The 231289-nt window shown below is 42.8% G+C and overlaps 3 protein-coding genes across 3 annotated transcripts; 1 reads left to right on the forward strand and 2 right to left on the reverse strand.

Moving 5' to 3' along the window:
• Positions 1–24951: 24951 nt before the first annotated feature.
• On the forward strand, positions 24952–33043 carry LOC139460655 (uncharacterized). The gene is made up of 3 exons (XM_071242127.1): positions 24952–25294; positions 27877–28008; positions 32651–33043. Exons 1-3 carry the CDS (start codon positions 24952–24954, stop codon positions 32908–32910), a joined length of 735 nt encoding a protein of 244 aa, XP_071098228.1. The 3' UTR covers positions 32911–33043.
• A 22469-nt stretch (positions 33044–55512) lies between these two features.
• Positions 55513–66335, reverse strand: LOC139460657 (cholinesterase-like). The gene is made up of 4 exons (XM_071242128.1): positions 66253–66335; positions 60319–61801; positions 58846–59012; positions 55513–55839 (listed from the first exon to the last, which is right to left on the reverse strand). The coding sequence occupies exons 2-4, from the start codon at positions 61791–61793 to the stop codon at positions 55700–55702; spliced, it is 1782 nt and encodes a 593-aa protein (XP_071098229.1). The 5' UTR covers positions 61794–61801; positions 66253–66335; the 3' UTR covers positions 55513–55699.
• A 6203-nt stretch (positions 66336–72538) lies between these two features.
• Positions 72539–172541, reverse strand: LOC139460658 (neuronal acetylcholine receptor subunit alpha-10-like). The gene is made up of 7 exons (XM_071242129.1): positions 172243–172541; positions 126833–126993; positions 114165–114209; positions 79383–79492; positions 76608–76788; positions 75152–75506; positions 72539–73167 (listed from the first exon to the last, which is right to left on the reverse strand). Exons 1-7 carry the CDS (start codon positions 172319–172321, stop codon positions 72584–72586), a joined length of 1515 nt encoding a protein of 504 aa, XP_071098230.1. The 5' UTR covers positions 172322–172541; the 3' UTR covers positions 72539–72583.
• Between the last annotated feature and the right edge of the window lie 58748 nt (positions 172542–231289).

Genomic DNA, 231289 nt, shown 5'->3' on the forward strand with positions numbered 1-231289 from the left:
GTGACGCGCGATGTAGAGCGAAAGCCTTGCAAAGCTTGCTTTGTTTTCTTTAGGGATGCCCACTTCATGTTAGCTTACCAAGTTGCCGTGCTTATATACTTTCAATGCCTGTCATATGTTCGAGCGAAGTATTACGGTGTAAACAAACTGCTTGCGTATATACAGCACCATATTTTGTTCGGTGATTCCGCAATTCAGATCGATAACCCACTCAAAACACTGAACTCAACCCATGCCGCTTCACTCAGTATATTTGCTCAAACCAAAGAGTTCGCGTTTTATTTAGTCATGGTAGAATGGAGATAGACATACTGAGTTTTCAATGTAGGGCTAGGTTACCTGTAGATTTAATCCCGCTAAATTGAATTTGGAACCGAACGGGCAGCGTGAGGTTTCAAATATTAAATATAGCGCGGTTAAATCTACAGGTAACCTAGCTCTACATTGAAAACACAGTATGTTTATCTCCTAATTCTAATCCGGATCTTCACGGGTCACACAGTTAAGTACGAGTACACGTCTACAAAATAAGAGGTAAATGTACGGCTTGACACAACATGGGGTAAGCGCTGTCCATCTCAAACTTGAAGTCATGTAAATAATGTAATTTCACCGTAGCACGTGAAGCATAATTTAAGCAGGTTCTTACCCCCTTTAGCTAATATTTTGAACTGTATCTAACTAATACCATGGACCATAATCGTTTAAGTATACTGAACAACAAAAGTTCCTGTGACATTAAATAAGATTTAATGCAAAATTATGTTTTTTACCAAATCTGAAACAATTTCGGTTTGCAACAGATAAAAGACTCCTGTAAGTGATCAAATGGTTTAATTTGCCATACTGATTTTTAGAAAATGCGTGATTTCATAAAAAAAACCATGAACATGCCAAAATGTCAATTTACAAATCAATAGCGTGTGTGTCCACCTCTTGTTGCGATGCAAGCAACACATCTTCGTCTCGTGGAATGGACCAAGCGTCGCACAAAGTCCTGTGGGATATCTGTCCATGGCCCACTTGCACAAAGCAATCTTAGCGCTAAGACTATTGTAAGCCTATGCTAAAGTATGGGAGTTACGATCATCTTAGCGCTAAGATCGCTTTGTGCAAGTGGGCCCATATCTGCTGGAGCATGTTTCGAAGTTCCTGGAGTGTCTATGGAACACGTTGTTGACGTCGAAGGCGCCGATCCATCTGATCCCACATGTGCTCGATTGGTGAGAGATCAGGGGAGCGAACCGGCCAGGGGATGCCATTCACGTTGTTTTGTTGAAGAGAGTCCTGAAAAAGTCGAGCAATATGAGGCCGGGCGTTGTCATGTTGAAAGGTAATGCCTGGGCCATGACGACGCAAAAACGGTAGAACAACAGGGCCGATGATCTCGTCGCGGTAGCGCTGTCCATTGAGATTTCCCTCTACCACTATCAAACGGGTCCTCTGTCTTGCTGTAATCCCGCACAATACCATAACGCTGCCGCCCCCGAACCGATCTTCTTCCATGGCACAATGATTGACGTTACGTCAACCTCGACGTCGGTACACTCGAATCCGTCCACCGCTGTGGCTGAGGTGAAAACGAGACTCGTCAATGAATAGAACTTGTCCCCACTGCATGGCCGTCCAGCGTAGACGCTGTCTACACCACTGTAGACGTGCTTGACGGTGGTTTCCTGTCAAAATGGGACGTCTGGCGGGTCTTCTGGCGACAATCCCTGCACATCTGAGGCAACGACGTACGGTTTGTGAAGATATTCGTCGAAGGCCAGGGGTGCTTCTTGCAGTCACTGTTTCTGGCTGGAATCGATTTCGTAGGTGTGTTGTTCGGAGTCCAGTTGTCTTGTCGATTATTGGTTACGCCGAGGATGGTCTCTGACTGCATTCGTCTGTTGCCAACGTTGCCATAAACACCAAATGGTGTTTCTGTGGACGTTAAATTGTGTTGCAACATCACGTTGACTCGATCATGCTTCAAGCATACCAATGGCTCGCAGACGCTCATTTTCGGACAGGCGTGGCATTTCGTAATATTCGGAGATACAATGTCATTATAGCAAAACCAAAGCTTTAAGGGATGATGTTTTTTTGTTTGTAGGTCTTCAGCAACCCATGCTTGCCGTAAAAGGTGACTATGCTTGTCGTAAGAGGCGACTAACGGGTAGTCAGGCTCGCTGACTTGGTTGATGCATGTCATCGTATCCCAAATGCGTGGATCGATGCTCAGGATGTCAATCACTGGATTGTCTGGTCCAGACTCGATTATTTACAGACCGCCGTCATATTGCTGGAATATTATATTAAACAAACAAACTCGATTATTTACAGACCGCCGTCATATTGCTGGAATATTATATTAAACAAACAAACAAACGAACAAACAAACAAACACATTTAGATCCATGCATGAAAACACATACTATCTGCGTGACAGTATGACAGGAGGGATGACTTTATCTTTGTATTAAAACACTGTGACGTCATTCCATTGTTTGAACGCTCCATTATTTTTCAGGAATGGAGAGTTGCTTGTCAACTGTACATTATCTTGAAGCAACATTTGAATTAATTTCCACTTGGAACAGACGGAACTATTTTTTTACATTTATTTACAAGTGAATATTTTCATTTTTTTCCGAAAACATGTGTCGCCAGCGGGGTTCGAACCCGCATCATTAGATTTAAAAACGTGTAATTATCAACCTCAGCTACTGCGGCACATGAAGGCATAATGTGAAATTAACTATTAAATATTTTCCCAATTTTTCATAAGGCTTAAAAGCTCAAAATAATATGTATATATTTTGTGTTAGAGCACGTTAGCCACAACAATGTTCATATTTATAGATAGTTAGATAAACCTTTGACGAGAAAAAACAAATAAGGTAACATCAATATCGCTTGTTCGGGGCTCTATATTTCCAATTAAACCCATCAGCATGTGTTAACAATGTGCAAGCGATTGATAAATTCTAGTTTAGGACCCAATACAATTATGAAGAGCCGTGTACCATGCATTTTAAATGTGAACTCGCCACGGAGCTTGGTGCACGTGCAACAGCGGCAGAGAACGCATTCCTCGTGCATCACGCAAGGTCGACTCACGCAGTATAAATACGGACAACAAAGAGTTCTGGTTTATTTTTCAAATATTTTCAACTACAGAATATTTTGTCAAAGTGTAAAAGTAGGGATGAGTTTTAAGTAGGGGAATATCCTCGTAACTCTCCATTCCTTAAAAATAATGGGCCTCTGCTCCATTATTTTTAAGGAATGGAGAGTTACTCGGACATTCCCCTCTACATAGTCACCTCTCCCTTTAAGCCGAGTAATGCCCTTGCAGTCCCAGCCTTCGTGACCAGGTTACACAACTGTTGAGCATGATCTTTCTATGAAGACTTCAAAGAGCGACTTATGACTCCTAAAGTTTTTTGTTTAAAAAAAAATTGTTATTCCATTTTCCATGATATTTTACATTTCAATGTCATACATAGAGTGTGCATGGATTTATTGTGAAGTCATTGGCATGTGTGTGTCATGGACAGATCAGATATCATAGTTATACAGAGTTTCTAAATAATACATGTAGAGAAGACCAGAACGCATGGAAACTTGCATAATTACAATTTGAATATGCTATACATTTTGTAATTTCATAATATCGAAGAATTTCTTTTTGAATTAGTTAAAAGATTGGTTTGACTTTTTTTCTATTAAATGTGTACATCATAGATTTTGTTAGCATAATTACTGCATTGAGTGAATTGTTAGTCTTCTCTTTAAATCCAAACAGTATGTGTTCATTACTAAAATTAACTCTGCCTTCTGTATAGTTTCCAAGCCAATCTGAAAGTCTCATCCATATATCAGCAGCATAGTGACAATTACAAAAATACATTGTAATTGTTTAAAACCGCTGGTTAAACTGTGTGAACCCCGGAGCGTGCGAGTTCATTTAAAACCGCTGGTTAAACTGTGAACCTCCGAGCTTGCGAGGACGTTCACATGAAAGTTTAACCAGAGCTTTTAAATCGTTCACACTTCAATGAACCCATCCAAACTGACGTTCAATTCTTATAATTTCATACTTTGTAGTTTACTGGTCTCGTCGAATAATATCGTAACAATGTTTGCTTCAATTTGAAGTCCTCTGGTTTCGCCGAAGAACATTGCAACAATGTTATTTTGTCGGTATTTGCCGGCTCTCGGTCACATTTCCCCACGCAGGCGCCCTACTCATACTCAGTTACGCAAAGAAAAATAGTTCTCTGAGTATTTACAACATAATCTAGAAATATGTCAACATAATTTCATTCTCTGAACAAATTTACAAACAATATTTGGGATAAATCAAATCTAAAAAAAATAGGTTACAGCAAGGTGAACAAAAATATAAACATGGCCTCGATGCACCGAGGCGAGGTCAACCTTCAAGCGCGGATTTATATATGACGTCACAAAAGTTTGTAAAGAGGTGCATTTCGAGTCGAACGGGAGCATGAGTATGAAATTTATACTTACTGCTGTTGAAAATGACGTTTATGGAGCAGTTATGGAAAACACGCATGAACCATCTCATGGCACTAGCATATTGGGAATATCACCGATTTATGAACGTACATGTGTTGCTTGTGTTTGGATAATCGCAAACCGATTCGGACAATGCGGAATGTACTAGAGGGCATTGAACGTTGGTTGGTTGGTTGGTTTGTTGTTTAACGCCGCACTCAGCAATATTCCAGCTATATGACGGCGGTCTGTAAATAATCGAGTCTGGATCAGACAATCAAGTGATTAATATCATGAGCAACGATCCACGCAATTGGGATCGATGACATGGATCAACCAAGTCAGCGAGCCTGACCGCCCGATCCCGTTAGTCGCCTTTTCGATCCCGTTAGTCGATCCCGTTAGTCGCATGGGTTGCTGAAGACCTATTCTAACCCGGAATCTTCACGGGTCTGAAACGTGCGTGTTTTGTGTTAATTTTAAACGTCAGGATGTGCTGTATTTTGAGTTTGGGATTTGTCGTGTGTGCTGTAATACTTTCTTAGCTGGTGTCTCTTGTCACCTGAGATGGGCCTGCTGGCTCCATTTATGTGCCCTGTCATTCCTCATGTGCCGCCGCTTCTCGGCCTAAAATGTACGGAGAAGGTCGGCCAACTCAGAAACCGGAAAATGGTAATTCCGTCTACGGATATTGTCTACGATGACCACTCGGTAAAACAGGTAGGAACGTTTTTTTGTGTTTTTTTTTAAATTTCAGTTTCTTTCCTTACCGTTATATGTTTTATAGTTTCTCAAAATCTTGGATTTTTTCCCGATACGATAGTGAATCGGGTTTTAAACTACCGGGCAAAAGAAAGTTTTCACCTACAAATAGTTGTTTAAAAAGCAAAAAAAGCTGGTACAGGTTTGAACCCCCGCAAAAATCATTCGCCCAAATGCAACATGACCACACAACCACAATGCAGATCTTCGAACACAGCTTTCCAAATCATGCATTGTGGAAAACGTGCAAAACGTGATTCTGAGACATTAGTCCAAATGCACCTGCGTGATTGTTGCATAAATACCGACGTTGGGCAGAGCAAGCGAAAAACGACCAAGAATATGCCCAGACTTACACAAGCGCAACGAGACAGAGCGATCAGTATGGCAAATATAGAGGCTACTCAACGTCAGATAGCCAGAACCTTCAACTGCTCCCAGACCACCATCAGCAAGTTGATAATCCGCTACCAACAGACAGAAGAGACCCAACACCGGCCAAGATCGGGAAGACCGAGAGTGACAACACCGGCCGAAGACCGATACATCCGGCAGATTCACCTCCGAAACAGATAGGTAACGGCAACGTCAACGGCGGCAACGGCACTAGGGCATGCCATCAGCAGACGAACAGTCATTCGATGACTTCGTACGGCTGGTATACGAGCCTACCGACCCTTCCGTGGAATGGCCTTGACCCGTCTACACCGTCAACGCAGACTGCAATGGGCACGAACTGTACGTCGATGGCAGCGACGTGACTGGGCGAGAGTGCCCTTTACAGACGAAAGTCTGTTCTGTCTGTTCAGGAACGATGGCAGAGTTCGAGTTTTTCGACGCCAAACTGCATTAGCGAAGTTCACCCGTTTGGAGGTGGAGGCGTCATGGTATGGGGTGGCATTTGTGGCCAGATTACAACACGGCTGGTTAACATCCGAGGAAACCTGAATGTTCAGCGATACAGGGATGAAGTGTTGAGACCTGTTGTGGTGCCCTTTATTCAACATCAGCCAAGAGGATTAATTTTGCAACAAGACAACGCAAGGCCTCACACCGCCTGAATTGTTTAAGACTACCCGAACAACGTTAACGTCAACGTATTGCCCTGGCCACCTTGTTCTCAAGACATGACCCCGTTGAACATCTCTGGGATCATCTTGATCGTCAGCTGATACAACATGTACCGCCTCCAGCGAACCGACAGGAACTTGAACAGACTCTATTGAACCTATGGAACAGGATTCCTATTGACGTTATCCGCCGACTGACGACGTCAATGAGGAGGCGTGTGTTGGCGTGCATGGATGCCCAGGGTGGTCACACTCGCTATTGACGACGTGTTACCTGACTACTGTGTCATTAATGGACTCTTCATGCACTTTTTCAATGAATTCTGTTTATTTTGAAGTAAGACGAAATTACAAGAGAAAGGCAAAAAGGCTAAATTGATTATATTTATATTATAATTCTAATTCCGTCTACGGATATTTTCTCGTCTCCGATGATCAATCGGTAAAACAGGCAAGTATTTTCTTTTTTAAATTATGTATTATGGTTTCTCCAAATCTTAGTTTTTTTCCCCGATGCGATAGTGAATCGTTGTTTAGTTTGGAATTGATCAGGAGCAGTCGCGTATTCAGTGTCAGCTGCCAAATCTGAGCAGGTTTCTACATAGTTTTCATTGTTGCTAGATTCCTGTCACTTCCGAAAACAAGGCATCAAAGTCAATATCGCTCAATAAATCAATTTCGTTCACCTCAGTAATTTTACAGAATTAATTTTCTATCCTTGCATCATTAGTATTGAACGAAAGCCATTCCAATCCATTTTGTTTCATGTAGCAGCTAGACGACATCAAACACCCGAACCAAAGCATTTATTTATTTATAAGTCAGATTAAATGTTACAAACCAGGCAAAAATACTAAATTAATTATATCGCTGATAAATGCAGGGATTAAGAAGAACATCGAAATACGAGTTGATCGTAAACACCGATCGAGAATTCGGGGAAACCCCGGAAAGTAGTTCCGGCAAAGGTTCACACGATCAATTTCACAAAAGAAAATTCACATCTTGTGAACTTTTTTTGTTCGTTCACAGGTGTGTGAGCTCCAAATATCAGATCACGTGACTACCCATTCAGCCAATCAGCATGAAAGAAACAGTGTAAACTTCAAAGTATGAAATTATTACATAATTGAACAAACTGGCGATTCAACATATCCAATTTTAAATAATAACAGACAGTACTCAAAATATTATGCATAACTGAAACAATCTTAATTCAGAACTTTAAGTACATCTTTTTGCCATAAGGTTAAAGTTTTTCCACTCTGTATGGACTCGGGCGGTCGGGTAGCCTAGTGGTTAAAGCGTTCGCTCGTCACGCTGAAGACCCGGGTTCGATTCCCGACATGGGTTCAATGTGTGAAGCCCATTTCTGGTGTCCCCCGCCGTGATATTGCTGGAACATTGCTCAAAGCGGCGTAAAACCATACTCACTGTATGGACTCATAAAGTTGTTTGATCAAGGTTAAGACATGTGGAGGATATTTCGAAATTTGAGGCATCAGTGACATAAATGATGTCCGATGCAATTCCCTTTTTTCGTGTGTATTTTAGACTTGCCTTTGCATGTGTTTGTGACGGATGCCACAAGTGGGGCAGGACACCATTTCTGGTATCATCACTATTTCATATTGATTCGTTTACACATACTTATGATATAGTCAGACACATCAAATGGATTCTGCTTTTAGGTGGCCCAGTGGTCTAAGGCGCCGCGATTCGTTGTGCAGAGTTGCGTCCCTTGGGCACGCCAGAAACCTATGATTGTGGGTTCGAATCCCGGTTCGCCCCGATTATGTTCCTAAGTTTGTCAGCACCATACCCATGCTCGTGGGTTTCATCGAAGTGGTAAACGTCTGAGACCTGCATCACTTCGGGCTTTCCTCCCACATTAAGCTGACACGCCGCGATATAACTGGAATACTGTTAAAAACGTCGTTAAACCCAACTCACTCACTCACACAGACAGTACAGTAAACTACGGTTATAACGACCTCTAAGGGACTACTATTTTTAGTTCGTTATAACCGTAGTTCGTTATAAGCATATATACAGCATAACTACAGCAAATAGTCGGGACTAAAAAGTTAGTTCGTTATATCCGTCAGTTCGTTATAAGCGTGTTCGTTATAACCGTAGTTTACTGTATTATTCCAACAATCGTGACAGTACATTTGTTTGTACAGCCAACAACTATGAACTTGTTTGGTTATTGTTTTGTTAAAATCACAGAGTATGTTCATCACACAAAGCTTACAGATCGATACAAATCCTAATATAACCTACATGTACTTAGACTACAATTGACAATCGACTAGTATTGGACCCGGCGTTATCGCACCAGATGACATCAAAAGTAGAGATATGAAATATCGAAATATCGAACTTATTATTGAGTGTCGTACACAACAAAACTATAACGATTCTGGCGAGTAAGTCCTATGGTGCAAGATATTAGTTCGATATTGTGAAAAATGTCTTTATTAAAAGGGTTCAAACTTTCCTTAATCATGTTTCATGTGCTCGGGTGAAATCACACTTTTTACTGTCCAGTGAGAAAATTGTAATTGCTACCTACCAACTTCCGGTTTGGCATCGGCAGGGCTTACCCTCTGTGTTTATAATTCAGTTCTTGTTATTGTATTCAAGGCAATTGGCCCACATACAAAAGTACAAAACTTTAAATTGGCAATTGGCAATAGAGGTACATGTAACTAAAACGTTGAAATGGCGTTCTTAAACAATTGGTTTTCTTGACAATAGTGAGTGAGTGAGTTGGGTTTAACGCCGCTTTAAACAGTATTCCAGTTATATCACGGCGTGTCAGCTTAATTTGGGAGGAAGCCCAAAGTGATGCACGTCTCAGACGTTTACCACTTCGGTGAAACCCACGGGCACGGGTATGGTGCTGACAAACCTAAAAACATAATCGGGGCGAACCGGGATTCGAACCCACAATCATAGGTTTCTGGCGTGCCCAAGGGAGGCGACTCTGTACAGCGAATCGCGGCGCCTTAGACGACTGGGCCACCCGTGCCCCCTTCTTGACAATAAGGCCAGTTTACAGATCTTCATTAGGTTATGATGATAACTACAAAGGAGGATCGTCTTTCACACATCAAAATACAACATGAATTAAGTGTACTATTAGCACTTTATCTTTTTTGATATAATAATCATTTCTAATTTCATTATATAAGGGACATTTTAATATGACATGAAAATCATCTTCAATAAAATTTAATTCTTCTGTGGGAAACATTTTGCCAACGACCTATATCTATTTGTTACCCCGCCCCACCAGTTCTCATTTGAGACCCGTGAAGATCGGGTTGAGAATAGGTCTTCACCAACCCATGTTTGCCGTAAGAGGCGACTATGCTTGTCGTAAGAGGCGACTAACGGAAACGGGTGGTCAGTCTCGCTGACTTGGTTGGTGCATGTCATCGATCCCAATTGCGTGGATTGATGCTCATGATATCAATCACTGGATTGTCTGGTCCAGACTCGATTATCTACAGACCGCCGTCATAATATAGTTGGAATACTGCTAAGTGCGGCGTTAAACAACAAACAAACAACAAAAGTTCTCAATTGAGCTAAATACATTCTGTTGTACAAGGAATAGTTATTAAGCGAGTAATTTTCGTTTTTAAATACATTTTAAAACATGAATAGTTTTCATATCTCGACCTTACATATATCGGTGCTTGCCATTCCTGACAGATAGTATCTTTTATTTGCAATTTTAATTAATTTAAAGGGTATTTAATATCTCCAACATCTTGATATATTAAAGCATAGCCAAAATCCAACAAAAAAGTGACTGTTTAACCATTGTCGCCCAGAAGCTGTTTTGAGAATCTAAGAGATGCGAAATATCATAGGCTTTTTAGTTGAAGACGGTAATTTGGCATAAGAATAATTGTTACTGATAACCAATGGGTATCTTCCAAATTCACCAACAGCCATAATGTTTGGCCTACGTTGTGATATGCATGAAAATCTTTACATGCTCAAAATTATGTTACTAGTACAAGAAAATCTTTGACAACCCCACAGTTCAGATCCGTATAGAAGAATAAGTTTTATCTTCATGTCAAATATCTTGATATCTTGAAAAATCTGCCGTGTGTTAAAAGTCCGATGCTATTCATTGTTCGTTCATAGAGTGAGGTTTGCCTTTTACACATATTACATAAGTGCTTACAAACGATATTTGCATACTTACAGACTCTCCATTGTTTGGTTACATCACGACGTGCCACTGTTTAAAACATAATCCACTTTCATTTGCTCTGAATTTCAACGTGTCTTTGTCGTGTAATCAATGTTTATTTATAGATCCATTCTCTGTAGATGTTAAAGTCAATACACAACCAGGGTCCGAAGACTTAGATATGCTCAGATGCCGTTTTAATATATAATGAGTAGGCCCCAGAGAACTAACCTAGCACCACACGAACGGACAGTATTTCTCAAATGTATGCATGCTGGGAAATGAATGTCTATGCTGAGGTCCACTTAACCAACGTGGGAAATGAACGTACCTGGCGCCAAAAAAATGCATTTATTAAGTAGGTCATGAAATAAAAGAGCATTCAAGTGACTATGACTATGACTATGCATCAAAGAGGTGTGTAAATATGGTCAGCGTTTTCTTGTACTTTCTAATGTGTGAAATTACCGTAAATGCTGTTCTTAGATGACACAGATTTCATTACCCGCGGAATCGTTTATGACAAGGTTTAGATTTATTCTGTTTCATACGCTCCTAAATGTTTGGTTATAGGTAAATGGAGAATGTTGACAGATATTAGCATTTATTTCAATTGTTCAGTAAGATAAACTGCATTATAGTGCAGCATTGGCTGGTTTTGTGTGCAGCAACCACGCCACTGAGGTGATTAGTAACTTGTTTTTCAATTGAATACTAAACCAAGCCTATTTCTTTTCATTCTATGACTTTTCTCGAGTTTCTTCAGACTAACGGCTTTTCGTTTACTGACAACTTGTACAAACCTGAAACCCACACATGTTATTAGTTATGGTGTCTTTAGTTCCTGGACAGGGCAATAAGACTTCAGCAACCCTTGCTTGCCGTAAAAGGTGACTATGCTTGTCGTAAGAGGCGACTAACGGGATCGGGTGGTCAGGCTCGCTGACTTGGTTGATGCAAGTCATCGTATCCCAACTGCGTACATTGATGCTCAGAATGTCAATCACTGGATTGTCTGGTCCAGACTCGATTCTTTACAGACCGCCGTCATATAGATGGAATATTGCTGAGTTGGCGTTAAACATCAAACCAAACAACCAACCAACCTGAAATAAACACAAGCAAAACAACAAGAAACTTCAGAGTCCACCGCGATTCGTCTTCCTGCGAATACCTCACACTAAAAAGTCGCAGTCGTGCGAATACACCGTTGGGAGTTCAAATTCAAATTGTTTCCACTATATTTATTACAGAGAATAATGCATATTATGTACTGAATCCAATGAACACATTTTTTAAAGATGTACATTAAACTATAAATATCATTCATAAAGCATATTAAAACGTGTATGGTGAAGGAAACAATTCTAAAGGCAATATGTGTGACAAAAAACGTTTAAAACCTACTCCTAATCGGGAAACTTCCGAGAGTTAATGAGCAGAGTTCTCATCACGTGACGTCATTGTGGAGAGCTGACTTACATACTAGCGTTGCCATGGCAAGACGAGATACTGCATCGATGAAAACATCTTCCATATCAATATGAGCCCGTGGTTAGTCAAAAGAGTCGTGACAGCAGTGAGGGAAAAAAAGAGAATGTACCGTGTGAAGAAGATCAATCTCATGTGAACACGGAGAGACTAGAGAACACAGTCACATTTTTAAATAAAAAGGATATTTTTCAATGAAAAAAAATCATGAGACAGCTATTGCCAGTGTAGATGCCAGTGTAGATCGACGCTTAACATTGTCAAAACATTGTTCACTGTGTAAATTGTCTTTATGCCAATCAATAAGCATAGGGCTAAAGCTAAATGTGATTTCTATACAAATGGGTGTTATGTGTTAAATGGTTTCCCACTGATGGTTTGTTCAGTTAAAAAACTGTAAAAAGTGTTTTAATGATATGTACTTCATTGATCAGTTGAGGGATACATGTATTAGTGTCAATCATTTAGCCTACTACACGCAGTCTTGTCATAAAACATCCATAGACTACCATTGGTTGGAGAAACAAACGAAAAATGAAATAAACACAGACAACTTATCCAACAAATACATGAACTAAAACTGACAATATCACACTAAAAATACCCGTCACCCTATTTTTTTTCTTTAAAAATGTACACCAAATCCACACTTGTCTAACCTCAAACAGTTTTTTTTGTCATACGATAACTTGTCCCAAATTTAGACACAGACAGTTACTGTAATAATCGTCCCTGTATCAAGACTCAATAGCACAAGTCGCCTAAGAGTAGTTGGACCATAACCTGTAATGTAAATGGATCTGTAAGTAGCAAGTTGGAGAATCCAGATTTCCGTGAATATACTCACGCGAAATGACACCATTTTGCTTACTGTGACTTGGACAAATGAATACAGCAAGACCAGTCCTGAAGGGTATGAGTCATTCGAGTACACAGAGAGCCACCTGAAACGGGATTGTGGGGATTATGTGTATTGCTTATTTAGTAACATCATGCACATGATGATATTATGTTTTTTTGTTGTTTTGATGAGAGGGTGCTTATAACTAGTTTAACAAAGACCTATAATTAATTTTGGTCTATGTCATTCCTTCCAATTAAACACGGAAAGGAAATTGTGATGGTATTGATACACCTGATCCAAGCGGATGATCTTACTGCTACATATAAGCAGGATTGTGATGTATTTGTTGTGGGTGACCTCAATTCGATGACTGGAATTAAGGCAGACTATGTACAGTGTGAATCCTGTGTTAAAATACCTATTAAATACTCTCTAAAAAGGTTCAATCTAAATACAGTAAACTACGGTTATAACGAACACGCTTATAACCAACTGACGGATATAACGAACTTACTTTTTGGTCCCGACTATTTGCTGTTGTTATATTGTATATATGCTTATAACGAACTACGGTTATAACGAACTAAAATTAGTAGTCCCTTTGAGTTCGTTATAACCGTACTTTACTGTATATACCACTCAGAAGTAGGTTAAGAACCCCCGGTTCATTTATATGTCAATCGTTAATCTGTCATGGCTGGTGGGTATGGCAACACACATTCTGCAAAAGTGTGGGTGTTCTTTAACTTCATTTGAGTAGTATATGATGTTACAATGCAAATGTCATAGTACTGTTGACTGTAAATATTCGTTTTGATATAATTGATTTATGATCAACATGCATTGTGTCTCTTGTTTTATACAAATCTACATGTTTGTGTTCTTGCATATATTAGTTTGATAAACACCGATGTGAGTGCGTGAGTATGGTTTTAGCAATATCATTTTAAAATCAAAGATCATGTAAGTGGTAAATATGACATGTACATGCACGCATGCTTTGTTATCAGATCTGGAGCCCTGGATTACTACCAACTTTGTCAATAATTGTTGACCCATTGCAAAAGATTTCCATTGATAAGGTACTCCCTAAGTTTAACCAGCCATCATGCCATACTTACTTAATCATAAGGTTTACGTACATCATAGAATACAGCTGTAACGTTTTTACCGCCATCCAGTTAATTAAAAACGCGTTAAAACACATTTATCAAAACAGCTTGTAAGTGCGACAGGTCTATATTTTGCGCAGTCACAACCAACTACCCCTTCTAGATGTCCTTGTCTCCAGAACCCCAACAAACAGAATCCATGCCGGTGTCTACCGGAAGTCAACCCACACCGACCAGTACATTCACTTCAACTCCAACCATCCCCTTAGAACTATGATTGGCATCATCTCTACCCTCACTAGTCGGACCATCAACCTTTATTTGGCTGAATCGAGACCTGAGATCGAACACCTCCGCCAAATCTTCGCCCACCTTAACAATTATCCACCCTATCTTGTCGACAAAGTCACTTCCTCTACATCTGCGCCCTTCCGCAACCCCGTCCCATTCATAGAAAAAGCCTCCAGCCTCCTCAACCGCCTCCTCAATCAGCAAGCCAATACTGACACCTATTTCACCAGTTCCACCTTCCTCAATATCCTACTAACAGCCAACATCCGAAACACAACCACATCCTAATAGCCTAAAGGTGTTCAAAAGTTCATAAAATTGACTGCAACTATGGACAATCCTACGCCCCTTCAACACCAGAATCAAAGAGCACAAAACTTCAACCATCAAATCAGATGGTAAATAAGCCATATCTAACCATATCAGCATCTGCCCCAATCACAACATCAATTAGGAAAATGTTCAAATCCTCTCCAACAACCTCCATGTCTTCACGAAAGGAAAACTAACAGAAACAGTCCCCATTCGCCGCCACAAGCCATAAATCAACAGAGATCAGGGCTTGTTCATCCCATTCCCTTTTTATGAACTTATGAATCAATGCTCACCACACCTCTGTAAACTCATCATGTTTACTTGGCTTCCTGTCTCATTGGCTTTCCATCGTGTGTTCTCTGTCCATCATGCTGTTACAGTATTACCCTTCTGTTGTCATTACCTTACCTCTCATGCTATCCTATCACTATCATTCAATCCAAAGCTAATGGCATATTCAACCTACAAATCAGTTTTAAAGACCGAAGTACAGTAAACTACGGATATAACGAACTCAAATGGACCACTTATTTTAGTTCGTTATAACCGTAGTTCGTTATAGGCATATATACAACATAACTACCGCAAATAGTCGGGACAAAAAAGTACGTTCGCTATATCCGTCAGTTCGTTATAAGCGTGTTCGTTATAACCGTAGTTTACTGTATATCTTCACAAGTCGACACAACACTATTGATACAATCGCTGTCAAGATTTACATGTGGCTGTCATCAACTGATGATCAAAATGGGCAGACACAATGGTGTCGATCCAGAATCTCGCTTATGTAGATATTGTCTTTGACTAAATATTAGTTTTGGGGAAAATGAATATTATTTTACCCTGCTTTGAGTTGCTTAAGAAATCGATACATTGATCCTAAATACATGTACTTTGTAAATCCGTCACTGGAATCCTTTGTTCGCCTGATGTCTCCTCATTATTAACGTCCTATTGTACAGTTATCAAAATTCATATTTAATCCAATAAAATTGTGTGAGTCACTGTATCAGCAATTGTATTCCTGTAATGTTATGTTTAATGGGCATGTGGCCTCAAACTTGAAATAAAGGTGGCTTTGGGGTTATCCCACTCATGTATGCAATTGTTGTTACTGTTAATCCTCTACTGTTAACCCTCCACCTTCTATAAATATTCTGTACCATGTTCATCATTCAGTCTTGCTTGACAACGTTTTAAAGGGGCACTGATCTAACGCAATTCCCCGGGACTGGTTGTTGCCTTTGTTATTGTTTTTTCCCAGTGAGTACCCGGATGTATAGCAGAAATCTAGACTAGATCGCGACCTCTGCTGCGCCTTTCGTAAGCGCATTGGTCACTTTTATGGATACCGGTAGTAATAAGGGCGTATGGTCACATTGATCAACAAAATGAAATACAGTTTTCGAGATAATAAGGAAATGTAGGTATCTTTGTGGGTAGCATCGGTAATGGTGACGAAGTTTTGATAAGTCACTTGCTTGGTAATTTTGCGATTTTCGTTTACACTATTTTTACTTGCAACACGAAGTAAATATTTCACCTAAGCATTGCTTTTTTTGGGTGTGCATATTTTTTTACTGTCAAAATGTGTAACATATTGATTAAACTTCTAAATATTTTACAAAGTGACTGAAACACATTTCGATGAAAAGTACATTTCTATGCTGTTTGGCTTCTAATCCTACATAATAATCTGTTGTGGTGTTTGTAGGCCCTTTTGATCGTCTTAATCAATCTGGACAGATTTCTTAGTCAAAATGGCTAAAATATTTACACATTTTATAAATTGCCTGAGAGAATCACATTTTACAAATTGACGGTAATTTATACACGCTTACAAAGGAAAAGACCGGTGAAAACAACGTCTATCGCGCATTGAAGGATTTCCCAACCAAGGCGTAGAAAAACAAGAACGAATCGGTTCAAATGAAGGAAAACAAAATGCAAATACCATAATTACAACCCACCAAATTTATGTGTATAAATTTTAGGCAGCTTCCTTGTTCGAGGAATGTATACGTGAATATCCACGCAAAGGAACAATATCCCACTCGTCTGCAGTTGTACAAAGAAACTTATTCGATGTCACGTGTCTCTGTAACAATCAAATATTTTAAAAGATATATATCGTTTCGGGATATTATAACCCGTGTTCGTTTCTCAACTGATCACTTGGATTGTTTCAGGTGTTTCACATAGGTGTCAAGTCTCAAGGGTCGAGTGAGAAAGCCCACGTGACAACTATTTTCATAACGTCCACGGTTCCATTGAGTGATAGATAACAATGATCAATCAATCAACGTATTTATTATCAGTTAACCCTTTGAACAAAGTATGTTGTTTTTACATCGGCACTTCGCGCCATGATATGAGTGTATTCCCTTTGTTTTAGTAAACCTAGACATGTAAACACTCACTTTTGACATATCCACTGTGCAAGATAACAGTGATTAATCAATCAACGTATTTTCTGTTAATCCTTTGATGACCAGGAACGATCCCTTGATTTACAAAAAAAAGTAAATGAACTGATCATTCATCTCTTGCTTGGCTGCCACGTGCATATTACATAACACACATTTCATCTCACTTCAAACCTGGATTTAGATTGAATAATTACCCCAGACACAATAAATGCCAAATGGGAACCTTTGTCAGGTAATCTAAGTGGTGTTACCACTAATTGTACCTGTAATAAATTCATTAACTGAGCATCAAGGGAATGACGACAAATACACAAGTGTAGGGTTAGACGAGAAAACGTGGATGACAACAAGGGAGTAGTAATGGTATTATCGACGCAATCCAAAACCCGAAAATGCTTTCACTGCATGGATACTTTTTTAGTATTAACTATAACCATCTGGGGTATTTCCAAATTACGACATCCGATGAGCTCGGCCGTTCTTTTTGTCTCTTTGTTTAGGCTGAAGAAATTAATTAATATGCGCCCTTTGTCGAAATCTTTATAGATCACAGTTAACCAATCAGTGTTTATGCAAAAATGCGTAAAACAAATATTGCCTCCAGCCTCCAAGTTCATTTAGCTGTCCTTGCAGACGGTAGCCCAGTCTCTGGTCATGCTCAGTTGCGTTGCGTATCATCCGGGTACTCACGGGAAAAAAACCAATAACAAATGCAGCAACCAGTCCGGGGAATTGCGTTAGATCAGTGCCCCTTTAAGGGTCAATATCGAAACGTCGCCTTGATTTGGTTTTTGGTTTTGTTTGTTGTTTAACGCCGAACTCAGCAATATTCCAACTATATGACGGCGGTCTGTAAATAATCGAGTCTGGACCAGACAATCCAGTGATTGATATCATGAGCATCGATCCACGCAATTGGGATCGATGACATTTATCAACCAAGTCAACGAGCCTGACCACCCGATCCCGTTAGTCGCCTTTTACGACAAGCATAGTCGCCTTTTACGGCAAACATGGGTTGGTGAAGACCTATTCTACCCCGGATCTTCACGGGTCTCGTGTCTATTTTGTCATCCGTCAACTTCTAAGTAATGCCTATCAAACAATTCGATCATTTATACAATCAGCGCTAATTACTCCTCATTTTCTTTAGTAAACAGGTATTTTTAGTACTATTTTGTCAACATCATTGGTATCGTTAATACTTCTATTCAAGTTTATGCCTGATATGTCGTTATAGTCCTTCATTATCGGCAGGTTCATAATAATATATGTGTTCTAATTTTGAGCTGAGATTAAGTTAAACTTTTTTTTACCTTTACGAACATAGGACAATGGCCATTACAAAGGGATCCAGCTTGCCAGAACCTGAAACCAGAACCTGAAACCAGATCCTGAAACTAGAACCGGAAACTAGAACCGGACACCAGAACCTGACACCAGATCCTGAAACCAGAACCTGAAACCAGAACCTGAAACCAGATCCTGAAACTAGAACCTGAAACTAGAACCGGACACCAGAACCTGACACCAGATCCTGAAACCAGAACCTGAAACCAGAACCTGAAACCAGATCCTGAAACTAGAACCGGACACCAGAACCTGACACCAGATCCTGAAACCAGAACTCTCTCGTACTCTACCTTAAGCCTGTATTTCACCACATCTCCCAGCATCGAAGATCAATATCAGGCAACAAACACCAGAGCGAAGAAAACGTAATACGTTATGGATAACAACTTCTGGTTTATTGCATATAGCGACGTTTCGATGTAGATCCTTACTTGCTTGACAAGTGTGTAAGAATCTACAATGAAATGCAATAAACCATGATTTGTTATCCATAACGTTGTACGTTGTCTTACTTACCCACCCACTGCTAGAATGCCAAACAAACAGTTAACAATAGAGCTGTCTGTATTCCAGGAGGAGGAAGACGGAACAATGACAAGCACTCCCCATTCATGAATAAATGCATGTGCAATGGATCTTGCATAGTACACATGGTTGGGATTGCATGGTTTGGGATTTGTATGGTTAAACCAGTCCGTTGGGGACAATATAGCTTCCATTGGGGGTATTTAAAACGTGCCTTGTAGATGAATTTCGTCAAAACTGGATGTCAACACTCAACAGTAGTACCCGATATGTGATGTATAAAGAATATAAAACACTGTTTGAACCTGAAAGATATTTGAGTATTTACAATTGCAAACATGTCCGCAGTATTTGTATTAAATTGAGATGTTAATGTTTTACCTTTACGAACGAAAGAGGGTAGATGGCAATCTATTGAATCACGTTTACGTATGTGTCCTGTTTTCAATTATGTCTGTTGAAGATGAATATCATTTCGGATTGATCTGTAAACATTATATTGAGCTGCGTAAAGTATATTTGCCAGAAATGTATTTGAAATTTCCAACTTTATATAAATTTGTGTACAACCCAGGATGAGTTATTAATATCATGTATATTATGCATACAAAAAAGACATAAAGTCGTAAGATCCATGTAATGTGCTTCACGTTGTATTATTGGCATTGCATTTCTTGTATATGGGGGAAAGGCCTACACACAAATCTACTAATTTTGACTTTTGACTTGATTACTCACCACCAAAAGAAACGCTAAACATAGAAACATATAGAGAAGTATGTACGTTAAGAAGCGATGTTTCCAGTGTGTACAACTTAATGACAAAACTAACAATCAGCCAAGTGTTAGCAAGTGTTGACACAGAGTGAATATTCAGCTACAGTAAACTACGGTTATAACGAACACGCTTATAACGAACTGACGGATATAGCGAACGTACTTTTTTGTCCCGACTATTTGCTGTAGTTATGTTGCATATATGCTTATAACGAACTACGGTTATAACTAACTAAAATTAGTGGTCCATTTGAGTTCGTTATATCCGTAATTTACTGTAGTTTACAACTCATGTCCATGTGTTTGTCGTTGTAAAAAAATAGCTCTGATTTATTCGTGGTATATTACTGGCAAATCGATGGGTAATATAAACAATCATCAACGGAGATTTTGCACGGTAATAAAAGAACCAAACAGGATAAACATTTTTTTGGATTATTAGAGAATAATCCAGAATGATTTATCATGAATCCGAAATGATACGGAACCAAATAGAATCACACACAAATATTACAAACTGTATTATGAAACAGCAATGTATTTTTAGAGGCCTTTTCAAGGATATGTGTAATATTTCACTTTGCGTTGGTACAGTGGCAGTTTATATTATCAACTTCCATAGCATGTGTGCATTGTTCATGATCGTTATTAAACCAAGTTAGCATCAGCCAAAGTCAGGGAGGCTGTCTGTGTTGTCTGTCTGTCTGCCTTGTGACGATCATGATTGAAACACAGGACCAGTCAAACAAAGATCACAGCCATTGCAAAAGTGCACTTTGAAACTAATTAAAGATTGAGTGAGTGAACTCCGGACCGCTATTTTCAAGTGGTATCCAGGTCCATTTCGTATGCTGTTTTCAAATGTTATTCTCCTATTAGTAAATAAATAAACCGACAAAACCCTTTCCATATCCAATAGAAATCTCTGCATAAAGCAGAGTCGATTTACAATTCCGACCATATCATGAACATGTGTTTATGAATCACTATCAAATAGTAACGACACCAGGTATTCGCGAAAAGGTGAGATTATCCACCCGTCACAAACACATGTAAAGGCAAGTCAATTGTTCACCTGAAAAAACATGGGACCATATGGTACAAGTCACAATAAGGAATTGCATCGGATGAGTGTAACAGCAGAACTACAGCAAACATGTATGAGTGTTTATATATTTTAGATCAATCTCCAAACTTGTACGCATATGGATTACATAACTGAATTCTGAACGTGATATGCCTACTCACTTTTCCTTTCTTCTGGACATATATTTATACATTATAATGTACATAACCCTGTTGTACTTGAGCCAGTTTGTAGAGGCCACTGCCCAATTGTTGTAATCATACAAGAAAGGATCCCTAAATGTCATTCCTTATAACGTAAAGTGTATCATTATTCCTTAGCAGACCTAGATGGTTTAAACACCGACTTGTTGAATATTGATGGTGATTTATTATTCTCACCGGGATATGTGAAAACAATTAATAATAAACTTCCGTCTCGGAAGATAAATATTTTTGACTGCCATACTCCTAATAATTGTTACTATAGAATCAAAGAATCCAGTGGATCAATAATGTAATACGCTCATTAATAGGAAATCGCTCACATAAAAAACAACAACATTATTCCAACTGATTGGGCAAACATAAGGTTAATCTAAATTCGTGGATATTTTACTGGAACTGGGTCGACGTTTCTCCTGGTTGACTGGTGAGGTGAGGTGAGGTGAAATTGGGTTTAACGTCGCGTCCAAGATTATTGCACTTATATAGCGACGTGCATGCGCGTGTATATGTGTGTGTGGCTGCTTGTACTAGTCCGGACTGATGCCGATTTATAGTGCTAGCTCACTGAGATACCATGCCGCAGTTTAACATGAATACCCCACTCAGACACAGTATACTGACTCGGAGCCGACCAGTCCTTGTTTTAGCCCCTTAATGCCGAGCGCCAGACAGGGTAACAACAAAAGTACAATCTTTTAACGTCTTTTTGTATGACGCGGCCCGGGATCGAACCCTGGACCTTCCGCTCTCCGGGCGGACGCTCTACCACAAGACCACGGAGGCGGTCCCTGGTTGACTGGAGTCCCCAAGTACACTCACAAGCTACTTACGTACTCACCAACTGCTAGAATGCCAAACAAACAGTTAACAATAGAGCTGTCCGTATTCCAGTAAGAGGGACACGGAACACTGACAAGCACTCCCCATTCATGAATAATGCATGTACAATTGATCTTGCATGGTACACACAGGTTTATCTTCTGTAATGTTGTACAGAGGACAGGTAGACACAAATCAAGCAAAGTGAGTGAGTATTGTTTTACGCCGCTTTTAGCAATTTTCCATCAATACCCCGGCGGGGGACACCAGAAATGGGCTAAACATTGTACCCATTTTGGAAATCGAACCCGGGTCTTCCGGGTGACGAGCGAACGCTTTAACCTCTAGGCTACCCGACCGCCCCTCAATACCCAACGTGAATGATAACGTGCGTAAACGCTTAATGGCTGAAAATCTGAAAATCCTGGTTTTCCTCTTAAATTGTCTAAAGAACTGGCACCCGGTGAAGGGGATGGATTGAGATAGGGTCCAATGGGAACATGTCAGCTAGCATGATACTGTCTTGCTTAACCAGGCCCTCAGCCTTATAATGTTAATGAGGTCACGTAAGCCTTGATGGCAAAGGCATCAGCATGTATGAGAAAGCAGCGTGAACACAATATTTCACACAGTGGAAACATCTAAGATGATCTTGTTTTAGTACTAAAAACTATTGAAATCATTCCATTGATATCCGAAATGAGACATAACTTAAGGCATGAAAATGTTTGAAAAATTACAAAATTATATATTTTTCCCCTCCTTAGAAAACATCCATATTTGAAACCTTTGTAAACTTAGAAAGGGGTCGGGAATTACAGCACCTGTTACAATTAAAAGAAATGCGCAGGAAATACTCTTGATCAAGTGTTTACTGGTGTAGCTGAATTCATGGATTGAAATGTCTGCAAATCCGGTCCCAGCATTCATGACAGTGGTGCTTGTGAAAAAACATGGGACCATATGGTACAAGTCACAATAAGGAATTGCATCGGATGAGTGTAACAGCAGAACTACAGCAAACATGCATGAGTGTTTATATATTTTAGACCAATCTCCAAACTTGTACCCATATGGATTACATAACTGAATTCTGAACGTGATATGCCTACTCACTTTTCCTTTCTTCTGGACATATATTTATACATTATAATGTACATAACCCTGTTGTACTTGAGCCAGTTTGTAGAGGCCACTGCCCAATTGTTGTAATCATACAAGAAAGGATCCCTAAATGTCATTCCTTATAACGTAAAGTGTATCATTATTCCTTAGCAGACCTAGATGGTTTAAACACCGACTTGTTGAATATTGATGGTGATTTATTATTCTCACCGGGATATGTGAAAACAATTAATAATAAACTTCCGTCTCGGAAGATAAATATTTTTGACTGCCATACTCCTAATAATTGTTACTATAGAATCAAAGAATCCAGTGGATCAATAATGTAATACGCTCATTAATAGGAAATCGCTCACATAAAAAACAACAACATTATTCCAACTGATTGGGCAAACATAAGGTTAATCTAAATTCGTGGATATTTTACTGGAACTGGGTCGACGTTTCTCCTGGTTGACTGGTGAGGTGAGGTGAGGTGAAATTGGGTTTAACGTCGCGTCCAAGATTATTGCACTTATATAGCGACGTGCATGCGCGTGTATATGTGTGTGTGGCTGCTTGTACTAGTCCGGACTGATGCCGATTTATAGTGCTAGCTCACTGAGATACCATGCCGCAGTTTAACATGAATACCCCACTCAGACACAGTATACTGACTCGGAGCCGACCAGTCCTTGTTTTAGCCCCTTAATGCCGAGCGCCAGACAGGGTAACAACAAAAGTACAATCTTTTAACGTCTTTTTGTATGACGCGGCCCGGGATCGAACCCTGGACCTTCCGCTCTCCGGGCGGACGCTCTACCACAAGACCACGGAGGCGGTCCCTGGTTGACTGGAGTCCCCAAGTACACTCACAAGCTACTTACGTACTCACCAACTGCTAGAATGCCAAACAAACAGTTAACAATAGAGCTGTCCGTATTCCAGTAAGAGGGACACGGAACACTGACAAGCACTCCCCATTCATGAATAATGCATGTACAATTGATCTTGCATGGTACACACAGGTTTATCTTCTGTAATGTTGTACAGAGGACAGGTAGACACAAATCAAGCAAAGTGAGTGAGTGAGTATTGTTTTACGCCGCTTTTAGCAATTTTCCATCAATACCCCGGCGGGGGACACCAGAAATGGGCTAAACATTGTACCCATTTTGGAAATCGAACCCGCGTCTTCCGGGTGACGAGCGAACGCTTTAACCTCTAGGCTACCCGACCGCCCCTCAATACCCAATGTGAATGATAACGTGCGTAAACGCCCAATGGCTGAAAATCTGAAAATCCTGGTTTCCCTCTTAAATTGTCTAAAGAACTGGCTCCCGGGTGTAAGGGATGGATTAAGATAGGGTCTAATGGGAACATGTCATCTAGCATGATACTGTCTTGCTTAACCAGGCCCTCAGCCTTATAAGGTTAATGAGGTCACATAAGCCTTGATGGCAAAGGCATCAGCATGTATGAGAAAGCAGCGTGAACACAATATTTCACACAGTGGAAACATCTAAGAAGATCTTGTTTTAGTACTAAAATGTATTGAAATCATTCCATTGATAACCGGAATGGGACATAACTTAAGGCATGAAAACGTTTGAAAATTTACAAAATTGTATATATTTCCCCTCCTAAGGAAACATTCATATTTGAAACCTTTTTCATATCTGAAAACTTAGAAAGGGGTCGGAAATTACAGTACCTGTTACAATTAAAAGAAATGCGCAGGAAATACTCTTGATCAAGTGTTTACTGGTGTACCTGAATTCATGGATTGAAATGTCTGCAAATCCGGTCCCAGCATTCATGACAGTGGTGCTTGTGCATACAGCAATAAAAGATCATCATATTTTTCAAAGGTGTATTTTGCATATCAGATAAACGCCCAAATGTAGATCATTTCGGCAAATCCGGTCATTGCATGTATTTCGACTGTATTTGCAATTTTGCAAAATCCTTCTTTTCGTCCCGTGTTGCGTTTCAAGCAAGACGATCCTTGTCACATGTCACACAGTTTTAGAGACTGATGGATTCTTGTAGGAACAGGATGTCTGTGTTGGGGAATATTAATATTGCGATTTTATTGCTGCAAGTCGAAGTATTTCTTTGTCAGTTATGTACAGATGAGCGCATCCTGCCGCTGCCCGATTTCGATAATGTTGAAGTAAGAGAGTACGTCTTGTGGGAGGTATCCGCAGAGAAACTAGAGTGTTTAAGAAAATGTTACTTTGATGTTCGTTGTCACAGCTTCCAGACTTTGGGTTCTTCTGGTAGGTGCACGGGCCATGCTACGGCATTCTCCAGCCCCGACAAAATCTACTCACCCACCACTGTTTCGGCGGGAACCAGCATGTATCTACTACCACGAGGTAAGGATTTACATACTTCATTATAATAGGGTCACGAGGTAGTGAGATGCAGGGTGTGAGGTACGGGGTGTAAGGTACGAGATGTGAAGTGTGGGGTGTGGGGTGTGGGGTGTGAGGTACGGGGTGTGATCCGGGAAGTGGGGTGTGGGGTGTGGGGTGTGAGGTACGGGGTGTGATCCGGGGTGTGAGGTACGGGGTGTGAGTTACGGGTTGTGAGGGTCCGGGGTGTGAGGTATGGGTTGTGACCCAGTATGTAAGGTGCGGGGTGTGAGGTACGGGGTGTGAGGTGTGGGGTGTTAGTTACGGGGTGTGAGGTACGGGGTGTGAGGTGCTGGGAGTGAGGTACGGGGTGTGAGGTGCAGGTTGTGAGGTGCGGGTTGTGAGGTACGGGATGTGAGATGTTGGGTGTTAGTTACGGGGTGTGAGGTACGGGGTGTGAGGTACGGGGCGTGAGGTACGGGGTGTGAGGTGCGGGTTGTGAGGTACGGGATGTGTGGTACGGGGTGTGAGGTACGGGTTGTGAGGTACGGGTTGTAAGGTACGGGTTGTGAGGTACGGGTTGTGAGGTATGGGTTGTGAGGTGCGGGTTGTGAGGTACGGGTTGTGAGGTACGGGTTGTGAGGTGCGGGGTGTGAGGTACGGGGTGTGAGGTACGGGTTGTGAGGTACGGGTTGTGAGGTACGGGGTGTGAGGTACGGGTTGTGAGGTACGGGTTGTGAGTTACGGCGTGTGAGGTACGGGTTGTGAGGTACGGGGTGTGAGTTACGGGGTGTGAGGTACGGGGTGTGAGGTACGGCGTGTGAGGTAAGGGTTGTGAGTTCCGGCTTGTGAGGTACGGGGTGTGAGGTACGGGTTGTGAGGTGCGGGGTGTGAGGTGCGGTGTGTGAGGTACGGGGTGTGAGGTACGGGGTGTGAGGTGCGGGGTGTGAGGTACGGGTCGTGAGGTACGGGGTGTGAGGTGCGGGGTGTGAGGTACGGGGTGTGAGGTAAGGGGTGTGAGGTGCGGGGTGTGAGGTGCGGTGTGTGAGGTACGGGTCGTGAGGTACGGGGTGTGAGGTACGGTGTGTGAGTTACGGTGTGTGAGGTATGGGGTGTGAGGTGCGGTGTGTGAGGTGCGGGGTGTCAGGTGCGGTGTGTGAGGTGCGGTGTGTGAGGTATGGGGTGTGAGGTGCGGTGTGTGAAGTGCGGGGTGTCAGGTGCGGTGTGTGAGGTGTGGTGTGTGAGATGCGGTGTGTGAGGTATGGGGTGTGAGGTGCGGTGTGTGAGGTGCGGTGTGTGAGGTGCGGTGTGTGAGGTACGATGTGTGAGGTGCGGGGTGTGAGGTGCGGGGTGTGAGTTACGGTGTGTGAGGTACGATGTGTGAGGTGCGGGGTGTGAGGTGCGGGGTGTGAGTTACGGTGTGTGAGGTATGGGGTGTGAGGTGCGGTGTGTGAGGTGCGGTGTGTGAGGTACGATGTGTGAGGTACGATGTGTGAGGTGCGGGGTGTGAGGTGCGGGGTGTGAGTTACGGTGTGTGAGGTATGGGGTGTGAGGTGCGGGGTGTGAGGTGCGGTGTGTGAGGTGCGGTGTGTGAGGTGCGGTGTGTGAGGTACGATGTGTGAGGTGCGGGGTGTGAGGTGCGGGGTGTGAGTTACGGTGTGTGAGGTATGGGGTGTGAGGTGCGGTGTGTGAGGTGCGGTGTGTGAGGTACGATGTGTGAGGTACGATGTGTGAGGTGCGGGGTGTGAGGTGCGGGGTGTGAGGTGCGGGGTGTGAGGTGCGGGGTGTGAGGTGCGGTGTGTGAGTTACGGCAAGGGAGGTATGGGGTTTGAGGTACGGGGTGTGAGGTGCGGTGTGTGAGATGCTGTGTGTGAGGTACCGGTGTGAGGTATGAGGTGTGAGGTACGGGGTGTCAGGTGCGGTGTGTGAAGTACGGGACATGAGTTGCATTTTTCGAAGGTAAACGCAAATAATTTGCACATAAGGGAAGTGGTGTGTATGCTAGCTTTAGTAGGTGGCAATTAAAACAACATTAACAACGGCACGATCAAGTCAACACACATGCGATATGTCTAAACGACCAGCGTGTGTGGGATTCCAACATTCCGTTTAGATATTAGCCTTTGGGCAGATGTTGATGTTTTGAGGACAAATCCGTCCTTCCATTTTGAACCAAAGTGGAATTCTTTGAGACCTGCAGCACTTTGGACCTTCAACAAAAAGCTGTGTTACTGACAATCTATTCTAAGCAGGAGCGGTGGGAAGCTAGTCGTCACGCCGAAGACTCGGGTTTTCTGCCCTCATCGGTAAAACATGAGAAGTATATTTCTGGTGTCCTGCGTTGATGAAATATTTCTAAAACATACTCACTCACTCATTTCTCAGAGCAACGTTAGTGAGTAAGTATGGTTTTATGCCACTTTTAGCAATATTCAAGCAATATCACGGCGGGAGACATAAGAAATGGGCTTCACACTTTGTACCAATAACGGGAATCGAACCCGGGTCTTTGGCGTGACGAGCGAACGCTTCAACCACTAGGCTACCCAACCGACCCTAAAGCAACGTTAACCCAAATCACAATGTTGGTGGTTGTGTTTCAGGTTTTCACTACGTTGGAAGTGCATGTACTAGTGATGGCGACTGTACGCTTGAAAACACCTCGTGCAATGATGGAACTTGCAACTGTGACATTGGAATCATGTTTTCAATTGGGAGGAGAGCATGTGTGACAGGTAATGTTAAAGGTGCACGTCAGGAAGGAGAGCGTGTGTGACAGGTAATGTTAAAGGTGCACGTCAACAAGAAGGAGAACATGTGTGAGAGGTAATGTTAAAAGTGCACGTCAACAGACAGGAGTGAGTGAGTGAGTGAGTGAATATAGTTTTACGCCGCTTTTAGCAATATTCCAGCAATATCACGGCGGGGGACACCAGAAATGGGCTTCACACATTGTACCCATTTCGGGAATCGAAACCGGGTCTTCGGCGTGACGAGCGAACGCTTTAACCACTAGGCTACCCGACCGCCCCCAACAGAAAGGAGAGCATGTGTGACAGGTAATGTTAAAGGTGCACGTCAGGAAGGAGAGCGTGTGTGACAGGTAATGTTAAAGGTGCACGTCAGGAAGGAGAGCGTGTGTGACAGGTAATGTGAAAGGTACACGTCTGGAAGGAGAGCGTGTGTGACAGGTAATGTTAAAGGTGGACGTCAGGAAGGAGAGCGTGTGTGACAGGTAATGTTAAAGGTGTACGTCAGGAAGGAGAGCGTGTGTGACAGGTAATGTTAAAGGTGCACGTCAAAAAGGAGAGCGTGTGTGAAGATAATATTAAAGGTGTACGTCAGGAAGGAGAGCGTGTGTGACAGGTAATGTTTAAGGTGCACGTCAGGTAGGAGAGCGTGTGTGACAGGTAATGTTAAAGGTACAAGTTAGGAAGGAGAGCGTGTGTGACAGGTAATGTTAAAGGTGCACGTCAACAGAAAGGAGAGCATGTGTGACAGGTAATGTTAAAGGTGCAGGTCAACAGAAAGGAGAGCATGTGTGACATGTAATGTTAAAGGTGTACGTCAACAGAAAGGAGAGCATGTGTGACATGTAATGTTAAAGGTGCACGTCAGGAAGGAGAGCGTGTGTGTCAGGTAATGTTAAAGGTACACGTCAGGAAGGAGAGCGTGTGTGACATGTAATGTTAAAGGTACACGTCAGGAAGGAGAGCGTGTGTGACATGTAATGTTAAAGGTGCACGTCAGGAAGGAGAGCGTGTGTGACATGTAATGTTAAAGATACGCGTCAGGAAGAAGAGCGTGTGTGACAGGTAATGTTAAAGATACGCGTCAGGAAGAAGAGCGTGTGTGACAGGTAATGTTAAAGATGCACGTCAGGAAGGAAAGCATGTGTGACAGATCATGTTAAAGGTACACGTCAGGAAGGAGAGCGTGTGTGACAGGTAATGTGAAAGGTACACGTCAGGAAGGAGAGCGTGTGTGACAGGTAATGTTAAAGGTGCACGTCAAGAAGGAAAGCGTGTGTGACAGGTAATGTTAAAGGTGTACGTCAGGAAGGAGAGCGTGTGTGACAGGTAATGTTAAAGGTGCATGTCAGGAAGGAAAGCGTGTGTGACAGGTAATGTGAAAGGTACACGTCAGGAAGGAGAGCGTGTGTGACAGGTAATGTTAAAGGTGCATGTCAGGAAGGAAAGCGTGTGTGACAGGTAATGTTAAAGATACACGTCAGGAAGGAAAGCGTGTGTGACAGGTAATGTTTAAGGTGCACGTCAGGAAGGAGAGCGTGTGTGACAGGTAATGTTAAAGGTGCACGTCAGGAAGGAGAGCGTGTGTGACAGGTAATGTTAAAGGTGCACGTCAACAGGGTGGAGAGCGTGTGTGACAGGTAATGTTAAAGGTGCACGTCAGGAAGGAGAGCGTGTGTGACAGGCAATGTTTAAGGTGCACGTCAACAGGGTGGAGAGCGTGTGTGGCAGGTAATGTTAAAGGTGCACGTCAACAGGGCGGAGAGCGTGTGTGACAGGTAATGTTAAAGGTGCACGTCAGGAAGGAGAGCGTGTGTGACAGGTAATGTTTAAGGTGCACGTCAGGAAGGAGAACGTGTGTAAAGGTAACAAATGTAAACTGAATGTGTTACCCCTACTGTATACTGTAAGTGTTACCCCTACTGTATACTGTAAGTGTTACCCCTACTGTATACTCTAAATTTTACCCCTACTGTATACTGTAAGTGTTACCCCTACTGTATGCTGGATGTGTTACCCCTACTGTATACAGAAAGTTTTACCCCTATTGTATACTGAAAGTGATACCCCTACTGTATACTGCAAGTGTTACCCCTACTCTATGCTGGAAGTGTTACCCCTACTGTATGCCGGATGTTTTACCCCTACTGTATACTGTAAGTGTTACCCCTACTGTATACTGTAAGTGTTACCACTACCGTATACTGTAAGTGTTACCCCTACTGTATACTGAAAGTGTTACCCCTACTGTATACTGTAAGTGTTACCTCTACTGTATACTGTAAGTGTTACCCCTACTGTATACTGTAAGTGTTACCCCTACTGTATACTGAAAGTGTTACTCCTACTGTATACTGAAAGTGTTACCCCTACTGTATACTGAAAGTGTTACCCCTACTGTATACTGTAAGTGTTACCTCTACTGTATACTGTAAGTGTTACCCCTACTGTATACTGTAAGTGTTACCCCTACTGTATACTGTAAGTGTTACTCCTACTGTATACTGAAAGTGTTACCCCTACTGTATACTGAAAGTGTTACCCCTACTGTATACTATAAGTGTTACCCCTACTGTATACTGTAAGTTTTACCCCTACTGTATACTCTAAGATTTACCCATACTGTATGCTGGAAGTTATACCCCTACTGTATACTGGAAGTGTTAACCCTACTGTATACTGTAAGTGTTACCTCTACTGTATACTGTAAGTGTTACCCCTACTGTATACTGTAAGTGTTACCCCTACTGTATACTGTAAGTGTTACCTCTACTGTATACTGTAAGTGTTACCCCTACTGTATACTGGAAGTGTTACCCCTACTGTATACTGTAAGTGTTACCCCTGCTGTATACTGTAAGTGTTACCCCTACTGTATACTGTAAGTGTTACCCCTACTGTATACTGTAAGTGTTACTCCTACTGTATACAATAAGTGTTACTCCTACTGTATACTGTAAGTGTTACCCCTACTGTATACTGTAAGTGTTACCCCTACTGTATACTGTAAGTGTTACCCCTACTGTATACTGTAAGTGTTACCTCTACTGTATACAATAAGTGTTACTCCTACTGTATACTGTAAGTGTTACCCCTACTGTATACTGTAAGTGTTACCCCTACTGTACACTGTAAGTGTTACCCCTACTGTATACTGTAAGTGTTACCCCTACTGTATACAGTAAGTTTTACCCCTATTGTATACTGAAAGTGATACCCCTACTGTATACTGAAAGTGATACCCCTACTGTATACTGTAAGTGTTACCCCTACTGTATACTGAAAGTGTTACCCCTACTGTATACTGAAAGTGATACCCCTACTGTATACTGAAAGTGATACCCCTACTGTATACTGTAAGTGTTACCCCTACTGTATACAGTAAGTTTTACCCCTATTGTATACTGAAAGTGATACCCCTACTGTATACTGCAAGTGTTACCCCTACTCTATGCTGGAAGTGTTACCCCTACTGTATGCCGGATGTTTTACCCCTACTGTATACTGTAAGTGTTACCACTACTGTATACTGAAAGTGTTACCCCTACTGTATACTGTAAGTGTTACCTCTACTGTATACTGTAAGTGTTACCCCTACTGTATACTGTAAGTGTTACCCCTACTGTATACAGTAAGTTTTACCCCTATTGTATACTGAAAGTGATACCCCTACTGTATACTGCAAGTGTTACCCCTACTCTATGCTGGAAGTGTTACCCCTACTGTATGCCGGATGTTTTACCCCTACTGTATACTGTAAGTGTTACCCCTACTGTATACTGAAAGTGTTACCCCTACTGTATACTGTAAGTGTTACCTCTACTGTATACTGTAAGTGTTACCCCTACTGTATACTGTAAGTGTTACCCCTACTGTATACTGTAAGTGTTACTCCTACTGTATACTGTAAGTGTTACCCCTACTGTATACTGAATGTGTTAACCCTACTGTATACTGTAAGTGTTACCCCTACTGTATATTGTAAGTGTCACCCCTACTGTATACTGAAAGTGTTACCCTTACTGTATACTGTAAGTGTTACCCCTACTGTATACTGTAAGTGTTACCCCTACTGTATACTGTAAGTGTTACCCCTACTGTATACTATAAGTGTTACTCCTACTGTATACTGAAAGTGTTACTCCTACCTTATACTGAAAGTGTTACCCCTATTGTATACTGAAAGTGTTACCCCTACTGTATGCTGTAAGTGTTACCCCTGCTGTATATTGAAAGTGTTACCCCTGCTGTATGCTGTAAGTGTTACCCCTGCTGTATATTGAAAGTGTTACCCCTGCTGTATACTGTAAGTGTTACTCCTACGGTATACTGAAAGTGTTATCCTACTGTAAACTGTAAGTGTTAGATCTACTATATCCCGGAAGTGTTACCCCTACTGTATACTCTAAGCGTTACCCTTACTGTATGCAGGAAGTGTTACCCCTACTGTATAGTGAAAGTGTTATCCTACTGTAAACTGTAAGTGTTACATCTACTATATTCCGGAAGTGTTACCCCTACTTTATATAGTAAGCGTCCACCTTCTTACACCGTAAGTGCCTCTCCTTCTATAAACGTGAAGTGCATTGTTTGTTAACAGTGTATTAAGAGTATGTCTCTTCGACAGGTTGCACCGAGTGGGGAAACGAAGCTGTACGGTATTTGGAACATTCCATCTCTGGCTACAATGATGTTTCCCTAACTGGGGTTACGGAGGCTGAATGCCGTCAACGCTGTCTCGCCGCGAACACAAGCACCTTCACCTGTACCACAGCGGACCACCTAGAAAGTGACTGCTTCTTGTCCAGCGTTACCTTTCTGTCCGTTCCAGAAAGCAACCGTAAGGTTGGCACACCCTATACCCATTACCAGCGCACTTGCTTGTAAATTCACCTTAAGATGTTGTTTATTTATGTATCCAACGTGTCTGTGTAAACTGTGACAAGTTGTGTGTGTGTCAACCTTTGACTTTTAGAAAGCCTAATGGTGCAACTTTGGTGGCATATATAATTATTTTTAAATCGACATTCCTCGTTATTTCAATTATATGTTTAATTTCTCGAAAGTTCGAGTTTTTCTCGTTATCTCGATTATATTTTCGTGAGTTCAATTTCAATTTCATGTTTATTTCCCTCCAAATTTCGATTTTTTTCTGATTACTTTGAGTGTGCTCTCCTTAAATCGATTATTGTCTCGTTATTTCAAGTTTATTTCAAAAACTCGAAATTTCGAATTTGGTTCTCGTTATTATAATTATTTTCTCTGAATTACGATTATTTTCTCGCAATTTCAATCCTTTTCTCGAAATTTCAAGTTTGAAAATAAACTTGAAAAAACCCAGGAAATGATCGAAATTACGAGAAAATAATCGGAGTAACGAGAAAGAAATCGAAGTTTTGAAAAAGATAACTGAATAAAAGATTAAAAAAAAACCCCATTCCTGCTACCAAAGTGGCACCACTAGGCTTTCGAAGGAATTTAGTAACCTACCTCATGTGTGAAAGCTTGCAAGCTGTGGGTGTCAACCTTTGACTTATGTGTATACAGTCTATCAATGTAGAGTTGCATCTTTTGGGCGTGCCAGATAACTATGACCTTGGATTCGAACAAAAGACTCGTAATGATTATATTTCAAGATTCATCAGTATCATAACAGTGCTCGGTGTTTTTTACCAACATTGTAAACGTCTGAGATCTGCATCAATTCGAGCTTACTGACACACCAAGCAGACAGGCCGTGACAACCAACTCACCACCCCAGTGCATCAGAAGCCGGTGTCGGCTGGACACCTGTATAATGTGCTTGACAATGTATGTATGTTATTAATGTATTGATGTGGGATACTTAAATAAATAGAGGTTATCACGCGAGTGTGTTTGGGGATGGTCAATATCCTGCATTAGGAATAAACATGATTGTATTTAGAGAACCTTGGCGAGCTAAATACATAGTGTTTATTCCTAATACGGGATGTTTACCATCCCCAAACACACAAGCGTGATAACTTCTTTATCATATATTGTCATTCTTTAATTCTGTGCTTCAAAATCGCTTTCCCTCTCTCACAAACATTACCGAAACATTGCGAGTTTTCCTGGAATGTGCGCATTAATATTTATTACGTCATAGGGTAAGTGATGTGTCAGTCGGACAGTGACAGTAGCCAAAATAGTTCCAATTGAATCTCTTTCTTATACAGTGGCGAAGCAACATAAACGCAAAACAACAATTGTTTTTCATTGCCTTTCGCGGCAATCCATCGGCCTGTCTGTTAGAGTAGCTGCCCTTTGACAGTTGGCCTGTCCTGTCATAACGTTAAGAAGTGTAGTCAGATGTACACACAGCGACCAAACGAAACAAGGTAACAATTCAAACATATTTCGGCCAAATCCAACTATTTTAATTTGTGGAGAAAGGTTCAAGCCACAGAGGTCTACAAGCACAGATATGGCTACTGACCGCACTTGGCTAGGCCTAGTGCCCTCGCAAAATTGTGTCGAAATTTATGTCTCCAAAGTTGCCGAAACTTATAACATGCCTTAGCTACGTCACAGTAAGACACTTATTTTCAGTATATTAGACTGTTCTTTTGATAATGAAAGCAATTATCCCTGTAGTTTATCCAGATTCCCGATGGTTAATTCTGACTCGATTGCCGAATGACAAGGGGGACTCCATGATTGTTTATAAACAATGAAAGTAGTCTCTACTTGACCTATCATATTTGCATCTCTATCCGCATATGACCCCTACGGATATCGTTTTTATCCGTTGGCTTTATCCTGCCGAGAAACCTACCCATCACATGATAAACATTTATCTCTCCCCATTCTTATGCATTTTTAACTATGTATTTTAGTTATTGTATGTTGATGTGTGAAAGTTAAATAAACGTTTTATCTCTCCCCATTCCAACGTTTTACTTAAATAAGGCATTTTGTTTGTGTTGATGTGTGATACTTAAATAAACATTTATCTCTCCCCATTGTTATGCCTTTTTAAACTATGTATTTTAGTTATTGTATGTTGATGTGTGATACTTAAATAAACGTTTTATCTTTCCCCATTCTAACGTTTTATTTAAATAATGTATTTTGTTTGTGTTCATGTGTGATACTTGAATAAACATTTATCTCTCCCCATTCTTATGCTTTTTTAAACTATGTATTTTAGTTATTGTATGTTGATGTGTGAAACTTAAATAAACGTTTTATCTGTCCCCATTCCAACGTTTTATTTGAATAACGTATTTTGTTTGTGTTGATGTGTGATATTTAAATAAACATTTATTTCTACCCATTCTGATGCCCTTTTAAACTATGTATTTTAGTTATTATATGTTAATGTATGATAGTTAAATAAACGTTTTATCTCTCACCTTTCTAACGTTTTATTTAGATAATGTATTTTGTTTGTGTTGATGTGTGATACTTAAATAAACATTTATCTCTCCCCATTCTAATGTTTTTTTAACTATGTATTTTAATTATTATATGTTGATGTGTGAAAGTTGAATAAACGTTTTATCTCTCACCTTTCTAACGTTTTATTTAAATAATGTATTTTGTTTGTGTTGATGTGTGATACTTAAATAAACATTTATCTCTCCCCATTCTAATGTTTATTTTAACTGTGTATTTTAATTATTATATGTTGATGTGTGAAAGTTAAATACACGTTTTATCTCTCACCTTTCTAACGTTTTATTTAAATAACGTATTTTGTTTGTGTTGATGTGTGATACTTAAATAAACATTTATCTATCCCCATTCTAATGGTTTTTTTAACTGTGTATTTTAATTATTATATGTTGATGTGTGAAAGTAAAATAAACGTTTTATCTCTCACCTTTCTAAAGTTTTATTTAAATAACGTATTTTGTTTGTGTTGATGTGTGATACTTAAATAAACATTTATCTCTCGCCATCCTTATGCTTTTTTAAACTATGTATTTTAGTTATTGTATGTTGATATGTGATAGATAAAAAACCGTTTTATCTCTCCCCATTCCAACGTTTTACTTAAATAATGCATTTTGTTTGTGTTGATGTGTGATACTTAAATAAACATTTATCTATCCCCATTCTTATGTTTTTTAACTATGTATTTTAGTTATTATATGTTGATGTGTGAAAGTTAAATAAACGTTTTATCTCTCACCTTTCTAACGTTTTATTTAAATAATGTATTTTGTTTGTGTTGATGTGTGATAGTCAAATAAACATTTATCTCTTCCAATTCTTATGGTTTTTTTAACTATGTATTTTGATTATTATATGTTGATGTGTGATAGTCAAATAAACATTTCGCAGTCCCTGTTCTAATGCGTTTCTTTATAATGTATTTTATTTATGTCTTGATGTGTGACACTTCAATAAACATTTTAACTCTCATTCTAAGTAACTACACTCTTCAAAAACAAAAGAAACGCACGGGTAGATTTTTTGTAAATTTGTTGTACCTAATAAAGTCGATATATTTAATTTAATATCGCAGATACAAATATGAAATTTTGGAGCTCGATAATCACATATTGTCGTGGTACAAAGGCATTGAAAACTGTTCCTTGTCATGTCACATAAGGACACAAGGTTGGGCTGAACTCAGTATCTCGTGTGACCGCCCCAGCAATCACGGCTCAGCATCTCCTCGGCACTGACTGGATAAATGTGCGAATTCTGTCCTGCGGAATTCTGCGCCATTCTGTTTGTCACGCGTTGGCCAGTTGTGTGAGTGTGTGCGGCGTGTTTTGACGTTGACGTACACGTCGATCGAGTTCATCCCAGAGGTGTTCGATTGGGTTGAGATCTGGAGATCTCGACGGCCAGGACAAGACGTTGATGTTGGCATTATGAAGGTAGTCTACCGTGAAACGAGCTATGTGCGGTGGAGCGTTGTCCTGTTGAAACAGCTCCCTCTGGCGGTCAATGATTGGAAGAAGGAAAGGATGAAGAATTTGATTCATCTAGCGATATTCTGTCAATTTTCCCTGAACCACAACAAAGTCAGATGTCACAATGACACTACCGCCACCGAAATCGTCGAATTCACGTACACAATGTAGGGCAAAACGCTCATTTCGACGACGATACACACGTTGTCTTCTATCTCGCCGGGGAAGAAGAAATCGTGATTCATCGCTAAACCACACTCGTCTCCAGTTTCTCAAATTCCAAGTCTGTAAGGTGTGGCTCCAACGCAAGCGTCGCTGTCGATGGATCTGTTGCAACACAGGGACAATAACTGGTCTTCTGGGTCGGATTCCAGCCTCGCGAAGATGGTTCCTGACAATCTGGTCCGATATCCTCCTCAAACCAGGCTTGCGTCCTGCAGTCTCCGTAGCTGTGGCATTGCGATGACGTATGTGGGACAGTCGAATATAGCGATCCTATGCAGGACCTCCCGATCCCGTTATTCGCCTCCCACCACAAGCATAGTCGCCTTTTACGGCACGCATGGGTTGTCGAAGACCTTTTCTCAACCAGGATTTTCAAGGCCCGCACTGAAATTGTTGAAATCGTATGGTACGTTGTGTGTAGAGGTTTATGGAAATGTGAGTGAGTGAGTATGGTTTTACGCCGCTTTTAGCAATATTCCAGCAATATCACGGCGGGGGACACCAGAAATGGGCTTCACACATTGTACCCATGTCGGGAATCGAATCCGGGTCTTCGGCGTGACGAGCGAAGGCTTTAACCACTAGGCTACCCCACCGCCCCTATGGCAATATGAACCAAAAGAAATAACTCTATAACTTCTTTTTTGAAACTCCATTCACTAATAAATAGGTTCCCGGAACTATTCAACATGAAATGATTGAAAGGTGTGTTGTAGCGATTTGAAATGTATGACGGTAATCACAATAATAACGATTCATTCTGTGGCATTTGATGATATATTCGATGTACCTTTATAAGTTCAGTCTTACAAACCAAGCCACGCCCTCACTTGTGGAACGTTACAACAATACGATATTGTCGGTGTCGATGTAACTTTCGATGAAAATGAGGTGTCGTTTAGCTGGAACTTGGCCTTATTCTACAAACCGGACTTAGCGCTAAGGTGATCGTAGCTCCCATACTTTAACATAGGCTTACGGTCGTCGTAGCGCTAAGGTGATCGTAGGTTCCATATTTTAACATAAGCTTACTGTCGTTGTAGCACTAAAGTGATCGTAACTCCCATACTTTAGCATAGGCTTACATAGAAAACCATCACATTGTTTGATTGTATACTTTCTTTTGCCCGGTACTTTATATTTCTATTTTTTAACGTGGAGATCATTTGTTGTCTTTTGTCTCAATATTATATTCGTTTGATCTAAACTGAGGAACAAAAGAAACAATACCTCTCAATTGAGTTTATACTCACTTACTTATATTGGAGATTTTACGTGCGCTTTCCGACTGCAGCGTATTTCGCACACGGTTGAGTTTATCGTGTGTTTGATTTTCAATTGAAAATATCCGAAGTTAGCGATACAATATGAACTGTACCGGCGCTTAGTCAGCATTTAAAGAATATTTCCAGGTGGCTTTAGTTTTGAAAATATAATTTGATTTGAAACCCTGTGTAACTCGTGAAGTACTCGTGTGCAACCCCTGTGTAAGCACCCTCTGTGCAACCCGTGGAGCACCTGTGTGCCACCCATGTGAAGCACCCTCTGTGCAACTCGTGAGGCACCCGTGTGTCACCCCTGTGCAAGCACCCTCTGTGCAACTCGTGAAGCAATCGTGTGCCACCCATGTGAAGCACCCTCTGTGCAACTCGTGAGGCACCCGTGTGTCACCCCTGTGCAAGCACCCTCTGTGCAACTCGTGAAGCAATCGTGTGCCACCAATGTGCAAGCACCATCTGTGCAACTCGTGAAGCAATCGTATGTCACCCCTGTGCAAGCACCCTCTGTGCAACTCGTGAAGCAATCGTGTGCCACCCATGTGAAGCACCCTCTGTGCAACTCGTGAGGCACCCGTGTGTCACCCCTGTGCAAGCACCCTCTGTGCAACTCGTGAAGCTATCGTGTGCCACCCATGTGCAAGCACCCTCTATGCAACTCGTGAAGCAATCGTATGTCACCCCTGTGCAAGCACCCTCTGTGCAACTCGTGAAGCAATCGTGTGCCACCCATGTGAAGCACCCTCTGTGCAACTCGTGAGGCACCCGTGTGTCACCCCTGTGCAAGCACCCTCTGTGCAACTCGTGAAGCAATCGTATGCAACCCCTGTGCAAGCACCCTCTGTGCAACTCGTGAAGCAATCGTATGTCACCCCTGTGCAAGCACCCTCTGTGCAACTCGTGAAGCAATCGTGTGCCACCCATGTGCAAGCACCCTCTGTGCAACTCGTGAAGCAATAGTATGTCACCCCTGTGCAAGCACCCTCTGTGCAACTCGTGAAGCAATCGTATGTCACCCCTGTGCAAGCACCCTCTGTGCAACTCGTGAAGCAATCGTGTGCCACCCATGTGCAAGCACCCTCTGTGCAACTCGTGAAGCAATAGTATGTCACCCCTGTGCAAGCACCCTCTGTGCAACTCGTGAAGCAATCGCGTGCCACCCATGTGCAAGCACCCTCTGTGCAACTCGTGAAGCAATCGTATGCAACCCCTGTGCAAGCACCCTCTGTGCAACTTGTGAAGCAATCGTGTGTCACCCTTGTGCAAGCACCCTCTATGCAACTCTTGAAGCAATCGCATGCAACCCCTGTGCAAGCACCCTCTGTGCAACTCGTGAAGCAATCGTGTGCCACCCCTGTGCAAGCACCCTCTATGCAACTCGTGAAGCAATCGCATGCTACCCATGTGCAAACACCCTCTATGCAACTCGTGAAGCAATCGTATGCAACCCCTGTGCAAGCACCCTCTGTGCAACTCGTGAAGCAATCGTGTGTCACCCATGTGCAAGCACCCTCTATGCAACTCTTGAAGCATTCGTATGCTACCTATGTGCAAACACCCTCTATGCAACTCGTGAAGCAATCGTATGCAACCCCTGTGCAAGCACCCTCTGTGCAACTCGTGAAGCAATCGTGTGTCACCCTTGTGCAAGCACCCTCTATGCAACTCTTGAAGCAATCGTATGCAACCCCTGTGCAAGCACCCTCTCTGCAACTCGTGAAGCAATCGTGTGTCACCCATGTGCAAGCACCCTCTATGCAACTCTTGAAGCATTCGTATGCTACCTATGTGCAAACACCCTCTATGCAACTCGTGAAGCAATCGTATGCAACCCCTGTGCAAGCACCCTCTGTGCAACTCGTGAAGCAATCGTGTGTCACCCTTGTGCAAGCACCCTCTATGCAACTCTTGAAGCAATCGCATGCAACCCCTGTGCAAGCACCCTCTGTGCAACTCGTGAAGCAATCGTGTGCCACCCCTGTGCAAGCACCCTCTATGCAACTCGTGAAGCAATCGCATGCTACCCATGTGCAAACACCCTCTATGCAACTCGTGAAGCAATCGTATGCAACCCCTGTGCAAGCACCCTCTGTGCAACTCGTGAAGCAATCGTGTGTCACCCATGTGCAAGCACCCTCTATGCAACTCTTGAAGCATTCGTATGCTACCTATGTGCAAACACCCTCTATGCAACTCGTGAAGCAATCGTATGCAACCCCTGTGCAAGCACCCTCTGTGCAACTCGTGAAGCAATCGTGTGTCACCCTTGTGCAAGCACCCTCTATGCAACTCTTGAAGCAATCGTATGCAACCCCTGTGCAAGCACCCTCTCTGCAACTCGTGAAGCAATCGTGTGTCACCCATGTGCAAGCACCCTCTATGCAACTCGTGAAGCAATCGCATGCTACCCATGTGCAAGCACCCTCTGTGCAACTCGTGAAGCAATCGTATGCAACCCCTGTGCAAGCACCCTCTGTGCAACTTGTGAAGCAATCGTGTGTCACCCTTGTGCAAGCACCCTCTATGCAACTCTTGAAGCAATCGTATGCAACCCCTGTGCAAGCACCCTCTGTGCAACTCGTGAAGCAATCGTGTGCCACCCCTGTGCAAGCACCCTCTATGCAACTCGTGAAGCTATCGTGTGCCATCCATGTGCAAACACCTTCTATGCAACTCGTGAAGCAATCGTGTGCCACCCCTGTGCAAGCACCCCCTGTACACCTCGTGAAGCAATCGTGTGCCACCCATGTGCAAGCACCATCTGTGTAACTCGTGAAGTACTCGTATGCTGCCCCTGTGCAAGCACCCTCTGCGCAACTCGTGAAGCACCCGTGTGCCACCCATGTGAAAGCACCCTCTGTGCAACTCGCGAAGCAATCGTGTGCCACCCATGTGCAAGCACCCTCTGTGCAACGCGTGAGGCAATCGTGTGCCACCCATGTGCAAGCACCTGTGTGCAACGCGTGAAGCAATCGTGTGCCACCCCTGTGCAAGCACTCTCTGTGCAACTCGTGAAGCACCCGTGTGCCACCCATGTGCAAGCACCCTCTGTGCAACGCGTGAAGCACCCGTGTGCCACCCCTGTGCAAGCACCCTCTGTGCAACTCGTTAAGCAATCTCGTGCCACCCATGTGCAAGCACCCTCTGTGCAACTCGTGAAGCAATCGTGTGCCACCCATGTGCTTCGCGTGTAGAACACGTGGACCTTGCGGAGAGCAATGAGCATCAAGACTGCAACACGGAGCAATGTTAAACAGGTATGTCAGGACATTCCAGGAACATATTCAATCACCTCAGTAATCAATCATTCTACGAGAGATAAATAGGCTAAACATAGAACTATAAAACCTGCTCACTGACGAGCCTTTATGGCGGAGAGTAGGCAAATAAACCAGAATGCGTCCGATTAATGGTGCATATCTTTTAGAGGGAACAGCCTTGTTGGTTCGCGTTCGGCGCTGTATTTATTGTATAACGGCGCTGTATATAATTGTATACTCCCCATGGAGTTGAGAACGATGACTGGAATGCAACGGACCCAGTGATCGGGAAACAAATGAAACCGTATTCGAGCAGATACTGGTATCTGGATGCCTGTGGTATAATAATAATAATAATAATAATAATAATAATAATAATAATAATAATAATAATAAAAAACAACAACAAAACAACAACCTATAAGACACTTCTCTATGGATGTCATTGATATTCATAATCCGCCATTTGTTTTCATTCAACACCGAGGACCAATGAACGTTGGGCTTACTGTCGTCCAATCGCAGCCTACGAGAATTGGTACGTCTCGCTTTGGGAGACAGAAGCCCAGTCAAACTTTCTTCTTGCAAACTGGCCTTGGAGTAATTATAGGTAGGCAGCAACTCCATACAGCGTCAATTCCGTGCTGCCACGCAATGAAAACGCCTATGGGAGCAGTGCTGAGAGCGCTGGTGTTTTCAGTCCTCGCCGAATCAGGTAGGCTATAATATTATCTATAGGTGAGAGAGCATTACGTGAAATCTTTGGATAAAAAGTACCTTTAATGTTTTTGCACAATCTCAGCATATCCTCGTATATTCCAGGGTCTGAGGTGTTTTGTAGCTGACTGTTCCCCTAAACACGTTTGTTTATGTACAAAAAAAAAACAGTTCAGGATCATGAGTGTTTTGATGGATATTTTGCGTAGTGAAGACTCCGTTTATTTGAATGTGTACGGTACATAAAAGTAGTTATGATCGCTAACATTTTTTGTTCAATGGAGTAAGTGATGCATTTTTTGGCACCCGGGAGATGTCAGCGTTGACGTGGCGGGAGAGGCACATTTGGAGCCAACATGAACGTATTGTACAGGAAAAAATAGGGCGAATTTTTTTCTCAAGATCGTAACATGCCTGGGTCAAACAGCCTGTTATCACTTTAATTTTGAGAAAATATTTGTCAGGCATATTATATGTGATTATACGTATGTAACTTATGTTGTATATGACAATTGCGTCTATATCCACGCGTTTACCTTAAAATCTTGATCACAAAATGCATTGCTGTCAGTCGTGCCTCTTGACAAAATCCCCTATACATATCAATCAATTATTACTTGGAAGTAAATGACTTGTTTGTTAAGAATCCCTCTCACTCATACACTGCCCCAGGATGTAAATAGCGGGATCTGATTTCTAAAAATATACAACACAAAGAAGAAGTGTACGTAACAGAAATGATTATATCATCATAAATCGAAGCTGTCACATGAATCCGAATTTGTTTTTTATCACTTTGGGAAAGGAGGTCAAGAAACTGTTTAATGTGAGGTGAGGTGAAATTAGGTTTGAGTGAGTGAGTATTGTTTTACGCCGCTTTTAGCAATATTCCAGCAATATCACGGCGGGGGACATCAGAAATGGTCTTCACACATTGTGCCCATGTCGGGAATCGAACCCGGGTCTTTGGCGTGACGATCGAACGCTTTAACCACAAGGCTACCCGACCGCCCCTAAATTAGGTTTGATGTCGCGTTGTACTTATATAGCGACATGCATGCAGATGTGCATGTGTTTGTTTGTATGTGTGCATGTGTCTGTGCGTCTGCTTGTACTAGAAATTCTAATAGCTATGTTATAGTGCTAGCCTAGAGAGATACCATGCCGCAGTTCAGCTTGGAAACCCAACTCACACACAGGCAGGGTAACAACAAGTACCATCACATCTATCCACTACACCACGGAGGCTCTCTCTCTCTCTCTCTCTCTCACACACACACACACACACACACACACACACACACACACACACATGCACGTATTTATCGGCAATGACATTTTGATGTTCTGGAATGTATTTAGTTCGAAAGGCAAAGTTTTTTAAATACTTCATCAAAAGGGGGACTTAGACGTCGGCTTGTTGATAGATGATCTGACATTTATACAATCGGCCTTAACATTAACCACTTTATCAGAGAAGTTAAGACACCGTCTAATAACTGCTAATATAATGATTAATGCTTCTTTACACTGATCACCATCATTTCTGTGGGACCCGTGAAGATTCCGGGGTGGAATATGTCTTCAGCAACGCATACTTGCTGTAAAAGGCGTCTACGCTTGTCGTAAAAGGCGACAAACGGGATCGTGTGGTCAGGCTCGCTGACTTGGTTGATACATGTCATCGATCCCAATTGCGTGAATCGATGCTCATGATGTCAATCACTGGATTGTCTGGTCCAGACTCGTTTATTTTACAGACCGCCGTCATATAGCTGGAATATTGTTGAGTGCGGCGTTAAACAACAAACAAATAAACAAACAAACATTTCTGTGGCCCGGTTGATAAACATGAAATCTCTTTCATAATGTCAACGCGCATGTTGACGGGGAATTATTTAGCTCTTGGGGGAACAAAGGACAAAATCAACATCACTGTCCCGGAACACTTTATGCACAACATGTAAACAATAAACAACAATTGCAGAATGAGCGGAATACCTGCTCTGACAACACAAACACAGCGATGAGCGGACCTTCCAGCTCAGGCGTACAAGAGGTGAGCGGAGCTCCACCTCACCTCACGACGTTTCCTACGAGCGGCACATCCTGCTCGAGGTCGTCCTTACAGGAACGCTCGGAATAAACTTGACTTACACCATGTAATGATAACACATATATAGTAATGAACAACAATGGACTGACAAAGAGACAACGACGTTGCTCTGGACATTGGACATATGGGCTGATGAACCGACACAGTTCAGGGATGATCAATTAAGGCAATAAATGCCATACTATAAAAAGCAGTAGTTAAAGGGAAGTGATATGGTAGTCCAGGCTCATAGGTCAAATATTACCGTAGTGTGTACCTTTTGGTCAGTAATATTTGGTATGTTATACACTATGTACAATTAGTCACACGTCAATAAACAATTTCTCTCTCGTTTCCTCCTCTCTCTATCTATATCTCTCCCTCTCTATCTCCCTTGCCCTCCCTCCTCTCCCTCTTTCTCCCTCTCTCTGTCCCCTCTCTCTCTCTTCCTCTCTTTATCCCTCTCGCTCACTCTCTCCCTCACCATCCCTCCTCATCCTCTCTCTCTCTCTCCATATCTCGACCTCTCTCTCCCTCTCTCCTTCCTTCTCACTCTTTCTCTCCTACCCTCTCTCACTCTTGGCAGTGTGTGGACAAATGCAGGTGACAGTCTGCCCCGCTCGCGCCGCGTGTGTCACTGACTGCGAGTTCGGCAACGTCATGGACGGTAACGGTTGTCCAACCTGCACGTGTCTTCCACGTGAGTATATCTTGCACAGCGGTCAGTGCACATAAATGTTCAGATGTTTCACTATTGTCCTTGACGGAATGCGTACAATCAATCTGATTCATTGTCAGTTAGCCTGTCAGCATGTCAGGTTACGTAGCTGTTAACTGCTCCTCCCTACACAGGGTGGTGCCCTCAGTACGTAGCATGTTAGGTAACGTAGCTGTTAACTTCTCCTCCCTACACAGGGTGGTGCCCTCAGTATGTAGCATGTAAGGTAACGTAGCTGTTATCTTCTCCTCCCTATACAGGTTGGTGCCCTCAGTACGTAGCATGTAAGGTAACGTAGCTGTTATCTTCTCCTCCCTATACAGGTTGGTGTCCTCAGTACCTAGCATGTTAGGTAACGTAGCTGTTAACTTCTCCTCCCTACACAGGGTGGTGTCCTCAGTACGTAGCATGTAAGGTAACGTAGCTGTTATGTTCTCCTCCCTATACAGGTTGGTGTCCTCATTACGTAGCATGTTAGGTAACGTAGTTGTTAACTTCTCCTCCCTACACAGGGTGGTGTCCTCAGTACGTATGCCCGGCATGCCCTGGACGAGGGTTCCAGACGGACGCCACAGGATGCCAAACCTGCGCCTGTAAAGGTACACAGTGTGACGTTCTTAGTAGTAGTAGCAGTGGTAGTGGGGAAGTGGTGATGGTAGTTGCAGAAGTAGTTGTGGTAGTGGTGGATTGAGAGCGTGATTATGGTTTTACACCGCTTTTAGCAATACTGCATCAATATCACGGCATTGGACACCAAAATTGGCTTCACACATTGTACCCATATGGGTAGTGGTGGAAGTTGTGGTGGTAGTTGTATCAGTAGTGGTAGTAGCAGTAGCAGCAGCACTAGTAGCACTAATATTAGCTGTAGCAGTAGTAGTTTTAGTAGCAGCAGTGGTAGTAGTGACAGCAACAGTAGAAGTAGCAGTAGCAGCAGTATGAGTAGTAGTCGAAGTATTATTATTAGCAGCAGAATTATTAGTATTAGTAGCGATAGTAGCAGCAGCAGTAAAAGCAGTCGTATTAGCAGTAGTAATAGTAGTAGTAGTAGTAGTAGTAGTAGTAGTAGTAGTAGTAGCAGCAGCAACAGTAGTCGTAGCAGCACCCGTCAGACGCCTCAACTTGGGTTGCTGCAGACCAATTCAAACCCGAAGTTTCACGGGTCAGTAGCAGCAGTAGTAGCAGCAGTGGTAGTGGTAGTAGTAGTAGTAGTAGTAGTAGTGATAGCAGTAGTATTACTACATTATTGTCTTCAAGAATAGTGAGTGAGTATGGTTTTACGCCGTTTTTAGCAATATTCCAGCAATATCACGGCGGGGGTCACCAGAAATGGGCTTCACACATTGTGCCCATGTCGGGAATCGAACCTGGGTCTTGGGCGTGACGATCGAACGCTTTAACCACTAGGCTACCCGACCGCCCCTCTTCAAGAATAACGAATCATGTATTGCTCTCCATGAATTATCATTGCAGTAAGGGAGTCTTTGATCGTGTGGGGGCACGGGTGGCCCAGTCGTCTAAGGCGCCGCGCTCGCTATGCAGAGTTGCGTCCCTTGTACCAGAAACCTATGATTGTGGGTTCGAATCCCGGCTCGCCCCGATTATGTTTCTAGGTTTATCAGCACCATACCCGTGCTCGTGGGTTTCACCGAAGTGGTAAACGTCTTAGACCTGCATCACTTCGGGCTTTCCTCCCACATTAAGCTGACACGCCGCGATATAACTGGGATAATGTTAAAAGCGGTGTTAAACCCAACTCACTCACTCACGCACGTTGATCGTGTTTCCCCGTAGGCTGTTGAACTACTCCTACGAGACAAAGAAAACCTGTCTTATTTATTACTCACGAATTCCTGCTTCTTCCTTCATTCTCCATACAGATTTCTTGTTCAGGCTGGGGAATGTCGAACTCCACGCTAATATTTCGAACTTTGACGTCATAGTTAAGTGTCACTGCACAAAGAACGCCTGGTTGTTTATCGTAACCAGTGAATCCCACATTGCAAGCCCGCTCTTTATTCGAGAGACTCCTTTCTGTTTCCCGAGTGTGCTGTCGGATATCCATTTTGGTGACCTTGACCTATGACGTTGGGTAGATCGCCCAACACAGAAGAGACAAATGCCTTTTGCTGACTCCGTAGTCGATGTTTTAGATGTCTGTCGGCCGGTGAGGTGTCAGCACAGATGCACGTACGGACACACCGTCAACGCAAGTGGATGTGTTACCTGTCAATGTAAACCCCAGGCAAGGAACAGGAATCCACGGCGTGAGTATGGCTTAATGTTAAGTGATTATGAGATGGCGTTCGCCTTACTATTATCATCATTCGAGCCATAGCGTCACAGCAGCAGTAGCGTAGTAGGTTGTAGTAGTTATTGTTGTAGGAACAGTCGCATTGGTGGTAATAGCATCAGTAGGAGCAGCAGTAGCAGTAGTAGCATTAGCAGTAGTTGCAGTAGTAGAAGCAGTAACAGTAGCAGTAGGTGTAGCAATAGTAATAGTAGCAGTGTTATTCTTAAATACTAGTAAACGCACCATTGTTGACGTAATGCAGCCCCGTCCGTTTCATGACGTCATGAGGACACCATTATTGACATTATGCAATCCCGTCTGCTTGATGACGTCATGAAGGCACAATTATTGACGTATATAGAATCTCACCCGAGTGTCTTTTGATATCAAATATATCAACACAAGTTGATAAAAGTGGAAAAATTCCGAGCCTTGCCGAGGATTTTTGCCACTTTTATCAACGAGTGTTGATATATTTGATATCAAAAGACACGAGGGTGAGATTTTATTTATCATCCAACATCATTCTTTCAACTTTTTCAATTTGTAGACAGTAATTAGCAGTGTCTTCAGTGTAAAAAGTTTTGAAAACAGCTTCAGTAGCAGAGCCATTAGTGATGTCATTTGATTGTGACGTCATGGTGACCAGTGACGTCACAATGGTCAGCAAAGCATTGTGATGTAATTTCATTGCAGCGATATCTACAGTGTAGATATCGCTTGATCTCATCCAATCGATATCTCCTGTGGGAGCCAGTTTTGGATGATAAAATGCAATCCCATCCGTTTGAAGATGTCATAAATGGCACCTTTGCAGCGTAAAGCAGCCCCTTCCGTTTGATAACTTCATAATTGCAGCTTTGTTGGCGTCATGCAGTCTCGTCCCTTAGATAACGTTTTGTAAGTACATATGTTGACATGATGCAAGTAGATCTCGTTTTTTTTACATAATTAAAACAATTTTGACGAAATCTTCAATAACAGATGCCTTCACGACGACACTCGACATTCTCGACGCGATTTTCTATATAATAAAACACATATTCACTTCAGCTGAACTCACACTTGTGTACAGATAACGAAGATAAACACTGATCCCAAGCAAATATTGAGTGGTATATATTGTCAAGTGGTTTTTGTTCTGCCAGTGCCTATGGACCCTGATGTCTTGGACACTCTCATGGACATGAGAGAGGCGCGGGTAGGCAGGTCCCTCTGGCCCGTGTAACCAGGGGGGCACGCCACGTGCTTCACATCAATTGAGAGAACCACCCCAAGATGCACTTGTATTACAAACTATTAATCATTTGTCCTCTAAAGTGAACTCCACCATCGTACACACCACACCATTACTCTCAAACCCACCCACACCCAACATGTTACACCATTCATCTCACATCCTACATCTCAAACACCATGAAGCATTTCACACCCACAACACATCTCACACCACGCCAGATCTCTCGCATCACACCCCACAATTGGTTTTTCACTCTTTTCACTAAATCATGATATAATGCATCTTTCATCTTTATATAAGCTATACCAGCAGTAAAAAAGTAACTGTGCTTCATATAAATTGCTGTAATTGAAAAATAACCACATAAAATTAGGTCATTTGTCGGATCAATGTTTTATCATAACAAATTCATGACCAAAACCCAGACCCGGTAACAGGAGACACACACTACAAGAAGTGTTTTGTAACAACGCAGTTGTCAATGTCAATATCGGGTGTGTTCACCATTTGCGTTGATACAGGCGAGGCAGCGGCGAAGTAAAGATACCAGATGATTGAAAACAGGCTGGGGGATGTTGTTCCAAATGTGAACCAAAGATTGGTCCAACCGAACAAAAGGTTGGTTCTGGTCCTGTCGTAGGCGTCGTTTTATCTCATCCCAGACATGTTCTTTGTGGGGAAAGGTCTAGAAACACAGCCGAGGTGTTGTGCTCTCTCAACCGGTTTGGTTCTGCCAGTATAATTGGTCTCAACCCAGGAATTGTCCGTACTGTTAAAGTGGCTGTTTCGTATCGATTCCTTAGATGAACACGTGGATTACCGGACCGCGTCAAGTCATGAGTGTTGCCCTGCTGTAGATAACTTCTCCAAAGTCGCGTCATTGGGTTTTAATTATCATTGCAATGTCTTGCAATATATGCCCTGGCATTGCGTACGCGTTATTTACGGTTAGAGCACCTGATAGCTAAGCAACCATTGAGTGCTGTTCATGATACAAATTATCTGTTCTCCCAACAAACACGCAAACATTCAAACATGCACGTGTGAATTGTGAATCAAGACCTTAAAGCTGAGGAGACAGAAGTCTTGACAGAAGTATCATTTCATTTCAGAATAAATAATAATTATATATTTTTATTGAACTTCATATGAAGCACAGTTACGTATTTAAAGTTTTCAGTTATAATACAATGTAACACATATTTGTTTGGTTAAATGAGGAACTATTCGTCTCATAATAGTCAGGAATGTTTCACATGTATGAATAGTGGTCATAACTGATGGACTAGTTTGATTAACGTTGGTTATACAATAGCGCTGATTGTAAGGGTAATCAAACGACTCAGCTGATCCGACTGCAGGAGTATTAGGGGTAGGGTAATCTGAAAGTAGGGGTATTAGGTGTAGGGTAATCTGAAAGTAGGGGTATAAGGTGTAGGGTAATCTGAAAGTAGGGGTATTAGGTGTAGGGTAATCTGAAAGTAGGGGTATTAGGTGTAGGGTAATCTGAAAGTAGGGGCATAAGGTGTAGGGTAATCTGAAAGTAGGGGTATTAGGTGTAGGGTAATCTGAAAGTAGGGGTATTAGGTGTAGGGTAATCTGAAAGTAGGGGTATAAGGTGTAGGGTAATCTGAAAGTAGGGGTATAAGGTGTAGGGTAATCTGAAAGTAGGGATATTAGGTGTAGGGTAATCTGAAAGTAAGGGTATTAGGTGTAGGGTAATCTGAAAGTAGGGGTATGAGGTGTAGGGTAATCTGAAAGTAGGGGTATTAGGTGTAGGGTAATCTGAAAGTAGGGATATTAGGTGTAGGGTAATCTGAAAGTAGGGGTATTAGGTGTAGGGTAATCCGAAAATAGGGGTATGAGGTGTAGAGTGTACTCCCCTACATATTCGGACCAACATGGGAGTGCAGAAAAATCGGGAAGACTTTATATTAGAGATCATTAACATGTTTATACTTTTGAATAACATTATCGTTTCCTGTCCAACCAGTAGGAGATGGAGCTGTCTGTGTCCAATAAAAAATAGTTAAAACTTGCTTTTATTTATTTGTTGTCAACAAGCATCATGCGCGATGGTGTGTGTGTGTTTCTTTGTTTGTTTAGAGGTGTGTTTGTGTGTGCGTTTGTGCAGGTGTGAGTAGAGGTGTGTTAGTGTGGAGATGTGTGTATATGTGGAGGTGTGTGTGTGGTTTTAGTTGACGTTCAAACAATTTTGTTTGTTTGTTTGTTGTTTAACGCCACATGAATTCTACCCCGGATGGTTGTTGATATGTTTTAGCGTCGCGGATTTACGCAAAATGTGCACCGCAACGTTCACGTGTTTAAACCCATGAACGCAAATCACTTCTTAAAGAATATGTGAGAAAAAGAGTCAATCATAGCTGATTAGTTTGTATCGAAAGAGAGTGAGTATGGTTTAACGCCGCAATATTCCAGCAATATCACGGCGGGGGACACCAGAAATGGGCTTCACACATTGTACCCATGTCGGGAATCGAACCCGGTTCCTCGGCGTGACGAGCGAACACTTTAACCACTAGGCTACCCCACAGCCCTTTAATAACCTCTTTATTGGTGATTATTACTGTCAGTCTGTAAAAATAAATCAAGGCAATGTTACTGGGCAACAATGTCAGTCGTTTTACAATGAATGTTGAATATTGCATTTACACTTCAGCTAAAGAACGCATCTTCTTTGTATGCATAGTTTGATGTTTGATTGCATATATTTGTATACATACATGTTTTGTTTATACTGAAAAGACTAAGCTACTTGAAATCACTGAAAGCCTTGTTCAGTCTTGTAAATACAGGTTACCTCACTCGCCTCATTCGTTGGTGGTGTTTAAAGCGGTGTTTTATTGTAAAATGTTAAAGAGAGAGGGTGTCATTGTTAGATGTTCTAGTGACGTTTCTAGTGAAATTATCTAGAGATGTGTTCTTGTTAGATGAAATGTCTACAGAAATGTTCTACTGGGGTTTCAAGTGCAATGTTCTAGTGAGATTCTAAGTGAAATGTTCCGCAGTGTCCTTCTTGTTCGTGTGAGGTTTCCATTGAAATGTTCTTGTGAGGTTTCCAGTGAAATGTTCTGCAGATGTGTCCTTCTTGTTCTTGTGAGGTTTCCAGTGAAATGTTCTTGTGAGGTTTCTAGTGACATGTTCTGCAGATGTGTCCTTCTTGTTCGTGTGAGGTTTCCAGTGAAATGTTCTTGTGAGGTTTCCAGTGAAATGTTCTGAAAATGTGTCTTTCTTGTTGTTGTGAGGTTTCCAGTGAAATGTTCTTGTGAGGTTTCCAGTGAAATGGTCTTGTGAGGTGTCCAGTGAAATGGTCTTGTGAGGTGTCCAGTGAAATGTTCTGCAGATTTGTCCTTCTTGTTCGTGTAAGGTTTCCAGTGACATGGTCCAAAGAAGTGTTCCAGTCAAAAGTTCTCGAGAGGCTTCTACTGAAATGTTCTACTGGGGTTTCTAGTGAAATGTTCCAGTGACCCGTTCTAGTGAGGTTTTAAGTGAAATGTTCCTCAGTGTCCTTGTTCGTGTGAGGTTTCCATTGAAATGTTCTTGTGAGGTTTCCATTGAAATGTTCTTGTGAGGTTCCCAGTGAAATGTTCTGCATATGTGTCCTGCTTGTTATTATGAGGTTTCCAGTGAAATGTTCCAAAGAAGTGATCCAGTGAAAAGTTCTCGAGGGGTTCCCACTGAAATGTTCCACTGGGGTTTCTAATGCGATGTTCTAGAGAGGTGTTCTGGCGAATTTGCCAGTGAAATGTTATAGAGAGGTGTTCTTGTTGGATGTTTTAGGGAGGTGTCTTAGTTACAGTTCTAGTGAGATGTCTTATTGAGGTATTATACTACTAAAACCCTATTATTTCATATTACTATTCTTTCATGACATAACACATAACTTATAGTAATATATAAGACTCGAGCGGTGCTCGACTTTTGTAAGTAGTAAAGCTGGATTCTTTAGTGGTGTATTCTACTGGGGAGTTTTATTCTGATGTTGTTCTATTACGTTTTCCTACTGAGGTGTTCCTTATTGAGGTGTTCTTGTTTGATATCCCACTGAGGTGTTCTGGTTAGGCGTTCTTGTATAATGTCCCACTTAGGTGTTCTTGTAAGATGACCCACTGAGGTGTTCAGGTGAGATGTTCCAGTAAAATGGCCTACTGAGGTGTTCAGGTGAGATGTTCTAGTAAGATGACCTACTGAGGTGTTCCGGTGAGATGTTCTAGTAAGATGACCTACTGAGGTGTTCCGGTGAGATGTTCTAGTAAGATGACCTACTGAAGTGTTCAGGCGAGATGTTCTAGTAAGATGACCTACTGAAGTGTTCAGGCGAGATGTTCTAGTAAGATGACCTACTGAGGTGTTCCGGTGAGATGTTCTAGTAAGATGACCTACTGAAGTGTTCAGGTGAGATGTTCTAGTAAGATGACCTACAAAGTACTGAGGTGTTCAGGTGAGATGTTCTGGTAAGATGTCCTACTGAAATGTTCAGGTGAGATCGACATTTGCTTGTCTTCAGTTGTGCAGCATTTGGCCTGCAACATAACTAAATGTAACTATGACCAAAACCTGAGAGATAATACATCTGCTTGAACTCTACGTATAGGTCTAGTGGTGGGGCATCTTCCCGAGGCAAAAAGTGGCGGTCGGGTAGCCTTGGGGTTAAAGCGTTCGCTCGTCATGCCGAAGACCCGGGTTCGATTCCCGACATGGGTACAATGTGTGAAGCCCATTTCTGGTGTTTCCCGCCGTGATATTGCTGGAATATTGCTAAAAGCGGCGTAAAACAAAACTCACTCACTCGCTCACTCCCGAGGCAAGAGCGTCCACACGCCTTTTTATCAAAGTCTTGTTTCCAACCTTGCCACATCAAGCCCACTTTCCTGTGCTAAATATGATTGGACTATTGCACATATCGATAGTCCAATCAGGGGACGTTTCACAAAATCAACATCCACGACTGGTACACCTTCGTGTGAAAGCGATTTACCACTGCCTGTTTTTTTCATCTTTTAACCCCCCAAAGATTACCTAAGTTTTTGTTTTTGGGATAAAATCGCCAATGTTTTCTTATCTGTTCTACTAGGTCGTCGCCTGTGGTAGTCGACATCTTTGTGAAGCTATACGAGATAAGGACAGCGATCTGATTGGATATCGCGTTTTCATTACAAGGGACACTAGGTGGCGCTAGGGTCGAGGCAAGGAAGTGGTCTTGATGTGGCAAGGGTAGAAACTAAGCATTAATATAGGCTAGTGGACACGCTTGCTTCGGGAAGATGGTTGCAGGGTGGGTAGTTTTGGAGAGAAAAAACTCACTCAGCTGGACTCTCAAGCTTGGTGAAATGGTTGATTGCATATAATCTTACCCCGACTGCAAGCATCGTTGCTCATAACGTCACGTCATTGATGTGTCTGATTCAGATTCGATTTTTAACAAGCTGTAATTGAACACACTATGTAACGCAGCTGAATTCTAGGAAGAACATGGCGCACACCATGATTTGGCTACAATACAGGGATTGGGAACCAGATCCAGTAAAGCGTATTCAATGTAATCAGGCGTGTTATCAATAAGTAATCTCTGACATGATGAAGACAGAGATTGACAGTTGCCCTGAAGCAAGAAAGGGCAACTCATGCTTCTTCTCAGCCACAACTGACTGCTTTCGAGACGGTGTCAGACGCCACGCACACTTTATAAAGCGGTAATAGATTGCAATGCCCTGCCTACTGACTGTACATTGCCTGTAGCTAGATATCTATTTTGATACTTGGAGTGACAGATGGAAGTATTGATACATATCTCACTGAAGACGAACACTCATTGTCTTGAAATTAGGTTATAACTGTGTGTAGGTAAGGTGATATTAAGTTGTGATTTGGTGATTGGGATTTTGTTGTTATTAAGACAACAACGTTATTTGTACCGACTTTCGATTAATCTGCCAGCTTAATAACAACAGATTCCATAACTCTTCTCTTTGCTAAACCGTAAAACCTGTCATACAACAGCGTCATAGTTTAATAAGCATATGTAATATATGTTATAAATATTTAAGCCAATGTACATCCTCGTCATCTTCATCATGATACATCAGACCTATAAAGATCCGGGGTAGAATAGGTCTTCAGCAACCCATGCTTGCCGTAAAAGGCGGCTATGCTTGCCGTAAGAGGCGACTAAAGGGATCGGGTGGCCAGGCTCGCTGACTTGGTTGATGCAAGTCGTCGCATCCAAATTGCGTGGATCGATGCTCATGATGTCAATCACTGGATTGTCTGGTCCAGACTCGATTATTTACAGACCGCCGTCATGTAGCTGGAATATTGCTGAGTGCGTCGTTAAACAACAAACAAACAATTAAATATACCCGGTGTACTGGGCATCCTTGAGTCCATATACATAAGGAATGACTACAACGTGGCACTCTATACTGTTCCTCTAACACTTGTTTACTACAACATAGGAAATAACCATGTGCTCAACGCTGTTCCCTTAAGCTTTGACATTCGCTGTAAGAAACAATCCGTTGCAAAGAGGATTCCAACATTCAAAGAAAATATTCTTTGTAGAAGAGTTGGAAGCTGAAAATGTCATTATCGTACAAGTGGATCTTTATAAGAAGCATAATCGAAGTCGGATTCGTTCGGATTTTATTCTGCATCAGAATACATGTACCCCCTCCCCAAAAACCTCCCCCCCAAAAGAAACCACCAAACCAGTAAGAACCCCCCACCCCCCCCACCCCCCCCCCCACCCACACACACAAATAAAACACGCACACGAAAAACAACAACAAAGCAAACAAAACACACACACACACACACACACACACACACACACACTCAAAATAACAAAAAAATACAAACTAAAAACAACAACTAAACGTTCTTGTATTGGCTTCCGGTGTGACACGAAGTTCGTGCTCGGTGTCTCTCTGTACGTGACTAATAATATATTTGTGCTGCTATCCACACAACTAATAAGGCGGTTGTGAAGACAGTGTGGGCTGGTGTTGGCCTGGCTTGTCCACCCACGGGAGGGATGCAGGGCTCGCTGGTTGTGTCGGCTTTAGGGGTATGTTTCTCTGTAGAGGAGTAGAAACATGTGGAAGAGTAACAAAAACAATGATGTAGACAGTGAACCAAACACAGAATACGGATGGAGTGGGGTGAGATGAATGTGCTTTATCGTCGCGTTCAAAATTATTGCATTTATATAACGACGTTCATGCACCTGTATGTGTGGCTGCTTGTACCAGTTTTAAAGTGCTAACCCATTGAGACACCATGCCGCAGTTTAACATGAATGCCCCACTCAGACACAGTATACCGACACCAAGCAACATGGGATACAGACAATAAACAGGTGATACAAAATAAACAGATGAATAAACAGGTGATACAGACCGTAAACAGGTGATACCGATAACAAACAGATGAATAAACAGGTGTTACTATAATAAACAGAGGAATAAGCAGGTGATACAGACAGTAAACAAGGGATACAGAAAATAAACAGATAAATAAAAGGTGATAGTGAAAATAAACAGGTGATACAAATGTAAACATGTGATACAGAAAATACCAGACGAACAAACAGGTGATATGGACAATAAACAGGTGATGCAGAAAATAAACAGATAAATAAACAGGTAATACAGAAAATTAACAGGTGAATAAACAGGTGATACCGACAATGAACAGATGAATAAACAGGTGCTACAGATAATAAACAGATGAAAAAACAGGTGATAGTGAAAATAAACAGGTGATTGTAAAATTAACATATTAATAAACAGGTGATACGAACAGAAAACAGGTCATACCGAAAATAAACAGATGAATAAACAGGTGATACAGACAGTAAGCAGGTGATACCGATAATAAACAGATGAATAAACAGGTGATAGTGAAAATAAACAGGTGATACAGAAGTAAACATGTGATACAGAAAATACCAGATGAACAAACAGGTGATGTGGACAATAAACAGGTGATACAGAACATATACAGATGAATAAACAGGTGATACAGATAATACACAGATTAATAAACAGGTGATACTGACAGTAAACAGGTGATACAGAAAATAAACAGACGAGTAAAGAGGTGATGCAGACAGTAAACAGGTGATACCGATAACAAACAGATGAATAAACAGGTGATACTATAATAAACAGATGAATAAGCAGGTGATACAGAACATATACAGATGAATAAACTGGTGATACGGATAATGAACAGATGAATAAACAGGTGATACAGATAATAAACAGATTAATAAACAGGTGATACTGACAGTAAACAGGTGATACAGAAAATAATCAGACGAGTAAACAGGTGATACAGACCGTAAACAGGTGATACCGATAACAAACAGATGAATAAACAGGTGATACTATAATAAACAGAGAAATAAGCAGGTGATACTGACAGTAAACAAGTGATACAGAAATTAAACAGATAAATAAACAGGTGATACAGTAAATAAACAGATAAATAAACAGGTTATACGGAAAATAAACAGATGAATAAACAGATAACACTGATCGTAAACAGGTGATAAAGAAATAAACAGATGATACAGAAAATACAGATGAATAAACAGATAATATGGACAATAAACAGGTGATATAGAAAATGAATAGATGAATAAACGGATGATACGGACAAAAAAACAGGTGATAGTAACAGTAAACAGGTGATAGTGACAGTAAACAGGTGATAGTGACAGTAAACAGGTGATAGTGACAGTACAAAGATGATAAAGACAATAAACAGGTGGTTCAGACAGTAAACAGGTGATGCAGAAAATAAACAGATAAATAAACGGATGATACAGACAAATAAACAGGTGATACCGACATTAAACGGATGATACAGAAAATAATTATTTGATACCGATAATTTACAGATGTTATAACAGGTGATACTGCAAGTAAACAGATGATACGGACAATAAACAGGTTATTTAGACAGTAGACATGTGATAATAAATTATACACCTGATATAATTTAAAAAAAGATGATTCTGAAGTAAACATTACTGAAAGACAGAAAGGACTTCACAAGCTATGCCCATGTTCGAATTTTACCCAATGTGACATATATTCAGTAGGCATGCTGTGGGGACACGAGCTTAACGAAGCTTCAATAAAGCGAGCTAACTCTGGGTGGCTTAGATGGATAGAGGACCATCCAAGATGTGAATATTGGCACAGGCTGTTGTTTGATTGTTGTGGAACGCTGCACCATGATGGCGGTCTATAAATAGTCTAGTCATGACCAGATAATCCAGTGATTGACATCATGAGCATCGGTCCACGCATTAACCAAGTCAGTGAGTCTGACCACCCGGTCCCGTTAGTCGCTTCGTACGACAAGAATGGGTTGTTGAAAGCCAACGCTAGCCCATATAAAACTCGACACAAAGCTAAACAAAACCTAAGATAATATCCTTAATGAAAAGTGTATTAGCTTATTCATCCTAAACAGTATTTCCGGGGGCACGGGTGGCCCAGTCGTCTAAGAAGCCGCGATTCGCTGTGCAGAGTTGCGTCCCTTGGGCACGCCAGAAACCTATGATTGTGGGTTCGAATCCCGGTTCGCTTCGATTATGTTTCTAGGTTTGTCAGCACCATACCCGTGCTTGTGGGTTTCACCGAAGTGATAAACGTCTGAGACCTGCATCACTTGTGGCTTTCCTCCCACATTAAGCTGACACGCCGTGATATAACTGGAATACTGTTAAAAGCGGCGTTAAACCTAACTCACTCACTCATTCCGTTCAACATCACAGCTAGTACATGTATGTGAGCGGCTTAAACGGGTGTATCACCCGTGAAGACCCGGGAAGAGAATAGGTCTTCAGCAACCCATGCTTGCGTCAGAGGCGACTATGCTTGTTGTGAGAGGCGACTAATGGGATCGGATGGTCGGACTCACTGTCTTGGTTGATGCATGTCATCGTATCCCAATTGCGTAGATCGATGCTCATAATATCAATCACTCGATTGTCTGGCCCAGACTCGATCATGTACAGACCGCCGTCATATAGCTGGAATAGAAACACGTGAGAAGACGAGACTTACCAAGGGACGCCACCAGAGGTACTGTTTGGTACAGAAACACGCACTGTCTCCGCCGTAATCCCTGGCTGGTTGCTAGGCTACTTCCTACGTCCAGCTGCAGGTAGCGCTCGTGCATAGTTTCAAAGCGAGGCCACTGTGTAAGGCTGCTGTTTTCACCATTTGGATTCCTTAAATTGAAAATGACATTCCATGTGATCAGTAAAACAACCTTGATACCATTTATTCTGTGCACACATAACTCGCTATCACTGTCGTTCTCTAAGGAGGTAAGGGTTACCTCTCTTAATTAGCAGGATGCTGAAGATGCTGTAAGAATTGGTCCCCTCCACCCTATGCTGGTTTCCCCTGGAGATTCCGGGTTAGAATAGGTCCTCTCCACACTATGCTGGTCTCCCCTGGATATTCCGGGTTAGAATAGGTCCCCACCACCTTATACTGGTCTCCCCTGGATATTCCGGGTTAGAATAGGTCCCAACCACGTTATGCTGGTCTTCCCTGGAGATTCCGGGTTAGAATAGGTCCCCACCACCTTATGCTGGTCTTCCCTGGAGATTCCGGGTTAGAATAGGTCCCCACCACCTTATACTGGTCTCCCCTGGAGATTCCGGGTTAGAATAGGTCCCCACCACCTTATGGTGGTCTTCCCTGGAAATTCCGGGTTAGAATAGGTCCCCACCACCATATGGTGGTCTTCCCAGGAGATTCCGGGTTAGAATAGGTCCCCACCACCTTATGCTGGTCTTCCCTGGAGATTCCGGGTTAGAATAGGTCCCCACCACCTTATACTGGTCTCCCCTGGAGATTCCGGGTTAGAATAGGTCCCCACCACCTTATGGTGGTCTTCCCTGGAGATTCCGGGTTAGAATAGGTCCCCACCACCTTATGGTGGTCTTCCCCGGAGATTCCGGGTTAGAATAGGTCCCCACCACCTTATGGTGGTCTTCCCTGGAGATTCCGGGTTAGAATAGGTCCCCACCACCTTATGGTGGTCTTCCCCGGAGATTCCGGGTTAGAATAGGTCCCCACCACCCTATGCTGGAGATTCCAGGTTAGAATATGTCCCCACCACCTTATACTGGTCGCGTAAGAGTCGACCAAATAGATTGGTTGGTAAGGCTCGATGATGTGGGCCTAGTACCCCGATGGTCTGGGTCGGTCCTCACAATATCGATCACTGGATTGTCTTGTCCAGACTCGATTATTTACACTTCAGGCTATCGTAGTATTGCTGGAAAACTGCTCAACAACAAATAAAGAAACTTAATGTGGGAGAAAGCCCAAAGTGTTATCTCGTTGTTAAACGATGGCAGCCCCTAAATATTCGCGGTAAGACAAGAAACATACAAAACGTCCTATGTTGTCATTTTTTCCAAAATATCCCCATCCCCGATCCGTAATTGCCTTGAATGTAACTTTAATATAGCGTAGTGTTTAAACAAATAAAAAAATAATAATTTGAGATTGCTCACTTACCCGAATTTTGCGAAGTTGGTCCAATATGACATCATAACCCGACTTAACGTCTTCTCGTCGTCTGTAAACGTCAAGTTCACATTAGGGTCAAGGGCGTGACCCCAGACTAAGGGCAGCTCACCCCCGTGCTTGACCCCCATCCACTTGGGTACTGTAGCTGACTGCAGTCTATGGTTGAATGAATACAAATATGTTGGACTTGACGTAGCAAGGAAACCAGCAAACCTCGTGACGGGACACTTGAAAGCATAGTCTCCGAGGACTTCGTCAGCGATACTCACATAGTCTCGCTCAGACTCCACGCGAGACAGGACATACTCCTGATATAGACTCCTCACGGTCATGTTCGACCCACCCTGTATCTTTCCTTGAGCGTCAAGGTCAGCCATGAACTCTGCATCCGAAATGGAAAGGTTATCCTGCCATTTAAACACGGTTGGATGTCCGTAGTACAGGAACAGCGCCCCCTCATTCTCATTTACCCCCAGCAGGACGCTGGCGTTCTTCACTGCTCCTTTTTCCAAAATGGCGAGCGGTCGGTCTGGAAGGAAGCTGCCGTCCACTACAGGCCCGAACGCAACGTTGGCGCCTTGGACCAAGCCATTCTGAAGGTTAACCAGATCTCCGGCTTTTTTATTATTCAGACACTCATATATTTCCACATTTGTACGTCTTGGGCTACACTTTGCCTTTTTGGCAATGGCGTTCGCGTTTGTTTTGGCTTCTCTGTCCGTGAGAAGATCCCATGACGTTAACGGCGATCCGCTTTCAATGATGGCTGACGTGAAGAATGGCTGGGAAAGGGGAGATAATAAGTGATGGCTCACTGATCCGCCACCAGCGCTCTGTCCAAATATGGTAATCCTGCTGGAATCTCCGCCAAAGTTATGGCTGTTCTCATACACCCATTTGATAGCAAGTCTCTGGTCCATGAGGCCCATGTTCCCTGGAACAGTGTTGGCGTCAAGGTACAGAAACCCCAGAACACCAAGGCGGTAGTTGACGGTCACCACCACGACGTCGTTGACGGAGGCGAGAATCCCCCCGTCAAACATCGGTGCGTTGATGGAGCCGCTTGAGAATCCTCCGCCATAAAGCCACACCATCACGGCCTTCGGGGCACCGTGCGGGGAGGATGGGGGAGCAAAGATGTTGAGATAGAGACAGTCCTCGCTAACCAATGACGGTAATTGTTCCAGAGGGTTTCGTTTATGTGGTATGTCCTGATAACAAGAAGCCTTTTGTGTGGTTGCGTTTTTAACATCCGGGTACCACGGTTCGGCAGGAAGTGGATGTTTAAACCGTAGAGTATTAATTGGGGGTTTGGCGAATGGTATTCCGTGAAATACGTGAACTGGTTTTCCTAAAACTGTTGTTGTTTGGCCACTGATCAGTCCGTGGGTTGAGTTGACAGTCTGGGCGTGTAGCGTGGAGATACAGCACAGGAGTATCGCTGTCCAGATTCGAGCATCCATATTCCTAACTGAAATGAAACCGACACATCTCGAATAATAAATTGATGACTATTTATTTAATAATTTCGTGTGGATGATTTGGAGATTGTGAACTTTACTATTACCCAATAAATTGGTTACCTAGCCTAAAATAGCTGGCACAGCTTTAAGAAAATGTTTGTTGAAAATAAACATTGCAGTTCAGTCAGTTCCTTCATATGAGCGAAGGGGCAAAAGAAAGTATATCGATTTTTTTATGTAATTGTTGTTAAACTGTTGTTATTTTATATAGTCTTTTTTAACCATCACTCATTCCTGTAGCAGTTTGTAAAAAGTAATCCTTGGCTGGATCTTTTTGTGTAAAATTATAACGGTTCAATGAAGACTGGGGATAAGAAATTTGTAACCACTTGCCCCATGTTTGAAATGTTGTAAATCTGTGCCGAAAAAAAGCCAATTTATTTTCAAACATTAGATGTCTAAGTTACCGATCAGCAGTTGTGTTATGCGAACAGTGTGTTTATTTTTTGAAAGTTTTAAATTAAATTACATTTTACAAAATAAACCATGGGGAAGGTGTTTTAGAGTGCTGACTAAGAGCGAGTACAGTTCATTTTTGGGATAAAATATATTATCAACATATGATAAAGAGAAGTTTAGTCATTTGAAAGGTACAGTCATTTGAGAGGTATAATCATTTGAGAGGTATAGTCATTTGAGAGGTATAGTCTCTTGAGAGGTATAGTCATTTGAGAGGTATAGTCATTTGAGAGGCATAGTTTCTTTTGCTCCTCAGTTCATGATCGCTGAAATATTTCATGTTGGCAATTCTGAAACAAAGGTATCCTTATATTAAAATTTATGACTCGATAACAAATGGCGACACATGTCTGCAGGCTATGCTGTTTGAACTGGGCACCTCGACCGCAAGACAAACGCCGCTGATCACACAATCTCTCGTTTACTCGACGAAATATGGTATAATCAGTATATATTTCGATAGTGCATACATAAGGTGTTTTGTGTTTTGCCAAAACATTTCAAAAACCGTTTTTGCAATGTTTTGACAAGTGATTTGTTTCAAGCAGAAAACGGAATTGATTATCTTTTTCCAAAGCAGTCCATGCCCTGCTCCCCTCCATGAAAACCAAACATCAGCCACTTATCCAAGTTATCCAAACTTTGAATGAGTGAGTTAGGTTTTACGCAGCTTTTAGCAATATTACAGAGAATGCATGCCCTACCCCCTCAACCACCCCCACCCCAAAACTTTATGTGAAAATGCCCTTCAACATAACCTTCCTTTCGAAGCAGCAGTAGTATCAGTAGATGTTTGGTATATAGTACCCCTGTATACAGAGAAACCGTATTAGTCCGGAAACCAATTAACCTTTGAAACGTTTAAACATTTAGCAAAACCAATACACAAACCAGTGCTTCGTTAATCCGGTCCAATGGGAGAAACACCGTCCGGATGAACGAGGTTTGTCGCATGCACACATGTGCCAGGTGAAGTGAAAACACGTGGACAATCTGCCGCCTCATTGCCTCACACACTGGTCAAACCACCGGACACAGATAGGCATTACTTACCTGTAGGCACCGGGAGATGTCATATATCAACTTTCCCTTATCTCCTCAAGGTTTCGACAATGATCTTCTGACCTATTTAAAGGCCTCACCGGGACACCAGGCTGAACCGCACTGGGTCAGTAGGTCGCCAATGCCTACACTGGACGCGACTATTTACTATTATGGGATGGGACTCGGACTATCACGGTAATATGTTTTAAGTTCAAGACATATATTTTTGCTCTGACCCACTTCAGTTTCCAGATAATTCATCGTGTGACATGAACGATTTATATGTTTTTCGGACCCCCCCTCATCTCTCCTTCCCCGTACTGTCAAATTGTTGCCCCCCTCCCCAAACATCCTTTCCCATTATGTCAAATGGTTGCCCCTCATCCCTCCTTCCCAATAATATGAAATGGTTGCACCCCCACCCTCCACACACACACACACACCACCATCCTTCCCCATAATATCAAAAGGATGCCCCCCCCCCCCCCCCCCCCCCCCCGATCCCTCCTTCCCCATAATGTCAAATGGTTGCCCCACACCAACCATCCTTCCCCATAATTTCACAAGGATGCCACCCCCCTCCCCACCTCCCCACCTCCCCTTCCTTCCCTATAATGTCAACTAGCTGCCCCACACCCCTCAGACACTCCTTCCTCCTCCGCTATATTATCAAGTAGTTGCCCTACTGAGATTGACTTATTGCTGCCTCTCTCCCATGTGTTACAGTCTATGTCGGTCACGGTGTCCAGACTGTAGACGTTACATAAACAGCGGTGTATCTGTGTCGGCGGCGTCCGATAACTGTTGATATCCTACACACGTTCAAAGTGCACTAAGCATCTTGACAAACACTTGGGTAGCACCAGCTTGACGTCTCTATCTACTCCAACTACGTCTACTACTACCTCGACTACATGTACCTCCGTGGTCTAATGGTACCATCTTTTAACGTCTTTTGGTATGACGTCTCCGGGTTTGTATACTGATCCGGTGACCGGGGTAATAATATAGCGGTTTGAGCATGCATCTGTGTGGTCTGGCGCATTATTAACAAACAAACAAACAAACAAACAAACAAACAAACAAATATACTACTCAACGTTTGTTAGCGATAATCAGATATGTCATTATGTTTACTTGACATATTGTAAGAATAATTCGTTTGTGTATCACGGAAAGATAAAAATCTCTCTATCTAAAGTGGAGTAGTGTATATATTCACTATGCATTTGTACGCAAGCAACTCAAAATAAAATGGGTTATGGTGATTTCCAAAAGTAGTTTGTGTATTTGACGCAAATACACAGTTTATCCGGAGCTCTGGAGAGTGAGTGAGGATGGTTTTACGCCGCTTTTAGCAATATCCCAGCAATATCACGGCGGGGGACACCAGAAATGGGCTTCTCACATTGTACCCATGTCGGGAATCGAACCCGGGTCTTCGGCGTGACGAGCGAACGCTTTAACCACTAGGCTACCCGACCGCCACGTAGCTCTGGAGAAGTTACACACTCACTCACACACAGAGACAAAACAAAGTGCAACACGAATAAGTGTAGAAACAAGTGCAACACTCACTCACTCACTCACTCACTCACTCACTCACTCACCCAAACCCACCCACCCACTCACTCACTCACTCCCCCACCCACTCACTCACTCACTCACTCACTCACTCACTCACTCACCCAACACACATCCTTCCAACTGTGGTTGTTCTTTAACTTGTATTGAATTGTGTCAAATACTGACACTGCTTGTCGGAGGTAGAGCGTTATCAAATAACAATGCTGAGAATACCTTCAGTTATTCCGGTAACAAGCACTATTTTGTCTGCATGTGGGTTTGAATATCCCGTGACAGGTGCTTTGTGAAAACAGTGTTATGATGTCTGGCCTGTAAGTTTTGAAAATCATATTTTTACCCAAAAGAAAATAAAGACCAACCGATTCTTTCATATTGCTGTAGTTGATCTGTCACGTCATGGCGGGTTAATAACATGACATGAACGCATCGAGTGTTCTGTATATTATTTGAGTAGTATATATGAAAAACGGACTGGCTTAAATCAGTTAATGCTGAAAAAATATGAGTGAGTGAGTGAGTTGGGTTTAACGCCGCTTTTAACAGTATTCCAGTTATATCACGTCGTGTCAGCTTAATGTGGGAGGAAAGCTCAAAGTGATGCAGGTCTCAGACGTTTACCACTTCGGTGAAACCCACGAGCACGGGTATGGTGCTGACAAACCTAGAAACATAATCGGGGCGAATCGGGATTCGAACCCATAACCACAGGTTGCTGGCGTGCCCAAGGGACGCAACTCTGCACAGCGAATCGCGGCTCCTTTGACGACTTGGCCACCCGTGACTCCGAAAGAACATGAATAAATGTGTTGCAACATTGATGACAGCTGTATATCAGTATCTACAACTGTGGTCAGTGAGTTGGGCCATATTCTGGTATTAGGCAGCGGGAACAATGAAGGGTTCGAACCGCATCCTTGGCGTGACACACGACCACTTTAACCACTGGACTACCCTTACGCCCCAACCTCTATCCACACATTACAGGAAATTATCTCAAACAGCTCATAGAAAATGTTTAAAATCTATAATTGTACAGCTCACTAAATGTCCGTGAAGGTTCGTTTACAAAAACATATTGATATAAACTGACTTTCAAAAGACAATTGGATTTGACAACAAAATTACAAACATTATCGAAAGATTGACAGGGTGAAAAAAGTCGCCGAAACATTGCAAAGGTACGGTCCTAAACATAACTATCTCACATTACCATCAAACAACCATTTTTTGTGTGTTTCATTTTAACCATATATCGGCGTGTACTCTCTTTTGCCCGGCAGTTTAATAAAAAATGTAATTGGTTTCTCACCTGAAGAATAAATGCGTTTTTCTGTAAAGGGGATCAGAGGTAGAGGGGTGACTGTGTCCACGAGCTCTGACGACTGTCTGTTACGCTGTGTCACCCTGGTGTGTTTCAGGACTTTCCCGTTACAGATAACGATTTGGCACAGATACATGTGTCGGCCAGTGCTTTAGGGGGTGGGATGTTGATGGATTGAGTGTGAGAAATATGGAGTGAGTGAGTATGGTTTCTCGCCGCTTTTAGCAATATTCCAGCAATACTACGGCGAGGGACACCGGAAAATTGGCTTCACACAATGTACCCATGTGGGAATTGGACCCGGGTCTTCGTCGTGACGCTTTAACCGCTAGGCTACCTCAAAGCCCGGAGGAATACGAAGAGTGGGTGGGAGTAGAGAGAGGTGGGTGGTGGGGACATGGAGAGAGGTAGTGGGTAGAGAAAGGTGGGTGGTAGTGGGTTGAGCGGGCGGAAAGGGTCGAGAAGTGTGTGGAAGTGTACCGAGAGAGTTGGAGGTGGATAGCATATCGGAGGGATAGAGAGAGGGTATGAGGAGAGAGAATGGGGGGTAGACAGGGTAGGGTGGGAGAGAGAGAGAGAGAGAGAGAGAGAGAGAGAGAGAGAGAGAGAGAGAGAGAGAGAGAGAGAGAGAGGGTGAGTGAGGAGAGAGAGGGTGGAGGGTGAGTGAGGAAAGAGAGGGTGGAGGGTGTAGAGAGGGTGGGGTGGGAGGGGGAGAGAGAGAGCGAGAGAGAGAGAGGCAGAGGGTGAGTGAGGAGAGAGAGGGTAGAGGGTGTAGAGAGGGTGGGAGTTGAGAGAAAGAGTGGGAAGATAGAGTTGAGGACCATGTGAGGATGTGTCAGGAATGCCGGAGATGATGCGGGTTTTGACAAACGCCACACGCCGTCGGAGTAGGGGGCACTTAATCACCCAATTCACCGAGACTGACCACCCGATCGTTACATCGCCTCTCGCAAGCACATGTTGCTGGATGGAAACCTATACTAACCTGGAATTCAGGCTTTCCTCCGCCCTGACACAACTCATTTATTTGTTCAAAACGTTAAACGCCACTCACTCACTCTGTCCTGAAATCGTGAATCCCCATGGGGTCAAATCATCGTGAATACATGTGATAAATATTCGTTTAGGACGGAAAGAAAACAAGATTACAACCGAGTTCAATGATTAAGTGTTTGAAGGCAAGTTTCGTTATCAATGGAAGGTCACTTGAAGGGGGATTTGGTTAACCTTCGTTATCGTCGCCCCAGAGGAGCCAAGGCAACAGACCTGTCCACAAAACAAATAGTGGGAAGATAAGCATTCTGATTAAGGATGAGGAGTAGGTCGGGAGGGAATGCTGGATTGCGACAGACTGCAGGTCACGTGTCGCGAGTCGCCAGTGACACTCACGTGATTCTGGGTGACGGAGGTCACCTTCGTGTTGACTCATTCAGTGTGAGGCAGAGTGTTGTATGTGATTAATCTCAGTATAGTGTAATACTAGATAAAAGTAAAAGAAAGTGTGCGTAGACACTGGTACTTGCATGGTTGCCCTATAAAACGTCCATGCTTACCAGTACAAAAATATATATAACATGTCCCATTTTAATTCTGGAGACCCATTTGTCCAGAAACTCTCCGTGCTTTGGCTAGCCTCGTTCAAGGGTCTTTACAAAAGTCAACATGTTGTTTTCATGGACATATACCAAGGAAGAAAAAAAATGTTTTAAAAAAGTAAAAATTTAAACTCCTCTGTAAATGTGCTCATGCTTATTAGTATAAAATGTATATGCTTGCACTTATAAAAGTGTAAAAGTTAACTTGTACTCAAATATACATGTTTGCCACGATAAAAGTGTGCATGTTTATCAATGCTTATGTGTGCATATTTACTTGCATTTAAATATACATGTTTGCCACCACAAAAGTGCCCATGTTTACTTGTACTTAAATATACATGTTTGTCCCTGTAAATGTGCGTATGTTTACTTTTACTTAAATATATATGTTTGCCATTATAAAAGTGCGCATACTTACTAGTACTTAAATATACATGTTTGTCACCATAAAAGTGCGCATGCTTACTAGTATTTAAATATACATGTTTGTCCCTCTCAGTGATATACCATGACTGTCGAAACAATGCAGACACAAATAATATTTATTATCCAAAACTGGCCTCCAACAGCGGATATTGTTTGGGTGAGATCAAACCACGTTAGGCTATATATATATCCTAGGAGTGATTATACTATAGATGTTGATTTTCCTCTGGTGTATTTTATTTAGCAATTTGATATTTTAATTTATTGTGGGTTTCAAACAGAACCACAGCCACGCACCTGTCTGGACACAACACTGGGACCGTAAGCTCTGGTATGAAATTGAATCACTTTTGCGACGTCATCAGGACAATGACATCACAATCAAATGACGTCACTTATTCCTATTCCACTGAAGTTGGTCAGTTGTATTTTGTACACTTAAGACACTGGTTACGAGGGCTGGACAAAATGTTCTAAACCTAACAAACATAACCAACACTTGTGAAAGTGTTTTTAATTTTATTTTTCAACATACTCTCCCTGATTTTCAATACGCTTTTCATATCGATAGTGCAGCTCAGGAAGAAGTTTTATGAAGCCACCTTGATAAACTCATTCACGGCAGCTTTGAGGTCATCGTTGTCGTTACAGCGCTTTCAACGAAGCTGTTCTTTTAGTCTGGGGAACAGGTGGAAATCACTTGCAATTGGTGCCAGGTCTGGCGAGTATAGAGGGTGAGGAAGCTCTTCGAACCCACGTTGTCGCACAGCAGCCTCTGCAAGTCGAGAGGCCTGAGAAGAGGCGTTGTCATAAAGTAGTAGAACTCCAGCAGTCAGTATTCCTTGCCGCTTTTCTTTGATAGAATCGCTCAGGCGATGAAGCATTTCAGCATAGTAGGCCCCGGTAGTCGTCTTTTGACTTACTAAGTAATCAACAAGGATCACACCCTTTGCATCCCAGAATAGTGTGGCCATAACTTTCCATACTGATCTTGAAGACTTGAATTTCTTTGGTGCCGGGAGGTGAATGGCACCATTGATTGACGTTTTGGCTCGGGATCATAGTGGTAGACCCATGTTTCATCCCCCGTTACTAATCGCTTTTTGAATGTGGCGAAATCCTCTTCAATTAGCTCTAAATTTGCTCTGCCAATGTCAGTTCCTCTTTCCTTAACATCAGAATTTAGAAACTTTTATTTATCTGTAAATCTTTATGAATAATAGTTTCAATGGATCCTGTGACCTGTGTCTTCCTCAAGTTCAGCAATGGAAATATGTCAAGCTGACAGTATAAGTTTTTCTATCTCCTTGATTGAATCTTCATTGATGGAAGTTGAAGTTCTCCCAGCCTTAAACACAGCTGCCCAACGTTTAACAGTGGAATAGTTAGGGCACCTACCCCTATACCCTTACGACATGCGGTCATTAATTTCTTGGGGAGCACTTTTATCTAAAGTCAAACACTTGATCACTGCTCGGTACTCGTTCTTTTCAATTTCTGTGTCCATTTGGACCCCTATCACGTTCAACTGGCTGTTACTGATATACAAACGGCCTCAACAGACCAAATACACCTGCAATAAACTCATCAAACAATGTACTACATTGACTAGTTCACTATATTATGGCCCATGGTTGAAAATCAGTCAGGCTTAGAACTTTTTGACCAGCCTTCGTATTACTGATTTTGGGAGATAAATAGATTTTCATCCTCGAGTGTTTTGATATCAAGTATATATTAACACTCACTGATACAAATATTAAACTCATCGGCAAGCCTCAGAGTTGTCTTATTGTTAGTGTTACCAGTCAGCTCGTTATTACATACAGACAATCACGTCACCTTCAAAGTAGACCCGTGAAGATTCCGGGTTAGAATAGGTCTTCAGCAACCCATGCTTGCCGTAAAAGGCGACTATGCTTGTCGTAAAAGACGACTAACGGGATCGGGTGGTCAGGCTCGCTGACTTGGTTGATGCATGTCATCGATCCCAATTGCGTGGATCGATGCTCATGATATTAATTACTGGATTGTCTGGTTCAGACTCGATTATTTTCAGACCGCCGCTGGAATACTGCTGAGTGCGGCGTTAAACAACAAACCAACCAACCAACCTTCAAAGTACATTATTTGCTTCTATCCTGTTAATCTCACTAACTTCGTCATTACATTGTTATCTTGATACATTAATCCTTCTTTGTGTAAACATATAATCATGTACATACAATGTGTTTTAACTCTATACGCTAACTCAGAATTCACGTGATGAGTGAGTGATTGAGTGAGGTTTAACGCCGCTTTTAACAGTATTCCAGTTATATCGCGGCGTGTCTGCTTAATGTGGGAGGAAAGCTCGAAGTGATGCAGGTCTTAGACGTTTACCACTTCGGTGAAACCCACGAGCACGGGTATGGTGCTGATAAACCTAGAAACATAATCGGGGCGAACCGGGATTGGAAACGACAATCACAGGTTTCTGGCGTGCCCAAGGGACGCAACTGTGCACAGCGAATCGCGGCGCCTTAGACCACTGGGCCACCCGTGCCCCTTATTCACGTGATGAAGGGACAAGAAGTAGGTCTGGAACGTCCTTACAAAGGATAAAAGAACTTGTTATCCACAAAAAAGTGTTATGTATTATTTTTATCGACTTTGTGTTGATATATTTCAGATAAAGAAATACGAGGGATATTTTTTGTTTCGTGTCTCCGGGATCTCAGTCACTTCGCGAGAAAATAACAATTTAATTAATCGCTGTAATATCCGCACAGGGATGACAAATGCAATTCCCACGTTTTCCATCGTTTACTAGATAAAACCATCATACACACATATGACACACGTGCCGGAAATGACGACACCACGTGACTCATCCTAATATGGAAGCTGATTACTCCCGTCACCTAAATAAAACAAAATCAATATATATGTAACATTATGTGGGCGGGGCATAGGTATTCGGACTCAACGCTTGAGGTTCGGGTTTGCGACCGTGTTTGTTTCAGACATACACAACATGATGTGTTCTGTTTAGTAAATGTTTAGATACGGATCAATATACAAACCAAATGTGTTTTTATTGTCCGGAAACCTGTGACCCTATGATAATGATTATTAGGGCTGTTATTATTATGACATTGAAGATCTTGAACAATTGAACCTCGATAGTAAGAAAACAACTACCTCCTGGACCGTGTAATTTGAGGGACATCCATACGTAATTACACAGTGCACAGATATTACTAAGCTCTCATGATCTGAAGGGGGGCCGACCATTTGATGGATGAAGTCAAATTGGATTAACGACGTGTTCAAAATTCTTCCACTTTTAGAGTGCTTACGTGCGTGCGTGTCTACTTGTTCTAGTCCGGACTAATGTCGGTTTTATAGTTCTAGCCCACTGAAATACAATGCTGCAGTTTAACATGGAGTGAGTGAGTGAGTTGGGTTTAACGCCGCTTTTAACAGTATTCCAGTTATATCGCGGCCTGTCAGCTTAATGTGGGAGGAAAGCCCGAAGTGATGCAGGTCTAAGACGTTTACCACTTCGGTGAAACCCACGAGCACGGGTATGGTGCTAACAAACCTAGAAACATAATCGGGGCGGACCGGGATTCGAACCCACAATCATAGGTTTCTTGCGTGCTCAAGGGACGCAACTCTGCACAGCGAATCGCGGCGCCTTAGACGACTGGGCCACCCGTGCCCCCAGTTTAACAAGGAAGGTAATAAGGTGACAACAAGGCTCATTTAATGATATTCTTTGCAGTGGCGTGTGTGCGTGCGTGTACATAATAGTTTTGTTTTTCTAGACACCCAGCGTCTGCATTTAACAGTTTATGTTTATGTAACAATGGAGAGCTTATTTATTTCCAAATTTATCAAATGGTCGGTCCCTAGTCCGAATTTTATTTATCAGTATGATACCGTCCATATAAACGGGGTTACAGTATATAGTGATTGTTCCACATTTAAATGAAAGTTCAAAGAGAACAACACATACCAAGTCTCATGGATTTAGCACTACCTCACGACGTCTCACTCAGGACTAGACTATACACACTCTCTCAAATACAACCATGAACGGAATGTGAAGTTATATATCACAATATGTCGAGGTGATATTATATATATATATATCTCCCTGCCGGAGATTCACGGAAAATCCCGAAGTTGCTCCGAATGAGGGATTCGATTAGCCATGTCCCACGTGTTGATTCAGCTAGATCTCATGCATCAACATCCAGTTGGATGTCGCAACAAAACACGAACTAGCAACAAGAACATACACTGTCTTAGATGGAGTCGAATTTCTTGGTGTCAGGTCTCATCTCCAGTATAAAGACCGTGGAAATGACTGTCGCGAAGAGAAACACTACAAACAACAGCCTATCCAACACAAAGGCAACGTCTCGCCACTCTCGGAAAATCTCGTCCTCCTTCAACTCCTCGAGATGCTTTTTATGGATAAGGTTCATGAGTTGTCTCACGACAGAACTATAATTATTTGACGACACACATTCCATAACGGTTGGCACAGGACGTTCGCTAGAGTGACCTCCCCTTGCTTCCATAGGTGGCGTTTCTACCTGCTCTATAGAATCTGGTTTCGGTGCGTCGAGTTTGACGAACTCCTGGTCTTCCATGGCGACGCGACACTTCTTGGAGGTTTTCTTGTCCTTGTTGGCTTGACGACGCCTCCTGGTTTGTTGACCTGGCTTCTTGATGCAGAGCACGGGGGAGAGGAAGCTGAAGCTGACGATTTTCAGCCAGTGGGGCACGTGCTTTGGCTGTCCTCGCTGGTGGTGGATGCCGAGGACAAGGACAGAGGACAGGACCGACAGACAACTGGTTGCTAGGACAACCATCAGATAGATACCTGGAATGATAAATGTGAACGTCTTGTTTTACTTACAAATATTATATTTTGTATCACGAAGATATTTCCATACAGGATAATGGGCAAAAGAAAGTATGCACTTGAAAACTGGATTTGACCCCAAAAATACAAACGTTATCAAAACGTTACTAAGGTAAAACAGTCCTAGAGACGTATGTTCCTCAACACAACTTTGATAGCCGTACTAAAAACATCATCATCGATGAACCATTTGTTTCATTTTAAGCCTCCATCAACCAAAAATGTGTACTTTATTTTGCCCGGCAGTGTACTATTCGTAAATATACGATACAACCTAATAGTATTATGGGATGAATAATTTATTAAGTTTAACTTTACAGGGTTATTGTTTCATAACGAACGTTTGAATTATATACATATGTGTTTTTCATTAGATAAGTTAAAAGCGGAAACGAAATTTTGTTTTGAAAAACAATTATAAGGAAAAGTTTTTCGGGCATCGGCGCGTCACTTTAAGTCAATCTTTCTCAGCAGTCATTATTATTGCGAATACAGGGTTATGTTTTATACGTCCCGAGTGCTATGAAGCAGACTCCGTCATCTATGAAATGAACACAAAGTACACTGATATTGTATTAAATAACCAAGTACATTCGTCAGAGGGAGTGAGTGGGTGAGTTTGGTTTTACGCCGCTTTAAGCAATATTCCAGCAATATCACGGCGGGGTACACCAGAAAAGGGCTTCACACATTGTACCCATGTCGGGAATCGAACCCGGGTCTTCGTCGTGACGAGCGAACGCTTTAACCACCCGACCGCCCCTTCTTTCGTCAGAGGGATCAAATGAGTAGGTAAACAAATAACAGTGAGTGAGTGAGTGAGTGGGTGAGTGGGTGGGTGATTGAGTGATTGAGTGAGTGAGTGAGTATGGTTTACGCCGCCTTTTGCAGCATTTTCAAGCAATATCACAGCGGGGGACACCAGAAATTTGCTCCACACATTGAACCCATGTCGGGAATGGAATCCGGGCCTTTGGCCTGACGAGTGAAGGCTTTAACCACTAGGCTACCCGACCGCCCTAACAAATAAGAGAAGAAAGTTATTGTGACAACATGATGGGCAGGAAACAGACAACCAATATATCAATTAAACCGGATTAAATATCAGGTGGGGTGGAGTAAAGAAACTATTGCCTCATAAATTCATAATGGGCCGAAGGGATGAAATAGCCAAGATCTCTGCTGATAGCTCCACCTCTCTCAATACCCTAATAAGAGCCAACGGCAGAAACTCCACCAAGCCCCCAACACACGAGGGTGCAGTTTACAAAAATGACTGTGACTGTGGACAATCCTATAAAGGCGAAAATACCCGCCCCATCAACTCCAGAATGAAAGAGAACAAACAGCCATCTCGAACGAATGACAATTGTTGTTACTGTTAACACTTCATATTATATTAATTCTGTACCATGTACATTATTCAGTCTTGCTTAACAAAGGTATAAGGATCTATGTCGTAACGTCGCTATTACAGTATAATAAATAAGTATCCATATCTTTCTGTCTAGTTTGTCATCCGTCAACTACTAAGAAATGCCTAAAACACGTTCCATTTTAATTCTGGAAACCCATTTGTCCAGAAACTCTCCATTCTGTGGTCAGTCAGTGTCAAAAGTATTTACAAAATTCAACAAGCTGTTTCCATGTTTAAATATTTTAATAACGCCACAAATTAGCTGAATTAAATTAAAATGAGTTGAATTATGTATCATGACGCTTGTAGACACATCTTTATGTATTTGAAAAAAAGGAGTTTGTAGCAAAGGAAAACATTCTTGTCCAGGGTCGACTTATTCTAAATTTTAAGTTTTCGAAACATTTTTTTCATATTTTCTTTCTTAGTATGTAGCCAAAAAAACAGCATGTTGACTTTTGTAAAAAAAAATGACCGAGACTGGCCACAGCAAATGAAATTCCAGACGTGTTCGATCTGACTTACTAATGACTGATATCGACTCCGAGGTCTGCGGCATCTTGTCCGCCACCATGAGCATGAAGACGGTGATGGTGAGGAGGACCGAGAGCCCCAGGGTGATCTTCTCCCCGCTTTCCGGGGGCAGCAGGAAGCCCGCCAGGCACAGGAACGACAGGATGATGCAAGGGATGATGATGTTCATGAAGTAGTACTTGATGCGCCTGCGCAGATGGATGTAAAACGTCACATCCGGGAAGGGTTCATCGCAACAATTGTACACCACGACGTTGCGCTGGACCTTGACTCCTATCAGCTCCCATTCGCCGTTATCGACGAAGTTGGAGAGGTCCATTGTGTGGGATCGGTTCCACACGTCAACCTGAAACAGAGCGTTTTATTGTTTCAGTGAGTGAGTGAGTTGGGTTTAACGCCGCTTTTAACAGTATTCCAGTCATATCGCGGCGTGTCAGCTTAATGTGGGAGGAAAGCCCGAAGTGATGCAGGTCTCAGACGATTACCACTCCGGTGAAACCCACAAGCACGGGTATGGTGCTGACAAACCTAGAAACATAATCGGGGCGAACCGGGATTCGAACCCACTATCACAGGTTTCTGGCGTGCCAAGGGACAGCAACTCTGCACAGCGAATCGCGGCGCCTTAGACGACTGGGCAACCCGTGCCCCCGTTTTATTGTTTCACGTAACAGTTAGGGACAGTCTTTTTGATATTGACGAAAACATATATTGTCCCAGAAAATGTCTGAAATATATAATAATGCTTTAGGCTTGGAAATGAATATGTCACACAGTTTTATTAAAAAAAGATACCTGGTTTTGCAGCTGTAGCTGAACAAATATCTCTCTACAAGACAATACAAAATTCCAGACGCCCTCCGGAATCTCATAAAACATATCCTAGCTCTCTGAGGCTAGGTATGTGAAATGGAGTTTAACGCCGCGTTCCAAGATTATTGCACTTATATAGTGACGTGTGTGTCTGTGTGTGTGTGTGTGTGTGTGTGTGTGCGTGAGCGCGCGAGCACAAACTTCGTGTCACACTGGAAGCCAATACGGGAACGTTTAGTTGTTGTTAGCTTCTATTTTTTTGTTATTTTGTGTGTGTGTGTGTGTGAGGGGGGGGGGGGGGGGGGGTGTGCGTGTGTGGGGGTGCTTTTACTTGTCCGGCCGATTTTATAGTGCTAGCCCACCGATATGCCATCTTAACATGAATGCCCCACTCAGACACAGCTCTCCCGGCAGACGTTCTACCAGCAGACCACGGAGACGGTCCTTTAGCGTGAAGAGAGGACTACTATTGGTTGGAGTGGAGGGGGTTGGGTGGAGGAGACACAGGCTGCACAGGCACGTGTAGAGTCTATCGGCAAGAGTGTAGAGTTGGTCCACTGTTCGCGCCGTGCTTAAATAGTGCTAAAAGCCGCATTTGGACTCACTCACTCACTCACGTCAGGATACGTCTTACCTGGAACCCGTTATACGCCCACGATCCAAGCTTCAGTTTACACAGCTGGTCGTCGAAGGGGAAGAATGTGATGTCGATCTTGCACGAGCTGCGGAACCTTACGACAGGGCCCCAGAACACCCGGCTGTCGTTATACACCATAGCGAGGCTCGGCATGTACCCGGATGTGTAGTCGTCCACGCTGAAACACGAGTTAGTTAGCATAAGAAACTTCCTAAAATACTTCAGCTAATGATCTCAAAATCATAACAACCTTTACGCCCAGGAACGAATAAATCATTTTCTTCCGTCGCCGATGACGTATTATGTTTTGTCCGCGGTTGTCACTTTAGTTACACTCCCTGGACGTCACCGACTCGTCTTCATCCCGTCAACACACAGGTATTTTACGAACGTTTCGTTCGGTTAAATGTGTTTAGATCACCTCAACATTCGAGCTGAGAACTTCAGTATCCTATTGATCCGAATCGAAATAGCAAGAGTGTATGTCGCGAAATCTGTAGCGTAAAACTAAAGGAAATTGACTGTTGGTCTAGTTTGTAGACAGAAGTCGAAAGACATCTTCCCAAGGCAACAGAGTTAACTGACTATAAAAGTCCAGTTTCCACCCTTGCCGAACTAGGCTGGAATTCCTGGGCTCAATCGTAGCGCCACCAGTGGTTGTTACGAGTTAAGTCCTTTCTAGGCCTCTCCTATGGACCAATCAGATTCCACCTCTCGTATCACTTGCATTTGCTTCAAATACAATGGCGGCGCCCAGTCAAGACGATCTGATCGATAATCAAGATCTACATATGGTTTTGTGAGAAAACGGGTCTTACATCGCGAGCTGCATCAAATCACGTGAGCACCTTGATGACAAACTTGAAAAGATTTGGAAATATCTGTTGACAACGAGTTGGCGGTGCACATGCTGTGCAAATCCTGCAATCGACCGAAATCTGCATGACAGTTTAAGAACCGGATTGCGCGATTTTGATTGGACTATGCATAGACTCGTAAGTCCAGCCAAAATCTCACTCCATAATACCAGCCTAGCAAGGGTGGAAACTGGACTTTTATAGTGAGTTAACTCTCTTGCCTCGGGAAGATGTCGAAAGAAAGTCCACAAATCATTCGTTGTGTCGGTACAGACACCACAAACACCACGTGGATTACGTGTATTCACATTCTACATGTGGCCCCGCCCCTTTGCATGGATCAAACGGTAAACGTTCTCCCTGTCATACAGGTGGCACCCTACGTGACTGAAACATGGGTCACACTATGCATGGTTTATACACGTGATTCACACCCTGCATGTGACCCCGCTCTTTACATGTGAGTCACACCATAGATGCCTTATACACGTGATTCACACCCTGCATGCTACCCCGCTCTTTACATGTAAGTCACACCATATATGTCTGAAACATGTGTCACAACGTAAATCGCTTGTACATCTGATGACATCCAACATGCCTTATACATGTGAGTCACACCATAGATGCCTTATACATGTGAGTCACACCCTACATAACGCATATGTGTGAGTGACACCCTACATGCCTTATATATGTGAGTGACACCATAGATGCCTTATACATGTGAGTCACACCCTACATAACGCATATGTGTGAGTGACACCCTACATGCCTTATATATGTGAGTGACACCATAGATGCCTTATACATGTGAGATACGTGTGAGTGACACCCTACATGCCTTATATATGTGAGTGACACCATAGATGCCTTATACATGTGAGTCACACCCTACATAACGTATACGTGTGAGTCACACCCTACATGCCTTATATATGTGAGTGACACCATAGATGCCTTATACATGTGAGTCACACCCTACATAACGTATACGTGTGCGTGACACCCTACGTGCCGTATACATGTGAGTCACACCCTACATAACGTATACATGTGAGTCACATTCCAAAAGAGGTAACTCGCCTCTTCTCCAGTCCGCTGTCGAAACCATACATCGGTATGTGGTCTCAGGTACGTGTAAACCGTCCTCCAAGGGGAGTTAATTATAACTCACCTGTTGTCTCCAAGGGGAGGTAACCGACCACTTCTCCAGTCCGATGTTCAAACCATATATCGGTATGTGGCCTCAGGTACGTGTAAACCGTCTTCCAAGGGGAGTTAACTCACCTGTTGTCTCCAAGGGGAGGTAACCGACCACTTCTCCAGTCCGATGTTCAAACTTTATATCGGTATGTGGTCTCAGGTACGTGTAAACCGTCCTCCAAGGGGAGTTAACTCACCTGTTGTCTCCAAGGGGAGGTAACCTACCACTTCTCCAGCACGATGTCTTTTGTACATGTTATGGCCCTCCAAGAAGAGATAACTCGTCACTTTTCCAAGACGATGCCGTTTGTACGTGTCAACTGTCCTCTAAGGGGAGGTAACGCACCTGTTTTCCTCCAAGGCAAGGTAACCTACCACTTTTCCTGTCCGATGTCGAAACCATATATCGGTATGTGGTCTCTGGTACATGTTAAGACCCTTGACGATTCCGGGGTAGAATAGGTCTTCAGCAACCCATGCTTGCCGTAAAAGGTGACTAACGGGATCGGGTGATCAGGCTCGCTGACTTGGTTGATGCATGTCATCGATCCCAATTGCGTGGATCGATGCTCATGATATTAATCAATGGATTGTCTGGTCCAGACTCGATTATTTACAGAACGCCGTCATATAGCTGGAATATTGCTGAGTGCGGCGTTAAACAACAAACACACAAATGGGACGTGTAAAGCAAGGGGAGGTAACTCACCTGTTGTACAGCACGATGTCTGGCAGCCATATCTTCTCGCACGGGATCCTGATTGAGGTGATGTCGCCGAACAGACTGGAATTCCAGTTCAGTCTCTCGTCGTACCATTCCTGGAACACAACGCTTCATGACAACTTTCGATTTCCGGCAGGGGTATATGAATCCTAACCAAGTCACGTCCTTTGACGACGTATCTGTAACCATTAAATGCACCAGTCCTCGTCTGGTTTGTTCCCGTGAATACACCAGAGGAACAACTTTCCCTGTTCATGGGAACAGAATGTATTGCGTGTCATCGTACCTGCATCGATGCTCATGATGTCAGTCACTAGATTGTCCGACCCAGATTAGATTATTTACTGACAGCCGTCAAATAGCTGAACTATTGCTAAGTGTAGCATTAAACAACAAAAAACAGTATGGCAGCTCTTAAGTCCATTTATACTACGCCAGATTCCATTCACCAACTTAATGCTCATGGTGCTACATAGTTTTAGCAAATAATGCCAATGAAAGGTGAGTAGAGTTGATAGTGTTGTTTGAAGAGGGGTGTTTTCAGATGAGCCTGAAAGGATGAAAGCGATGGCGACAGCTTGAGATCAGATGGTAGTTTGTTCCACAGCCAGGAAGCGCAGATCTGGGAAGACCTCTGACCAAAGGTTTTGAGACGGGTTTCCGGGACTTGTAACATGTACATGTGGTTATTCTTCTCTGAGAACGGAAAGATCTGGAAGGCTTGTATTTAGGCAGTAGTTCGGATGCACACATATTCACGAATACCTGGCGTCGTCACTATTTGATGGTGATTCATGAACTGTTGCTTGTGATACAGGCTGATTGTGCTTATGGAAAGGGTTCTGTTGTTATTATTTTCACTGTTAGAAGGTAGGACCCTCGCAATGAATTATCCCAGCAGCTTCCGTATAGATTAGTGAGTTGGGTTAAACGCCGCTTTTTAACAGTATTCCAGTTATATCACGGCGTGACAGCTTGATGTGGGAGGAAAGCCCGAAGTGGTGCAGGTCTTAGACGTTTACATTTCTGGTGAACCACACGAACACGGGTATGGTGCTGAAAATCTTAGAACATAATCGGGGCGAACTCGGATTCGATCCCACAATCATAGGTTTCTGGCAAGCCCAACGGACGCAACTCTGCACAGCGAATTGCGGCGCCTGAGACGACTGGGCCACCCGTGGCCCTCGTATAAATGAACTATAACAAACAAACTCATGGTTCCATGATCAACACGCCTAGGCGAAATAATACCTACACCCTAACGTCATGTAGCCCTGTCCGTACCTCATAGAAAACAAACAACATTCATCGCAAACAGTAATATACATTCATATTGATAGTGAGGGATTACACCTTGGCAGTTGTGTCCCTTTCGGTTTTTCATACATACAAATTGCATCGCTTATCAAATCGCTTGCAAAAATGATATGTTTAAACATCAATAAAGTATATCATAATAGTATCTCTCAAATTAGGGAAACATACCGGTCATATCATCAATAAAATACTTAATACATATCCCCAAACATCATATGGCCCTGTCAGTCTTCCATACAAATCAAACCAAATTCATCGTAAAAGGTAATATACATGTATATTGATAGGGCGTTGGGGATTACGCTTTGGCAGTCGTGGCACCTCACCCCTCGTGAAATCGCTAGAACGAACTGATTGGTTTTAACATTTCGGGACATACCGACTTGCACTAAAACAATTGATAATATCATTTCATTCCTGAAACAAAAGTCTCTCAAAAACAAATCATACGAGACAAAGATGCCATTACATACTGGGAGAACGATGTATATTTCCCTACGGAGGCATCGTCTCACTTCATATAACGGTTTATTGCCGGCACTCGAGGAAGCCAACCGCAGTAGAGGTGCCGAGTGAGAGATGTTAAAACTTTGGGTATCTGTTACTGGCATTAATACTTGTGCAATAGGCAGCCTCCGTGGTCTAATGGTAGAGCGTCCGACCGGAGAGCGGAAGGTCCGGGGTTCGATCCCCGGCCGCGTCACACCAAAAGACGTTAAAAGATGGTACTTGCTGTTACCCTGTCTGGCGCTCGGCATTAAGGGGCTAAAACATGGACTGGTCAGCTCGGAGTCAGTATACTGTGTCTGAGTTGGGTATTCATGTTAAACTGTGGCATGGTATCTCAGTGAGCTAGCTTTATAAATTGGCATCAGTCCGGCCTAGTACAAGCAGCCATACACGTGCATTCACGTCGCTATACAAGTGCAATAATCTTGGACGCGACGTTAAACCCCATTTCACCTCACCTCACTTGTGCAATAGAGTGAATGAGTATGGTTTTAAGCCGCTTTTAGCAATATTCCAGCAATATCAGGACGGGGGACACCAAAAATGGGCTTCACACATTGTACCGATTTCGGAATCGACTACGGATCTTCGGCGTGATGACCCAACGCTTTAATCACTAGGCCCCCCGACCGCCCCCTTGTGCAATAGAACTGCAGTATGTAAGAAAGTTCTCCCGCTTTTGCACTAATACGGTCCATACAATAATGATTGCCGTGTATCGATATGTAAAGTTGAGAATGATAACTGGCATGCATACGGATTCACTGGTCAGAGAACAAATATACCGCATTTGGACAGATACTAGTACCTGGATAAATACGGTATATTAATTTTTAATATAGTCTAAAATAGTTCAACCAATCGCTACAGACTCAGTGTTAACCATCTCCATCCTCGATTAAGAAGTGCCATATCAGCAGAATGCTTTATCATCGTTTGGGCAAGTGAAGAGAATTATATAAGCAATAATTAACTGTGCTATATCATCAGTAAATATCAGTCATTTCATCACTAAGGGAAATATAAGGGTGATATCATCACTATGAGAAATATAAGGGTGATATCATCACTAAGGGAAATATAAAGGTCATTTGATCATTAAGGGAAAAATAACGGTCATATCATCATCATGGGGAATATACCGGTCACGTCATCACTACAGGAAATATTCCGGTCATATCATCACCAATGGAAATATACCGGTCATATCATCACCAAGGAAAATGTACCTGTCATATTATTACGAAGGTTCTTATACCGCTCATAGCATCACTAAGGGAAAAATACCAGTCACATCATCACCAAGGGAAATATAACAGTTATATTATCACTGAGGGAAATATACCGGTCATATCATCACTAAGGGAAACATACCAGTCACATTATCACTACGAGAAACATACCAGTTATATTATCACTAAGGGAAAAATACCAGTCACATGATCACCAAGGGAAATATAACAGTTATATTATCACTGAGGGAAATATAACAGTCAGACCATCACCAAGAGAAATATACCAGTCACATCATCACCAAGGGAAATATACCGAATCGGATTATATCATCACTAAGGGAAATATACCGATTATATCATCACTGGGGGAAATATACCGGTTATATCATCACTGGGGGAAATATACCGGTTATATCATCACTAAGGGAAATATACCAGTCAGACCATCACCAAGGGAAATATACCGGTCACATCATCACTGGGGGAAATATACCGGTTATATCATCACTGGGGGAAATATACCGGTTATATCATCACTGGGGGAAATATACCGGTTATATCATCACTGAGGGAAATATACCAGTCAGACCATCACCAAGGGAAATATACCGGTCACATCATCACTGGGGGAAATATACCGGTTATATCATCACTGGGGGAAATATACCGGTTATATCATCACTGGGGGAAATATACCGGTTATATCATCACTGAGGGAAATATACCGGTTATATCATCACTGGGGGAAATATACCGGTTATATCATCACTGAGGGAAATATACCAGTCAGACCATCACCAAGGGAAATATACCGGTCACATCATCACTGGGGGAAATATACCGGTTATATCATCACTGGGGGAAATATACCGGTTATATCATCACTGGGGGAAATATACCGGTTATATCATCACTGAGGGAAATATACCGGTTATATCATCACTGAGGGAGATATACCGGTTACATCATCAGCAAGGGAAATATACCAGTCATATCATCACTACGAGAAACATACCAGTTATATTATCGAGGGAAATATATATTATCACTTAGGTAAATATAGCGGTCATATCATCACTAGGGGAAACATACCAGTTATATTATTGCTACGAAAAATATACCAGTTACATCGCCACTGAGGTAAATAGACCGGTCATATCATCACTAAGGGAAAATACCGGTCACATCATCACTAAGAGAAATATACAAGTTATATCACCACAAATGAAAACATACCGGTCATATTATCACTAATGGAAATAAACCGCTTATATCATCACTGAGGGAAATATACTGGTCATATCATGACCAAGGGAAATATACCAGTCATATTATCACCAAGGTACTTATACCGCTCATATAATCACTAAGGGAAAAATACCGGTCTCATCATCACTAAGGGAAGTATACTGGTCATGTCATCACCAAGGGAAATATACCAAAGCAAGTTTCCAACATTGTGTGTTGATTGCGTGAATGACCAACAGTGTGACGGTATAAGGTGTTAGGAATTAAGGCGGTTCAGACAACCCTTGAAGTATCGGCTTAATGAGAAAACAACTCGAAAACAATTGCTTTCTGGTGTAAAAAGCTTTCGTTGCAGTCCTTGATGGCAGTTTCTGGTATAAGAGCCTTCAAATAGGTCATTTAAGTTGTTTTCGTTTGCAATGTCTTTGAATCGGGATCAAACACTTCAAGTTCAGGAGATTTCTACGGTTCGGGGAATAGTTAATTCTTACGAAAAGGAACCATTACTGAAACGGAGACTGAAAACCTGCCACATCCGAAGCCCGGATTAAAACAAACTTAATGGATTACATCAGTGGAGTCAAGTCATCCGATTCCGATCGGATGATAGGAAGAGAGATCTTTAATGTCAAACCGATTCTGTCGTTTTAATAATTTGATATTTTGATCTCGAAAGTACAAACAAAATCTTCTAATGGCAAAAAATAAACAAATTTTTCAGTATGTTCGTGTGTTTAACTACTGCAAATCTAAAAAGAGAAAATTGATGCATTCGGATGATTTACCTAAAAAAGTCTAATTTGCTTTTTAAGCAGAGATGGATGTTGAATGTCATTTGTAATGTTTATCACCATGACAGATCAAACAGCTGACATTGTTAGAGCTTTGAACATCGGGTCCCCCCCCTGCGCATCCGGGACACATGAAACGCTGCATCTCGGGAACTGTATGTCCGCGCACGCCCAAGCAGCGTGCTGAATCTTACCAGCGTTATAATACTTCCAATTATCCCCTTATCTTGGCAACATGCCCCTGTCGGGGTTCCGTAACTAGTCATTATCTGTGGAGATGACCCTTGTGGCCTTCCTTAACTTCATCGATACTTGTGTGGCTACTAAGTCTGTGGACTAATCTCCTCATTATAGTTAAGACAACGTCAGTAGCGCGATTATCTCGAAATGTGACCCTTTCAACCTCCCATACATAAACCATCCTCCATACATAAAACATGTAAAAGTGTATTACTGCTACGGTATGGGTTTGGAGTGCTTAGACAATGAGTGAGTGAGTGAGTGAGTGAGTGAGAGTGAGTGAGTGAGTGGCGATGGTCATACATGTTGACAACTTAAAACCACGGAACGAGTAAACTTTTTGCATGTTGTTGTTTGTTTGTTTGTTGTTTAACGCCGCACTCTGCAATATTCCAGCTATATGACGGCGGTCTATAAATAATCGAGTCTGGACCAGAAAATCGAGTGATTGACATCATGAGCATCAATCCACGCAATTGGGATACGATAACATGCATCAACCAAGTCAGCGAGCTTGACCACCCGATCCCGTTAGTCGCTTCTCACGGCAAGCATAGTCGACTTTTACAGCAGGCATTTTGCTGCAGACCTTGTCTACCCCTGGATTATTGTTGAGTGTGGCCTTAAAGAAAACAAACAAACAAACAAACGTAGACGACTGGGCCTCCCGTGCCCCCTGCTCGTGGGTTTCACTGAAGTGGTAAACGTCTGAGACCTGCATCAATTGTGGCTTTCCTCCCACATTAAGCTGACACGCCGCGATATAACTGGAATACTGTTAAAAGCGGCGTGAAACCTAACTCACTCACTCTTCAGGCTTAATGGACTGCTCCGCCTAAACTAATAGTCTGTTGCTGGAGTTGGGCACAAACCGACATGAAGGAAGAGCCACACACAACAGAGACTTTAGTCAGACACTAAACGTCCACACAACCAACGAGTCAACAAAACCTGCCTCACGTAATGAAATTACTTTGTCAATAGGTGGATGAATAGCAGACCAGGAACTCGGGACGTTTACACGCCAGCTGTAAATAAGTGGATTAAGGGCAGCACTTAAGTTCATCAATGAATGCACCTGCACACGTGTGTCTAAGAACGTCTGAGTGCCTTCAGTCTGTTACGCATGTCTTCAGTGGCGTTAAACTGACACACAACCACTTGTGTCGGGAACTGGCAGGCAGGGTTGTTCTAACCTTTGTGCACAGAGATTATAAAGAACTTTAGAACTTATTCCCTGACTAGTTATGTTTCTGTAGATGCACTTTTCGTTCAGAATAGAACTATTTACATTCACATCGACATTTATTCCTGGAGAGTAACTCTGAAACTGTATCAAAGACAAACAGTTCAATTAAAGACTGACCGTTGAAGCTATTACCGTTACACAAGAGTGAGTGAGTTTTACGCCGCTTGTAACAGCTTTCCAGTTATATCACGGCACGTCAGTTTAATGTGTGAGGAAAGTCCGAAGTGATGCAGGTATATCACTTTGGTGAAACCCACGAGAACGGGCATGGTATTGAGAATCCTAGAGACATAATCGGGGCTCACTCAGAATCATAGGTTTCTTGGCATTCCAGCGAATTGTGACGCCTTAGAATATTGTGTCTTTAACTGTTCTAATTGTGTCTTTAGTTTGTATAATTGTGTCAGACTCTTCTATTGTTCTAATTGTGCCTTTAATTTGTATAATTGTGTCTTCAATTGTTCTAATTGTGCCTTAAAGTTGTATAATTTTGTCTTTAATTGTTCTAATTTTGCCTTTATTTGTATAATTGTGTCTTTAATTTGTATAATTGTGTCTTCAATTGTTCTAATTGTGTCTATATTTGTTCTTATTGTGTCTATAACTGTTCTACTTTTGTGTTTAATTTGTATAATTGTATTTTTAATTGTTCTGATTGTGTCCGTCTTTAAATGTTCTAATTGTGTCTTTAATTGTTCTAAGTGTGTCTTTAACTGTTCTAATTGCCTTTAATTGTTCTAATTGTGAATACACAATGTTCTAATTGTGTCTTTAATTTGTATCATTCTGACTTTAATTGTACTAATTGTGTCTTCATTTGTTCTAATTGTGTCTTCAATTGTTATTATTGTGTCTGTAACTATTCTAATTTTGTAGTAATTGTTATAATTGTGTTCAAGCTGCGTGTCCCGCCTTGTAGCGGCATCCTTCTGTTTGTGTTACCATCAGTTGTGTCATCTCATGGCTGTCCCCCAGTGCAGAGGAACCGACAACGTATTAGGTTCACACTTACAACAAACAAATTAAGCCTCTTCTCCCCCATCAAGTGGAGTCGTGCGGTTCTCTGGAATTGGAAATTGCCACTTTATTCCTATTTCTGTCCAACCATATTGCACTTTTCAAATTCAAACCGCCTAAACTCTCTCCACGATCGCGCAAGTTTCACAAACGTCGCATCTGAGGTTTTAATTATCGTGTTAGCAGTGGTGATCTTTCAACCCACACGAATATGAAGGTATCGATTGATACACAGTTCTATAACTCGTGGGGTCTATTTAATGGCGGATGTAGAATCACGAAGAAGCAGTGATTCGGTTGAGACTCGTGTAGGAATATTGTATGTGTTGTGAACTGTTCAGAGGTGACTGTCGATGTTGGTTAACAATCACGACGGATCAAGGAAATCTCGGAGAATTGAGGGCTATTCTCAATCAGTTCAAGCTTCCACCCAATATATCCACATTCCTGAGATGAATAGACAAATAGATCTTGCCTCTCAAGCTATTCTCTAACTGTCCCCTCACCCGCTCTCGTCTTGATTCCCACGTCCTCTCATTCACTCTCGCCTTGATTTCTAATGACCCCTCACGCGCTCCTGCCTTGATTTCTACGTCCTCTCACTCGCTCTCGCCTTGATTTCACCGTCCTCACTCGGTCTCGCCTTGATTTCACCGTCCTCTCACCTTCTCTCGCCCTGATTTCACCGTCCTCAAACTCGCTTTCGCCTGAATTTCTACGTCGTCTCACTCGCTCTCGCCTTGATCTCAACGTCCTCTCACTCGCTCTCGCCTTGATTTCACCGTCCTCTCACTCACTCTCGCCTTGATTTCACCGTCCTCTCACTCGCTCTCGCCTTGATTTCACCGTCCTCTCACTCACTCTCGCCTTGATTTCTAATTCCTCTCAATCGCTCTCGCCTTGATCTCAACGTCCTCTCACTCACTCTCGCTTTGATTTCTACGTCCTCTCAATCGCTCTCGCCTTGATTTCTACGTCGTCTCACTCGCTCTCGCCTTGATCTCAACGTCCTCTCACTCGCTCTCGCCTTGATTTCTACGTCCTCTCACTCGCTCTCGCCTTGATTTCTACGTCCTCTCACTCACTCTCGCCTTGATTTCACCGTCCTCTCAATCGCTCTCGCCTTGATTTCACCGTCCTCTCACTCGCTCTCGCCTTGATTTCTACGTCCTCTCACTCACTCTCGCCTTGATTTCTACGTCCTCTCAATCGCTCTCGCCTTGATTTCACCGTCCTCTCACTCACTCTCGCCTTGATTTCACCGTCCTCTCACTCGCTCTCGCCTTGATTTCACCGTCCTCTCACTCACTCTCGCCTTGATTTCCACGACCTCTCACTCGCTCTCGCCTTGATTTCCACGACCTCTCACTCGCTCTCGCCTTGATTTCTACGTCCTCTCACTCGCTATCGCCTTGATTTCAGCGTCCTCTAACTCGCTCTCGTCTTGATTTCTACGTCCTCTCACTCGCTCTCGCCTTGATTTCTACGTCATCTCACTCGCTCTCGCCTTTATTTCTACGTCATCTCACTCGCTCTCGCCTTGATTTCTACGTCATCTCGCTCGCTCTCGCCTTTATTTCTACGTCATCTCGCTCGCTCTCGCCTTTATTTCTACGTCATCTCGCTCGCTCTCGCCTTTATTTCTACGTCATCTCGCTCGCTCTCGCCTTTATTTCTACGTCATCTCATTCGCTCTCGCCTTTATTTCTAAGTCATCTCACTCGCTCTCGCCTTGATGTCAGCGTCCTCTCACTCACTTTCGCCTTGATTTCCACGTCCTCTCGCTCGCTCTCGCCTTGATTTCCACGTCAACTCACTATCTCTCGCCTTGATTTCAACGTCCTCTCATTTACTTTTGCCTTGATTTTACTGCCTCTCATTCGCTCTAGCCTTGAGTTGTCATTCAATGTGCTCGTTTTCGTTCACTCCTTGATTTGTATGTCAAAACCATCGCTCTCGCCTTTATTGCTACGCCATCTTACGCGCTCTTGTCTTGATTACTGTGTCCCCGCACATGTCTCGCTTTCCTAAAAGTTCACACCCACATCGGCGCCCTCGCTCTCGCCTACAGTGATACAAACCAATCTTCCCATGGGCCGGCATAATCTCAGCATGCCTGCACTCAGTAAAACCACCATGAAACGTAAATGAATGTGAAGCACACAACACATTACCATACCGAAATATCTCCTTATTGGATACGGTGCGTTATTACCCATGTTGATAAATGATCAATACCAAGCCCCCACACATCCCGCAATATAACCACTATTATTCACATTGCCAAAGTCTATATGGGTTATTACATTTCCAGAACATCAACATTGTGTATTTAAGAGGACATTTGAGCCCCTCGCTACAATACTGGCCTCAATGGAACTGTACAATAGAATTTACCATAGGTCAAACTTGATGACCAATATCGATGTAATCAACAAATGCCATTGGCATTTAACTGCCACGATATGACTATGCATGGTATGTATTCATCTGTAATCCACGGTTATTCTGCTGAACGCATTAGACATCGGGTGTCTCTGGTTAACTCTAACGGTTATTCCTTGATCGAGGCGATGACAGCTACACTGTTAGGGGAGATTAAAGGCACTTACTTTATCAGTAGAATTAGTGGGCGAATACATGAATCTCTATCTCCTATAGGCTATGGACATGGATGGGGGTTATGGAGGCCCGAAACTGCCAGCAGATGGAATCTTGTTGAGGAGACAGGGGGTAACAATACTGGATGCTTTACTAGGTATTTAGATGATGAATAGATGGTATGGTAATACAACCACACAGCGGATTTGAGTGACAGTGCAACCAAGGTTCATTCACCCAGGGTTCAAACACCACTTGGTTTCTCAGTGAACGAACCAGAACAGTTCTACATCCGCCTCACTTGTACCAGGTAAAAGATTGGCACAAAAACAGTTCTACATCCATCGCTCTTGTACCAGGTGAAGGATCGAAACAATAACGGTTTTACATGCGCCTCGCTTGTACCAGGTGAAGCTGGGATCCAGAGTGGTTCTACATCCTCCTCTCTTGATGGGACCACAACGGTTCTACATATGATGGCTAATGACACCGCAATCAGAACGGTTCTACATCTGACATCGCCCCGTGAAGATCCGGGGAAGAATAGATCTTCAGCAACTCATGCTTGCCGTAAGAGGTGACTAACAGGATCGGGTGGTCAGGCTCGCTGACTTGGTTGATGCATATCATCATATCCAATTTGCGTGGATCGATGCTCAAGATATCAATCACTGAATTGTCTAGTCCAGACGTGATTATTTACAGTGAGTGAGTTGGGTTTAACGTCGCTTTTAACAGTATTCAAGTTATATCGCGGCGTGTCAGCTTAATGTGGGAGGAAAGCCCGAAGTGATGCAGGTCTCAGACGTTTACCCCTTTGGTGAAACCCACGAGCACGGGTATGGTGCTGACAAACCTAGAAACATAATCGGGGCGAACTGGAATTCGAACCCACAATCAAAGGTTTCTGGCGTGCCCAAGGGACGCAACTCTGCACAGCGAATCGCGGCGCCTTAGACGACTGGGCCACCCGTGCCCCCTGATTATTTACAGACCGCCGTCATATAGCTAGGATATTTCTGAGTACGGCGTTAAACAACAAATAAACAACAAACAAACAAACAAACATCTGACATCACACACTGATAGCAAACAAGAGGTTTCACCACTCTGATTGCACTCAGCCCTGTTAACTCACAATGAAAGGAGTCTTGAAATAGACATTTGCCGATACAATCAAGCATTAGCCCTGTTTTTGTTGAAACGCTATACCAATTGTTAAAACATTTGTCTGTTGGTCTAAACTATGTCATCTATTATCAGGAGAATGTATTTTAATGTCTTTCGAACACATCCCAATCAGATGTCAAACAGCAGAGAGCGCATTCGTGAAGACTAACTACAGCCTACTCTCGCGTGTAAACGTCTCTTTTCAATGACGTAACATCAAAAAGCTTTCAAGGTCTTGTTTCAAGACAGATGCTAGTACCCTGACAACAAGCTGAACGACTAGGTTTTAAATGGATTGGCTGGTTATTCAGACACGATGGGTTCTCTCTGTTCGCTTCCTGTTGGGGAGACTGATAAATGGATTGTGACAGTACAAAGGGAACGCGGCGGTTCGACTGACGCCTCGCTCTTTACTGATACAATGCATCAATAGTTGTCACGGAACACTCCAGCAGGAAATGACGTCACGAGCAAGCAAAAATACACATGTGATTGGAAATGCCGTCACGTAAACATTACGGGTCATTGAACATTGTGATCTGGATCTTACATATCACCGTGTACATGACGCATTCGTCATCACTCGCCCCTTTCAGTAACCTGCAGGAAGACTCGTCCCCCTATCGATGAATGTTATGTGCGAAAGTACGAGAAACCAGTCAGGGTGCGCGTATGACTTCACGTACTTCGGTCAAAGAGTCCCTCAGGAATAATTTTGGATTTTGCATATGTCTTGCATTTAAAAATATACCTAAGATACATGTAAGTGTGTTCAATCATACTGTTTAATACTGTAAGTCCCGATTCGTTTTCAATAGCATGTGGACTATATATGATATATGAGGGAAATATGCGCGAATCATTACGCACTGAGTTGACAGTTCTTTTAGCTATGCCCGTTTGCGCTTAGACGGAACCTAGTCACAAAAGTCGCTTTTCGGCTTGTCACGGAATAACACGAGCTGGTCACGAATGGATCATGACGGTCTCTCTGTTGTCAAGCCGATACCACTGGAACACCATTGAACGAAAACCGGTTTCAGAGGGAAGGTCAAGAAATATAGAGTTTATAGTTCAGGGACCAGTCATTTATCATGGGAGCGGCGACAGAGTAAAGAGAGGATTTAAAAAACAATTGTTATTTATAAGGTTGTCACATTAATAATAACAGGTATTGAATTTAGCATTGATGTCTTTGATGCACTTATCTTGAAATAAAACTTTTTGGTAATTTGGTTCCGTGGTGGTGTTTTTATCAGTGATGGCGATGTTTGCTGGAATTTAGTATTTTATTGTAAAACTGTCCCAATGATGACAGCCCACATGGGAAATCACCCCCGTGTTTTGACCCCTTCTGGACTCCTCGGTCCATCCTCCCGATGTTGCAGCAAAGCGTCGGAGATGTTATTATGTTTTATACACAAAACCATGAACCTTTAGAAGGAACATTGTCTCGTTGTCACCCTAAACAAATAAAAAGTGTCAAATGAACTATATCGCGACAATGCGATAATACGATCAATGTTGAAACTACCGCGCTGTCTCATTGTTTAATTTTGACACTTTTTGCTTGTTTTTGTAAGGACATCAACGCGATAATGCCACAATGCAACAACGCCACAACACGACAACGCGATAATGTCCTTTTTAGGGTACCACGCAAAACCGAGCATATTAGTTAAAATAGTAATAACAGCATCAATAACAATATGACTTCTAAGACTAATAATAATACTGAAATTATTTCATGATGTTATTATAACAAATCAATATCATGAGTGAAAAGGTTGGCTTTAACGTCGCTTGGAACAGTTTGTATCACGGCATTATAACAAATAAGTTTTTTGCACCTTCACCACTACATATTACAGATGGTCCCTCAACTCAACGTCATCCTCAACACAGCAATCTTCCTCCCTAAAAAAACCCTCCCACATCCATCACCACCTCCGCTCCTCCACGCCGCCCTCCCACATCCTCAACCTCAACCCTCCACGCCACTTTCCCACATCCTCCACCCCTCCACGCCACCCTCCCCTATCCACCACCTCCGCTCCTCCACGCCGCCCTCCCACATCCACCACCGCCACTCCCCCACGCCACCCTCCCCCATCCCCCGTCCACCACCTCTACTCCTCCACGCCACCCTTCCCCATCCACCACCTCCCCTCCTCCATGCCACCCTTCCCCATCCACCACCTCCACTCCTCCACGCCACCCTCCCCCGTCCACCACCTCTACTCCTCCACGCCACCCTCCCCCGTCCACCACCTCTATTCCTCCACGCCACCCTCTCACATCCACCACCTGTACCCGCCATGCCACCCTCCCACATCCATCACCTCCACACCTCCACACCACCCTCCCCCGTCCACCACCTCCACGCCACCCTCCCACATCCACTACCTGTAGCCCCCCACGCCGACCTGTCAACATCCACCACCTATACCCTCCATGCCACCCTCCCACATCCATCACCTCTACTCCTCCACGCCACCCTTCCCAATCCACCACCTCCACTCCACCTCCCACATCCACCACCTGTAGCCCCCCACGCCGACCTCTCAACATCCACCACCTGTACCCTCCATGCCACCCTCCCACATCCATCACCTCTACTCCTCCACGCCACCCTTCCCAATCCACCACCTCTACTCCACCTCCCACATCCACCACCTCCACTCCTCCGCTCCTCCACGCCACCCTCTCACATCCACCACCTGTAACCCCCCCCTCCCCCACGCCACCTCCCACATCCACTACCTGTACCCTCCACGCCACCCTCTCACATCCACCACCTGTAACCCCCCTCCCCCACGCCACCTCCCACATCCACTACCTGTCCTCCATCACGCCACCCTCCCGTATCCACCACCTCTTCCCGTCCACACCAACCCACTCCCTCCACGCCCCCGCCCCCAAAACACCAACCCGTGAGACGGGGAGATGGTGTATACGAGCGTCACGTGAGTACATTGAAACGGGCACTCATGGAATCAAGTTATAATGAAAACGTTCGCACTGATCACCAATAAACCAATGTTTCCAACACGACGTCACCCTAAAAATGTGTGACCTTTTGTTCTTTGGTTTAAACTGATAAAACGGCAACATAAAGGTCGCGTGTTAACATTGGGTAATCCTCACCAGATTTCTATGGTGGAACCCATACGCTGATGCCCGTCATTTCCATAGCATTGATCAATGACTCAACCCATTCTTGCAAAGATCAGTTTCAACGCTAAATTCATTTTTTACCATTTTCATCTGTATTGGATTAATGGAAAATCAAATATTCTGTGCTCACAAAACATTTTCTCTGTCATTACAAGACATCTCTCGCTATTGATTACCATGGTGACTGGAGTGAAGGTACAGTCCGGATCAGAGTAATGTGATTGTCTTGCACAACAACACAAAGTTCAGTAAAATTCCGCATCGCATCATTGTTACCCCTATCAACAAATTGTGTCTCAGGGTCTCGAGCAATGTAATGTGGCATTGTGTCGCCTCAGAAACCTGTCTCGATACAGTCCCGAGCAATGTAATGTGGCATTGTGTCGCCTCAGAAACCTGTCTCACTACAGTCCCGAGCAATGTAATGTGACATTGTGTCGCCTCACAAACCTGTCTCACTACAGTCCCGTGCAATGTAATGTGACATTGTGTCGCCTCACAAATATGTCTCACTACAGTCCCGTGCAATGTAATGTGCCACTGTGTCGCCTTAAAAGCCCGTCTCAGTACAGCCCCGAGGAGTGTAATGTACCAATGTGTCGCTCTACAAACCTGTCTCACTACAGTCCCGAGCAATGTAATGTTACATTGTGTTACCTCACAAACCTGTCTCACTACAATCCCAAGCAATGTAATGTGACATTGTGTTTCCTTACAAACCTGTATCAGTATATTCATGTGCAGTTTAATGTCACATTGTCTCTCGATTAAAAATATGAGTAACAGTAAGCGCCGAATGGTCGAAAATTACAATACATTCCGACAATTTGTTATAATTTTCAGAAATATGTAAACAATAGCAAAACGGGCATCTGGTTCATATACGAGGAGAAGTGTCCATACATGGATATACATTTCCAGTATGACTATACCTGGTATAGTCCAATCACAGCGCGACGGCAGTGGCATAGCCCGGTGGATAAAGCGTTCGCTCGTCACGCCGAAGACCCGGGTTCGATTCCCGACATGGGTACAATGTGTGAAGCCAATTTCTGTATCCCCCGCCGTGATATTGCTGGAATATTGCCAAAAGCGTAAAACTATACTCACCCACTCACTCCAATCATAGCGCTATTCCAAGGGGAATAACTAAATGCTGTCATGGCATGAGTGAGTGAGTGATCAGGGTTTAACGCCGCTTTTAACAATATTCCAGTTATATCACGGCGTGTCAGCTTAATGTGGGAGAAAAGCCCGAAGTGATGCAGGTCTCAGACGTTTACCACTTCGGTGAAACCCACGAGCACGGGTATGGTGCTGACAAACATAGAAAAATAATTGGGGCGAACCGGGATTCGAACTCACAATCATAGGTTTCTGGCGTGCCTAAGGGACGCAACTCTGCACAGCGAATCGCGGCGCATTAGACGACTGGGCCACCTGTGCCCCTTCATGGCATTATGTTAAGATATCAATGGCAATTTTTGGTAAGTAAAGCCCTGACCACGGAATATAGTTGTGTCAAAAATGATAAATAGTCTTAACCAAAGATATTAACATATCTATACAAATAATGGGCTGCTATATTATAAAATCCCTATTTAAGTGGGTGTGGCAGTGTGAATTATGCCCAAGTTTCTGACAGCTGACACTGTGCTATCTATTCTGATGTTGATGCAGTATCTTAATGCACTCTGTCATTCCGTCAGCTGTGTTCATAGCATAAGTTGATGACACGATATATTGACACATTATAAAAAGCAGATTATGCTTCTGTCTTCTTCGTCATGTAAAATGTCTTTATTTTTATAATATCGACAAATACGCACATGTTGTACTCGTTAAGCATCAATTTTCTATAAATCAGAATGCAAATATTATTTTACAGCCCAAATTCGATTTTTTAAAATTGTATTATAAATGCGTGAGACGCAGTTGTATTTCTTCTTCACGAAATATTAAAATTTAAATTATGAAAACACGATAATATAATTTTATAAACAGCAGGTTGATCAAGCGTGTTGATTTTGACACAGGGCTGACACAGAGCTGACATAGAGCTGCAATATCAGCTGAGGTTACCTAACTAACACGTTTCGACTTGATTACGTTTCTAGGTTTGTCAGCACCATACCCATGCTCGTGGGTGTCATGGAAGTGATAAACGTCTGAGACCTGCATCACAATGCAATGCATCGAGTACTGGGGGCCGCCCTGCTCAGACATCAAGGAGACAACATAATCCAATCTACATTCACACAGGGAGACAAGCAGGAGCACAGAGGGAAACATTTGGTAACTGGGAACCCACTCTGTCCCACAGTCCCTGAACCATATTTGTTTCCCTTTCGACTAGCCCTAGCATGGTTGGTTGGTTGGTTTGTTGTTTAACGCCGCACTCAGCAATATTCCAGCTATATGACGGCTGTCTGTAAATAATCGAGTCTAGACCAGATAATCCAGTGATTGGCACCATGAGCATCGACCCACGCAGTTGGATACGATAACATGCATCAACCAAGTCAGCGAGCCTGACCACCGGATCCCGTTAGTCGCCTTTTACGACAAGCATAGTCGCCTTTTACAGCAAGCATGGGTTGCTGAAGACCTATTCTACCCCGGATCTTCACGGGTCTACCAGCCCTTACTAGATTTTTCCAAGGTTCTGAACTCTGATCTCAGTCGGGCTTCTTTTCAGTGAAAATTGAAATGAAGTTGTTTCTTTCAAAATTATACATTTTCAGAGTGTAGTCTTTGAGGGATACACTCTTCTACACATATGCTTTGTTTGTTTGTTGGTTAACGTCGCACTCAGCAATATTACAGCTATATGACGGGGGTATGTAAATAATCGTGTCTGGACCAGACAGTCCAGTGATTGACAACATGAGCATCGATCCGAGCAATTTGGATCGGTGACATACATCAACCAAGTCAGCGGGTCTGACCACCTGATCTCGTCAGTCGCCTCTTACGACAAGCGTAGTCACCTTTAACGGCAAGCATGGGTTGCTGAAGACCTTTTCTACCCCGGATGTTCGACACATGCATAGGGAGATCATTGGAGTGCTAGGAACTCACTCACTCACTCCACATATGCACAAGGATGGTATTGGTGTACTTAGTCTGCCTCACAGTCCCTGAACCATATTATTTCCCTTCCAACCATCCCTTTCTGTTATGCAAAAGAGTGAGGGAGATAGTCGGGTTTAACGCCGCTTTTAGCAGTATTACAGTTATATCGCGGCGTGTCAGCTTTAAAGCCCGTCTCAGACGTATTCCACCTCGGTGAAACCCACGAGCACGGGAAGGGTGCTGACAAACCTTGAAACATAATCGGGGAGAACCGGGATTCGAACCCACAATCATAGGTTTCTGGCGTGCCCAAGGGACGCAACTCTGCACAGCGAATAACGGCTCCTTAGACGACTGGGCCACCCGCGGCCCCTGTAATGCAAAAAGACCAAAATGAAGCAAGTCTAGATTTTTCTTAGGTTCGGCATTTCAAATCTCACTGAGGCTCCTTTTCAGTAACAGGGATTTATTTATTTTAAAGAAATAATATATTTTCAGAGACCAAGCGTTAGTCTATGGTGTACTAGGAACACAGTCCTAGGGAGACTAGTGGGGTTCTTGGGACACATTCTTTTCCACTTAAGCCAAGGGTAAAGCCTTAGGTTCTAGGTATCTCTGTCCACGGAGCTCCCTCCTATCAGCTTCAAGTGTCTGCAGGAAATGAGGCCTATGAAGACAAACATAACCCGCGACTGATTCCCCCTCAGTATGCATCACATTGCCCCACAAAGGTTTGATCATTTACCGCGGATGCTGCAGAGTGTTGATAACGCTCAGATGATTGATATACTCTCTCCTGCCACGTGCCGCGCGCCCTCTCTCCTGGTGCACGCCCTGCACGAGCATGTGAGGAGAAGACAATGCTATCCTTTTATTGATGGTAAACAACGGTGATGGTGGGGATCTCACTGACGCTATGGAAACGTGACGTTGCCACCATCCGTTATTCCCCAGCTCTGGTAACAGACTCCATTGATGGGGACAGATTACCTAGCAGTTTGCTTCTGGTTCTATGGGGTAATAAACTACTATCTGTGTGTAATGACTATGGCCAATAACGGTTCCACGATTAGGGGGTTTAGGTTGGGTTCGTATCAGACAGCCACTCGCACACCGAATGGGGATCACCAGTGGGATTTCCCGCGGCTTTAGTCCGTGACCTGTTGGTCTTGCAATTATTCGTAGCAACGTCTCTGACGTAGTCATGAAACACAACCATGTTTACAAGCTTAGGTGCATGTTTTCGGTCAATTCAAACGTGATAAGTAATAGCATTTATCTCCCAAAGACCGACTCCGTGGCCTAGTGGAAGTGCGTCCGGGTTCGATCCCCGGCCGCGTCATACCAAACGACGTTAAAAGATGGTACCTGTTGTTACCCTGTCTGGCGCTCGGCATTTAGAGGCTAAAATAAGGACTGGTCGGCTCGGAGTCAGAATATTGTGTCTGAGTGGGGTATTCATGTTAAACTGCGGTATGGTATCTCAGTGACTAGCACTATAAATCGGCATCAGCCCGGACTAGTACAAGCAGCCAGCCACACACACACACACACACACACACACACACACACACACACACACATGAATGCAAGTCGCTATATAAGTGCAAAAATCGCGACGTTAAACCCCATTTTACCTCACCTCACCTCGTATGAAACATATGAACACTCGTTTAAAGGTCTCGGCAAACCTCGGAGTTTGATTTAATTTTACAAGACACTGATTTTTTTTACAAGATTGATAATTTATAATTCGACATTTGGAGAAGTCAGGAAGTCCCCAAATAATTACATGTGTTTTTTTTTTTTTTTAACGCCGCACTCAGCAATATTACAGCTATATGACGGCCGTGTGTAAATAATCGAATCTGGACCAGACATTCCAGTGACTGACACCATGAGCATCGATCCACGCAATTGGGATATGATGACATGCATCAAACAAGTCAGCGAGCCGGACCACCTGACCCCGTTAGTCGCCTAATACGACAAGCATAGTCGCCTTTTACGGCAAGCTGAAGACGGGTCCAAATAATAACAAGGACAGCATATACCGTTTCGTGTACAGAAAGCGTATCACTTTTTTTCCACAAGTTAGAAACAGGTTTCGAACAGCGTCCCTTCAAAGTCATCATATTCCACGCCATTTAGATAAAAGCGACAAAACCCTTTCCATTTTCATAAAAAAATATCTGCCAAAAGCAGACTGTCATGAATGACCATCCAGTGGTGATAATAACTGGTACCCTACCGTCACAAACACATGCAACGGCAAGTCAAATGGAAACATATGGTACAAGTCAAAACGGGAAATTGCATCGGACATCATCTTTGTCACTGATGCGTCAAACTTGAATATGTCATCCACATGAAACTTTTTAAACAGGTTAAACGATTTTGGGGTTATTGGAGAATGACCATTGGTAATTTGATATTTCACAGATGCTCGTTCGTCTGTTTTTTTGTTTGTTGTTTAACGCCACACTCAGCAATATTGCAGCTATATTACAGCTGTCTAAAAATAATCGAGTCTGGACCAGACAATCCAGAGATTGACATCATGAGCATCGATCCACGCAATAGGGATCGATGACATGCATCAATCAAGTCAGCGAGCCTGACCACCCGATCCCGTTAGTCGCCTTTTACGGCAAGCATGGGTTGCTGAAGGCCTATTCCACCCCGGATCATCACGCTCGTGGTCACTATGGTGTGCTCGTTATTGAATTCACAGGGGGCATATCTGAGCCTCTGAAGAGAACAAGATCAATGTGTGTCTCCATGTTGGGAAGGTGGGCAGATGTAATCCGCAATACCCCATGTACATTATGCTTATCCTAAGAGGTGAGGTGACGTGAACAAAAAAATCGGATATAACCTTGTGACGCATCTTCGTTTTATGAAGCATTCCTACAAATCAGGCTTTGATATAGCCCTATTTAGTGAAAAGTTACCCATGAAGTCCCACCACTCTTGAAACTGTTCGTTTCTCGGATGCAGCCATCAGCTACGACAATGGGAAACATGATCTTCAAAGAGCGGTACGTATCATACGACGTTATTCCCTTTGTGTTGAGATTTTAAAAGGTATATGTCTGGAAATGTAATATTGGATATAAACTTTCATTTCCGTCATGGTCTAAAAGCATCCTCAGATCTACCGGACAGACAGTCTGGTTCATCAGATCCTGATTGCCTCAAATACGGATTAGATGACAGAAGATGGCGTTCCGAAAGAAACCATAGTTAATGTCCATAATTCTGTGAAAATACCTTTTTTGACGTTTTCCGAAAATATGCATCACATTGCCCCTCGAAGGTTTGATCATTTACCGCGGATTGTTGTATAAGCAATTTACGTAAGAGTGACAAGCACTCAAGCTGGATCAACATATGAGGTGAAGTGTTGAGCTGAAATGGTGTGTGTGTGTGTGTGTGTTCACCATCCCAATATGCGTTCATGGGGTTCGAGCCTCCCATTGAAAATAATGGTATACGATTTCTCTGTGTGTGTGTGTGAGTGAGTGTGTCTGTTTGTGTGAGTGTGTGTGTGTGAGTGTGTGTGTGTGTGTGTGTGTGTGTGTGTGTGTGTGTGTTTGTGTGTTTGTGTGTGTGTGTGTGTGTGTGTGTGTGTGTGTGTGAGTGTTTGTGTGTGAGTGTGAGTGTGGGTGTGAGTGTGGGTGTATGTGTTCGCGCGCGTCTGCTTGTACTAGTCCGGACTGTTACCTGTTAGTCCACTGAAATACCATGTCGCATTTTAACATGGGTACCCAAATCAGACTCCATATGCTGACTCCGAAACGACCAGTCCTTGTTTTATCCCCTTAATGCTGGGCGCCAGGAAGGGTAACAACAAGTACCATCTTTCGTCTTTTGCAACGACACGGCCGGGGATCGAACCACCGACCACTGAGATTCTGATGGCATTAATGAGTGAGTGAGGGACTAAGGGAGGTAACACCGATTTCAACAGCGTTAAACTACAGATTCTACTGCACCAAATAAGAATCAGTCGTTCAACAAGCAGTTTTCGTAGAGTGCAGATTGAATCATCTGGCAGCTCTGATTTTGTGCAAGAGTATTATGTTTTTTAAATGTACATCCATCTGGTAATTAAAACTGTTTTTCTATTATTAGTGCTGTCCTTTTCAACATGGTGACTTGCTGAATGTGATTAGCTTCCTGTACTCGGAAAAGGAGCTGGCTGAGCTAGTCATTTTTTGTTTTTATTGCTGTTCTGAGGCCATAGCTGTTGAATGTTTAGTTTTTTAAAAGCTAATATATCGTTACCATGTGAAAACATGTTGTTTTGTGTAAAGAACGTTCCGTGTCAGCCTAATGCCGGGGAAAATTCGAAAGTGAGGCAGGTCGTAAACGAACCCCTCTCGAAAAACCCACGAGTACGGGTATGTTGCTAACAGGCAATAATCAAGACGAATCAATAATCAATAATCAAGGACAATAATCAAGTCCGGATTACATGATTCGAAACCATGATCAGTGATGCCCAATCACCCACTTGATGGCGAACTCCATTCCATTAGCGGTAGTACATGTACATTCTCAATGACCAAAATCTGCATTCAGCAATAATCAACATGGCATGAAAACAGTAACCTGTTTTCAAAAGTCGCCCCATTCTGGAAACAATCACGGATCCATTGTAACGCTATATTGCTTCCTATTGTCTGCAACTGCTGCCTGACAATGCCAGGGCACCGGGTGTCTGACGGAATCAATTTCAGATATCACCGATCTGTGGTAAAACATACAAATACACTCCGTGCCTCTCCGCGCCGTGACGGAAAGTAAACACGACCGTTTACACTGACTGGTTACACAAGCAATAAACTGATGGACATAAACTTCAAATTTAATATCATTTTTTCAGGATCCGATTCAAAGTCGCCGTGTATTGAAGGCGAAAGTCGTTGAGAAATTCCGTGTACAAACAGCCCCCGACATGACATAACTCTGGCTTCCATTGGGTGAGGGTAGGCATTCAACAGCATTAACGAGACAGACTCTCCCGCCCCTGCAACCACCACACTCCTGTCTCCCGATCAGCGGAATAAAACGGTTGTAAAAGGTGGCATTAATTGTAAAAAAAGAGTCCAGTTTGAGGCCTGTGGTGGGAGTTGTGCCGACCAGACTGCCTCCCGTCTCCGTCATGGCGGGGAATCGATGTCGTAATTTTTGAAATATATGTTTTGTGAGATTTACGATGAGGAGACTTTTCAGGATTGATATTGAGGAGGGGGTCCGAAAGGCGGGGGGGGGGGGGGGGGGGGGGGGGGGGGTGGTGGGGTGTGTGTGTGTAAAGGAAAGGAAGGAGGGGTATTGGGATGGGGGGGGCAGGGAAGGGGGAGGGGTTTAGGGGTGGAGTGGAGCAGGGAAGGGGGAGGGGCAGAGTGGTGGAGTGGGACAGGGAAGGGGGAGGGGTTTAGGGGTGGAGTGGAGCAGGAAACGGGGAGGGGTATAGGGGTGGAGTGGGGAGGTAATGAGAGGGGGGGGGGTGTGGTGTGGTAAAGGGATGGAGCGGGGCAGGGAAGGGGGAGTGGGTAATTAATGTCCTGGAGTGGGGCAGGGAAAGGGAGGCGGGGAGGGGTATAGTGGTGGACGGGGGCAGGGAATGGGGTATAGTGGTGGAGTTGGGCAGGGAAGGGAGAGGGGTATAGTGGTGGAGTGAGGCAGGGAATGGTGTATAGTGGTGGAGTGGGACAGGGAAGGGGGTATTGTGGTGGAGCGGGGCAGGGAAGGGGGGATATAATGGTGGAGTGGGGCAGGGAAGGAGAGGAGGGGGGGGGGGGGTAAAGGGATGGAGCGGGGCAAGGATGGGGGAGTGGGTATTGTCATGGATTTTGGGCAGGGAAAGGGAGGAGGGGAGGGGTTTAGTAGTGGAGTGAGGCAGGGAAGGGTAGGGGCATAGAGATAGAGTGGGGCAGTTAAAGAGGGGAGGGGGTGAAGGGGGTGAGGGGGTATAGGGATGGAGTGGTGCAGGGAAGGGGGTATAGTGATGGGCAGAGAAGGGTGAGGGGGGGGGGGGTAATAGTGGTGGAGTTTGACAGGTAAGGAGGGGAGAGGAGGAGATATATATAAAGAGGGTTAGGGCAGGGAAGGAGGGGAGGGATATAGGGATGGAGGGGCAGGGAAGGAAAGGAGGTAGGGTGAGAATACGGAGGGACATACGTGGAGAATTGAATGGAGGGTTGGGGCAGAGGAAGGCGCTAGTGGGGGATGAACAGAGGTGGAGACAGGGAAGAAAGGCGGTGGTGTTTGGTGTGCTCGGCAAAAGTGGGGCCGCTTGGGTGGCCGCTTTGGCACTGACATAACATTACTTACTGTATTTCTAAATGAGACAACGGTTTCCGTGTTCTGGTAGAGTAAACCATCTCACAGTTTCCACACAAGCGAGAAGGATTCCCTTGACATTAGAACACCTCTTATGTTGTGCGTTCCCCGTTGCAATTATTCACATTGTAAAACATGCATTAATATTTCTTACAACAAGCATAACAAGAGAAACAGCCATTTCGACAACCTACACTGACGTCTGCAAAAGAAATAACAATCTGTCACTCGCGTCTGATTACACCATCTTCAAACATATAATATTGTTTACAGATAACATCAGTTACCAAGTAAACACAATCAAACGGTGGATCCCCCCCCCCCCCCCCCCCCTCCCCCCCGACAGAACTGACAAGGGCAATTTATCATGTACAATTGAGTGGAAATTTCGATTCGGTGATTTGAAGATTCAGAGTCGGTACTTCTGTGAAGCGGCTGTATGCTCAAAGAAATCGTATTTTTGCTTGATTTTAACAGTTGTTATTCTGCGTTGCATCTGATCGACAAATGGTTGTAATTGCAACATGATAGTAGGACACAACTTTAACTGTGTTACCAACTGTGATGCAGTAGGTCACGTGATTACCTGCTTGGCGCCGAGGGTGGAGACGATCACTTCTTGATCGTGGAATTATTTTATCCGATGAAGGCCAAAGGATACAAGTGAAAATGCTCTGACGTGTATGGGAATTGTTATCTGGAAGACATATAGATGAACTTATAGTGAATAATTTCTTGGAGCCTTCGTACGCGTTTTGTAAAGGTCATTTGTACGGTGACCTTGACCTTGACCTTGACCTTGACAAGACGGGGTTTGGCGTTTCGCTAACACCATTATTTTGAAAGTTCTTCAGACGTAAACATGACAGTTGGTAAGAAGAACATGGCATCTTCGGTTTGGGCCCCCCTTTTATAAAATCGATCCTTGGTAGATGTAAGACCATCTTCCCGAGGCGAGGGAATTAACTGACTATAAAAGTCCAGTTCCCACCCTTGCCGAAATAGACTGGAATTTCTGGACTCGATCGTTGCGCCACCAGTGGTTAAATTACGAGTTGTGTCCCTTCTATGCCTCTCCTTTTGACCAATCAGATTCCACCTCTTGTATCACTTACAATTGCTTTAAACAAAATGGCGGCGCCCAGTCAAGACGATCTGATCAATAATCAAGATCTATATTGTGATAAAACGGGTCTTATATCTCAAAGTGCATCAAATCACGTGAGTCCCTTGATTAAAAACATGAAAAGATTTGGTATCTTTTGACGCCGAGTTGGTCCAGCCAAAATATAACTCCACAATACCAGCCCAGTTCGGCAAGGGTGGAAACTGGACTTATATAGTCAGTTAAATCCCTTGACTCGGGAAGATGAGGAAACACGCGAACAGTGGTATACCCACTCTTTCACAATTAAAAAGCAAACAAAAATATGAAAGAAATATTACTTATACAATGTACCGTATTAAGTGTGGACAACCATTGACGTAAAGAAGTCTACCACTTGCTTATAGAGTGAGTGGGCGCAGTGATACAGACACATGGCGTAGGGGACTCCATCACCTGTTTTCACCATACAAACAACCTGCAGGATCGAACTCGTTAGGCGGAGGGACGAGTGAACGCACTGCCCATACAGCCACCCTATCCAACGCAGCATCTGTGGCGAAATTAGCCTCCTGTAAAGTTTGTCTTTAATAAGGCAGTTTGTAAGCAGATGTATCGACCAGCGCCGACACAGGGAGATTGACAACTGCAAGCTCCCTACAGGGTTACTCACATCATTAACCAGAATTACAATCAATAGGACAATGAGCCAAAACAGTAGCAAGCCAAATGATCAAATGAATGTCAACTGCATGTTTGCTCTCGACTTTCAACCACTGCGCAAATTCAAATTTCCAAAATTACGAGATCAGACCCATTAATAAAGCCTTTATCACAATATCACCTCAGCTTGGGCCCCGATCATTGGAGGCTAGGCGCATTAACTCCTCACATCGCCGCTCGAAATTGCTCCTCCCGTCGTAATGTTCAAAAACTGAGTAAAGTTTAATTATGGCTCCGGTTATGGGAGTGAAGCGTGAGGAGCTCCTGGTTGTATCGGCGATGCCTGGGAGCTTGAGATAGTTGCGTGGGAAAGTGAGGGAGGATGTACAATGGTGAGGTGAGGTGAAATTGGGTTTAACGTCGCGTCCAAGATTATTGAGCTTATATAGCGACGTGCATGCACGTGTATGTGTGTGTGTGGCTGTTTGTACCATTCCGGACTGATGCCGATTTATAGGGCCAGCACACTGAGATATCATGCCGCAGTTTAACATGGATACCCCACTCAGACAGAGTATACTGACTCCGAGCTGACCAGTCCTTGTTTTAGCCCCTTAATGCCGAGCGCCAGACAGGGTAACAACAAGTACCATCTTTTAACGTCTTTTGGTATGACGCGGCCGGGGATCGAACCCCGGACCTTTCGCTCTCCGGGCGGACGCTCTACCACTAGACCACGGAGGCGGTCGGATGTACAATGGGTATTCGAGACATATTTCAATGTACATTTGAAGTAGCTGTTGTGGTGCTATTCGTGTATATTTTTCAAGAAAACACACACTGATACAATTAGTTATTCAAGAAAAAACTTGTTCAACGTCGCACCCGGCAATATTCAGCCGTATGACGCGGTCTGTAACCAGACAATCCAGTGATTGAGATCATGAGCATCGATCCATGCAATTGGGATACGGCGACAGGCATCAGTCAGTGCAAGTCAGCTAGCCTGACCACAAGATCCCGTTATTCGCCTTTAACGACAAGCATGGGTTGCTGAAGACCTATTTGCCCGGATCCTCACGGGTCAGATTAAACTGATATCCAAGCCATTCAGTTTGATTGCATTTTCGTGACAACTATAAGACGTTATTTACAAACTTCTGCGTCTTTAAGTACCGCAGAGCTTAACGCGCAACATCAAACATGTTCCTAAAGCAACCTGGCCATCAACATGTGAGTGAATATTGTTTTACGTACCCCGCAGTAATCCATTGTGTAACTAATACATTTCAGAATATTTGACTTTACAACAAATTAATGCATGAATTATAGAAATGAGTGAGTGAGTGAGTTGGTTTTACCGCCGCTTTCTACAGTATTCCAGTCGAATAATGACGTGTCAGCTTAGTGTGGGAGGGAATCCCGAAGTAATGCAGGTCTCTGGCGTTCAGAGAACTCACGAGAACGGGTTTGGAGCAGACAAGAAAAGAAACATCATCGGTGAAAACCCATCTTCCCGAGGCAAGAGAGTTAACTGACAATAAAAGTCCAGTTTAAACCCTTCCCGAACTAAGCTGGAATTCCTGGGCTCGATCGTAGCGCCACCAATGGCTATTACGAGTTATGTCCCTTCTATGCCTCTCCTATGGACCAATCAGATTCCACCTCTCGTATTACTTGCATTTGTTTCAAACAAAATGGCGGTGCCCAGTCAAGAAAAGTCCAAGTCTTACATCTCAAAGTGCATCAAATTACGTGAACACCTTCATTAAAAACATGAAAAGATTTGGAAAATATCTGTTGACAACGAGTTGGCTATGAACATGCTTTGCAAATCCTGCAACCGACCGAAACCTGCATGAGAGATTACGAACCGGATTTCGATTTCATTGCGCTATTTTGATTGGACTATGCATAGACTCGTTAGTCCAGCCAAAATGTAACTCCATAATACCAGCCTAGTTCGGCAAGGGTGTAAACTGGACTTTTATAGTCGGTTAACTCTCTTGCCTCGGGAAGATTGTGAGAACAGGGATTCCAAATGTGTCAAAAAGGTGTCAGCCATCTAAACCATATTTTTCTCACCAGATACTTATTTTTCAAACGACCACCAGGCTTGTTCAATTAACCTTGTGTCTCAGAATACTGGTCACGCGTCAGCAGCAATGTCCAGGAAAGGAAATATGAATCTTCCCTTCAAATCTATGTTACCTTGACGTCAATAGAACTAGTATGTGATTAATAATTAATTAATTAATTCGGTCTGCGAGCCAAACAAGAAATGATACATTGCCTGGAAGACTCCCTTCACACGTCAAGTTTTTAAATGGCTCATTCCCTGACTAGAAATATGTACATAACTTTTCATAATCTTTTGGCGCATCTAACACACATAACACATTTTACACAAACGTGCATGGAAAGAGAATTGTCCTGAGTTCAGTTTCTCAATGTGCTAGAAAGATGGACCGTAATATCTGTTGTTTAACGAGGTAATATTCCAACTATGTGACGGCGGTCTGTAAATAATCTAGTCTAGACCAGACAATCCAGTGATTGACATCATGAGCATCGATCCCCGGATACGATGACATGCATCAACCAAGTCAGCGAGCCTGACCACCCGATCCCGTTAGTCGCCTCTTCCGACAAGCACAGGCGCCTTTACCACAAGCATGGGTTGTTGAAGACCTATTCTACCCCGGATCTTCACGGATCGTACATGTCAATCTATGAGTGAGGAGCGGTGATACTAAAATCATAAAGGACAGTGTCCAGCCAGTCCTAATGGGCACGTCATAGGACGTTTATTCAATACGGGCCTGTAATTTCCGAAGGACGCAGTATTGCCAAAGTAATGGACTTTACAGAATACATACCACTTCTTGAATCAGTTTAGGAAAGGCGTTACATACCACCTGTGTGGATTCCGGGTTAGAATTGGTCCCTAGCAACCCCGCCCGGTCGTAAGAGGTCATTTAACTGATGAGGTGGTCAGGCTCTGTGTCTTGGGAAAAGGTGCGTCCACATACTCATGCGTGGAGGGGCGGTCGCGTAGCCTAATGGTTAAAGCGTTTACTCGCCACGCCGAAGACCCGGGTTCGATTCTCGACATGGGTACAATGTGTGAAGCCCATTTCTGGTGTCCCCCGCCATGATATTGCTGGAATATTGCTAAAAGCGGCGTAAAACCATACTCGCTCACTCACTGCGTGGATCGTTGCTCATAATCTCAATCATCAACCAAGAATATTTGACTTACACATGTATGTTGAAGTTAAGTTTCCACTCAAGTGTATATTATCCTTCGTATCGCAACAGCTATAATCCGTCTCACTTGCCTCCAAAAAGATATTATTTTGTAATAACATTCGAAATTGATCTCATGTGAAATCCAAGTCAATCATGCCGAAATAGAATGGCGCGTATAGAAGTTACGTTGAAGTGTTCGCGGTAAAGAGCAATTTTAGCAATATTCATCCGACAACGTATTCAGTTTACCCGTTAAAACATCACCATCATCTGTAACAGAGCCAAGGAACGCGGGGTCCACCCCGCCCTACCGTCTTGTAAGAGAGAGAGAGAGAGAGAGAGAGAGAGAGAGAGAGGGGGGGAGAGAGAGAGAGGGGGTAAGAGGGGGAGGGATGTGTGTCCTCACACACATATTTCAATGGCTCATTTTAACAATTCTCTACATTTCAAAGAAGATCATTTCTGCATGGAGTTTTAATCATTTCTGGCCGATGCACATCACACCAGCAATTATAGGCTTGCGAGTGGCAGAGAAATTCGGGAATACTAATTTATTTTAGCAAAACCATGCATTTTATCATGTAATCTACTCTAAGTCATGATTGTCAATGCAGGGTGGTCATTTACCACACGAAAACCACACATCTGATAAACACATGTTCGTTTTATTAGCTTATCTCAATGAAAGGGTGAAGAAAATCGTTTCATTTCCACCAGGATTATCTGTAAAACGGCGGTCAACATCGCCTACAGCACTAAATGGTCTCTAAGATTGGGCTACTCAAGCAGCCTCTCAGAAACTGGCTTTATTTTATCATGTGAATCTGTTTGATATCAGATGGTTTAAGCCTTATGAGTGCCATTTATCAATACTTTATTACGTTTGTTTTTATAGGGCTGTTGAGCTGACGGATGGAAGTATTAAAGTCATCTCTTGTCATGACTCTGTCTGTCCTGTCTGTTCCCTTGGTGACTCTAATAATCACAGCCACTGTAACTGCAGACTTTTACAGTTACTTTCTGATGAAATGCAGCACTGGGCGATGATGAAAGGGTTTGTATTTGCTGGTAAAAAACGGATTGCAGTTCCTTGGTCGCGAATTGCTTGCATTCGCTGACTATGAAAAGGTCGGATTGTAATCAGTCACGTTGACCCATGAAGATCCGGGTTATTTATCTTCAGCAACCCATGCTTGTCGTAAGAGGCGACTAACGGGATCGGGTGGTCAGACTCGGGTGGTTGCTGCTTGTTGTATTCCAATTGTGTAGATCGATGCTCATGATGTCAACCACTTGATTGTCTGGTCCAGACTCGATTATTTACAGATGTAAACTACAGGTTTGTTTTGTCCAGACTCGATTATTTACAGATGGCAACCACTGGATTGTCTGGTCCAGACTCGATTATTTACAGATGGCAACCACTGGATTTTCTGGTCTATTTTCGATTATTTACAGATGTCAACCACTGGATTGTCTGGTCCAGACTCGAATATTTACAGATGGCAACCACTGGATTGTCTGATCCAGATTCGATTATCTACAGATGGCAATCACTGGGTTGTCTGATCAAGATTCCGATCGCCGTCATATTTACTGCTTATAACATGTTTCATTCCATGACAAGGAAAAGGGTAGCATGCATACGTTACAAGAATCATTAGGTTGCATTCGATGATGATATGGGTTTGCTTTCACTGTCCTAAAAGGATTAATTCAAAATGACAACGGGGCGGTCGGTTAACCTAGTTGTTAAAGCGTTCGCTCGTCACGCCGAAGACCCGGATTCGATTCCCGACATGGGTACAATGTGTGAAGCCCATTAGTGGTGTCCCCCGCCGTGATATTGCTGGAATATTGCTAAAAGCGGCGTAAAACCATACTCATTCACTCACTCCAGCGAATTTGCATGTGTGTTCTTTGAAGGATGCTTACATGTGTTGTTATACCTGTCTATAAAATAAACGACGTCGGTCAAGAAAAAAAGGCTCTCCCTGTGTTACTGACAACAAACAAGTTTTCACAAGTTAAATTGCAGACCAAACTAACAGTATCATTTCACACGAGGGAACATGGACACGTTTTGAGGATGATCCTCTTTCAAATATCTCACATGACTTACTAGTGTGACGATTGGACGCCTTAACCAGTACCCTACCGTAAAGACAAAGCCATGTAGTGACCAGGGCTACATCCCATAACAGGCAGAATTCGTTCGTGAATTCTTTTGACCAATGCCAGGGTAAAAGGTTCTGAGTGAGTGAGTGAGTTGTGCTTAATGCTGCTTTTAATAGTGTTCCAGTTATATCACGGCGTGTCAGCTTAATGTGGGAGGAAAGACCCAAGTGATGCAGGTCTTAGGCGTTTACCCCTTCGGTGAAACCCACGAGAATCGGTATGGTGCTGACAAACCTAGAAACATGAAGAAAAAGCTCTGAAGAGTATTTCATAGGTTTCGTTAGGATTGCTCCTATTGGATATTGACGTATGTTGGCGGTACTCTTTTCAAATAATTGAATGCTGTATTCAATCAATTACTGTATGGAAAGACCGAAACCCGTTTCATGCACGCGACAGTGACAGTGGCTGACATAAAACAAGCGACTTCTGAAATGTATGAAAAGCGTTCGATATGACTGTACTTAATATTCTCCATACAATTAGATTTACGTAAAGCTTCGATTGTTTTTAACACGGTAAATTGCATGGCTGTGACAAAAAATGTGCTTCTCTTTGTATCGCTGTATTATCGGAAGAAATACAATCAAACGCGACTAACGTTATTGGAGAAATTGCATTGCATGGCGAAACATGATATCTGTCTTCAATCGTATGAAAAACGCTTTTCAGTTCGATCGCGTCTTCGTGTATAATAGCTCTCTGTCAAGTTGGTTAACTTCTTCAAGACGCACACGTTATCTTATCTAAAAAATAAGAACAAATGATTACCCGGTTCAATATGAAATGTTATACCCTTGAACGTGAATATTAAAATTTCAAAAACAGTAATGTAATTCCCAGTAGTTGGAGGTCATATTAAGCAATTGGTCACTACAACCCTGTTGTGGCGGTGGTTTAGCCTCCTGGTTAAAGTGTTAGCTTGTCACGTCAGAGGCCCTGGTTCGATTCGCTTTTGAGTCCTCCACCGTAATATTGCTGGAATATTGCTAAGACTGGCGTATGGCCCAACTCAATCAGTCATTCACTCACAATATGTAGGTAAGGCAAAATTGATTGATTGATTGATTGATTGATTGATTGATTGATTGATACTCACACTTTGCATATATCAGAAAAATTCATGGTAAAAATCCGAAGGGCTTAGGATCATTGTCAGTTGATGGACAAAGACTGCTCTGATTTAAACCATTGTAACATTATATATACATCCTATCCCATCGTGATTGACGTGTGTAGTGTCTCTCCGTGCCGGAGTCTGTGTCTACTGTAGGAGCCATAAATGGAGTGAAGCCGCTAACTGCTGACAACGTCACAGGATTACGCAAAGCTTGTCTCAAGCCACCCAACAATTGTTCGTCGCCATCACATTTTGTTTACCGCTTATTCCATGGGTAGCTGAAGACCAATTCTGAGTGAGTGAGTGAGTGAATGGTTGGTTGGTTGGTTGTTTAACGCCGCACTCAGCAATATTCCAGCTATATGACGGCGGTCTGTAAATAATCGAGTCTGGACCAGACAATCCAGTGATTAATATGAGCATCGACCCACGCAATTGGGATCGATGATATGTATCAACCATCAACTAACCGATCCCGTTAGTCGCCTTTTACGACAAGCACAGTCACCTTTTACGGCAAGTATGGGTTCCTGAAGACCTTTTCTACCCCGCCGTCTTCACGGGCCGAGTGAGTGAGTGAGTGAGTGAGTGGTTGATTGTAATTTGATTGATTGTTATTTGATTGATTAACTTCACTCTGTTTTAGCGTTTATTGAGATGTAAACATACTTGTATATAAACAGTGCACATCGGCTTTAACGTTTAATAAATACAATAAAAATATTGAAGAGATTTCTGAAACGTCAGCGAGCGTGTTTGCCGGAACTACTTTCAGTCTGCATGCCTCCTCGATCAGTTAAAAACTACACGATAAATATAAACTTGGGATTTTCACGTCAAATAACGCGTTGTAATGTTTGCTCCCGACCTGAAAAATTGACTCGCGAATATATGAATTTTTATAGGTCAAATGATGAGATAACATGTTATTAGACGAAACAAATAACATCTCTGTGTTTGTTTCCTGGATGAGAATCATAGATATTACCATACTTATATCCACGTTTATACCGTGCATGAGATCAATAACACAAGGTCGACATTGGATCTGTGGTTCAGCGTATATCTCGTGACGCACGTGGCCTACATTTCAATGTCTTCCTGAGATTACCTCCCTTTCCAGATAACCTCGTTTGTGTGACATTTCACCCGTAAGTCTGGAATTTGGGTTTTGGGAGCAAGTCGGTTTGGAAGGGATAACATAAAACATTAATAATCTGCCTAGACTGGTATTCTTTATAGCTTTAATACTGAATGTCAAGATCGACTGGTGACCTTGACCTTCCTAATATACTTTCATAACCTTCACCGTTGGAGGGAATGGCCGACCCAAATCAAGCAGTTCCCATGCTATAAACTTATATAACCGGAAAGGTTGTATGTCGTTTTGCCTAAGTCTGATTGGCTTTATATGACTTGATCCAACTTGACATAATATCTCAATAAAAGCCAGTTGAATGACGGGAAGTGAGATCAAGGCTGAGATAATGGTGGCCCTCCCCACCTTCCATACACAGATACTATCGGTAATGACCGAAACACTTTGATTATGAAATCGAGCGAGGTATAGGTTGCTGTAACGATCGCCCAGTCCCAGGGAATTGAGACGATGTATGGGAGGCCAGAAGGGCAACATTTCGGATGGTTATGCCTAACGTAAGGGTTACATTCAAAGAGGTATTGAGACAAAACGGCACCAATCAAAAACGGGAGAAAATGGAATATAAAATTGCAGCAAGATATAGGCAACGTTTTGAATAGCAATTATGTCACCAAATCTGTTCGATTTATGTAGGATTATAGACACACAGTGGGTATTGATATATACACACTGCATATTGAAATATAATGAGATATTCACTGGAAACAAAGTATGCTTCGTACCAACGTTGACTTCCGTGTCGTTGTCGGTGTTTTTAGTTGCATGATGTGTTTCCATGAGTGACATACATTCCAAACAGTACTTTCAAGTGGCACGAGGCTCCACCCACTCCCCCTCGCGCCGCCCCCCCCCCCCCCCCCCCCCCAAAAAAAATAAAAAAATAAATAAATATAAAAAATATATAGAAAACATTAAGAAAATAAAACACAAAATAAAATAAAAATAAATGGTTAAAATTATAAAATTATTAATTAAATAAAAAAATAAATAAAATTATTAAACATTATTTTTTCTCACCGCGAAAATACAAACATAACACTACCAAACATGCCACTCCCAACCATCCCTAAGTTTGGAGAGTAAGGACCGAAAGGCCACGCAATTATTAATTCAAATTACAGGCAAATATTAAACTCCATCAGCGGTGTATGTGTGTACACACCATCCTGAGCAAACCGGGAAATGCATCCACTTACGGTTACTCGATTTCCTGACGAGGGCACAAGGTGAAGATCATTTGAAAGACGCATAACATTTAAGTGAACTAGGAACAAATTACACAGGGGCGTTTGTCAGTACTCACCGCCTCGAGCCACACGTTTGTTGTCAGAACTTGGTTTTTCTCGTCCTGGAAAGGAAATTAAAGATATTATCACGGTAATAAGGCAATTGATGTCACCGATCTATGGCACAGGATCGAAACATGTAGAGTTTTCAGATAAAACATGGAACTCAGGCAAGATTTACAGAAATCATATTTGATAATGTCGATTGGCAAAAAACTCAATAAAGAAATAAATTTGGCAAATTTTCAGTATGCGCCTTGGCATATTTTTAAATGCAACTATCTCGTGGCAACAACGAGATGTATTACACTGGTAACAAAATCTCAGAAAACGCGAAGCATAAAACTTTATTTATTTATCAACAGAAAATAAAAACCATCTGAAAAGTGAGTTGTCTTATACTGACAGAGTATTCAAGTCCCAGCGAGCATATGTCCTCCAATCAATGTGTGGTAATGGCCAAATAATATATGATAGAACAAACTATAGACGGAGTTGTCTCCCTTGGGTCATGGTCGTAAGTTATGCGTGGCATAACGCGTCACTCTTCCGATCATTACATGCTCGGGATTTGTTTGTGAATTGTTTCTCAGAGAGTAACCTGATTTAGGACGATGCATTGGACGTGTATAACGCATCTTGTGCAGTGGATGCACTATACAGGGTTTTTATAGGGCTGCAGGTATGGAGGGGATTCGACAGAGTCAGAAACAGAAGATAGGATAATGAGAATCTATATCACTCATGTTTTACTGGGGTTAAAGACCAGTCAGACCCAATCTCATTAAAATCAGATCTTAGTTCTCGCTACCGCTAAACAAAGATCTGAGGTCATCCCATTACGTGTCACGTCAGGCCGACCTTGCGCGAACTTTGACCGACCAATGGAATGACCAGTTAGAGGGCAGCTTTCTCGTGCTTTACGGCACTAATTTCAATTTGGCGATTACGCTTCGAAACATATTTTGACAAATTCTCAAATTCAAATTTGAAACCTGAACAAAAAACATTCTGGAATGGCTAATAGATGGTCTAGATTGTACGGATTCAGTCGTTAAACCCGTAACTATCGTTCGGAACCCCATGTTAAAGTTTTCGAGGTTGCATGATTAGAAATCACATTCCGACTTTCATAATCTGGTAAGCGACGCTCTGATTGGTCGGATGAAAGGTCGTTCTGACGTGAATCCTAATGGGATGTCTTTAGATCTTTGTTTAGCGGTAGCGAGAACTAAGATCTGATTTTAATGACATTGAGTCAGACCAATGTGCGTGGATCGCTTGAATACTGAATGTAGTTGTGTCATGACCTAGGATTAAACCGCTAAGAGCTGTATTATTACGACCAGACTGCTTCTTGTGGTAGAAAATACAATGTTTACCATATATCCGCAAGCACGGGCATGGTTTTGACAAACACAACCAAAGGGTTCTTCTTGGATTCGTTTTCGCGATACGCGGACAGCTAGAGAGAAAATAAACTGATTGCAGACCACTTGGCGATATGAGTGATTATGTGTTCGTGTGCATGTGCATGTGTGTGCGTGCCTGCGTGTGCGTGTGCCTAAGTTTCACAAGATGACCGGAAAGCACGAACAGAACAGCTTGATCAATGTGCGTTAAACTTCCAAAAGGGCTAGACATGTGGGTCGATCGTTCACCAGTAACGACGAGGAAGAGTCGGGTTAGACTGCTCATATAAATAATGTGCAAAAGGCATCGAACCCTCCCCCACGCCAACCCCCACCCCGACCCCCCAAACACACACACACATTCACTCACTCACAGGGATAAAGCTTATGATCTTAGATGATCGTAGACCGCCTCGGTGGTCTAGTGGTAGAGCGTCCGCCCGGAGAGCGAATGGTCCGAGGTTCGATCCTCAGCCGCGTCATACCAAAAGACGTTAAAAGATAGTGCTTGTTGTTACCCTGTCTGGCGCTCGGCATTAACGGGCTGAAACAAGGACTGGTCGGCTCGGAGTCAGTATACTGTGTCTGAGTAGGTTATCAATGTTAAACTGCGGTATGGTATCTCAGTGGGCTAGCACTATAAATCTGCATCAGTCCGGACTAGTACAAGCAGTCACACACACACGTACATGCACGTCACTATATAAGTGCAACAATCTTGGACGCGACGTTAAACCCCATTTCACCTCACCTCACCTCAGATGATAGTGGGCTCCATACATAGACCTTTGGTCACCATCGCGTTTACTTCCTACACTTGAATTGTTCATTTTGATCGTAAAGATACCGATATATCCTCGCTCTTCGTGTGTTTCGGAGCTATTGACCGCGTTGATGGTAGAGAACCAGTCTAGCTATCCACACGTAAGCCCGTGCAGGTCATTACTCAAGGAAGAAAGCTAAAGTTCCAAATATAGAATGCTCCCAAAGTAGTCACATAAAACAAGCCAAGGTCCATTAGTCAGACAAGTCAGGTTCCTTTTTTAAGAGTTGTGTCTTGAAACACGTCGTTGAATGTTAATTTACGTCAGTCACATAGGGAGAGCCTTCTTATTTTCTTGACCGACGTCGTTTATTTTATAGACAGGTATAACAACACATGTAAGCATCCTTCAAAGAACACACATGCAAATTCGCTGGAGTGAGTGAGTATGTTTTACGCCGCTTTTAGCAATACTCCAGCAATACCATGGCGGAGGACACCAGAAATGGGCTTCACACATTGTAGACATGTCGGGAATCGAACCCGGGTCTTCGGCGTGACGAGCGAACGCTTTAACCACTAGGCTACCCGACCGCTTTGCAAATTGGCCGGAATAAAAATATAGTTTGTTCCAAAAATACTGGAAGAAACTACCTAATGAGTCAAAATATTCACTGGTTGAATATATGAAAATATAGAAAAATTTTGCTAGGTTCTTTCTTTTGCAAGAATTATCCATATGCTGTGACAAAACTCTCATTCGGATAAATATATGTAACGGTTAGATATATTTAGAGAATAACCAACAAGCTACGCGGAATTAAGGAGTGAATGACTGGTGTGCAACCTAAGGATAATCCGTGATTATGAGTTTCGAGTAGGCTAATCTATATATTATTCATTGATATTTTAAGAGGGAAAAATGAAGAATATAGGTGTGAAATATCAACACTACAGAGGAACTTTAATGAAGGTAGCCTATTGTTATAATGACGTCATTTGTGATGTCCGAACAATGGATGACGTCATATCGTATTTTTCTAAACAAATCAACGAACCAATCTCGACACATCAACACCATGGTTGCTTTATCAATTAGTACATAAACGTCGAGCGGGAGTTATATATCGTACAATAAAACACTGCAGGGAGCATAAAACTTGAGGGGCGCAACCCCGAGCGGTTTATTCTCCCTGCAGTGTTTTATTGTACGATAAACAACGACCATGAGTCGTTTATATCTTATATGCGATGTCAACCTTTTGTACAGCCTTATAAAGAATGTCATTAAATTGTACAGGCTTTAAACATTTACCCGTATTTAAATAATGGTGACTCCCTGAATACAATCCGACCTCGACAATGTCGGACAAGTCCATTTTATGGATAGGGGGGTTAAGTTTCGCATTCTCACAATTTTCACGTCGATTATCCGTACAATTTCTCCCAATACCGATTGTCATATCTCTCCCAAGTCTGGGTGCGATCGTTTAGCCCATGTTGTTTGTCATCTGTTGTTCAGCTGCGGCTATGGCGAACAACTCACTGACACTTCCCTTTCAAATATAACGTCGTCCAATTTGCGACGTCATCAAATTGCGAGCGCATGTTTGAATCACCAAAAATGACGTCATGACAGAACAATGTTTATCGCGAAATAATCCTAGCTTCGTTCTTAATTTTTCTTTGCGATATATCGCTTAGCTGTCTTTTATTGGATTGCTTGGTTTGTTGTTTAACGCCGCACTCAGCAATATTCCAGCTATATGACGGCGTTCTGTGTAAATAATCGAGTCTGGACCAGACAATCCAGTGATTAATATCATGAGCATCGATCCACGCAGTTGGGATCGATGACATGTATCAACCAAGTCAGCGAGCCTGACCACCCGATCCCGTTGGTCGCTTTTTACGACAAGCATAGTCACGTTTTACGGCAAGCATGGGTTGCTGAAGACCTATTTTACCCCGGAATCTTCAAGGGTCGTCTTATATTGGACCAGACACTGGGACAGCCGCGATTACAGTGTACCTCTATGACAGACAGTAAGTGTCGTTTTTCTTATATACATAGCACAGGTGATGTTTATGTTTATAACAACGCCCCTGATCATGCGGGACCTGTGAAGATCCGGGGTAGAATAGGTCTTCAGCAATCCATGCCTGCCTTAAAAGGCCGCTAACGGTATCGGGTGGCTCGCTGACTTGTTTAATGCAAGTCATCGTATCCCAAATGCGGGGATCGATGATCATGATGTCAATCACTGGATTGTCTGGTCCAGACTCGATTATTTACAGACCGCCGTCACATAGCTGGAATATTCCCGAGTGCGGCGGTAAACAACAAACAAACAAACAAAAGTATGCGGATTGATTACAAAGAATATGTTAGTAGCAGTTTTCTTATTTTGTTTGTTGTTTAACGCCGAACTGTTAAACGCCAATATTCCAGCTACAGGACGGCGGTCTGTAAAATGATCGAGTCTGGACAAGACAATCCAGTGATTGATTTTGAGAAGAATGATCTACGCCGTCGGGTATGATGAAACACAATCAGCGAGTTACCGAGACTGACAACATGGCCGGGTAGCCTAGTGGTTAAAGCGTTCGATTCCCGACAGGGGTACAATGTATGAAGCCCATTTCAGGTGTCCCCCGCCGTGATAGTGCTGGAATATTGCTAAAAGCGGCGTAAGACCACACTCACTCACTCACTCACTCTTACGATCAGCCGCAGGCGAGGTTGCCGGGGATCTGTACTAACGTGGAATCATCACAGGGTGCAGCGCTCGTGAGAGTTGGCGATGATAAAACATTGGCTAATTATTCAAAAGGAAGAGAATGTTGGGTTATTATGCAATACTATAGAAAACCTTGTTAATTGTGTTTCTCACCGTAAAAAAACAAACCGAATGGGGCACTGGTGTGTGCATCGGTTGAAAAATAACTCCCATGCTTGTATAGTCAAACTATGGTCAAGACTGTAATAGTATGCAAAGTGAATTTGCAAGGGTTAAAATGCTCTTTATAGCCCTGGGCTTTGGAACGCATTATGGGTTAATGGCGGTCCTGAAGGAAATGGAACCCAATTTGATTTAGATGGAGTCGTTTTGATGTTGTTCCTGAATTTTGGACATATGCGGTGAATCAAACTGGTTTTATGTTTCATAACCGCAACTTCTCAATGATTAGAACAAGCGTATGATCTTGCTGACGTCACTTTCTGCTAACGCTTGGTGGCATGTGTCGAAATGTGATAACGAACTAGGCTCCGTCTATAATGAAGGTCAGGCAAGGGGCTAATCAGAAAATGGACACACGATTCTTGTCTTATTACTTGGTAATCTGAGGTCAATGAGCTACAGGAAGCTCAACATAGCGGTGGGAAAGAGGTGAAGGTCATGTAAATGATGCTTTGGACGTCCGTTGAAGCATGAAACAATATTATGTTTATAGCGTGTTTTACAACGAACGACTATCTTGTTGAGGAGATTAATTACACAACCTTCTGGGATCGTCTCCTTGTTCAGATATTCATATCTGGCACAGAACCAATTATTTTGCGTCAAGTAGTGAAAGTGGTGAAAGCGTCACTCGTCATACCGAGGATCAGGTTCGACTCCACCACGAGAAATGTTGCTATAAACCGAGTTTGACTGACTGACTGACTGACTGTATGACTGTCTGACTGACTGACTGACTGACTGACTGACTGACTGTCTGTATGTCTGTCTGTCCCTCTGTCTGACTGACTGACTGTCTGTATGTCTGTCTGTCTGTCTGTCTGTCTTTCTGACTGTGACTGTATGACTGACTGTCTGTCTGTCTGTCTGACCGACTGACTGACTGTCTGTCCGACTGACTGACTGACTGACTGATTGTCTGACTGTCTGACTGACTGACTGACTGATTGTCTGACTGTCTGACTGACTGACTGTCTGTCTGTCTGTCTGTCTGACTGACTGACTGACTGACTGTCTGTCTGTCTGTCTGTCTGTCCGACTGACTGACTGACTGACTGACTGATTGTCTGACTGACTGACTGACTGACTGATTGTCTGACTGACTGACAGACTGACTGACTGACTGACTGACTGTCTGTCTGTCTGTCTGTCTGACTGACTGACTGACTGACTGACACCCAACAATATTCCAGCTATATCACGGCGGTCTATAAATAGTCGAGACAAGACCAGACAATCCAATGATCATTGATATTAGTGCTTACGCAATTGGGATACGATTACATGCATCAACCAAGTCAGCGAGCGCAACCACCCGATCCCGTTAGTCGCCTCTTACGATAAGCATTGGCTTCTGAAGATCAATTCTACCCCGGATTTTCACGGGGGTGTATATAGGGTGAACGAATCGGGCTTTTAGTCTTGAAGCACAATGCATGTCACGATCATGACACCGGAATTGTTGCCAATTCGGGAATCGAATTGTCGTGATGAAACATCGCTTCTACAGCTGGGCCTACCGCTACCATCGTTAAAGACAGGGCTGTAGAAGGAGCGCCCCTCCTTCCCCTCCCTACAATTGGGAGAAGAAAACACCACGCGATGATCCTTTACTCGTCTCCTTGCTGATAATTGGGTATGACAGATGCTGCGACCAGTATTGATCCAGAGAGGTTTTACCGCATTTATACGACACACTAAAGTAGGTAGGGAATACTTCGTTATGCTTGCTTGACTAGAAATGTCGGAATAGGTGATGTCGGGAGTGATGGACGAGATGTGTTTGAGTGTGTGTGACACTGTGTGTGTGCATGTGAGTGCGCGTGTGCATGTGCGTCCGTGCGCGCGTGTGTGATTGGATGCGTCCGTGCGTGTGTGTATAACTGTTTGCATGTGCGCGAGTGTGTGTGTGTGCGTGCATGCGTGTGTGCGTGTGTGCGTGTGTGTTTGTGGAGATAGGGTTGGGAAGATGTAGTTGAATATAAAGATTATGGGAATAGTATCGGAAGTATGGCGTGGCGTGGCGTGGCGTGGTGTGGTGCGGGGTGGCGTGGCGTGGCGTGGCGTGGTGTGGTGTGGTGTGGTGTCGTGTGGTGTGGTGTCGTCAGACTTGGTGCGGCGTGGCGTGGCGTGGCGTGGCGTGGCATGGTGCGACTTGGCGTGGCGTGGCGTGGCGTGGCGTGGGGTGGCGTGGTGGTAATGTGGCGTTGCGGTGTCGAAGGTGTGGCGTGGCGTGGCGTGGCGTGGTGTGGCGTTGGGTGTGGTGTGGTGTGGCGGGTTGTGCCGGGGTGTTGCGGGTCGTGGCGTGAGGTGGCATGGCGTGGCGTGGCGTGGCGTGGTGCGACTTGGCGTGGCGTGGCGTGGCGTGGTGGTAATGTGGCGTTGCGGTGTCGAAGGTGTGGCGTGGCGTGGCGTTGGGTGTGGTGTGGTGTGGCGGGTTGTGCCGGGGTGTGGCGGGTCGTGGCGTGAGGTGGCATGGCGTTTCCTCCCGCGCAGTGTTATTATTAGCATCGTGGTTCTGAATATCGATCAGTTGACGGAGAATATTTCAGGACGACCCGATACCAAGGGGGGTAACTCCCTGAATAGGCGAACCATTTCTCGAACACAACTCTGATTATTTAAATAAACTCTTTTCCACGGACGTGATTACAACGCAGATTTATGTTGGCGAAAATAGCAATGCTTCTGTGGCCTCCAACTGGGGAGGGAGGAGCAGAATGCGAATTTCAACCTCGTTAAGAACGTTTCGTAATCAACCCTCCCTACTCCATTGAAGATCAACGAGTGGGTCGTGTTCCTTCGCAATCAAAATTGTCTCAGACCGGAAGTAGCAGCCACTCCATTACATGTCACGTGCCACAATTGAGCAATGAAACACGCATAGGCTGCTTGTCCACGAGGGGGCGCTTGGAGATAATGACAAATTGATTTACATCAGCAATTTAATTTCAAGGACGAGCGCGCCTGAGATATATCAGATGAAGGAAGAATTTGGAGCAATCTGATTGGTCCCTGGAGGGTCGAAAGCAGGGAGAAATCATTATTCAACGTATGTCCGAAGGGCAGAGAGTTTATTTGAATCAGAACGAGGTCGTGGGTTGTTAGTTACGCCATTGCCGGTGGTGAAGTGTACAGACGTGAACTTGCGAGACTCACGAGACTTTGTAATCAAAGGTGATATTACAATATTGGCTACCATAAATCGCCATCTGGTGACAGTTTTAGAGGCACATTAGCCAAACTTGCAATCAAAGTTCAATAGAACTTTTTCATGCCGTCGTTTCTCGTCGTTTTCGAGCCGCGTGTGGCTGTGATTCTGTTCCTCCTCGTAACACCATTAGGACCTCGGCGATTACTGGCTGGAGGGCCATTTTGGAAAACGCTTCGTGCACGTGACTATCACATGACACATACTACAAAATTAAAATGATCACAGTTTTCACTATCGAATATTTCGGCCAATTGAAGCGTCTGGCATTGGAGTGATACCAGTGTTATCGGCGTGAAAGTAAGCGGGTGAGTCAGAAGGTATGGAGAGTGATGGGTGATGCATGACAGTGAGTTGCAGAGTTGAAATGGTACCACGAGCTCCCCCCATTCATCACGTGAAACATGTCACTAACCTACTTCGTTTTTCTTTGCAAGCTAAGTAAACATTTATCACCTTCTTCGTTCGTGTAAGTCTCAGATTCAGAAATGTGGTTTCACGATCGGTCGGATATAGAAAAATAAAGGAGAATTCAAGGACATTTTGCTCGTGAATTGCAAAGTCATCATATTTATCGAGGTTGCAGCAGTTTGGGGATAATTCTTAATTCCTGATGATTTTCGTCATCGACAAATTCTCCTGGGTCTGGTAAAACGCGGGAATGCTAAAAATGGATCGACAGGATAAAACGTCCAGCACGTCGGGAGCCGAGAACAGACACCTGTGCCAGCCACATAAAGAATATCCCCAGCGTCACAGCAATGGACCGTTATATAATTCGTCCCATTCACCACAGGAAATGGTTCAATATTGTTATTTCGTCCCATCACGGGAACAAAATAAGGGAAATAAAATATAACGAGAGGTAGTCCAAAATAGAATTTCTTCGGTTATTTGAGCAAATTTGAATCGACAATGGGTTTAATAGGAGGCCAAAATATCCACTGATGGAAGAATGATAAAAAACAAAAATAGAAACAATAAAAGAAAGCTGTGTGTGGGTGAGTGAGTGAGTGAGTTGGGTTTAACGCTGCTTTTAACATTATTCCAGTTATATCACGGCCTGCCCACGAAAATAAACTGAGGGGCAAATGACTTTTTTTTAACTATGCTTTTTATGCAATTGCAAATTGAAATGAATGTTGTTAAATTTGAATATGCTAATTTGACCATCACTCATTCCAACAACAGTTTGTAAAAAGTAATCTGTGGGTCAGTAATTGTATATAATAATAACTTGGTTAGGTGAAGACAGGGGTAAGAAATGAATTTTCATCCTCATGCCCCCTACCATATTTGAAATGTTGTAAATATTGTCCGAAAAAACACATTCATTTATTTTCATAGATAAGATGTCTAAGATACCTGTCAACAGCTGAGTATAATGATGTTTCAAAAAACCAATTATGTATTGAATTATATTTTATAAGATAAGACCATGTAGAGGTATTCTGTGAGTGCTTACTAAACTCAAGTACAACTAACTTTAGATATTTTCACTTGGACCGCCTCCGTGGTCTAGTGGTAGAGCGTCCGCCCGGAGAGCGGAAGGTTCAGGGTTCGATCCCAGTCCGCGTCATACCAAAAGACGTAAAAAGATGGTTTTTGTTGTTATTCTGTCTGGCGCTCGGCATAAGGGGCTAAAACAAGGACTGGTCGGCTCGGAGTCAGTATACTGTGTCTGAGTGGGGTATTCATGTTAAAACTGCGGCATGGTATCTCAGTGAGTAAGCACTATAAATCGGCATCAGTCCGGACTAGTACAAGCAGCCACACACACACACACACACACACGTGCATGCACGTCGCTATATAAGTGCAATAATCTTGGACGCGACGTTAAGCCCAATTTCAATTGAAAATCAAACATATGATGAAATCAACTGAGCGATATAGTTTCGTTTGCTCCTCAGTTTATAACTGTTTGTTTGTTTGTTGTTTAGCGCCGCACTCAGCGATATTCCAAGCATATGACGGCGGTCTGTAAATAATCAAGTCTGGACCAGACAACCCAGTGATTGGCATCATGAGCATCGATTCTCGCAATTGGGATCAATGACATGCATCAACCAAGTCAGAGAGCACGACCACCCGATCCCGTTAGTCGCCTTTTACGACAAGAAACTGTTTATTAGACAGTCATATTTTCCCGAAGGAGCAGGTGTTGGATAATATAAAATATATATTTCTGGAAGATAAAAACGACGTAAAATGTGTTCATTTATCTCTCAGACACAGCCATCTTTAAGGAATAATATGATGTCATGATACCATATCTTCAATTTCAAATTCGTTATAAATCGGTTCTTGGAACAAGGAATTACCATCCGCTTATTCAACGATGCGCGATAATGGGACTGAATATTCCCTATGCTATAAAATAAATCGAAACGTGGAACATTAATCATAAAATCATACTAAAAATAAACCGCATTCGCAAGAATCATGCTGAATGTGTGCTTTAGGTGGTAATTTGCGGCATTAATAATTCCCAATCAAAAATGTATTTTTTTTCAGTACGGATCCAATATTAGAGACGTCGACATCTTAACACCCTCAATGCACTGCTATTGATAGAGGATCATCGCAACGAGTTTTACCCAAACACATCCCCAACCTCTGGAACATCTGGAAATTATTCATAGAAGTCGAAACACGCGGCTATTGCAATTTTAAAGAATGAAATACATTAGCGGAATAAACAATAGTGACTTGACGCAATGAAGGCCATTAGAACACTGTTTGTTAAACATTATTGAATAACTAATATGGTTGAGTTGTCGTTTTAGCGTTTGTCCCCAAGCGATAACATGTCAGTTCGAATCCTTCAAGGATCTCCCTGGACTGATCACGCTATCAGATCACCATCAAAACTGATTGGCAAGTTGGTAGTGATGAATATATGTATAAATATTTGAAAAGATCCTTAAAATAAACTCCCTAGAAAGTCAAGGCTGTTGTTATCTCTCTGCCCTTTAGCCCCTAATTATCAGCCCTTGCTTCACATTAGGTACGACACTTATTTTGGGTGATTATTTTGACAAGGCATTGGTACGTAGTTTGACACGGGGACATCCATTAACAGATTGTCAGCTGCACAGAGAGAGATTGTAGGCTATCTGCCAGGTTTGTGAGCAAGTGACAGTATAAATGAGACTATTTCTACTCCAGTGCTCAATCTGAGATGTCAGAAATGAATGCTGACTTACATGTGTCTGAAAAGTATTATTGTGTAATAAATATGGATGGTGATGTGATAGAATCTCATTACAGACTCGGGCGACTTGATGCTCCGCTACAGTATTGGGTATACGTTATCATCACTTGGAGAACCTCCTCCAGAGTTGCATCTAACGTCTGGAGCATCATTACTGCTGCAATTCTTTTTGGAAGTCCTTTTTTGGTTTTGATTTTTGGTTGTGTAACGACACTCAGTACTCAAGTTAAAAATCAGTGACTTTGAAGTAATGGAGTCCTAGTCAGACAAACCAGCTCCTGATATAACGAATTATCACTTTTACGAGTATTACTCTCCGGTTATGGGTGTTATTTCCCGAATATTAGAGTAGTAATTACGAATATATACGAGTATGTCGAGGTTGTCGAGTATGACGTTCGGTTTATTACCAGTATATATTCCCTGTTATTACGAGTATTTCCCCAGGTTATGTAGAGTTAAAATTCCCGCTTATTACGAGTATCTATTCAAGGTCATTTTTATAATTCAAACAAAGTAATCATAGTATTAAGGAATATTACATTCTGGTTATATCGAGTACGAATTGCCGGTTATTACGAGTATTTATTCTCTGTTACCACGATCCTAAATTTCCTTTCATTTCGAATATCTTGTTATTTTGTGTATTTCTTCCCTGCTTTCATGTTATTATGACAATGCATCAATATTTCTTACAAGTATTGACACTTGCTTATTTAGATTTTAATTCATGGTTATTGTGAGTAAATTATACCTGTTATTACATTTGTTTGTTTGTTTGTTTGTTTGTTGTTTAACGCCACACTTAGCAATATTCCACCTATATGATGGCGGTCTCTAAATAATCGAGTCTGGGACTAAAATCCACACAATTGGGATACGATGACATGCATCAACCAAGTCAGCGAGCCTGACCACCCGATCCCGTTGGTCGCCTCTTACGAAAAGCATGGGTTGCTGAAGACCTATTCTACTCCGGATCTTCACGGGTCTGTTATTACAGTGACAACACCCGTTACTTTCCACATGAAATTCAACTGCCGGAGAAAACTAGCTTTTGGAGTTATTTTCCGACTTGAGTCATCAGAAAGTTTGACTGTAATAACGTGTTGTGCTCACCAAGTCCAGGATCTGGGTCAAGGTCAAACCGAGGCCGATGTCCACTGCGTCAGCGGCGCTGTAAACAGGTCTCACTGAAGTCTCGTACTCATCCGTGAGTTCTCGCATTAACCGCTGTTCGTTGGACATCTTCCTCTGTTCTGGGAAATAATCATCCTGCCCTGAAACGAGATAACACCGTACAACAGGGGCACACGGGGCACAGGGGGCACGGGGGGCACAGGGGGGACAGGGGGTACGGGGGGCATTCACTGGCAGCTCCACATTCACTGTCTGAGGTGAGGTGAAATGGGGTTTAACGTCGCGTCCAAGATTATTGCACTTATATAGCGTACGTGTGAGTGTGTGGCTGCTTGTACTTGTCCTGACTGATGCCGAGTTATAGTGCTAGCCCACTGAGATACCATGCCGCAGTTTAACATGAATACCCCGCTCAGGTGAGGTGAGGTGAAATTGGGTTTAACGTCGCGTGCAAGATTATTGCACTTATATAGCAATGTGCATTCACGTGGGGTGGGGTGTGTAGCTGCTTGTACTAGTCCGGACTGATGCCGAGTTATAGTGTTAGCTCACTGGGATACCATGCCGCAGTTTAACATGAATACCCCACTCAGACCCAGTACACTGACTCCAAACCGACCAGTCCTTTAATTCCGAGCGCCAGACATGGTAACAACAAGTACCATCTTTTGACGTCTTTCGGTATGACGCGGTCGGGGATCGAACCCCGAACCTTCCGCACTCCTGGAGGACGCTCTACCACTAGACCACGGAGGCGGTTCCACATTTATTGAGCAAAATGTGTTAACATGCTGGAAACAAATTTACGTCCCTTGTTCCATGACTAAAACGCTTTTAGTGTTTATGTTTTTATTCTAACACATGAACAAATACATCTTCTGAATGTGTATATAGATATATGATCAACAGTTATGGTATAAGAGAGAGAATTCATGGGTGGCAAGTTCTTTAGTCTGAGGAACACAGCGTTTCGGAGTACAGTAAACTACGGTTCTAACGAACACGCTTATAACGAACTGACGGATATAACGAACTTACTTTGTGGTCCCGACTACTGGCTGTAGTCATGCTGTATATGTACTTATAACGAACTACGGTTATAACGAACTGACGGATATAACGAACTTACTTTTTGGTCCCGACTACTTGCTGTAGTCATGCTGTATATGTACTTATAACGAACTACGGTTATAACGAACTAAAATTAGTAGTCCCTTTGAGTTCGTTATAACCGTAGTTTACTGTATATGCTTACTTCTTCATCAGGTTTATTCACCCGGTGAAGGAGTAGGTAAAACGGGAAATGTCGGTGGTACGATCCACTACCCGCGTCTTATCAAAAGAGGGGGGCACGGGTGGCCCAGTCGTCTAAGGCGCCGCGATTCGCTGTGCAGAGTTGCGTCCCTTGGGCACGCCAGAAACCTATGATTGTGGGTTCGAATCCCGGTTCGCCCCGATTATGTTTCTAGGTTTGTCAGCACCATACCCGTGCTCGTTGGTTTCACCGAAGTGGTAAACGTCTGAGACCTGCATCACTTCGGGCTTTCCTCCCACATTAAGCTGACACGCTGTGATATAACTGGAATACTGTTAAAAGCGGCGTTAAACCCAACTCACTCACTCACTCACTCTTATCAAAAGAAGTTAAAATATGGGACTTGCTGTTACCCTGTCTGGCATTCGGCATGAAGGGCATAGAACAAGGACTGGTCGGCTCCGAGCCAGTATACTGTGTCTGAGTGGGGTATTCATGTTAAACTGCGGCATGGTATCTCTGTGAGCTAGCACTATAAATCGGCATCAGTCCGGACTAGTACAAGCAGCCACACAGTAACAAGCATGCACGTCGCTATGTTAGTGCAATACTCGTGAATGCGACATTAAACTCATTCATCTTACCTATTAGTGTGAATGTTGACTGAAAAACTTATGCTTCCTCGAACCGAACATGGCTTCCACAGATCATGTTACAACAACTGATCATGACGCAATACTTGTCCTTTCGTGACGCAGATATGTCCCAATTTTGTATATTTTAATGTTCTTGTGTAAAGTGAGTCAATATATAATAATAATAATAATAATAATAATAATAATAATAATAATAATAATAATTATAAGTATAATAATTGATGATGATGATGATGATGATGATGATGATGATGATGATGATGATGATGATGAAACATAAACACCTCATCCTTCTTGGGCACACTCAAGATCCCTTGAAGTTAGTCGACTGTCGACATCAATGAAGCTGATATTGTTGCAAGTAACAGAGGAACTGCAGGAGTTAGCGAGAGTTATATGCTATTCATTCAGCACCATGGTCGGGAACACCAGAAATGGGATTTGCACATTGTACCCTTAGGGGGAATCGAACCCGGGCAATCGCCGTGATATAGCGAACGCTATAACCACAAGGTTACCCAACCCTCCCGAGCTGAAAGATGATCACAGACCTAATTTGCTGGTTTGTTGTCTAACGCCGCACTCAGCGATATTCCACCTAGACGGCGGTCTGTAAATAATCGAGTGTGGACCAGACAATCCAGTGATTGACATCATGAGCATGGATTCACACAATTGGGATCGATGACATGTATCTACCAAGTCAGCGAGCCTGACCACCCGATCCAGTAAGTCGCCTCTTACGACAAGCATAGTCGACTTGTACGGCAAGCATGGGTGTCCGATGACCTGTTCTACCCCGGATCTTCACGGGTCCTAATTATAAAACTGTATGTGAAAACATCCATTCTGAAGAAGTTATTTTGCTTCTTTGTTTCGTTTGCGCTCACAGGAATTGGTATAAAAAAGATTTGCATATACGAAGTGTTCGTGTCTGAACAAACTCAATCTTTTATGTCTTTATATGTCTCCCATGAAATAGAAAAGTCCACGCAGTTCAAAGTTAATCTAAACGTGAACCCGTGTCGGTGGTTTCAAACAACATGGACTAAGAATGAATCCACACACCAAACATTTTGATTCTGTGACTGATACTTTTTGAGATGCACGAATGGACTCCGTGGAGGAATAACCGCCAGTGTGCCATGAATGTCCGAAAGTCGGCTCGGAACACCAGGCTCTCGTCAAAGTTGTTGCTCATGGTGTCAATCACTGGTTTGTCTTGTCCAGAGTGGACTTTTCGCGGAGTCAAAGAACACTGGTATACAAGTATTATACACGTATGTCGGCCCTGGTACGGTGTTTGAAAACGGGACCACATCCTAGGCCACCTACCAGATTCTGCTGAGTGTTTCACTTAGGGTTTTTGAATGAGTGAGTGAGTTGAGTTGGTATACTACAGTAACGTTACGGCGTCACGCGGGAGAAATTCAGGTCTTAGACATCTAAAACCTTTGTGAAATCAACGAGCACTAACCGAGGAGCAGCGGATCTTGGTGCGAACAAGGGAGGCAACTCCGCATAGCGGCCACCTGTGTCTTGGGTATACTAGAATAAGATATCGATCACAATTATTGCGCTGTGTGATTCCACGTACTGGGAAATCGCTTACACAGCTTATACTCGAACCTTTCAAAAACCCGGCTACCAGTCGATAGATTTCCACTGAATGACAAATTTACACTCTCTAAATTTGCATGTGTAGTGGAGCATTCAATCAATTTTGAAAATCATCAAAAATTACCCAGACGATTTTCAGTTCATTTGTCGTATAAGTCAAAGTTGATATTTAAATTACCGATAATCAGGTTGGGTATTGGAACGTGAAATATAGAATAAAAACCGTCGATGAAAACCCCCGTCTCCTTCGGGGGCTTAACCCGCATCGGCTTGGCAAATTTGTTATCTCATGAATACATAACGCTCCAATTGATTCTCTCTTAATCTTACAGCAGGTGTTGCCAAATAGAAAACTCGACGGGGAATGTGTTAAAGTCATCAGCAGCCATGACAGAGCCGACATATGGATTTCAGCTTTTTTATCACTCAATGCGACATATGAATGCAGCTGCTCGCAAGGAGAGGAAGCAATTGAAAGGGAAGTCAAAAGTATTGCAATGAAACAGTCACAGGCCATGTCTTAAGATAATCGATTTCGTTTTCGTTAAAATTACGTTTCGTTAGAGTGTTAATACAAGATACGATTTATAAAAAAAATCCAAACAAATGGCTTAACTGCCTCAAAAGAAAGAATACACTCATGTTTGATGGTGGTTTAAATGGAAAAAAAAAATTTAATGCTAAACGGTTATTCGATTGTGAAATATTTGTTTGTTGTTTAACGCCGCACTTAGCAATATTCCAGCTACATGATTGCGGTCTGTAAATAATCGAGCCTGGACCAGCATTCAGTGATTGACATCATGAGCATCGATCCACGCAATTGGGAAGCGATGACATGCATCAAACCAAGACAGCGAGCCTGACCACCCGATCCCGTCAGTCGCCTCTTACGACAAACATAGTCGCCTTTTAAGGAAAGCATGGGTTGCTGAAGACCTATTCTACCCCGGATCTTCACGGCTCGAAATAACATAGTTGTGTTTTAGACCTTTAGTTTGCAGTGTTTCGGCGACTGCTTTCACCCATGAACCGTGTGCGACCATAAAATTTGCCAGGGCGTCGTTGGAGGCTCAAAGGAGGCAGAATGGTTGCCTAGGTCGTTCCAAGGTGGTACACAGGAGGTTCAGACATCGCCATGGACGCCATGGTCGCCGTGAAGTTTTGAACATGTTCAAAACAGTCGCACAAAGGTCGCCGAGGAGGTTGGTTGCTCAAAGGTGGCTCAAAGGAGGCAGAAGGGAGGCACAAGCGTTGCCGTTGTTGCATGTTCATGATTTGGTGAAATCCAGATTCCATGTGTATACTTTCTGTTGCGCGGCAATTTGAATTATGTTAAATTATATACTAAGCAGTATTTGTTTCAAGATGAAAGGTGAACTTGTTTACGTTATAGCCATCGTTTTAAAATTTGTTCATTGTATTACATTTAGTTACAATTACTTTCTCTATCTTTGAGATGTGTTTTACCTCTTTGTACAATTTTGTGAGTAGATATCGTTCAGGGAAGATCATCGTTTAGTAATTTAAAACAAATAAATAATGGTTGATCGCATTTATTTGGTGCGCATTAAAGTCTCGTATTTTATTTGAGCCGTATTTTATTTGTGTTTTACAGTAGTAAAGAAACCATATAAGTAGTAATTTATCATTTAATGTTGATGCATCCGTGTGTGAAAACAATTCAGTGAATAGATATTTGTAAAATAACTCGGTGAATAGATCCTTATAAAATAACTTTGTCCTTTTGACTTCTGTGGATAAGATTTTAAAACTCATACACGTCACTGTCCATTGCATGCATTGGGCTAACTGTACTGTCCATTGTACGCATTAGACTAACTGTACTGTCCATTGTACGCATTGGGCTGAATGTACTGCCCATTGTACGCATTGGACTAACTGTACTGCCCATTGTACGCATTTGGCTAACTGTACTCCCCATTGTACGCATTGGGCTAACTGTACTACCCATTGTACGCATTGGCTAACTGTACTGCCCATTGTACGCATTGGGCTAACTGTACTGTCCATTGTACGTATTGGGCTAACTGTACTGCCCATTGTACGCATTGGGCTAACTGTACTGTCCATTGTACGCATTGGGCTAACTGTACTGCCCATTGTACGCATTGGGCTAACTGTACTGTCCATTGTACGCATTGGGCTAACTGTACTGTCCATTGTACGCATTGGGCTAACTGTACTGCCCATTGTACGCATTGGGCTACCTGTACTGTCCATTGTACGCAATGGACAGTTGCACAGATTGTGTTAACATATACTGTATATCATAGAGCTGCCTGTACTATAGAAATACTGTTGCTACAATAACACAGTGGATGAGTGAGTGAGTGAGTGAGTTTGGTTTTACGCCGCTTTTAGCAATATTCCAGCAATATCACGCCGGGGGACACCAGAAATGGGCTTCACACATTGTTCCCATGTCGGGAATCGAAACCGGGTCTTCGGCGTGACGAGCGAACACTTTAACCACCAGGTTACCCGACCGCCCCACACAGTGGATGATGATACAAGTATCTGTCTGTATGATCGGATTTCAACGACACCACTCATTAAGGTTTTAGACCGAAAACAACCGATCAACACTATGGTTGGATTCAGTTTTGAACAGTATTTCAGTAATATAAAATGCAGGCCTTAGAAAACAACGAGAACACGTATAGTGCTATTAACCCCAGAAACCTAACCACAGCGAACCTGAATTCGAACCCACGGTCATCGGTTTCTGGTACGCCTAAGGGACGCAACTCTACAGAACGAATTACGGCGTATTAGAAACCCCTACCACCAGTAGGATACATTGTGGTCAGGAATTCCCAGTGGTATTTTGTATCCCTGCGCATGTATAAGCTCCCTGAGCACTTGAAAATCTGACTTGAGCAAACAATTACACATCTCATCCACGGGGGCACGGGTGGCCCAGTCGTCTAAGGCGCCGCGATTCGCTGTGCAGAGTTGCGTCCCTTGGGCACGCCAGAAACCTATGATTGTGGGTTCGAATCCCAGTTCGCCCCGATTATGTTTCTAGGTTTGTCAGCACCATACCCGTGCTCGTGGGTTTCACCGAAGTGGTAAACGTCTAAGACCTGCATCACTTCAGGCTTTCCTCCCACATTAAGCTGACATGCCGCGATATAACTGGAATACTGTTAAAAGCGGCGTTAAAGCCAACTCACTCACTCACTCATCTCATCCACACGTTACTAGGCTGAAAACAGTCACCGAACCACTGCATGCGTAAGGTCCATGACATAACTATGGTGTCTATGTCAGTGAGTGAGTGAGTACTATGGTTTTACGCCGCTCTTAGCAATATTCCAGCAATATCACGACGGGGGACACCAGAAATGGGCTTCACACATTGTACCCATGTCGAGAATCGAACCCGGGTCTTCGGCGTTACGAGCCAACGCTTTAACCACCGCCCCTGTGTCTGTATCAAAAACATCAGCATCGAATCACCATTTCATGTTTGTAATGTTTTATCCCACCTGGTTACAAGGGTATTTTTTATCGTGTTTATACCCCTGGACATCGAACACTTTGTTTTTTAATTCTTTTTAGGTATAGAGAGGTAGCCAGAACCCTAAGACCTAGTTCGATTCCAAACATGGGTACAATGTGGGGAAAATGTTTGGTTTCCCCTCAGTGTAATGCTGGAATATTGCTAACGGGGCATAAGAAAGTTCTCACGAGAAAGGATTCGTATCTCTACACCATCAATTAGGAAGTGACTGCCAAATCGTTTTGTCCACTCAGCACTTTAACGATACAGGTTCATGTCAGTACAAGGACAACGGTTCTAGGAACTTCGGTCCTATATTACTTTGTCATCACTAATTGATTTCGAACACTAATCAGACCGTCTATAGACGTCTTCAGGATCTTAGTTGACACCCCACAGACACATCTGAGACGGGGAAAGGTAACCATGGTTACCAAGGTCGTTCAACAAAGCAAAACCATCATCATAGTCAATCAAGTAGTAGAGGGATAAATACGGACATTGTATTTGTTTGTTGTTTAACGCCGCTCTCAGCAATATTCCAGCTATATGTTGGTCTGTAAATAATCGAGTCTGGACCAGACAGTCCTGTGATTGTCATCATGAGCATCGATCCACACAATTGGGATACGACGACATACGTCAACCAAGTCAGCGAGCCTGACCACCCGATCCCGTTAGTCGCCTCTTACGACAATCATAGTCACCTTATACGGCAAGCATGGGTTGCTGAAGACCTATTCTAACCCAGATCTTCACGGGTCAGATGAAAATTGTGACGTGAATTAGACGTGTGTATGACGTCACAGGTGCTGCGGCATGTAAATTGCTGCATCAGGTGTCATGGCAACAGTGTCAAGCAATATTACTCAAAGAGTAGTCAGTACGTTTAGCCAATGCATCGTTTACTGGCTGATACTGACTCCAAACGGCAAGGCGACCTTGACCGAAATTAGTTCAAGGGACGTAACTCATACCGGAGCTTGTGTATCCACCACTATAAATCATCATGCTGTCTAAGTGTCGTTGTATAAGTCGTGCAATGATCCTGCCCATGTTGAAAGTGTTGTCAATACATGTTGCACATGCTACAGCTGATAATGCTGGCTTCAAATCTTGTTTTTAATCAGGGTTACACCATTCAAGGTCGCGGTTAAGCTTTCAAAAAGCTTCATCAGTGACTAAAATTATGTTTGATGCAAGCCCTTATTTTGACTTGTACCACATGTTCCCGTGTTTGTTCAGGTGAATATTTGACATGCCTTTGCGTGTGTTTGTGACGTGAGCCACCAGTAAGGCAGGACACGCTCAACGTTTTGCGAGCACCTGGTATCACCACTATTTGTTTGTGATTCACAAACACACGCTTATGATGTGGTAGCAATCGTACGACGTTCTCGCTTTTGGCAGTTATTTCTTATGATTATTATTAGGCTTATATTTCCTAGAGTATATGGCTCATGGCGGGACTCTACCCATGGCTTCCAATCAACAGATTGATGTCCTACAGGCAGCTCTCAAACATACCACAAACAACACTTGCCAGCAGAAAAAATGCTTCCCAACCATCTCACACATTCAAGCGTGCATACAAAGTAGATTCATGCCCTTAGCGCCCCTCATCCGGGGACTTGAGAATACAGCTACTTCATCTTTATCACAGATGAGTCCCATTTGTGTTTTAACAAGCGTGTGTTATCAGCGCGCCCGAACCTGAGCCATCCCATGACGAGGTCGGCGATGTATTGCGTGTTTACCAGCCGGTCAGGCGTATTGTGAAAGGTGGGACGGATATACAAAATTCATGGGGGCAACGTAGAACGTAGAGACCCGAGAAGATCCGGGATAGAAGACATCTTCAGCAACCCATGCTTGCCGTAAAAGGCGACAATGCTTGTCGTGAGGCGACTAGCGGGATCGGGTGGTCAGACTCCTTGACTTGAATATCCCACTCAGACACGTCCAGTCCAGGTTTTAGGCCCTTAATGCCAAAGGCTGGCAGGGTAACAACAAGTAACATCCTATAACGTCTTTTGGTTGACGCGACCGAGGATCGAACCTTCCTCTCTCCGGGCGGACGCTCTATCCACTAGACCACGTAGGCAGTCGGCCCGTGAAGATCCGGGGTAGAATAGGTCTTCAGCAACCCATGCTTGCCGTTAAAGGCGACTATGCTTGTCGTAAGAGGCGTCTAACGGGATCGGGTGGTCAGGCTCACTGACTTGGTTGATGCATGTCATCCAATCCCAATTGCGTGGATCGATCTCTTGATGTCAATCACTGGATTGTCTGGTCCAGACTCGATTATTTACAAAGCGCCGTCATATAGCTGGAATATTACTGAGTGCGGTGTTAAACAACAAACAAACAAAACAAAACTTAAAAGATATGAATGGTATTGGAGTGAGCCGACCAGTCCATGTTATCCGTAGTTATCATTAGAGGAACAACACATACCGTCTTTATACGTCTTATACCGTGGTATGGGGATCGAACACTTCACCGTCAACTCTCCGGGCAGGTATAACTAAAATAATGCCAAGACCAGTGAAAACTCACTAACTTCCGGAGTTTGGTATTGTTGAGTGTTTAGTGAATATTCAGGATATATTCATGCGATATCACGGGAGACAGCGCGAGAGTAGCTGGATGGGTGACCGCTTGACTCCTTGATTTTCTAGAGCGTCGGTCCTGAAGCACATGCAAGAGATATGTCACTGTTAACCCAGCAGTGAATGGGTACCCGTTAGGATGAGATGGTCATGTGGCTATTATCATTGTCAGAGAGGTACTCAAAGTACGTGATCTAGACTACCAGTTGTCGGACTTTCATTTTTGTGGAAGCCTCGTTGGCTGAGTGGGTTAGATCGCTGACTTTGTGTCCTGGCGATTAGGTGCCTCACTCTGGCAAATGTGTGTTCGAATCCCGGACGGGACTCAACCCAAAAACGTACGAGAATCTGTACTTTACTAGGAAAGGGTTATCCCAAATATAACATTAATTTTGTTATATTAACATTCTGGCGCCTCACATGCATCTTGAGTTGTATACTCCTCAGGGAGGCGAGAGTGAAAATCGAGTGCACACTGATCCTTTGCCCGAGTTGATAATATAATATTATACACCAGTGCATGCGGCTTAATGACATTACACTGTGGTATTACAAGAGAATAATACCCTGACCTTATGTACAGAACATTCATACACTAAGTCATTAATGTTTTCTCATGTATCAATTGTTTCCCCCATATATCAGCAAAACCATTGTCTTACGTCACCAGACCGTGCAGAACCAAAACCAAGTGACGCCACAGGATCTCATTAGCCAAGTCGATCGCTTTTATCTGCATTGAAAACACAAGTCATTTGTCACAAACTCTTGGAATGGGCTGCTTGGGAATGTTGTGGGATTGATTTGCGAGGCCTTCACGTTGGGAGCAAACCAATATCCCGTCAAGTGGTATTTCCCTCGGCGTTGGGCTCTGATATACATTTCTGCTTCGTGTAGCTGTCTTTACTTTTTATCTAATAAATGATCTTTGAGATTTAACTCATCATGTCGGTTGCGTGGGAACATGTCCCGCTCTCTTAGGGTCCTCCGGTCAAACAGCCACTGACGTGACTGGATGGACGTGGTTTTACAACATATTCAGTTATATAACTGTCATAGTTGTAAACACACTCCGGTTCTCTAGTATTCTGCCTTCCATCAGCATCGGGTACTTTCTCCGTCAATTGAGCTTGTATTGGGCCTGTTTGGGCTGGTCTTGGCTTGGCACCGTTTGCAACGTCACACTGACCAAGACAGTGGGGGCTTATCTTGGCAGAGCTGATAACTCGGCTATCATCTTAAAACAGGCTGCTGAATCTTATGAAGTACTTGTTCGTGGCAGAGTAAAGTATCTGCCACAGGACTCCGTATATATAGGGACTCAGGCCTTCTGTGGTATGTGTTAGTTACCTCATATTGAAGCTGTAACTAAATCTGTCAACTACCTGGTGTATTAATTACAATTAGTCGTTAGTTGTAGAGTCAATGCCAATGGAAGTCAATAATTTTTATAACACAGCCAATGGAAGTCAATACTTTTTGTAACCCAGTCAATGGAAGTCAATATATTTTGTATCACAGCCAATTGAAGTCAATACTTTTTGTATCACAGCCAATGGAAGTCAATACTTTTTGTATCACAGCCAATGGAAGTCAATACTTTTTGTATCACAGCCTTAGGAAGTCAAAAAAAATTGTATGACAGCCACAGGAAGTCCATACTTTTTATTGTATCACAGCCAATTGAAGTCAATACCTTTTTGCATCACATCCAATGGAAGTCAATACTTTTTGTACCACAGCCAATAAAAGTCAATACATTTTGTACCACAGCCAATGAAAGTCAATACGTTTTTGTATCAAAGCCAATGGAAGTCAATATTTTTTGTATCACAGCCACCGGAAGTCAATTCTTTTTTTGTATCACAGCCAATGGAAGTCAATACTTTTTGTACCACAGCCAATGAAGGTCAATACTTTTTGTGCAACAGCCAAAGGAAGTCAATACCTTTTGTAACCCTGCCAATGAAAGTAAATACGTTTCATACCATAGCCAATGAAGGTCAATACTTTTTGTACCACAGCCAATGCAGGCAATACTCTTTGTACCACAGCCAATGCAGGCAATACTCTTTGTACCACAGCCAATAAAAGTCAATACTTTTTGTACCACAGCCAATGAAAGTCAATACTTCCTGTACCACATCCAATGAAAGTCAACACTTTTTGCACCACAGCCAATAAAAGTCAATACTTCCTGTACCACATCCAATGAAAGTCAATACTTTTTGCACCACAGCCAATGAAAGTCAATACTTTTTGCACCACAGCCAATGAAAGTCAATACTTTTTGTACCACAGCCAATAAAAGTCAATACTTTTTGCACCACAGCCAATAAAAGTCAATACTCTTTGTACCACAGCCAATAAAAGTCAATACTTTTTGCACCACATCCAATGAAAGTCAATACTTTTTGCACCACAGCCAATAAAAGTCAATACTTTTTGTACCATAGCCAATAAAAGTCAATACTCTTTGTACCACAGTCAATACTTTTTGTACCACAGCCAATGAAGGTCACTATATCCAGTAAACCAACCAGTGGAAACCAATACGTCCTGACTTACAACCAATGGAAGTGAATGCGCTCCAAGTCAAAAGTCACTGGTGGTCAACGCGTTGTGTAAATCGATATCTGATGTATGCCATTCACGTCCACAAACAACACGATCTCATGTCCTCCAACTCTCGAAAGGGCAATTATAAAGACCCGGATGTGCAGCCATCATCGCGGAATCTACCATCCATCACAGCCTCTATATACCCAACTATACCTCTATGTGTACACTCTGAGCCAATCGCTTCACGGCATAATCTGTAGCATTAAGACGTCCCAACTCTCTATCCCTCTCTCTGTGAAGCCTCCTCATTTGTTGTGTATTACTTATAGGTGAGGTGAAATGGGGTTGATCGTCGCGTCCAAGATTATTGCACTTATATAGCGACGTGCATGCAAGTGTGACAGTGTTGCTGTGTGTGGCTGCTTGTACTAGTTCATTATCATTATCATCATCATCATCATCATCATCATAACCACCCTCCACCCTCTTCACCCTCCACAACTTTGCAGTATTCCACTAAAACCACTGTTTATCATCATCACCATCATCATCCTCATCACCATTATCATCATCATCATAAGCATCACCATAAGCATCATCATCATCATAAGCATCATCTACATCATCATCATCATCATCACTATCACCATCACCTAAATCATCTAAATCATCATCATTATTATTATCATCACCATCATCATCACCTAAATCATCATCATCATCATCATCATCATCATCACCATCACATCACCTAAATCATCTAAATCATCATCATTATTATTATCATCACCATCACCTACATCATCTAAATCATCATCACCATCATCATCATCATCATCATCATCATCATCATCACCATCATCATAACCACCTCCCCCTCTTCACCCTCCACAGCTTTGCAGTTATCCACTAACACCACTGTTTATACCCCAATGTTCCTCAATGCGCTGCTTGTTGACACAGACGTTCCTCTCCTTAACGGTGATGTACGGGCGAGAGGTTGTAAAGGGTTGGCGTCACCAGTAAATACGGAGCTAGTTAGCCTCTGTTTGCTCGCAGCTCCATGTAGTTATATGCTTTGCCATGCTGGAGGAGACGTGAGTCGCCTGGGGTTGAGACGAGAGGGACTTAATGGCAGGTACCGTGATATTCACAGAATATTGAAACTTTGTATAAATCTCCTTTCTTCCATTCAGATCGCTCAGGGATCATGTTGTCGGGGATATGTCCATGTAAACCTGTTCTGAATGGGCACAGATTGCGGTGAAGTGTACACTACTAGGATGAAAGGACGGCTTTGTCCAGCCTTACACACAGAGGACTTTCCTGTCATCGTCTCCATGCTGATCCTCAGAGTCTGGCTACTCAGTCAATATGTCGCTGATTAACTTTACGAGGTAGACGAATTCGAAGATTGTTGTGTTTGACTGAATTGCGTTCTACATCTCTAAATGTTATTTAGAACCCGGACTCCTTCAGAAATGTATATGGATAAACGCTAGGAAAAAACGCATCTTGGACGTCTTACATCCTTATTATAGAAGCTAACTTAGGCTTCAGAATTGTTTCTTATTGTGCTGATGTTGGTTATGACGTACACGTACCATCTGCATGGTAGTATTGAACCATAAGGTCGACAAGACTCCCGGCTCCCAACTTGTGTCTGTGCCAACGACAACGTAACAAATAACAGCACCTTCTTCATCACCATCACCACCACAGACAAGATCACCATCACCATCTTGTACACGGCGCGGTCACTACCACAAGAAACACAAAATATTTCACCACCACCACCACCACCACAATCATCATCATCATCATCATCATCACCACCATCGTCGTCGTCGTCTTCGTCGTCATCATTATCATCATCACAACCATCACCATCACCGCCGCCACACCATCGTCGTCATCATCATCATTTACGTCATCATCGTCGTCGTAGTCGTCACCATCACCGCCGCCACACCATCATCTCCATCATCATTATCATCATCATCAACATCACCACCACCACATGTACACCATCACTATCATTACCATCATCAACAACAGCAACAACCAAACCACCTTCGACGTTATCATGACCTTCTCCAAGACACCAACGACACCTTTCATTATGAAACTCGACCACTGGATCATATTGTGAGACCATAACTGAAAATTACACCTGTGGCTAACACAGCAATGCGTAAATTGCAGAACACTTTGCCTTTCTTCAAACATTGGCCTGACGACCCTGTCAAGACGCCTCTACAGCCCATGCCCTGCCGACCAGTGAAGATTCGGGGTAGAATTGGTCTTCAGCAACCCATGCTTGCCGTAAAAGGTGACTATGCTTGTCGTAAAAGGCAACTAACGGGATCGGGTGGTCAGGCTCGCTGACTTGGTTGATGCATGTCATCGATCCCAATTGCGAGGATCGATGCTCATGACATTAATCACTGGATTGTCTGGCCCAGACTCGATTATTTACAAAGCGCCGTCATATAGCTGGAATATTGCTGAGTGTGGCGTTAAACAACCAACCAACCAACCATGCCCTGCCAGGGGCCATGAGTCGGTCTCTGGAACTATAAACCAAGGAACATATTTCTTGGAGGCCAGGGGCGGTCGGGTAGCTGAGAGGTTAACGCGTTCACTCGTCACGTTGAAGACCGGGGTTCGATTCCCGACATGGCTACAATGTGTGAAGCCAATTTCTGGTGTCCCCCGCCGTGATATTGCTGGAATATTGCTAAAAGCGGCGTAAAACCATACACACTCACACTCACTCTTGGAGGCCCCTCTAATAATATTTCCCACTGGCGGTGGTGTCATACTGCATATTAAGCATGTGCCATTGATCGGACATTACCGTATTGAGATATTGACGTTATATTGAACAGGGCGAAATTGTGATTGATGACACTGGAGCTCCTATAGATTACCCAGTGACTAGATTAGGAGGAACGTTTCTATTGATACCTTACTGTATTAAATTTATAGCCTGCACTATCCCGGCTTTCCAATCATTGCCAAGCAGCCACTTATTATGTGTTGAGCAGATTGAAGATTGCAAAACGAAAAAAAGTGTTTGAATACACGCGATGCAGAGAGCGAGATGGAGGAAACATGAGAAAACGTACAGTTAATGTTTCTTTCTTAAGCAGTGCATTTAATTACCGCATGTTGGACCATGCAACCTCCTAAATTATTACTAATAATTGTCATGCATCATTTTAAATATTATGTTACAGGTTTGTATTAATACTGGTTGTTACATGTTTAGAACTGTTTTGTTGACGGCAAACAGCAACACAATCCTTGCATCATGTATGGCGTCTCTCAATTCACTCTTTATATTTTATCGTTTCTTTGCAAAACATTGTAATATAAATGGGAAAATGGACCGTAATCTAACTGGTTGTCAAACATTGTTAAATATGATTCGAAGAACAGAAATCTCCTTGACTGTTCACAGCGTACAGATAATCTTCCTTTTCAGTAGACTGCCTACGTTTGTTTTGTTTGTTTGTTGTTTATAACGCCGCAATATTCCAGCTACATGACGGCGGTCTGTAAATAATCAAATCTGGACCAGACAATCCAGTGATTGACATCAAGAGCATCGATTCACGCAATTTGGTTACGGTGACATGCATCAACCAAGTCAGCGAGCCTGACCACCCGATCCCGTTAGTCGCCTTTTACGACAAGCATAGTCACCTTTTACGGCAAGCCTGGGTAGCTGAAGACCTATTCTACCCCGGATCTTCACGTCCGCCCGGAGAGAGGAAGGTTGGTGGTTCGATCCTCGGTCGCGTCAAACCAATAGACGTTATAGTATGTTACCTGTTGTTACCCTGCATGGCGCTCGGCATTAAGGGGTTAAAACAAGGACTGGTCGGCTTGGAGTCAGTATACTGTGTCTGAGTGGGGTGTTCATGTTGAACTGAGGCATGGTATCCTAGTGGGCTAGCACTATAAAATCAGCCTGCACCATTGCTAGCACGTCTCTGTGAAAGAGCAATCATCTTGGACGCGACGTTGCGGGGCAACGGAAAGCATCACTTAAAACATTTGACTAAAAACGCAACGTTATCACAACTTTACTAGGCTGAAAGCAGTCGAGGAAACACTTCAAAACTTAATGTCCAAAACACAATTATGATACCTGTATCAAAACCGTATTTCTTGTTTGTTTCATTTCTATCCACCATCAAACATGATTGTATACTTTTGTTTGCCCGGCAATTTATGGCCAGTTATCTATCCTACAACACCATCCCTTGTAATCAACGTAAAGGAATATGCAGTGATGTCGAATGCTTAACTAATGATCTGTCGACCCCACCATGCCGCTTAAATAATTTTAAAAAGAACAACAAAGAAACAAAAACAGAGACAATATAATCGCGCATTCCGCCCGAGTCGAAAAGATGTTCCTTGTAAGTTGAAGGGGCGGTCGGGTAGCCTAGTGGTTAAAGCTTTCGCTCGTCACGCCGAAGACCCGGGTTCGATTCCCAACATGGGTATAATATGTGAAGCCAATTTCTGGTGTCCACCGCCGTGATATTGCTGGAATATTGCTAAAAGCGGCGTAAAACATCACTCACTCACTTCTGAAGAGTACTTCCGGTATATCGCGAGACAATCAGATCGGGAAGAAAGCCCAAAATGAGGCAGGCCAACAAATAACGGATCATAATGAGGCGAATCTTGGAGTCGATAAACATCCTGCGGATCCGGGTACGGCAAAGGAACGCAACTTTTAATGCTCTGAGCACCACTTGTGCCTCTCGACTACCTCACACACCACGTCCTGGGTAGTTGCTAAAAACAGAGTCACAGTATGTCACACTTGTTACACGGCATTGAAAAGTTTTCAGACTTTTCAAATAAGAAAACTAAAGCTGATCGCAAGCAATGTCGTAAAACAAACACCGTCTGTTTGCCTGAAGTTGTGTGAGACGTGTAGATAAACCCTGCTTAAACGGCAGTTCCAGGGGAATAACCCGTGGCCAGAACAGGTCTCCAGTCCTACAAGAGGATTTAATTTATCTGTCTGAAACGTGATTAAATACAAACATCGACAGACGTTAAACGTTGAGCCCACACTAGTGATTGCCCGCTGTTTACATTCATATAACAGTATGTTTGTCGCAGCGGCACAGCACGACAATACACGCTGAAGTATTTGATTGCTGTTACAGAATTGCAACGTCAGTGATTAAACAGATGTAATTGTAGGGTTGTTGCACTGAGATTGGAAAAAATACCTCACACTTAACGGGTAGTTCGTTCTGGTAAGTTTCCGGGCAAAGGCTCTATTCACTTGACTACATAGGCGGTCTAGGCGACCATGCTTGACGTAAGAGCCGACTTTGCTTGTCGTAAGAGGCGACTATGCTTGCCGTAACAGGCCACTATGCTTGTCGTAAGAGGCGACTAACGGGATCGGGTGGTCAGACTCGCTGACTTGGTCCATGCATGCCACCGATCCCAATTACGTGGATCGATGCTCATGATATGAATCACTGGATTGTCTGATCCAGACTTGATTATTTACAGACCGCCGTCATCTGGCTGGAATATTCGGCGTTAAACAAGAAACCAATCCAACCAACATGGGCGGCCTACTGAACAGGTATAGTGACCATAGAACAGTCGAGATTTCCGAACGTATTCAGCAACGTTTGTCAACCAGAGAGATTACACTTTCCCATTTATATTGCAATGTTTAGCAAAGAAAGACTGAATTGAGCGACGCCATACATGATGCAAGAATTGTGTTGCCGTTTGCCGTCAACAGTTTTAACGTGTTCACGTTACAACCAATATTAACACAAACCCGCAACATAATATTTAATATGATGCATGATAGTTTGTGTGGGTGTATGCGTGCAGAACATACTCTTCAGGAGATGATGTGGAGGAAATGTGAGGGCGGGGATGTTTGTGTGAAGGGGAGGCGCTTGATGTGCCTGCTGTACACTTAAAAAGTTGGAGCAGTTACAGTAATACTTTTGACAGAAGATGCTGCACAGAACAGCTATCACACAAGATCACTTAAGAGTTATTTTGGAGATTTGAGCCATTAGCAACATGTTCTCGGTTGTGAAGGCCAGACGGCACCACTCGGGGTCCGTGTTCACGGCGTCGGGAACGGCAAACAGAGACACTCCACTCCACAGCGTCATCCGTGTGTGTTTCATCTTATCTGATGTCCCAAGTAGGATTATGCAAAAAACACGTTTGATGCGGTTCATGTTGTCAGTTTGCCCCGAAAATGTTCAAATGATAAACCGATTTACTCATGTCTGAAGTAAAGCAGATTTCGGAGTTTGATCGAAATTGTCCAAAATTTGACGACTAAGTTCCTCTTTCCACTTGGGTTGACTCTGAGAGGAGGGAGTAATTCCAGCATCCCCCCAACACTATCCCCCTCCACCCCCTCCCGCTTATACCACCCTCACTGCCCCCTTCCTCCGTCCTCAACGGATCGCGTGTCAATCAAAACTCCATCCTTGTTTGGCTCAATTACACGGCTGGGAAAATAACCGTCTGATGACGAGTGCTATTCCAAATTTCATTTATAGAAGGATGATAGTTCAAAATCGGTTCTAGGAAAAGAGTAAATTTCTTTGAATTTGCAATTATAAATATCTGGGATCATTTGAAGCATATGTGAAATCTCTATACGTGATCATAATGGCATCCCCGTTAGCAAGGCCGCAGACGCTTGAAGGGTTTCAATCTGACTAGCAGTAAACTTTAGTATGGTTTATGAGACGGTTCAATATTATTATGAACATGTCAATGTTGAAGTAAGTTATTGATCTAACGTTAGACGTACGTTAGGCAAGGACGACAAAACTCTCGTCAGAAGCTAATTTCAGTGAGTGAGTGAGGATGATTTTATGCCCACTTTTAACAATATTCCCGCAATGTCACGGCCGGGAATACCAGGAATGGGCTTATCACAATGTATCCGTGAAGGGATTCGAAACCGGGATGTCGTCGTGACGAACGAACACTTTAACCAGTAGACTATCCCGCCGAACGGTAATTCGTTTTCAAAACGGACAGATGACTACTGGCCTACTTTCAACCCTTTCCCCAATCAAGTTAAGGAAATATAACTATTCCATTGAAATGCACAATTTTAAGGGCTTAACATTTGTTAACGATTGTTAAAGATTGTTGCATTTTATAGAGACGTGCATGCTCGCGTGTACGTGTGTGTGTGGCTGCTTGTACTAGTCCTGACTGATGTCGATTTAATAGTGCCAGCCCATTGAGATGCCATGCCGTCCCCCACCCGGACACAGTATACTGACTCCGAGCTGACCTGTCCTTGTTTTAGCCCCTTAATGACGAGTGCCAGGCAGGATAACAACAAGTACCATCTTTTAACTTCTTTTGGAATGACGCGATCGGGATTCGAACCCCAGACCTTCCGCTCTTCGGGCGGACGCTCTACCACTGGGCAACGGAGACGGTCCCCACAATTCGACATTAAAAGAACTAACTAACACCGGGTATTATGCCGGCCAAATTTATGCATAAATATATACCACTCAACATAACTTAAAGAACACCCGATTTTTGTCCTGTTACTGTAGTGACATGAAAGAATCTGGTGTCCTTTAACTTCGTTTGAGCGGAGTATTGTACACAAACGTGTTGTTCTATTTGTTTTATGTTATCTGTCTGAGTACACATTCTCGTATTTCTGGATACCTATGGTCATAATAGTAATAATATATACTACTCAAAAGAAGTTAAGGATCACCCGATTATTTCATATTACTGCAGGTAATCTCATTTCAGGGCAGATTAACAATAGTAATATGAAAGAATCGATGACCCTTAACTTCTTTTGAGTAGTATATTAGATATATTCAGTCCCATGGAAAATCTTTGTCAGCCCTGACAGAGGAATGTAGAAGTAGCTAAGGCCCGGATGTAATATCGAAGCAGCTCTCATTGCCTTTTTCATTTGCTCCGGGGCGGTTGGGCAGCCCAGTGGTTAAAGCGTTGGCTCGTCACGCCGAAGACCCGGGTTCGATTTCCGACATGGGCACAATGTGTGAAACCCATTTCTGGTGTCCCCCGACGCGATTTTGCTAGAATATTGCAAAAAGCGGCCTAAACCCATACTCACTCACTTTCATTTTCTCCAAATTCATGTGTGAATGAGAATAAGGTTTTCAAAACGGACGATATTTTATACGATGTTCATTTTTAAATGTGTTTGTTTGTTTGTTTGTTGTTTTAAACAAACTCAGCAATATTCAAGCTATTTGACGGCGGTCTATAAATAATAGAGTCTGGACAGGACAATCCAGTGATTAACATCATGGGCATCGACCCACGCAACTGGGATACGATGACATGCATGAACCAAGTCAGCAAGCTTGACCACCCGACCCCGTTAGTCGCCTCTTACGACAATTGCAAGTATAGTCGCCTTTTACGGCAAGCATGGGTTGCTGAAGACCTATTTTAAACCGGATCTTAACGGGCCTCATTTTGAGGTATACAGATTTCAATGAAATTATAAAAACTGGTATTATTAACAGCGTTCTGCCTGCGATACGTTATAGGTAGCCAGAAACGCAGTACAAATATATAACAGAGTAACAGTAACGGTACAAGCCGAGAGGAAAGTATTATCACTGTGCCCCAACTCATATTCTTGACTAACTGGGCGGTGGGGTAGCCTTGTGGTTAAAGCGTTCGCTCGTCACACCGAAGACCCGGGTTCGATTCCCCACATGGGTACAATGTGGGGGCCCATTTCAGGTGTCCCCCGCCGAAATGGTGCTGGGCTAAAATTGGCGTAAAACAATATTACTGACTCTTGACTAACATTTTGTCTCAGATATAAGGTTACTTTATTCAAATATGTTTATTTACAAAATGGAGCCCAGAATAACGCTTAATTTCAGTGCAAGAGCTGAGGCAATCTGAACTTGCCAAATTATTTTTGATTTCGGTAGGATTCCTGATTCCTATTTAAATTTATTCTCTTTGGTCTGGGAGACAGACTGACCCCTGTTCAGACGCTTTCATTGAGAAACAAGACTATCAATATTTGTACTTTTCTGTATATTGCAGTCATTTGCAAACGTGGAAGACAAAGAGGAGAGAAGATAATTTCAGAATCACAGACAGTTTTACTCCGGGCCGACACGCAATTACAGCAGGAAGTGTTGGTGCACGTCGTGCAGTGTCTGAATGACCTACTGTAACACAAAGCCGCTCGTGACTGGAATGTACATCTGTCACTGTGTCTATTATCTAGTCAATGGCGCCCGGCACAGGGGAAGGGAGAGGGGAGAGGGTAGGGGTGACAGACGGTCAAGGGTGTAAGAAAGGAAGGGGATTGTATCTGACAGACAGGAGATTTCTGATTTGGAGCGCAGTCACGATAGTGTGATTCCAACCGTCTTTGATGTAGCGCGTGCCTCCTGTAGTATAGTATCCGTATTTTGTCTTCTGTTGTATGGCATCCGTCTTCTGTGGTATAGCATCCGTGTTCAGTGGTAAGGCATCCGTATTCTGTGGTATAGTGTCTGTCTTCTGTGGTTAAGTGTCTGTCTTCTGTGGTTTAGTGCCCGTCTTCCGTGGTATAACATCCGTCTTCCGTGGTATAGCGTCCGTCTTCTGCAGCAGGGTGTCCATCTTAGTTACTATAGGGTCCGTCTTCCGTGGTAAAGCGTTCGTTTTCAGCAGCAGATAGTCCGTCTTCTGTACTGTAGTGTCAGTCTTCCGTGGTTTAGTGCCCGTCTTCCGTGGTATGACTTCCGTCTTCCGTGGTATAGCGTCTGTTTTCAGTAGCAGGTAGTCCGTCTTCTGTACTGTAGTGTCAGTCTTCCGTGGTTTAGTGCCCGTCTTCCGTGGTATGACATCCGTCTTCCGTGGTATAGCGTCTGTTTTCAGTAGCAGATTGTCCGTCTTCTGCACTATAGTGTCCGTCTTCCGCGGTTTAATGTCCGTCTTTCCGTGGTTTAGTGTCCGTTTTCCGTGGTTTAATCTCCGTCTTCCGTGGTTTAATCTCCGTCTTCCGTGGTTTAATGTCCGTCTTCTGTGGTTTATTGTCCGTCTTCCGTGGTTTATTGTCCGTCTTCCGTGCTATATTGTCCGTCTTCCGTGCTTTATTGTCCGTCTTCTGTACTGTAGTGCCCGTCTTCCGTGGTATGACATCCGTCTTCTGTGGTATAGCGTCCGTTTTCAGTAGCAGATTGTCCGTCTTCTGCACTATAGTGTCCGTCTTCCGTGGTTTAATGTCCGTCTTCCGTGGTTTAATGTCCGTCTTCCGTGGTGAAGTGTCCGTCTTCTGTACTGTAGTGTCCGTCTTCCGTAGTTTAGTGTCCGTCTTCCGTGCTTTAGTGTCCGTTGTACGTGGTATAGCGTACGTCTTCTGTACTCTAGTGTCCGTCTTCTGTAGCGGAGTGCCCGGATCAGAAGGTGAGATTGCCCCGGAGCTGCAGTTCCAGATCAAGCTGTTTATGAATATCATGCGCGACAATTTGTCTCGAAAGGCCAAAAGAGTAGTTTTACCATTTTAACCAATTCTGGCTGAAGAAGTCTAGACAAGCTCTTTATCACTCTGTGGAAAACGAAGCAGTTATGCGCAGCAATACTGCACGGCCAGGTTGATAGAGCTCCACGCAGCGCTGCAACAGGCGTTGTATTCAGGTCACACCTTGGCGCGACGTCTCCCGCATCTAACCTGGCTTGGGGTTATGTTTGGTATTTGAAAGAGATCGAGGCCGAAAGATCCAATAATCACAGTCTCAGTCACTAAAAGAGATTTTTTAGAAACCATAGGGACACCCGTTAATCATGGAGTGAAAGCTGATAGCAAATGCACCAGGGACGAGGGTTCCACGTTTCTGCGAATACAGAGACTCCAAATGTTTTAGACATTGCTCTTACTGATAGATATTCTTGTGTCTTTGTGGGATGTTCTGTTAAACTGTGGGACGGTACCTGTGCAGGTGGTAATGACAGGAGAGTTTTAACAACGCTTTGAACAGTAGACACGGGGTAGAAAGGTCTTCAGCTACCCATGCCTGTCGTAAGAGGTGACTGACGGGTTCGCTGACTTCGTATCGTATCTAAATTGCGTGAATTGGTGCTCATGATGTCAAACACTGGATTGTCTGGTCCAGACTCGATTATTTCCAGAACGTCGTCATATAGCTGGAATATTGCTGAGTGTGGCGTTAAACAACAAACAAACAAACAAAATAAACAGTATTTCGGTTATATCAGGGCGTGCCAGCTTAATGGGGGAGAAAAGCCCGAAAACAGCATACACTTACTGACGCCATAGATTGATAGATCATGCTGCATTCTTCAATGACATCGCCTGCAGTTTCACATAACCGTATTCCAACATATGTAGTGCTAAAGAAGGGTGACCTCACTGTTAAGTTGGCTGAAGTTCATCATCATCATCATCATCATCATCATCATCCCACCACCTCCACGACCATCATCATCATCATCATCATCATCATCATCATCACCACCACCACACCACCACCACCACCCCCACGACCATCATCATCATCGTCGATCTTATTCAATTTTCTTCCATAAGCCCATTCATAAAGCGCGAGCATTATTGTTATTCCGGTCCGCGTGCACTCAATTTCCATTCTCAGCTCCCTGTGGAACATACAATCCAAACTGCCTGGAATACAACTGCAATACTGTTTTAATAGCTTTGACCTCACTCTCTACCACGCTTCTTCTGAAAACAGAACAACGCTTAAACGGATTATCACTCAACTAGTGAACACAATGCTTTCTTCATTTTGCGATGTGCCACAATGCCCTTCAAACGACAGAGGCAAAACTCAATCATCCAACTCAATCATATTAACAGGGAAAATACACGTGGGTCTCTGAAACGCGTCGTGTAGTGATCATCTGGAGTATCTCATCCACAGTGAAGCTTTATTTTCGAGAGTCTCTTTTACTCTTTCCACCTCTGAGTGTTGTCTAATGTTGTCAAGCCAGGCACCGTTAACGACGGCGGTTCTACAGCCCGCCAGCTTGTAATTGACATGTATGGTTTTTAACGCTTAATACACGTTAACGTCGAATTACCCTTATTTTCGCCTTCATTCCTCATCAAGTATCGAGCATGTTTTTCACGGTGTTTAGACGATAACCAGTGGGACATTTATCGGCTGTGCAAGCGTTAGACGGCTTTATCCAACAGTGCACAGACGTAACGCTGCCGTGAGATAACACCGCTAAAGCACACACAGCTTAATAGCCAAATACACTTCTTTAATTGGTTTGTTTTCTTAAAACGTCGCTTCCAACGAAATCCGATAAAATCAAAGGAAAGTTGCAAAAAACAGAACATTGCACGCATTTAAGTCAGTTTTTATTTGAGGTGATTGTTTTGCCAATACCAGAATAATGAAAAGACATAAAACAGGGGAGATATTCCCGGCACAAAGCAGTCTTCCCTGACCCCCACTCCGTCACTAAGTGATCGCTTAGTCGGAATAGTCTGTAACGACCGGCGATAAAGAAGGCAAAACACCGAAACTGCATATCCTCCGCTCGTCGTATTATCTTCTCACAGGGTTCTGATTGCCTTATCATACATGGGATCGATATCCGGGTACTGGACTAAATCTCCATACCATGTCAGGGCGAGTCCTGCCATGGCAGGTAAACAGTGTGGCGACATAAAGCCGCGGATGGGGAAATGGTAAACACCGTGAGTCAGAGTTCGCGAAGGCTGATTCGACCCTTGGGTTAAGAGTCAAAGGGCGTACTGGATTCTTGTCCTCCTTATTTTGACTATCTAGCATAGTTTGAATCGGGATGAGGATTTGTTTGTAAGGCTTGATGATGCTGGCGTGGGGAATTAAACTTCGATCTCATTATCATCAAATAAAAGATTGTGTTAAAATATATTTTTGAATGGTAGCATTGAAGACTTGTTTGCGAACAGATTGGCCGTATACAGTACATACATACGCGTTCGTTGTGAGAGTTAGATAAAGCGCACGGGATTAGAAGAATTATTCAGCATTGTTATGTAACGCATAAATAAAACATAAAACCATGAATTGATTCAGAATTATTGCACAGCTCAGCTTGTGACCACCATCTTGGTCTAGTGGACAGAGCGTATACCTGAAGGGTTTAAGGTTGGAGGTTCTATTCCCTGGCCGCGTGATAGCAAGATACGTAAAGAAATGTTACTTGTTGTTTCCCCGCCTTGCGCTTGGCATTAATGGGATGAAATAAAGACTGGATTCAGTATAATGTGTCTGAGTGAAGTATCAGTGTTACATTCAGGCATGGTATTACAGTGGGTCAGAGACCCGTTAAGATCCGGGGTAGAGTACATGTAGGTCTTCAGCAACCCATGCTTGCCGCTAAAGGCGACTATGCTTGTCGTAAGAGGCAACTAACTGGATCAGGTGGTCAGGCACGCTGACTTGGTTGGTGCATGACATCGTATCCTAATTGCGTGGATCGATACTCATGATATTAATCACTGGATTGTCTGGTCCAGACTCGATTAATTACAGATCGCCTTCATATAGCTAGAATATTGAGAGTGCGGCTTTAAACAACCAACCAACCAACCAACCTAATTGCGTGGAGCGATGCTCATGACGTAAATCACTGGATTGTCTGGTCCAGACTCGATTATTTACGACCAGCGCCATATAGCTGGAATATTGCTGAGTACGGTGTTAAACAACAAACAAACAGTGGGCTAGCACTGGCATCAAACTGGCATTAGCGTAAAGCGGCCGCCCGGAGAGCGGAAGGTCCGGGATTCGATCCTCGGCCGCGTCATACCAAAAGACGTTAAAAGATGGTACTTGTTGTTACCCTGTCTGGCGCTCGGCAATAAGGGGCTAAAACAAGGACTGGTGGGCTCCGAGTCAGTATACTGTGTCTGAGTGGGGTATTCATGTTAATCTGCGGCATGGTATCTCAGTGAGCTAGCACTATAAATCGGCATCAGTCCGGACTAGTACAATCAGCTACACACACACTCACGTACATGCACGTAGCTATATAAGTGTAACAATCTTAATCAAGCGTCATTTCACATCACCGTGTTTGCTTCTGATGTTGAGGAACGACAACTGCCTATCATGAGTTTTAAATCTTAATAAAAGTGCCTCTGATTTAAGCGACAACTTCACCTCTGAAACTTTACCATTATTTATTAAAGGTATCGAAATAGTCCATTTTAGATGTTTTCGGTTCCAAGTAAAATAATATGTCAAATCATACCTCGAAAATTACAGTTCGTTTTGTCTCCAAACTGAGGTCAAAGGATGTAAAAAACAAAATGATTACAGTTTACAAACGTCCGCCACTCGATTGTCGAATCTGAAATATTATTTATGATTAATCACAACCGGAGATTCAATCGACCCTGGAATAATCTATTACTGGAAGTAATTTTGTGATGTTACGCAAATAACACAAGTACAGTCAAGGGTAGCGTGGTGTCCTGATGATGTGAATTTGGCGGAGGGGTGATGTGCGCTACATGAGTCAGACAGGTCCGCCGGTGGGGAGGGGTGATGTGTGGTACAAGTTCGCCGGAGGGGAGGGGTCACAGTTTGGAAACCCCTCTGAGGGACAGAATTGACCTCTTGTTATACGTACTTACCGCTAGGGTCAGTAACACGGCGCCTACAAAAACTCGCCAATAATTCATTATATTTCATTGCTTAAAAATAACCAATAATATTAGAGGGAATCCACTGTAGAGAATGAACGTAAGTGCATATTAAGCGCTTTCCTTGGAGGCAATTTGTTAGGCACTAGACTGATGCCAAGTCTCCGAAAATTTACTGAACAAAAGTAGTTAGTGATCATGAATATTTTAATTTTTTTTAATGAAATTGTATGTTCAATCTTCATGATAAAAAATCAACAAAATATTCATGATCCCTAACATTTGTAGTATATTTTATTGATAGAAACAAACAACTACATTTAAATTGAATGAGATGAAATGGGGTTTAACGTCGCGTCCAAGATTATTGCACTTATATAGCGACGTGTATGTATATGTGTGTGTTTGTGTGGCTGCTTGTGCTAGTCCGGACTGATGCCGATTTATAGTGCTAGCTCACTGAGATAGTATGCCGCAGTGTAACTGCGACACAGACCCACTCAGACACAGTATACTGACTCCGAGCCGACCAGTCCTTGTTTTAGCACCTTAATGCCGAGCGCCAGACAGGGTAACAACAAGTACCATCTTTTTACGTCTTTTGGTATGACGCGGTCGGGGATCGAACCCCGGAGCTTCCGCTCTCCGGGCGGACGCTCTACCACTAGACCACGGAGGCGGTCCATTTAAATTGAAAAGTTGCCCAATGATGGATGATTCAGATCTAGACTTGCTTTATTTAGGGTTTACAGTAAGGGTTGGGCGGAAGGGAAAATAATATGCTCCAGAGACTGTGTGACAGGCTGGATCATGCAACTCCGATTGCTTAGGGTAGAGTCATAGACGCGCAACAGAGAAGGACTTCGCAACTGTGTGAAATCAGCTCAACTTAAAAAACTAAAACTTATATAAATCAACGAAAAACACTACCTTTTATTAAGTTCAATAAAAATAAACTAATTATGAAATTAAATATTGCATCTTTCAATAAGTATCCACGATATCTCGTTTGCTTTAGGTCGTAATTCACAATTTGCACGTGCATGTTTTTAAAAGGCGTACAATTTGGAGTTTGTGTAGGAACATGATATTTACATATGTTGTTTTCATTATTATTATTATCATCATTATTGTGATAGGTATGTACACACACACACACACACACACACACACACACACACACACACACACACACTGTAAACAATGAAAGAGGACGATGCAGGTTATTCCACATTCTTCTACATAATCCATCCATTGATTGAATTATAAGTGAACAGATAATCACCAGACAGTGGTGGGTTATAATTGGCCCCTTGCTGTTTAACGCCGAACTTAATAATATTCCAGCTCTAAGCAGGTCTGGAAATAACGGCGTCTGGACCAAACAATCCAGTGACTGTTATTATGAACAACGATCCACGCCTTCGGAGTACGATAACACACTATCAACTGTTATACTAACTGGTAATTCCCATGGGGTAGCGAGGTAACGGAAAGAGAAATTGCCTCCGTGAAGACGTGGACGCACATTGATCATGATGACGGCAAATTGTTCCAATACATATAAGATTCATCTGGCGTGTTTTTAAATATGGAAAATATCAACCGAGTCTTTGCAAATGGCGAGGCAAATACCAATGACGACGGAGTTGATATTTCCTATTTTAAAAATCACGCGTGATAAATTCTATTCATCGTTTTCACCTTAAGGTTTTCCAGATTTAGAAACAAAATTGCCGAAACTCACGGTATATTATGCGTAGAGATACATTTCGTCCTTAAATAACTCTGGCCTTTAACTTCTCTTGGGAACATCCTTTCGCCGAGAAATTATTCCCCGATCTATTCAATAAAACAATGACTGAACGATGTGTTGTAGCATAGTTGAAACTGTATGACGGTAACTGCAACAATAATGAATTATTCTGTTGTATTTGATTATGTCGAGGATGTGAGCGAGTGAGTGTGTTTGATTACACGCCGCTTGTAGCAATATTCCAGCAATATCACGGTGCGGCACACCATAAATGTCGGTAATCGAACCCGGGTCTTCGGCGTGACGAGCGAACGCTTTAACTACTGGGCTACCCGTCCGCCCCTTAGTCATAAGTACCAAGCCGCGTTCTCACTTGGGGAACGTCACGCTGGCTGAAAAGTCACAACAGTACATTATAGTCGGTGTCACTGTCACTCACTATGAGATTCAGGTGTGGTTTGAATGGAACTGGACTTGGAGGCATAACAAGTAATCGTTATGTTTTAGACAGTTGCATAACCAGCAAACGTAGTGCTGTCACCATAACAACAATGGATCATTTGAGATGGCTGACTGCTGCCTCCTGGCGATAAGAACATCACGCAGACATGGCCGCCAAATCAAGCTGGTGTGCATCTTTCCGAGGCAAGGGAGTTAAATGACTATAAAAGTCATGTTTCCACCCTTGCCGAACTAAGTTACAATTTCTGGGCTCGATCGTAGGGCCACCAGTGGCTTTTACCAGTTATGTCCCTTCTATGTCCATCTTATTGACCAATCAGATTCAATGCCTCATATCACTCAAATGGCGTCGCCCAGTGAAGACGATCTGATCGATAATTACAAATGAATCTATATCGTAATAATACGGGTCTTACTTCGCGAAGTGCACCAAATCACGTGAGCACATTAATCATAAATATGAACAGATTCGGTACACATGCTTTACAAATCGTGCAGTCTACTGAAATCTGCACGGCAGTTTACGAACCGGATGTCGATTTCGTTTCGTGATTTTTATTGCACTATGCACTCGTTAGTCCAGCCCCAATATGATTCCATTATTCCAGCCTAGTTCGTCGATTGACGAGTAAAATGAGAAATTTATAACGAAACATTTTCGACCGCATAAAACACGACATGAAGTGATGACCAATATTTTGTCTTGACAATGTTTAACTTATGTCACAAAAGTCAACAGTTTGTGTTCGGGCTTGTCACTTACGATAAAGGGAGGCAATTTAAAGGTGTGTGTGTTTGACAATAGATCCGTCACTGCAGTGAAATATCAAGTGCTATATTCACTGCAGTGAAAATGTCACTTTTCTCACCTTTAGACTGTCTTTCGCACTGAAGTATATAGTACCTTGATTTAATTTGCCTCATATGCTTCGGGAAAAACATTTACATGTGGGTTAGAGTTGTTTTCTGAGATTGATACCTATGCGTTGCCTTGATCACTCAATTAAATAACATCCATTTCAGTACGTCAGTGTGTTTGTGAGTGAGTTAGTTCGTCCGTCTGTGCGTCTGGCCGTCCGCAGCCGACATACCATTTACATTTCCTCGGAAAGCACAAGGTCTTGAAGCTAAAACTCTGATGACTCATGCCGACAAACGTGCGGTCCCATCGTTAAGGTCATAGGTCTTTTGTCTGGAGACACCTGTGTGATGGTGTTGTGTAATCGGCTGCCAGAGTTGCCTCCCTTAGGCGTGCGAGACACCTATCATCGGTGATTTGTCAGCACCACAGCTGTGCTCGTAAGTTTCAACAAAGTGGCTCGAGACTGAGACGCACACATAAAGCCACATAAAGCTGACACGAGGGGGCACGGGTGGCCCAGTCGTCTAAGGCGCCGTCATTCGCTGTGTAGAGTTGCGTCCCTTGGGCACGCCAGAAACCTATGATTGTGGGTTCGAATCCCGATACGCCCCGATTATGTTTCTAGGTTTGTCAGCACCATACCCGTGCTCATGGGTTTCACCGAAGTGGTAAACGTCTGAGACCTGCATCACTTCAGGCTTTCCTCCCACATTAAGCTGACACGCCGTGATGTAACTGGAATACTATGAAAAGCGGCGTTAAACCCAACTCACACTAGCTGACACGCCGTGATATAACTGGAATGTAACTCAAAGCTGCGATAAACAACCTCGCTCACCGCCCCATTTAACGGCTAAATATGTCATTCTTTCAAATAAGGGACGATTAGGTGGCTTAGTGGTTACATAGTTCTCTCCCAGATCGAAAACCATGTTCGATTCCTCGCATTGACACAATATGTGAGGGGCGGTCGGGTAGCCTAGTGGCTAAAGCGTTCGCTCGTCACGCCGAAGACCCAGGTTCGATTCTCGACATAGGTACAATGTTCCTCGCCGTGATATTGCTGGAATATTGCTCACTCACTCACTCAATGTGTATACCCTGGTTTAAGTTTGTTTGTTTTGTAACGTGGCACAATATTCCGGCTATATGACGATGGTCTGTACAAAATCGAAGTTGGACCAGATTATACGGTGATTGACACTATGAGCATCAATCCACGCAATTGGGATACGATGACATGCATCAACCGCGTCAGCGAGCCTGACCACCCGATCCCGTAAGTCGCCTCTTACGACAAGGACAGGTGCCTTTTTACGAAGACCATGGGTTGCTGAAGACCTATTCTACCCCGGATTTTCACGGGACGCCTGGCCTGAGAGTCCCACGTAGTGATATTGGGGAATTCTGTTGAAAGCGGTGTATAAGAATACTCACTAACTCACAGCATACTGCAGTTGTATATCGATTAAGAAATCCCAATCGATACTCGAAATTACGGAGTCAGTTACCAGTTCGTCTGAAGGTCTCGAGGAACAAACAACGTTATTTATATAACCCCTCAGATCAGCCATTAGTGTGGCAGACTGTTAAGATGGCACATCACACTTACATCTGCAGCGTCTGGAGCAAGTGCCGCCTACAGTCATGATGTGATATACACTATGTGAAGCAGTACGAAGACGGACTCAACTCCCACCCTCCTCTAGAAGGAAGCTCCCAGCCTGACAGGAACATCCCTGTGTGCACCAAGCCAGCATGTGTACACACAACCACACACACCATCAAGAAATCGCCATCCTCATCGTCCACTCACGCGGCAACGTTGCCCTTGTGTCTAATGGTCTGTTTCCTGACTTCCGGTTGAGCTAACATGGCGCGATTGGCCTTTGACGTCGCTTTCCCTGGTGACTGTAGGTAGATATGGCACAGTGTGTGGGTTATCACATCACCATGCATTGTTACCCTCGACCGGGTGATACCCCACGGCACAGCCTGACCTCCCAGCTCGGAATAACACCTGGTGTCATGAATCTCAGTCACTCAGTGTCTGGTGTACCTTATGATGAAGGTCACCATGGTCGATGTGAATCAGTTGTGTCTTAAGTTATTTGTATATGGTGAGGTGTGGTGTGGTGAGGTGAGGCGTGGTGAGGTGAGGTGAGGTGATGTGTGGTGAGGTGAGGTGAGGTGAGGTTTAATGTTTAATGGGATCGCGGTCAACATTATTGCACTTACACGTGTCTATCTGTGCGTGGCTGCTTGTATTTGTCCAGTTTCAAACAAAATACCAAAAACATGATTTCCTCCTATTTTCAGAGAAAGTAACCATGTCTTATAACAAAAATTATACATAATTAAATATATTTATAATAAAATAACTATATTCCGCCTCAAACAAAATACACCCGAGAGTATAAACTTAGATTGTCTTATTTATCTAAACAATCCAGTCTACACGACCCATAAAAGACCCGAACGTTGCAACCGTCTGGCGATGTCCGACTTTACAATCCTGGAGAAGCACGTAAAACTTAACCTCCAGAAATCCCATGGTTTAAGATGGATACCATACTCAGACACACTATATCTGAGCCGCCTAGTCATTCTGATGCCGTAATTTTGAGATGTATCTTCCTCTGTAACAAAGTATTTCATTCCTTGCTTCCCTGGTGTGTATTGTGCTGTAATACTGAGATTTTCTTCCTCTGTAACAACCTATTTCATTCCTGGCTCCCCCCCTGGTGTTTATCATGCTGTAATACTGAGATGTATCTTTCGCTGTAGCAACGTATTTAATTCCTTGCCTCACTGGTGTGTATCATGCTGTTATACTGAGATGTATCTTCCTCTGTAACAATGTATTTCATCCCTTGCCTCTCTGGTGTGTATCATGCTGTAATACTGAGATGTATCTTTCGCTGTAACAATGTATTTCATTCCTTGCCTCCCTGGTGTGTATCATGCTGTAATACTGAGATGTATCTTCCCCTGTAACAATGTATTTCATTCCTTGCCTCCCTTGTGTGTATCATGCTGTTATACTGAGATGTATCTTCCTCTGTAACAATGTATTTCATCCCTTGCCTCCCTGGTGTGTATCATGCTGTAATACAGAGATGTATCTTTCCCTGTAACAATGTATTTCATTCCTTGCCTCCTTGGTGTGTATCATGCTGTAATACTGAGATATATCTTCCTCTGTAACAATGAATTTCATTCCTTGTCCCCCTGGTGTGGATCATGCTGTATATCTGAGATATATCTTCCTCTGTAACAATGTATTTGATTCTTAGCCTCCTTGGTGTGTATCATGCTGTAATACTGAGATGTATCTTCCTCTGTAACAATGAATTTCATTCCTTGTCCCCCTGGTGTGGATCATGCTGTATATCTGAGATATATCTTCCTCTGTAACAATGAATTTCATTCCTTGCCTCCTTGGTGTGTATCATGCTGTAATACTGAGATATATCTTCCTCTGTAACAATGAATTTCATTCCTTGTCCCCCTGGTGTGGATCATGCTGTATATCTGAGATATATCTTCCTCTGTAACAATGAATTTCATTCCTTGCCTCCTTGGTGTGTATCATGCTGTAATACTGAGATATATCTTCCTCTGTAACAATGAATTTCATTCCTTGTCCCCCTGGTGTGGATCATGCTGTAATACTGAGATATATCTTCCTCTGTAACAATGAATTTCATTCCTTGTCCCCCTGGTGTGGATCATGCTGTAATACTGAGATATATCTTCCTCTGTAACAATGAATTTCATTCCTTGTCCCCCTGGTGTGGATCATGCTGTATATCTGAGATATCTTTCAAGCCGTAACAATGTAACAAATGTTACATTTATGATTACACCTCCTTAGTAAAGTATAGATTCAATAACTTTTGGGGGTTGAGTCCCATCCGGGCTTCGAACCCACACACTCAGAGTGAGGCGTCAAATCACCAGCACAGCAATCTAACCACTCAGCCCGGGAAGCTTCTACAAAAATGCAAGTCTGGATCACGTACTTTGTGTATCCTGATAAGTGTAAATTGGCACGGCTCCCATGGCCGTTAGCCATGAATACACAATGACTTTAGGGAGTGGTCAAATGTAACAAATGTAATATTTGGGATTACATTTGCTCAGTAAAGTACGGGACTCAACCCCAAAACTATTAGCATTTGTGCGATCCCAAATATAAAATTTGCTACATATGTCCACTTTTTAAAAGGCACTGTGTATTCAATTTTTTTTGCATACCGACATGTTTCGTATAGAAGATATCGAGCTTCAACTCTCTGAGGGTGGTGGAAACAGGGATCGTGCATTGACCTGTATTTCACGAACATTAACGCCACGGAACAGACACACACGAACACACGTGCGATGCGAAAAAGATGCCTCGCCCCCATGCTCCTGTGAATAATCGATGTTGTTTTACACAAATCAGGAACTGTCCGCACCATCATCGTTATTGCCCTGATTGAAATTGCTCCTCTCCGCGTCAGAACTTTTATTGATAACCGTGGCAATGTTAACCGATATTTTCGTTAAAACAACAAAAATGAAACGATTGACCCAGAATCCGTTTCTAATTGAAAGGGAGCAATCATTTGATCTTCTGGGGAGGCGTAATCATAGGGAAAACAAATGTGTTCCCTTTTCGTCTAACCTCAGAGACCTGCTGACTTGCATACCAGACCATCCTGTGCAGGAGACTATATTATAGTAAAAAAAAATACAGTTCGTTAATTATATTTATTCAAAAAGAAATAGAAAACGTTTGAAAAAAAATAATTGAGTTTCTGAACTTATGATCTCAAACCAAAATCCAAACCAAATGACCCTGTGGAGTGTACAGTGAATTAGTGAGTTGGTGAGTTTGGATCTGAAAAGTATGGTGTTGTTGGACCCAAAGCATTATTTTCTCCTATTTTCAGAGAAAACAATTTACGTCTTAAATCGAACATATATTCTGCCTCAAACAAAGTACCCTTGCGAATAACCTTAGCGTGTCTTATTCATTTACGAAACCCAGTCAGGCTGCACGAACCGAAATAGACCAGTACGTTGCCGCCGTCTGGCGATGTCTGACCTGGAGAAGCACGTAAAACTTAACCTTCAGAAATACCATCTATTATAAATGCAATGAACTGCAATCTACCCTTCGATCTCACAGTCTCTAGAAGTATATACGCATCTTAAAGTTCAGATGCTGTTCCAAAATATTTCTTGTAAGCCAAGTAAAACCATCATCTCTAAAAGGTTATGATAATCTCGACACAATTTCCATATTTGCTAAATCTCTTTTAACGATAACGAAGTTGAACCAAAACCCGAATTCAGAAATGACCCCATTAAAACATCCATGGTATCTCTTTATGAATAATGTCCCCAGCTTCCGAGCGATCCGGTTATATCAGTTTGCTCTTTATGCTTGCGACCGCCTCCGTGGTCTAGTGGTAGAGAGTCCGCCCGGAGAGCGGAAGGTCCGGGATTCGATTGCCGACCGCCTCATACCAAAAGACGTTAAAAGATGGTACTTGTTGTTACCCTGTCTGGCGCTCGGCATTAAGGGGCTAAAACAAGGACTGGTCGGCTCGCAGTCAGTATACTGTGTCTGAGTGGGATATTCATGTTAAACTGCGGCATGGTATCTCAGTGAGCTAGCACTATAAATCGGCAAGCAGCCACACACACACACACGTGCATGCACGTCGCTGTATAAGTGCAATAATCTTGGACGCGACGTTAAACCCCATTTCACCTCACCTCCTCTCAATGCTTGCATAAAGCAGTCAGTTCCGTACAAGCACCACGGTTGTGTGACCCGGTGCCATTATCCTCCCTACCCGTACTGCACATCGACTTTATGGATATAGTTATTTATACCCTTGACCTATCACGAACAGAAGACGCCACGCCGCATTATGACGTAACGTAAAGATGGCGGTCGACGCCACATGCTGGAATCAATTGTTCCCGCTGTCGTTGCCGATTGATTTCGATATAGACCCGGTACAATGAATACAAATTGTCTAGAAAGGCATAACACTTGATTTCCGGCTGAACCTGCGATTCATTATTTGCTTTTTCCACCGCCGTCACTGCACCGATGCAAAGTGACAGGCAGCGCGTTAGCAGAGTTGCTGTATAAAGCGGGACACTGTTTACTTGAGGGTTGGGGGCAGGTTTATGTGTGAGACGCCGGGGTCGGCGACATGAACGGCGTGGCGCGACATGCACAACCTACTGTTTACCTTTACACCGGACAAGTCTGAATATGGGAACAAAATGGGCACTATGATATATTGGAAAAAGTGTAATTAGAAGTTACGCAGTGTGGAGGTTCACGGTCGCGATCAATTCTGAAGTTGTTTTCAATTTTCGATTTATCAATTTAACGTGGTCGGAATGCAATACCATCGATCATGGCATATCGATTATGGAGTAATAAGGTGACGTTGTCAGAACCCGGACAGATCAGCAAAATATTTTTTTTTCGTTTCTGTTTCCATGGTTATAAATCTAAATGTGTAGTTCTCTGTTGCACGAAGCATAATTATTTTTTATAGAATTGTTTTCGTTCCGCCCTATGTTACGAGGTTTTATCGACCGGGTATAAAGCATTATGCGCCATTACTGCTCACATGACCCGAGAGATCACCTGCAAAATGTTCACCGATTTGCAGTGGTTCATTCATATAACGTTCACAGCTACTTTGCCATTTACGCCAAATAGAATCTGTTTCGGTGGATAATTTAGACTTGTTACAAGTATATATTCTAAGACATTTACAATTAGGAGATAAATATACTGTGTTTTCAATGTGGAGCTAGGTTACCTGTAGATTTAACCGGGCTAAATTGAATTTGGAACCGAACGCGCAGCCATATTTTCATAGTCAGTCTGTTTTTGTTCACTGTCTCAAAAGGATTTGGTTCGGTTTGTTTGTTATTTATCTCCACACTCAGCAATATTCTAGCTACATGACGGCGGTATATATATATAATCGAGTCTGTACCAGACAATCTAGTGATTGACATCGTGAGCAACGATCGACGTAATTGGGATACGATATCAATGACATGCATAAACCAAGGCAGTGAGCATGAGCACCCAATCAATAAGAAAGCAGTACCCTCTAACAAGTGCGTTGAAACCCGTTCCTTGCCCAATACATGTTTTAAAATGTTTAACGATCACTCTCAACGAGTTTAGAAGCAAGACACGTTGTTCAAGCTATTGCGACATGTGCCAGTTTTGTTTGGAAGTTTAACTAGTATTCTGTAGCAGGCCAATAGTCAACAGAAGTATCGTAACAGGTCAACATCAACACCCAGAGCTTCTAAATTAAAGCACATCAGTGCGGTTATATACAATGTATGATCTTCGTCTGCTGCTGTTTCTTCGTAACAATTATGAAAGGTAAGGGACATTTTCGCGATCTCGACGTTTAGAAACAAGCTAAATATGCCAAAAGGGCGAGAATGCAGATTCACGAGACCGCGATTGGCAAAAATCTCGTGTTCTCGCTATTTTACATTGTAGTGTTTTTTTTAAAATTCGAGTACGCGAGAATGTGACTTTTTGATTTTAAGTACAATTTCGCAATGTCACAATCAGTCCACAAAAACACAAAATCGCGAGAATGCGAATTTCATTTTCTCGCGTTTACGCTCTAATGAATAAATGCAAACAGATTGATGGTACATGCCTGTATTACCAAAATATGATCATGTGATTGATATTTGATTAATCAGTTTTTATTCACAAGGACAACAAAAAATGGGCACAACTCGATAGCCCCCTTCCCAGTGAAAGTATTTACAAACAGAGAGAAGCAGAAGGAAACATGATTTTAAATTTACTTAAATATACTGAAAAAAAGTTTAACCAAACATATTCAAGATCCCTCATTGACGTAAAAGACGACTATCGGGATCGGATACTCAGACTTGCTGACTTGGTTGATGCATGTCATCGTATCCCATTTGCGTAGATCGATGCTCATGATGCCAATCACTTGATTGCCTGGTCCAGACTCGATTATTTACAGACGGCCGTCACACAGCTGGAATATTCCTGAGGGCGGCGTTAAACAACAAACAAACAAACAAACCCTAACTTTCTTTAGTTCAGTTTATGTTGGTGTGGGGATTTACTTTAGTTTTTAGAAACTTCTGTTAAACTATTTAACATTATTTTTCTTGAAGTTTGATGAAATGAACATTCTATTAAGTAGTGATAAACGTTTTCACAAGGGGGACTACAGAGACAGTTTCGGCTGTCTATTGAACCAATTCTAAACAAGCCATAATTTAAAAAACTGTCTGAGTAGAGAGATTTTGTAAGCAAAATACTTTACTTCCTTAAACCACAGGAAAAATAAATAGGAACACATTTAGTTCCTATTTTGTTTTCAAGAGCTTAGAGTGCAGGATTCTCAAATTGATGAAGGCAAATCATTCATAATTTTACATTAGACGGAAGTAATGACAGACTTAATAGCTATGTTCTAATGAATGATATTGTAAATTTCGTGCATTTCTCAGCTAGTACACAGATATTAGATAAACAGTATTTTGGTAAAAGTTCACACAAGTAAGAACGGGTTATACAGTTCTGATTTTTTAAAAGACAAGCTTGCGATACCTCCTTCTTACTGGAAGCGCATTGCAACCAGTGTGTGATTGCTGCATGGAGACAGTCAGATGGCTGACATTTCTGTCCCTATTTATGTATGGGTGGGGCACGGGTTTCCCAGTCGTCTAGGGTGCCGCGATTCGCTGTGCAGATTGCGTCCCTTGGGCACGCCAGAAACCTATGATTGTGGGTTCGAATCCCGGTTCGCCCCGATTATATTTCTAGGTTTGTCAGCACCATACCCGTGCTCGTGGGTTTCACCGAAGTGTAAACGTCTGAGACCTGCATCACTTCGGGCTTTCCTCCCACATTAAGCTGACACGCCTTGATATCACTGGAATACTGTTAAAACCCATCTCACTCACTCGCTCACTCACTGCTTATGTATGGAAACATTGATGACAATTCGCCATGGTTCGTCTCACATGGATGAACCCCCACACCCACGCAATGTTCTTCATGAATTGATAACCTGATTCCTCCGACAGTAGTTTTGCTTTTTCAGTTTATGATATGGTCGGAATCGTGCAATGGAGTCTGCTTTAAGAAGAACTTTCTTAAGATTATGGAAGGAATTTTACTTCCTGTTGCCATACGAAAGGGAGGCAACTATAACACAATCTAGTTGAGGACGACGATGTTGGAGATTTAACAAGCGCTTCCGGGAGAAGTGATTTCGCACTCGGTATTATTAAGTTTATTCCATTATTTCGGGAACAGGTTGAAGTTTTCAACACGTTTAGATTATGAACGTGTTGATATGTTTTAAACAAGCTCAGATCCTAAACAGGTTTAGATTAGAGTGTATGTGGGTACATAGTGTGCTGTATGAGCCCGTTTTGTGTATACACTAAACCTGTTCAGATCAAACTCGCAATACGTTGTTCCGTTTAGGGCATACACCCAATTCTAAACACATCTGATCCCGAGACATATGCTATCATATACAGTGTTATCCTAAAGTGGACAATTGCATATGTGACACTTTGAAGTGCATGTCATCGTATCCCAACTGCCTAGATCAATGTTCATGATTTTCATTGCTAGAGTGTCAGGTCAGACTGCCGTTTTATAACACTCAGGAATATTACCGTGTGCGGCGTTAAACAACACCCAATCAATCACAAGACACTATGACGAGACCACCGTCGTGATCTAGTGGTAAAGTGTCCGCCCGGGGTTCGATCCCCGGCCGCGTCATACCAAAAGACGTTAAAGGATGGTACTTGTTGTTACCCTGTCTGTTGCTCAGCTTTGAGGGTCTAAAACAAGTACTGGTCGGCTCGGAGTCAGTCTACTGTGTCTGAGTGGGGTATTCATGTTAAACTGCGGCATGGTATCACAGAAGGCTAGCACTATGAATCGACATCAGTCCGGACTAGTACAAGCAGCCACACAGTCACAGGTGCATGCACGTCGCTATATAAGTGCAAAATTGGACGCGACGTTAAACCCCATTCACCTCACCTCACTATGACGAGCGTTTCTTAAATTCAGAGTAACACCATGATCTCTATTTTTTTAAATATTCATCTCATGCATATTTGACATTCTGATATTATTACAATTAAATCCAAACCCGAGAAACCAAAACCTATATATTGTCCTCAAATAATATTTACTTATGCATTATGAGAAGAGATATTCACATCGGCATTGATCAGTGACAAGGGGCAATCTAACCACGGTTACGACCTTGAGTTCAGTACGGAGTGCGGGGGTCCAATTTACTTCCCGGTAATCCGGGTTTTCCGGTCAGAAGGGGGGCTGGAGGGGGATTAAATCAGGGACGTCATTGATTAGAAAGCTGCACTGAGCCAGCGTCCACGACGTGAACACCGTCGTTAGGTCAAGAGTAATCTGACCAGGGCGATGAAAAAGGCGCCAAAACGCACGCGGTAAGGAATGAATTAATTGTATCATGTATTTGATAGATATATATTACGGCCATGAGACAAAGGTTCCGTTAATATCATGATGTGTTTTGGCGAATCGTTCAATTCACAGCTGCATATGTCGAGGGTATACTCAGCTATGTATACGTGATCATATCACGTTCGTTACTGGAACTGCTCTGTGAACACTTTCTGTGAACATGTTTCTAGATAGAGCTTTTGTTGAGCACACGAATATGAACAACGCTTGGAAATAACCAGTGTTGAATCTGTTTAATTAATCTACTTAGTTTCAACGTTAATAACAAACCAAGCTCCACAAATAGAAGCTCAAGCACTGGTGGTAATCACGTTATTAGTTTGAGCAAGTCTGTGCGAGTGGTCGGGTAGTCTAGTGGTTAAAGTCTTCGCTCGTCACGCCGAACGCCCCGGTTCGATTCCCCACATGGGCACAATGTGTGAAGCCCCTGCTGCGATATAGCGGGAATTTTACTTAATTTATAATCGGCGTCCAAACACAACGCATCCGATCGCAACAAATGTGTAAGCTGTTGTTACCGTATACTATTAAATTAAAGAGAGAGGCTGTCGATAGTATTACAGAAATGCACTGTGTCTCATAGTAATAATGTAACACTGCGTGCCACACACCATTTTCTGCATAGACTAGTATGACATTGGACTCAGGAGAGATGCACTACTTCTCCATGTACCAATGTACTGTGGAGCTATTATTTCTCCATGTAATTCTGTAACACTGTTCTCTAGAGCGTTGCACTATTTTTCCATTTACCATAGTACTCTGGAGCTATGTATATTTCTCCATGCATTTCTGTAACACCGTTCCCTAGAGCGGTGCACTATTTTTCCATGTACCAATGTACTATTGAGCTAAGAGTTATTTCTCCATGTAATTCTGTGACACTGCTCTCAGAGCTATGTATTATTTCTCCATGCACCAATGTACCTTGGAAATATGTGTTATTTCTCCATGTAATTTTGTAACTCTGTTCTCAAGAGCGTTTACTATTTCTCCATGTACCAATGTACTCTGGAGCTATGTATTATTTCTCCATGTAATTCTGTAACACTGCTCTCAGAGCTATGTATTATTTCTCCATGTAATTCTGTGACACTGCTCTCAGAGCTATGTATTATTTCTCCGTGCACCAATGTACTCTGGAGCTATGTGTTATTTCTCCATGTAATTATGTGACACTGTTCCCTAGAGCGGTGCACTATTTCTCCACGTACCAATGTACTCTGGAGCTATGTATTATTTTTCCATGTAATTCGGTGACACTGCTCTCAGAGCTATGTATTATTTCTCCATGTAATTCTGTGACACTGCTCTCAGAGCCATGTATTATTTCTCCATGTACCAATGTACTCTGGAGATATGTGTTATTTCTCCATGTAATTCTGTGACACTGCTCTCAGAGCTATGTATTATTTCTCCATGCACCAATGTACCTTGGAAATATGTGTTATTTCTCCATGTAATTTTGTAACTCTGTTCTCAAGAGCGTTTACTATTTCTCCATGTACCAATGTACTCTGGAGCTATGTATTATTTCTCCATGTAATTCTGTAACACTGCTCTCAGAGCTATGTATTATTTCTCCATGTAATTCTGTGACACTGCTCTCAGAGCTATGTATTATTTCTCCGTGCACCGATGTACTCTGGAGCTATGTGTTATTTCTCCATGTAATTATGTGACACTGTTCCCTAGAGCGGTGCACTATTTCTCCATGTACCAATGTACTCTGGAGCTATGTATTATTTCTCCATGTAATTCGGTGACACTGCTCTCAGAGCTATGTATTATTTCTCCATGTACCAATGTACTCTGGAGATATGTGTTATTTTTCCATGTAATTCGGTGACACTGCTCTCAGAGCTATGTATTATTTCTCCATGTAATTCTGTGACACTGCTCTCAGAGCCATGTATTATTTCTCCATGTACCAATGTACTCTGGAGATATGTGTTATTTCTCCATGTAATTATGTGACACTGTTCCCTAGAGCTGTGCACTATTTCTCCATGTACCAATGTACTCTAGAGCTATGTATTATTTCTCCATGTAATTCTGTGACACTGCTCTCAGAGCCATGTATTATTTCTCCATGTACCAATGTACTCTGGAGATATGTGTTATTTCTCCATGTAATTCTGTGACACTGCTCTCAGAGCTATGTATTATTTCTCCATGCACCAATGTACCTTGGAAATATGTGTTATTTCTCCATGTAATTTGTAACACTGTTCTCTAGAGCGGTGTACTATTTCTCCATGCACCAATGTACTGTGGAACTATGTGTTATTTTTCCATGTAATTCTGTAATGCTGCTCTCAGAGCTATGTATATTTCTCCATGTATTTCTGTAACACTGTTCTCTAGAGCGGTGCACCATTTCTCCATGCACCAATGTACTGTGGAACTATGTGTTATTTTTCCATGTAATTCTGTAACGCTGCTCTCAGAGCTATGTATATTTCTCCATGTATTTCTGTAATAATGTTCTCCAGAGCGTTGAACTATTTCTCCGTGTACCAATGTACACTAGAGCTATGTGTTATTTCTCCATGTATTTCTGTAACACTGTTCTCTAGAGCTGTGCACTATTTCTCCATGCACAAATGTAATGTGGAACTATGTGTTATTTCTCCATGTAATTCTGTGACACTGCTCTCAGAGCCATGTATTATTTCTTCATGTACCAATGTACTCTGGAGCTATGTTTATTTCTCCATGTATTTCTGTAACACTGTTCTCTAGAGCTGTGCACTATTTCTCCATGCACCAATGTACTGTGGAACTATGTGTTATTTCTCCATGTAACTCTGTAACGCTGCTCTCAGAGCTATGTATTATTTCTCCATGTACCAATGTACTCTGGAGCTATGTGTTATTTCTCCATGTAATTCTGTGACACTGTTCTCCAGAGCGTTGCACTCTTTCTCCATGTAACCAATGTAACATTGCGCGTGTTTGTATCCCTACACAGCATCAAGGTCTCACGTGTCAACACCACCTCCCGCAGACGAGTGCTGATCCTCGCGTATGTCCACCAACATTAGGGATGTGAATAAATATCATATTACAGTATTAAATGGACCGACAGTTCTCCAGGGATTCCTCCTCCAGTACTGACAGTGACCACTGACATTTCCACTTATGTCAGTTCATAAGGCAACAACATGCTACAACCGTAGTTGGACGAGGTGAGATAATATTACACAGCCGAGGAAAGACTTTAAGTCAGGTCATATTATATCGAGAATGTCTGGAGACTACTCAGTCACGTCGTACACAATGTGGAACTCATCAAAACCTCACGTCATACACAATGTTGAAATCATCAAAACCTAATGTCATACACAATGTTGAAATCATCAAAACCTCACGTCATACACAATGTTAAAATCATCAAGGCCTCACGTCATACACGATGTGGATATCATAAAAAATATCACGCCATACACACTGTTAAAAAAAATCATCAAAACCTCACGTCATACACACTGTTAACATCATCAAAACCTCACGTGATACACGATGTGGTTATCATCAAAAACCTCACGTCATACACAATGTTGAAATCATCAAAACCTCATGTCATACACAATGTTGAAATCATCACATCCTCACGTCATACACAATGTTGAAATCATCAAAACCTCATGTCATACACAATGTTGAAATCATCAAAACCTAATGTCATACACAATGTTGAAATCATCAAAACCTCACGTCATACACAATGTTAAATAATCAAAACCTCACGTCATACACACTATTGAAAATCATCAAAACCTCACGTCATTTACAATGTGGACTTCATCAAAAGTCACTTCATACACAATGTTAAAATCATCAAAACCTCACGTCATACACAGTGTTGAAATCATCAAAACCTCACCTAGTACATATTTTTGATTTTGAAATCATCAACATTTTAGGTCGTACAAAAATAGCTAAAACCTAACCTATTACGTCAATTTGAAATCACCCAACACCAGAGACGTAATACACCATGTTGAAATTATCAACAACCAGTGACGTAATACATTATGTTGAAAAAGTGGCCTATAACATTGATAGGACAAGGCAGTAAATACTAAATACGCGATGTTTTTTCTGGTGTTATTTAATTATGGCATTGCTTCAGTTATAAGCCTTAAACTGCCCAGAGAGAATATCCTTCAGTCGAGTCAAGATCCGTTGCTCGCAAGTACATGTGAGTGAGTGAGTATGGTTTTACGCCGCTTTTAGCAATATTCCAGCGATATCACGGCAGGGGACATCAGAAATGGGCTGCACACATTGTACCCATGTCGGGAATCGAACCCGGGTCTTCGGCGTGACGAGCGAACGCTTTAACCACTAGGCTACCCGACCGCCCCAAGTACATGTATGAATCACACGAGGAGAAAGAAAATTGTATGACCGGCATGTATAATGGGCGTGAAGCAATGAAAATAAATCCTGAACTTAATTAAAAATAATGTAAAGTCAATTTAAAACGACGTCATCAAGCTGGGCGAATACATAGATATAGATGTGAAAGGTTTAATGTGTATGGAGTAGATTCAAAACACCAGAAAATGTTGTTTTTTGTCTCTTGTAAAATTTCGTACATTGCTTGACATACTGTGACATCATTGTACAGGCTAAATAATGGATAATGGCATTCCGAATACAATTTTCATATGGTCATCCATGACAAAATATCTTGGAAAATTTATCAACGACGATGTACTGGGTAGTTTATGTCGAGCATAAATATAATATAATCAATATAAAAACAGTTCAGTGACAGAATAGATCAATGAGTGCAACTTACCCTGTCCAGATGCTTGGAACAGGAACATCATCAGCATCACCACAGTAGATATCCAGGAGGTTACCATGGAGCCCCACATGTTGCAGAGCCGTTGTACCACACCTTTTGCAACACACACCAACAGGTAACCTTGCAACACACACCAACAAGTGATCTTGCAACACACACCAACAAGTGATCTTGCAACACACACCAACAAGTGATCTTGCAATACACACCAAAATGTGATCTTCAACTCACGCCAAAATGTGATCTTGAACTCACACCAAACTGTGAGCTAGCAGCTCACACCAACACTGAGGACCTTCGACAACTTGAAGTATTCCCAACAGCTCCTCTCATACATTTAAAAGTAGCGAGAGTGTGTCTGTTACTACTATAACAGTATGTTATCCCGTGTCCTGGATAAAGCTCAAGGCTTCAGCGCGTTTGAGCAAAACCAATAACAATGACCAGTATTGAAATCCAACTTGTCTTTTTGCCACGACGCAATTCTGGATCATTAAGACCTTTGACTTTTCGTGTAAAGGCTGCTAGAATAAAATCACTGCTCTAATGCCTTCGTATGTAACGAGAAAGTCCCTGGGTTACTTTCTGCGACGCGTCTTGTGAAAAACATGATGTAAGCGCTACCCATCTCCTTACTGTTGATTGTATATCCTGTGCAGTCAGTACAATCGGTCTTCGATGCGGCAGAACGAGCTGCCTTCTCCTATTCAGTGATATCTAACAATTGTGATGGTCCCTAACACAACTTTCAAATTGGATTTATTGTCCACCGTTCTTCTGCAATTGGAACAGACGCTTTTATAAGCCAGGTTCGTGGCCGCAGTTCATTGTGAAAAGCCAACTGTTGTCTGTGGTTGACGAAACTCCAAACTCCTGGGTATCTTCTTTTTAAAGTCCAGGTTGTATATATTAGTGTCTCTTTATTAACTATGCACGCATCTATACCTGAACTTGTTCCACACAAATAAGGTATACGGTATCGCAAATATACAGCTGTCACTTAATCCATAGTATAGTGTACATATACCGCTTATATTCCCTGGGAATGGTATGATCTCTTAAATCACCGTGCGTACTGCCACAGCGTTGGTTCCGTTACTGGGCCGTCGATACAATGTGCTACGAAGTTTGTTATACTCCTCCATCAATATATGCTACGGTCGTTAAAGCAGCACATCGCTTGTCTTCAAAGCGTGGCAGTTGTCACTCGCTTCTTCCCTCGAGTCTAAAGTCTCTTTCTCGTAGGTTGATGGCGGTTGCAGCCACTCGGTGCTGTATCCTGTGATACACGTGGGGAGGCTGATTGCTGCATCCCAGCAAATGCACCAGCTTAAAGTATCCACACCGCTACTTGTCGATAACGGCTTCTCGTCTTTACGCTCACAACTTTCTTGTCAGCCGCCGTGGTCAGTCAGCATGGATCAGGGCTCTTCCATCTGCAGGCGAGATATGTCGCCGGGAGTGTGATGACTATGCGCGAGCATGAACGATGTTTGTGATTACGACCGTTTGGGTCACATTTAACTTCAGCCAATTCGGACATTGTCCTTTGTCCCGAGCAAGCGGATATTTAGTCAGTTGTCGATCACGTCATGAGCGTGATACCAAACCATCAAACCCTAATCCATCATCGATGACCGCTGTTGGACCTTCTCACAACAGAAGCTTTGAGTCTTGTAATTCCTTAATATTCCGATCCTTTGTATGCTATATTGATAGGACAATGGTCACCCCTTCTCAATGCAATTCAGAAAAGTGATATATTCCAAATCAATGGCAGTATAACAATCCAGTGTCACTGATTCTCAAAGAAACACGGAAGCCAATTTATCTTTTCCTGACAACACTGTCGGCGTCAACAGAAACCCACGGAGACACCGGTTGTTGACACCGATAGCGGCGATACCCGGTGTCCACAGCAATAGCGACGACACCAGGTGTTGGCAGCAATACCTGGAATTTACAACAAACGATAGCACAAACGATGGTGTTTATGGCAACCAACGAAGACACACGGCGTTGACAGCAATGAGTGGAAACACCCACTTTCAATGCGTGTATGAGCCTACGTATGTTTCCATACGGCAAAACAACTTATTTCATGAAAAAAAAATAATCGACTTTGTTCACACAAACGTCACAAAATCAAAATTACCAACGATAAACTTCCGTATACGACTTTCTATTGTTTCCAGAAATATTTGTTCAAAGACTTCCTTCAATATCTCAGACGCTGTTCAGATCTCGCCAAGAAGGTCCGTCGCTGCCACTGTACAAACAACCCCTCTCATTGTTATCAATGTCAATTCCACAGCCGTCAGATGTCTACTTGAACCTATATACCCGCAGTCCGTCCTATATTCCTGGTAATGGTCAGCTAGCAGGTGCCCGTGCTGATTGACGTGCCAGGAATGAGATAGTGATGAAGAGAAGGGCGGGGTCCAATTATGCGCACAAATAACAGTTTAGATTTCACTGGCAAACATTTTGTTATGTTTAAGCGATCGATGACCTATATACATATATAGAACACATTATGACAAGGCGGTTGGTGATCTTTGTGGTCCACTTTTATCAACAGTGCCGGTCTGTTCTTGGTAATAAGAAACGTATCCACATTATGAACATTGAAAACGTCAAATGTAGGATGTCTATATATTTGTGCTAATAGGCACTGAGTGACTATCATGCAAGGAATAGGACTTTCACTTTCGTAAAGAACTGTGATATTCAATACCCACTGTCAATGGACAGAAACTGTTATATCCGCTTGTTATAGAATAAATGATAAAGGCTTACCCTGGCACGTGTAATCTATATTGACTGTCGGTGTAAGTATATCTTAACCTCTGCTAGTGACCATTTGATCCCCATGCTGACCAGTCGATATCTGTGTTATGACGTGAACGTTTTGACCACGCTGTGAGCAGCAAATGTGGCCATGAAGATAGCCCTTATATCCCAACAGCGGTGTAACTACCGTCCTTCAACCATTTGTATTAGAAGTTGACATAAAATATCCGTGTAATAACTTGACCATTATGTGCCAGTGATGAATGCGCTCTGTAATATATGGAGGATTATGTCCAATTCCTGACAAGTCAGTGTCCATGTAATAACGTCACCACTATATCCTTGTCCTGACAGGTCAACTTCCGTATAATTACTTGACCAGTGCAATAATATATCCCAGTGCAGAACCGTTAATGTCTCTGTAGTAACTTGACCATTATATCACAGTGCTGGACAGTTAATGGCTGTGTGATAACTTGACCATTATATCCTACGTCTGAATACGACCGTATGAAATCTTGACCACTTTATCCTCGTCCTGACAAATCAACGTCCGTATAATAACTTGACCAGTTCAATATATATCCCAGTGCTGCACAATTTATGTCTGCGTGAGAACTTGACCATTGTATCCAAATGGTGCACAATTAATGTCCTGGAAGTGCTTGACAATTGTAACCAAGTGATGCACAGTTATTGTCCGTGTGATAACTTGACCATATACCAGTACCGTCAAGCGAATATCCATTAACGTTACAAAGACATGTTCACAATAAGATCACTTACATCCCAAGATAACACACACTCGAGTAGACCTGCAGTCTAATTCAACAGCAACAGCGAAAACGTGAGTACATAGCACTGATGTGGTGAGCCGAGACTTCCACGTGATCAATTCTATGTCCTTGGGACAGGTACACTTCAGCCAGTGGTCACACAACGATTGACATGATTGATTGAGGTGTGGTAATCCTGGGCACATTAGGACCTGACCCTAATATGCTGTTAATCGCACGAAATTCCACCTCTCTCTATACGCGATGGGACAATGGTGTAACAGTAAGATGGTGTTTCTTCACGATCTCTGACCTCAACTGTCTTGGCGAGGACAGGCCACATATGTTGGACCGTCAAACACAAGAATCATCGGTAACACGGGCACCTGCCAAACGTTGTTCTCAACAGAATGAATCTTTCCACCAGATGTGCGATTGCGACTGGGACCTAGATTGCTTCTCTCCACTAAAGTTCCGGACGTGTTTGCTATCCGGCAATGGTTACCAGATAGTTTCACACATACATATTACTGGTGACTATAGCTTTTAAATCCAACAGCACGTCCCAATGTAAACCACTAGTTCATGTTTATGCAGATCGATCGAATTCTCCTCCGTGGGAGACGTGTTCAGACAGATTGGTGTCATTTCGTTAAAACCCCAGTCGAAAAGTATTGCCTCCAATTGAACCAACGCTGGCTTTATTTCATTGCCTGTAAACAACCTTCCGGCACAGTCAAACTGTCTACCTAGCATATGTATCCACCAGTCTTATCTCGCTCATCACGTTAGAGACACTATGACATTCTTTGTGCATGTGCACTGCCTTGAGCAATATTGGACTTCCATTTACAGATTAGTCAAGATGTTTGTAAACCCACTGAGGACTTCACTTCAATCAACGATTGACCACTGATTGGCATCGCGAGACGTCCTGGAGCGATTAGGAGGGATGCCCCTGGTCAAAAGGTTACTTCCTCTAAGTCTTGTGTACCACGTGCTGGTGATATACATGTTAAGGGCTGGTGTACATAGTGGTCAACTAATGGGTTTGCACTATCATAATGACTTTTAAACCATTGAATATACACTGGAACCGGAAGTAGAGACTACCAATTTTGTAATTCGCGTTCCTCTATAAACACTGGTGTTTGTGCAGCATCTTCCCACATCCCCTCCAGGCTGCTTCTAGATGGGGGTAATCACCGTCGAACGGTTCGATAGGGAATTAAATCATTCGATCAATCAATTATGCCGTCGTGCAAAACCGACTCCGATGTTGGAATAACCATACCCCCAGTGAATGTTAGGACATGGCCGGATCAGATCCCTGCCCTTGTTCGATTTGACGTAAACACGGATCCTGATTCAAGGTGTAATTGTCGATTTAGCAAGACATCTGCCGCGGTGTTAAAGTCCGATGGAACAGGGTGGGTTATAATTTAAACGGATGTGGATTATCCCTAGTGAAGGTTATCCCTGGTGAAGATTATCTCTGATGAAGATTATCGCGAGTATCAGTAATGAGAGTCTTGTGTCACATATGTCATGCTACCTTGACACATATAGGTCAAATGTCACTTCCGTCCATGGATATGACTTCAATGTTGACAGTTGTGTTATCTCCAGTCCTTACCTATGACGCAGTCTGGTTCATCTGAGAAGACCATGCATCACAGGTTTATACCACAGAGGACGACGAGCAAGGTAACTTCCCAACTTCTCACACCCAACTTCCAAAGTTCCATCGCTCTTATCACAGTAAGACGTGCGTCTGTGTGTCGCTACGTCAGCATTCCCTGCGCGGCAGTCACGTGGCTCCCCTTGACACTAAGTAGCACTAACTTAATATAGCCATGTCGGGAATGCACGAGCGTCGTTTAGTGTAACGTAGTGACGTTTCTTGAAGCGGAGGTCACAGATTGAGATCGATATAGAATTATATCGACTTGTCTCTCCGACAGCCCTCACCGCCGCCTATGGGCTTACATTGAATGGCAATAATTTCGGCAATTATTAGACGTGATTTGACAACACAAGCCATTGCGAGCTGCAGGCGGTTATAGTCGCCGCCTTGTTAGTTCTAGCTGGTATGGGATTGGGAGAGATAGAGACGATAGAGTGGTTATATGATCGCATTAACTCCGAACCTTAAGAGTCAGAGGTTAATGTGGATAGTGGTCATGTATTCAGAAGTTAGATGATATACGTCTATCATAAGTAGATTGTGACGTATTGGTGGAACAAAGATGTTTACATTACAGCTTTTTTTAACTGAACGCATATTAAGTTTGAATTGTTTCCAAGGCGGATATGTCACATAGTTTTTTCAACAACCCCCCCCCCCCCCCACCAAATCCCGCAACTCAAAAAAAGAAAGAAAAAAGCGGTCGAACCTACACACTATCGCAGCACTATCTAAAATATATTAATGATAATAATAACAATAAAACCGATGACGACTACGACGACAACGATAACAAAAGCCAAGGGACATAATCTCAATGTCAATGTTGATTTTGTTGATGGTTCTGTAATGCTGGGGGATAAAGACAGAAAAGTGTCAACCATGCAAAGTCCATATAAAATTAGCCCAGACTCAATTTTTCAAGGATTGGCTTTCTGAACGACCAGTGCATTAACTTTGTGTGCAGTATGTTGAGAAGATCAGCAACCCTGCAGAGTTCTTTCTTGGATGCAGTCGACTGGTCTGAACAGTGAAACCGATTTTTTTATGTTTGCTTGTTAGGACCAGTCACTTCCCAGTCGAAACCGTCAATGTGAGATTTTGCATCAAAATGTCATTATGAAATGTAGATTATGTTATGAATTTAATGAGACTGCCCAACACACTATCAGTAGATGCCCATCTTTGGCACAAACACAGTATCTTAAGAGACCTGACGGAGTGGCTCGATCGTTTTATTAACGTCTTCGTGATGCTTGTGGTTTTGACACAGAGATCCACCCATGGTACGACCCGGAATATGTAGAGGGCGTCACTGAAAATGATCAATACAAAATTCTATGGAATAGGCCTTTTTACAGCCTCAGACGTATCCAGGCGAACAAACCTGATCTTGTCCTTTTTGATAAATCCAATGAAATCATTTATATCAGTGAATTATCTGTCCCTTTTGACAGTAATGTGATTGACAAGATTGAGGAAAAACATGGCACATATGCGGACCTCGCGTTCGAAATGTCACGTTTGCATCCCAAGTACCAAGTTGTCCGACTCCCCGTTGCTCTCGGTGCCTTAGGTTTGGTACCTCCCAATCTGTTGACTGACATTGGGAGATTACCGGGTTTGCTAACAGGAATACAGCCCTTCTGACAATCTGGGTAATGCAGAAGGCTGCAGTGTTGGGGAGTCTTCACATTCTCCGAAATGTTCTGTGTGGGTTTGACTAGGCAGCGCTTCCTGGGAGAAGTCCGATTCGCTGTCTGGGCTGCGTGTAGAGGGGGCAAGGGCCCTGAGCTGATGATGAGCCTAACCAGCCTGACTGTGCCAGTATCCCCCAAACCCTCTTTGCAGCATATTTGATTTTAATCTGTAAATGATAACAATACCAATGATAATGATACTACTACTACTACTACTACTACTACTACTACTACTACTACTACTACTACTACTACTACTAATAATAATAATAAAAACAATGAAAAAGACAGTTCAGAAGGTGCTCAGTTTAACATCAGACACGGTGTTGTCAAGGGTAAACAATTGGGAGCGAGTGATGTTTTATGTCGCATACAGTATTATTCCAGGAATATCTCGGTGACGTGTAAATCCTCGATTCTTGGCAAAGCATACACTGGCTTCATACCATGAACAACACCCTGCCTACCAACTTGACACGGTGCTCGAGTAAGCAATGCTGAGTAAGGACAAAATTATTCAGCACGGCGACTCTTGGCAAGACACACTGCGAGTTGATATCGTGGACAACAGTCTACGTCGTCGGGGAATAATGACACACGCTCAGCCAGAAGCACTCCTTGTGACCACAAGTTTCCCATTAATTACCAGTATGGGAATCCAATTTTTGGGGACTAAAGCTATGAATGAGTGAGTGAGTTGGGTTTTATGCTGCTTTTAGCGCTATTCAATCACTATCACGGTGGAAGACACCATCAATAGGCTTCACAAATTGTGCCCATGTGTAGGGATTCGAACACGGGACTTCGGTCGTAACGAGCGAACGCTTCAACCACAAGGCTACCCCACTGCCCCTAGGTCACAAGACTCGATACAAATAGAAAGAGTGAGTGAGTGGATGTGACTTTACGCCAATTTGGGTAATAATTCCCGTAATCACGCAGGGGATACCATGCGGGGCATCGAACCCAGACCTAAGGCGTGACGAGTGAAAACTACCACCCTCTCCACACCGGGAGGAAGAGAATTAACCCTACTTTGTGAAATACGTCACACCTAGTCGATATCACAAAGATCACAACGCTCTCTGAACTGTTATCAAAACTCACGTAATAAAGCTTGTTCAAATTTCACAAATTCAAACTTTAACCCAAGACACGTTTCTGTGAGAACTCCTCACAGCTTCTCGATGTCTCATCACAAACTGATTGTGGAGATCAGAGTGAGTGAGTTGGGTTTAACGCCGCTTTTAACAGTATTCCAGTGATATCACGGCGTGTCAGCTTAATACTCTGGGAGGAAAGCTCGAAGTGATGCAGGTCTCAGACGTTTACCACTTCGGCGAACCGGGATTCGAACCTTCAATCATAGGTTTCTGGCGTGCCCAAGGGACGCAACTCTGGACAGCGAGTCGCAGCGCCTTAGACGACTGTGCCACCCGTGCCCCCGTTGAGATCAGAAAGCTTGTGTCCTCAACGTGCTCATATCTATCGTCTTATGCCACCGTCGGCGTCGTCACTGCCGCCTCAAATATCTTGTAATTACAAACGTATTTTGTAAAGGAGAGTGTTCTCTAATCTCAGCCCTTAAGCTGCATTAGGTCGGATCCAAAGGAGAACAAGATTGGCGCAAATTACGTGTCGTGGACAACTTTAAGCATATGGCAATTATGTCAAACGCTGAGCGTATCTTTGCTAGCATTACTTTAATGTTGTTCATTGTTCAGATTTAGCATGCGAGTCATCCCTACAATAACACGGCGAGCCACTGTCTGTAGTGATGGCACGATAGTGGCCGCTGTAATCCATGGTTTGGTGACGTCCTCTTTACTCCATCGCATCGCTTGCTTTAATCTAAAAGCAAAAACATGGCGGCGTTTTCAGTTCCCTTGAATATGTTGTAAAATGTTGCGAACATCACAGAGGGTCAGAATACCTTGAGGATTAAATGAGGTACACCCTTTTTACTGGATTATTTTCCCCGTTGCCAAGATACCAACGAGTCTCACTTAGGTTCTTTCTTTTTGAAGGTATATGACGAATGAAATCAGGACTCTACTGATAACATCTCTACGATGATAAAGCAAACTACGGATAGGATTTCAAACAGTTACAACATAAATGTGCATATTGCTTCATTTGCGTTCTATCTTACTATTAAAATATATAATATAATATATTAACTGTGACCTTTACAGAAACATAGGCTGTCAATTCTACTGATAAACATATTAATATATAAACCGAGGAGCAAACGAAGCTATACTCTCAGTTGATCTGATCTCAGTCAAATCATATGTGTGATTTTCAAGTAAACATATCCTAATGTGGAGATATTTTATATACTGAACCCCAAAAGAAACGTCACCCAAAGTAACATTGCATGAAAAGTTATCTTTTAAATATCTGGGTATTTTTTTGTCAAAGTTTCTAAAATTTAATACAACCTTGTCCGGAAAAATGAAATTTGATGATAAAAAACAAAGCAGATGACAATAAAACCGATCGCCCAAACGCATCACGGCGACGGCCATGGTAACCCAGTGCACGTGAGTTACGTGCAAATTGAAATGCAAATGCGTTCCCCCATTTCTTGCCCAATAAAAATCCAGCCAGATCGGATAACATTCATTCGTTATTGAATTGCTACCACATGCCAAGATTGACAAGAAAACAGCGACACCAAGCCCTTGGACGATTATAAGCTAGACAAACCGCCCAGCAAGTAGCCAATGCATTTCAAGTCCACGTAAGGACAATATACAGGCTCTACCAATGGTACCAGACAACCAACACTACAGATGACCGACCACATAGTTGAAGACCAAGGGTCACCACCAGAAGTCATGATCGTCAGATTGTTCGACAGCATCTTTAGGATCGCTGTGTAACTTCTGTGGAAACTGCTCGACAGACCATGGGGCCACACCAGCGACACATTAGCGCAGACGAGAAGATACCTCCACTGTCACAGGCCACACCGAGGGACCCATTTTGAAAAAAACTTCATCGCCGGGACCGTCTTCAGTGGGCAACACAGCACCAGCATTGGCGCCACCAGCAGTGAAGAAGAGTCCTCTTCTCAGACGAGGGTCGTTACTGTATCTCAAGAGCAGATGGCAGAGAGAGAGAGTCTGGCGAAGCCGTGGGAAACGTTATTCGGATGCTTGTGTTGTTGATAGAGATACGTGGGGTGGTCCGAGCGTCATGGTCTGGGATGGAATTGGTTTTGCACAGGGGGTCGGCCCTGTGGTGTTCCAGAACATCGGTCCAGGGAGAGGCAAATGTCACAGCAGCACGGTACATTGGTCATTGAGACCACACGCCATACCTCATTTGTCACGTCGCTGCAACCACGAGTTTCAGCATGATAACGCCCGTGCCCACACTGCGAGAGCAACAAGAGACTTCCTCCAGCAGAATAGCATCAGAACCATGCAGTGGCCTTCCCTCAGTCCCGATTTAAATCCTAGTGAGCACCTATGGACGAGATTCAAAGGCGGCTGAATGACGTCCGACCAAGGCCGACAACTGCAGCTGAACTGCGTCAGGCGTTCCTCAGAGTGTGGGCTCAAGTGCCTATGACCTCCAGCCGCCTCACCCATTCCATGTATCGACGTTGCACGGCAGTCATCAATACAAATGGCAGACACACGAGATACCGCTTGTGATGCCATTTTCTCAGAGACTAGTGTTGTATTACACTTTAAGAACATTTGACACTATAGTTTCAACCTTGATGGTCAGTTTTGCCAAGTTTCATGTTTTTAATATATCTCAAAGTATGTTCACAGTGTTTGGACAAATAAGGTTTGTCACATATCTATCCATGGTGACGTTTCTTTTGCGGTTCAGTATATATAAAAAAAAGGTGCACTTGCGATCAGTCAGCACTCGAAGACTACTTCAACATTTCTAAAGTTTAATTTGATTTGCAGCTTTGAAAAACTATAAAAAGTATCCACACAATACACAAATGCTCATGGATGACTGACTGAGTGAGTGAGTGAGTATGGTTTTACGCCGCTTTTAGCAATATTCCAGCAATATCACGGCGGGGGACACCAGAAATGGGATTCACACATTGTACCCATGTCGGGAATGACGAGCGAACGCTTTAACCACTGGGCTACCCGACATGGATATCTGAGACATCATATCTTTGAACATCAATAAATTATCTTTTTGTCTTCACAAATTTACAACATTTGAAACAAGTGGGTCAAGTGGTTGCAAAATCTTTTTTTACCCTTGTAGTCAGTGAACCAACTTATTTTTACACACAATTCATGTAACATGCCACAGATTACATTTTACAAACTATTGCAGAGATGAGGGGTGGCTAAATATACAAACCTTGATTCCAAAAACAGCTCTTTCCATTTTCAATTACATAAAACACAATATCGTAATATTTTCCTGTCCCCCTCAGTTCATATATGTATTCATACCACATCCAATTATTGTAATCAAATTTGGGATTAAGCACCCACGTCATTGTGGTAGTATTCAGTATCAACCATTTCACTAGTCCTGCACCATGACCGTGGAATATATTTATTTTATGAAAAAAACATAATCTAGAAATGCATATAAAAGCAAGTATAGCCAGCTCAAGCTAGCTCTATTCTACAATTAGCATAGGGATTTTTTTTTTTTTTTTAGAGTCAAGAAGGATATTGTGTAATATAAGATTTCAGAGACTAAATGTTAGTCTACCATTTCACAATTAATGCTGGTTGCACCAGGCTGGGTCAGTCAGTCGCGGGAAGGCTTGTGAGAGAGAGGCCTCTGTGATGAAACGGAAACCTCGTTGACTGTAACATCACATCATTAAGCAACGTCATTATGTGACAGCGCCGTCTTCGTCACAGCTGGATTAACGCAGTGGAACACCAGTCTGGAGGGAACACACCCAACTTGAACCGTACTACTTAGTGTGCCAGAAGACTCTCATTAACACTCATTTACGATAAAGTAAACTTTAAGCAGCATTCAGATTAGATATTTGCTTCCTCTTTACCATCAGTAAATCAAACTAAGACCAGTAAGTGGATGTCTACAAATCTCACTGATTTAACCCGAGTTCTTTTGCACATACAGAGTGGTATTAAAACACATCACAGTTCGTTTTGTCACTCATGTGTGTCCACTCTCAGAATCTCCAGTCAGCTGTAAGATCCTAGAGAGCACCGGCAACCAACAAAGACGGGTATTTATTTCGTGAAGTCGATCATGTGGACATAGACCAAACCTTCATTCACCATGAAATGCTTAAAAACAAATGTTCAATAAAAGTGTGATACGAATGTAAGACTGAGCATGGGTAGCTCAGTGTCTGCACTGGGAGCGATGTGTTTAGACAGTGCAGGAAGGCAGGGTTCAGAGGTGATGCCAACTGACTTTCTTCTCCCGAATTCAATGAGGTCTTGGACGCGCTGCCAAGCGACCGAGAAATGCATCGATCTCTTCATTATCACTGTCCCATTTCACCGTTCAATTCGAGCCTGGTCGGTAATGGACTGAATACTGGCCGGAAGTGACCGGATCAAGATGGCCCATGGACCGGAAATAGCGAATGCAATCGTGCATTCACGTCACGTGACAAGTGACTTCTATATAAAAGCGGGAGCCTGAAATCTGACACAGTCATATTGATCCACGTAATCTCATAGAACTTATCTCAACATTGTCTTGATTGAACAATCTATATACACAGGGGAGAAGCGCTGTCCATACCCAACCCGAAATCTGTCGATTTTATTTTAAAAAAGACTAAATGCGTTATTCCTTAACGCCACATGAGTATGTTTGCAGCTTATTACGGCCAAAACAATGCATTTGAAATGCTATGAGTGGAGAGATGGACCAACAAAACGTCCTAAAATGTTTCAACAAGAACAGTTTTCTTGAATATCCCTGCTGTGCAATCTGTTCAAATCAATGTAATATTCTGATACTAACTATCCAACAATCTTGACAGTACATTTGTTCCTGCATGCAACTACCCTGAACTCGCACAGTTTCCGTTTTGTTAAATATTTCACTATATTATACATTGGTGTTTAACCTAATATATCGCAATAAACTACACATGAAACAAAAGTACGCTTGTGTCATTTGATAATGTCGTTTGACGCTAAAAAGTACCTAGTTTTCAACTCGTTGCTTTCGGCCAGATGACATTAAGAAAACGATAAAAAATATTGAACTTTTTATTGAGTGTAGCATAAAAATACTACAACGATTGTAAATATCATGAAGCCATCCATTTTTTGACATAAGTTTGATTTAGTTCATAATATTATTTATAAAAACAAAATACTTGCCTAAATCATGCTTCATGTGCTCTACGGGCATGGGAAACTGATTCTGGTGAACTTAGGGCATAAGATGATAGGGATGGGTTTACTGCGACTTTATCAATGTTCAAGCACTATCACCAGAAACAGCCTTCAGACATTGTTCCCATTGTACCCAGGCGGACTATCGAACCCGGACTTAAGGCGTGACTAGTGAAAACTACCTCCCTCTCAACACCGGGAGGAAGAGAATTATACCTACTTCGTGAAATCTGTCACACCTTGTCGATATCACAATGATCATAACGACTTGTGAACTGTAATCAAACCCAGTCAATTAAGAATATAGCTTGTTCAAATTTCACAAATTCAAACTTCAACCCCAGACACGTTTCTGCAAGACAATTGGATTCTTTAGTGGGGGTTCCCCGTTAACAAACACCATACGTCAATACGCCAGGCAGAGATGCTGGATGCTGTTGCTGGCTATATCCCTTTGTGAACCCCTAGCAGCTTCTTGATGTCCCATCGATAGCTGATTGCTGAGATAAGAAAGCTTGTGTCCACTACGTGTTCACGTCCATCGTCTTATGCCACCGTCGGCTTCGTCACTGCAGTCTCAAGCAGTTCGTGTGTTCCATCGTCGGCACCGATGAGTGTGATGCCAACTTAGATGGCATCGCTGCAGCCTCAAACATCTTCTCATTACATATGTGTTTTTTAAAGTATAGTGTTCTCTTATCTCAGCCATGTGGCTGCCTTAGACCGGATCAAAAAGAGTACAAGATTGTCTGCGTGATTGGCGGGAATTACGTGTCGTGGACAACTTCAAGCTTACGGCAATTACGTCAATCGCCGAGAGTATCTTTGCTGGCATTACTTTAATGTTGTTCATTGTTCAGATTTAGCACGAGAACTGCTGCGACAATAACACACCGAGCCACTGTCTGTAATGATGGCAAGATAATGGCCGCTGTAATCCATGGTTTGGTGACGTCCTCTTTACTCCATCGCATCGCTTGCTTTAATCTAAAAGCAAAAACATGGCGGCGTTTTCAGTTCCCTTGAATACGTTGTAAAATGTTGCGAACATCACAGAGTGTCACAGAATATCTTGAGGATTAAATGAAGTACACCCTTTTTACTGGATTATTTTCCCCGTTGCCAAGATACCAACGAGTCTAACTCAGGTTCTCTCTTGTTGAAGGTATTTGGTGAATGAAATAAGGACTATACTGATAACATTTCTACGATGATAAAGCAAACTACGGATATGATTTCAACCAGTTACAACAGAAATGTGCATTTTGCTTCATTTACATTCTACCTTACTGTTAAAAATACTATATTTAGTGAAACCTTTACAGAAACATAGGCTGTCAATTCTACAGATAAACATATTAATATGTAAACAGAGGAGCAAAAAAAACTATACCTCTCAGTGAGTCAATAATATGTGTGATGTTAGAGTAAAGATATCCTAATGTGGAGATATTTTATAAACAAATAACTGCACTTGCGCTCAGTCAGCACTCAAAGACTACTTCTACATTTTCTAAGATTTAATTTGACTTACAGCTTTGAAAACGTTATAAAAACTATTCACACAATAGTCAACTGCTGATAGATATCTTAGACACCTTATCTTTGAACATCAATAAATTATCTTTTTGTCTTCACAAATTTACAACATTTCAAACATGGCATGGGTCAAGTGGTTGCAAAATCATTTTTAGCCGTGTCGTCATTGAATCAACTTATTTGTACACATAATTCATGTTAGATGCCACAGATTACATTTGACAAACCGTTGCAGGACTGAGGGTTGGTTAGATATACAAACCTTGATTCCAAAAACAGCTCTTTTCATTTTCAATTACATAAAACACAATATGGTATATTTCCCCGTCCCCATCAGTTCATAGATGTATTCATACCACATCAAATGATTGTAATCTATTTTGGTAGTATCAACCATTTCACCATTAAAGCTGGTTGTACCAGGCCGGGTCAGTCAGTCACGGGAAGGCTTGTGAGAGAGAGGCCTCTGTGATGAAACGGAAACCTCGCTGACTGTAACATCACATCATTAAGCAACGCCATTCTGTAACAGCGCCGGCTTCGTCACAGCTGGATTAACGCAGTGGAACACCAGTCTGGAGGGAAAACACCGCACTACTCAATGTGCCAGAAGACTCTCATTAACACTCATTTACGATAAAGTAAACTTTAAGCAGCATTCAGATTTGATATTTGTTTCCTCGTTAGCATCAGTAAATCAAACTAAGACCAGTAAGTGGACGTCTACACATCTCACAGATGTAACCCGAGTTCTTCATGCACATACAGAGTAGTATTGAAACATATCGGAGTTCGTTTTGTCACTCATGTGCGTCCACTCTCAGAATCTCCAGTCAGCTGTAAGATCATAGAGAGCACCGGCAACCAACAAAGACGGGTATTTATTTCGTGAAGTCGATCATTTGGACATAGACCAAACCTTCATTCACCATGAAATGCTTAAAAACAAATGTTCAATAAAAGCGTGATACGAATGTAAGAATGAGCATGGGTAGCTCAGTGTCTGCACTGGGAGCGATGTGTTTAGACAGTGCAGGAAGGCAGGGTTCAGAGGTGATGCCAACTGACTTTTTTCTCCCGAATTCAATGATGCCTTGGACAGACCGCCAAGCGACCGAGAAATGAATCGATCTCTTCATTATCACTGTCCCATTTCATCGCTCAATTCGAGCCTGGTCGGTAATGGACTGAATAATGGCCGGAAGTTACAGGATCAAGATGGCCCATGGACCGGAAGTAGCGAATGCAATCGTGCATTCACGTCACGTGACAAGTGACTTCTATATAAAAGCGGGAGCCTGAAATCTGACACAGTCATATTGATCCACGTAATCTCATAGAACTTATCTCAACATTGTCTTGATTGAACAATCTATATACACAGGGGAGAAGCGCTGTCCATACCCAACCCGAAATCTGTCGATTTTATTTACAAAAAGACTAAATGCGTTATTCCTTAACGCCACATGAGTATGTTTGCAGCTTATTACGGCCAAAACAATGCATTTGAAATGCTGTGAGTGGAGAGATGGACCAACAAAACGTCCTAAAATGTTTCAACAAGAACAGTTTTCTTGAATATCCCTGCTGTGCAATCTGTTCAAATCAATGTAATATTCTGATACTAACTATCCAACAATCTTGACAGTACATTTGTTCCTACATGCAACTACCCTGAACTCGCACAGTTTCTGTTTCGTTAAATATTTCACTATATTATACATTGGTGTTTAACCTAATATATCGCAATAAAACTACACATGAAACAAAAGTACGCTAGTGTGATTCGATAATGCCGTTTGACGCTAAAAAGTACCTAGTTTTCGACTCCAGATGACATGAAGAAAACGATAAAAAAATTTGAGCTTTTTATTGAGTGTCGCATATAAATGGTATGACGATTATGAATATCCTGAAGCCATCCAGTTCTTGACTGTTGAAGTTTGATTTAGTTCATAATATAAATTAAAAAGCAAAAACCTTGCCTAAATAATGCTTCATGTGCTCTACGGGCATGGGAAACTGATTCTGGTGAACTTAGGTCTTAAGATGATAGTGTTGGGTTTACTCCGGCTTTATCAATGTTCAAGCATTATCGACAGAAACAGCCTTCAGACATTGTTCCCATTGTACCCAGGCGGACTATCGAATCCAGACCCAAGGCGTGACGAGTGAAAACTACCACCCTCTCCACACCGGGAGGAAGAGAATTATACCTACTTCGTGAGATCTGTCACACCTTGTCGATATCACAATGATCACAACGACTTGTGAACTGTAATCAAACCCAGTTAATTAAGAATATAGCTTTTTCAAATTTCACTAATTCAAACTTCAACCCCAGATACGTTTCTGCAAGACACTGCAGCCTCAAACAGTTCGTGTGTTCCATCGTCGCAACTAAGATGACATCGCTGCAGCCACAAACATCTTCTAATTACAAATGTGTTTTTTAAAGTATAGCGTTCTCTTATCTCAGCCATGTGGCTGCATTAGACCGGATCAAAAAGAGTACAAGATTGTCTGCGTGATTGGCTGAAATTACGTGTCGTTGACAACTTCAAGCATACGGCAATTAAGTCAATCGCTGAGCGTATCTTAGCTGGCATTACTTTAATGTTTTTCATTGTTCAGATTTAGAATGAAAGTCATTGCTACAAAAACACGCCGAGCCACTATCTGTAATGATGGCTAGATAATGGCCGCTGTAATCGATGGTATGGTGACGTCCTCTTCACTCCAGATCATCGCGTGCTTTAATCAAAAAGAGAAAAAAATGGCGCCGTTTCCGGTTCCTTTGAATACGGTAGACCATTATAAAATGTTTAGAGCATCACAGAAGGTCACAGAATGCCATGAGGATTAAAACATGAACACACTTTTTACCGGATTATTTTCCCCATTGCCCAGATACCAACGAGTCTGATGTGGTCTTTTTGAATGTATTTGTTAAATGGAATCAAGACTATACTGATCACAGTTCTACAATGATAAACTATGGATACAATTTCAACCAACAAAGAAGGGTAGTTATTTCGTGAAGTCGATCATGTGGACACAGACTAAACCTTCATTCACCATGAAATGCGTAAAAACAAATTTGAAAAAAGCGTGATACAAGTGTAGGAAAGAGCGTGGGTAGCTCAGTGTCTTCACTGAAAGACGATGTGTTTAGACAGTGAAGGAATGCAGGGTTCACTGGTGATGCCAACTGACTTTTTTCTTCTGAATTCAATGATTTCTTGGACGCGCACAGCCAAGCGGCCGAGAAATGCATCGATCTCTTCATTATCACTGTCCCATTTCACCGCTCAATTCGAGCCTGGTAGGTAATGGACTGATTACTGCCCGGAAGTGACCGGATCGAGGTGGCCCATGGACCGGAAGTAGTGAATGCAATCTCGTGGATTCAAGTCACGTGACACCTGACTGCGATATGAAGGAGGGAGTCTCGGATCTGACTTAATCATATTGATCTACGTAAAATCCCATGACTGATCTTAAATGGAAATATAAAATTTTATTCTCTTGATTGAGCAAAGTATATATTATAGTTGTAATGAAATACATTAATTTCAAGTGATTTCGTGGCATTTGATTGGCAATTTCGTTTTCGATGTTTCCATAAACCGAAAAAGAAATAGGCTACGTCTGCTAATGGAATACTGTTACCTGACTGACTGATAATTAAATGAGCTGGACTCTTGTGAGACATTATCCATGAATGTGTATTGATATATTAAATGTAGAAGTATCCAAGCAATGTAAAAGGAAAAAAATCATCTCAGTGACAACAGTCTCTGACCAGAAGATTAAATGCATAAACTCTGTATACACCTGGAGCACAGGGTTTTATTTGTTTGAAAGTCCAACATTCAATCCCATCAACACATCTCATGGTGATAAAACTCGAGACGATAAAGGATTATCTATTGATTGACTCCACGTCTTGTCACAGAGATATATTGTGAAAGACATATATTGAGTTTGAACGTTTTCAAATGTCTATCTGTGGGCCACTTGTACGGATAACTGTCGACATTATGTGACGGAAAGAGCACAAATGGGCACCTGTTTCATGTTGCAAGTCTTTTAGATGCCCCTGCCGTGCAAAAACAAAAAGCTCTGGGTCCTATATAAACATGGGAAAAGATTAAGATGCCACCACCACTGCCAATATCCTCTTCCTAAAATCAACTGAATAATAGGGAAAAGAGATGAGGGAAATGATGTGTCAAGGAGGGACACCACCAGCTAGTTATTCTGCTGATGCAAATAAAAGAGTACCCGTGGATGTGAAGCCTGATGGATTGTTGGATAATATCACTGTAAACACTTAAGATGTGCGTCCTTATTCAACTGCCCTGATCCAAATTGGCAGTAAGCTTATCGAAGAAGCCCTTAGCATCAATGATATTGACGATGCTAGAGTTAATATTTAGCAGTAATAAATTGACAATCACAAGCAGCTTGCTATAAGATTTCAATGTCCAATCAATTCCATTCCAGTTAGTGTCAGCAACAGAGAGCTCTCGTTAACTGAAACCCTTTTAAATCGACATATCGGTCAGCAGGTTTGTTTTGTTTTTTAATTTGTTTTTTACTAACCTTTGACATCAATCACCCTGTCTGATGTTGAAGGAAGAAATTGACCTTCTTGGATGTCATATTTACTGCTTGATCAATTCTCGTCTGTTTGCGCCAACAATCCCAACAGGGTGATGAGTGACAGTTTTGACAGGGGACTTTGTTGTGCTTCAGATCATCCTTCCTACTGGCTGCGATAACAGGTGACACCTCGACCATAATAGAAACAGCCACCCACCTGTCCGTTACTCAAAGAAATTAAGAACCCGAGGTAAGAATCAGCACTAATATTTCTTCCACTCGGATGTCATAATGAGCGCCATTGCTTGGTGCATTCAATCTACTTCCAGTACTGCATATGGAAGGTGGGGTAGTTTATTGTTTATCGCGTCTTCTCAACACGTGGACGACCCGTGTTAGACTATTTTTATGAAACGATTTCGTTTATATTATAAGATGTTCTTGCAAATTATTACAAACACAAGTCTAACAGCAACGTTTAAAGAGCAACATTCAAACAGCAATATTCAAACAGAAACATTAAAACAGCAGCATTAGCACACTCTAGCTCTTCTCTCTTTACCTTCTTTGCAATCAGCCACTCAACTTTCCTTCAATGTAAGAATCTTCACTGAAACCCTTCAAAAAGTACATTTTCTCACCATCGTAACACCTCTCGATGAACATACCTACAAAAATGTATATCTTGAAGAACACACTGCTTTTTAACCCACACAATCAGGAAAACACCAAGAACTGTTCAGCCATGCACACATCATTAATGTGAATAATGTATTTTCCAAACACGTATAACCCCATTTTTAAAGCTCCGAAATAATGCATATGTTCCAGCGAACACCTCTATCTACGCAAGCACCACATTCTACAGGCGATTACACTCGCTGCCACACTCATTTCATCATTGTGAACATCCTCTCTCCACCCAAACCACCCCAAAAAGACGAACACCCTTTTGCTGCCATACCCCCCCCCCCCCCCCCCCCTCTACACACACACACACCTAAAAAAAAAACAAAGAAAAAAATAAAACAAAGCCAACGTTAGGGAAAACTCGCTCTCACAGCCCCTATTACACCCTAAAGACGATCACCCTACTTCCCAGCCCAACAACATCCTGAAGAAGAACACCCTATCTCACCTTAACCACACACCCCTGAAGGCAAACTACTACTTTCTCCGACACAACCACACCCTAACAGCGACCATTCTCTCTCATCGCAACCACTTCCTAAAGGCGAACACCTTGTTTCACTGCAACAACATCCGAAAGGCGAACAAGTCTCTCACCTCAACCACATCTTAAAGGCGAACACCCACTTTACACGCTGCAAACACATCCTCAACGTGAACACCCTCCCAGGCACATACATCTAAGGGGCAACAGATCGCCCTTACTCCCATACGTACACAATCTTGAAAATCGTGTGGATCCCTGGATAGGACAATACTCACAGCGAGTGGAAATCGATTGCATTTCAATTGGCGACTTGAAAACGTGAACTGTCAATGATGGGTCTCGTAAATAACAGGAATAACGTAAATAAATGGAATGAGAGTTAGGGAGTGCAGGTCACCTGTGTTCCTCGGAGGGGGAGAACAGGCCATGTTTTATTTAAATTCAACCTCAGGCAACATTTATCTGACATGCCAACCTTGGCCTCCTCCACGCACCGAGCTACCGCTGGTACATGGACGTGTGCCTTGATGCGCTTCAACGCAAGTGAGTGAAGGAGTTTGGGTTCAACACCACTTGGAACAACCATTATGCTGTGTCACGGCGTGTTAGTTGAACAATCTCAGATAAATAATACCTGAGCCAAACTCCAGGTTTGTGTTTATGCTTCATGATAAATCATCAATAAAATATCGTGTGGGAAGTTTTGTGAGTTCCTGAGATAGATGTGTTTCACGCCACCTTGTGAAGTATTACAGTTATATCAAGGCATGTCAGGTTGATGCAGATGTTACAACTCTGGTGAGCCCCACCAGCAAGGTAGAGATGCTGACAAACATAGGGACAAAAAACAGGCGAATTTGGGACCCTAAACCCACCCTCGAAGCATTCTAAACTGCCGAGCAAAGGAAAGTATGCTCTCAGAAATTGAATTAAAGCGAACATTTATCAACCTTAAGAAAACGTTACTAGGCTGAAAACAGTCACCGAAACACTGCAAACGTAAGGTCCTAAACACAATTATGATACCTGTACCAAATAAATCACCAATGCATTGTTTCCTTTCATCCAATATCAAACATGGGTGTATACTTTCTTAGCCAGGCAGTTTAGCATGTGGAAGGGACACAACAATGCAGAAGGTAATATAATTACCATTATGGGAAACCGTTTCTTGGGGACTTAGATCATAAAAGTGAGTGAGTTGAAATTTACGCCACAATTAGCAATATAATGGCGGGTTACATCAGAAATTGGCTTCCCACATTGTACCCATTTGGGTAATCGAACCTGGACCTTCGGCGCAACGGACGAACGCTTTAGCCACTAAGCTACTCCATGACTGATTACTGGCCGGAAGTAACCGTATCAAGATGGTAGTCAATGCAATCTCGTGCATTCACGTCACGTGACAAGTGACTTCTATATAAAAGCGGGAGCCTGAAATCTGACACAGTCATATTGATCCACGTAATCCCATAGAACTTATCTCGACATTGTCTTGATTGAACAATCTATATACACAGGGGATAAGCACTGTCCATACCCAACCCGAGTTTTGTCCATTTTATTTAAAAAAAGACTAAATGCGTTATTCCTTTTATGGCCAAAACAATGTATTTGAAATACTATGAGTGAAGAGATGGACCAACAAAACATCCTTAAATCTTCCAACAAGACCAGTTTTCTTGAATATCCCTGCTGTGCAATCTGTTCAAATCAATGTAATATTCTGATACTAACTATCCAACAATCTTGACAGTACATTTGTTCCTACATGCAACTACCCTGAACTCGCACAGTTTCTGTTTTGTTAAATATTTCACTGTATCATACATTGGTGTTTAGCCTAATATATCTCAATAAAACTACACATGAAACAAAAGTACGCTTGTGTCATTTGATAATGCCGTTTGACGCTAAAAAGTACCTAGTTTTCGACTCGTTGCTTTCGCACCAGATGACATGAAGAAAACGATAAAAAATATTGAGCTTTTTATTGAGTGTTGCATATAAATGCTATGATGATTATGAATATCCTGAAGCCATCCAGTTCTTGACTGTTGAAGTTTGATTTAGTTCATAATATTGATTAAAATGCAAAAACCTTGCCTAAATAATGCTTCATGTGCTCTACGAGCATGGGAAACTGATTCTGGTGAACTTAGGTCTTAAGATGATAGAGTTGGGTTTACTCCGACTTTATCAATGTTCAAGCATTATCGACAGAAACAGCCTTCAGACATTGTTCCCATTGTACCCAAGCGGGCTATCGAACCGGGACCCAAGTCGTGACGAGTGAAAACTACCACCCTCTCCACACTGGGAGGAAGAGAATTATACCTACTTCGTGAGATCTGTCACACCTTGTCGATATCACAATGATCACAACGACTTGTGAACTGTAATCAAACCCAGTTAATTAAGAATATAGCTTGTTCAAATTTCACTAATTCAAACTTCAACCCCAGACACGTTTCTGCAAGACAAATGCATTCTTTGTGTTAACAAACACCATTAGTCAATACGCCAGGCAGAGGTACTGGATGCTGTTGCTGGCTATACCCCTTTGTGAACCCATCGCAGCTTCCCGATGTCCCATCGCTAGCTGATTGTTGAGATCAGAAAGCTTGTGTTCTCTACGTGCTCATGTCCATCGTCTTATGCCACCGTCGGCTTCGTCACTGCAGCCTCAAACAGTTCGTGTGTTCCATCGTCGCAACTAAGATGACATCACTGTAGCCTCAAACATCTTCTCATTACAAATGTGTTTTTTAAAGTATAGCGTTCTCTTATCTCAGCCATGTGGCTGCATTAGACCGGATTAAAAAGAGTACAAGATTGTCTGCGTGATTGGCGGAAATTACGTGTCGTGGACAACTTCAAGCATACGGCAATTATGTCAGTCGACGAGCATATCTTCGCCTGCATTACTTTAATGTTGTTTATTGTTCAGATGTAGCATAAGAACCACTGCAACAATAACACACCGAGCCACTGTCTGTATTGATGGCTAGATAATGGCTGCTGCAATCGATGGTTTGGTGACGTCCTCTTTACCCTACCGCATCGCGTGCTTTAATCTAAAAGCAAAAATATGGCGGCGTTTCCGGTTCCGAGGAAATACGGTAGACTGTTGTAAAATGTTCTGAACACCACATGAAGTCACTAAATACCTGAAGGATTACAAGATGTACCTTTTTTACTGGATTATTTTCCTCATTGCTAAGAGAGGGGCAGTCGGGTAGCCTAGTGGTTAAAGCGTTCGCTCGTTACGCCGAAGACCTGGGTTCGATTCCCGATATGGGTACAATGTGTGTAGCCCATTTCTGGTATATTGCTGGAATATTGCTAAAAGCGGCGTTAAACCAAACTCACTCACTCACTCATTGCTAAGAGACACAGATTCTCTCTTTGTGAACGTTTTGATGGATGAAATCAAAACTATACTGATCTCAGAAAAAACACACTCTCACCGCCCCAATCACTACCTAAAGGGGAACATCCTGCTTCTCAGCTCCAACCACGCCCTAACGGCGAACACCCTCTCTCATTGCAACCACACCCTAAAGGCCAAAACATTCACACACTGCAACAACTTCCGAAAGGCGAACAAGTCTCTCACCGCAGCCACATCCTAAAGGCGAACACCCACTTTCCTCGCCACTAACACATCCTCAACTTGAACAGCCTCCCAGACACATACATCCAAGGGGCAACAGACCTCCCTTACAACCATACGTCCACTATCTTGACAGTCGTGTTGATCCTTGGATAGGACAATACTCACAGCGAGTGGAAATCGATTGCATTTCAAATGGCAGCTTAAAAACGTGAACTGGCAATGAAGAGTCTCGTAAATGAACGTGAACGTTTTCTTGTTTGTTTAATTTTAGCCACCATCTAACATGAGTGTATACATTTAATTTGCCCGGCAGTTAAGCATGTTGAAAGGACACACCAATGCAAAGGGTTATTAATAAACCAGTATGGGGAACCTATTCTTTCGGACTTAGGTGATAAAAGTGAGTGAGTGAGTGATTTTACGCCGCTTTTAGCGAAATTGGCTTTACACATTATACCCATTTGGGTATTCAAACCTGGGCCTCCAGCGCAACGAGCAAACGTTTTAACCACCAGGCTGCGCCACCGCCTCTTGGTCATAAGACTCGACACAAATCGATAGTGGTTGAATAGGTATGGCTGTACGCAGATTTGAAGCATATTCCAACAATATCACGGTCGAGACACCAGACATGGGCTTTCCATGTGTGAATCGAACTCGGACCTAAGGCGTGACGAGTGAACACCACCATCCTCTCCACACCGGGAGGGTGAGAATTAACACTACCTGGATACACTTCCACACACGTGAGTGAAGCAGTTCAGGTTCAACACCACTTTAAACAGGTATTATATTATGTCACAGTGTGTTACCTTAACCAACTTAGATACATGGTATCTGTTTCACACATCAAGGTTGTGTTTATGCTGCATAATAAAACATTAGGGAAATATTATGAATGTGTGACTGGGAGAGATGTGTTTAACGCCACTTTGAGCAGTATTTCAGTTATATCACGTCATGTCAGGTTGATGTGAGATGTAATGGACGTCAGTAGCTGATGCAGGCCTTAGATGTTCCATCTTTGGTTGAACCCCACGAGCAAGAGTGCGGTGCCGCCAGGACTAGAAGCAAAAAAAAGGGCGAATCTGGGATCCAAACCCATGCTCAAAGGATTCCTAAATGCCAAGCAAGAGAAAACACACTTAAAAAATAGACAAAACCATTACAAACGTTATCATACATTTACTGGACTGTTAGCTCCCATCAAACATGGTTGTACAGAGATTAATCTAACTGTTAGCATGGACAACCGTTTGTGGGGGACTTAGGTCTTAAAAATGAATGAGTTGGGTTTTACTCCCATTTAGCAATGTTCAAGCACTCACACCAGAAACAGTCTTCACACTTTGTACCCTTCTTCGAAGAGCAAACGTTTTAACCACATGGCTATCCCACAGTCCCTAGTTCATAAGACTCCACAGAAAGAGATAGAGAGTGAGGTGAGGTGAAATGGGGTTTAACGTCGCGTCACAGATTATTGCACTTATATAGCGACGTGCATGTACTGTGTGGCGGCTTGTACTAGTCCGGACTGATGCCGTTTTATAAAACTAGCTCACAGAGACCATGCCGCAGTTTAACATGAATACCCCACTCAGACAGTATACTGACTCCGAGCCGACCAGTTCTTGTTTTAGCCCCTTAATTCCGAGCGCCAGACAGGGTAACAACAAGTACGATCTTTGAACGTCTTTTGGTATGACGCGGTCGGGAATCGAACCCCGGACCTTCCGCTTTCCGGGCGGACGCTCTACCACTAGACCACGAAGGCGGTCAGATAGTTAGTGAGTGGGTATGGCGTTATATGCGTTTGGGCAATATCACGGTGAGGACACCAGAAACAGGCTTCACACATTGCACCCTTGTTCAAAGAACAAACATTTTTACCACATGGCTATCCCACAGTCCCTAGTTCAGAAGACTCCACAGAAAGAGATAGTGAGTGAGTGGGTATGACGTTATGCTGATTTGGCCAATATGGCGGCGGGGACACCAGCAATGGGCTTCGCACATTCTGCCAAAGTGGGCACCCGAGGCATGACGAGTGGAAACCACCACCCTCTCCACACAAAGAGTATAAGAATTAACGCTACTTTGTTAAATATGTCAAACCTGTTCGATATCACAATGTCCATTACGATATGTGAACTGAAATCAAACACACGTTATTTAGAATACAGCTTGTTCAAATTGTACTGGTTCAAACTGCAATTCAAAGCACATTTCTATAAGATAAATGCATTCTCTTGTGAGGGTTTCCACCTTAACAAACACCATTAGCCAATACTTCTTGCTCAGACTGCCAGGGAGAGGTGCTCGATGATGATGCTAGCTATTACCCCTGGTGAACTCCTCGCAGCTTCTCGATGTTTCATCAGACGTTGATTGCCGAGATCAGAAAGCTGGAGTCTTCCATCGTCGGCGTCGTTGTGAATGCGATGCCAACTCAGATGACTGAGGATGCAAACATCTTCTAATTACAAATGTAGTTTTTAAAGTGAAAAGTTCTCTCATCTCAGACCTGTGGCTGCATTAGGCCGTATCAAAAAGAGTACAAGATTGTCTGCGTCATTGGCGGAAATTACGTGTCGTGGACAACTTCAAGCATATGGCAATTACGTCAATCGGTGAGCGTATCTTAGCTGGCATTACTTTAATGTTGTTTATTGTTCAGATTTAGAATGAAAGTCATTGCTACAAAAAACACGCCGAGCCACTATCTGTAATGATGTCTGGATAATGACTGCTGTAATCGATGGTATGGTGACGTCCTCTTCACTCCAGATCATCGCGTGCTTTAATCAAAAAGCGAAAAAAATGGCTGCGTTTCCGGTTCCTTTGAATACGGTAGACCATTATAAAATGTTTAGAGCATCACAGAAGGTCACAGAATGCCATGATGATTAAAACATGCACACCCTTTTTACCGGATTATTTGCCCAGATACCAACGAGTCTGGCATGGTCTTTTTGAATGTATTTGTTAAATGGAATCAAGACTATACTGATAACAGTTCTACAATGATAAGCAATGGATACAATTTCAACCAGATACAACAGCATTTTCCTTCATTTGTATTCTACCTTACTATTATTAATAATATATTTACTGAAACTTTCACTGAAACATAGGTTTTTACTTCTACTGATAAACATATTAATATATAAACTAAGGACAAACGAAGCTATACACTCAGTTGATTCTATAACATGTTTCATTTTCAAATGAACATATTGGAAGTTGAAGATATTTGATAAATAATGAACTGAACTGGCGCTCAGTCAGCACTCAAGGAATACTTCTACACGGTTAAGTTTTCTCAAATTTAATTTGATTTACAGCTTTAAAAACATTACAAAAAGCTCTTACATAATACAAACTGCTGATGGGTGTCTAAGACATGTTATACCAGTTTGATTTTCAAGTTGAAGATATTTTACAAAAGTTTTCTCAAATTTATTTTGATTTACAGCTTTGAAAACATTTTAAAAACTATTCACATAATACACATCCGTTGATGAGTGTCTTAGACATGTTATCTTTGAACAACAACAACAACAAATCAGCTTTCTGTCTGCACAAATTTACAACATTTCAAACATGGAATGGGTCACGTGGTTGCAAATTCATTTTTTTACCCTTGACTGCATTGATCAATTTTTATATTTTTTTACACACAATTACCCTGCCACATATTCCCTTTTACAAACTGTTGCATGAGTGAGGGATGGTTAAATATACAAAAGCAGACTCGACAACGGCTCTTTCAATTTACAATTGCATAAAAAAACAAAGTATGCCCCTCAGTTCATATACAAATATATACCACTTGTCCCATCAAATTTTAGTGGTCTATTTTGGGAATAGGTAATAACCACGTCATTGTTGTAGTATTCAGCATTAGTGGATAAGTGCAGTGGAACACCACTCTGGGGAGACAACACCCAACTTGAACCGTACTACTTAGTGTGCCAGAAGACTCTCATTAACAGCCATTTAGGATAAAGTAAACTTTAAGCAGCATTCAGATTTGATATTTGCTTCCTCGTTACCATCAGTAAATCAAACTCAGCCCAGTAGGTGGACGTCTACACATCTCGCGGATTTAACCCGAGTTCTTCATGCACATACAGAGTGGTATGAAAACATATTGGAGTTCGTTTTGTCACTCATGTGTGTCCACTCTCGGAATCTCCAGTCAGCTATAAGATCTAAGAGAGTACCGGCAACAAGTAAAGACGGGTATTTATTTCTTGAAGTCGATCATGTGGACACAGACTAAACCTTCATTCACCATTAAATGCTTAAAAACAATTTTGAAAAAAAGCGTGATACAAGTGTAAGAATGAGCGTGGGTAGCTCAGTGTCTCCACTAAGAGCGATGTGTTTAGACAGTGAAGGAATGCAGGGTTCAGTGGTGATGCCAACTGAGTTTCTTCTCCTGAATTCAATGATGCCTTGGACGCACAACCAAGCCGAGAAATGAATCGATCTCTTCATTATCACTGTCCCATTTCATCGCTCAATTCGAGCCTGGTCGGTAATGGACTGATTACTGGCCGGAAGTGACCAGATCGAGGTGGCCCATGGACCGGAAGTAGTGGATGCAATCTCGTGCATTCACGTCACGCGACACGTGACTGCTATATGAAGGAGGGAGTCTCGGATCTGACTTAATCATATTGATCTACGTAAAATCCCATGACTGATCTTAAATGGAAATATTAAATTTATTCTCTTGATTGAGCAAAGTATATATTATCCTTGTAATGAAATACATTAATTTCAAGTGATTCCGTGGCATTTGATTGGCAATTTCGTTTTCGATGTTTCCATAAACCAAAAAAGTAATAGGCCACGTCTGCTAATGGAATGTTGTTTCCTGAGTTACTGATAATTAAATGAGTGGGACTCTTGTGAGACATTATCCATGAATGTGTATTGATATATTAAATGTAGAAGTAGAATAAGCAATGTAAAAGGGAAAAAATCATCTCAGTGACAACAGTGTCTGACCAGAAGATCAAATGCATAAACTCTGTATACACCTGGAGCACAGGGTTATATTTGTTTGAAAGTCCATCATTCAACCCCATCAACACATCTCATGGTGATAAAACCCGAGACGATAAAGGATTATCTATTGATTGACTCCACGTCTTGTCACGTAGATATATTGTGAAAGACATGTATTGAGTTTGAACGTTTTCAAATGTCTATCTGTGGGCCACTTGTACGGATAACTGTCGCCATTATGTGACGGAAAGAGCACAAATGGATACCTGTTTCATGTTCCAAGTCTTTTAGATGCCCCCGCCGTGCAAAAACAAAAAGCTCTGGGTTCTATATAAACATGAGGAAAGATTAAGATGCCACCACCACTGCCAATATCCTCTTCCTAAAATCAACTGAATAAAAGGGGAAAGTGATGAGGGAAAGGATGTGTCAAGGAGGGACACCAACAGCTAGTTATTTTGCTGATGCAAATAAAAGAGTACCCGTGGATATGAAGCCTGATGGATTGTTGGATAATATCACTGTAAACACTTAAGATGTGCGTCCTTATTCAACTGCCCTGAGCCAAATTGGCAGTAAGCTTATCGAGGAAGCCTTAGCCTCAATGATATTGACGATGCTAGAGTTAATATTTAGCAGTAATAAATTGACAATCACAAGCAGCTTACTATAAGATTTCAATGTCCGATCAATTCCATTCTAGTTAGTGTCAGCAACAGAGATCTCTCGTTAACTCAAACCCTTTTAACTCGACATATCGGTCAGCAGGTTTGTTTTGTTTTTTAATTTGTTTTTTACTAACCTTTGACATCAATCAACCTGTCTGATGTTGAAGGAAGAAATTGACCTTCTTGGATGTCATATTTACTGCTTGATCAATTCTCGTCTGTTTGCGCCAACAATCCCAACAGGGTGATGAGTGACAGTTTTGACAGGGGACTTTGTTGTGCTTCAGATCATCCTCCCTACTGGCAGAGATAACAGGTGACACTCGACCATGATAGAAACAGCCACCCACCTGTCCCTTACTCAAAGAGATTAAGAACGGTTCAAGTTGGGTGTTTTCCCTCCAGACTGGTGTTCCACTGCGTTAACCCAGCTGTGACGAAGACGGCGCTGTTACAGAATGACGTTGCTTAATGATGTGTAGTTACAGTCAACGAGGTTTCCATTTCATCACAGAGGCCCTCTCTCTCACAAGCTTTCCCGCGACTGACTGACCCAGCCTGGTACATAATTTAATTATTTTTTTGTTGTTGAACGCCGCACTCAGCAATATTCCAGCTATATGACGTCGGTCTGTAAATAATCGAGTCTGCACCAGACAATCCAGTGATTGATATCATGAGTATCGACCCTTGCATTCGGATCGATGACCATGCGTCAGCCATGTCAGCGAGCCTGACAACCCGATCCTGTTAGTCGCCTTTTACGACAAGCATGGGTTGCTGAAGACCTATTCTACCCCGGAATTTTCACGGGTCCGGCCTGGTACAACCAGCTTTAATGATGAAATGGTTGATACTGAATACTTCTTCAATGACGTGGTTACTTACTCCCAAAATACATTACCAACATTTGATGCGGTATGAATACATATATGAACTGAGGGGAACAGGAAAATATACCAATATTGTGTTTTATGTAATTGAAAATGGAAAGAGCTGTTTTTGGAATCAAGGTTTGTATATTTAGCCAGCCCTCAGTCCTGCAACAGTTTTAAAAATGTAATCTGTGGCATGCTTCATGTAATTGTGTACAAATAAGTTGATTGAATGACGACACGGGTAAAAATGATTTTGCAACCACCTGACCCATGCCATGTTTGAAATGTTGTAAATTTGTGAAGACAAAAAGATAATTTATTGATGTTCAAAGATAAGGTGTCTCAGATATCTATCAACAGTCGAGTATTGTGTGAATAGTTTTTATAACGTTTCCAGAGCTGTAAATCAAATTAAACTTTAGAAATATAGAAGTAGTCTTTGAGTGCCGACTGAGCGCAAGTGCAGTTTATTTTTTATAAAACATCTCCACATTAGGATATGTTTACGTGACAACCACACATATGATAGACTCACTGATAGGTATAGTTTATTTTGCTCCTCTGTTTACATATTAATATGTTTATCTGTAGAATAGATAGCCTATGTTTCTGTGAAGGTTTCACTGAATATAGTATTTTTTGAAGAGTAAGGTAGAATGCAAATGAAGCAAAATGCACATTTCTGTTGTAACTGGTTGAACTCATATCCATAGTGGAACTGTTATCAGTATAGTCCTGATTTCATTCGCCAAATACCTTCAACAAGATAGAACCTGAGTGAGACTCGTTGGTATCTTGGCAACGGGGAAAATAATCCAGTAAAAAGGGTGTACCTCATTTAATCCACAAGATATTCTGTGACGCTCTGTGATGTTTGCAACATTTTACAACGTATTCAAGGGAACTGAAAACGCCGCCATGTTTTTGCTTTTAGATTAAAGCACGCGATTCGGTGGAGTAAAGAGGACGTCACCAAACCATGGATTACAGCGGCCATTATCTTGCCATCATTACAGACAGTGGCTCGCCGTGTTATTGTCGCAGCGGTTCTCGTGCTAAATCTGAACAATGAACAACATTAAAGTAATGCCAGCAAAGATACTCTCGGCGATTGACGTAATTGCCGTATGCTTGAAGTTGTCCACGACACGTAATTTCCGCCAATCACGCAGACAATCATATACTCTTTTTGATCTCGTCTAAGGCAGCCACATGGCTGAGATAAGAAAACACTATACTTTGAAAAACACATCTGTGATGTTTGAGGCTGCAGCGATGTCATCTAAGTTGGCATCACACTCATCGATGCCGACGATGGAACACACGAACTGCTTGAGGCTGCAGTGACGAAGCCGACGGTGGCATAAGACGATGGACATGAGCATGTAGTGGACACAAGCTTTCTGATCTCAACAATCAGCTAGCGATGGGACATCGAGAAGCTGCGATGGGGTCACAAGGGGGTATAGCCAGCAACAGTATCCAGCATCTCTGCCTGGCGTATTGACGTATGATGTTTGTTAACGGGGAAACCTCCACTAAAGAATGCATTTATCTTGCAGAAACGTGGCTAGGGTTAAAGTTTGAATTAGTGAAATTTGAACAAGCTATATTCTTAATTGACTGGGTTTGATTACAGTTCACAAGTCGTTGTTACCATTGTGATATCGACAAGGTGTGACAGATCTCACGAAGTAGGGTTAATTCTTTTTCTCCTGGTGTGGAGAAGGTGGTAGTTTTCACTCGTCACGACTTGGGTCCAGGTTCGATAGTCCGCCTGGGTACAATGGGAACAATGTCTGAAGGCTGTTTCTGATTTCTGGTGATAATGCTTGAACATAAACCCAACTCTATTATCTTAAGACCTGAGTTCACCAGAATCAGTTTCCCATGCTCGTAGAGCACATGAGGCATGATTTAGGCAAGGTTTTTGCTTCTAAATTAATATTATGAACTAAATCTAACTTCAACAATCAAGAACTGGATGGCGTCATGATATTTACATTCGTTATAGTTTTTATAGGCGACACACAATAAAAAGTTCAATATTTTTTATCGTTTTCTTCATGTCATCTGGTGCGAAAGCAACGAGTCGAAAACTAGGTACTTTTTCGCGTCAAACGGCATTATCAAATCACACTAGCGTACTTTTGTTTTATGTGTAGTTTTATTGAGATATATTAGGAAAAAAACCAAAATATGAAACTGTGAAATATTTATCAAAACAGAAACTGTGCCAGTTCAGGGTAGTTGCATGCAGGAACAAATGTACTGTCAAAATTGTTGAATAGTTAGTATCAGAATATTACATTGATTTGAACAGATTGCTCAGCAGGGACATTCAAGAAAACTGTTATTCTTGGAACATTTAAGGACGTTTTGTTGGTCCATCTCCTCACTCATATTTCAAATACATTGTTTTGGCCATAAAAAGCTGCAAACATACTCATGTCGCGTTAAGGAATAACGCATTTAGTCTTTTGTTGAATACAATTGACAAAACTCGGGTTGGGTATGGAAAGAGCTTATCCCCTGTGTATATACTTTGTTCAATCAACACAACGTTGTAGATAAGTTCTGTGAGATTACGTGGATCAATATGACTGTGTCAGATTTCAGGCTCCCGCCTTCATATAGAAGTCACTTGTCACGTGACGTGAATGCACGAGATTGCATTCACTACTTCCGGTCCATGAGCCATCTTGATCCTGTAACTTCCGGCCAGTATTCAGTCATGGGGTAGCTTGGTGGCTAAAGCGTTCGTCCGTTGCGCCGAAGGTCCAGGTTCGATTCCCCAAATGGGTACAATGTGTGTAGCCGATTTTCGATGTAAACCGCCATGATAATGCTTGAATATTGCGAACTGTGGCATAAAATCCAACCCACTCACTTTTATGATGCAAGTTCCCAAGAAACGGTTTCCCATAATTGTAATTATATTACCTTCTGCATTGTTGTGTCCCTTCCACATGCTAAACTGCCTGGCAAAAGTAAGTAAACACCCATATTTGGTATTGGCTGAAATGAAACAATGGGGATTTATTTGGTACATGTATCATAATTGTGTTTAGGAGTGTTTGCAATGTTTCAGTGACTGTATTCAGCCTAGTAACGTTTGGTTAAGGTTGACAAATGTTCGCTTTAATCCAATTTCTGAGAGTATACTTTCCTTTGCTCGGCAGTTTAGAATGCTTCGAGAGTGGGTTTTTGGTCCCAAATTCACCTGGGTTTGTTTTTTGTTTTTACTAGGTTTGTCAGCATTGCACCCTTGCTCGTGGGGTTCACCAGAGCTGTAACATCTAAGACTTGCATCACTTGGGACCTCCATCTCACATCAACCTGACATGCCTTGATATAACTGAAGTACTGCACAAGGCGGCGTTTAACACATCTATCTTAGGAACTCACAAAACTTCCCACACGATATTTTATTGATGTTTTATCATGAAGCATAAACACAAACCTGGAGTTTGGCTCAGATATTATATATTTGAGTTGGTTCAACTAACACGCCGTGACACAGCATAATGGTTGTTCCAAGTGGTGCTGAACCCAAACTCCTTTACTCACTTGCGTTGAAGCGCATCCAGGCACACGTCCATGTACCAGCGGTAGCTCGGTGCGTGGAGCATCCCTAGGTTGACATGTCAGATAAATGTTGCCTGAGGTTGAATTTAAATAAAACATGGCCTGTCCTCCCCCTCCGAGGAAAACAGCTGACCTGCACTCCCTAACTCTCATTCCATTTATTTACGTTGATCCTGTTATTTACGAGACCCACCATTGACAGCAATATTCAAACAGAAACATTAAAACAGCAGCATTAGCTCACCCTAGCTCTTCTGTCTTAACCTTCTTTGCAATCAGCCACTCAACTTTCCTTCAATGTAACAATTTTCCCTGACAACCTTCAAAAAGTACATTTTCTCACCGTCTTAACACCTCTCGATGAACATACCTATATCTTGGAGAACACACTGCTTTTCAACCCCCACAATCAAGGGAACACCAAGAACTGTTCCGACATGCACACATCATCATTGTGAATAATCTATCTTCCAAACATGTATAACCCCATTTTTAAATCTCCGAAATTATGCATTTGTTCCAGCGAACACCTTATCTACGCAAACACCACATTCTACGGGCGACCACCCTCGCTGCCACTCTCATATCATCATTGTGAATACCCTTCCCCCACCCAAACCACCCAAAAAAGACGAACACCCTTTTTCAGCCACAAACATCCCCCACCCCGCCAGCGAGAACGTTCAGGAACACCCTTTCTCACCTCAACCACACACCCCTGAAGGCGAACAACTACTTTCTCCAACACAACCACACCCTCACGGCGAAAATCCTCTCTCATCGCAACCACGTCATGAAGGCGAACACCTTCTCTCACTGCAACAACATCAGAAAGGCGAACAAGTCTCTCACCGCAACCACATACTCAAGGTGAACACCCGCTTTCTTCGCCACAAACACGTCCTCAACGTGAACAGCCTCCCAGGCATATACATCTAAGGGGCAACAGACCACCCTTACTCCCATACGTCCACAATCTTGAAAAGTCGTGTGGATCCCTGGATAGGACAATACTCACAGCGAGTGGAAATCGATTGCATTTCAATTGGCATTGAACTGTCAATGATGGGTCTCGTAAATAACAGGAATAACGTAAATAAATGGAATGAGAGTTAGGGAGTGCAGGTCCTCTGTGTTCCTCAGCGGGGGAGGACAGGCCATGTTTTATTTAAATTCAACCTCAAGCAACATTTATCTGACATGTCAACCTAGGGCTGCTTCACGCACCGAGCTACCGCTGGTACATGGACGTGTGCCTGGATGCGCTTCAACGCAAGTGAGTAAAGGAGTTTGGGTTCAACGTTAACACCACTAGGAACAACCATTATGTTGTGTCACGGCGTGTAAATTGAACCAACTCAGATAAATAATACCTGAGCCAAACTCCAGGTTTGTGTTTATGCTTCATGATAAAACATCAATAAAATATCGTGTGGGAAGTTTTGTGAGTTCCTGAGATAGATGTGTTAAACGCCGCCTTGTGCAGTACTTCAGTTATATCAAGGCATGTCAGGTTGATGTGAGATGGAGGTCCCAAGTGATGCAAGTCTTAGATGTTACAGCTCTGGTGAACTCCACGAGCAAGGGTGCGATGCTGACAAACCTAGAAATAAAAAAAACAGGCGAATTTGGGACCAAAACCCACTCTCGAAGCATTATAAACTGCCGAGCAAAGGAAAGTATACTCTCAGAAATTGGATTAAAGCGAACATTTATCAACCTTAACCAAACGTTACTAGGCTGAAAACAGTCACCGAAACACTGCAAACACTCCTAAACACAATTATGATACATGTACCAAATAAATCACCATTGTTTCATTTCAGCCAATATCAAACATGGGTGTAAACTTTCTTTTGCCAGGCAGTTTAGCATGTGGAAGGGACACAACAATGCAGAAGGTAATATAATTACCATTATGGGACTTAGATCATTATAGTGAGTGAGTTGGATTTTACGCCACAATTAGCAATATTCAAGCATTATCATGGCGGGTTACATCAGAAATTGGCTTCACACATTGTACCCATTTGAATCGAACCTGGACCTTCGGCGCAACGGACGAACGCTTTAGCCACCAAGCTACCCCAGCGCCTCCAGGTCAGATGACTCGACACAAAGAGATAGTGGTTTGGTACGTATTGCTTTACGCCGTTGTGGAGAAAATTCCAGCAATATCACGATCGCAACTTCTCGATGTCTCGTCAGACGCTGATTGTCTTCCACCATCGTCGTCGTTATGCATGCGATGCCAGCTTAGATGACGTCGATGCAGCCTCAACTACAAAGGGTTTTTTAACTGTGATGTTTTCTTATCTCAGCTCTGCGGCTGCATTAGTCCGGATCAGAAAGAGTACAAGATTGTCTGCGTGATTAGCGGAAATTACGTGTCGTGGAAAACTTCAGGCAAACGTCAATTACGTCAAACTATCTTCGCTAGCATTACTTTAATGCTGTTCATTGTCCTGCATGTCTCCCTATACAGTCTTCTGATTGGCTGTCAATCTCCAGACGCTCAAACCCTCATTACTTGATATATATTTTAGACTGTCTGTTCCAAACCACAACGAAATCTGTCAGTAATATCTTCATCCTTCCTCCAGTCACCAATGTGGCTCAACCTTAAATCATAGTTTCTCTATTGACCCGTGAAGATCCGGGGTAGAAGAACTCTTTAGCAACCTATGCTTGCCATAAAAGGCGACTATGCTTGTCGTAAGAGGCGACTAACGGGATCGGATGGTCAGGCTCGCTGACTTGGTTGATGCATGTCATCGATCTCAATTGCGTGGATCGATGCTCATGATATCAATCAATGGATTGTCTGGTCCATACTCGATTTTTTACAAACCGCCCTAATACAGCTGGAATATTGTTGATTGCGGCGTAAAACAACCAACCAACTTTCTCTATTGAGGTAGTATTCAGTATCATCCATTTTACAATTAAAGCAGGATGTACCAGGTCGGGTCAATCATTCGTTGGAGGGCTTCTTGTGAGATGCAGGGCCTCTGCGATGAAACGGAAACATCGTTGACTGTAACTACACATCTTTCAGCAACGGCATTCTCTAACAACGCCGTCTTCGTCACAGATGGATCAGCGCAGTGGAACACCAGACTGGATAGAAAACATAAAACGTGCACCATACCACCTAGTGTGCAAGAAGACCCTCATTTACGATAATGTAAACTTTCGGCAGCATTGAGATTTGATACTTGCATCCTCGTTACCATCAGTAAATCAAACTCAGCCCAGTAAGTGGATGTCTACAAATATCACTGATTTAACCCGAATTCTTCAACCTTATTCAGAGATGTATTAACACATATCGGAGTTCGTTTCGTCACTCAAGTTTGACCACTTTCAGAATCTCCAGTCGGCTGTAAGATCTTAGAGAGTAGCCAACCAACAAAGACGGGTATTTATTTCGTGAAGTCGATTGTGTGAACATAGACCAAACCTTGATTCACCATGAAATGCGTAAAAACAAATTTCAATTAGATTGTGATACAAGTGTAAGACTGAGCATGGGTGTTTAGACAATGCAGGAATGCAGGGTTCAGTGGTGATGCCAACTGACTTTCTTCGACTGAATTCAATGTTGTCTTGGACGCGCCGCCAAGCGACCGAGAAATGCATCGATCTCTTCATTATCACTGTCCCATTTCATCGCTCAATTCGAGCCTGGTCGGTAATGGACTGAATACTGGCCGGAAGTTACAGGATCAAGATGGCTCATGGACCGGAAGGAGTGAATGCAATCTCGTGGATTCACGTCACGTGACAAGTGACTTTTTTATGAAGGAGAGAGTCTGAAATCTGACGCTGACTTATTGATCTATAATATCACAGGACTGATCTCCAATGGAAATATTAAACTTTGTTGCATTGATTGAGCAAAGCACATATCCTCCTGAAGAAATAGTGCATGTGATTCCGTGAAAAAGAATTAGGCCAGTTTTCCTTACGGAATATTGTTTCCTGAATGGCTGATAATAGAATGGTTTGGGCTTGTGTGACCTTATCCGAAATGTGTATTAGTATAGAAAATGTAGAAATAGAATTAACAATATAAAAGGAGCAGTTTAATCTCAATAACTTCCACTCTATTGTGAACTGCCATTGTAATTGCTGTGCTGTAATTTGTATTGATTTGTAAACCTAGTTAATTTTATAATACAATTGTTAATGTTGTTGTATTTTGGTTTCACATTGAGTTCTGTTAAGTATACATTTCTGGGTTAACTTATTGTTTCAATTCGGAATATCGACACGTAACACTCATCAGTGATCTTGGAACCTTTCTACTCAGTATATCGGTGGTACCTGGCCCAATCCATGGCCGGCATTGTTCAGAGAATGGTAATATCAAATTTGAGCAAACGCTATCTCTACTCTCTATCAGATGTCCTCCACTTGCCTTCTGTTTACAGGGGAACACCGCTTTAGTGATCACCCCTGCTCGCTCGTTTGGTATTAAGCAGTTTGGCGGAATTAATCTCTTGCGAGATGTTGATTAGGCGTTCGACCTCACAAACGAAGGTTCATGTCTCGAATCCGCAATATGTACACACAACTTTCTCAAGTGTAGTCAGTTACCTCACCAGAGTGCCCAGTATCCTGTTGACGCATCCCTCTACCCTTCACGCCAACCTAGACACACTCATCATCCTGCTTGTCTCACAGCCCTAGCCTCCCCAGTCTCCTGACTGACTACCAATCTCTTTCCTCCAGACACAGAATCCCCACCACATAATATACACCGATTTTGTCTGTCTGCTCCAAACCACAACGAACTCTGTCGATACTAGCTCCATGCTTTCTCCAGTAAACTTTCTAGTTTCCCCAACCCACCATGTCAGGGTCATAGATGTCCTTGCAAGAACTAGAAACATCTCAAACAGCAGCATTCGACTCCAGGTAACAATGTGGGGCCACCTTATGTCTTCCCCACCCCACAATGTCGAAACAGGTCAGGATCATAGATGTTGTGTTGTAATTAGAAACACAAATCAAACGAAACATTCAAACAGTATCATTCGTCCCCTCCTCATCTGCCTGTACCTTCTTGGTAAGTACCCTCTCAACTTTCCTTCAATGTAACATTATTGGCTCACGTAACATTATTGAACACACAAGGGCGAACACCAACTCTCCCTGAAGAGGGACATCTACGCTGCACCGCCACCACTGTCTAAAGACGAACATCCTCTCCTCTCATTCCACAACTTATGGACGACCAACCTTATGCCTCCTCCAATCACTTCCTGGAGGCGAACATACTCTCTCACTTCCCAAAACACATCACGAAGGCGAACACCCACGCTCCACCACCAACACACCCTAAAGGCGAACACCTACTCCCCATCACAATCAAACACCCTCTCTGCTCCATCCACACCTTAAATCTGAACACGCTTTCTCTCCTCCAAGCACACCCTAGAGGTGTCACAAACACATCCTGAACGTGAACAGCCTCTCAGTCACATTAATCCAAGGGGCAACAGACCTCCCTTACTCCCATATAGGAAAATACTCACAGCAAGTGGAAATCGATTGCATTTCAATTGACGGCTTAAAAATGTGAACTGGCAATGATAGGTTCGAACACACTCTCTCTGCAACTACATCCTTAAGGCGAACACACTCTCTCACCGCAACCACATCCTAAAGACGAACACCTTCTCTCACCGGAACTACATCCTAAAGGCGAACACACACTTTCTCCAGGCACATAAATCCAAAGGGCAACAGACCTCCCTTACTCCCATATATAAAAGTACTCACAGCAAGTGGAAATCGATTGCATTTTAATTGATTAAAAATGTGAACTGGCAATGATAGGTTCGAAAACACCTTTTCTCAATGGAACTACATCCTGAAGCGAACACTATCTCTCTCACCGCAACCACATCCTAAAGGCGAACACACACACACACACTCTCTCTCTCTCTCTCTCTCTCTCTCTCTCTCTCTCTCTCTCTCTCTCTCTCTCTCTCTCCGCAACCACATCCTAAAGGCGAGCACCTTCTCTCACCGGAACTACATCCTAAAGGCGAACACCCAATTTCTCAACCACAAACACATCCTCACCGTGAACAGTCTCCCAGGCACATACATCCAAGGGGCAACAGACCTCCCTTACACCCATGCGCCCACAACCTTGATCTTTGGGAATCAATTGCATTTCAATTGGCAGCGTAAAACCGTGAACTGGCAATGATGGCTCTTGTAAACAACAGACGCATTAATGGAATAGGACTTGGCGATTTCAGGTCCTCTGTGGTCCTCAGATGGGGAGGGCAGGCCTTGTTTTGTTTAAGTTCAACCTCAGGGAACATTTCTCTGACACGTCAATCGGGGCCTGCTCCACGCACCGAGCTACATGGACGTGTGCCTGGACGCGCTTCAACACAAGTGAGTGAAGGAGTTTGGGTCCAACACCATTTGGAACAGCTATATACTGTCACGGTGTGTTTGTTTACCCAACTCAGATAAATAGTATATGTTTCACACTCCAGTCTTGTGTTTATGCTTGAGGATAAAACATTAAAAAATATCGTGTGGGATGTTTCGTGAGTTACTGCATGAGAGAGATGTGTTTGACGCCGCTTTGAACATTTCATTTTTTATCACGGAATGTCAGGTTGATGTGAGATGGATGTTCCAAAAGATGCAGGTCTTTGATGTTACAGCTTTGGTGACCCACATGAGCAAGAATGCTGACAAACCTAGAAACAAACACACACGCTCAAAGAATTTTCAACTGCCGGGCAAACGAAAGTATACACTCGGAAATTGGATTTTACCGAACAAAACGTTACTAGGTTGAAAACAGTCACCAAAAACACTGTAAACCTAAAGACCTTAACATGACTTTGATACCTGTATAAAATACATCAACATCAAATACTTTTGTCTGGTTTGTTTCATTTTAACTACTATTAACAATATTCAAGCACTATCATGGCGGGTAACACAGGGAATGGGCTTTACACAATGTACTCATTTGGGGAATCGAACCTGGACCTTCGGAGCCACGGACGAACGCTTTAGCCACTAATCTACCCCAGCTTAAGGTCATAAGACTCGATACAAAGAGATAATAGTTGAGTAGGTATATAGCTTTACACAGATTCAGTAGTGAACACCACCACCCTCTCCACACAGGGAGGATGCCAATAAACCCTACCCCATGTTATATGCCACGTCAAGTCGAAATCAAAATGTTCTTAGCGCTTTGTGGACTGCAATTTAACACTCGTTTTTAAAAATATAGTTTGTAAAATTGTACTGGTTCGAACTACAACTCAAGACACGTTTCTGTAAGGTAAATGCATATTCAAGTGGAGGTTCCTCCCTTAACAAACATCATTAGCCAATACGCCGTTCTCAGACTGCCAGGAAGAGGTGCTGAATCCTGTTGATGGATATAGCATGTCTCATCACGAGCTGATTGTCGAGATCAAAAAGCATGTCTTATGTCACCGTCGGTGTCGTCACTGCTGCCCCAAACATCTTCTAATTGTCGTTTTTAAAGTATCGCGTTCTCTAATCTCAGCCCTGTGGCTGCATTAGGCCGGATCAAAAAGAGTACAAGATTGTCAGCGTGATTGGCGGAAATTGCGTGTCGTGGACATCTTCAAGGATACTGCATTATTGTCAAACGCTGATCGTATCTTTGCTAGCACTTCTTTCATGTTGTTCTTTGTTCTGGTTTAGCATGGAAACCACTGCTACAATAACACACCGAGTCACTGTTTGTAATGATGGCTATATGACGGCCGCTGTAACCGATGGTATTTTGACGTTCTCTTTACTCTAGATCATTGCGTGCTTTAACCTAAAAGCAAAAACATGGCGGCGTTTCCGGTTCCGTTGAATACGGTAGACCATTTTTACTGGATCATCTTCTCGTTGCCCAGATACCAACGAGTCTGGCACAGTTTCTTTCTTGTTAAATGTACTTGATGAATGAAATGAGAACTATACTGATCACATTTATCCGAAGCACACTGCGGATATGATTTCAACCAGTTACAACAGAAATGTGCATTTTGCTTCATTTGCATTCAATCTAACTATTAAAAATAAGATATGTACTGAAACTTGTTCTGAAACATAGGTTGTCAAACATGTTTGATTTTCAAGTGAACATATCTGAAGAATGAACTGCAGTGGTGCTTATTCAGCACTAGAAGAATATTTCTACATGGTCATATCTTCTAAAATATATTATAATTTACAGCTTTTAAAACATTATAAAAAGTATTCACATAATACACAACTGTTGATGGGAACCTTAGACATCTTATCGTTGAACATCAATAAATTATCTTTTTGTCTGCACAAATTTAAAATATGTCAAAATTGACATAGGTCACGTGGTTGCAAAATCATATTTTCTAACCCTTGTCGTCATTGAACCAACTTAGTTTTATACAGAATTACCCAGCCACAGATTACTTTTTGCAAACTGTAGCAGGAATGAGGGGTAGTTAAATAAACAAAACTTTATACCAATATAGCTCTTTCCGTTTTCAATTACACAAAAAGGAAAGTCGTTATATTTCCCTGGGACACTCAGTGCATACCACATCAAATGTCAGTAATTGAAGGTGGGTGTACGAGGTCGGGTCAGTCAGACGCTGGAGGGCCTCTTGTGAGATAGAGGGCATCTTGTGAGATAGAGGGCCTCTTGTGAGATAGAGGGCCTCTTGTGAGATAGAGGGCCTCTTGTGAGATAGACGGCCTCTTGTGAGAAAGAGGGCATCTTGTGAGATAGAGGGCCTCTTGTGAGATAGAGGGACTCTTGTGAGATAGAGGGCCTCTTGTGAGATAGAGGACCTCTTGTGAGATAGAGGACCTCTTGTGAGATAGAGGGCCTCTTGTGAGATAGAGGGCTTCTTGTGAGATAGAGGGCCTCTTGTAAGATAGAGGGCCTCTTGTGAGATAGAGGGACTCTTGTGAGATAGAGGGACTCTTGTGAGATAGAGGGCCTCTTGTGACATAGAGGGCATCTTGTGAGATAGAGGGCCTCTTGTGAGATAGAGGGACTCTTGTGAGATAGAGGGCCTCTTGTGAGATAGAGGGCCTCTTGTGAGATAGAGGGACTCTTGTGAGATAGAGGGCATCTTGTGAGATGGAGGGACTCTTGTGAGATAGAGGGACTCTTGTGAGATAGAGGGCCTCTTGTGAGATAGAGGGCCTCTTGTGAGATAGAGGGCCTCTTGTGAGATAGAGGGCCTCTTGTGAGATAGAGGGCCTCTTGTGAGATAGAGGGACTCTTGTGAGATAGACGGCCTCTTGTGAGATAGAGGGCATCTTGTGGGATAGAGGGCCTCTTGTGAGATTGAGGGCCTCTTGTGAGATAGAGGGACTCTTGTGAGATAGAGGGCTTCTTGTGAGATAGAGGGCCTCTGTGATTGAACGAAAACCTGGTTTACTGTAACTACACATCATTCAGCAACGTCTTCGTCACAGATGGATTAATGCAATTGAACAATGGGAGAAAACGGAAAACTTGAATCGTACTACTTTGTGTGCAAGAAGACACATATTAACACTCATTTAAGAAAGAAAAAGTAAAGTTTCAGCAGCATTGAGATTTGATATTTGCTTCCTCGTTACCAGCAGTAAATCAGAGCCAAGTATATTGTCTACAAATCTCACTAAATGAACCAGACTTCTTTCTCCTAATACAGAGTGGTATTAAAACATATCAGTGTTCGTTTTGTCACTCATATGTGAGCTCTCTCAGAATCTCCAGTTAAGCTATAAGATCTTAGGGAGCACCGGCATACCAACAAAGACGGGTATTCAGTTCGTGAAGTCGATCATGTGGACATTAACCAAACCTTAATTTATCATGAAATGTGTAAAAACAATTTTTCAATTAGATTGTGATACAAGTGTAAGACTGAGCATGGGTGTTTAGACAATGCAAGAATGCAGGGTTCAGTGGTGATGCCAACTGACTTTCTTCTACTGATTTCAATGATGCCTTGGAAGCGCCGCCAAGCGACCGAGAAATGCATCGATCTCTTCATTATCACTGTCCCATTTCATCGCTCAATTCGAGCCTGGTCGGTAATGGACTGATTACTGGCCGGAAGTTACAGGATCAAGATGGCCCATGGACCGGAAGGAGCGAATGCAATCTCGTGGATTCACGTCACGTGACAAGAGACTTTTATATGAAGGAGAGAGTCTGAAATCTGACGCAGACTTATTGATCTATAATATCACAGGACTGATCTCCAATGGAAATATTAAACTTAGTTGCATTGATTGAGCAAAGTACATATCCTCCTGAAGAAATAGTGCATGTGATTCCGTGAAAAAGAATTAGGCCAGGTCTCCTTACGGAATGTTGTTTCCTGACTGGCTGATAATAGAATGGTTTGGGCTTGTGTGACCTTATCTGAAATGTGTATTAATATAGTAAATGTAGAAGTAGAAATAACAATATAAAAGGAGCAGTTTGTGAACTGCCATTGTAATTGTTGTCCTGTAATTTGTATTGATTTGTAAACCTAGTTAATTTTATAATACAATTGTTAATGCTATTGTTGTTTTGGGTTTCACATTGAATTCTGTTACGTATACATTTCTGGGTTAACTTATTGTTTCAATTCGGAATATCGAAACGTAACACTCATCAGTGAACTTGGAACCTTTCAACTTAGTATATCGGTAGAACCTGGCCCCATCCATGGCCGGCATTGTTCAGAGAATGGTAATATCAAATTTGAGCAAACGCTATCTCTACTCTCTATCAGATGTCCGAGGCTTGCCTTCTGTTTACAGGGCAACACCGCTTTAGTCATCCCTGCCTGCTAGTTTGGTATTAAGCAGTTGGCGGAATTAATCTCTTGCAATATTTTGATTTGGCGTTCGACCTCTCAAACAAAGGTCAGTTGTAGGAATTGTATGTCCGCAATAAATACACAGAACTTTCTCAAGTGTAGTCAGTTACCTCCCCAGAGTGCCCAGTTTCCTATTGATACATCCCTCTACCCTTCACGCCAACCTAGACACACTCATCATCCTGCTTGTCTCACAGCCCTAGCCTCCCCAGTCTCCTGACTGACTACCAATCTCTTTCCTCCAGACACAGCATCCCCACCACATAATATACATCGAGTCAAAACCCCTCGATGGACACACTAAAAATCTTTGAGAACACACTGCCTCTCTCTCCACACAATAAATGCAAACATCTCGGAACGCATCCTCATTGTGAACAATCGCTTAGAAAAAAAACAGGCGAACACTCACTCCTTTCTATTCACACCTTAGAAACAAACAGCATTTCTCCCCAAAGCACACCCTAACGGTGAACACCGACACTCCACCACCACACCTCAAAGGCGAACACCCACACTCTACCACCACACCCTAAAGGCGAACATCCTCTCTCACTTTCCCAACCACACCCTTAAGGTGAACACCATCGCTCCATCAACACACAAAAGGCGAACAGAAAGTCTCCACCACCACATCTTAAAGGCGAACACAGCTTCCACCACCACAACCATAATGGCAAATATCCACTCTCCACCACCACTACACACCTACACACCCTGAAGGCGAACACCCACTCCTCATCACAATCACACAATACATGCGAACACCCTTTCCGCTCCATCCACACCTTAAAGACACTCTTTCTATCCTCCAAGCATACCGTAAAAGCAAATACCCTCTCTCACATCCCCAACCACACAGTAAATGCGAACACACTCACGTATACAGCCTGAAGGCGAACACCTACCATCCTCCAAAAACACAACATGAAGACGAACACTCTGTCATAGTCCACCCACACCTCATGATCAAAGACACCCTTTCTCTCCTCCAAGCATACCGTAAAAGCAAACACCCTCTCTCACCTCCCCAACCACACAGTAAATGCGAACACACTCATATACACAGCCTGAAGGCGAACACCTACCATCCTCCAAAAACACAACATAAAGACGAACACTCTGTCATAGTCCAACCGCACCGTAACGGGAACACCGTCTCTCACAGCCCAAACTTCACCCTAAACACAACTCGTCACAAAGACATCTTCATGAACAGCCTCCCTTACAACCATACGTCCACTATCTTGACAGTCTTGTGGATCCTTGGATAGGACAATACTCACAGCGAGTGGAAATCGATTGCGTTTCAATTGGCAGCTTAAAAACGTGAACTGGCAATGGTGGGTCTCGTAAATAACAGATGCATTAATGGAATGAGACTTGGCGAGTGCAGGTCTTCAGTGGCCCTCGGAGGGGGAGGACAGAGCATGCTTTATTTACACTAAACCTCAGGCTCCATTGCTCCAATACGTCAACCTAGGCCTGCTTCTCGCACGAGCTGTCGCCGTTGAAAACAGTTGCGAAACACTACAAACTAAAACTCCACACTCAACTATGATCCCGTATCCAATACACTCTTCAAAAAAAGAAACGCACAGGTAGTATGTAGTTCATTGAACCTGACTACACAAAACAATCTGGTATATAATGTTATTGGAAAATGTTGGTGGCCTGATATTCGACAAACGGTGCGTCAAAACACAACCATTGTCGATTTGCAATGTCTTAAACATCTTCATCGACTAACCATATCTTGTTTTTGTCATTACAGGTGCCTGCTGTCTTTGCCCGGCAGGTTAGCAAGTCGAAGGCAACACTGTACAGTGTGGTGGAACTATTAAAACAACTAGCGATAGAGCTCCACATAAGTTTTGAAAATACCACTTCGTTTCAATTAACGTAATATCCACAGGTATAGCGTTTATGCCTGTACACAATTTCAAAATTTCGGCTTTTCCGGCCGTTAAAATTAGATTTTACTACCCAGTAGATGTTTTATTTCAGTTTAGTCATCTTTTCCTGATAAGTTATTGATGCCTACTGACGGTTAAGTCACATTTAACTCAGATTCAGTGCAGTCTTAACGGACACATCGGGACCAGGACGCATGGACACCCCACACACCTTAACGTAGCTAGCTACCACTGTGATCACTCGGCTAGGACGAAGACATAACTGTTCACAGGAACACAGAGGTTGAATCCCTGTCTTCTGGCAAGTGTCTCATCAGCTTGAAAACGGAACCAAACATTATGTGGCTATGTCCGCACCATTCGTGACCAACTCGGGTTATTCTGTATGGAATACTGTAAGGGACATTCTCGCGATCTCCACCTTTGGAAACGTGGTAAATATGCCCAAAACACGATCTCGCATTCTCGCGTTTTGGGCATATTTAGCTCGTTTCCATAGGTCGAGATCGCGAGAATGCAAGATCGCGAGAATGTCCCTTACAGTATTCCATAATTCTGGGACAAGCCGAATAGCGACTCGTGCCCTTCTTGTGGCCATTTTTGAGACTGGGTTCCGCCTCAGCGCAAACGGCAGGCTAAACGACGAATTGTCAACTCGTTGCTTAACGATTCACGTATATTGCCTCCATATATCATATATATTCCAGTTGCTATTGAACACATTGGGACTTAGAGTATTATACACCGTGACCGAACACACTTAACTATACAGTGTGTTTATTCTTAAATGCAAGACATATGGAAACTCAAAAAATATTCCTGAGGAATTCTTTGATAGAAGTAGTTGAAGCCATGTGGGCATTCTGATTGGTTTGGCGTATTTTCGCAAGTAGCATTCATCGATTGGGGACGAGTCTTCTTGCAGGTTAGGGAAAGGGGCGAGTTGTGACGAATATGTCAGCACATTGGTACACTGTGTGGAGCCCTTTCGTGGTGTACCACGCTGTGAGTGAGTGAGTGAGTGAGTGAGTCAGTGAGTGAGTGAGTGAGTGAGTGAGTGAGTGAGTGAGTGAGTCAGTGACTGAGTCAGTGACTGAGTCAGTGACTGAGTCAGTGAGTGAGTTTTACGCCGCTTTTAACAATATTCCAGCAATATCACCAGAAATTTGGCTTTCACACATTGTACCCATGTCGGGAATCGGGTCTTCGGCGTGACAAGCAAACGCTTTAACCACTAGACTCCCCACAGCCCCTACGCAGACTGAGTGATAAGGCTTGAAGACTGCGCAACACTTACACACACCAACACACGTGGGAGGGGTAGGGCTGGGGAGTGGTATGTGTGTGTGTGAGTGTGTGTGTGGAGGGGGGTGGAGGTAGGTTGTAGGGCATGGGAGTTGCACAGGTCGCCGTGTGGTTGCAATGGAGCCTCGACGGTGATGATAATCCAGATTTATAACACCCACCATCGTCTCACTCAGGAATCCATTGGGAAATTCAATTTGGTCTCAACAGTCACCAAAACTGCGCTGTGTCTAGTCCTAAAGTTTCTCAACGTACACCCCACAAATAATACTTCATTGGGAATGAATGAAGTTTGCCAGAGAAGCGAGAGTGTTTGGACTATGAAATGGGTTTCTTCACTGCGGCCTGTCTGGATGACACCATATATCTTGACATGGAACATGAAACAATGGCAAATATATCGCTCACAGCGGAGTTGCTGGACAGAAACTGATTGAGCGGACACTGTACTACACATACACGTCAGCCGCCGATGGAGGGGGGTGGCTGTCTCTGAGTGTTTGTGTGGAGGTGTGTGTGTGTGTGTGTGTGTGGAGGGGAGGGTGTGTGTGTGTGTGGAGGGGAGGGTCGGGGGTGGGGGTGGTGTGGGGTAGGAATCAGAGCAGCCGGGCAGTCTTTCCATCTTTACTTTCAGCACATTAGGGGGCAATGGGGTAGCTTTGTGATTACAGCGTCAGCTTATCAAAACGAAGACCAAGGTTCGAATCATCAAATAGGTCAAGTGGAAAGCCTATTTCTTGTTTCCCGGCGTGATATTGCTGGAATATTGCTTAAAGAGGCCCAAAACCATACTCACTTTTAGCACATAAACCATACAGAGAGCAGCGGTTTGCTTTTGTCTACCCTGATGTGTATGTGTAAAGGTCTCCTACCTGATGGCCTGATGTACCAACCGAATATGGTTGTCTTGTTTACGTGACGTCATACGTAGACGACAGACCCGTGGCGAGTCATGACTACTGCCGTGCTGTACATTACGTCTCCAAAGAGATAATGTTGTGTTTTGATGAACATTAAAATGTCTGGCAGCCTCGCTTTGCGCCATTCCTGCTTGCAGCATACCCACTGGGCGTTGACTTTCAGCGAGCCGTGGCATTGGTAAGCAGGATTTGCGGTTAAACAAAAGCGCTTTTATGTACAGCTGTTGAACAATCATTGTGTGCTGTTCACATTACGAGTGAGTTAGTGAGTGAGTTGGGTTTAACGCCAGTATTCCAGTTATATCGCTGCGTGTCAGATTAATTTGGGAGGAAAGCCCGAAGTGATGCAGGTCTCAGACGTTTACCTTTTTGGTGAAACCCACGAGCACGGGTATGGTGCTGACAAACCTAGAAACTGGGCGAACTGTCACATAACGAAACAACGCGTGTGAGAATCGTGCTCCCAACAAACACGCAGACATCCAAATTGTGCGCCGTGCATGAAGTTGCCCTTGGAAATTGGGAATCACGAGGAGATGTCTTCTTGAATATGTATTGAAAGATGCATTATTTAATTTCAGAATAAATTGATTTTTATTGAACTATAAGTGAAGGCCAGTTACTTTTTAGTTCAAGAGTTAAATCTCATATTTATGATTCACAGTAAATGTTCTTACTTAAAAGAGTATAATCCTTAAAGCAGGGCTTACATGGAGTGAGTGAGTGAGTGAGTATGGTTTTACGCCGCTTTTAGCAATATTCCAGCAATATCACGGCGGGGGACACAAGAAATGGGCTTCACACAATGTACCCATATTGGGATTCGAACCCGGGTCTTCGGCGTGACGAGGGAACGCATTAACCACTCGCTTTAACGCCCCGGCTCACATTGAAAGTAAGTGAGTGAGTGAGTATGATTTTACGCCAAGTTTAGCAATATCACGGTGGGGGACACCATAAATGGGCTTCATATATTATTCCCATGTCGGGAATCGAACCCGGGTCTTCGGCGTGACGAGCGAACGCTTTAACCACAAGGCTACCCGATCCCGAGGAAACATTGATCATTCCCTATATTCAATGTCGCCCTCGGCTTTCAACTTGATTGCGTCCATGTACTTGCTAAAAGGAGAAAACCTCATAAAGAACAATGGGATGACGTTACTGGAAGTTCCTAAATTGACTATAAACCTACACAGTGAGGTGGATGTTCTTCATCCTGCTAGAACGTGTATAGATTGAGTATAAACCGCATTCAGTGTTTTCATGCTGGACATATGAGTGTGTGTATATTATGCGGATAGCACTTGTTGGTTGGTTGGTTCATTCGTTTGTTGGTTGGTTCATAAATTGATTTATTTGTTTTCTTCATTTATTTATGTTTTCACTATTTAATCTTTATTGTTCGTTCGTTCGTTCGTTCGTTTGTTCGTTCCTTCCTTCCTTCCCTCTTTCTTATTTTCTTTCTTTCATTCTTTCTTTTTCTTTTTTCTTTCTTTCTTTCTTTCTTTCCTTCCTTCCTTCCTTCCTTCATGTTGACCCTTCTTTCTTCCTTCCTTCCTTTCTTTCTTTCTTTCTTCCTTCCTTCCTTCCTTCCTTCCTTCCTTCCTTCCTTCCTTCCTTCTTTCTTTCCTTCCTTCCTTCCTTCCTTCTTTCCTTCCTTCCTTCCTTCCTTCCTGTTGACCACTGACCCGCATGAGCACCGTTATGGTCCTGAGGAAACACAGATCATGATGGAGATGCGTCTACAGACCCACCCAATGCCGATACGTCATTCAGGGTGAGGGTCCTACCAACACAGCATGATGGCCTTGACAGGAACACAGAGATATGTCATTCAGGGTGAGGGTCCTACCAACACAGCATGATGGCCTTGACAGGAACACAGAGATACGTCATTCAGGGTAAGGGTCCTACCAACACAGCATGATGGCCTTGACAGGAACACAGAGATACGTCATTCAGGGTGAGGGTCCTACCAACACAGCATGATGGCCTTGACAGGAACACAGAGATATGTCATTATCAATGCATCAACTGAGAAGATTTGACTAATGTTGAAGTTAAGTTTCCACTCAAGTGTATATTATCCTTCGCATCGCATCAGCTATAAACCGACTCACTTGTCTTCAAAATAGATATCATTTTGTAATAACCTTTGAAATTGATCTTATGTGAAATCCAAGTCAGCCATGCCGAAATGGAATGGTGCGTATAGAAGTCCCAGCTGTTAAGTGGAAGTGTTCATGACAAAGAGCAATGTTAGCAATATTCATCCGACGTATTCATAAACGTATTCAGTTTACCAATTAAAACATCAACATCACCCGTAACGATGCAAAGGTTTATGCTTGTAAGAGAGAGAGAGAGAGAGAGAGAGAGAGAGAGAGAGAGAGAGAGAGAGAGAGAGAGAGAGAGAGAGAGACGCGTGTATTCAGACAGATTTCATTGCCCCATTTTAACTTTTTTTTCTCCATTTCAAAAAAGAGGCTAGGATTGCATGGAGTTTTAATCAGCTTTAATCATTACACCAGCCATTATAGGGCAGCATAGGGCGGAACCACTGTGGAAACTAATATCATATCATGTAAATCAACTTCAAGTTATGAGAGAGAGAGAGAGCTACTCGCAAATGGAGATCTGCTTGACCGGTAGCAGCTGCCAAGTGTGAAGGTCAGTGGAAGCAGTAGGACAGAGGACATACATTTAAGGGGATATTACCCTGTTCCTGGACCAATAACATCTACCTTTCGTGATTGGTATGGCCATCCCTCTCATCAATCAGTCATCAATCAAGTGATATCACCCCAACAAATGAGGGTTCGGTCGTGTTAACGGCCTCCAATTTCCAATCTGACACTCTGATCTCTACTCTTCGACGTTAGTGCTATTTCCCCCCTCCAACAGCCTTGAAGGCCCTACCACGCGCATACAAACACACACACACACACACACACACACACACGCACGCACGCATGCATGCATGCATGCATGCACGCACGCAAGCACGCACGCACGCACGCACGCACGCACGCACGCACAGACGCACGCACGCACGCACACACACGCACGCACACACGCATACCTACCGCGTCATGACAACCACTGTGACAAGACTTGAGGCACTGTCACCACGCCCTTATAACTTCGAAGCACGTCCGCGAAATGGGTCGGGACTACTTTCATTGCCCATTAATCCACCCGATTACCTATCGGCAGAGAAACGGAAGTAAAAGAAATTGGACACCGGACTAGCTCTCAGGAGCTAATGTGTTTACCGCAGTTGCCATGACAACGGATGACGTCATCAGATGGCAGCAGGATGTACATTTAGAGGAGATTATATCTGATTACAGTGTTTCCCTGGTTACATTTTTATAGGACGGTTTCGTGATAATAGCAACAAGAATTAAACCTACGTCATAAAGTTGCTATAACATTGTCTTATCATGTTGTGTACATTACTGCGAGAAAAAGTGAAACATCGCATAGAATGGAACAGAAGTGAGTCAGTAAAGGGAGATCTAGCTGAATATACTATTGCCTTTATGTTTCTTATTCAACATTTGGAAAAGTTTTGGCCGATCTACATAAAGTGTTGGAGAATAGAGAATCCGTAATAGAGAGAGTCGGGTAGAGAGAAACCTTTAGTTAACATTGATCTTCAGATATAAAAAGAATCCGATTTTGGTGAGATCTTTATATAGAAGGTGTCAGTTTACAGTGAGGTCGGTATATAAAAGGTGTCAGTTTGCAGTGAGGTCGGTATATAAAAGGTGTCAGGTTACAGTGCGGACGGTATATAGAATGTGTTAGTTTACTGTGGCTGGTATATATAAGATGTCAGTTTACAGTGATTGGTATATAAAAGGTTTCAGTTTACAGTGAAGTCGGTATAAAGAAGGTTTCAGTTTACAGTGGCTGGTATATATAAGATGTCAGTTTACAGTGACTGGTATATAGAAGGTGTCAGTTTACAGTGGCTGGTATGTAGAAGGTGTCAGTTTACAGTGGCTGGTATATAGAAGGTGTCAGCTTACAGTGGCTGGTATATAGAAGGTGTCAGCTGACAGTGACTGGTATATAGAAGGTGTCAGTTTACAGTGAAGTCGGTATATAGAAGGTGTCAGTTTACAGTGGATGGTATATAGAAGGTGTCAGTTTACAGTGGCTGGTATATAGAAGGTGTCAGTTTACAGTGGCTGGTATATAGAAGGTGTCAGTTTACAGTGGCTGGTATATAGAAGGTGTCAGCTTACAGTGGCTGGTATATAGAAGGTGTCAGTTGACAGTGACTGGTATATAGAAGGTGTCAGTTTACAGTGAAGTCGGTATATAGAAGGTGTCAGTTTACAGTGGATGGTATATAGAAGGTGTCAGTTTACAGTGGCTGGTATATAGAAGGTGTCAGTATACAGTGGCTGGTATATAGAAGGTGTCAGTTTACAGTGGCTGGTATATAGAAGGTGTCAGCTTACAGTGGCTGGTATATAGAAGGTGTCAGTTGACAGTGACTGGTATATAGAAGGTGTCAGTTTACAGTGAAGTCGGTATATAGAAGGTGTCAGTTTACAGTGGATGGTATATAGAAGGTGTCAGTTTACAGTGGCTGGTATATAGAAGGTGTCAGTTTACAGTGGCTGGTAAATAGAAGGTGTCAGTTTACAGTGGCTGGTATATAGAAGGTGTCAGTTGACAGTGATTGGTATATAAAATGTGTCAGTTTACAGTGAGGTCGGTATATAGAAGGTGTCAGTTGACAGTGATTGGTATATAAAATGTGTCAGTTTACAGTGAGGTCGGTATATAGAAGGTATCAGTTGACAGTTTACAGTGATATCGGTATATAGAAGGTGTCAGTTTACAGTGATTGGTATATAAAATGTGCCAGTTTACAGTGAGGTCGGTATATAGAAGGTATCAGTTGACAGTGACTGGTATATAAAGGTGTCAATTTACAGTGAAGTCGGTATATAGAAGGTGTCAGTTTACAGTGAGGTCGGTATATAAAAGGTGTCGGGTTACAGGGGCTGATATATAGAATGTGTCGGTTTACAATAAGGCTGGTATATAGACATCATGATTTCACATTGAAACCGGCGTATATTTAAGCAGTAATCTACTTCGAAACCTCTGCATGGAGACAGCGTTAAGTTACATTACAGGTCGGCACGTGAAGCATATATTTAAATTTCCAACCTTTGTCCAAAGAACCTGTAAGAGCTATCTGACGGCGTTCATTGAAATAGAGCTTTAAGAAATGAATCGTTTTTGTAAAGTTAAAATCGGTCATACAAAAATCAAAAGACCATATTTGCCCAAATCGTATTTGTAGGCCCGTGGGGGTATTCATGCGCGGAATCGATTTATAACTTGCGGATTTATAGATCTTGGTCTTGTTTTGACCATAATCTTTGTATTAAAGGCATTTTGAACCGAAATGGCCTTCAAGTGTTGGAATTGTTGGATTTGAACTAAGTGACTGAGTTCGGTCTGCAAGAGAAGTTCTGTTCATATTTCCCATCGGACTTACTGAAAAGGCTGGCGTTCCATAGCTTTGGGTTTTTATGTCTGATGCGGTGATCATTTTCAGTGAGCTGAGTAGATAAATGTCACACGCGGGTCTTATGTTTATCATTCAAATGACCGAGCTTGGCTAACATCCAACAAATTAAAAAAAATAGTATTTGAGTTGATGATTCCCGGCCCTTTGAGTTCAGCAGAATCTCGATGTAAAGACATGATTTACAGCACTTAAAGAGAACGCTCGTAAAATATCATTTAGTTTTTAGCAAGGAGCAGCGCCAAGCTCTAAACGTAACGAGAGCCTGTTCTGTTACGTTGAACACGACTGAAGCACAGGGGCTCACATCTAGGACGTATTATAGGAAGTCTTTCTGAGATTGTCAGGGGTGTTCAAAGAGATTGAACAAAGTGTCCAAGCTGATTTTGCTACGTAGATTCTCATATTTCCATCCGATTATGTTCGCGAGATGCTGCATGTTAAATTGTAAGATATAATCCAAATCATTTTGGCCACCTGTTATAATGTCTGTCAGACATATCAGGAGGTGTTCTAGGTGTGTTCAGATAGGTAGCTAGGAGAATGTAGTTTGGAATGTTTTGTGGACGTGTTCACAAAGTTTGCGAGTGATGTATACTGGAAGAGTTTAGATAGGAAGCTTGATGTAGTTTGGAGTTTTTTGTGGACTTGTTCAAAGAGTTTGCGAGTGATGTATACTGGATGAGTATAGACCGGTGGCTAGGGGCATGTAGTTTGGAGTGTTTTGTGGACGTGTTCAAAGAGTTTGCGAGTGATGTATACTGGAGGAGTATAGATCGGTAGCTAGGGGGATGTAGTTTGGAGTGTTTTGTGGACGTGTTCACAAAGTTTGCGAGTGATGTATACTGGAGGAGTATAGATAGGTAGCTAGGTGGATGTAGTTTGGAGTGTTTTGTGGACGTGTTCAAAGGGTTTGTGAGTGATGTATACTGGAGGAGTTTAGATCGGTAGCTAGGGGGATGTAGTTTGGAGTGTTTTGTAGACGTGTTCAAAGAATTTGCAAGTGATGTATACTGGAGGAGTATAGATAGGTAGCTAGGGGGATGTAGTTTATAGTGTTTTGTGGACGTGTTCACAAAGTTTGCGATTGATGTATACTGGAGGAGTATAGATAGGTAGCTAGGGGGATGTAGTTTGGAGTGTTTTGTGGACGTGTTCACAAAGGTTGCGAGTGATGTATACTGGAAGAGTTTAGATAGGTAGCTAGGGGGATGTAGTTTGGAGTGTTTTGTGGACGTGTTCACAAAGTTTGCGAGTGATGTATACTGGAGGAGTTTAGATAGGTAGCTAGGGGGGTGTAGTTTAGAGTGTTTCGTGGACTTGTTCAAAGAGTTTGCGAGTGATGTATACTGGATGAGTATAGATAGGTAGCTAGGGGGGATGTAGTTTGGAGTGTTTTGTGGACGTGTTCACAAAGGTTGCGAGTGATGTATACTGGAGGAGTTTAGATAGGTAGCTAGGGGGGTGTAGTTTAGAGTGTTTTGTGGACTTGTTCAAAGAGTTTGCGAGTGATGTATACTGGATGAGTATAGATAGGTAGCTAGGGGGATGTAGTTTGGAGTGTTTTGTGGACGTGTTCAAAGATTTTGCGAGTGATGTATACTGGAAGAGTTTAGATAGGAAGCTAGATGTAGTTTGGAGTGTTTTGTGGACGTGTTCACAAAGTTTGCGAGTGACGTATACTGGAAGAGTTTAGATAGGTAGCTAGGGGCATGTAGTTTGGAGTGTTTTGTGGACGTGTTCAAAGAGTTTGCGAGTGATGTGTACTGGGATTGTTCAGATGGGTAGCTAGTTTCTCTGTGAGCGTTCAGGCAATTAGTCTTGAGTTCAATGTCAGCGTTCAGATAGTTTTCTGGAAGTTAATAGGAGGCGCCAAGAGAAATAGCTAAGAGTTAACTGGGATCGTTCAGATAGGCAGATAGGGACGTTCTTCGAACCTTAAGACAGCAGGGCGGTATTACCGAAGCATGGGAGGAGATCTGGGGGCATTTCGACAGCTTGGTAGCCAGTGTTCTGGAAACATTCAGACATGAAATTAGGTGTGTTCTGCCTTCGCTCAGAAAGGTAGCTGGGAGGTGTTTGGGGATCGTTCAAACAGGAAACTATGAAGTGTTCTGATGGTGTTCAGACAAGTAGCTAGACTGTGTTCCCGACCCTTTCAGACATGAAGCTAGGTTGTTCAGACATGTTCTGTGGTCGTTCAGCCAGGTAACTATGATGTTTCAGGAACTTTCAGACGGGAACCTTATAGGTGTTCTGGAGGCATTCAAACAGTTGGTTATGAAGTATTGTGAGCTTGTTCAGACTAGTTGTTTCCCTCAACACTTTCAGACAAGTAGCTAGGTTGAGTTGTGGAGGTGTTCGGGAGACGTTCAGACTGGTAGCTAGATGGCTTAAAGAGGGCGTTCAGACAGGTGGCTAGATGACGTTAAGAGGACGTTCAGACAGGTGGCTAGATGGCGTAAAGAGGACGTTCAGACAGGTGGCTAGATGGCGTAAAGAGGACGTTCAGACAGGTGGCTAGATGGCTTAAAGAGGACGCTCAGACAGCTGGCTAGATGGCTTAAAGAGGACGTTGGGACAGCTAGCTCGGACCTGGTGATTTTCGGGGTCGTTCAGGCAGGTAAGCTAGATGATGTTGTGGAGATCTTCAGGCAATATTCTGCTGGGTAATGCTCAACTGAACGTGTACAGACAGGTAGCTAGGGGGTGAGGTGAGGTGAAATTGGGTTTGGCGTCCATTAGATGCATCTACATTACCACCCCCCCCCCCCCCCCCTCCTTCCAGGGGCTACAAAAGCAATACACGTCATATGCACGTCGTAGGAGGCTACTAACAGGATCGGGTGGTCAGGCTCGCTGAATTGGTTGATGCATGTCATCGATCCCAACTGCGTGGATCGATGCTCATGATTTAGTTTGGAAATTTCTAGTTTGGAAATATTTTACGTATGCTTCGATCGCTAAAAGTGGCTGAGTGGAAACATTTGACTTCAAGCTTCCATCTGTGATCCAGGTCATTCATATGTGATTGGTTTGCTGTGGTTTGCCGCACACAGTAATATACCAGCTTTATGACGGCGGTCTGTAAATAATCGAGTCTGGACCAGACAATCCAGTGATTGACATCAAGGGCTTCGATCCACGCAATTGGAATCGATAACATGCATCAAACAAGTCAGGGAGCCTGACCACCCAATCCCATTAGTCGCCTCATACGACAAGCTTAGTCGCCTTTTACGGCAAGCATGGGTTGCTGAAGACATAGTCTACCCCGGATCTTCACGGGTCTCGTACAGTGTGGATGTGTTTTTATTACTAACAGAAAGTGTAGCAGTGAAATTGAAGTTGAAGATCAATTTGATTTAGCGAAACGTAATGCTCCGGCAATAGACATTGAAACAATCAATAAGAAGAGTGACGAGGCAGTTCCGGAAAAATACGAAGTATAAAAATGAATGGGCTGTTACACAAAAGATCAATCAAACATGTAAAGGCCTTTGAGAATAAGTCGGTGCTTTGTTCGTCAATGGCAGCAATAAATGACATCTCTTTGGTGAGTAACCTATTTGGTCTCTACTGTGGTCATGATAATATGTCAATTCTAATGTATACTCAACAAAAAAAGTTCCTGTGACACCAATATTTCAGTGTATTTTTCAAACAAGTAAAGTTTAGTTTTCAATATGGTAGTACATGTATGGAATCAAAATGCAAAAGTTGACTTTTATGCAAGCTACGTAAAAATATGTGCGTTAATGGGATTCCTTAGGCATTGTTTAGCATCGTGCTGACAACAACCACTCAGAAAAACATTACGCAATTATTCAACATTACGAAATGCCTTGCCTGTCCGAAAATGAGCCTCTGCGACCCATTGGTATGCTTGAAGCAGGATCGAGTCAACGTGATGTTTCAAGACAATTTAACGTCCACAGAAACACCATTTGGTGTTTATGGCAACCTTGGCAACAGACGAATACAGTCGGGGACCATCCTCGGAGTGGCAGGCCACGCGTAACCAATAATCGACAAGACAACTGGATTCGAACAACAAACAATCGAAA

This window comes from Haliotis cracherodii, unplaced genomic scaffold (assembly GCF_022045235.1).
Source record: "Haliotis cracherodii isolate W230 unplaced genomic scaffold, xgHalCrac1.p SCAF_14, whole genome shotgun sequence".
Taxonomy (NCBI): Eukaryota; Metazoa; Mollusca; class Gastropoda; order Lepetellida; family Haliotidae; genus Haliotis; species Haliotis cracherodii.

Bases quoted from the DNA above. Each gene is read 5' to 3' on its own strand.
- LOC139460655 (XM_071242127.1), top strand. From the start codon at position 24,952: ATGGATTCTTGTAGGAACAGGATGTCTGTGTTGGGGAATATTAATATT. The intron at 25,295-27,876 runs GTAAGGATTTAC...GTTGTGTTTCAG, and splicing joins CATGTATCTACTACCACGAG to GTTTTCACTACGTTGGAAGT. The intron at 28,009-32,650 runs GTAATGTTAAAG...TCTCTTCGACAG, and splicing joins GAGGAGAGCATGTGTGACAG to GTTGCACCGAGTGGGGAAAC.
- LOC139460657 (XM_071242128.1), bottom strand. From the start codon at position 61,793: ATGGATGCTCGAATCTGGACAGCGATACTCCTGTGCTGTATCTCCACG. The intron at 59,013-60,318 runs GTAAGTGAGCAA...TTTCAATTTAAG, and splicing joins ACCAACTTCGCAAAATTCGG to GAATCCAAATGGTGAAAACA. The intron at 55,840-58,845 runs GTAAGTCTCGTC...ACTCCTCTACAG, and splicing joins ACCTCTGGTGGCGTCCCTTG to AGAAACATACCCCTAAAGCC.
- LOC139460658 (XM_071242129.1), bottom strand. From the start codon at position 172,321: ATGTGGGGCTCCATGGTAACCTCCTGGATATCTACTGTGGTGATGCTG. The intron at 114,210-126,832 runs GTGAGCACAACA...TTTCCTTTCCAG, and splicing joins TGACCCAGATCCTGGACTTG to GACGAGAAAAACCAAGTTCT. The intron at 79,493-114,164 runs GTGAGTACTGAC...GTTGTGTTCCAG, and splicing joins CAAACGTGTGGCTCGAGGCG to GAATGGTACGACGAGAGACT.